At 38.1% G+C, this 278,095-nt stretch overlaps 2 protein-coding genes across 12 annotated transcripts; one reads left to right on the top strand and one right to left on the bottom strand.

Annotated features, from left to right (window-relative positions):
• Window positions 1-37,746: 37,746 nt before the first annotated feature.
• LOC129723637 (alpha-mannosidase 2) lies at window positions 37,747-172,546 on the bottom strand. 2 transcript variants are annotated; one of them, XM_055677987.1, is made up of 9 exons: window positions 171,972-172,546; window positions 138,996-139,190; window positions 97,803-97,834; window positions 70,997-71,476; window positions 51,283-51,577; window positions 42,732-42,824; window positions 42,450-42,644; window positions 42,206-42,317; window positions 37,747-42,149 (listed from the first exon to the last, which is right to left on the bottom strand). In XM_055677987.1, exons 4-9 carry the CDS (start codon window positions 71,152-71,154, stop codon window positions 39,379-39,381), a joined length of 3,624 nt encoding a protein of 1,207 aa, XP_055533962.1. In that variant the 5' UTR covers window positions 71,155-71,476; window positions 97,803-97,834; window positions 138,996-139,190; window positions 171,972-172,546; the 3' UTR covers window positions 37,747-39,378. The 2 variants fall into 2 exon arrangements, with proteins under 2 accessions (XP_055533962.1, XP_055533956.1); XM_055677981.1 differs by lacking the exon at window positions 138,996-139,190.
• Window positions 172,547-186,264: 13,718 nt separating this feature from the next.
• LOC129723484 (putative uncharacterized protein DDB_G0277255) lies at window positions 186,265-276,923 on the top strand. Of its 10 annotated transcripts, none has more exons than XM_055677767.1 (16): window positions 186,265-186,399; window positions 186,530-187,422; window positions 220,756-220,846; window positions 222,162-222,221; window positions 231,400-231,563; window positions 241,619-241,759; window positions 251,968-252,214; window positions 253,075-253,138; window positions 253,320-253,494; window positions 253,562-253,677; window positions 253,796-254,166; window positions 254,220-254,417; window positions 268,701-269,165; window positions 272,144-272,374; window positions 272,665-272,778; window positions 272,837-276,923. In XM_055677767.1, the coding sequence occupies exons 2-16, from the start codon at window positions 187,366-187,368 to the stop codon at window positions 273,193-273,195; spliced, it is 2,853 nt and encodes a 950-aa protein (XP_055533742.1). In that variant the 5' UTR covers window positions 186,265-186,399; window positions 186,530-187,365; the 3' UTR covers window positions 273,196-276,923. The 10 variants fall into 10 exon arrangements, with proteins under 10 accessions (XP_055533742.1, XP_055534143.1, XP_055534303.1 ...); XM_055677932.1 differs by having other exon boundaries at window positions 186,274-186,429; window positions 186,917-187,422; XM_055677851.1 differs by having other exon boundaries at window positions 186,274-186,429.
• Window positions 276,924-278,095: the final 1,172 nt, after the last annotated feature.

Raw genomic sequence — 278,095 nt, 5'->3', positions numbered from 1 at the left:
AGATAATAATAATAATTTATTACAACAGGACTACAATAAATGTCAATGTATGAGATGACCATGATATGAATTATTTATTTTGAAGATAGTATGACTAATCGTTCATAGTCGTTTCAACAATATGTTTTTAAGCATAACCAAAGATGACTAGTACACAATACGTTACTCTTGCAGTATGCAGCGGACACGAGTTTCGCTGCGCGTGAACGAAAATTGAACTAATTTATATACTGTTAATTAGGTGATGACAAGGTGGTGAAAGGTGAAGCATGTTTTTCAATATCATTGTATGGTCCTGTCATCTAATTTTCAATATCCTTATACGGTATTGCCATCTTGTTTTCGTTTTCATCTAGCGGATTGAGCATAATAAATCGATTTTGCTAATAATCACAGTTTTAAGGTCATCAGATGGCACCGTTATAAAGGTGTTGCGAGCAAAATGTATGAAGTCAGGTATCTTGCTCTAGGCATCATTAGCATAACTCATTTGTTGTTTGTACCAATTTCAATTGTCGATTGAGAACCACTATACAGCTTTAATCCCTTTGCGGAACTGGTTGGGTTAATAATTCTGCCTCAGCCGTCAAATAATGCTGTAGGATGTTCTCCTATTCGGTTTGTAGCTTCCGTTGCAGATTATTGTTTGTAATCTCATTCATTATCAATTTCACTTTTCCTTGCTTGAATGTTTAAATCGATTTATTAATATTTGCAAAGAACTGAGAAAATCAAATTTGGAAATTTTCACTCATCCTTTTAAGTTCTATTTAAAAACGATACAATATGTATTTGGGTGAATACCGCTAAACGCTATTTTTAACTGAGGTTTTACATTACTGCGTTGAAAATCGTTGTTATATACACTAAAGTCGCTTTTCACGCGGGGGATACGTGCCGCGTAAAAAAAACCGCGTAAAAAAACCCCTAATATACCGGAATCCGCGTAAAAAAACGCGTAAATTCCGGAATCCGCGTAAAAAAAACGCGTAAATTCCGGAATCCGCGTAAAAAAACCGCGCAAATTCCGGAATCCGCGTAAAAAAAAACCTGCGTTAATTTTGCAATTCGAGTGAAGAGGAACCGAAATCCGAGCAAAAAAAAAATACCGCATAAATTCCGGAATCCGCGTAAAAAACGCGTAAATTCCGGAATCCGCGTAAAAAAACCGCGTTAATTCCGGAATCCACGTAAAAAAACGCGCAAATTCCGGAATCCGCGTAAAAAAAGCCGCGTTAAAAGAAACCCGCGTAAAAAAAAGCGTAAAAAGCGACCTTAGTGTATGTCTCTTAATATCCTCAAAATTCACTTACAACGAGTAGCAAAGCATAGCATAACTTATTTCGTCAAAATTCACGAACGTCAAGTACAACATAAACAATGTTAAAAAAATTTAAGTGAATGTGAAGCTTTTTCTTCTTTTTGTCACCTTCGACAATTCGATGAGAGTATCCATGAGATTTTTACATTTTGTGACTCATGCTAATTTGTAAAAATACGCGAGGTTTCTTTGCATTGTTGTTGTAATAAATTGAAATTGCAAATCATCTAGATTATATTGTAAAGTCGATTGAAAACCGCCGTACAAATCTGATTGAAAGTAGCATGATATTTTTCTGGGTGTGAGAATCTGGTCAAGCTCACCACTGAAATGATAAGGAGTACCATGATATTTTTCCGAGTGGATATGCTTTAGTTCACCCAACGGCCTACAGATGGCAAGTTCATAGTGTTGCCTTGAGATTATATGCAGCGAAGCCCAACTTGGATATCTATGTCTCTTTAGTCTATGCTGGAACTGAAGCAGCAGCAGGGCTGCCAAGCATACAGATTTTTCTGTATTATACAGATTTTTTGACCACGATACAGAAATGATCCAAAATGCAGAACTCATACAGAATTTTGAATTTTATTACAGATTTGTACAGAATTTTAGCAATCGATTTTTTTTATTCTTGCTTATTTTCCGTCGATCTGGTTCCGCCACTGGTGGAGGCGACTCCACCCAGGACCCTAACTCACGACCCGTTGTTCAACGGACCGGCACCAATGGCTTTACTTCGATGCGATGGAATGCGTGATCCAAGAGATTTTTCGCCTCAGAAAATCTCCCGGTGTCGGCTAGGACTAAACCTAGACCAGTTGGGTTGGTTGTGAGTGGATCACGCCACCCTACAACCATCGACACTTATGTCGGCGTTGGGATTCTTACCCAGGCGTCGAGCGTGGTTGTTCGAGTTCTGCTGGGCGTCTGGCATTTACCAAGCGGGAAATTCCTTTTGTTTGATTTCTTCTGGACATTCGACGTTTGGCTAAGCGGGAAAGCTTTGGAACAAAAATACCGGTTTCTATTGTCTTTCCACCGTAAGTTGTGATGCTCCCGCTATGCGGCGCTCCTGTCAATGATAAACTATACACCTATATCGATAAAATATCGATACGGCAGTATTCATGCAATGCAACTGGAGCACCACAAGACAGATGTCGTTAGTGTATTAACGTATTTTGATTCAAAGTTTTACACACGATTTTCAAATATTTTTATATGAACATGAATATATGTTCTCTGTGCTTTTAGGTGAAGGTTTAGGAACAGACAGACGTCCAAGCAAGAACAACATTGATCCAAATTTTCGTGTAAATTTTCAAAGTAAATTGCGTTAGAAATCACTTGTACACTAGCGCCGCCTGGTGACCTTATCGCTACAATACATTTTTTTTCGCTGGTGTACGAGGCTGGCGGCTGGTAGCGGAATGCTACTACAAAAAACTTTACACAAGTTTGGAACTCAGCTTGGACGTCTGTCTGCGGTTTAGGTTAATGCCATCTGAAAGAGCTGCATTTTCTAAGTAAAACGTGATTTTCAAAAATTTTCTATCGTCTTTCAATTTTTAAATCACGAATTAACACTGCTCGAAATCTGCTCGTAATCGCTATAATAACAGTTCGCCCACATACATAAGACATACACGCTCATCCAATTTAACTCTACACTGAGCTAAATATGACTCTGTTTCGTTAAGAGTGGACGTACTCTAAATAGGGTATATGTGCTATTACTCACTTTTGGGAAACATATCTATCTGTCAGAAACTGAGCAAATTTTACTCTGTTGCTATTAATCGCAAATCAACGAAACTGAGTGAAAGTTATCCACTTTTGTAATTCAATTTTTTTTAAACGAATTACAGTCGCCGTTCAATAACTGCAAGACTTTTAACTGCAACGCTTTTTAACTGCAAGATCGATAACTGCAACAACTTTGCAGTTATCGGACCGCAATCCGTCAAATTTGATGTCAAAGTCATATTTGACATTGAAGCGAAAGATCTCGCGGGGGGTTTCTAAATGCATTTGAAAATGAAAATTGTTGAATATCTAGAAACATTTCAAAAAGACTCTTTAATTTCTCTAGATTTTTTTTTTCAATTTCGTTTACTTGTTGTCTCTTCATTCTAGATGGGAGATTATAGATCTTCACTAACAATCAATGAAGCAAAATCACCATGAAGCACAGGTTCACTTTCCGTAATTATTATATGAAAAAATCCTTTGTGCAATTGTTTGGCTAGCTTTCACTACTTAGCGAGGCAGTGCATTGCATAGTAGATCACAAACAATATTTTGTGACCTAGCGTTGAAAAGATCATTTTACGAACTGACAGGTGTCACGGAACCTGCTGACATTGATGTTGCTTCTACTTGCGTTATGTCAGCGGTTCCGAGCTTTCTGTCAAAATTTCATTTTCATTGAGTTTCAGAAACGTCTCGTAAAAAGGTCATTGTAGTGATGAAATATGGATATCGAATTGATTAATCGAAAAGCTTGCCTATTTCAGTTTTCTGCTATTTGTTGCCACTATTCCATTAAAAAAATACATATCGACATCATTGAAAACAAAAATGGTAGTGACGGACCCCCCTCTTAATTTTGGCATGTGTCAAGTGTTGCAGTTATCGAACGGCGACTGTATTTCAGATATCAATTGAAATGAAAAACCACCAATTAAACGCAAATCATCAATTGTTTATTCATAAATGATAAAAAGTAGTCCAATGAACATAGTTCGAACAACTTCAATATCTACTGCCTTGGCGGCTTCTTTTAAAACAGCAGCGATACGGTTATCAGTTGCTCGGGAACTGTTGTTTAATCTTTTATATAAGGTACTTGACATGAAGTCCGTAATCATGAGCAAATCTGTTGGAATTTTGTTTCCAAACATTGATTTGAAGGCCTTTTAATACAAGCAATGCACAGTGGTTCGAATTGTATGGCAAGGGCGGTCATAAATCATTTTCGTACAATGTTGTTTTTGAAAACTACTGAAATCGACAGAATTAGGTGTTTTTTGACTATAACAAGCTTTTTGGGACTGCCATCATTCCGCTTGTTTCAATTTTCTGGTATTCCCATTATTATGCATACATAATAGGGTGCCAATAAAACATAGGAAAAAGTTTGATCATTGAATTTCAAAACACGGCAGTTTTCGAAAGTTTTGCCTTCTCGAAAAAAATCCCTATGCAAAATTTAGGCTCAATTGGGTTTTGTTAAGTGACCCCTCAGAGCGATCAAATTTTGACTTTTCTACCCTTGGGAAAACTTCGAACAAATTTGATATTCATTAAGGCAGACAACGATATTGTCTCAGAAACCCGTATTCCAACACCAAATAGCAAATTTCGAATAAAGACAAATGTTTAAGTATAAATTTGTAAAATTGAGCCGAATGTATCACAACCCTTCAGAGAAACTATGTGAAAAGCATAAAATTCAAACGAAAAAGTAACCATCTGTAATCGCTTGCCATCGACTTGGATGCAAATATATGCAGCTGGAACCATTGACGATTTTTTTTTAAGTCCTCGATCTCTCGTTTGGTGGTAATTTGGTGATAGTATCTCGCGCGGAACACATTTAAAAGTTGACATGAATTTCAGTATAAGTGGTGCTCTTTGACTTTTTTCCTACGTTCCCTCTTACTACTAATTTTGATTACAGTTTGGCACATACCTATTCAAACAACATCGCAATAGCAAAACATACTTGTTTTCTGAAGGTTCATGATGAAAATAAGCATATGAAGCAATTGAATTTGATCCACAGTGAATATATACACAATGTAAAAAACACGTTGTGCTTAAGCTGATTTTGCAAGTGTCAAACACCTTCAGTTATCTCGTGCTCAAAAGTAAAATGTCCATAACATAACAATAAAAACAGCTTTTATGCATTCTCTGGCTCATAACCGATCAATTAAATCGATCATAACCAGAAAACAGAAAAACTTGTTTTCTATTTTTGGCCTATGGGCGAACCACTGTGCAATGTGAGGTTGCTCTTTCTCGAGAGATTCCAGGTACATTTTAAAATCTTCGACGCCGTTAGTAGTTCGGGCTCGAACAAATTTACAACTTTGAGTAACACTTTAGAAATAACTGACAAAAGGTCGAATATTAGCATCAGAATATATACTGCTTTTACTACAGTCGCCGTTCGATAACTGCAAGACTTTTAACTGCAACGCTTTTCAACTGCAAGACCGATAACTGCAACAACTTTGCAGTTATCGGACCGCAATCTGTCAAATCTGATGTCAAAGTCACATTTGACATTGAAGTAGCAGATCTCGCGGGGGGATTCTGAATGCATTCGAAAATGAAAATTGTTGAATCTCTAAAAATATTTCAAAAGGACTCTTTAATTTCTTTCGATTTCGTTTACTTGTTGTCTCTTCATTCTAGATGGGAGATTATAGATCTCCACTATTATTCAATTAAGCAAAATCAACATGTTATGTGGTTCACTTTTCGTAAGTGTTATAAGAGAAAAAAAAATCCTTTGTGCATTGTTTGGCTAGCTTTCACTACTCAGCGAGGCAGTGTATAGTAGATCACAAACAATACTTTGTGACCGAGCGTTATATAGACCATTTTACGAACTGACAGGTGTCACGGATCCTGTTGACATTGATGTTGCTTTTACTTGCGTTATGTCAGCGGTTCCGAGCTTTCTGTCAAAATTTCATTCATGAATTGAGTTCAGAAACGGCTCGTAAAATGGTCTATTGTAGTGATGAACTTTATCTTCGCCTACATGTTAGTAATGTAAAGTAGTTACTGAAACGCAATAAATTATGATGCGGAAATATGAATATCAAATTGATAAGTCGAATAGCTTGTCTATTTTGGTTTTCTGCTATTTTTGCCACTATTTCATTAAAAAAATACATATCGACATCATTGAAAACAGAAATGGTAGTGACGGACCCCCCCTCTAAATTTTGGCATGTGTCAAGTGTTGCAGTTATCGAACGGCATTCAATGACTGCAATGTAAACATGTTGCAGTTATCGAACGACGACTGTACTTGAAAAGTTTCGACATTCGCACATATTACGCAAAAATGAGTAAATACGGCTATAGAGATAAGTGACTTTTCACCTACGCACACTAATGAACGTGTAAACTCATGTAAAGTTGCTTTTGTTTCCTCCAAAATGTAAATCATCGCATCTCGTTGCTCCGACTTTTTTTCACTTTTTACCATTTTTGGTCGATAATGTTAAGCAGCTTCCCCCCGATTCATGATCACGAATGAAAAATTCATTCAGAAACGAGTTTAGAACTTATAATAAGTATTCAACTGAATATTTGTTCAGCTGCCAAAAACATAGCATAGCAAACAAAAAGGCGATTTGTAAATACTTTCCTCAACTAGGTGCACTAATACATTCGTACGTATAAAGGTCTATGTAGAGAATCTGAGTAAATATTACTCAGTTCAAACAATCAGTGTTACTCAGTTTTTGACGTTTAGCATAGAAATATAAAACAGAGTAAATGTTACTTAGTTTAGGGTAAAATTGAAGGAGCATGTACGTAACACTGGCGTTTGTTTTTGGTACACGTGCAGAGATGCCAAATGTTTTATAGAAAAATGTCTGGAACTGCTCGAAAAACCGGAAAAATCTGCTCGAAACCTGAAAAAAAATCTATCCGTGATCCGAAAAGAATTCGCTCACGCAGACAAAAGTCTGCAAAATCTGCACACATTTTGGAAAAGTCTGCGTAAATATAAGTAGACTATGACAGAAAACTGCAGAAACTATTGAAAATCTACAAATATCTGAGAATCAATAAAAACCTGCACACGGACTCGAAAAATCTGCGTTTTGCGGACAAATCTGCACATCTGGTATCCTTGTACACGTTGCCCCATAGTACTGTACCCACCTCCCGGACACGTTCGTAGCCTGTATTTTTGTATACGCGGGAATGAAATGGCATGTTACACTGCTGTGCTTCATACTGCTATAAACGTCAAATGTCTTCCCTTTGCGGCCATTGTTGTTTGGGGCTCGGCATCGAGGGGTTCGTCATAATGGGGGTACTGTCAAACTATAGGTAATGGGATTACGGTGTCAGGGAGGTGACTGTACCACATCCTGTCCAACTGCTCGACAAATAATGAACAAAATGAATTTTTTTTCTCGGATTTATTCAGCCCCAGGGAAAATCCCATAAGCAACTGTCAGAAAGTTTTTTACAAAATCAATGTAGTTGTTTTCGAGTGGAAACGAGACAAATACAGGGCTGCGCAGCTACACTACCTTCATAAACTACTCAAACAGTGATTTTATTCAGAGCATGGTACCATTCGAGTAGTTCATTTTGTACCAACCTATTTGAAAGATTTTTTCCTGAGTGTTACGTATGTCTGATGTATGTGGTTCACCTATATACCAACTGTCATTGTAACGATTTTTATTCTTCATTTAAAAATCGAAGGACAATACTATAAAATTTAAAATAAAACACGTTTTGCTCAGACAATTACACTCTTCTACCTAATATACAGAAATCGGAAATCCCTGAGTAGCTAAACAACCCAATTTGTACATAGTCAACAATTTTAATCAATTTCAGTTTATATTTGCGATAAATTTGTTTCTTTTAGTGTTGATTTGAAAAAAAAAAAACTAGGAGAAAGGCAAAAAATATACACAAACCTTTCAAAATCAGTGTTATATACGTAACACTGGCGTTTTTTTCCAGGTACACTTTGCCCCATAGTACTCCGTACCTCGTCCTGTCCAACTGCACGACAAATAATGAACAAAATGAATTTTCTTTTTCTCGGCTTTATCGAGCCCCAAAGAAAATCCCATAAGGAACTTTCAAAAAGTTATTTACGAAATCAATGCAGCATTTTTCGAGTAGGAACGAGACAAATGCAGGGCTGCGCAGCTACATTGCCTTCAAAAACAACTCAAACAGTGATTTTATCCAGAGTGCGGTACCATTCGAGTAGTTCATTTTGTACACAGAACAGATATGCAACTTAAAACAAAACTCTGCAGCAAATCGGTGTCCAAGCTTTCGCATTCATTTTTTGCTGTTCCATCCTACATTGATTTTACAGTGCATCGTTCGAACAGTTCGCTCCAATAGTTTGAACATGCACCAAAAAATTATTTTTTTTGCTTCAATGACCAGGCAAAAGGTGATCTTGAATAGTTGAATCTATCAAAATCAAGTTAAGACAGGACCGCATTCAAGAGATTTTTTAAGTGGAAATTCGGTAACAATTCAAAATCAACGTCAATAGAACAAATTAAACTAAAAACCTTTCAACCATTCAAACATTGTTTAACAAATTTTCTGGGATCGTACACCTCGCGACTGTTGAAACTATTTTAACCTGTTAGTTGATTTACTTGAATATTTTCGTTGGACTTGGAAACTTATTTTCTCGACCAACGACAATATTTTTTTCTCGTACCGTTCTGCCTTTCTCATAGGAAGGTATAGCAATCACTTGCAAAACCGAAGGTATAAAAGTGCCCCAAAAGGCCGAATGGCATATATCACTCGACTCAGCTCGACGAGCTGAGCATTTTCTGTATGTGTGTGTGTGTGTGTGTATGTGCAGATTTTTATTCTCACTCACTTTTCTCAGAGATGGCTGGTCCGATTTTCATGAAATTAATTGAAAATGAAGAGTCTTGTTGTCCCATAAGACCCTATTCAATTTTATTGTAATCGAATTTTTAGTTTAGAGGTTATGTATCAGAATGTAAAAATCATGAAACATCATTATCTCGAAAACTACACAACCGATTTGAACAAAATTGGTTTCAAATGAACGGGCTACCTGAAATACCCTTAACTTTTGAATTTTATAAAGATTGAACTTGTGGTTCAAAAGTTATGAAAAGTAACGTGTTTTGAAGACTGTTTAATCTCACTCATGTTTCTCAGAGATGGTTGGACCGATTTTCATAAAATCAGTGTCAAATGGAAGGTCTAGTTGCCCCATAAGACCCTATTGATTTGTTTTGCAATCGGACTATTACTTTGCCTGTTATGTTTAAAAATGTGAATTCCAGCTATGAAAAGGAACATACTCCGAAGACTACTTGAACTCACTTTTCTCAGAGATGGCTGACCCGATCCACAAAGTTAGTGTCAATTAATAAGTCTAGCTGCCTTATAACGCCCTATTGAATTTTACTGTAATCGGACTGTAACTTCGTCTGTAATGTACCGAAATGTGAAAATCACGAATCTTCTTTATCTCAGAAACTACACAACCGATTTGATCAATAATATTATCAGATGAGAGGGCTAGTTAAGGGTTAACTGATGGATTATGACTGAACACGTGGTTTTAAAGTTTGGCTGCCCTATACGTTCCCGTTTCGTTTGATTATAATCGAACTTAAGCAACCGTTATGTATTAAATTGTGAATAAAACAACGAAAGTCTATTATCTCAAACATTACATGACTTATTTTAACTTAACTAGTGTCATACAAACGAGTCATCTCTCAAACTTACAAATAACAAACTTCATAACAATTTGATATGTGGCTCAAAAGTTATGGAAAGAAAGGAAATTCAAAGACTATTTAAAACTATTCCTGCTTTATTCTTTATTTGTTGAAAATTCACCTGCCAAAAAAGTCTAAATGAATATGGACTAGTCAGTGTAATTAAAAATTACGACGAACTCTTATTGCAAATTTGAATGATGGTGTGCCGAAATCAAAGAGATCTTCCACTTTGGAGAATGATCGGATGCAGCAAGCTAACGGGTCGTTGAATCCGAAATTAGTTCGGTAAAAGCTAGGTTGTAACAATCCAGTAGAGCGAAGAAGACGCTGTGAGGCCCGGAAATTCAATTTAGAAAGGATTTCTGGTGAGTCGATTTCGGAGTTTAAAACTTTTGCTACGAACACCGCTTGTTGAACTTCTCTGCGTCGTTGCAATGTGTCGATCCCAAGCAGACGACAACGATCAGGATATGGAGGCAGGTTAATCGGGTCACGCCATGGAAGATTTCTTAACGCAACCCTCAGGAATCTTTTTTGCACTCGCTCAAGTCGCAAATTCCAGACAAGTTGTTGGGGGCCCCAAACTAAGCTGGCATTTTCGAGGAGTGGCCGAACGATAGCACAATACAACACCTTCAAGCAATGGGGATCCATAAAGTCGCGAGCAATTCTCGATACGAAACCAAGTTGTCTCGCCGCTCTAGCAATTATGTTGGTACAATGTAGATTGAATGTAAGTTTGGTATCCAATAAAACTCCGAGGTCACTAACGCGGTCAACTCTTGTTAGGTCTTGATTATCGATTTGATAGTTTTTTTTTCTTCATCTATGTTCGATTTGATAGTTGAATAAAATAGGATTCATTTTGCGGTGAAAAGTCATCACTTGACACTTATTAATGCTAATCGTCAACCGGTTTTTGCGACACCAGTAAACAAACTTATCCAAAAGTCCCTGAAGCCGCCGACAATCGTCGATAGAGCGTATAATCAGATACAGCTTAAGACCGTCTGCGTATACTAGTTTACAGCCAACATCCAGCAGTAAGGAAACGTCATTGAAAAACAGCGTAAACGGCAATGGTCCTAAGTTGCTACCTTGTGGAACGCCGGAGGTGTTTGAGAACTGAGACGAACAGCAGGAATTAATGTGTACTCGACGAACTCTATCGCATAAGTATGAGCTAAGCCAACCGACAAACCTCTGCGATGCACCAAGCCGTAGGATTTTTTTCAGTAATATTTTATGGTCAATCCGATCAAACGCAGCTTTTAAATCTGTGTAGATTACGTCGATTTGAGCTTTTTGTTCGATGTGCGATATGCAAGTCAACGTGAAGTCAAGCAAGTTTGTACTTACTGAGCGACCAGGCATAAAACCGTGTTGGTCACTAGAAATATAACTCTTAGTGCGTAGGAGCATAAACGAACTCACAATTATTTCGAATAATTTAGATGCAGCAGAAAGACTAGTGATGCCACGATAGTTCCTAACGTTTCGGCGGTCCCCGTTTTTAAATATCGGGAACATGTAAGAATGTTTCCAAACTGTGGAAAACTTGCCTTGCTCGAAAGATTTGTTATATATATGGCAGAGGGGTTCGGCTAAGGCGTGTACACAACGACTTATTATAACTGCCGGGATTCCGTCGGGTCCTGCAGAGTACGAGTGTTTTAATTTTTTTGCAGCAGCTTTTATCATGTCAGAAGAGATGTGAAATAAATCCAGGTCTACCAAATCGACAGGAACAGACTCCGCAGCAGCTTCAGCATCAAGATCAGATGCAGTATTATCAGCGAACACAGAAGCAAAAAATTGTGCAAACATTTCACACGTGTCAGAATCGGATTTAGATTCTAAATCATCGAGGCATACGTTTGCGGGGATTGTAGTACATTTTCGTTTAGAATTTACGAAATTCCAAAAATTTCTGGGATTTCTTCGAAGGTCTGTCTGAACTCGCATGACGTAGGATTTGTACAAGCCAGCATTAAACCGACGATAATCATCGCTCGATCGCTTAAAACGACACTTGGCATCGACAGTTTTAGTACGACGATATTTGTGTCGCCAACGATTGCGTACACGTTTCAATTCTCGCAGACGCGACGTAGCCCAAGGTGGAAAAACTGGCGCTTTTACTAAAGGTAGATTCAAATTGAGCCACTCAAGTAATGTGTCATTGAACAGCGCCACCATTTGATCAACATCGGGTTGCAGGGAGAGAGTTTCCCAGTTGATGCTTTCCAAACATGTATTGAACGCTGCGAAATCGATTTTACGATAGTTTAGCCTTGTTTCAGTCGCTCTAGAGCGCTGTGTCGAAATACTGGTACTTCGTTCTATTGGCACGGTTATGGTTAAAGCTGGGTGATGAGGATCGAGTGGCAATACTAATGGAGCGACGCACACATCGACCGCACAACATCGATCGTCAGAGCAAAAGACTAAGTCGAGCACACGTCCTAGGTGGTTGGTTTTTTGATTAACTTGCCGGAGATTTAAAAACTCAACACCATCGACTAACGCCGCACCAGCAGCAGAAAATGGCCGATTTCCTTTTAACATGAGTATCTCCGGATCTAGAACGATACACAGCAGCTGAAATCGACCACAAATCCCATTTTAGATTCTAGGTTGGCGACTTTCAATGCCTGGGAAACAGCCGAAAATGATCGAATAACACCCAATATGGGTGTTTCTTCAACCAGAATGACGCTCAGAGGCCAGAAGTTAACTTAAATACCATTTTGAAATCCAAGATGGCGACTTCCGGTTTGTGAAAAACAGCCTAAAATAACCAAATACCATCCAATATGAGTATCTCTGGAACCAGAACGATGCATTGAGCTAACAATTGACCCCAGGCACCATTTTGAATTGCTAAATGGCAACTTCTAGGAAACAGTCGAAAATGTCCAAATAATACTCAATATGGATATTTCCGTAATCGAGATGATGCATAGAAACCAAACATTGACCCTGGATACCATTTGATGCTTTGATGCTTTGTTCGATATATGTGGCCTCAACATAGGCTGACCAGACGTACCGTTTTGGACGGGACAGTACCGTTTTTTCGACTATTTTTAACCGTCCCGTCTTTTTGCTATTTTGTACCGTTTTCGGATACTTTTTGAAAAAATCTTACATAAAGCTTTGCATTGAACTCTTCCTAAATGGAAAATAAGTTTTCAAGTAGCCATGATTTTTTTAATATTACTGAGTATGTTTTGTGCCTTTCTGACAGTACCGCACCACTGGAAGGACATCCCCTATCGTGAACTGACGAAAATGTCGCGATTGAAAGTTGAGACCATGATGATTGTTAGTCAAAATCTCGATCATCATGTGACAAATTTCAGGAGCTCATTGCAAAAAATCACACGAATTCAGGACAAATTCAGGATCGGGTACGTGCATCAAAGCAATGTTTAATTGTTTGCATGCTTTGGTTGGCAAGAATTTTCAAAAATCAATTTTATCATGTGTCCCGTTTTTGAACCCATTTGTCCCGTTTTTATCCCGGGAAAATCTGGTCAGCCTACCTCAACATAATTTAAATGTGGTATCGTACTATTTGAACGTTCCAAATTCATTGATTGATTGAATGACGTGTTTAAAGCCTGCAAATGCACGACGAATCGGCCATAGGATATGATCAAAGTCAAATAACAAATCCTCGACTTATGGCTTCTGTACATCGCTTTAACTCTGAATATATTCATACTGGGTGGTATTCGGTCATTTTCAGCTGTTTTTCTGGCATCAATCTGACACCGGAAATACCCATAATGGGAGGTATTTAGTTATTTTGGTTGTTTTCCAGAAACTAAAAGTGGTCGTCTTAAAATTCAAAATGGTATCCAGGGTCAATGTTTGGTTTCTATGCATCATCTCGATTACGGAAATATCCATATTGAGTATTATTTGGTCATTTTTGACTGTTTCCTAGAAGTTGCCATTTAGCAATTCAAAATGGTGCCTGGGGTCAATTGTTAGCTTATTGCATCGTTCTGGTTCCAGAGATACTCGTATTGGATGGTATTTGGTTATTTTAGGCTGTTTTTCACAAACCGGAAGTCGCCATCTTGGATTTCAAAATGGTATTTAAGATAACTTCTGGCCTCTGAGTGTTATTCTGGTTGAAGAAACACCCATATTGGGTGTTATTCGATCATTTTCGGCTGTTTCCCAGGAATTGAAAGTCGCCAACCTAGAATCTAAAATGGGGTCTGTGGTCGATTTCAGCTGCTGTGTATCGTTCTAGATCCGGAGATACTCATGTTAAAAGGAAATCGGCCATTTTGGCTGTTTCCCAGAAACCAGAAGTTGCCATCCTACAATTCATAATGGTGTTTGAGGTCAATCTTTAGCTTCTTGCAATATTCTGGCTCCGGAGATACTCATATTGGGTGGTATTTGGTCACTTTCTGTCATCTGGGCGTAATTCTGGTTCCGAAAACATTTATATTGAATGGTATTTGGTCATTTCCGGCTGTTTGCCAGACACCGTAAGTCACCATCTTAAAATTGAAGATTGTGTCTGTGATAAATTTTTAGCTTCTGTGCATCTTTCTGGTTCCGGAGGTACACACATCTAATGGGAATCGTCCATTTTAGGCTGTTTCCAGAAACCGGAAATCGCCATCTTACAATTCAAAATGTTATCTGAAGTCGATTTGTGGCTCCAGTGCGTCATTACGATTCCGGAGATACCCATGTTGGGTGGTATTTGCTCACTTTCCGCTGTTTTTCAGAAACTTGAAGTCGCCATTTTGGATTTCAAAATGTCATTTGGAGACAATTTCTGGCCTCTGAGCGTCATTCTGGTTAAAGAAACACTCATATTGAGTGGTATTTGGTCATTTTCGGCTGTTTTCCGGAAACCGGAAGTCGTCTTCCTGCAATTCAAAATCTTGTCTGAAGTCGATTTGTGGCTCCAGTGCATCATTACGATTCCGGGAATACCCATATTGGGTGGTATTTGGTCGTTTGCCGCTGTTTTTCCGAAACCGGAAGTCGCCATTTTGGATTTCATAATGGCATTTGGAGACAATTTCTGGATTTTGAACGTCATTTCTGGATTTTGAACGTCATACGTCAAACACTCATATTAGGTGGTATTTGGTAATTTTCGGCTGTTTTTCAGAAACCGGAAGTTGCCATCTTACAATCCAAAATGTTGGCTGAGGTCGATTATGAAACATTTTTGTTACCACTAAAAACATTCACCTGCCAAATATGGTTCCATTTAGTTGATTAGTTCGCGAGATGTGCAGAAATTCGTGCAGAAACATGTCCTTTCAGAAGAGGGAGGGGTGTCGAACCATTATGGACATATTTGTTACCTCTAAAAACATTCACATACCAAATATGGTTGTATTTTCTTGGTTGGTTCTTGAGCTGTGCGAAATTTGTGTTTCATTTGTATGGGACCCCTCCATTCCAAAAAAGGAAGGGTGTCAAAACATTATGGACATAATTTTTACCACTAAAAACATTTACCTGCAAAATTTGGATCCATTTATTTGATTAGTTCTCGAGATGTGCAGAAATTTATGTTTCATTTGTGTGGGACCCCTCTTTTCCAAAAGAGGGAGGGGTCTCAAACTATCATAGGAACCTTTATCGGCACAAAAACCCCTACATTCAAATTTCCACGTCGATCGCTTCGGTAGTTTTCGAGCCTATATTGATCAGACAGACAGACCGGTTTGCATTTTTATATGTATAGATTACACCATCAATATTTTAAAACCTAAAGTGTGAATATACATTTATTGGATTGAAACGTTCATGTGAATCTGTTTTTAAAAATAAAAGTTTGAATGAGAAAGGCTGGGTCTGACCGCTAGGTGGATTAATTTAGGTTTTTAATACCTAACATTACAAGTAATGCATATTAGACGCGCTATACACAGCACTGCTTACGACATTAGGTACAATGTAAAAAAATAATTGTCGTTAGTCAAGATATTCAGTTTTCAACTTGGGCAACAATGAAATTCATTAAAAATATATCTACATGAAAACCGTTGCACGTATGCGGGTGGTACTGTACGATTTTCATGGAAAGGCACCCTCGCTATACCAGTACCGGGGAGAACAAAGGATTCTCTCGGCGAAAAAGCCGCGAGAGCTCATACAGTCCTTTTGTGGAATGATAGAATATAAGCGTAATGAAATTTCGAGTGTAAAATGCGTTCTCTCCACCGCTAGATGTCGATACTTAAAATAAAGAGATTTTGTCTCATTTTTGGTTCTTCAGTTGAACAGATGTGTTTTGTACCAACTTTTTGGAAGGTTTCTTCCTGAGTGTTACATATGTCTTATGTATGTGGCTTTATAGTTGCAAAAACAGCGACTCTATAATCTGTTTTGAAATCAGTGAGAAATTTCATGTATCTGGCAGCTTTGACTATAATCCAGCGTTGCCATCACTAAAGTGGTTAAAGTCGCAAGTTGCAGAAAGTAGCATTCCAAACGAGTATGAATTTGAAATCTTACACGCGATTTCTGCAGTTTTTTGTTCTAGCTTGGATATCTGTTATCTGTGCTAATACTATGCTCGGAACGGCAGTATACACTGGAAATAATTCACACGCTCATACCAAATGTTCTTTACACACGAATGCCAATAAACGAATCCATATCATTTTATCATGCCGACCAGTATCAATTTAGAATGAAATTCACGGTATTTTGACGTGTTTTGACATGTGACGTGTTTTGGCATTGTAATCTGAGTGTTAGGAGTTTGATTTCGGTATGCATGACATAACCCACATAACCAAACGAAATGGAAAACATTTGAATTTGTGCTGTGTGTGCAACCTTATGGCAGCCAAGGGGCTTAGAGTGGAGTTTTTTTTAAGTTAAAAAATGGCCGACTATAACAAAAATTCTCAAGGTGAGATGCCTAAAATGTATGGTTTTCCTAACAATATTTATGATATTATAATACGTAAGTAGATTCAATTGATTTCAATTCTTTCGTTGAGTGCTCGTATAATTGTTCCGTTTTTGGCATTACTTATAAAAAAGGATTCTTCCTCACAATAACACGTAATGGAGTGCCAGAGCTTTACGAAACTGAAGAACTATTGAAAATTGATTCATGTTATTTTGTTTTTTTTTCTTCATCCATAATTTATTTGACACAGCACAAATACAAATTAATGTTTAACGACGGCAATTATATCTGGTAGCTTACTTTCTAAAGTATCTTAATAACTAGAAGCAAATTTTTTATCCTCGCTGCCGAATACGAGCTGAAAATAAATTTAACTTAAAGCTAGAATGTTTTGCGTTAAAAGCACTGGTTTGTTGTTTGATGGTTTTCCATTGCCATAGGTAAGCAGCAAATGTAATATGTTCCGCTACTGGGCCAAGATATTACGGACTGGCATATTGGGTTGTCTCTCTCGGGCCCAAAGAGTATCGTGTGAGTCTGGTTGCTGTTTCCGGATCCGGGGTCTTAAAGTGTTCTTGTCGTTTGGTTGGATGAAGGCGGAAGGGAATAGGACTAGACTGGGGCGTGGATGGATTTCAGGAAAACGTATATAAGGAACATGTAGGGTAGGTCACGGCTCGCCAAGACATCACGAACAGGAACAGCCGGCTGCCTACTTTCGGCCTGCAGGTAAGCTATTAATTTAGACCTGGCGTCACGGTGTACAGGGCATGACCAAACAACGTGCTCTATGTCGTGATAACCTTCACCACAGGCACAAATACCACTTTCCCCGAGCCCAACACGACAGAGATGCGCGTCGAATCTATAGTGATTGGACATAAGCCGGGACATCACGCAAATGAAATCCCGACCTACATCCAACCCCTTGAACCACGGGTTCGTCGATACCTTGGGGATTATGGACCACCTTCCAGTTCCTCTTTAGTCCATGAATTTTGCCAACTGATGATCGTATTCTGACGTACAAGTGTGAAAAATTCATTAGAAGTAATTGGTCTTTCATAAATGTCACCGTTTGTTGCGCCCACCTTAGCCAAAGAGTTCGCTTTCTCATTGCCCGGTATCGAGCAGTGAGAAGGGACCCACGCAAAGTAATCTGGAACGATTTTTCGGATAAAGCACTCAGATGTTCCCGTATTTTCCCCAGGAAATACGGAGAGTGCTTAACATCTTTCATCGATCGGAGAGCCTCAATGGAACTGAGACTGTCCGTAAAGATGAAATAATGGTCCGTGGAAATTTTTCGATAGTCCCTAGGGTGAACTGAATTGCAGCTAATTCTGCGACGTAAACAGAAGCAGTATTATCGAGCTTATGGGAGACGGTTAAATTGTTATTGAAAATACTGAAGCCAGTGGACCCATCAAGAAGTGATCCGTCAGTGTAGCACATATTGTCGCAGTTGATATTTCGATATTTATTGAAAAAAAATTTAGGGATCTGCTGCACGCGTAAATGATCCGGGATTCCACGAGTTTCTTCTATCATGGATGTATCGAAATACACAGTAGAATCAGAAGTAATTGATAAGTTGACACGATTTGGAATATTCGAAGAAAGGTTAATATTTTGGGACATGTGATTGAAATACAATGTCATAAAACGGGTTTGAGAATTGAGTTCGATTAACCTTTCAAAATTTTCAATCACGGGACGGTTCAAGACCTCACATTTGATAAGAATACGAGAAGACAGGCTCCAGAAGCGGTTTTTCAATGGTAGTACTCTAGCTAAGACCTCCAAACTCATCTTATGGGTCGACTGCATGCAACCCAAGGCTATACGCAAACAACGATACTGTATTCGCTCCAGTTTGATCAAATGTGTGTTTGCTGCGGAGCGGAAGCAGAAACACCCGTATTCGATTACAAACAATATCGTTGTTTGGTAAAGCCTTATAAGGTCCATCATGATCCGGTTATTGTACGAAGAAAATTCACTCTTTGTTGGCTTTTTTTCATCAGATACCTAATGTGACAACCCCAGGTGCCTTTAGAGTCGAACTAGACACCAAGATATTTGTGTACCAAAACCTGAGCAATCGTTTCACCCATTAATTGTGTTTGAAGCCGAGCAGGTTCATGCTTCCTAGAAAAAAACTACTATCTCAGTCTTCTCCGGAGAATTCGATACCTAGCTGTAAAGCCCAAGCAGACAACTTGTCCAAGGTATCTTGCAATGGTCCTTGCAAATCGGCAGCTTTGGCTCCTGTAACAGAAACCACGCTATTGTCTGCAAGTTGTCTTATCGTGCATGAATATGCCAGATATTCGTCGATGTCATTTACATAAAAATTGTAAAGAAGGGGGCTTAAGCATGAGCCCTGGAGAAGACCCATGTAGCTAATTCGAAAATTTGCCAAATCGCCATGCGTAAAATGCATAAGCTTTTCGGACAACAAATTGTGCAAAAAATTGTTCAAAATTGGAGAAAATCCTTGTCGGTGAAGTTTGCCCGAAAGAATGTCAATAGAAACGGAATCAAAAGCCCCCTTAATGTCCAAGAACGCAGACGCCATTTGTTCTTTGTGAGCATACGCCAGCTAAATATCTGTTGAAAGCAACGCAAGACAATCATTCGACCCTTTGGCACGGCGGAAGCCAAACTGAGTATCTGATAGTAGACCATTTGATTCGACCCAGTGGTCTGAGCGACGTAGTATCATTTTCTCGACGTAGTATCATTTTTTCCATCAATTTCCGGATAGCATTGCAATCGGCCTATAAGAGTTGTGATCAGAAGCTGGTTTACCTGGTTTTTGGATGGCGATTACTTTCACTTGCCTCCAATCCTGCGGTACTTGCCTCCAATCCAAATGCTCCAGGAACTTATTGAACAAGTTCAACAAGCGCCTCTTGGCATTGCCGGGTAGATTCTTCAACAAGTTGAATTTGATTCTATCTAACCCAGGCGCGTTATTGTTACAGGACAGGAGGGCAACTGAAAATTCTGCCATCGTAAAAGGCGATTCTATCGCGTCGTGGCCCGGAGACGCATCGTGAACAATGTTTTGCTCAGGAACAGAGTCCGGACATACTTTCCTGGCAAAATCAAATATCTACGACTTGAAGACTCCTCGCTTTCGTTGACCGTTACGCGATTCCGCATTCTTCGGGCTGTGTTCCAAAGAGTGCTCATCGATGTCTCCCTCGACGTCTTGTTCACGAACCGACGCCAATATCCGCGTTTCTTTGCTTTAGTCAAGCTTTTAAGCTTGGTATCAAGCTCCGAATACCGTAAATAGTCGCCAGGTATACCTCCTTTCTGGAAGGCCAAAAACGCGTCGGATTTGCGTGTAGACATCGGAGCACTCTTTGTCCCACCACGGAGTTGGAGGCCGTTCTTAGATCGTTACGCCGGGATATTTCTTCGTTTGGGCTTGCAACGCGGCGTCGAGAATCAAGCCCGCGAGGAGGTTGTATTCTTCAAGTGGTGGATGATGTTGAATCGACTCGACCGCTTTTGAAATTATTTCCTCGTATAACGTCCAATCGACATTCCGTGTGAGGTCATACGGAATGTCAATTAGTCGCATGCGGGTTGACCTGTTAGTAATTGAAATGAGAATAGGCAACTGGTCGCAACCGTGAGGATCGAGGATTACCTTCCATGTGCAATCCAACCGTAGCGACGTCGAACATACGGTTAGATCCAAAGCGCTTGAGCACGCTGGAGGTTTCGGGATACGTGTCATTTCACCGTTTTTTAAAAGAGTCATGTCGAAGTCATCGCAAAGGTTATAAATTGAAGAGAAGCGGTTATCATTATAAGGGGAACCCCAAGCCACACCATGAGAGTTGAAGTCTCCCAAAATCAAACGTGGCGAGGGAAGAAGTTCTATTAAATCGAAGAGCAGCCGTTGCCCAACCTTTGCTCTGGGAGGAATATATATTGAGACAATACAAAGCTCTTTACCTTGTATTGTCATTTGACATGCGACAACTTCGATGCCTGGAATCGAGGGGAGGATAATACGATAGAAAGAATAGCACTTTTTAATCCCTAAAAGTACTCCTCCATATGGGGTGTCTCGATCAAGGCGAATAATATTAAAATCATGGAAGTTAAGATCAATATTTGGAGTGAGCCAAGTTTTACAAAGGGAAAATGCATCGCATTTGTTTTTATTTATTAAAACTTTAAATGAATCCAGTTTTGGTAAAATACTTCTACAATTCCACTGTCCGACAGAGATCCTGTAGGAGGCTATGACCACTGCTACCATTAGTTAAATATATTGTGGTATCACAGAGATAGAATCCTTCATATACGCAGATGAATTAGGCATCGAAGGATACAATCGCTGCAAGGAGGGGCCATTGGGCAGTCAACTGCTTCAAAAAGGATCTAACTGTTGTGAGGAATGCTGTAAGAAAAATTTTAATTGGATTGGGTACATTGAAAGTTTCAAAAATCCCGTCCACAATGTTAGAAAATTTCACTAATCCAGAGTTTGTTTCATCAACTGGATGTGCAAAAGGAACAACTGGGGTTTTAAATGTTGCTGGCAGTGCTGGGAACTCCTTCTGGGACTTTAAATTTGCAAGCCCAGGAGGAGTTTGCTTCGGTTTTTCCGAAGAACTGTTTGGTTTGTTCGTACTTTTCATTACACTTTAAAAATCTTAGGACCTTTACGGGGAAGTTTAGGAGAAGAAATATTTTTCCTCTTTCTAGACTCCCCAGGATTGGCATAAGATGTTCCCGCTGTCTGACGGAGTGTACACTTTTGTGCCGCCGACGAGAGATACAGACCGCAATTGCTTGCAGTCAAGCACCTTCACATCGGGACATGTGCTATTCTTGAAGCACTTTGCAATATACACTCGAAGGACAGACTCGAATCGGTTATGACACCGTCGATCTTCACGTCTCGAGCGGGTATGTAAACGCGATACTCGCGTGTGAAGAGCTCAAAGCAAGCGATAGCATTGGCCTGTGCCAGATCACTGACCACGACACGGAGCTTGTTAGGTCGGACCTTGGGAATTTCGGTCACAGCCTTGTACCCTTTCGTTAGGTCTTTAGGAATTTGCAGTATGTTTAACCGCTTTGAATTTACTCCTGTCTTTGGGCGGAAATAAACAGTATAGCTGCCCTGATGAGATCCATCCGGGTACAGCCTGGGGCGAGGGGGGACTGGAGAATGAACAGAGGAGAGGGTAACAGAAGGGTCAGGGTCAGGGGGGTTCGGGGATGGTGGCACGGGAGTCAAGGGATCTATATCTATCGCGCAAAATCTAGCGCCGACAAGAACACGTACCTCTTTACTTCTTTCTTCCAGCAGTGGTTGTTCGATCGTTCGAAACTGCAGCCGTTACAGCCAGCAACACCAATACAGCCACCAGCAGCGAGCCGGGTGTGAGATCACTCTATACAGCGACACAACTCAACTGTCAACTGTTGGCCTTGAACACGAAATATCTATTCACTGTGCACAGATCAAAACTGCAGCTGATATTTTTGCACCAATACAGCCAAAGTAGCGAGCCGGGTACAGAACGTAGCGACACAACTCACAATCTAGTTTGGTCTTGAGCGCGAATTATATACTCTTTTGTTTGGCTATTCGTACACACGGACCGGATTGTAATGGAACGACCACTTTGCTCGTCCGTTTCTGTCGAGTGTTCGACGCGGATTGAGGTGTTATTTTGTTGTTATCATTCTTTGGGAATGTAAAAGTTTTGACGATCATTACCAGGCATACGAAGCAGCTAAAAAAACCTATTCCTAATAAAAAAATGTTATAGATTATAAGATAAGATGTTGTTTAGAAGCTACATCTAAAAGAAAATCCAAACCCACGTAGATATGAAATGTTTCATCTATTAGCACAGATGCAAGTGGAATCTACTTCACAATAACGTGTCTATTTTTTATAGTGTACTTTTCAGCGCGTTTGATATACATTACTCGCAATGTCATAGGTATAATAAACGGCACGTGAAAAAAAAAATATTGTCGTTAGTCGAGAAATACGGTTTCCAACTCCAATCAACTGAATAGAATGGTTTCAACCATCGCAGAATTTACAATCCAAGAAAATTTGTTAAGCAATGCTGATTTTTAGAATGAGGTCCTGAGTTAACTTTATTTTGATAAAATTAGGATCACCATTTTGTCTGGTCATTGAAGCAAAATAAATAGATTTTTGTTGCATGTTCAAACTATTGGAGCGAGCTGTTCGAACGAAGCACTGTAAAATCAACGCACACTGGGCCAGGGAATCTAGCAGAACGAAATTATTAGCGCTCTCAGGGTTGGCCAATCGGTTTCCGATCTTCTCCAAAGTTTCTTGGTATAGTTGGGGCTTCAATTTGGATGTTTGAATTAGTTCGGAATTTAGACGTGAAGGCGGCGTTGCGGCGCCAATTTCTTTCCCTTACATGCTGGAGCGCGGATTTCGACATAGTTTCAGAGATCTACAAGTTTTTATAAAACTTTGTCGAAAACTGCTAAGCTCTACCGTACGAATAAAAAGTTGGTGTCGAAGCGCCATCTCTACAGCCAAATCGCGAACTAAACTAAGCGTAGAATTGAAGTTTTTATTACACCAAGAAACTTTGCTGAAGACTGCAAACTGATTGGATAGAGTATCAGAGCACTGGACTATGTATTACATGCAATTAATACATAGTAATTGTGTTTTTACATTAAATCAAGGCTATACTCAAATTGAAATATCACAAAAACACAAAAAAATACATCTTTCAAAATTTCAGAAAATATAGATTTTTTTATGGACAATTTCTAGAAAAAACCCTGGTTTGCTAATACTTGCTACCCGATGAAATATCTACTACACGAAATTATGTGTTTTTTCAAATTGTTCGTCATATTTTCACTTAAGTACTTAAAAACTTCTGTACTCGGAAGAAAATGACGTAATTATTCTATTTCTAAAAAAAAATTGTAAGAAAATAATTCGAGCGAACTCATAAAATTATTACAATAAAACGTGAAACTCAGAAATATTTTATAAAATATGATATATAAAAATCAGAAATCCGTGAATAGCTAAACAACCCAATTGCGATCAATTGATTTCAGTTTGTTTTCAACTTATGAAAGCCTCTGGTATGTTCAAACGGTCGCAACTTGGATGCAATGCGGATCGAAAAGTGTGGAAAACAAACTTTGTTCGATAGGTTGCTTTAGTATTGCAAGTGGCAATCCTCTACACAACAATGAAATCACTTTAGATTTTTTTTTCGATATTCAGAGATTTCGTGTTTGGCTGTGTTTCGGTTTTGCAACTTGAAAAACAACAACAATAACAAACGAACGAGCAGTGAAACGTCACCCGTGGATTGCCTTATGTCGTTTTCGTTTTTGCGGTGTAGCTACACCGCGGATTACACTTTGTCCTATAACTGTTTTTTTCATTTTCCGGACTATTCCGGACTACCCTTTTTCTGTCCCGGACAATCCGCGAAAGAAACAGAGTAAAAATCAAAAAAAAAATGTGTCAAAATCGGTTCGCTTTGATTATTATCATTGATTATTACACCGTACCATCATCGTTCACTGCCAATGCATATTCTTGCAAATTAATATTAAGTTCCGTCACTTTTCAGTAAATTGACAAATTTTTCGTACAGTAGCACAAACGCGACAAAAAGACAATGGCGATAATGACCAAAACAAAACAAAGTGACAGCTACCTCTGTTATTACGCACACCATTGCAATTGCTCGGGAAGTATAATCCGGGACGGTATCGTCCTGCCGTAAAAACGAATTCGACATTAATAAATTTCAATGCAAGAAACATGAAACATGAATGCTAACGATATCTTTCTGTAACTTGCGACTTTAACCACTTTAGCAGCGCTGGATTATAGTCAAAGCTGCCAGACGCATGAAAATTATCACAGATTATAGAGTCGCTGTTTTGCAACGATATCACACTGATTTTGTGAGGTTTGTGTATTTTTTTTTTCAAATCAACACTAAAAGAAACAAATTTATCGCAGATAAAACTGGGATTGAATAAAATTGTCGATTATGTACAAATGACGATTGCTCAAAACTTCTACATAAAAAACGGCAACCCTTCTTATTGCGATAATATCGATAAGAGCTGGGAAACTATCGATTTCATCAAACCATTGACTACTAAGAGTTCATAGTGCCACCATACTGCGTATTGCGACATGCTAAAAACCGTTGCCTCTTTTTATACATGAAGCGAAATTAGCTTGGATGGTTGGGCTGTTGGCAACACGGTCGAGTAAAGTCGGGCTTTTCAATCGCGGTTATTGATTCAGTGTTTTAGGTGTGTAAACTAATGAAAATAAGTGTTAAATGGGCTGCAAGTGTTCATTACTAATGTGTAGCAGCATTTGAGATTGAAGTGTTGTTGAAGTAGTTACAAAGAGGCAGTGAAAATTCCATCGAAATTTGTAGTATAATTTTAAGGGGTAGCCATGATGCGCAGCCCCAGCCCCAGCAAACAAAAGAAGAATTAGACAATGTCTATAGCTGTAGTTGTGAAATAGTGATAGTGCTTTTGTCGTTTTTATTTTGTCAGTCTTCATTGACAAGCAAAGTGACGCTGTTCGCTTCAGGCTGGTGATCTGTCCGAGTTTTTCGTGTTGCACTAAATTTGAAACCCCTATCATGGAAGCAAAATCGACAATAAACTGCCATCTCGCTCGGTGCATGCTCGGCGTGAACGGTGTCGGTGGCATCATGCATAAAATAATACACCGACAGACGCAAAAGAAAATCACAAAATGAGCGCGAAAAGTGTGCAAGCAAGTGTGATTTTAGAGTAAAAGTAGGTAATTTTTTATCAGAAGGGTAGAACATGATAGACGGTCAACGCTGAATGCACGCACCTATATCGCTCCGTCTAAACCTTGTTTTATTCAGTTATTTTATTGATAAGAAGTTTTGTGAAGTGTCGAAGTGTTACCTTTCGTGTTATCGAATGTTGGAAAAGTGAAATTTCTGCGGTGGAAACATAAATAACTGTGAAAAGTGACCCAGAAGATAATGTTGAAGAGCGTCGGATTCGTTTAAGAAACCATATTTGTGTTGCGGAATGTGAAAAAGAAACAAATAACTTTGTGTTGATATCTTGCAATGTGCAGAAGTGAAAGAGATGAAGATATGATTTGGCTTTTTTTCTTTCGAGAGAGAAACATCGTTCATGTGTGCACTATGGGAAGAAAGATTCTATTTAACAGTGGAAGGTGAAGGAAAGGAAGACAAAAAATGGAAAGATAGGCTACGAAAGCCGCTCCATGAACGAGAGCATGGATCTGTGGACAGACTGATTTATATCTAATGACAAAATATCGTGTTTAAAGTTTTCACTCTTAAATATTATAGTAAAGGCACTAGTATAACTTTCAATCATATGCCCTACAACATCATTTCCGTTTAGTGCCGTAAAATAGGTTATTCAAAAAATTCAAATTCAAATTTTCGTGCATTGTTGCGAGTGACCAAATAATTTTCAAACGAATCCCACAGCTGTTGACTGGAAGTATTGAAGTAGGCTGTGTTTTTCTCTTTCCAACAGCGAATGATTGATTGCATGAAAACCGTGTACAGTGGCAGCGGCGATAGGATCTCACAGCTGATGGAAGCTGTTGAGGTGTGCGTGTGGCCTGTGACATATATACGTGTCTTTTTCACTAAAGCTATGCTACTGGTGAGCCTGCGTGTTGGAGAGTCGCCGGGGCGGTCACCGTTGGGGCGGCTGTCAGCGTCAAAATGATTAAAAGCAATGCAAAATTATACAGTTCGCCCGTTTTGATGCTGATAGTTGCCTTGGCGGTGGGTGCCTTGGCGATTCTCTGGCATGTGGATTCACAAGCGGCTACGGATGGCTAAAGTATGCGCTTGATGTGGTGTAAATTTTGTCACTGCATTTGTTGAGTTGGCAAGTAGACTGACTGTTCCGGTTTTTACGCAGATATTTTCTATCATTTTTATTAACGAGGGTTTCAAGAAGTGAAGTAGGTTGATTTTGTTGTCGTAGCTCTTAGGGCGTAAGGCGCTATATCTCTTTATAGTTTCGAAGGAAGCCTGCCTGCACGTTTTACTCTGTATGATTGTTAGTGCAGCAAAAGTGAAATTAACCGCTCAATTTATTACTTTATGCGTTTTTATGAATAACAACACTAACACAAATCTCCTCCATACCCGTGATGCTTGTGGAGTGTGCAGGAGTATATCCGGCACTCTAGTAGCAACAAGTATCGAACTAACTTTCCTTTCCTTCCTTTCTTTGATCTACGTTCTGGACCGGCAGGCGTCGGTACTGATCAGCATGCAGGGATCATTGGAGATGCACATCGAATAGCTAGAAAATCCCAAGCAATAATTGATAAAATTCCATGTGCAATTCCGGTCGATCCTGGTCAGTAACGAAGTGGCAACCGGTGGTGATCAATCAAGCTCAAGCTCAAGCTCAAGCTAAAAGTAGGTAATTTTTTATCAGAAGTTCTGCGAGTGCAGTAAATGATAACACAAACACCGAGACAGTTCTTGCGACGGAAAGTATTACCCTTGCACTATAGGGTTGTTTTGAAGATTTTCGGCTTGCATTTCAACATTCTGAGCGAGATAAGTAACATTTGTTGTTTGTTTTTTTTTTCTATTTATTTATTTTGAAGTCGCACGCACCGAACTCGAAACAATGATGGAGCTATTCATGAGAGAATCGCGGCCCTTATATGTCTTAAACTCAGTATTTATCAGATTTAGATTGGTGTTCCATTGATAGCGACGATTGTATTCTAATTAGAATAAATTTTCTATTTCTTGTATGTGTAAGATCGAGCAGAGCTTATCTGATAGTGTTGCCGGCTTGGCTTGAAAATGGAACTTTGCGTATTTGCTGAAAGTTCTTAATGCCGCTGAATAAAGAAATTATTAACAGTTGTTGACGCCTTTGAAGTGTGGTAGCAGTTGTTTTGGTGATGTTGCAGTTGTATGTGGTGATTGCCGAAACAGACATGCCAAGTTTATGTTGATTATAGTTTATACATTGAGCTGCAACATTTTTGCTGCTGATAGCAACGAGTGCTGCAGTGCTGTCTACTGCGGAGAGTATATTGTCAGTCAGCAAGATTTTTGTACATGTGTAGTTTTGGGGGAAACGTAAAAAGTGAAATCTGTGAACTGTAGTCCCGATTAAAGAACTCAAAATATAAAATAGATTTTTTATTCTAAATTCAATCTAACTTTTTATACTCTTTTTATGATTTATCTAGCTTTTGAAAAATACGGTTGTTTATTGATAAGCTTTAAATATTGACCATGAGATAGTTTGGGCATTTTATCAATTGATTTGGAATATGTATTATTACCCATGCTTAGATGCATTTTATCTACTTTTCCAGCTTTGAACGCATGAAATTTGATAATTTTAAAATTAAATAGGTATGTTTTCTTGTGTTGCGTTGATTAAGAATGAGAGATGTCTGAGGTTGAACGTAAGTTTCTCTAATTTCCGTCGGTTGTAATAAGTTTTGCTGGACAACGATAACTGTGTTTTCGTTCAGGGGCCGTTCCAAAACCACGTGGTCATGTTTTGATCACTTTTTACACCCTTCGCCCCCCCCCCGTGGTCTTTCGTGGTCTTTTGGCTAACCCCCCCCCCTTTTGCGACTTCAACCACGTGGTGTTTTCATTCGTCAAGTACCAAAAATTAACCTTAATTTTTTTACATTTTTTAATTAAACTTTAAGTACATTCTATATTTATAAATTGCAAAAGCTTCATTCATGACTTGCTGGCAACATCAAATTATAATTCAGGAAAAACAGACCACGTGGTTATTTTGTTCCGCGCAGTACGTTTATCCGCGCATTCATCTTAGAAGGCTGCTTTTCGGCAGTGGGTTTCTGTGAGACACAACTAATTTGTGTGCTTTACCATGTGCATAGCGTAGCCAGCTATGATAGTACAGTGTCTTGAAATTCCGAACTGAAATATATCTGATGACTCTGTTTTGATATGCATTATCATTCCTTTTCTATTTATGACTTCACTAGCTTTTGAATAATTATTTATACTCCATGGCAAACGGTAAAATGAATAATAATTGTTTTGGATTGCATAATTTACGCGGATTCCGGAATTTACGCGGATCTCGGAATTTGCGCGTTTTTTTTTAGTTTTCACCCAAAGAGTACTGGTGTGTACTATTGTGGAATTTGGAGTACGTTAGTGGAATTTGGAATATGGTGCATTGATGCTAGTCGAAGTCGAAATCTTATGATTGAATTTTTTCGATTTTTCTAGCTTTTGCGCAGAGGTTTTTGTATACTATGTCCCAATTATGACTAGTTCGGCATTTTGTCAACAAACTTAAGATATATATTTTGGTAAATATGCATATCTGCACTTTTTAAACTATTCGGGCTTTGGATGCATGAAACTTTGCCAATTTTTCTATTTGATAGGCAACACTCGTATCGACAAATAATAGAGAATCGGTGTGAAGTATCGTGTTCCCGAGCGTTTGCGTCGGTAGGCGTGAATTGAGCGGTCGTGCATAATGCTACGGTGTTAACGCGTGTCCGGCCCGGGAAAGTTTTGCTCATATAAATGTTTTTTAAATGTAGTGACCCGACTCTATAATATGTTAATTCAAACCGTCCACATAGTGTAGTATAATATTTTGCGTTTCACTTGGATATACCACACACACCTGTGCGTGACCCTAATAACACTCTATTGTTTACTTCTGCTTTAAATCGGTCTCAAATCAGGAAATCGCTTTTTAAAAACAGACGAACAGTATACAAGAAACGTCGTTAGTGCCCCTTTTAAGTTCAAAGCCAGATGTCTGGGTGACCGTACCTCTAGAGTCTTCGCGTCGATACCTTTCATGAGGTCGTGATTTCTGCAGATTGGTTATAACCGTGTTATAATGTTTGGTATAAAGAGGATCACTTCATGAAGAAGTGATAGGAGTGGCGAGGCGTTAACGTGGACTCAACTATCGTAGTTTTCGTAACACTGTATAGTCAGCTGAGATAAATCAATGGAAGATACGTTTCGATAGTTGCATAATGACTTCAAAAACATATGTCCGAATATTTGAGTCTGTCTTAATTGAGTCATAGGTCCGGTATCCTAGCGTGCGCTTTATTTTTGCAGTGTTATTTCATCAAACAGAATGAGTTCGGATCGCGTTATGATTTCCGTAAATCATATAATGAACTCGTAGGCGCGATATTTGTTACCATGGACCCGGTACTCGAACTCAGCGTACTTTTACCAAAACGAAACCTGCTGCAGACCCTACCCTTTTCTCCAACATCCCAGTGATTTCTCGTGGAAGTGCAGAGGTGTTCTCGGTTTCCAATAAAGCGAGTATCACGTCAACATATTCCTATACACACTCCTTCTTTGACCTGCATTCGGATGCGGCCGGCGCTGGTATTGCCTGCAATAAAGATTAAGGTCATCAGTTTTTACACATTGAGGATGAAGGCTAGTCCCAAGCATCATCCGTTGGTTCTCTGTGTAATAACAGCTGATCTGGCAATAACGGAGTAGCAACCGCGGGCGGTCAATCATGCTCATGCTCATGCTCATGAAGCGAAATTAGCTTGGATGTCTGTCATCTGTGGTATTAGCATTCATATCCTTTGCACATTTCATGAAAACATTAACCTTATAATGCAGCTTTAACAAATCTTCATACAGCACGACAACACTAAATCTAAAAGAATATGATAGAAATAACGGCAGTAAAGCATGTATTTAAAAATATGTCTCTTTGAACATTCCTAATGGAAAATGCCAAAGAAAAAGGTGTAAATGTACCTACTACGGGTTTCTTCGAGTTATCCAGATTGTTTCGGTAGTGGTATATTTAGAAATATGTCTTCTGCAAGATTCCTGATGAATAATCCTGAAGATCGAGTTGTCACATGCAAAAATCTAAATGTCGCCTACTACAGGTTCTTGCAGCTCATATTCAGAAATATATCTTCTAAAAGATTCCTAATGTAAAATCTTGAAATGGAGGTGTCGCAAGCTGTTTACTTGATTTGAAATCTTCTACCACAGGTTCCTTCGGGACATCCAGGCTGTTCCGGGGTGACCAGTGCAGTTTATATTCAGAAATATGTCTTTTCAGAAACATTCCTGATAGAAAATGCTGAAGATAGAAGTGTCGCACGGAATATTTTGATGCAGAAATGTAAATGTTCCCACTACAGATTCCTTCGGGGCATCCGGCTCATTCCCGGAGAGGCCAATGCAACTTATATTAAAAAATTATTTCTTTTGAAAGTTTTCCGATTAAAACTGTAAGGATTGAGGTGTCACATGCTATATTTTGATGCAAAAATGTAAATGTCGTAAATGTCGCCCACTATAGGTTCTCCTGGGGACTTCCGGATGAAAAATAGCCATTTCTCGATTAGTTTTCGGCAGATTCCTGATCTTCATGAACTATTCGCTTCAGAAATGGTTCTCCTATCTATATTCATTTTCAAAACCTTCGGAAAATTGGCAAGTTTGCCGTACCTACCGGGACTAAAATATATTTATACTCCTGGCGACCTAGGCCACATGTGTGGCCAGCAAATCGGGTGTATAAAAGTTTCCCAGTTAAATGATGATCAAATTATTAAAATCGAACAAAGTTACAGCATTTCAAAGTTGATCAATATTTTGCCGTTTACTGTCGACGAGGAATCTGCAGAGCTGAAATGGCTAACCTGAGGTGAGTACTCCTTTTTCCTAGTTACATTTATTGTTCTTTATTGTACAAAATTAGATCCAAAAACACACAAAGTGAGTAATTTTAGGAACGGTAAATATGGTTCCATTATTGTTGAATGCGCTGTTGGCGAAAATATTGATAAGTTGAAAAATGGCATTCAAAGCAATCTGGGTGAAAACTACAGTGCTGTTGTTCCCACGTCGGTGCCGAGATTGAAAATAGTGGGCATGAGCGAGAATCTTTCTCTTGATGTTTTCATTGACTTTTTAAAGAGTCAAAATGAAGGTATTAAAATTAATGATGTAAAAGTAATAAACTCGCATGAAAATCCACGCTTTCGGTATAACAAGTATAGCGCGGTAATAGAGGTTGATTTGGAAACGTATAACAGCTTGTTATCTGTTAAGCAAGTAAATGTAGAATTTGATCGGTGCTTAGTATTTCCCGCGGTAAATGTTTTGAGATGCTTCAAATGTGGAGAATTTGGGCACAAGAGCATGGATTGCAAAAATTGTGATACGTGTTCCAGGTGTAGCCTAAAACACAAAACATCTGAATGCAAGTCTACTGTTTTGAAATGCGTTAATTGTTTAAAGACGAATAAAGAGCGTAACATGAATTTGGACGTCAACCATGCCGCATTTAGTTCAGAATGCTTGATATATAAAAGATTATTCAATCAAAAGAAAAGCAGCTTGTGTTTCAATAAATAGCAAACAAGTTCCAAGAAGAATGTGAATAAGTTTGAATTTTTGTATTTGAATATTGCGGGGTTGACAACAAACTACGTTGCATTACGTCAGATTGTTGAAGATAAACGTCCACTTTTAGTGTTCTTATCAGAGACTCATATTGTCGATATTGAAGCATATGATCAATATAGTATTCCGGGATATAATGTGGCTGCTTGTTTATCACATTCTAGACAAACTGGCGGTGTTGCTATTTATGTCAGAGAATCAGTACAAATCGAGCTTCGCCGAAACGAAGCGAAGGATGGCAATTGGTTCTTGGGCATAACAGTAGTACGTGGTATGAAGGTGGGTAATTTTGGTGTTTTGTATCATTCTCCCAATGCTAGTGATCACCGTTTCCTTGAAATATTGGAAAATTGGCTTGATGAATTTCTCGATTATAGTATGCTGAATATATTGACTGGCGATTTTAATATCAACTGGCGAGATAATACAAATTCGAAACATTAGAAGCGTTTAGTAGAATCTTTCAATTTAAAACAAAGCGTTAATGAATTTACACGTATTTCCCAGCGAAGTAGAACTTTGATTGATCATGTTTATTCCAATTTGGATTCCATTTGTTCAGTAACGGATTCTGATATGAAAATAACCGATCATGAGACATTAGTGATCACTGTATTAGACAACTTGAGTGAGAAAAATGATTTTAAAAAATTGAAATGCTGGAGAAAATATTCGAAACAGGCTGTTTAGAATCTTGTTGAAAGAAGCTTGGATTTTCCAATCGCGTCCGGTAATTTAGATGATTCTGCAGCTGTTCTTACTAGTATTTTGAAAACGTGTACGAATCAATTAGTTGAACATAAATTTGTAACCCTAAAGAACGCGAACAGCTGGTACAATTTGGATCTTTTGCGTCTTAAGCGCAAGAGGGATAAATTGTACAAAAAGTTTTGTAGATCAAATAGTCAGAGTCATTGGAATGAGTACACAATCGTGCGTAATAAATATTCACAAGCGTTGAAAAAGACGCGTTGTGAATATATCCAGAGAAAGATTACTCAGCATCAAAACAACAGCAAAGAGTTATGGAAAATTTCGAAATCTTTATTAAAACCTAGTAATTGTAAACCGCGGTCCATAACTTTTGATGGCACATTAGAACAAACAGAACAAATAATTGCTAGTAAGTTTAATGATTATTTCATCAATAGTGTTTCATTGATCAATCAATCAATTGAACTGGTCGATGAACCGGATGAAATAAAGCAGCCGACTAACGTTAATAGTAGATTTGATGGTTTTCACCCAATCGCAATGGATGACCTTAAAAATATTTGTTTTTCATTAGGTAAAACGGCTGGCGTAGACAATGTAAATGCTAGGGTTATTCAAGATTGCTTCAATGTTATTGGTCACACTCTGCTGAACCTTATTAATGAATCATTGCTAACTGGGCACGTGCCTAAAGTGTGGAAAGAATCGTTGGTTGTTCCGATTCAAAATGTTGCTGGAACGATTAAAGCCGAAGAGTTTCGTCCCATCAATATGTTACACACGTTAGAAAAGATATTGGAACTTATTGTTAAAGGTCAGCTGTTAGAATATTTAAATAGTAACTCGTTATTAATTCCGGAACAATCTGGCTACCGGGAAGGCCATTCGTGTGAAACTGCGTTGAATTTAGTTCTTGCAAAATGGAAAGATAACCTAGAAAATAGAGACACAATAGTTGCTGTATTTTTGGATCTGAAACGCGCTTTTGAAACAATTTCTAGGCCCTTATTGTTGAACACAATCAAGCGCTTTGGAATTTCGAGTACTGCATTCAGATGGTTTGAAAGCTATTTGTCTGACAGAACTCAACGGACTGTTTTTAATGATTCTGTATCTGGTCCCGTGGAGAATGATCTTGGAGTTCCACAGGGAAGTGTATTAGGGCCCCTTTTATTTACTGTGTATATAAATGACATGCGGCGAGTTTTACGTTTCTGTGACATTAATCTTTTTGCCGATGACACCGTGTTGTTCATTGCAGCTAAAAATTTAGAAGAAGCTGTTTCACACTTGAATGAAGATTTACGTTCTCTAAGCAGATGGCTGAAGTATAAGCAATTGAAATTGAATATTGATAAAACTAAATTTATGATTTTCTCGCGCACCGTGGTAAATAACGATGTCTGTTATAATAGATGATGAGACAATTGGTCGCGTTCGGGAGATTAAATATCTTGGCGTGATTATTGATGACAGTTCAACGCCTAAAGTTCAACGCTCACATTGACAATGTTATCAAGAAAATTGCCAAGAAGTATGAAATATTATGCCGTTTGAAAAACGAATTAACAATTAGTAGTAAAATACAGCTATACAAGTCAATCATCTCGCCCCATTTGGATTTTTGCCCTACCTTTTTGTATTTGGCCAATAACACACAATTATTGAGGTTACAGCGTTTGCAGAATAGAATAATGCGTTTGATTTTAAATTGTGCTTTTATGTTGGACGCTTTGCAATGGTTATCCGTGAAGCAACGAATTGTTTATTCGTCTATGGTGTTTATTTTAAAAATGAATGGTTTGCTACCTCAATATTTGTGTGATCGAATTGAAAGAGGAAGTGATTTTCATAGATATAACACTAGAAACGCGGATGAAATAAGAACACCTTTCTTTTTAACCAGAGCTTCACAGAATTCATTATTTTATAAAGGTATAATTTTTTTCAATTCGATGCCAAGACATGTTAAACGTGCACCAACACTTGCGGAGTTCAAGAGACAATGTATTTCACACGTGAAAGTTTCTGTTGTACAGAACGAAATTTAAAAGCTTTTAACAATGACGAGAGTTTATATGACGAAGTTTAAACAACGGATTTATTTTGTATGAAATATTTATTTTTGAAACCTATTTATTTATTGATTGTTTAATTGAAGCCTGTACCTGACAAAGTTTTATACGAACGGATATGATTGTGTTGTAAAATTTTATTTATATTTTATATTGGATCTTTCTTTAACATATAATGACAAAACTACTGTGTTCGTCGCGGTGGTGATGATGGATTTTTTTCCTTTATGTTGTTGTAGCTTAAAAAATAATAGAAAGTGACTACATAAGTTTGAGCCTCGCGCGCGGAAGTCAGATATAAATGGATTCTTTTACAATTTAAACTTAATTGTTATTTGAATGCTTAGAGAATATACATGAAGTAGTTGTGGTTAGTCTGACTGAAGGTCATGAAAACCCTGTGCTAGCTTTGTGTAGCTCTACAGCAATTCACGTCTTTACCGATCTGAATCAAGTAAACAGTTTTTGAAGATATTTATATCTGGAAATGGAATCAGTTCGTTTTTTTTTGTATAACTGATTGAAATTGTGATTACATTAATTATCTATAGATAAATCGTCCAGCTCAAACCTTTGTAGGGGTATGTGGCGGGACCATCATCATCATCATTTATATGGTGCGTTTGCGCTCAACCTCTGCGACCAATTCGCTACTGTGTTTTCCAAATTCGGCGTAGGTTTGTTCCGTCGAGCAGAAATGATTCTTGGAAACTCTCTGATTTGATGACACGGGCCTGGTGTAGAGCTTTGAGCGCTTGATGCGCTCTTCCAGTAACCCCACAAAAGAACAAAAAGGAAACAATTTGCTACAACTCGTTCATAGTAAACATATTAGGGTCATTCCATGTCAAGTGTCAGAGGAAATGCATCGACCATCTCCGATTTTGACCAAAATTTGTGACTCGATGTATTTTAAGCAGGAACCTATAAGTACAAAGTGTTGTACCGATTGGTGGACCCCTAGGCCAATGGGACTGGCTCCACTTTTTGCGAATTTAGCGAAACACCTTTTTTATTTTGTATATTGTAGTATTTCATGTAGGGACCATGAAGAGCTACAGGTGATATTGACATATCATTTTGAAGTGTTTTGAATGTAGAATCGAACTACGTGATCATTTTTTTTCTGCAGTGTTGCCAACATTACGATTTTTTCAATTCAAAACTTTATTTGCAAGTTCCTCAAAATACCCCCCCTTCGATTTTGATTTTGACCACGCCAATGTGTTTAGCAGACGATTTTACATAGGAATCACTTATCAGCAAAAAACAAAATGTAGCGTTCCAGAGATACAGCATTTTCAAACTTGCAAGATTTAGGATTTTGTCTACGCACGAAAGCGCTTCTACATAAATTGCTGCATTCTTAATGGTGTCCTAGCAGGCGTTTGTGTAATCGAAAAGATGTACCTTAGAGGAGCATCCCTTAATGACGTAACTCAAAAAATCCCGTTCTAGAATCATTTTCACGAAAAGTTACAGGATAGTTTTGGTTACACTTTTCACATGAATCTTTATTTTATTGGTTTATCACATTGTAGAAATCATCCTCTCTCAATTTAAAACCGTTTCCTAACAGGCGAATGTTTTTTCTTGATTTAAGGTTTGTCATGATTTCAAAATTATAAACAATGTGTCTCATCACGGGTGCAGTCATTTCATTACATGGTGTGTTTAATTGGATTGTATTTAAAACAAATTTGTGTCGCTGGAAAACGGTATTGGTCATCACAGCAGCTTACGCGATAAGATTTACTAGCTACTGTGGGAGCATGCATGAAAGACGTAGCTTTTTTTGGTTTTGTTTTCTATCCCCGCCCCCTCTCCCACCGTAGCATTTCGTCAGACCCCTAAAGATAATTACGTAGTATTATAACATAATCCAATAATGATTCTAGAGCGAGTTTTTTTGCGTTACATCATTAAGGGATGCTCCTCTAAGGTACATCACTTCGATTACACAAACGCCTGCTAGGATACCATTAAGAATGCAGCAATTTATGTAGAAGCGCTTTCGTGCGTAGACAAAATCCCAAATCTTGCGAGTTTGAAAATGCTGTATCTCTGGAACGCCACACTTTGTTTTTTGCTGATAAGTGATTCCTATGTAAAATCGTCTGCTAAATACATTGGCGTGGTCAAAATCAAAATCGAAGGGGGGGTATTTTGAGGAAATTGCAAATTAAGTTTTGAATTGAAAAAATTGCAATGTTGGCAACACTGCAGAAAAAAATTGATCACGTAGTTCGATTCTACATCTAAAACTCTTCAAAATGATATGCCAATACCACCTGTAGCTCTTCAGGGTCTCTAGATATTCACAAAATAAAAAAGGTGTTTCACTAAATTCGCAAAAAGTGGAGGCAGTCCCATTGGCCTAGGGGTTCACCAATCGGTACAACACTTTGTTCTTATAAGTTCCGGCCCAAAATACATCGACTCACAAATTTTGGTTGAAATCGGAGATGGTCGATGCATTTCCTCGGACACTTGACATGGAATGACCCATTAGCAAAGGTTAAAGCGAAACTGTGTAGAAACCACAAATGGCCAACTCCGAGTGTGTTGCATTTGCCATTAGCAAAATCCATCGCTGACTTCACCTATTAAATGAATTTTAAATGCTGATAAATACAACTTTTGAATATATTTCTATTTAATAAAACCATGATTTAAATATTTTATTTTGTATTTTGCTTAAAGTTCTATTTCAGACATTTGGTTTACTAAGCAGATCAATGGATTAAACTAAGAAGTACAAAGGTAGGTCGCTAAAACAACAAATAATATTTATCTTTGTACAAAATCAGGAACACGGAGCACCACGCACAGGTTTTACATAGAACCAGAGCCTATCTCATTACTAATAATCATTTTTAGTTTATTCACCACTCTATTTCTCCCTGGCAACCTAGAACAAATTTTCTCTACAATTCTTTTCACATAGTTTAATTTCCTAAATATTTAACTACACTTTGATCATTTTATTTCATTTATGGTTTAAAAGGCTAATGAAAATTAAACCGAACTTGTTAATCGTATAATATCTTTCGTTCTAATATCAATATTAAAGATTCTGTTTTGTAATATACTCTCCATGGACAGGTAAAATATAATAAGCTGCGTAGGGTATGGAAACAAATGTTCCTTCAGTTTTGAGATGTTGCTGTCAATGGCTTTTATTCAATTCTTAATTGTATGATTTATGAAAATCATAATTCTTCTAAGGGTACGTTAATGTAGGCTGTAGTCAAATATCAACTAATAATTGGTGTAGTGTGTCCTCTCGACATCGACTAATTAGTGAACGATGGTATGAGACAAACTGCTGGACGGTTTACTATAGATAAGAAAAAAAATCATACTGGTTGTCATAAATTGTCATACTTAGCGATGTGTAGCACTTTAAATTACAAGTGACAAAACAGTAGTAGTTAATCCGATTAGTCTGGGTATTGAAACGAAAACAGAAACTAAAACTAAAATCACATTTTAAGATACAGTTCGAAAACAAAATGTTTAATTGTGAGCCTTAAATATGTACAATTAAAACGTGCATAATTTTGCCTGTTGGTATGTACGAGAAACGATTAAACTTTTGATTTGTATTGTTTTGTATCATATTGGTAGAAAATCACTGAGCATTGATGCTGTGACGTGGACATGTGGAGAGAATTGTTTATATATGGTTTAATACGTTATTCGGATCTGTTGGAATGATTGGTGTCGATGGTTTGAAATTAAATACCCCATGGGGCTCATATGGAGGGATAGTTACATTAGACGATGTTCTTTTCTGACGTTATATTTGGTACCTAATAATCAATTGAACTAAATTTCCGCAGTGAATTTACACCGTTTATCATGAATGTTTTTAACACCATCTATTACTAAAATATGATTTTTGGTTTTTTCCTTTTAAAATAATATGGTCTCGAACATTTTGTATATGATTTCATAAATAACATATCATTAGATTAAATTTTAATATGTCTATTTTAAAATTCAATCAATGCCTCTGACATGAACCATGAAAATGAGAAAAGTCAATGAACTCGTATTACACTCATCTATATGAGATTCTAAGACATAGTAGACCCGTGGATCGATGCCTCATACGCCATGTATACGAACAGCACGATCCTTTGAAAAGTGATACAATTTGGATGTTAATGATTTTAAAGGAACATAAAGTTTGTTTAATATTTGCGTTTGAAGTAACTAAATGATGCAGCCAAATTCGTATTTTCAATCAAAGGCATCACACTATTTGGAAGAGAGTTCTCGAATCCTGATACATTGTTCACTTAACGAACGTTAAATTATAAGTTCTTAGCTCCATCGGCTCCAGAAATATATCTGTTATAGAACTCACTGGTTCTCCAAGATGTAAACCTGTTAACGAAGTACTAGTAATTTGTTCCAACAGCTCTCCAGTGAAAAACTGTAGTTGTCTATTGTACTCATCTATATTGTAAATATTAACAATACTACTACTGCTAACACTACTGTTACCGCTGTTACTATTATTACAAAAATAATTTACTACTTCTTCGCCTCCTATTCGGCAATTGTACCCTTGCCGATGTAGAACCAACAAGGCCGAATTCGAGGGAAATAGCGGAAGATTACCTTCAGTCAGTGTTCGGAGATTCAGAATGTGTAGATCACAGGGAAACGGAGTGCTGAGTAGGTGCACTGCCCGGTTTAGTATTACCTGATTGCTTTCGTCGTACTTTTCGACGATAAACAGATTTGCCGGATAATTTAGACCATTGGATAAGCTGTTTGCAAAAATGCTTGGCAGTTGGTATTCAGTGGGTTTGGAGTCATCATTCCGATCCGGTGATTCGCCAGTGGTAGTTGGAGCCTTTTCAATTGTTTCCAATGTCACCCAAAACCTATGCCTTGTAAGACGGCTATCTACAACTCCTTCACCCATTCCACGGTAATCGTCATACAAAGTACGTCTGTCTAGCATAACTTCGAGCTGTCCTGGTTCTAGGCTAGCTGCTCCCTGCGCATGCATCGTCACCAAAGTCAGTCTCATTTTCTCGTCTTGAATGAATGCTCCACTAGTTATTGGGAAATAGTTTCCCTCGATTCCGATAGACGGTACTTTCGTACGCTTTTGGTATTGAAAACCATTCAAATCTGAGTAAAACTCAGGTCTTTCGCTTCCTCCGTTTTCAATATCAGTGACAAATCTCATAAACAATTCAGTTTCGCGGTTTTTGGGAGGCATTTCAAAATCCACATCGTTTTCAATGTAGATTCCATTGTCCAGAATAGTGTTCGAATTGTAAATCCTAACGGTGTGTGCTAGGAACGGACCGTAGATAACCGTAACATCACTGGCAAGTGGTCCAGATGTTATTAAAATCGTCACGTCGTTATACTGTTCTAAAACCTCTTTTTCTGAATTCCTTTGTTCCGGATCTGTCTTGAACAAGTATGCTCCAGAATGGAACTGAGCACTTTTATAGGCGGCAAATTTTATTGCGCACTGAATTTGTTTGCCCATATTTTTCTTGGTAATTGATTTCAAAAATCCGCTCTGTTCATCAAACAGTAGCCGCATTTTGTAATTTTCAAGCTGAATGTCGCCAGGCTGTTTGTTTCTTACTTCGAAAATTTCGTTTTTTTCATCTTGGCACTCATTACAATAGAGCGTTGCCATCTTTGGTTTGAAATCATCGTCATACGTGGCGGTAAATGTTGTCAGCGATAACGGAGCCAGCTTAGCCACAAACATAACTTCGTACTCTTTGTCGGAGGGAAAAATCTTTCTAGTTGCATAGGTTGACTCGGTTATATTCCATACGGGATTGATTTGGATGTCCATTTGTTTGCCAGTGGGGTCGACAATTTTCACACGCGGTGAGAGCGTACGTATCAAAACAACTTCCAATCGTTCCTGTGCTAGAGAATTATATATTACGAAATCAGTGCTCCGTGCTTCCGTTACAACTAGCGGTGTTTTTCGTGGGAGTTTGCCAAAGTTATCACGTTCCAGTTCGCCGATCAAAAAGTTCAGTTCCGAGCCTTTTGCTTGAATCAACAGTTCGATTGTTTTCTCTTGCAATTTGACTGTATCTTGAATGCTCTCGAACAACCGAAGAGCGTAATCCCGCATTACGTTTGCCTTGGATGTGCCGGTTATGGCGTCATGATGTTGGAATAAACCGAGATTTCGCCTTGCTAGTATCATTTTTTCATAATTCTTCTCGTAGATTTTGAATGCGTTTGAATTGCCTGCTTGTCGTGCACGATTGAAGGCTAGTGTGAACAAAATTTCTAGACTTCTTAGATTATGCTCCAATTCACGGCTTAGTATCTTGTAGTACGGTCGGGTCGTAAAGTATCCAGACCAATAAGCCGGTCTACCTTCGTTAAAGATATCGGCGTATACAAAGAAGTCTCCTTTTAAAATCGGGAATGTCTTGTAGCGTTCTTTGACAGCATCGAAATAATCTTTTGGCGTTCCAAACTTAATGTCGGCCTTATATTTGTTTTTGTTTTCGTTGATGTAGTCGATAAGTTTTTTATAGTTAGCGTACTGTTGCTCCATTTCCTTTTCTTTGTTGTAACGAAAATCATCACCAACGGGAATAAGTGCGACGTTATGTGGAAAAAGTGATGCTGTTCGTGCGTACTGTTCCATCAGTAAATCGGCCTTAGATTCGATATTTTCTGGAGTGATGAATTGTGCCTTGATGGAATATTCCGTATACTCGCCGGGGATTTTACGGAAGTCGAAGTTAAGACAAATAAAAGGATGTGGCCCACAAGAATGTTTGATGGAGTATATATCAAATGGCATGTTATGGGTTAGCAAGGTATGCTTTCGATCAAGCGACGCACCGGGACTTCGCCAGTATGGAGTCCAGAAAAAATCTCCGTAGCTGTGTCGCGCAAACCATTGTTTCCAAGCGTAATGTATACGTTGAATAATCGTTCCTTCAAAACCGCTGGCTGCAAGTAGGTATGGAACCGTACTACCATGACCAAATGGATCAATACTCCAGCCGCTGGTAGGTGCTACATCGAGATTCGTTTTCACCCATTGATGTCCTACAATACGAAATCACTAGACGTTAATCTTGTAATATTACAGTGTTTTCACAAACCTTCAATCAACTGATCAATCATGGCATATAAGTGAGCATTTGCCTCGTCTGTCATAACCCATCCGCCGGTTGTAATTTCCAATCGACCAGATTTCACTAACTTTTTCAATATCTAAAAAGTAATTAAAAAATAGTTTACGTATAAAAAAAGAATGGTTCATGATAAGATAATTATGTCAAGGCTTAAACGAAATCGAAATATACAATAGACGCCATTCTCTATACCCTAGTTATTTCGGCTTACCCTTTGCTTTGTAGGGTGGGCCTGATCCCACCACATCTGTAGAAAGCTAATTTCGCTCCAAATGAAAGACATGTTGTTGTATTCTGGCATCTTCGTGACGGCGAGATTTAAAATTTGACGTGTGTCCGACTGAAAGTAGTTGACAAATGTTTTCAGCCATCCCGGATCATTATGAGAGTGAGGAACAACCATGATCTAGTAGAGTCACAAGAAAATAGGACAGCAGAATATTAAAACAACGTCGGCTACATTTACTAGATGAAAGTATATATAGGAAATTACCTTCAGTGGAGGCCTCTTCAGATCCTTTTGCTGTTTTTCGAAGCGGCTTTCAAAATCTTTATCCCAGTATTCCTTTGTTTTCATCCATTCTGGCTGCAGATCATTTAAATAACAAAAAGCATTTGGTTACAAATAATGTAATATCACAGAATCAGCTAACAATTTTCAAAATATATAACTAAAGACAAGAAGATTGTTAATCATTGGCGGGATTTTTGGTGTTTACCAATTAAGGTAAAAAGGGGCGTGATCGTGATCACCTTGAATTTTTGAAACTAATTTTCTCTTGAATAACAATGAAACTTTGATCGATTGTTTGTACCATCGGTGCACGCCTAGAGTAACAGTTTGAGCGTTGTATTTACTGTAGAAGCTGAGATTTTAACGCTAACCAAATCATGAGGTAGAATTAAACCTAACCTCAAAATTATTGATAAAAAACACACAATCCAGTTTCACATTGATCGTATTCTTTGGTGTTTATTTCTCTGCCATGCGTACGAACCAGCAGTACACCCGTACAAGTTGGCATAAAATAGACCCCACTTCTATCCCCAGCTCCACGTGGTACCGACTGGGATACGAGCAACCAAGAGGAGATCGGTGAACCGGTAGGAACATGGTCGTATGCTAACAGGGAAGGAGGAGTTGTTCTCCTTGGAGAGCAGCTTGCCTGAGCGTTTGTTCACCAGGTTAGGAGCGGCTCAAACAGCGACTGATGCGGAGCGGACGGCTGAACTATGGAATGCGGTCTCTCGCCAGCTACACCCAAGACGGCAGCCCCGTCGCGAGACCAGGAATCGCAGCTCTTGTGAGGCAGCATGCTGAAATAATCATACTACGAACCATCCAGTGATTGATACGGATCGAAACAATCGGTATAGACTTAGGCAAATGAAAAAGGACAACGATTGGAAACTTGGCACTTGGAATGGACGCACAGGCATCTTGGCCAAGAGTGGAAAAAAAAGTGGAGATACCAGCTATACAAGAGATGTGTTGGCCTGAAACCGGAGAACGTGAATTCCGGGCGGTTGATCCGACCGCAGGCACCGCCATTTCAAGTACCACATCTACTACAGTCGCGGCGACAGAGCGGAACGGGGTCTCGGTTTCATGCTACTAGGAAACTAAATGAAGCATGTCATTAGAAGGAGGACTATTAATGACCGTTTATACGTATTGAGAATCAAGGGCCGATTCTTCAATTACAGCCCTATCAGTTCACAAACGATAAAACCAACGATGTAAAGGTGGAGTTCTATGAGCTCCTTGAGAAATCGCATGGATAGTGCGAGGAGAGGAGTTCTTTCGTCCCGTTATTGGTAAGGAAAACCTTTACTCTACCATTAACGACAACGGCTTGAGGTTAGTGAACTTCGCCGCGGCCAGGGGAACGGCCATCTGTAGTACCAATTTTGCACGTCCGGACAATCGGAAGCACACCTGGAGACACTCCAATGGAGAGGCAAGCTTCTAGATCGATGCCCGGCACTTTTCAGACGTCATAGATGTGCAGTTCTTTCGAGCACCAAACATCGACTCGGATTTTTACCTTATGGTAGACAAGAACGTATTTGAATCGAGATCGGCGAGGAAAATACGTTTGGACATCTAGAGGTTGTCAGCGAAAGGAGTTGCTGCAGAGTATACTCGGAAAGTTGATGGACGGATCGGTGAACCAGCTGGTGTGGACCTGAACGAGCAATGATAGTTGGTGCCAACTGAAGGACTTCCTCCAATGCAAGACAATCTAAACTATTCATTACACCTTGTAATAGAATCACCCGCAACCTGCTCAGTACAAATAAAGCTGATCTGAGTACATTAACTGGCCTACTGACTGGACACTGTCCGAGTAGGTATCACCTCAAAAAATAGGTAAACTGACAGATGACATATGTCGTTTCTGTAATTTTGAAGTTGAAACTGTGTATTTTTGGAAAAGGTGACCTAACGGCTAACGATGCATGGAATGCTGAAATAACAAAGGTAATGACCTTCATTAACGAGAGCACACCTTCATGGGGGGAAATGCAAAGTCCTAGGTAGGCTGACCAGATTTTCTCGGGATAAAACCGGGACAAATTGGTTCAAAAAACGGGACACATGATAAAATTTATTTTTTAAAATTTTTACCAACCAAAGCATACAAACAATTATTTATTGCTTTCATGAACTTGGCCGATCCTGAAGAGTGGAGTGTGATTTTTTGCAATTAGTTCCTTAAATTTGTCACATGATGATCGAAATTTTGATTAATCGTGGTCTGAACTTTCAATCGCGATTTTCTCATCAATTCATGATAGGGGATGTCCTTCCAGTGGTGCGGTACTGTCAGGAAGGCACAAAACGTACTCAGTAATATCATAAAATTTTGGCTGCTTGGAAACTTATTTTCCATTTAGAAAAATTTCAATGCAAAGCTCTTTTTAGGATTTTTTCAAGAAGTATCCGAAAACGGTACAAAATGGCAAAAAGACAGGACGGTTAAAAACAGTCGAAAAAAACGGTACTGTCCCGTTCAAAACGGTACATCTGGTCAGCCTAGTCCTAGGGCGACCGTCACTGATACCCATAGTGATGGAACGGACTAATAACGCATATATATTAACGCGGAGTATACCACAATATATCCAATCCAATGGTAGCAGTGGTCATAAGCTCCTACAAGGAAAAAAAAGCGGGACGATCTACCACGGACCAGATGTTCACCCTGAAACAGATCCTCGATGAGTTCCGAGAACACAACTTGCAGACACACCATCCTTTTATAGACTTTTAAGCGGCGTACGATACAGTGAAAAGCAAGAAGCTGTGATAAATTATGCTTGAATACGGTTTCCCAACAAAACCAATTCAACTGTTACGTGCGACGCTTGACTGTTTCACATCAAGCGTCAGGACAGCGGGCGAATTTTTGAACGCGTTTGTGATGTAGATGGTTTGAAGTAAGGTGACGGGCTCTCGAACTTGCTGTTCAATATAGCTTTAGAAAGTACAATACGAAGGGCAGGTGCGCAAAGGAGCGGCACCATCATAACGAAGACTCACATGCTTCTGAGCTTCCATAGAGCTATTGAGTAGGCCTTACGACTCTCAGAAGCGAAGCTGCGAGAATTGGACTCACCATAAACACTGTCAAAACGAATAACATGGTGGCTGGCTGGTGTTGGTGCTGCGGTGAAGATGCATAGGACATGCATACTTTCGAAGTTGTCGACGAATAAGTTTATCTTGGTACTCTCGTGACATGTGACAACGAGGTGAGCCACGGCTTATTTCGGATTGCATAGTCAGTTAAGGTCCCGCAGCCTACAGATCCGTAAGAAATTTGCGCTCTATAGGACTCTGCCCCCTGGTGGCGCTCTACGGACATTAATCGTGGACGTGGAAGGAAGCCGATCGACAAGCGCTTGGGGTTTTCGTGCATAGAATCCTGCGATAAATTCTCGATGGCAAACTAGGTAATGGGGTGTAGCGCAGGCACATGAATCGCAAGCTGTACGAAATCTACAAACACGCTGATATTGTCAAGTTGATGAAACACGGCAGGTTATAGTGAGCTGGCCACGTAGCACGGATGTTGGATGAGCGACCGGCAAAGATAATATTTAGCAGGGAACCGCCGACGACTTCGAGGCAGACCTCGTACGCACCGGGTGTGTGCTGTCGACGAGGAAGCCAGAGCAGCGGATGTATGAAGAGACTGGAGAGAAGCCGAGTTTTGTGGCGGCGAACTCCGGATTCGGCATAGAATCTCAATGATCTATCGCCATGAAAGTAAAGTAAGTAGGGTAGGGAACATATTTTAAGCAGCTTTAGAAGCTGCCTGTGTATTGAGACGAAATACTTGAAATCTGTAAGGTGAAAAACAAACATAAGTATATCAAAATTTTCTCTATCTTTTTCTCTATCAGCACTTGTTTTCAGATTCTACAACCGATTTAGCAAACTTTAACAATAATCAATTAAAGTTCCCTATCGAGGGACACTATTCCAATCACCCCGAACCTTTTAACCAGTTTGCATCTGTTTTGCAGGGGATTTTCGTCAGCACCCAAATAGCGCCTAAATAGCTGCATTTTTTTCGTTTGATGTTTTTTCAAAGATTTTTCTGTATTGAACGGAATTTTATGTATTCGTAAGACAGCTAGTTAATCATAGTTTTCGTTCTCATCATTGAAATTGTCGATATTGATTGAAATTCAAGAAATTGAGGCCAGTTTCTTTCGACTGATTAAAATAGGCGCCCCTGCTTAAGCCGTTTCCTACCCTAAGTATGAAAGATACATCCTTATGGACGACGAAACGTACGTGACGATGGATTGGGCTGCCAGCAAGTTCTAATTCGGTTTTGATGAAGAATTCGCAGGATTGTTTATAATCTGGCAAGATATTGGCACTTGCGAAAGAAAAATCAAGGTTTTCAGCAAAACTATGGATTCCAAAATGAGCAGCAGGAATGCCTGAGTAACATACTTTTCCACACATTATAGAGGTAGCTCACAATAGACCTGTACAGTTTTGGCCTGATTTGGAAAACTGTCACTACAGTAAAAAAGGACTTCGGCAGTTTATTTCTTCGACAAGGACATCAATCCACCCAACTGCCCTTAACTTCCGTCTAATTGAGAAATATTGCGCAACTGCGAAACAGAATTTAAAGAAAAATGGAAAGGTGATTCGGAATGCAGCAGAGATGAGCATTATATCTATTTATATCTGCAACTGTTTTATGAGTAACAACTGAAATTTTGGATTTTTTTGAGGTGCTCACATATTCAACAACAAACACGCTAAGAGAGAGATAAGAATATTTATATGAAAGCTGTCTTTTTATCCTTTTCATGCCAATATTTTTTATTCCGGTCATTGGAAGGCATAGCCTCCACTCGTCAACCAATGAAAACGGTCTGAGGCTGATAAACTTTGCCGCGGCCAGAGGAATGGCCATATGTAGCTCCTATTTTCCACGTTTGAATATTCGGAAACACACCTGGAGGCATCCAAATGGAGAAGCCTGCTCCCAGATCGATCACGTACTGATTGACGGTCGGCACTTTTCGGATGTTACTGATGTTAGGTCTTTTCGGGGACCAAACATTGACTCTGACCATTATCTCGTCGTTTGTAAGATCCGCGCACGCTTGTCGAACGTGCTGAAATCTCGCACAGAGAGGACGACGCGTTTCAACATTCAGCGGTTGAAAGCTGATGGCGTGGCAGCAGAATACGCCAGAGAGCTGGATCAACGGATCGCAGAACAGCAGGAGGAAGGAGTGGAAGACATAAATGGGCTGTAGAGCAGTATTCACAGCGCCATCGAAACGACTGCGAGAGAGGTGGTAGGTACAACGCGTTGAAGACAGCCTAACGGCTGGTTCGATGCCGAGTGCCAGAGAGCGACAGATGAGAAGAACCGTGCCAGGAGCCGCATGCTCACTGCGGCTACGCGTCAGAACAGAGAGAGGTACAGGGTGGCAAGAGCTGCCGAAAATAGAACCCACCGTCGGAAGAAGCGCGAGTACGAGGAGCAGGTGCTCACCAGCGCAGAGGACAGCTATGCTGAAAACGATGTGCGGAGATTCTATAGAACTGTCAACAGAGTCAGAAGCAGGAGTTTCCATGTGCCGGTCATGTGTAATGACAAGGACGTCAACCTGCTTACTGATAAACCGACGGTTGCAGCCAGGTTGAAGGAGCATTTTCAGGCGCTATTGAACGGTGTGGAGCCGGATGAGCAGAGCAGGAACAGGATTATGAGTGACGAACAAGCTGTGGAGCCACCAACACAGGAGGAGGTGAAAAAGGCGATTAGTGAGCTGAAAAACGGCAAGGCCGCTGGGAAGGACGGTATCCCGGCCGAACTTCTAAAAGCGGGAAGCGAGCGGCTGTACTATGCGATCCACCAGATAATACTGAAGATCTGGGTGGATGAACAAATGCCGAACGACTGGTTGGAAGGCTTCATATGCCCTATCTATAAGAAGAGCCATCGATTGGATTGTGGCAAATATCGAGGGATAACGTTGCTCAACTCCGCATATGAAGTGCTCTCCCGTATCATGTTCTTCAGATTGAGACCGTTAACGGAATCCTTTGCTGGCGAATACCAGGCTGGTTTTCGACAGGGGCGTTCCACGACGGATCAAATCTTCACCCTGCGACAGATCCTCGATAAGTTCCGGGAGTACAACTTACCGACTCACCATCTGTTTGTGAACTTCAGGGCGGCATACGACTCAGTGAAAAGTGATCATGCTGGAACACGGTTTCCCTACGAAACTAATAAAGCTGAGTCGTATGACACTGGAGGGATCAAAATCGTGCGTGCGGATAGCTGACAAGTCATCAGCCGCGTTCGTAACGTTGGATGGACTGAAGCAGGAGGATGAGCTCTCCAACCTACTGTTTAACATCGCTCTTGAGGGTGCAGTACGAAGAGCAAACGTCGAAAGAAACGGTACGATCATCACGAAATCTCACATGCTTCTTGGTTTTGCGGACGACATCGATATCATCGGTAACAACCGTAAGGCCGTGGAGGAGGCCTTCGTACCTTTTAAGGGGGAAACAGCGAGTTCGGGGCTTGTCGTAACTCTGCCAAAACGAAGTACATGGTAGCTGGCAGAGACCGTGGGAGTCCCCGTGGTGTTGGTGCTGAGGTGGAGATAGATGGGGAACGATTTGAAGTGGTTGACGAGTTCGTTTATCTTGGTACGCTTGTGACATGTGACAACGATATGAGCCGTGAAGTGAAACGACGAGTTGCAGCTGCGAACAGGGCTTTCTACGGACTGCGTAACCAGCTAAGGTCCCGTAGTTTGCAAACTCGCACAAAACTAGCGCTGTATAGGACGCTGATACTCCCGGTGGCCCTTTACGGACATGAAGCATGGACGCTGAAGGAAGCTGATCGACGAGTGCTCGGAGTTCTTGAGCGTAAAGTTCTGCGATCGATACTTGGCGGTAAACTGGAAGATGGAGTGTGGCGCAGACGCATGAATCAAGAGTTGTACCAGGTATACAAACATGCTGATATAGTGAAGGTAATACAGCGGGGCAGGCTTCAGTGGGCTGGACATGTAGCCAGAATGCCTGACGAGAGAGCCGCCAAAACTATCTTCAGTAGAGAACCAGGAAGAGGCCGCCGACTCTGTGGTAGGCCTCGCACGCGGTGGAAGAAGATGCACGATCTGCTGGTGTACGGGGAGACTGGAGAACGGCTGCCCAAGACAGAAGAAGTTGGACATCTCTAATTCACATCCTAGACCGGTTAACGGTCCGTTAGCCAACAAAGTAAAGTAAAGTAAAGTAAGTCCTCCGTGATCGATCTGAGCTAGTGAAGTTGCACAGAGAACCACAAATTTTACCATCTTCAAAGTACAAAAATTCAGTAGCTTCTGCTTTGTATAGATCGATAACGGCACCGGCCACGTCCTTACGATCGTTAGGGTAAGGAAGGATATTGTACACACCAAATTTTCATTACTGGAAATCAGCAAAATTTTGCTGATTTGTGGTGTGCTGTGTTTCCAGCAATCTGTTCAGCAAAATGAAATTTGCTGATTATTCAGTAATGGCTCAATTGCATAAAAGTGACAGATCGTTTGCTGCATGTTCAGTAAAACAAAATACAACTTGCTAGTTGTTAGCTATGACAATTTGCTGTACATTAAGCAAAGCATAAATCAATTTGCTGGTTAACCAGTTAGTTCAAGGGAACCATGATTCTCTCAGGCACCAGCTTCCATCCGCCCATCGGATCATAGCCAAATTACTGTTGAACTAGAGGTGTATGATTATCATTTCAGGTGAAATATTAAAAACAAAAAACAAAATAACTTCTAGCGCTTTTTTCTCAACTCGATAATTTTCCAGATGGGACTGATATACGATTATAGACCGTGCAGCTCTATCTTAATTGCAATTTTGGCCAAAAGTTCATGTGGCCAGATAAAACATCATCACTTTACGTCAAAAAACATAAACGTTCCTGAACAACTCCATTTGTACCCCAAATACTAAACCCAACAAATCTACCTCAGTGTCGCCCAATCGAAGATTTCAGCGGGATTTTGAGTTCCTTGATCTACAAAAATAGGTGGAAAGCAAGTAGCTGCAAACAGTTGATTCGTAGGATCAAGGGATGCATCCGAAAAGTTGACGTGAATACCGTAAAACGATCTTTTTCCGAAATCCTGACAAAGTTTCGTCTAACAGCTGATTCTGAGCCTTTCTCAAATAAATATTGATTTTGTTCTGTTAATAATGAATGTTTCTTTGAGTGCAATGAATCAGTTTTTGTTCTAGTAAGTACATTAATTTTTTTTGTCAGCTGAAGAAAGAAAAGTCCTATTTTTATATTGTCATCCGTTATACTAATTAATTAGTAAATGAATGGACTGATTGGCTACGCTAAATCATGAAAGCTGATTTCTAAATTAGGATAAATTGTTTTTTTTTTCGATCGCACTCATTTGAAAAGTGCACAAATCTTCATATCCCCTATAAAGTTACTGTCTGATAGAATGGTAGGATCACTCACCTGAAAATCAAAATTTCCATATTCGTCGCCGGTGGTAATGTCCGTCGGTGCTTCTTCTAATGCAGAGCATTCATCCCATTTGGAGTTGAACCGCGGTGGGCTCGTATTTCTGCCGATATTTTCATCTGTATTATCCCCTATCCCATTCAGGTCACTCGAGACCGGAGGCCTCAGTGCACCATTCCGCCTGTCGTTGCCAATTGAATTTAGATTGTTCCGCAGCCAACTGTGCCAAGATTGATTTGCATTGTGATTGCTGCGACCGTCACGGTGCGGGTCATGAATGTTGCTTAATCTGGAATTGTGCAGCAGAGGAAAAAACGGAACTGTGCATCAGTACCTTCTCTAATCGCAAAATTTGCTCTGGCATATAGCAATTTATTAAGCTTTTCATAATTGGATTAGGTGTGAATTTGATAAAAATGAAGCATGGTTTTATTCATTATTTATCACCAAATCCACAATGCTATTTGAACAGGTTTACAACATACGTAAACCGGAGATATTATTCAATATAGTAACATAATAAGTTAAAATTGTTGATTCCTATGTCTGTCTTCTATATAAATTGACTTCTTTCAAATTGTTCAAGGTTGCTTATACTCAACATAAATTTGTCATTTAGTAATTGGATTTATAACAAACCAGCAAAAGTAGTGTTCTCTCAGTTCAACGGCAACAAAACCTGTGAAGTTTAAATAAAGCCTCGATTCGAAATTTGTGTCGAATGTGACTGAAAACCAGTAAACCGAAAAGTAACTTAAATGATTTGCATATTATTGGCTCTTCCACCCCAAAGAGCTTTATTTCTGCGTTCACGAACGTACGTTGAGTGCCGTTTCGGACTGCGCTGAAGCTTTTCCCCACCATTATGTCCTCCGAAAATTTCAAATGCAAATAGTCTGCTTCGAGTTACGTATATATGTGAGTATAGAGAATACATCATTTCGCCATATCAGGCCCTCACGGGCTAAGGGGCTAGAACTCTAGATCGAACTTTGTTGCTGCTGTTACCCGTTTTACGCTCGCCATATTCGATCCGTTGGCATGGATGCGTTTGGCTTCTCGTATATTTTTATTCTTTCTATTCCATTATATATGCACATTTATTGTCGAAAGCAAATGATGCGAAAACATATGAATGAATTCTGGTTAGGGATATCATAATAATGTTTTTCTAAAGGCAATGTTTCGTGAATTATTGCCTTTTCGCTTCAATTGTCATATCAGTGCTGTAATACGATGATGATCAGGGTATCCGTATTTTTTTTTATTTAATCATTATATTCATCTATTTTTTTATAATTACAACCTCTGAACATTGTTTCGATATCAAAATCAATGTACTCAATTTTGCTTCAACTTCTTCATTAACTTAATTTTTATCTCATCATGTTTAATCATAAATGAGACATCGATGTAATTGTTGAAATGAAAAATATATGTTAAAGCTTTCGAAAGCTCCCTGTGCAACGCTAAGCGGAATTAAAGATAATCGCTAATCGGTGTTAAACACATTTGATATGAGCTCACTTCAATGTACTTACTACTCTAGTGGTATTTCAGAAGATAATAGTCTTGCTATCCTAGCAAAGAAAACCTTAGACAGTGCATCTGGCACATTTATAGGCTTGGCAATAGACATGGATAGATAGATAAACGGATATATTACCGCTCTGTCGGATGATGGAAAAGTTTTTCGTCGTTTGAATCTACAGTAATCTTGTTATCACTTCATTATTCTTCAACTGTGTACTTTTCAACATCCGGTAGGTACATGACAGTGGGAACAGAACTCAGTTCCTTGAATTAAATATTCAATCAAAATGACTAAGTAGAGCTAGAGTGAAATTCCAATAGCAGGTGCTTTTTAAAGCTTATCTCCGAAAAATCAAAAAATGCAATGAAATATGTGTTCTGAAGTGATTTTAAAATGTGGTAAATGCTGCACAGTGGACTCTACAAGCATTTAATTCATATTCACCACAATCACAGACTAACAGACATAGGATTTTCTAACAATAAACTTATCGTTCACCTCACATAACTAATATGAGTACCATTTCGTGCAGTTTTCAACAATATTTGTTACCTCGATAGCGTATGTGCCTGTGTCAAAATGGAAACTTGTCAAAAATAAATGAGATTGCACACTAGTACTACAAACGGTGTTGTCTCGCGATGACCGTTGTATGAGGCTAGATTTATAATGATCGTTTTCAATGGCTATAGTACAAGCACAGACTAACAGATTGTGGCGATGGAGCTGGGTTCCAGTGTTACGTCTGTTAGTCTGTGGTGCAAAGTTTTAGTGTTACTTCTATTAGTAGTCTGTGCTGCAATCCTAAGATGGAAGATTGTTGAAGCCACAAATGGCCGACTTCGAGCCACCATATGATCGATGTCGAATTTTCAAAGGCATACTACTCGGTAATAGTAAATGCGTCACTTGTGAAAACATATTCCCATGTTGGTTATGGTGATGAAAACATGAGATAGTGTTTTCACAGGTAAGAGGCCATCCACATTCCACGTGGACAGCTTTGGGAAAGGGAGGGGGGGGGGGTTGTGCAATGTCCACGGTCCATACACCATTTTTAGAATTTATATGGGCAGTTGTCCACGGATTAAAATTTAAAATCTTTAAAAATCTGTCCACGTGGAATTTAGATGGCCCCTAACGCATTAACTATTTCAGAGTTTTGTACCTTTGAAAATTCGTAGTCGGCCACGTGTTGGTTTCTACACACTACAACCTTAACGTGTTGAGAATCGAAGGCAAATTTTTCAATGAAAAATCACGAGTTGTGTGCAAACCCACGATCGCAAGGTTGCGTAGAACTACATAAGGTTGTTTGTTACTTTACTTGTATTGAATGGGGTCCTAAAGTTTTAAACGGGTTTCTGATTTTTATATATCAACTGGAAGAGTGCAATTTTCTGAGCAAAACGTGATTTTTAAAAAATGTTTATCGTTTTCCCTCGATTTTCAAATGAAGAATAAAAAACTGCTCGAAATGCCTTTAATGACAGTTCTCTCATATACCGTACATGGGCGAAACGTCATCGTTTTTATGATTCTGAATCAGTTTCCATTGCTAATACACTGGGTGTACCGCAAGGAAGTGTTTTAGGGCCCATTTTGTTTATAATTTGTATTAATGACATGAAGCGAGTTTTACGGTTTTGTGATGTAAATTTATTTGCCGACGACACTGTTCTGTTCATTGCGGCTAAAAATCCAAATGATGTTGAAACACTTTTAAACCAAGACTTACATTATCTGGCGAATTGGTTAAATTTTAAACAACTTAAGCTTAACATTAGCAAAACTAAATATTTGATTATTTCTTCGGCCAACTCCAGACCAGACGTAAATATTGCAATTAATGGTGAGACGATTGATCGCGTGAATGAGTTAAAATATCTTGGAGTAATCATTGATGACAAGTTAACTTTCAAGTCTCACATTGACAACGTCATCAGAAAAATGGCTAAAAAATACGGTATTCTGTGCCGTTTAAAAAATGAATTGACTGTTAGTAGTAAAATTTTGTTGTATAAGTCAATCATTTCACCACATATAGACTTTTGCTCATCCATCTTATTCCTTGCAAATAATACACAAATATTGAGATTACAGCGGTTACAAAATAAAGTAATGCGATTAATATTAGGATGTAATAGATACACTTCCTCGAGTTTCATGCTGGACGCGTTGCAATGGCTTTCTGTGAAGCAACGAGTATATTTTTTGACAATGGTGTTCCTTTATAAAATTTTTAATAATATGCTGCCTCGATATTTGTGTGATCGAATTGATAGGGGAAGTGATTTTCATAGGTACAACACTAGAAACGCGGTAGTAGATCATTTAGTAGATCACAGAACTCTCTGTTGTATAAAGGAATTAACTTTTTCAATTCGATGCCCAGAAAAGTGAAACGTGCAGAAACAATTGCGGAGTTTAAAAGGCTTTGTATTTCACACATAAAATCTGTTTTGTGGACAGATTTCAACGATTTTTTTGTTAATTAATAAAGAAGATTGTAATATTTAAGTATATTTTTTTTTTCAAATTTATTTGGTACACTAAGTTATTATGTTCATTGATGATGATGGATTTTTGTTTGAATATAGCTAATAATATTTAATAGTAGAGTTAAAAAAAAAATGAGTTGACTACACATGTTTGAGCCACGCGCGCGTGGACTGACATAGACAATCTGGATACTGAGTACATCAGGGTTAAACCCCTGAAATTGAAACAAAAGGCATATCGGGTTGATAAGTTGCTTTTTTGGTTTGTAATATTATATATATTTTCATTAAGATTTTTAATATTTATCTGTTTTCACGATTTAGAACAAAGGGTTGGGAGAAAAAACTGAAAAGGCTTGGGTTTGCCTGTGGACTGTATAGCTCGTTATCGAGAACTATAGTATCATAGGATCTCTCTCGTAGTTTTGGATCGTTATCCAGAACCAATTCTGATTAGTTAAAGCTCCTAAATGTTAGGTTCGATTCCTAACCAAATCCAGATAATTTTCGGGTTGGAAACGTTTTGGATGAGCCTTGGATCAATGATGTTATTGGAAAATCGTTTTTTTTTTAAATTTTCAAATTATTGGTATTCTTTTGAAGGGTTACTATGTCTGTATTAATTACCAGTCCGTTATTTGTTTGCCTACTGGTTACATTGTATGTCTTTATATAATATCTTTCTTAGATAAATCGACCAGCTCAAACCGATGTAGGGGTATGAGGTGGGACCATCATCATCATCATCATTATCATCATCATCTAAGACCTTTCGAGCTTATGACTTGCTTTTCGCTGCCACTACTTCTGCTGCTGCTTAGTAAGGACTGGCGTAGTCACTATCCAGAACTAATATGACTGGTTTAGGCAGAAACAGAAACATAATACATATAGGATAGTTTGGCTTAGCTTGATTGACTGCACTTATAAATGGTTGCACTCCGTGATTGTTCCGAATCAGTAATATTGCACAATGAATCAACTGAATGGGGCTGGGAACAGAGCCTGACGCAGTCATTTTCAATTGACAATTATCAGGTTAAAGTGACACTTTGACCGGTCGCTTTCAATTGAAAAGCTTTTGTATGATTCTCAAGCACTTCGTGAGTCACATGAAAACTACTCGAAAGCTTTGCTTTGATTTGGCAACTGAAGGGCTTAAAAAGGATACAAATGCTTTTCATTTGAAAGCGGAGATTATCACTGTTACTCTCATATGACGATTCTTAATTGAGAATGACAATGAGCGCTGTCGGAGACAGGGTGCTTCCATACAGTACTTCACGCATGACGCATGTATAGAGATAAGCGACCTTTCACCTACGCACGCTAGGAAACGTGTAAAACCGGGTAAAGTTACATTTGTTTCCTCCAAACAGTAAATCATCGCATCTCGTTGCTTCGACTTTTATCACTTTTTAACATTTTTGGTCGATTATGTTTAACAGCTTCTTCCGATTTCTGATCACGAATGAAAAAATTCATTCAGAAACAAGTTTAAAGCATATAATGAGTGTTCAACTGGATACTCGTCCGGCTACAAAAAACAGCATTGCAAGCAAAACAGCTATTTGTAAATATTTTCCTCAACTAGTAGCACTAACACATTCGTACGTAAAAAGGTCTATAGAGAAGAGGAAGAAATGAATATCGTGACGACAAGAAACGGAGGATACCAACACCAGTTTCACAATCCGAAGTAGTTACGCAGCGGCAGTGATCAACAGCGAAACAAATTTTCGAAATATTGATCGGATCTTGCGTGACGTATTTATTGGATGTCATTGCCGTTTTAACTGCGGCTTGTGGTGTTACAAAACTATTGTGTATTTAGGTAAAAATAACCATTGCTGATAAACTGGCAGTCAGGTTCACTTCCGATGTTTATTTTTGGTGTTCTCGCAACATTGCAACCATCTCAGCTGCCACTGTGCTGTCAGTCGTGGTTACAAACAGGGAAACCAGATGTGCAGATTTGTCTGCAAAACGCAGATTTTTAGAGTCCGTGTGCAGATTTTTATTGATTCGCAGATATTTGCAGATTTTCAATAGTTTCTGCAGTTTTTTGCAGTCTCCTTATATTTACGCAGACTTTCTCAACATGTGTGCAGATTTTTGCCTGCGTGAGCGAAATCACGTTTCTCAGATTTCAAGCAGATTTTTTCCGGTTTTTCGAGCAGTTGCAGACATTTTTCAAAAAACATCCGGCATCTCTGGTTACAAAAACGAATACGTTGAAAACATTCCCGCAGTCCATGTTGTGTGAACACGCAGTTGACTTCTGAACTCAAATTCAGTGCTGGCGCTTCAATATAATCAATCGACGCGATGCGGTACTAGTTTCAATAGTCATCGGTTTCATTGAAATGATCCGATGAACGACAGACGGGAAAGAGAGAAGAAGTGATTCGATGACAGTAACCGAGAGGAATCAAGTGAAAATGAAACTGTTCGAACCGAAATGACAGCGCGAAATATTCAGTTTCATTATATTGTTTTGAAAATGTAGAGCCTTGGCTGGGAGTGACCGATCATTCTCAATGTACAAGTTTTAGTGACTCAGCACTTTGGATGGTCAATTACGACGCCGACTTCGTCCTTGCAATCAGATGGGAAGAGGACACTAACATCCCTAGTGTGACCCATGCTATTTAGAGACCGTGTTAACCTCTACAGGAAGGAGGTTTTTACGAAAGGGCTCATTGGATCAGGATTCACTTTGATAAGCGATGCGATCATACATATAATTCATACCCGACTCTATTGAGCTACTTTCGGTTTATTCTCCGGTCAGTCGGCTGATTAGAGATGCACACTTAGCTTGTTCAGATTTGGTTCTGCTTTGAGCTGACAAACGCCAATAATAGGGGGCACATCCGAGCGTGTGATTTATTTCAGGCTCTTAAATAAGCCAAATAATACCTTCCAAGTTCTCGGTTTACTAGGTATAGAATTTTGTCGACTGTGTTAGGGAAAGCAATTATTAAACGACCAATTAGGTCAATTGGAATCCGTGTTTTATCAAGGATTGACCAGTTTCAATAGTATACAGGTGTTTCATAATTAAAGCTTGACAATTTTTAAGGTTTGATTATGCGTTTTAGTGTCGTTCGGAATCAGATAACAAAAGCTCTACGGTATTGCAAATCACTGAAGGAAAAGAACATTCAGTACGTTTCATAGTGCGTTGACCAATAAACAACAAATTGATGACTTTCTTCAGTATTCTGACGGACGATCGTGAGGTGACCGAAAGGTGGAAGCAGCACTTCGACGAACATCTGAATGACGCCCAGGCAGTAGACCATGGCGGCGGAGAAAGCGATCCCGCCGGTGCGACAAATGTAGAAGACGTGCCAGCCCCAACGATAGGCGAAGCTAAGGATGCCATCAAGCAGCTGAAAAACAATAAATCGGCTGGGAAGGATGGCCTCGGAGCGGAGCTTATTAAGATGGGCTCGGAGAAGCTGGTCACCTGTTTGCACCGGCTGATTGCAAGAATTTGGGATACAAAACAGCTACCGAAGGAGTGGAAGGATGGGGTTATCTACCCTATATATAAAAAAGGGCGACAAATTAGACTGTGGGAACCAACGTGCGATCACCGACCTGAATTCCACCTACAAAGTGCTGTCCCAAATCATTTTCTGCCGCTTCTCACCCCTAGCCAACAAATTTGTGGGAAGTTATCAGGCCGGCTTCGTGGAAGAATGGTCTACGACGGACCAAATCTTTACCATACGGCAGATCCTCCAAAAATGCCGTGAATACAGAATCCCCACGCACCCCCTATTCATCGAATTTAAAGCCGCGTATGACACTATCAACCGAAAAGAGCTATGGAAGGTCATGGACGAAAACGGCTGATTAGACTGATAAAGGCTACGATGAATGGGACGCAGTGCTGTGTGCGGATTTCGGGTAAATTGTCGGGTCCATTTGAATCCCGCAGGGGGCTTCGACAGGGTGATGGTCTTTCCTGCCTGTTATTCAACATTGCGCTACAGGGTGTAATGAATCGAGCGGACATCAACACGCGGGGTACGATTTTCAACAAATCCAGTCAATTCGTTTGCTTTGCTGATGAGATGGACGTTGTCGGGAGAACAACTGTGGCGGTGGCAGAACAGTACACCAGACTAAAACGCGAAGCAGCGAGGATTGGGTTGCAGATAAATACGTCTAAAACGAAGTATATGCTAGCCGGCGGAACCGAAGCCGACCGACAACGCCTAGGCAGTAACATTACGATCGCCGGAGATTAGTTCAAGGTAGTCGACTGAGCCCCCGTACGAAGTGTAACCTGTACAAAACGCTCATAAGACCGGTTGTTCTCAATGGGCATGAAACGAGGACAATGCTCGAGGAGGACCTGCGAGTGCTCGGAGTTTTCGAACGACGAGTACTAAGGACGATCTTTGGCGGCGTGCTGGAGAACGGAATATGGAGGCGAAGAATGAACCATGAGCTCGCGCAACTCTACGGTGATCCCAGTATCGAGATTCGGTAGGAAGAAGGCCCAGGGATTGGAGAGCGGCAGTTAATAACCGAGTGAATTGGAGAAACTTTATAAATCAGGCCATGTCATTATGACGGAATGCCAAATAAAAAAATAATAGATGACTTTATTCTTTATTTTGAACTAATTTTTTATGTCAGTGTAGCCATCCACACTGGACCGGGAATTACACACATTTTACACACTGGACCGGGAATGAAATCTAGTAGAACGAAATTATTAGCACTCTCAGGGTTCAACCAATCGATTTTCGATCTTCTACAAAGTTACTTGGTCCAGTTAGGGCCTCGATTTGGACGCTCGAATCAGTTCAGAATTTAGCCGCGAAGGTGGCGTTGCGATGCCAACTTCTTTCCCTTACACGCTAGAGCTTTGCGGTTTTGGACAAAGTTGTAGATCTTTGAATTCTATGAAACTTTACACAACATACAAAATTTGTAATTATTAAAGTTTCAGAGATCTACGAGTTTTTAGAAAATTTTTCTGAATTTCACGTTTTGCTGTGATAATTTTATGAGTTTGCTCAAATCAATTTTTTACAAATACAGAAGTTTTTCAAGTACTTCAGTGATAATATGACACAAAATTTGAGAAAAAATATACACAATTACACAAATCTTTATTTTCTGAAATTTTAAAAGATGTGGTTTTGTGATATTTCAATTCGAGTAAAACCTTAGGATTCATGTAAAAATACATGTAAAAATACAAACCAATCAGAGGTCGAATTTTGTATTTCTACAAGGCTTGACTATTTGCAATAGTACAGTAGTTCAAATAATCAAATTAGATTTTCCAATCGATTGCTGCATGAGCGAAAGAAATCCATTGAAAACTAACCGACTTATTAACATTTGAAATTTGAAAATAACCGATCTTCCTGAAAGACGCAGTCCTACGTCAAAAACGATCTGGTAGATACCAGCAGAATCTCTCAACTAGACCATAGTACACGGAAAACGAAAAGTACCCATTTTCATATCGATTTCACCCAACGGCGTCGTTCCGTGCATGAAGCCAATTTTGAGTAGTTGTAGATTAATTCAATAGAAGGTATATAGTACTAAGAGTAATAATACGTCACAAATACCCAACGTTTAGTTCAATCTTTTAAACTATGCCTTGGGTAGAGTTCAGCTAATTTCATTCCTAATTTCATACCTTCTAATTTGGTGTAACTGGCTTCATTAATTTCCCCTTTAAGTGCCTCTGTTCCTAGCTCCATTCTCACAATGCAGTTTTAATCTTCTTCTTAATTGGCGGCTATTATTTAAAAACAGAAGCACAAAATCACGTTCTTCACTTAACATTACCAATTCAATACCAAAATACCAATATCAAAGAAAACTCTGCCACTTTCGTGAAATCAATTTCATCACGCGGGTTATGAATTTTCAACCAGTTTGATTTTTCATCCAATATTGGGTTCAAACTACTCAATGTCGACTTTTTGTCAAAACACCATCATTAAGTAAAAGTATGTTTAAAATAAACTAAGTTGAAATGACTCAACGATAGCATTGCAAAACTACCCAACACGTAAGTTGTATAAGGTTTACATCATTTCAGGTAGTTTGTACCCTTCGGTTGGGTAGATTTTGTTTTCCGTGTAGAGAGATACAGTTAGCTCTCAATTAAGTAATCTCTCAGTAATCTCTCAATTTAGTTGGTTATAGAAATGGGATAATGACAGTATTGAGACTGTTATAATCAAGTTTTATTAAACTGCTGTTATATAATTAGGTTGAATGTTTTCAAATAAAAATTACAAAACTATCAATTTATTACGCCTTCTTCTGGTTTTGCCTTCTATCGTTCGGATCTTGTCATTCCGAATGAGCGAAAATCGGTATGGCATCTAACTTTGATTACAGCTTATTAAAAATTTTTCAAAGGCACAACATTCGGTAATAGTTAATGGGTCACCTGTGAAATCGCTGTTTTATGTTTACTGTGGTGAAGCAAACATAAAATAGCGTTTTCACAGGGAACCCATTAACTATTTCCGAGTCTTGTGCTCTCTGTCACAGTGCTTCAACATAGTTTCAACCGTAAAATGAACAAAAAATAATAACGTACGCTAAGTTAGCTCTTGACTTTATCAATTCTATCAAGAACAAACGCTGGGATAGAAAAGACAGACGGTTTCGTTTTCATTCACACGATTGCAGAATGAACCAGTGCACGTCTGTCACGACTAGATCTTATATTACAACTTTCCGTACAAGTTCTGAAGTTCTTGTTTATCCAAAGTATCGCATATTCGATATCCGGTTTGTCTGCACTGATAAAAGTTATTCAAATTGACTTCAGTTAAACTTTGCATTGCAAAGTCTGTGGCGTCGTTTCAACTTTATGCTGATATGATGGTACGATGGTTTGACATATAGACACAGCTGCTAGGTGGTCATCGTATTCTTATGGGTACCGTCACAATTTTGAACTTATTGGATATAAATCTATTGATTTTCCTGTTATGAACTTTCACGTAAGCAAACTTGCAAATTCAATTATGTATCCAATCAGGCGGCAAAACTGGTAAAGAAGTTTTTATTCTTCAAATACACTGAGGAGACGGGATTCAATACGCAGACAAAGTATACCAGCAACATGCATTTTTAAGCCGTGTTCAGCATCTTTTATGTTCGCATTTATTGTCTTCATTCTCCATTTGCCGGTTAAAGTACCTCACCGATTTATTTCTCTAGCTCCATTCAAAATTGTTAGAGAAATAGAAGTTATTTACCCGTATTTAGGACGAATTATATTTTCGCGTCAATAAACATTAGAGAGTAACTAACAGTTCTTTGGCTGCTGGCTGAATTGTGCTACAGCAGTGGACGAGACACAAAAGAGGAAAAAGAAGAAGCCATCAGTTGACAGTTGAGTTGTATTGCTGTGTGGAGTGATCTCACACCTGGCTCGCTGCTGGTGGCTGTTTGGTGCTGCTGTATTGGTGCTGCTGGCTGTAACGGCTGCAACTTCGAACGATCGGACAACCAACCAAGTAAAAAGGTACGTGCTTTTGTCGGCGCTAGTGCGCTAGACTTTGCGGGATGTATGTAGATCCCTCGCCTCCCGCGCCGCCATCCCCGAACCCCTCTGACCCTGACCCTTCTGTTACCCCCTCCCCTGTTCATTCTTCAGTCCCCCCTCGCCCCAGGCTTTACCCAGACGGAGCCCAGGGCAGCTATACTGTCTATTTTCGGCCAAAGGCGGGACCGAAATCGAAACAGTTGAACCTCTTGCAGATTTCTAAAGACCTGACGAAGGAGTACAAGGGCGTGACCGAAATTTCCAAGGTCCGGCCTAACAAGCTCCGTGTCGTGGTCAGTAACCTGAAAGAGGCCAACGATATAGCTTGCTCTGAGCTCTTCACACGCGAGTATCGCGTTTACATACCCGCACGAGACGTGGAGATCGACGGTGTCATAACCGATTCGAGTCTGTCCGTCGAGTGTATACTGAAAAGTGCCAAAGGGTGCTTTAAGAACAAAACCTGTCCCGATATAAAGGTGCTCGACTGCAAGCAATTGCGGTCAGCATCGATCATCGGTGGCAAAACAGTATACACTCCGTCAGACTCGTTTCGAGATACGTTCGCCGGGTCAGCGCTACCAAGCCACGTCTCGATCCACCGGGTTCGTCTCCCTGTGCGATTATATGTGCCTCGCGTCATGAACTGCCTGAATTGTAAGCAGTTAGGCCACACCGCCGCCTACTGCTGCAATAAGGCACGTTGTGGCAGGTGTGGGGAGAATCATGCGGATGATTCCTGCAGTAAAAATGCTGAAAAATGCATTGACTGTGGGGAGAGTCAGCATGAGCTCTCGACATGTGCGGTGTACATGCAGCGCAGGGATAAAATAAAGAGGTCTCTCAAAGAGCGTTCGAAGCGTTCTTACGCTGAGATGCTGAAGAAGACCGTTACCACTTCTCTCATTACATCAAACCCTTTTGATCTGTTGTCCTCTGATGAAACCGATTCTGACGCATTGAATCTGTCCAAAAACAATTTCTTTTGTACGCGCTTCGTAAGCTAAATTGGACATCATTTCCCTTACCATCATATGAAGCACGCTGCATGCTTATAGACATACAAGCACTTAAAGAACGCCGCGATCTTTCAATGCTTTATTTTATCAATGACATTATTCCTCAACGCGTGCAATCTACTCAATTATTATCACAACTAAATTTTTATGCACCCAGTCGTCAATTAAGAAATCGTAAAATATTTTCGGAAAATTCTCACAGAACAAACTTCTTAAAAAAATGGCCCAATAAATCGCATGATGCGTCACTATAACCTGCACTGCGAAAATATCGACATCACCATGGGCAGAAATCAAATAAAAAAACGACTAACTACTGGAAATAATGTATAGAATATAAGAAAACATTGTATAATTATAACTGTAGTCTACATTTGCTTGACGAAATAAATAAATAAATAAATAAATAGATTCACCAGCGGGAACATCTTACGCCAATCCTGGGGAGTCTAGAAAGAGGAAAAATATTTCCTCTCCTAAACTTCCCCGTAAAGGTCCTAAGATTTCTCAAAGTGAAATGAAAGTTACAAACAAACCAAACAGTGCTGCGGAAAACCCGAAGCAAACTCCTCCTGGGCTTGCAAATTTAAAGTCCCAGAAGGAGTTCCCAGCACTGCCAGGAACATCTAAAACGCCAGTTGTTCCTTTTGCACTCTCAGTTGATGAAACAAACTCTGGATTAGTGAAATTTTCTGACATTGTGGACTGGATTTTTGAAACTTTCAATGTACCCGATCCAATTAAATTTTTTTTTACAGCATTCCTCCCAACAGTTAGATCATTTTTGAAGCAGTTGACTGGCCAATGGCCCCTCCTTGCAGCGATTGTATCCTTCGATGCCTAATTCAACTGCGTATATGAAGGATTCTATCTCTGTCTTACAGTGGAATTGTAGAAGTATTTTACAAAAAATTGATTCGTTTAAAGTTTTGATAAATAAAAACAAATGCGATGCATTTTCCCTTTGTGAAACTTGGCTTACTTCAAATATTGATCTCAACTTCCATGATTTTAATATTATTCGCCTTGATCGAGACACCCCATATGGAGGAGTACTTTTAGGGATTAAAAAGTGCTATTCTTTCTATCGTATTAACCTCCCCTCGATTCCAGGCATCGAAGTTGTCGCATATCAAATGACAATACAAGGTAAAGAGCTTTGTATTGCCTCAATATATATTCCTCCCAGAGCACAGGTTGGGCAACGGCTGCTCTTTGATTTAATAGAACTTCTTCCCTCGCCACGTTCTATTTTGAGAGACTTCAACTCTCATGGCGTGGCTTGGGGTTCCCCTTACAATGATAACCGCCCCTCTTTAATCTATAACCTTTGCGATGACTTCGACATGACTATTTTAAACAACGGCGAAATGACACGTATCCCGAAACCTCCAGCGCGCCCAAGCGCTTTGGATCTATCCTTATGTTCGACGTCGCTACGGTTGGATTGCACATGGAAGGTAATCCTCGATCCTCACGGTAGCGACCATTTGCCTATTCTTATTTCAATTAATAACGGGTCAACTCGCATGCGACCAGTTGACATTCCGTATGACCTCACACGGAATGTTGATTGGAAGTTATACGAGGAAATGATTTCAAAAGCGGTCGATTCGATTCAACATCATCCACCACTTGAAGAATACAACCTCCTCGCGGGCTTGATTCTCGACGCCGCGTTGCAAGCCCAAACGAAGAAATATCCCGGCGTAACGATTAAAGAACGGCCTCCCACTTCGTGGTGGGACAAAGAGTGCTCCGATGTCTACACGCAAAGATCCGACGCGTTTTTGGCCTACCAGAAGGGAGTTATACCTGGCGACTATTTACGGTATTCGGAGCTTGATACCAAGCTTAACAGCTTGGCTAAAGCAAAGAAACGCGGATATTGGCGTCGGTTCGTGAACGAGACGTCGAGGGAGACATCGATGAGCACTCTTTGGAACACAGTCCGAAGAATGCGGAATCGCGTAACGGTCAACGAAAGCGAGGAGTCTTCAAGTAGGTGGATATTTGATTTTGCCAGGAAAGTATGTCCGGACTCTGTTCCTGAGCAAAATATTGTTCGCGATGCGTCTCCGGGCCACGACGCGATAGAATCACCTTTTACGATGGCAGAATTTTCAGTTGCCCTCCTGTCCTGTAACAATAACGCGCCTGGGTTAGATAGAATCAAATTCAACTTGTTGAAGAATCTACCCGGCAATGCCAAGAGGCGCTTGTTGAACTTGTTCAATAAGTTCCTGGAGCAAAACATTGTACCGCAGGATTGGAGGCAAATGAAGGTGATCGCCATCCAAAAACCAGGGAAACCAGCTTCTGATCACAACTCTTATAGGCCGATTGCAATGCTATCCTGTATCCGGAAATTGATGGAAAAAATGATACTCCGTCGTTTAGACCATTGGGTCGAATCAAATGGCCTACTATCGGATAATCAATTTGGCTTCCGCCGTGCCAAAGGGACGAATGATTGTCTTGCGTTGCTTTCAACAGATATTCAGCTGGCGTATGCTCGCAAAGAACAAATGGCATCTGCGTTCTTGGACATTAAGGGGGCTTTTGATTCCGTTTCTATTGACATTCTTTCGAGTAAACTTCACCGACAAGGATTTTCTCCAATTTTAAACAATTTTTTGCACAATTTGTTGTCCGAAAAGCACATGCATTTTACGCATGGCGATTTGGCAACTTTTCGCATTAGCTACATGGGTCTTCCCCAGGGCTCATGTTTAAGCCCCCTTCTTTACAACTTTTATGTAAATGGCATCGACGAATGTCTGGCAAATTCATGCACGATAAGACAACTTGCAGACGACAGTGTAATCTCTGTTACAGGAGCCAAAGCTGCCGATGTGCAAGGACCATTGCAAGATACCTTGGACAAGTTGTCTGCTTGGGCTTTACAGCTAGGTATCGAATTCTCTCCGGAGAAGACTGAGATAGTAGTTTTTTCTAGGAAGCATGAACCTGCTCAGCTTCAAACACAATTAATGGGTGAAACGATTGCTCAGGTTTTGGTACACAAATATCTTGGTGTCTGGTTCGACTCTAAAGGCACCTGGGGTTGTCACGTGAGGTATCTGATGAAAAAATGTCAACAAAGAGTGAATTTTCTTCGTACAATAACCGGACAATGGTGGGGAGCCCATCCAGGAGACCTTATAAGGCTTTACCAAACAACGATATTGTCTGTTATTGAATACGGGTGTTTCTGCTCCCGCTCCGCAGCAAACACACATCTGATCAAACTGGAGCGAATACAATATCGTTGTTTGCGTATCGCCTTATGTTGCATGCAGTCGACCCATACGATGAGTTTGGAGGTCTTAGCTTGAGTACTACCATTGAAAAACCGCTTCTGGAGCCTGTCTTCTCGTATTCTTATCAAATGTGAGGTCTTGAACCGTCCCGTGATTGAAAATTTTGAAAGGTTAATCGAACTTAATTCTCAAACCCGTTTTATGACATTGTATTTCCATCACATGTCCCAAAATATTAACCCTTCTTCGAATATTGCAAATCGTGTCGACTTGTCAAATACTTCTGATTTTACTGTGTTTTTCGATACATCCATGATAGAAGAAACTCGTGGAATCCCGGATTATTTACGCGTGCAGCAGATCCCCAAAATTTTTTCCAATAAATATCGAAACATCAACTGCAACAATATGTTCTACACTGACGGATCACTTCTTGATGAGTCCACTGGCTTCGGTATTTTCAATAACAATTTAACCGTCTCCCATAAACTCGATAATCCTGCTTCTGTTTACGTCGCAGAATTAGCTGCAATTCAGTTCACCCTAGGGATTATCGAAAAAAAGCCCAAGGACCATTATTTCATCTTTACGGACAGTCTCAGTTCCATTGAGGCTCTCCGATCGATGAAAGATGTTAAGCACTCTCCGTATTTCCTGGGGAAAATACGGGAACATCTGAGTGCTTTATCCGAAAAATCGTTCCAGATTATCTTAGCGTGGGTCCCTTCTCACTGCTCGATACCGGGCAATGAGAAAGCGGACTCTTTGGCTAAGGTGGGCGCAACAAACGGTGATATTTATGAAAGACCAATTGCCTTTAATGAATTTTTCGCACTTGTACGTCAGAATACGATCATCAGTTGGCAAAATTCTTGGACCAGAGGGGAACTGGGAAGGTGGTTACATTCCATAATCCCCAAGGTGTCGACGAACCCGTGGTTCAAGCGGTTGGATGTAGGTCGGGATTTCATTTGCGTGATGTCCCGGCTTATCCAATCACTATAGATTTGACGCGCATCTCCGTCGTGTTGGGCTCGGGGAAAGTGGTATCTGTGCCTGTGGTGAGGGTTATCACGACATAGAGCATGTGGTTTGGTCATGCCTTGTACACCGTGACGCCAGGTCTAAATTAATAGCTTCCCTGCAGGCCGAAAGTAGGCAGCCGGCTGTTCCTGTTCGTGATGTCTTGGCGAGCCGTGACCTATCCTACATGTCCCTTATATACGTTTTCCTGAAATCCATCCACGCCCCAGTTTAATCCTATTCCCTTCCGCCTACATCCAACCAAACGACAAGAACACGTTAAGACCCCGGATCCGGAAACAGCAACTAGACCCGCACGATACTCTCAGGTCCCGAGGGAGACAACCCAATATGCCAGTCCGTAATATCTTGGCCCAGCAGCGGAACATATTCAATATGCTGCTTACCTATGGCGATGTAAAACCATCAAACAACAAATCAGTGCTTTTAATGCAAAACATTCTAGCTTTAAGTTAGATTTAGTTTCAGCTCATAGTCGGCAGCGAGGATAAAAAATTTGCTTTTAGTTATTAAGATACTTCAGAATGTAAGCTACCAGATATAATTGGCGCCGTTAAACATGAAATTGTATTTGTGCCGTGTCAAATAAATTATAGATGAAGAAAAAAAATATTTTTTTTTCATGAACCTTAAGAGACATCGGTATATACTCAACCAAATCTATCAAATACTGCATTAGAGAAAAATAAATCAACAACCGATAACAGAAGAACAGAACTGAAATGATAACTCCATAGTATATTTGAACGCCCGTCTGTTGCCTGCGATTGTTGAAAATTAGCTACGGAAAAAATGCTGAGAATGTCGGGGAATTCTATTTGTTAATGATCAATAACGTATCCTTCCATCGCATGTGAAAGTATAGCCATTGGTGCCGATCCGTTAATCACTCAGTCGTAAGCTTCTCGGGAGTCGGTGATTGTCTCAACAATACCAGAGCTAGACTGACGGAAAATAAGCGAAAATTCTTGGGCATGGGCACCGACTTCATTAAACTATTGGGGTGTAAAAGAGCCTCAAAAAAATTTGATTTATCTGATTCTTGAAATATATTGCTTAGAATTTTTGCGTGCGATACGTCTTGACGTTAAATGATTGGAATGGAAGTTTTGTTAGTAACTATCATAGACTACGATTATGCAAAATGGCGTGGATCTTGAATTTGATTAGTAGTTAGTCGCGTTCGCAAACGTATCTAGAAGCTCATGCCGCTCAACATATGTATTATTTTAAGTTTTTTGTATCATCCGCATAAAATGATCGACGTTCGGGTGGTAGCAAATGAGAAGCATCGTTCATTAAGATGGAGAAGAGTAGCGGGCCCAAGTTACTACCTTGAGGAACATCTGACACGCTGGAAAGCGACAGATAGAATTATTGAAGACTGGAATATAAATATGTAATTGTACAATAAGCAGCATTTCAAGCACCTGCTCAAATATATATAATTAATTCGGAAAAAAATGTAAAATTTTTGAGGAACATAATGAAACCATCAAATTTAATATAAAAGTGGCTGTGCAATTCTACAAAAAAGGGCAATCAATTTAATCGACCATTTTTGATTCAGTTGAAACTTTGCATAGACATTTTGTGCTATTAAGTCATTTTTAACTTTTTTGAAACACGACTTATTTTTGAGAAGCTATTGAAAAATGCTATATTGGGATTGTGAAATCTTCGACAAAGTTGTAGAAAATAAATTTGTCGTTCCGAAAAGAAATATACACTCTGAAACACAAAAAAAAAATCAAAAGAAAAACCAAAATTTAATTAAATATTATCTAAAAAATCTTTTTTTTTATGAAAACAACAAAAGATTACTTTATTTTATTATAAGAGGGACTTGTTTTTGCCTTATACCTCTTGCTAAATACCGCCGCTTCAAAATACCCTGGAGAAGTTTCGTTGTGTGTTCTTCTGGCCAGTTTTGTTTATGAAAAGGACTTTTTTTCTTGAAAGGAAGTCACAACAAGGTGTAATAGAAGCTTGAAGGAAGGGTATGTGGTTGGGGAGCCTGAGAATAAACCCAGGTATAAGTTCTTTTTATCATCGAATGGTCTGATTCTACTAAGATTCGAACCCACGACCATTCGCTTGATAAAGCGGACTCTGTAACCTTGCGCCTACGCAGTTCCTTTTAATTATGTTTCAAAGAGCTACCAAGAGGTTAATATAGAAGCCTCAAATATTTAAAAGGTAAATACATAACCAAAGGCCCGAAAGACCTATACAAGAAATACGATACTTGTATTGTATATTTTTCGATCGCAAATGGTAGTTGAAGAAAACTTGAAAGGTTTTTTTTCACCCTTCTCAAATAATTGTTCCAAGTTCTTTTTTCTTATGCCATTAATGGCTGTAAACAAAATTTTCCATTTTTAGGGATTAATATAATTAATATATTTTGAATGACAGAATGGTTTTTTCAGAGAAATGATTCTGAAATTTCAAACTAGCTCTTAGCATTTGTAAAGCAAAACCAATTTTACTACGTTGAGTTGACGAGATTTCGTTTTGAAATTTAAACCACAAACATAAACGTTTTTCAACTAAAAGAAATGACCAAGTGATAAAAAGGGGAGATGAGGTGGTTTAGTCCATGTCCACGATTGTACATCCTGGAGGAGGAGAAAGTCTAAACTGGCGATAATTCTGTTTACGCGGAATTCATTCTTCAAACCAGTTTAAACGCGTGCCAAATCGAAGAATACCGAACTGATCGATTCACACTAAGCACATAGTTCGCAGAGTTCTATACGAGAAGGGTAATTAAAGCTATGGTCACTCACCGCTTTAGATGCAAGCTATCTTTGTGTGTTCCCCCAGGACCGGGTGTAGTCGAGGGTTGGCCCATTGAGATGTAGTACAGGCAGAGCAGGATAGTAATGAATGCTGATAGCAATCCGATGCATCGAGCCGATCCTCGCCGAAAAAGTTTCACAGTCATGGTGGTAGAGCCTTTGTTAGGGTGCTGTAGGCGATTTTTTCAAGGCTCGTTTTGCACTTTAGGAGCTGCAGAGCAACCAATTGCTTACTAACGATAGTTACTCATTTATGGTCGATTTTCCCTTCTTGACGATTTCCTCCAGCAAGGAAGTAAAGCATATAGCAGCTTGGTTTTGTGCACTTCTCTGATACTGCGATGTAATTTTTTCTCGAAACTTTTTCAACTGTTTTTTTGTTTTTCGGACTTCTCCTTGGTTACACTCCAATACGTTTATTCAGCACATTTGGGTGCTTTCATTGGTTAGTCACATTTTTGGTTTGGTCTGAAAATGAATAGAGAATGAATTTTAAATTCTGCTATCCGTTTCTGTGATTTTATTATAATCATAATTGAATCCGTTTAGTAGAACGAAAATGGCTTGTTGTACAAACCCCGATCGAATAACCCAAAATCAATTTAAACCCTGGACCTGTTTTAAATAAACACAAACAGCCAACTTTTATTGTACGTTGTGAATTGAAAGTACTTCAATTAGTCCTCTTTGAGCACTAGAGTAGCGACACGTGCTTCAGAAATGATTTTTCTATAAATTTTAATTATGTGGATACTTATCGACTGTTACGTACAACTCGGGGGAGGATTTTCGGCTATTCAGTCTATTTAGAGCAGCTAAACGATGTTTCGCTTCTACTATCCGACGTTTCGATGAAATATGAAATAAATCATCGAAACGTCGGATAGTAGAAGCGAAACATCGGTTAACTGCTCTAAATAGACTGAATAGCCGAAAATCCTCCCCCGAGTTATAAATTTTAATTGAATCGCGTTTCAGTGTGTGTGTGGGGGAGCAGGACTATCAACTATTTAAATGGTCGATGGCTCTTAGGGTAGTTTGGGGTAATTTGGACCCCCTAAGAAAAACTCCTGTTATTTCGTAACCTGTTTTTTCTATCCCATAAACGTAATGTATTATAGTAATATTGATCTGTTTTCTATGTTTCTGCACGAAAAAACCTTGATATTAAGGTCAAAAGAACAAAAAATAACGAAACTAAAAATTATGATTTTCGGACATAAAAAAATCGTTTGGGGTGAAAATGGACAGCTATTGGGGTAATATGGACAGTGTTTGGGGTGATGTGGACAGGGTAAAAAATGTGAGTTTTATATTATCAATAGTTGCTTAATACACAGTAGAAGGTGGTATCATACATACAGAATTATAGCTGCAATTCTTAGGCATTGCACAATGCTCAATTTTGATCTGATTTTGGATCAACGAGTTTCGTTTTGAGGGGAAATTTATGTTATTTTTCAGAACTCTTGTGTACCGTACAGTCTCGTGAAACAGTTCGGAATGATCAGATAATCAACAGTCTATATGAAATTAACCGTATTTTTTAAATTTTTGGGTCCCGGTTTGCATATCGTCGTTCCAAATCCGTTAATCCCGAATTCGCGAAACGGAAAATATATAACGTATGTACGTTGACGTACGATTTCTAATTTTTCCTTGAAAGGCCTATCAAATTACTTAAATTTTCCATTAAATCTTTTAATCGGTCAAACGGCTCAAAAGTTACAATTTTTTGAAAAATGATTGCCGATTTTTGGCAACTTTAATCCAAAATGGATCACACTAAGGACCAAACAAAAAAAAATACGGGTATAAAGTTTTTCGATAAAGAACAAGTATAACAATGTTGAACATGATCTGGACAAAAAAATAAATCTGATAATGAGAAAGGTTTAACGGCATTTTAGGGGAACAACATTTTCGGACATCAGAAATGAGTTCAGCACCCAAAAATTGGCATTATACGTCATGTTCAAGAATTTTAGAAAAAAATTAGGGTTTTCCAACTTTTGTTCAGAAACCCGCCACTCTGCGGGGCATTGAAAACACTTTTTGTACAGATAAATCATCCCAGATTGCCTGCAACACTTTTTACAGTTCATTGTTTGTACACCGCCGTCTATCCGTTCGTTTTTATATGCCCGCGGCATCAGTCCGACAAAAGAATTTACTTCAAACTCGCCTGACCATAACACCCCAAAAAACTGTCCATTTTACCCCAAACCGGACGCCTTTCTAAAAACTCAATTCCTTCTACTATTTTCGGTCAAACTTATCGCTATCTTTCATTAAAATGTACTATTTTACTAGACAAACACGGCTGCAAAGCTCATTGGACTGAAAACAACGAAGAAAATCTCAAAAAACCTTAAATACACAAGCGTAAAACTTACAGCAAAATCAACTTTTGATATTTACTTTGTTTACATTGGCACTGCGGTGCACCTGTCACAGCAAACCATGAAATTTTTATATTAGTTAGGGTTTAGTAGTTCAAGGAAAGGATGAAGTAGTACATGGAACCCAAAAATGTAATACTTTCCAAGATAAGGCACCTGTCCATTTCACCCCAGGGGTCCAAATTACCCCAAACTACTCTACACCATGCAAGGCGAAATGCTGGATTGTAGTCTAGACCGACTGGCTGTCATGGCTCATATCGTGTAGTGTATGGACTTGAGAATAACTTCAATAGACTAGTGCATTGATGGGGGAAACCTGAATAATTTCAACCAAAGATTTCTCAACAGTATAGTAGAAGCGAACGATAGTCAGCGTCGTTATGCTAAACTATTAATTGGTGAATGTGTGCAGTTATGAATTGATGAAATTCATCATGAAATAGCATGCATTTATTAGACGATTGCGTATACACCAAGGTCATTCTAGATGCGGGGTTAATTTTATTTTTTCAGATAAACACAAATAAAATCTTTTAATGTTAAATATGAATTAAAACGAGGGTGGTACTGTTCTGTTGAACAAAAACAACACATTGACATTTAATTTTAAGAAATTTTGATCACTTTGACAATAAATTAATTCATTTTTGAATACGCCCTTTTGAGAAGTAACTCTTGCTATAGAACACGAATTAATCCTCCTATTGATTTGATCATGGCAGTTACGAACTATTGGTTAACTAGACCTTTAAGTTGACACTGAGGTTATGAAAATCGGTCCTGTTAATTTCTGAGCAAAATAAATGAGACTGAAGAGTGTTTCATACACACATACATAAAATGTGCGTCGTCAAACTGAGTCGAATTGTATATAACGGTTAATCCGTTGGACTCCATTTAGTCTTGTTTCTGCTGTTTTTCTCGAAAAAACAGCAAAAATCTGTAACATTCTCAACATGTATATATTAATTTTTTTTTCAATTTTTTAACTTCAATAAACGCACTACCTTTTATGAAAAAATCATTAGGAGCATTTTGTAAAGGATAGATACTACATATTATTTTTCATAAATAAAAATTTGTTGATTTGATATAATGTTATTTAAATGCAATAATAAAACGTTAGAATCAACATGCGAAAAATACATGGTCCACTATTTAACCAATCCACCCACCCTGCGTGCTTTCTCGTGGTCTTTGATTGAATTAGAACCGTTATATATTTTAAAATGTGAACATAGGACCATTGGTTGCAGTTCTAGTTTTGGTAATCAGATAGTGGTTGAAACCATTACGAATTAGGCTGTGCGAATTATGTACGGTACTTCATTAGTCAAAGTGTAACTTTATCATTGTTACTAATTGATTGTCGGTGCTGATATATTTTCTTACAAATAATTAATTTCCGATTACAAGTAAACATTCGATTAAAATTTCGAAAACTGTTTGATCATTGAAATATGCTAATGATTCACCATCTTCAGATTGATTAGGTTTTATTTGTAGCACTTAATACTCCTACATAAACACAAGCAGAACACGTTCAATTATTAGCGGAGTGGTGTGTGGCTAAAGAGCTAACAATGTAATTAATCAAGGCTGGGCGGACCTCGTTAACGTGGGCTGAGTTCTGTTGGGTTGATGTCTGCGCATAATTTTGAGGATGATTAATTGCACTCCGCTGGAGCAACTTCTAGAGATGAATTCACGAAAAGTATTTGGTGCAAATGGACACCGATAGCATGGATATCCTAGAACGGATAATTTACGCGATAGCTGCCTTTATAAACATTATGTGCTGTCATTTTCAATTGATTGGCCAGTATGTGCGAATATTTTCAAGTGAAAATTTTATCTAGATAAAAATTTAAACCAAGATTAGTTGAACCAAGCTTGAAATAACATGGGTGATACCTAACAGATGTGTGCAATGTGCATTAAAAATGAATGCAATTAGTGTTTAGGTATTGAATGATAAATGTCTGCGGTAGCCTGACTCAAAAACTTTTACAGAATGATATTACATATTTATTTGCTTCCAATATTTACTCAATCAAATGCTTTCAAATTCAATTCAAAATCAAATGCTGCATGCTTTACGGTCCTTACCCGCTATGTTAAGCGTCAACGATGCTATCAACATCACCATCACCCTTGACGGCTATCTCACCAAACTTCTATCCAAGGAGCAACTTGGAAATGAGCACGACTCGATCCTGGATCAGATTGCGGCACAAGATTCTCCGCTGCTCAGGCCCAAGCTCAGGAATTGACACTTCAAACAAGGCTACCTTTACTTGGCCTTCGCCGATAACGAAACAGTTGTGTGGCTGGAGAGAACCCTCCCAGACTTAACTCTCTGGGATGGAGCACAACTGTGTGTTTACAACACGGATAACCTGCCGAAACCTGTTCTGTTCGCAGGTTATTTTCAAACAGCGTGGACATTTCAAACGAGAAAATACTGCGATTCATCCAGAATCAGAACGACTGTATCTTTACACTGGAGTGGCGCGTAAGGAACCGCAAGGAAGCAGGGAAAACCGTCGAGCTGTTTCTAGAGATCGACGAACAATCCACCACCCGTGTCACCGAGCAACGCTTTTTCTTGAACTACATGTTTGGTAAAGCTCACATGCGCCGGGTGGGCAGTCCGACAATCAATGCATGGAAGGGAATTTCTGATGCGAAGATTAGGAAAGTATATACAGAACGGTCAATTCAGGCATCACCACCTACTTAACGCAATCTCGCAACGAACAGGAAGCTACAGACGGAACGTCCAGCTTCGTCATCACTACCAGCTCAACGCAACCCTGCAATGGGAGATAAGGTTCAGCAGACGGCTAACAATAGCTCGACGCCTCAACCACTCACCATTCGCAAACCCATCCGCGATCGAGAGGGAGATTCCCCAGAAAACTCCAAGGAGCTCACTGCCTCAACCAACTTCAGCTCGCGAACCAAGGTCCCATGTGTCTGTCGCCCATCGCTTACAGTTGGCAAGGCAAACTGATGTCGGAGTGAAGGTAACCCAAAGCAGCAGTTCTGCTGATGGCAACCATCTGCAAGGTACCGGATCCTCCGATCCAACAACAGATGGATCCAACAGCCCAATGAGCAGCTTTCACTGGTCACTGGACAACGAGGTTAATATATGCAATGTAGGGAACAGCCCTATCTTACAAACGCTATAAGAGACGAGGTCGAACTCTCTGTAGAGCAAACATTACTGAGGAATCGAAAACTGGCATGTCTCTGGGGAATCATGCTTGTCAGATCACTTACATACGAACACTCAATATCCTCCGCCGTGAGACTATGCATTTGTTCAACAGAGCAAAAGCACATCCAATTGGGATGAGTACAGAGCTTCGATCACTAAGTACAACGCTGAGTTAGCAAAGCAAAGCAAAGCTTTGGTGCTACATTCCGATTCGGAACTCGACCTTCTGTTTATTTATACACAGACTTCGCAGCCAACTGTTTAGTGTACAGGACAATTGCGGGGCTAGCGCTACAATCCGACTGACACTAACAGTCTTTCCCGAGCCGAGACTCGAACTCACGGCGACTAGCTTGTTGGGAAAGCGTCGTTTCTCGAGACCGTCTGGGAGATAACACTGAGTTATGCAAGGCAAAAAGAATCTGTAGGACCCAGGTCTGCGAGGGCAGCCAAACGTTGCCCGAGGCCTCATGACTCCAGAAAACGATGCCAGTAGACCACACCAATGGTCTAAGGCAGTTGAAAAGATAGGACGGCAGTCTTACCGTCACTGTCTTCCCTGGGTCCATTTGCATAGACGAACAGCCGACACCGGAGCGGCGGGGTCCGAAATAAGGCGTACAGCGCCCAATGACTCGATTCTGCTCTCTCGAAGACTGTACACGGATACTTAGGCAGCGCAGCACTACGAGAGCTATCCCGGCAGAATCAAGTTCTACTGTACTGGTTACCTGGACCTTGTGGTATCGAGGGCAATGAAAACACTGACTACCTCGCAAGACAAGGATCAGCACAGCAATTTATTGGACCTGAGCCATTTCTGGGCACCTCCAAATCCGCCGTCAAGCGCGAACTTAAATCATGGAAAACGCTAGAAATAGCTAATCGATGGAACAATACACAAGGTTGCAGACAAGCTCTGCTATAACCAAAAGGCTTCTCGATCTCAAGCGTGGTGAGCTATGTCTGTACACGGAAGTTATTACCGAACACTGTCCTGCTTCTTACCACCTGAAGAACATCGGAATTGTCGGATGTGATAACTGTCGCTTCTGCAACCTTAAAATTGAAACATCAGTTCACCTGCTTTGTCATTGTAAAGCGCTAGCATTTGCAAGCTACTACTTCTTCGGACGTTTCCTTTTAACTCCATATTAGGTATGGAACTCTAATCTCAAAAGGGACGTTAGTCTTTTTGACTCTGCGATAGAAAATTGAGGCACAGCATTACTTACCAACCAACCCTACTCCATCAACGCGTACGGGTACCTCGCAATCTGTGTACAACAATCAGGGCCTGCCACAAAAGATAATTAATATGATGGTCGCAGTGGCTCTCTTAGTCCTAATGCCCTTCAGGCATACAAAAAAAAATGTCATTTGGTTGAAGAAAATGTTCTGCTCTCTATCTAAAAAGTTTCAGAAAAATCAACTAAGAAAATGATGATTTCATTATTTATACCGATTTCACGCCAATTTGGCCAACTGTTGACAGCACCCTTTCAGAATTCAATGAAACTGTGAGCGTGTAGGCCATACTAAACAACATTGCAATTTTTTCTGTAAATTTATCTGTACTAATATTTGGAAAGGGCTGAAGTTTTTTTTATAAACCAATATATCTGAATGACGACAAGAGATAGAGAAAAATTGTCAGGTTGTGACCTTTAGAAAACATTCTAAATTTTTAAAACAAAATATTCAAAAACAAATGAATTTGAGATCTTCACTGATCACTGAAAAACATTATTTTTAAAACAAAAGGTGATTTAAATAAAATCTGTCATTTAGATTATTTTCAAAATATTTTTTTTAGATAAACAATTTAGTTGCCGCAAACTTTTCTGGACAAACTAAAGTGGGTACTCTTAAGATTTGAAGTGTACGTGGTAATCTATTTGAACAAACTTCTTTGCTTTTATTCCAGTATGAACTGTATGTAGGAATACAATTTTGTTTTTAAATATGCGGGTTTTGCGAGTCTATGATACTTATAAATATTCTTTGATATAATTTGAATTGCAGAAAACTACACCAAAAATCACCACAAATGATCACTTTCTAAGCAGAGTGAATGAAGCGTTCAATTGAAAGGGTTTGAAAATATGCCGCTTTGTTGTGTTCTTACATAGTAAACCACGAAATAACTCCACAAGCATACACATGCCTATGTATGCCTACGTGCATCTATCACAGTGGTTCCCAACCTTTTTGGCCTCGCGGCCCCTTTTGCTAAACAGAAGAGCTCCGCGGCCCCCTATGCGAAGCTAAGAGAACTGCGCGGCCTCCCAGAAGAATTTCAGATACAAGTTTTGCTATAGGAGGCTGCGTTTTTCAGTCTCATATTGTTCTATAGGGTAGAAGCACCGGTTTTGGTCATAGCACCAGTTTTGGTCATGATAGAATAAAATTGATAAATGTGAAGAAGTATCTTGAATTACTCCTATTTCGAAGTTTCGTATTGAAACTGCAGATGTTATTCGACAAATACATTACTTACTGTACTAAACAAATATGCGTGTTTTACTTTTAATAAAGGAACTTAATATACTCTCCCAGGTTTACTGTACAGTCTAACGTTTAGGTTATTTGCAAGCTATTTTTGGTAGAGCATAATCTTGTTTAAGTTTGTACATTTCTATAGCAAATTTGGTTACCAGCATCAGGCACAACTGATTACAGCACATGGATAAAAAAAATAGGCATTATGGTATGATTTTTCTCTGGAATATCAAAAATAACAAAAGCTTCCAAAAACGATCAATGATCCATTCTTGGCCACATATCTAAGCAATTCCATAATTCATAATTATAAAGAAAGATTATATTACTACAGCACCGCTATTTGATGTAATATATCCGTTCCGCATAATATATCCGTTTTTTATTGGTTCAGATTATTTACAAAATTGTAACTTCGGTTGTATCTACCGAAACTAACGCTTCGGATTTTGAACTATTGTTGGTAAATAAAACAAATAAGTTTCTATGTGAAAAAAACAAAGAGCGGAAGCCTATTAATAAAGATAAATGACAGAAGAAAAATTAACATAGATCAATGATGTGATGTCAGTGTTATTAAATATCCTACTCATCTCATATATAATTTAGCTCGAAGTAAGTTGCACTGCTAGCTATGTGTGAATATAATATTATTATTTAGTTTGATTAAAAGATATACTGGCCTTTTAGTTAGTTAAATAACGAGGATTTGCTGCTGATAAAATATATCTACATGGTGAAGTCAAATTATAAAATAAATTCGTGTGAATTCAACTTTTTCGCGAATTGGCCAGAATAGGAGCCCTGAGTGGCCAATTAAGAAATGCTATGGCCAAAAGAAGAGTCAACAGAAGTTTTTTGGTAGGAAAATATATAAACAAAATAACATAATTTTACTATTTAAACTCAATGTTAGTGAAAAATATGGGCGAGTTCATCCGAGTCCCACGTTGAACTGATTCAATTACATATTTTCGAAGGAAGCACGCCAAATACCTCTTATCAATAACATACTATGGCCGAAACCGGTGCTTTTACCCTAAGTCAAATTTTTTTCAAGTTTTAGTCCTAGTACGTAAAAGAGTTGAAAATTCGCTATAACAGAGGTATTTAGAACCTGTCAAATTTGCCAAGAGCTCCGCAGCCCCCCTAGGTAAGTCCCGCGGACCCTTTGCCGGCCACGGACCCCCGGTTGGGAACCACTGATCTAGCATAAGTACAGAAGGAAAAATGAAGTGCGTTTGATAATTATAAACAGCTAAATACAATTTTTTAGAGTTTAGTTTGGTTGAAATAGTTATTGAACGTGATGAAATGTCTTCTGAGATTGGCACGCATCCGCTGTTCTGGTGCATTTTACTTTTCGGATATTACTTCGATAACACCCTCATCTGTTGAGCAGACGGCTGAAACAAGCGAAACATAAATCAGCATAGACAGTTTTGAGTTTTTGGATCATGACATGCAATCCGTTAAATTTTGCCGATTATGGCGTGATATCAACAAAGGTTGAATGCATTAGGTCAAAACGAAGGCGAATAACTCTATTTAGATAAACATATGCTATTGGTTTCCCGCGCCTTTCGGATTATAACCATTTTCACAACCAATCGCCACCACCCACCTAAAGAAACACAAAGACTGGTGTCTACCCTCCCCGTTTTGACGGGCGGGTAGATAGTAAACTTTTCTTGACTCAATTAGAGATTGATTTATTTTTTCATTTACTTTGGGCTTGATTTTCGTACCGCACTGACTCTACCTGGTGATTTGATATCTGATTGTTGTACTATGGTCCTGTAGACTTATGTTCACAGTCGCGTGTTACTTTGAAAAACCTGAAGAACAGAACAAGGCGAGGAAAATTTATGGTTTCGATACTTGTTTTCGCATCTGTTCCGTTTAATTCCTAGCATGTGCAACGTGTTGTGGGAAATACATACACTGGAAAGTTTTAGAATCCGTGACGAATATCAACCGATATAGCAGTGTAATCGAAATGTGTTACAAAACACCATCAACGAGAAAAATCAATTTTCCATAGCAAGTTGTTGAAATTGCAATTAGAAACGATATAACGGAGGAATTATATTTGCTACAATTTTATTTCAAATGATTGAGTAAATATGAAGATTACTTAGAGTTACAGGCGTACTTGTTTGAATCTATCGGTTTTTTATCTATTCCATGCCAATAGTCGTTACAGGAAGACTATATTTTTGATCCGGTAGAGAAGATTTCGATGTATAAACATGTCACAACATGATTACAAATTCTTGTATACTTGTGTAGATCCTTAATACTTGTGACACTGCTAAGGTAATCACGGTCTCTGACTAGTCCATAGTTAGTCCTCATATTTTTTTGTATTCATAGCGTTGAGAATGAATGCTGTTTAATAGCACAATAAAAGTGACATATAATTAACTAGAATATACAAATTACGGTCTCAAGCATTTTGTACAGTTGGAGTAAGCCAACACCATCAACTTTTATGACTAATGTAGAATTTATCGTCCTTCGGTCTGTTGCTAGGAAATAATTGCTAAACGACTATGTTCTCTAGATGTAGGCCAACTTACAAAAACGTGGGTACAGAACTTATTTTCTTCCGTGGTTGTCATTAGATCAAATTAACCCTGGCTTTGTTACACAGTGTATAACACGATAATATTGGTGTGAACAAAACATCTTGATAAATTTGGAGTTGGAATAACCTCCTGATGGGACACCTGAAAAAATGTGCAAGGGCAAAATATGGTGCTGGTCCAGTGGTAGTAAAATCGAAATTTCTCCGACCGTTTTGTTTATCAACCAGCAAAACAGCCATCAGTTACCTTCTAAGCACCATATTCTTATTTTCCAGTACCTACTTTTACTAAACACAATCTGTTTTTATTGAAACGTGACTACTACACAAAAGTTCAAGGCCTAAACAACAAATTGTCCTCTCGATTCGCACAACATTTGCTCTCATTTCGCACAGAAAATGTGTAAAATGTATAACACTTCATTGGGCTGGGCAGCATGCACAGCCGTGATTTTTTTGCAGGAAGCTGAAGAACAACAAAGCACCCGGCAAAGACGGACTACTGAGGGAGCTCTTTAAGTATGGTAGAGAGGCACTGGCTAGTGCACTGCACTCGGTCATTTTCAGGATTTGGAAGAAGGAAAAGCTGCCAGAAAAGTTCGCTTATGAATGCCGCCTACAAAATACTCTCACAAAAGCTGTTCCGTCGTCTATCATCTTCAACCAGCAACCAGAAGGTTCAAAGGCCAGTACCAAGCGGGTTTTATAGGAGGCCGCGCCACAACGAATACAACGTGCCCACACATCACAACTTCATTGACTTCACGCCGGTTTATAATAATTGGTGATGGTGATACTTGGCAATAGGAACGAGCATCAGTATAGTAGAACAGTAAGCGTGTAAAAGGAAGAGTATCACATTACACACACGCACTGATAAACAATAATAACAAGCATGCCAACTCTCAATAACGGTATTGTCAATTATAGAAGTGCGGGATACAGCAGACACCCGGGCATATCTCACAATGGATCTAAGATTCTTGTCGCAATGAGGAAGACCATACAAGAATTTTTTTTTATGTATAAGTCTTCAATGGCCTAAAAAATGTTTTTACCATTTGTATTGTAATTTTTGCCTTTCTCCTAGAAAGGTATAGCAATCACTTGCAAAACCGAAAGTATAAAAGTGCTCCAAAGGGCCGAATGGCATATATCACTCAACTCAGCTCGACGAGCTGAGCATTTTCTGTATGTGTGTGTGTGTATGTGTGTGTGTGTGTATGTGCAGATTTTTATTCTCACTCACTTTTCTCAGAGATGGCTGGACCGATTTTCATAAAATTAATTGCAAATGAAAGGTCTTGTTGCCCCATAAGACCCTATTGAATTTCATTGTAATCGGATTTTTAGTTTAGAGGTTATGTTTAAAAATGTGAAAATCATGAAACATCAATATCTCAAAAACCACACAACCGATTTCAATAAAATTGGTCTCAAAAAAACGGGCTACCTAGAACACCCTTAAGTTTTGAATTTCATAAAGATTGAACTTGTGGTTCAAAAGTTATTAAAAGAAACGTGTTCTGAAGACTGTTTAATCTCACTCATGTTTCTCAGAGATTGCTGTACCGATTTTCATAAAATCAGTGTCAAATGGAAGGTCTAATTGCCCCATAAGACCCTATTGATTTGTTTTGCAATCGGACTATTACTTTGCCTGTTATGTTTAAAAAGGTGAATACAACATAAACATAAAGGAACATATTCCGAAGACTACTTGGACTCACTCACTTTTCTCAGAGATGGCCGACCCGATTTTCACAAAATTAGTGTCAAATGAATGGTCTAGCTGCCTCAGGAGACTCTATTGAATTTTACTGTAATCGAACTGTAACTTCATTTGTAATGTGCCGACTTGTGAATATCACGAAACTTCATTATCTCAGAAACTACACAACCGATTTGATCATTAATATCAGATGAGCGGGCTAGTTGAGGGTTAACTGATGAATTATGATTGAACACGTGGTTTCAAAGTTTGGCTGCCCTACACGTTCCCATTTCATTTAATTATAATCGAACTTAAGCAACCGTTATGTATTAAATTGTTAATAAAACAACGAAAGTCTATCATCTCAAAGATTACATGACTTATTTGAACATAACTAGTATCATACGAACGAGTCATCTCACAAACTTACAAATAACAAACTTCATAACAATTTGATATGTGGCTCAAAAGTTATGGAAAGAAGAGAAATTCAAAGACTATTCAAAACTATACCTGCTTTGATCGATATATGTGGCCTCAACATAATTCAAATGTGGTGTCGTACTATTTGAACGTTCCAAGTTCATTGATTGCTTGCGGTTTGTTTGAAGTCTGCAAATGCACGACGAATCGGCCATAGGATATGATCAAAGTCAAATAACAAATCGGTTGAAATGATTGGTTTTATCGAAATGGCAACATCCTCGTCTTTTGGCTTCTGTACATCGCCTTAATTCTGAATATATTCATATTGGGTGGTATTCTGTCATTATCAGCAGACTTTCTGGCATCAATCTGACACCGGAAATACCCATATTGGGAGGTATTTTCGGTTGTTTTCCAGAAACTAAAAGTGGTCGTCTTCAAATTCAAAATAGTGTCCAGGGTCAATGTTTGGTTTCTATGCATCATCACGTTTACGGAAATATCCATATTGAGTATTATTCGGTCATTTCCGACTGTTGCCTATAAGTTGCCATTTAGCAATTCAAAATGGTGCCTGAGGTCAATTGTTAGCTCTTTGCATCATTCTGGTTCCAGAGATACTCATATTGGATATATTTGTTTATTTTAGGCTGTTTTTCACAAACCGGTAGTCGCCATCTTGGATTTCAAAATGATATTTAGGATACTGGTTAAAGAAAAACTCATATTGGGTGATATTTGGTCACTTTGGACTGTTTTTCAGAAGCCGAAAGTCGTCGTTTTGGACTTTAAAATTGCCTGTGAAATCAATTTCTGTCATCTGGGCGTAATTCTGGTTCCGAAAACATTCATATTGAATGGTATTTGGTCATTTCCGGCTGTTTCCCAGACACCGGAAGTCACCATCTAAAAATTCAAGATTGTGTCTGTGATCAATTTTTAGCTTCTGTGCATCTTTCTGGTTCCAGAAATACTAATATTTAATGGGAATCGTCCATTTCAGGCTGTTTTCCAGAAACCGGAAGTTGCCATCTTACAATTCAAAATGTTGTCTGAAGTCGATTTGTGGCTTCAGTGCATCATTACGATTCCGAAAATACCCATATTGGGTGGTATTTGGTCATTTGCCGCTGTTTTTCCGACACCGGAAGTCGCCATTTTGGATTTCATAATGGCATTTGGAGACAGTTTCTGGGTTTTGAACGGCATACTGGTTAAAGAAAAACTCATATTGGGTGGTATTTGGTCATTTTCTGCTGTTTTCAGAAACCGGAAATCGCCATCTTAGAATTTAAAATGCTATCTGTGGTCGATTTTAGCTCCTGTGTATTATTCTAGATCCGGATATTATTATATTGGGTGGAAATCGGCCATTTTCGGCTGTTTTCCAGAAACCGGAAGTTGCCATCTTACAATCCAAAATGTTGTCTGATGTCGATTATGGAACATATTTGTTACCACTAAAAACATAAACCTGCCAATATTGTTCCATTTTGTTGATTAGCTCGCGAGATGTGCAGAAATTTGTGAAGAAACATGTACTTCCAGAAGAGGGAGGGGCGTCAAACCATTATGGACATATTTGTTGCATCTAAAAACATTCACATACCAAATTTGGTTGTATTTTCTTGATTGGTTCTTGAGCTGTGCGAAATTTGTGTTTAATTTTCATGGGATCCCTCCCTTATAGAAGAGGGAGTCGGGTTTCAAACCATTATGTACATATTTGTTACCACTAAAAACATTTACCTGCCAAATTTTGTTCCATTTGATTGATTAGTTCTCGAGATGTGCACAAATTTGTGTTTCATCCAACTATTATGGACATATTAGTTACCCCTTGAAACATCCACATGCCAAATTCGGTTTCATTTGCTTGGTTTGTTCTTGAGTTGTGCAAAAATTTATGTTTCATTTGTATGGGACCCCTCCCTTCCAGAAGAGGGAGTGGTCTCAAACTATTATAGGAACCTTTATCGGCACCAAAAACCCCTATATACAAATTTTCACGTCGATCGGTTCGGCAGTTTTCGGGCCTATATGGATCAGACAGACAGACAAACTTGACTGCATTTTTATATGTAAAGATTACAACATCAATATTTTAGAACCTAAAGAGTGAATATTTATTTATTGGATTGAAGCGTTCATGTAAATCTATTTTTACAAATGAAAAAAATCACAGGAGGGTTGTGTGCTAAGCCACGACCGCAAGGTTGAAGTAGAATACTTTTACAAGAAAGATAACTTGGCTGCTTGCGTGTCAGTCATTTCGAAATCGGATTTGTTTCGTATATACCGCTTGTTAAGCACAGTATCAACAAATCGTAATAAACATCACACTGCTGTGCATTTGCAGCAGCATCAAACTTCAGTTGCATGATATAACTGGAAAAATAGGTGTGGCTAAATTGTTTCCAGTTATACCATTCTACAACGTTCGAAAAATTTTATTTCCTATGGCGTAATACTCATGTACGAAAAATACATCTCATTCATTTCAGTTTATTTTCAGTTCCTACAGATTTTCTCAGTTTCGCAACACAGATATACAAAAACGATTTCTTGTGGACATTATTTCGAGCCGGACCGATAGAGCTCTCATTAAGGCAAATCATTAAGCTATAATATATATTGTGTCGTTTTGTGCGGCTTGGAAGAAGAAAATGTTCCCGTCCCCGTGTCGCATGGAAGTAAATTGTTGCGTGTTTGATATTGCCGATGGTAGACATGAGTATAAAGGTCGAAATTCTGCTGTGATGTCTAACCATAACCGTCTTCTTCAAGGCGCTACATCCTTGTTAATGAAGTGTTGTGAATTTTCTAAAACAGACTCAGCATCGTGAGCAGAACGTACCGAACTTTTCTGTTTGAAATCGGATTTGTTTCGTATATACCGCTTGTTATGCACAGTATCAACAAATCGTAATAAACATCACATTGTTGTGCATTTGCAGCAGCATCAAACCTCAGTTGCAGTTTATTAATAACCATTCACTATGCTCTTCCAAAAACATTTAGTAGCCTTGAAAAAGGCCGATTGCTGCAATTGCAATTTTCATTCAATTATTGCATAAATGCTTCTTGGTCAGATATACCCGCTGCTCGTAGCCATGCCACAGTTGTGGCCGCTATACGCTGCCATTGGTATCCGCTGTCCCTGCATCAGCTGGTCCAGCTGCTATCGATGCTGAGATCCGCTGCAACTAGTGCGCTATCCGTTGCTACTCCACAGCTGTGCTGTGGTCGCTATCCGCTAACGCTGATATCCACTGCTCTGCTACTGCTGCTGCTAAGGGATGACTGCTGTTGTCGTTGTCTAGAACTATTATGAGCGGCTTCGGCTAAAACAGGCTCTTATATAGGCCAAATAGCATATTTTCAATTGCAAGGTATATGATTCTGTCGACCGTGCTTGGGAAGCAATCATATAACGACCAACCAGAGGTCGAATTTTTCGTTTAGACAAGGCTTGACTATTTTCAATAGTACAATAGTTTGAATAATAAAATTACAATTCTCTTCATTTGGGAAGAATCTTGGAAGATTTTCCAATCTATTGCTGCCAGAACGAAGGAAATCCATCGAATACTAACCGATTTATTAGCATTTGAAATTGGACATATTTTTCACTTTTTTCGGTTTTAGATTTTCATTTCACATCCCTATGTAGCCGAACTTCCTGAGAGAAGTATTCTATTTCAAAAATTGAATGAGAAAGGCTGGGTCTGACCGCTAGGTGGATTAATTTAGGTTTTTTCGCTTATTTTCCGCGTATCTAGTTCCATCATTATTGTTGTGCCAATCACCACCAATTGAGCCAATTGAGGGCGCCAACGGCTTTACTTCCTCATACTTCCTCTGGAATGCGCGATTTCAGAGTTTTTTCGCCTCAAAAGATCTCCTGGTGTTGGATTAAATATAGACCAGTTGGGCTGGTTGTGAGTGGATCACGCCACTCTACAACCATTGACACTTATGTCGACGTTAGGATTCGAACCCAGGCCACAAGCGTGGTTGACGGAGATGTTACCAACTACGCTAAATAATGGGTTTTCAATATACATTAGATTACCAATGACAAATTGACTGTTGAGTAACTGGTAACCATTTTTACTGACAGCTTCGAACCATTCATTCTGCTGAGCGAATTTATGGTTTCGATACTTGTTTTCGCATCTGTTCTGTTCAATTCCTAGCATTTGCAACGTGTTGTGGGAAATACATATACTGAAAAGTTTTAGAATCCGTGACGAATAACAACCGATACAGCACTGTAATCGAAATGTGTTACAAAACACCATCAACGAGAAAAATCAATTTTCCATAGCAAGTTGTTGAAATTGCAATGAGAAACGATAGAACGGAGGAATTATATTTGCTATACTTTTATTTCAAATGATTGAGTAAATATGAAGATTACTTAGAGTTATTGGCGTACTTGTTTGAATCTATCGGATGCTACACAAATCCTTCATGTTATAAATTGGATTATTTTGAGCGAAAATGTCTCTAAGCTTATCATGCTTTAATAAAATCTAATCAGAATTGCCGTGTATTTACGTGCTAATCTATTTCAACTAACAAAAAAGTAAGGCCAATTCACATCGTCCTCACAGAAATGTGATCGGAATATAGCATTCTAAACAATTTGACGTCTTTCCATCTTCGGCTGCGTCCTTTGACATGTCATGCTCGTCATACTAGTGTTAAAGTCGAAAACGCAACAGACGGTACGTATGTATTTACCAATCCGAAACCGTTCCTTCTATAGCTCTGCTGCAGCATCACAAGTCGCAAACATGAAACATAAATATATTTTTAGGTTTTGTTGTTTAAAAATTCTATAAGCGGAATATTAATCTTCCTAACAGGATTGTTGTTTGTTGCAAGAGGCAGTGTGTGTTTAACCTGGCCTGTAAAAATCTCAGATTATTGAGCCGTGTCATTGAATTCAGATCTCAGTCGAGTATGTAACCGCGAATAAACTAAGTGTAGAAAAGGAAAAAGTCACAACGAAAGTTTACGTACGTTAAGTAGTACTATTTTACACTTACACCTTCGATTACGTATCATTTAGTGTTAGTTGTAGCATTCATGAACCCAAACCTTCTCTAAGATCGATATGATGAAACTGATTTATTTTAGCATACGAGAAGGTTGCCAGTGACGATATTTTCATCTGCGCCATTCATCAAAAATCTATGCAGACAAGGCATCTCATCTTCAGTACATCCAACGAACGTTGAACGGCTATAGTAACTCGGGCGCCGTCAGTCACAGTTTCTGTCTTGACACGGCCAGATACCTTCGTTTGGATCAGATTGCATTTACGTCACGAAAATCTTTCAGCCGCGGGACAGTTTCATGCTAAATAGAGTGAGATGTAAACAGACGACGTACACACTATTTAGGGTGAGTGCTGTTGAGGTTAGGCAAAACGTTCATGTATTGAACAGAAACGTGCTGAACAGTCGATTAGCGATAATGGTGAATTTCGGTTGGTACATAAATTTTCGATCTAAAACTTTAACGCAAATGAATATAAGACCAAATATTTTAGTTAATTTTATTCATTCATTGTTGTTTCTTTTACGTTCTATTCCACTCTGGATTGATGGTGATAGTCTACGGCCAATGTCATCGTAAATGTGGAGGCAGACGTAGACGTCACAAGTCAAAATACGGATACGTTAGTGCTTTGAGGGGTAGAATAAAAACAAACCAAAGATGAGTGGAAAGTGTACCGATGTTCCGTTTATTTTGGGAACGACGTATGAATTACATTGAAAAGTATTTCATTCACCGTGAGATGAGCAGAAGTGTTTCATATTTTACTAGATGCAGCACCAATAAATTGTGTTTGAATGTAATCGTTCTGGGAGGTATTCCGGCTAGAGTTGTTCATCACTTTCGAAGGCAATAGAATCTTATTTACAAATGCGCTTTGTTTGTCTAAGGATACACATTGCATTGGTTCTTTTTGGTGGAATCCTCTAGATTGTTGTTACAATAGTTAACATGCCCAAATCAATCGATTCAGACGTTGCATGGGATTCGAACAGTACATATGCACAGAACACAAAAAAAAAAACACAATGGAAAGGTTGTAAGCAAGTACACTCTGGAGAGAAATTCACCGTCACTATAGTTTTAGAACGACATATACGACCATCAATTTACGTTATTCTATATGGACGAATAAAAAAGAGTGATATAGCAGACAAAGAAGGGTTTATACTGTGCAAAAAATACATAATTTTACAGAAGCTGTACTGTGAGTATCACGGTGGTCTGAAGTTGCAACATGTTTTTTTTTAGATTTTCAGTTACCATATTTAGAACGGATCACACTTTTCATTGCATGAAAAAGTAAATCCGTTGGTGCAGCCCGTAAGTCAACGGGTCGTGAGCTAGGGCCCCGATTTTAATCAGCGGGTGTCGGTGATAGATTCAGCAATAGTGGAAATAGGATACATTTTAAACTATTACGGAAAATGGGTAATTTCGAAAATTTATCATTGAAGGAATAAAAACATTATAATTCCAGATAAGTTTTTTCAACATCTGAAAATATTGCACAAAAAAATCATAAAATTTGATTCAGCTTTGACCGTTTTATTTTTATTTTTGCTCATAAAAAATGCAAAATTCTGGGACTCATCGTGCCATCTTGTTAGGTTGTTATTCCAATGCAGTGGAAAAGTTCCAAGCTCTGAAATATTTGTTGTATGACAATGCATTAGAAAAAATCTACCTCTACGTTAAATACAATCAGACTTCACATCACGTTCGATCATTATGTTGCTAATGATAAAATAGGAGCTACGTATAGTTTTATTTTGCAGAAATTTCATAATCCTAAACGCAGCGTCCTTTTTGGTGCAAGAATTTTGAAAATTAAATTATTCAACGAGCATTATATTTGCACGCAAAAGGAACTCTCAGATCAACAGTAATTTAATCGAGAACTCATCTTCATACGTTTGCAGGCAAGTGATTGGTCAACTCTTTCGTCCCTTCACTTTAACCACCATATCGCCAAAAGTGCATTTTTTCTCCATGAGGTCAAGAATCTATTTTGTTATTAAACATTCAGCATATTCTACATTTCAGTAAAAAGAAATCTGTTTGGGGTTGCCTTCGTAATTTCAGATCAAGCGTAAAAGAGACATGTTGGGCGAGAAATTTGTAAAGCGATTCAAATGAGATTTTTTTTTGCTTGTAATACTGAATAGAGTTGATGAGTTGATTAAATATGAAATCAGAGATTTTTTGTCTCAAGTGCATGCCAAAAGAGCCGTTTAAAAATTTGTTATATATTTAAAAAAAATCTTAGAATAACTTGAAAATTCTTTCTAGGCACATTAAAAACTAAAAAACTTCTAAAATTTTTGAAAATTAAAAACACGTCTCTTTGATTTTCATAAAAGAATGCAATTTAATACTTAGTTTCATTTATTTTCATAAGATTAATCTTCTATGTTCCAATTTCATAGTATCATTCACATGCATAATGTATCATGATATCAAATACAATTTTGCTGAAAACAATGCAATCTAGGTATTTCTTTATGTCGATAAGTAACACGAAAAACAACATAGTTTTGAACGAATGGAATGTTTAAAATCAACAAACCGATAGTACTCGACTGTGTTGATTTTGTACATTGCCGATTTCAATTTCCTAGGAAGGCTGTAACCTAAATCAAACATGAGAACAAGACGTAACCAAAATTGCTACAAAAACATCGAATGGCCGCAATGTATGAGCCTACACACATCTGATTTAGCTGTCAATTCATGTGATAGGACTGCACAGAATACTTGTGTATGCCAGACGTAGCACGTGTCTAATTTGCCCAATTAGAATTATAGCTGGTATCCTCAGTAAGCACTGCAAAACACATGTCTATAGGTACAGGTTGATTGGGCCCGGCTTTTCCCGTCAGGTTTGCTTTCATGTTCGTACGAATGAAATCCGTGTTTCAAGCGGATTGATATCATACTTCCCTCGTACGTCGTATGACTTTCCAGCACAAATTCTTACCTGACTTTGTGGCATTGATGTGAGTGAGCATTTAACAAATTCCGTTGTAGTCTTGGACTTATCATTTGGTGCATTCTGATACAATTTACTTTACAGGTTTTCCGCTTTTTGATTCCTCAGCACTGATTCACCAGTGCTTCCAGGTTATGAACTAACTTTTTAGATTATCATTCTTTGTTATTATTTTCGGACTTTTCTTATTTGGATAAAACACTTACTTTTTTGAGATATGGAAAACAGTAAGTTTGTCAAATATTATATTTAAAGTATATTTACTCTCCGTTGAATTAGCTGAAACAATCACGTGAAGTTATTATTATTTATTAATTATATTTTAAGTTGTTCAATTTGATTCATATTCGTTTTTTCGCATTTTCTTGTTAAAAATAGCATGACCTGATAGATGACCGAATATAGAACATGATGATTGGATGAGAATAATTAAAATCCAAATTATTCTTGAATTGTAGTGAATTACCCTAGACGAGCGCAAGTTCAAATCATTATTCGGTAAACCGAATATTTGTTATTTCCTAAAATGACTGTTTTTCGACCCGAATATTCGGTGCAACTCTGATCAATAACCTTGCAATAAGTAAAAATGTGCTGAATTTCAATCTGCATTGCCACATTGGCAACCTTGCTAACACTAGTAGCATCTCAATTCGCATGAATTTTTTTATCGCCGTCTATTGTAAGACAAGTGAATTAATTTCCGGAGAAACGTTTAAAATTTCAAGGAGAACAGTTGAAACGCGAAAGCAATTTCGAAGTAAGCCGAAGTCGTCGTCGCTAGAGAGTTTGGTTGACCGTAACAGAGACATTTCCTTCAAGGAATAAAAAAACATAGGTTCATTCCCTCAAAGAGAGATGTTCTGAAGGATATGAAAAATTGCAAACATTTTTTTTTGTTCTGTTTTAATTGATGTTTGCAGCGATAGCGATTGACGGAGATGAGTGGGGAAGTAATGACTGCACTGTTTGTTTACAAGTAAATATTTCATGTAAACGGTTGTTGTATTAACAACTTCCTAGAAATGTAAAGCGTTAAAACATACTTGTATTTATTTTTTTTTGTGGAAAAAAAACTAATGTTTTTTTCAGGAATTCGTGTTGATGTGAATCATAATAAACGGCTCAATCACAATCGTGTGAAAGTTGGTTTGGTCTTGGTCTCTACATTTGAAAACTGTATAAGTTCATTTAAATACCTTGTATTCTTTTTATGTTATTTTCCTACCAATGATAGTCTAGTCTAGCTATTAGTTTATCAAATAAATATTGCGAACGACTCTGTGCTGAACTGGATACCATAACTTTTCCTAACCGGCAGCTGACAATAGATAGCTGCAACATTTGAGTGCTTCTTTAGTGGCCCTTAATCGGGATGGAAATTTTAATCCCCTAATATTATGCATTGCTAGCTTTTGCAATTCTAACGGGCTCGTTTGAATTTCCTAGCGGGACAAGAAGCAATTTCTACCTCGAACCCTGTACCTGTAGTGTGACTAAATAATTTATGTTCAACTTCAAACCCAGACGGGGTAGGAGAAAACTTTCTAGCAAACAAAGCTGCAGTTAATAGACTAGTGAATACTGTACTAAACTAAAATGGAATAAGTTTAAACAAAATTTGGATTGTTCCATCAGATTATTCAAAACACGTTTTAAATTGTGCCCGTAGGCTCCGGCTAAACAGCGATCTAAAAGGAAAGCAAAACCTTGGTTCGAAAATTCCACTGTCAGAACTTGACTTTTCTGTTTATTGGTCCCAGACTTTGTATCCAACTGTTAGTATACAGGATAATTGCACGGCTAGCGCTGCAATCCTGCTGAAATATTACAGTGTCTCCCAAACTGGCTTGTACTTAGATAACTTTTTTCTATAATGAGACTGAGCTAAAAACAATACAAAATCATTTAAAAATAATGAGCTTCCGGTATCGGCTGAGAACGTGCTAAGATTGTGCAAGGATCACGCCACTTTATTACCCACGACAAAATCGGTTTTTAGTCAAATATCGGAAAGCTTATAGGACGTTTAGTTTTTTTTTTTTACGGTTGGTAAACGGCTGGACACGTGTCACTTGAAACCCCATTGTGGTCATTCACCTCTCACCTCATGTCCAGCAACTCCTATTCCAGCCTCCACAGGGTGCCGACCGGGATACGAGTAACCTTAGCGGAGATCGAGTAACCAACCCCCGGTGGAAACTATGATCGTATGCTGACTGGGAAGGCGGATAGTACGCGGCTGTATCCCCATGTTAGGGGCGGCATACAACAGCGTCTGACTTGGAGCGGGCGGCTGAATTACGAAACGCGGTGTCTCGCCAGCTATACCTAAGACGGCAGCCCCGTCGCGAGGCTAGGTATCGCAGCCCTAGTAAGGCAGCGTACCGAAGGTAAAATACTACGAATAATTCAGATATAAATACGGAACGGAATAATCGGAATGGACCAAGGCGGACGAAAAAGGACAACGATTAATGGAAACTCGGTACTTGGAATGTAAGGACTCTACTCGACCCGGCACGTGCAGGTATCATGGCTGTGTCATAGCTGCAGAAGGTGAATGTGGAGGTTGCTGCCATACAGGAGGTGAGGTGGCCGAAAACGGAAAAACGCGAATTCCGGGCAGTAAATCATATTGCGGGCACTTAATTTGAGTGCCACATCTGCTACAGTGGTGGCTTGAAAGCAGAAAAGGGAGTCGGTTTCATGCTCATAAGGAAACAGATGAAGCGTGTCATTAGATGGAGGCCGATCAGTGACCGTATATGCGTGTTGGGAATTAAGGGTAAATCTTCCAAACTACAGCCTGATAAATGTGTACGCACCGACAACGATGAACCCGATGAAGAGAAGGAGGAGTTGTATGAGCTCCTGGAAAAGATGTATAATGAGTGCCCAGGACATGACATCAAGATCTTCATCGGAGATGCAAATGCGCAGGTTAGGCAGGAGGACTTCTTCCGCTCCGTAATTGGTAAAGAAAGCCTCCACTCTATTACGAACGACAACGGCCTGAGGCTTGTCAATTTCGCTGCAGTCAGAGGTATGGCTAACTGTAGCACATTTATTTTGCACGCCGGAATATACGTAAGCACACGTGGAGGCACCCGAATGGAGAGGTTTGCTCTCAGATCGACCATGTTCTGATTGATGGTCGACACATTTTAGTCGTTAAACACGAAAGGTCGTTTAGAGGACCAAACGTTGACTTGAATCATTATCTCGTGGTATCCAAGATTCAAACCCGGTTGTCCAACGTGTTAAAATCCAGGACGACAAGGAGGATACAGTTGAACGTCCAGCGGCTATTAACTGGAGAAGCGGCTCTTTAAAAAAATAGAGCTGCTGGAAAAAGACTCCATCGCCGGAAGAAGCGACAACATTGGGAGCGTATTCTTGCGGAGGCGGAAGGTTGTTTCTGGAGGCACGATGCGAGAAGCTTCTACAAGGAGATTGATAGAATCACGAATATAAACGTGTCATGGGCAACGATAGAGAGGGGAACCTGATTACCGATAGAACAAGGGGGCCAGGTGTTAAAAGAAACACTTCAGTGGGCTGTTGAGTGATGAAGAAAACAGCGTAGTCGAGAGGAGCAGGATGGTGATTGAGGATGATGGCAAAGCTGTAGATCCACCATCCATGGACGAGGTTAAGAAAGCAGTGAAAGAGCTGAAGAACTGCTAGGCAGCTGGTAAGGACGGCTAAACTTTATAAAGTCGGGAGTGAACAGCTTCTAACGTGCTTTACACCGGATCGTACTGAGGGTGTAGTCCGATGAAGAATTACCCTCGGACTGGTTGAAAGGTCTCATTTGTCCGATCTACAAGAAAGGCCACCGCTTGGACTGTAGTAATTATCAACACCGTTTTACAAAATTCTCTCCCGTATTCTGTTCCCTAGATTAAGGCCTTTGTCGGAGACCTTTGTTGGCGATTACCAATGTGGTTTTCGAGGGGGACGGTCCACTACGGACCAAATGTTGACTCTGCGACCGATCCTCGATAAATTTCACTACTTCAACTTGCAGACTCATCATCTGTTCATTGACTTTAGAGCAGCGTAGTACCCTACCCTACAGTTAAGAGAAATGAGTTATGGAGAGTTATGCTCGAACATGGTTTCCCAATAAAATTAATTAGGCTGATACGTGCCATCCTTGAAGACTCTACATCATGCGTCAGGATAGCCTGTGAGATATCGGGCTCCTTCGTGACGTTGGATGGTTTGAAGCAGGGAGGCGGGCTGTCAAACTTATTGTTCAACATCGCATTGGAGGGCTGACGTGTAAAGAAGCGGCATCATCATTACGAAGTCTCACATGCTTCTAGGTTTTGTGGACGATATCGACATCATTGCAATGATAATGCATTGGTATCAACCGTAGAGCAGTAGAAGAGGCCTTCGGACCTCTCAGGAGTGAAGCTGTGAGAATAGGGCTCATTATTGGGGCTTATTACCGATGTCACCTCACGGTGAGAACGAAGTGAAAAAATCTCACGGTGAAAAAAGACGCCATGAAGTGACTCCCGTAATAAGCCCCATTGACTCTGCCAAAACGAAATACATAGTGGCTGGTAGAGAGCGTGGTAGTCCGACGGATGTTGGTGCTGAGGTGGTGTTAGATGGGGAAACTTTTGGAGTAGTCGACGAATTTATTCACCTGGGTACATTAGTGACATGTGACAACGAGGTTAGCCGTGAGATAAAAAGGCGGATACCAGCTGCAAACAGGGCCTTCTACGGATTGCGTAACCAGCTGAGATCCCGCAATCTGCAAACCCGTACTAAACTTGCACTCTATAAAACACTATATCTTCCCGTGGCCCTCTACGGTCATGAAGCATGGACGTTGAAAGAGGCCGATCGGTGAACTCCTGGTGTTTTTTAACGTAGGATTTTGCGTTCAATCATTGGCGGCAAACTAGAAAATGGTGTTTGTCGCAGACGCATGAACCATGAAGTGTACCAGGTGTACAAATCGGCGGATATAGTTGAGCGGATAAAACACGACAGGTTGCAGTAGCTGGGCATGTAGCTAGAATGCCGAAAGAACGACCAGCGAAGATTATATTTAGCATACATTCCGATAGAGGCCGCCAACTTCGAGGTAGGCCCCGCACTCGTTAGATGTGTGCTGTCAACGAGGATGCCCGTGAAATAGGTGTAAGGGGAGATTGGAGGATAGCAGCCGAAGACCGAGTGACATGGCGACGTATTCTGGATTTGCCGTAAAAGTAAGTAAGTATGTTTTTGTTTATCAAAAGTCTCCGAAAATCTCCATTTATTTATTATCATGGAAACCCTAATTCTTAATAATGTTGAGGCGCAAGATTTTTATTCGAGACGTGTGAAAACCTCTAATGCTGCACGACTGATATAGTGCAGCCATAGAATTAGGTGCAGTAATTTTACTTTATAACAAAGAACATCTGACCAGGGATGCAAGGTCACTACCGTTATCCTAAGTGTGGCTGAGGCATCATGGATTACTAATGTCGAATTCGTCTTTGCGGTGTAGCTACACAACGATTAAACTTTTGCTCAATTGGTGCTGTTCACTTTCCGGACTATACAAAACTGCACTTTTGCTGTCCCGGACTTCGGGTGTAGTAGAATATGTTTGATGCCTGTACCAGTTTATACAGATGTTAACATTAAATGGCTTCCCTTTGCGGAATTCTCCGCTTTGTGGAATTGTTATATTTAATGTGCACTAGAGCAAAAAACATGTCAAATGACCTATTGTCAAATATCGACCATCTTGATTTGAATGAATCTTTCGTATCTGAGTTAGCAAATTAATAAGTCGATAAAATTTTTGGCTCAGCTAAACGCTTGAAGCAGATCCAACTGTCAAACTTACCTTAACAGATCTCTGATTATAGAGTATTTTTTCTGAAAATAGATAAAAAGACTTGAATTAGCTAGGCAATAAGGTGGAATCATAATATTCCAAGGATCATGATTGGAATATAAAGAAGCATATCGTTTGAGAAGTTATATTTTGAAGTACGTATAATTCGAGATCATTAATTTGGAGACGTTTAGTAAAAAAGTTTTCCACAGTTGTTTTGTTTTCAATTGTTCCTTTCAGTAGGTGACATTTGTTATAATAATTTCCATGATGTATTCCTAATATAATCATTTATTTCACTAAGATATATTACGAAAAGTTACGTTAGGCATTTACATGTGATTGTAAAAAGTTATTTGAGTTCTATTATAAGCAGGCGCATTTTCATTGTTGTCAAAATTTGTTTTTATCGGCAATGGAAAACATAAGGAGACAGTTTGCAAAACTATACTACTGTACAGCGAGAGATAGGAAAAGGCATTCCCTCGAAAATTACATGACATGATGTTATCAACTCGTTCTTAAGTTGTTGCTTTTGAAGTGACGAAAACTGGTTACAATGGGAAAAATTAAGTTTCTTGTTTTGATGTTTTCTTGTTGGAAAAAGCGAAACAACGGCTGCTACTGAACATCTACTCCAGCTAATTCAACCGTAAAATATTGGCTCGCTTAAATTCGTCGTGACCGTACTTCTACAACCATTGCACCGCACTCGGGAAGGCCAGGTACTTCCAAAAAAAAGTAGATGGTTTCATATTAACAGTTGTTCTTTTCTATCAGAAGCTCATTTAACAAGATTAGTATCAATGTCTCAATATAAAGCTCAAACAAATGTAGAAAACTAACAATTGCTGTTTGTCCCGCGGTGTCATTCAACTGCATAGAGATTATCTTTTATGGTTCTCTGTCATGGTTAAAAATGAGAATACGGTCATGACGTGTAGACATAGGCGTAGCCAGAGGGGGGTAGGGGGGGCCGTTGCCCCCCCCCAAAATGTTGACATTGGTGCAGAATTTTGTTTTCAATAACTCTAATAGCACAAAACGACATCTTTAGCCCATAGAAACATATGTGTAAAGTATCAGCCAGATCAAAAATAATTGATTGAAATGCTTGCGCTATGTTGCAAAGGTTTTTCAGTTGATCCACCAAGGATATTGCAGCGGCAAAAGTACCGGGCAAATCCGCCTTCGTCAACTAGCTTGGAGTATTGGAACCGAGCTGTGACGATTCCTTACCTTGATTCTCTTGTAACCTCACTCACTCACCAAACACGGTTCGATGAAGATAGTGCACCTGCCTACGCGTTGTCCTTGCTGCATCCCGCTAACGTAATACGCATTTTGTTGGAAGAGTTCAAGCGAAAAACCGAAAATTTCGTAATTTTTTATGGAGTTGACAATTTTGTTGAAGAGGTGAAAGTTTGATATTAACATTGCAGCAGCATGAGAGCAGACCGTAAGAACTTGGAAGAGTTGGATCTTATAGACCTGCCAGCTAAAGCCCGTTCTTTCTTCCCTGCGACTGAGAAAGCAGTTAAAATTGCACTTGCTCTACCATGGAAACATACACGATTGAACGCTCGTTCAGCACAGTCAACAACAATCGTGAAAAGACACATGAACCGCTTCCGGAACGTTTGACGTTTGATACCCGAAGACTGTGTCTTCAATCTTAACGTCCTTGGGAAGCTTTGACAGGATGTAGTTGAGATAGCGGCTGTGCGAATGGGTGTCCAGTTTTCGGAAAAGTAAACGTACCTTCGCCGCATCACTCAGCTGGCCTGCATCGTTCTCGAAGAAGTCCTGGTAGCGGTTAAACAGCAACGTCCGAACGTAAATCCTTTTTCTTCGTCGAAGACAAACTCGATGATGTTCGAAGAGAGGGACTCCAAAATCTGCTCTGAGGTTTGATACTGACGCTGCTGCTGCTGGACCGCTATCCGCTGTAAAATTTGGGCCATCTTGTGAATCATATCTTGAATTCCCGGTTGCGGCTGCTGATCAACTCTATCTTCTGCCATGTTCGTGGATTCCTGAGATCCTCGTCGCCAAAATAATATGTCCAAAGGTTAAAATGAACTTAAGAGTTTTTAGTAAAGAACATCTATTTATATTCGAGGTTGGACAAAGAATAATCAAATTTTCCACTCTGATGTCTAGGACAACTTTTCACTGGTTGCCTTGATGTAACGATCATTAAAGACTAGTATTTATTTCTATTTTTCAAAACACACTTAAGTAGCTTTTTACGCGGGGGATACGTGCCGCATAACAAACCGCGTAAATTCCGGAATCCGCATAAAAAACGCGTAAATTTCGGAATCCGCGTAAAATAACCGCGAAAATTCCGGGATCCACGTAAAAAAAGCCGCGTAAAAAGCGACCTTAGTGTACCATTTTTTTTACTTCTAAAATTTTGAAGAGCCTGCCCCCCCTATTTGAAATTCTGGCTACGCCCATGCGTGTAGAACCACTAAACACACAATTCAGGTGGCGAATTTTATTTATGAACTAAGATGGAACTCTTGTTTCACGCCCGAGAGGCTGACGGGACAGAGGAGAGACCACTTGTACATTTGAACCGTTCCCGTGCTGGCTTACAGGCAGGGATCGTCTAACTACTCAGAGCTGTGCAAAAAATCTTCGTGCGTCTCGCAGATTTTTGTGCACGTCTCCAATATTTGGAAGGAGTAAGAGACGAAGGAGAGAGAGATTTTATTCTTGAGAGTCAGAGATCGGGTGTTACTCATTTTTTTGCGTGCAAAGCACACGCCGTTGGGAGACTGCACAATAATTTCTAAAGAGACGAGTAAGAGCAGTTCGGATTGCACTGTACATTTCGTTTCCAAAGAGACAGGTAAGTGCAGTTCGCATGTCACAGCACTCTCTATCCGTCTCTTTCCGGAGATGTCTCTGTGCAATTATGTGCAATAAAAGCGTTCGAAACTTGCTACGAATGTTGCATTAAAATCTGTATAGGGGGATGAGGGGCATAATAAGCACACGGGGTGAAATGGGCACCCCTCTTATATGCGAAACTACGCATTTTTTAATACAATGTGGTATGTGGAACTGTTCCGTAGTTACTACAGTATATCTTGATGTAGAACAAAAGTGATTTGTCTGTTTAAAACATGGAAATATACTGAAAAAATCAACTTGGTTCCCGGATGTTGGAAAAATTATTATTATTGCGCACTACAAAATAAGCTTATACGGTCGTGCCTCAATCAAGTATGTAGAATTGTAGACACATCAATATGACGTATGGGTCGTACCCCAAATTTCACTATGTTATGTTATGTTGATTTTAAGCTATAATTAGTGTTAATATCTCATATTAACTTTAACTAATTCGATAGGAGCGAAATGGTCACCTATAGTTGGGGTGAAATAAGACAAGGTGTGTTGTCACATAAATTTACCTGAAATTCATCTCAGTAGACTTGTGAGACTTGTTCTGTTTCCATAGTCAGTGTTTGTTTACAGTGATGGTGCGAACATATATTAGAAAATCTTTGAAGCCGAATCGGTCAGAAAAAGGGACTGCAGGCAGAATTGGCCACCATAAGGCGCGACGGGACATTTACGAAACAAGCCGCCAAGTATCATGGCATCTCGCGACAAACGTTGGCCCATCAGTTGTACTTCTACACAGATATGTTTTATAAGAGTGCTCATTATGCCCCAGTGGGAAGCTCATTGTGCCCCACACATCCACTGATTGCTAGTTTTATAAGCATGAATCTAATTTGTGTTTTTCACCATTATACGATAAACTTTTCAATGCCCCTATTCCCCCTACGAGTCAGCAGGAAGCCGCAAACGGGCAAAATTTTCACACAGCACAGGCATAATCAGGGTTGCCACTCTCATTTTTAAATACATTTAACTACTGCACAAGAAATGTAAAGCTAGCTTAATTTTGTTGGTTTCGTTGGAAAGTCGAGAAAGTCCGTAATCAATGATATCTTTTAAACGTCGAATTATAGAGAATAAGAAGCACCTAGAAAATGAACAATTTCCTCTCTTAAATATGTGATAACCATGGGTTTTGTTGTTAACTAAATTAAGTTTTAAAGTCTACTGTACAAGATGTTCTTTGACGCCTCTTTATGTTTAGGTGCTATTTAACTTTAAAAGCATTAAGCTGTGCCTTCATTTAGTGTTGTCAACATAGAAGCATACCTTTCAAAACAATAATTTGCGTTGTACGGTTCATTTTTCATTTTTTTGAAAAGGTGTGATCCGCATCCTCATACAACACAGATAATCGTTATGCGTGAAAATGTCGAAAAATAAAATCTGTATAACTACAGATTAATCTGAATATGTGGCATCACTGGCTGTGATCAAAAACCCTCTCAACAAAGAGGCACACAAAACCCAAGAAATTTTCCGAGGTAGAAACTACCGTGACTGCGGGTAATTCTGCGCAGCACGTTTTCCGCGCACTCATCTTAAAAAACTATTTTTCAACAGTAAATTTTACTAAAACACAGTTGATTTGTGTGCTTTACCATGTGCATAGCATAGTCTGCTATAATAGTACAGAGATTAGGTATGTATTAGTAAAATTTACTGTAGCAAACAGTTTTATAAGCTCAGTGCGCGGGAAAATGTGCTGCGCAGAATTACCCGCAGTCGCGGTACGTCTTTCTGCACTATGCTGGGGTAAACTCCGTGAGGTCTCCTGAACGACACGAAAGGGATCCGAACTGCTTTTACTCGTTTCTTTGGAAATTGATGTGCAGTCTCCCAACATCGTGCATTCTACTCGTAAAAAAAAAATGAGTAGCACCCGATCCCTGAGTAAGAGACATCTCCGGAAAGAGACGGATAAAGTGTGTTGTGACATGCTACCTGCACTTACTTGTCTCTTTGGAAACGAATGTACAGTGCAATCCGAACTGCTCTTACTCGTCTCTTTAGAAATTTATGTGCAGTCTCCCAACGGCGTGTGCTTTGCACGCAAAAAAATGAGTAGCACCCGATCCCTGCTTACAGGTCGAGCGGCATTACGTTTCATTTATGATGGAGAACAAAAGAGGGAAAATTATGATGCTGCATTGGCAGAAGGGTATTTGCCTTCCGTTGCATTTGCTATCATGCACGAGTGAAAATTTATAGCGCTGGTCAAAGCACGTTCACGGGCCAATTGTTTGGCAAATTCACTTCGAAGAAAGCATTTGAATAATAAACAAGCCATTTCATATGGTGTGAAATAAAAGCTCAATAAGCAAGCGCTGAGCACGTGTAGCTGCAACATCAATGTTTGACAAGGAAATAAGTATGTAATTTCTAACAAATAGAAAACAAAAATATTACTTTCTTACTATCCGAATTACGAAAGTCATGGTTAATAGTGATTGGTCATTATGTATTTTAAATAAACGAAGTGAATTCAGTTATCAACACAACAGCTTCAATTGATAAAGTCAGTGTAATTTATATAAATAGAAATTTCCCAGCTGAACTTCACCTTAAAAATCGTTATTGTGCACCGATCTCTGAACAGAGCGTGATGTTGTGGAACTCGAAGCGGCATTTACTTTCTACGCTACGATATGTAAACATTTAGATCAACCGGGTGGGAAATTATTGCGTGAGTCAGTACGAAAAAAATCTCTCATAACACAAGAAAACGATAATGGCCTTTTTAATTAGCATAAACGGTGCACGAGCCAATCAGCACTAGGTGAGATGTACTTTCATCATCATCGTACGTGTAACTGCCGGAACAACTCAACATAAGGCGTTTGTCTTCTTCAGCTATGCTTATTTTGTTTGTTTTCGTTGCCGTATTTTCGATTGCACTACAAAGAAGTGGAAATAACGTGTTTGGATACAAGATAACTTAATTGGCAAGGGGTTAATTGTTCTGACAGGCGAAGTAACAGTTCTTGGTGATTGAATAATTTATTGCATACATTGCTGTTTGTTTATTTGCTGAACGTGTCGATCAGCTAAAGAAGTATCCAAGTATGATTTTCATACAGCTGAGGAATGTGTTTCTCGAAATACTTTCAATGTTGAATGTGCCTTTATTTCTGGTGGTTTCGAGGCGGTGTGTATATTTCGGGTGTTGCGCAAAATGTATCATGTCAGGTTGTTGGAAAGTATAGCCTATTCCTCATGTCACATGGTGATGAAGCGAAATGAAAGAGACTGTCAACTTGATTGTTGCACAAACCTCGCAATCGTCCTGCACATTATCATTTGGCTACAAACCTTGGTTTTGCATTAAAGTTTTCTGAATAATATAGTCGTTTTTGTCTCCATGGACTCATAACGGCGACCAGAGACATTTGATGTATCGTGATATTGCCCACGTGTTTTCTGTACTCCGCACTTTATGTTATGTGCAGTGTGTGAAGTTGTGTGTTTATGTGCTTTTTTCGCATCAGGAGGTTGACCCTGTTAATCAGCTATGTTTGTTTTGATTGCGATAGTTCACTTGTAAGTGATAGAAGCAGTGTTTCATTTTTGTCAGAGGAAAATTGCAATGATTTTAAAGAGCGAACAAATACGGATACGGAGCTTCCAAAAAACGAAAAATTCACGGATTAATTCACAGAGATATCGCAGAAATTTGATTAAATTGATTCATCTGTAATTTTACTACTCTACCAAGATAACAAAAAAAATCAGAGAAGAAATATTCATACTGGTCCCACTAAAACCCCTCCAGTCTCCAGCCCTGGTCCTCCCGAAACGACGGTTAAGTATTACGTCGGAGAGTGGCTTTTGTGCGTGATGCACCCTCTTTAGTCTTTCAACCTTCTAGCTAACTACCTGGAGACTGGTAGTTAGCTACCACTGGCGTGTTGTTGGTTGACCTACCACACACGTTGCAGCTCCAGGACGATCTGGGAGACGGCAACAAAAGCCGCACTCCATATATCCAGGTTGTCACACATCCTCCTGACTAGCTTCATGTCGCTCCTCGCACTTACGAAGCGGGGGCATACGAGGAAGGCATGCTCAGCAGTCTCCTCCGCCTCCACGCGGGTACTCCGCGTGTCCAAACCTGTGCAGGTATTGCCTGGAGCAACCATGGCCTGACAGGATCTGTGTCGAGTGGAAGTTTACTTCGCCATGACGCCTTCCGACCTGACCGGATATCTCCGGAATAAGTCAGTGTGTCCATCTGCGCATTGTGGAGTTAGACCATTCCCGCTGCCAGCGGAACATCAATTTGACCTTCTGGTACCTCGTATGTCCCTTGTGCCACGTTGGTCGAAGCATTCTCTGTCCTCTTGAAGGCGAGGCTGACAGGCATCATGCCGGACAAGACACAGATTGCATCGTATTACACCGTACTATACGCACTCGCAACTTCCAGGCACATGAGCCTGTAGGTTATTTTCCAGTTTACCGCGGTGACTGGTAGTACCTAACGCTCTGGACCACGGCCAACCATACCTAAGTATGGCAAAACCACGCTGGCAAGAAGTTTTCGCTTGCTGCCATAAATCGCTGAGCTATTGAACATCATACGAGATAGTGCTGCAAAAGCTGATGAGGCCCTCCGAGTTTGTCGTCAACCATAAGAGCTTCAGAGATCGCTTTGAGGTGATGGTGCAGTCTTCGACTCTGACCACCGCCTGTTGCTCCGATTTACGGTTGTTCACAACCGAGACCTCCGTCTTATGATGCGCTTGCTCCAGTTTCCTGGAGCGCATTCAGTTCTCGACCATGCGTACACAGTGCGCGGCCGTCAACTCGATTATCTCGATCGACTCGCCGTCTCTAGCGTTATGTCGTCTGCAAAGCCGACGATCACAACCCCTACAGGGAAGTTTTTCAACACCCCGTCATACATGACTCTTGCGGTGATTGGGACGCATTTTTGACCCTCCTTCGTGTTGTAAACAAGTACTCGATTTTGAAAGTAATTTTCCAGAATCTTGAATAGCGACACTGGTACATGGACGCTCCTGAGCGCGACCGCTATGGAGTCCGCTATTGAACACAGTCTTAACGTCGAGCGTGACGATAGCGCAATAGCGTATGCCCCTTCTCTTGCACTGGAGTGCTACCTCCGCCGTCTTGGTGACGGAGAAGATAGCATCCAGCGTGGACCTGCCCTTCCGGAAGCCGAACTGGTTACTTGCCAGATCATTTACACCCTCCGTGTACCTCACCAGACTGGATAATCTTCTCAAGCACCTTACCCGCTGTGTCCAGCAGGCAGGTGGGCTCATATACCGATGGGTGGCGGTTTCCCAGCCTTCGGCAGTAAGACCATTCTCTGCCGCTTTCACCTGTACGGAAAGAGACAGTCATCCAGGCAGCTCTGCATGATTGCCCGGAACAGACCAGGGGCCGTTTTTATAGCGAGCCTGTTTGCCAGGTTAGGGATACCATTCGGTCCCTAACGGTTGCTTACCTTTAGGGATTTGGCGATCACGATGAGTTCCTCATTCGTAACCCTTGCCTCCTCCTCAACCTTAACTAGGCTGTCGTCGCTCACGGATTGGATGTTCGACAGGCTGGCCTGTTTCAATTTTGTGGCATAAATAAAGTGTAAGTGTAAGTGTTATGGAACGGTCACAACGGAAAGATTACAATATTGGGCTTTGAAGATTATCTTTTTCCAGTATAAGAGCAGCAGTCCTCAACCTTTTTTAGTCCGCGTACCCCTTGGCGATATTTTTCATATCGATTGTACCCCCTGGCTTTGAATGTTCTCGCAGAGTGGGAGAGAGTAGTGGTAAATCATGTTGTGGTAGTCTATTAAAAATGCAAAGCCTTGGTGCTACATTCCGATTCGGAACATGACATTCTGTTTGTTATACACAGACTCCGCAGCCAACCGTTGAGTGTACAGGACAATTGCGGGGCTAGCGCTACGATCCTACTGACACTAAAAGTCTCTCCCGAGTCAGGACTCGAACCTACGACGACTGGCTTGTTAGGCCAGCATCGTACCTCGAGACCAGCTGGGGAGGCATGTGGTAGTTCAAGTTTCAAATTGAACTATGGTTTGTTTGGTCTTCTTCAAAGTTGTTGTTTATAATTTTCTCTTCGAAATTTTTTTTTGAGGAAAAAGGTAAAAAAACTATTTGAGAAAGCTCATTTTTTAAAAATTTCTTTTTTTAAAAAAACTATACAATATAAGCTAAAAATTGATTGCCGTTCAATCATGGAGAAATGAGGAACACACAAGTTATTTTTTTTCGGAAAAGAAAAAAAAATTAGGCCAGATTGTTTGGTTTCATGGGTAATTTAGTAATCTTGTTCTTCCAGATAAAATATACACCGCGACACAAAAAAAAAAATTCTAGAAAAAAAAAAACAAAAATATAATTATAAATTAAATATCTCAAAAACTCACTTGCTATGAATCTGATTTAATTTCTATGAAAACTGCACATCACCAAAAAACCAAAATACCAAAAATAGTTTACTGAGCAGGAAAAGAAAATAAAAAAAAATTGTCAGAAATAACTAAGTTTTAAATATTTTTTCTAGAGTGTTTGTTTTTTTTTTTCGGATGAACAAATCTATCGCCTATTATTGCTAAAGATACTATATCAATCAAACAAACCGTTTAGATGCTAAAATGCTTTTTATCATTATTAGGCAAAAATTATTCTAAACAAAAAAAATGTTCATCGGAATATTAGTTCAAGATTCAAACGAGTAAACAAACAAAGTTTATAATATTTTTTATGAAGCATTCTGTTCTATCATAGTTATAAAACTGCATAATCGATGGTAAGCTCTAATGAAAACACTTCTGACTATATTTTTGCTGCTTCTAAGTTCATTACCATTTATTGCTACAAATTATATCACAAAAATGCGTTTTCTCTGCCATTTATCTGGATCCAATTTTCTCGAACAAATCATCAATCATCTAAACTTCCAGCACGTCTATTCTTGTATGGAACAAAGCTGGGTGTCGATAAGTGTTGGTAATGAAGGATTGATAGGTATCATCACTTTCCCCCTGTAAGCAGCTGACGCGACGTCTCAACATAATATCCAATTTCGCACTCTTATCCCGTCAGATACACTTGTCCAGAAAAAACAGCACTGATATTAATACTACAATGTTTGCAGGCGAAATGTTGTACGAGATGGTGATAGTCCCGAGACACCCAGAGTAATAACATAATTTATACATCATATACACTAAGGTCGCTTTTTAAGCGGGTTTTTTACGCGGCTTTTTTTACGCGGAATTTACGTGTTTTTTTTTTACGCGGATTCCGGAATTTACGCGGTATTTTTTTTTAGGCGGGTTTCGGTTTCTCTTCACTCGGAACGCAAAAATAACGCAGATTTTTTTTACGCGAATTCCGGAATTTACGCGGTTTTTTAACGCGGATTCCGGAATTTACGCGGTTTTTGTTTTACGTTGCATGTGTCCCCCGCGTAAAAAGCGACTTTAGTGTATACGTTATTTACATTATATTCAAATGTTAATCATAGATTACAGAATTGAAGAAGAACTTTTTGTTTGACTTTTACAATTCTGCCAAACAAATTTAGGATACTTGTAGCTCGTATTGGCAGGATTTTCAAATTCGTTAGTTATGCTCTTCTGATCGCTTATTGTTCTATATTGAATCTATCAAGGAAAAATAATGATTGCAATCTATCATGTGGTTAAACAGTTTTTTTGGCGATTTTATTTTTACTTTCATACGAAATATCCCAGTATACTGAATGAAAAAGTTAACCAAGTTAAAAAAAGACAAAAATAATATAAACTTAATTCATAACATTGTCAGAACGAGACAAGCCAAATTCGTAATTTAGTTTTTTGGGTAGAAACAACTGCAGTTGTTTTTATGCCAGGAAGCCGAAATATTCTAGCTTACGAAGTGGAATAAAAAAAAGAGAGGATCGGTTCAAAGTTAAAGAGCTTAGAGGAAATAAAATGAGGGCCTTATTTAAAAAGGACAAATCAAATTTCAAATTTCTTTGATTTTTTATTCGGCTTGATGGGACGTACTAGGCAATTCCAGTTTGAGCTCAAGCTTACCGTAATACTGAAATCCTTTGGAATTCCATCTTTTTAAGAAACATTTCAATGCATTGGCCTCGCGGGTAAGCACAATTTGCGATGCTCCTTGTTGCCTTCTCCTGCAATTCGTGCTGCTCGGCTGACGTTATTCGCTTTTTTCCAATGCAAAACTCCATCGATCGGTTGAATCACTGATAATTGATTACTGTAGGGGATAAAGACGTATCCAGTCGAGAGTTTTGAACAGCATTTTTTCTCCAAGATGTTCGGTGCGTTTTTTGTCAGTTGGATTTTATTAATGTAGTAAGGCACACACCGAAACTATTTTGTAGTTAGTCACTGGTTAACTATTATGTAGAAAGGTTAATGAAATTGAATTTCATAAATGGTCCATAGTGCAATTATATACAAGGTACAACTTTTAGCTCTACCGTTGCAGAAATCCGCCAGGGTCGCATAGAGTCTCGTGGAAGTCAATGAACTGTCTTTGATGTTGGTTTGCCATGCATTTCTGCTGAATGAGATTGAGCTGTTGTAAGTTGGTTTACCGCTGTACTTGGCGGTTAGGGATAAAGTATGAAGGAATGAGATGAAGTATCTCTGTTCTCATCTTTGCTGTATATACATTGAGTGGGAGTGATGGGCTGGCGATGGGCTATCCAAAATTGAAATTCGAAAACTTATGGGTTATCTGTAGCGAGATACTGAACATTTTACATACAATTCTGCAGTAGTTGTTTATATGGAAGATCTTAATCTAAATAGCTAAATAATCGTTTTTCGGGCACTTGTGAGCAAATACGACTGAAATTATTTACAGACCAATGTTTTTTAAATCTAGCTTCAATGTTGTTCACTACCGCTAATTTTTGATGACGCACACGCTTGAGACCAGGTTGGCAGTTGTCCAGAATTTGCGATGCGCAACTGGATGTAGATTTTATTTCCCCGTTGAGTAAGACACATATAATAAAATGATTGCCAAAACTTATCCCTGCGCAAATGATAATTTCAATCGAGAACATGCAATTTTATTCGATAGTTTGATGACTGGATTTATTTACAACACGATTGGGCCAAAAACCGAATATATGGGCCAATTTCACGTGAACTCGAATCTCATTTATATGATATTGAGGGCAACCTATCAAACTCTGACGACAGATGCAATGCTTAAAAATATGTAGATTTTGATGGTTAGAAACCGCAAAGCCCAATTAAGGTTCGGAGGATGGAACTTGCATTGTAGCCGTTTATTCGTTAAATGTATTTTAAGAATGTTTATATAAAAATCAAAGTAGCATATAAATGACACTCCTTGCCTTGGTAATTAAGCAGAATGCGAAGAACTTTGAAAGAAACAAATATCATGATCAAAGACTCAGTTGACAAGAATAAATTGTACATAACATGTATGTATAAAATACATTTATAATCCCGTGTAGATGTGCCTCTCACTTTACAACGACAGCCACGTTTTAAAATGTGTCATAATTTTATAACTTTTTCTGCATATAAGAACACAGGTTTTGCCATAGAGCTCCAATTCGAAAAAATGAAAGATAATAGCTTTAACCCATTCCTGTGAATTTTGGTTCCCCCAGCAAAGACAGGAGTGCAGTTGGTCAAAAGACTTCGAAAATAAACCAACACCTTTCCTTTTTAAAACGATTTCTCTTCTTCTCTATTCGAGATATTAGGGGACCCAGAACGTTGCGATTTCATTAATTGCGTTATAATTGTTTCGCGAAAAACAATCTTTATTTTTAAGATTTCACGTAGATGTAGATCGCGCACAGCATTAAGTTGGCCTTGTTGCCAGCCCCTCAGAAAGATGTCGGATTATGATTAGAGATGTTACGGATATGGATCAATACAGATATGGATGCGGATTCAATTCGGATGCGCATATTGAAATCAGCATACAGAAATGGATACCGTGATTTAAAAGAAATTCAATTGAATGTGTGGTGAACATTGAATTGTCATAAAAACATGCTTATGTTGTAGTAGTTGAATCAGCCAATGGCGATTATGCTTCATAAACATCAGTTTGGATGCATTCTCGCCAGAAAGCTGGCTACGAAGCGGGTCATAAATCTGGCTAGCACTGCTGAACAACTGCTCACTGAGGATACCAGCTGGAGGTGGAGACAAATATCATCTGGTTATGTTACGAACTCCAGGTTTCCCTTCCACCTTAGAAGGGAATTTCAGTAAGCATGATCTTTTTCTCTTTCAGGTAAATTTTAAACTAATCTTTCATTTTCTGCTAATCGTTTAGTGTGAATATTTTCTTCTTCGTCGCCTTCAGCTTTGGTTGCTAAAAGTTTGATCTGCTGCTTGGATTTTGGCTCGATGAAGGACTTTCAAAGTGGTCTTGTGTGCCACAATTCAGCTAGGAATGCATTCTAGCGGAACGAAAGTAATAACTCTGGAACGTGTTGGTTATATTAGGCTAGATAGTGTATGTGAGGTACGATACTGGCCAAACAAGCCAGTTATCGTAGGTTCGAGTCTCGGGTCGGGAGAGACTGTTAGTGTTAGTAGGATCGTAGCAATTGACCTGTACACTTAACAGTTGGCTGCGAAGTCTGTGTATAATTAACAGAAGGTCGAGTTCCGAATCGGAATGTAGCACCAAGGCTTTGCTCTAGTATTTTCGACAATGTTCATAAAAATAACCAAGGAATATTTTTGTGTTAAATTATTCGTACTAAACGTGTACTAAACTAGTACTAATTTTTTTTCTTCATTTTTTTCAATTTAGAAAGATGAATTCTTCTACAAAGTTGTTAATTAGCCAATAATATAAAACTTTTCCTAAGTCGCAACTATTCAAAAAGCACAATGTATGAACTATTGATTTTTTTGGACAAAATGGACAAAAAACTTTTATTTCAGTTCTATTTTTTCTACGTGTACTAACAAATTCTATTAGTTATTAATTATTAATCTTTTAATTTCAGAACTTTACCGAGATATAAAAAAAAAACGAAAACTTTGGTGATTTTTTTAAATGACATATCTCAATTAGCTAAAATGTGCTATAACTTTGTAAGGAGAAGTCCTGGAGATGTGTGGCCTTCAACAAAACCGTGTGTTTGGTATGCCCAAATAATTCTTAAGAATAAAGTTTTCTTGTAAAATGTAACTAATGAAAGTTAAGTACATAAAACTAATTTTTAAGCAACTTTTATAGAAAATACTCTGTAACTCTGTAATGTAAGAAAAAAGGAATTTTGTTTGTTCAGCAAAGTTTAATATTTTTGCACGTTCTAAAACTTTGAAAAATGAACTATTCCTCTACTTCTTAACGCAAAAAATTAGTATTCTCAATATATGAAAACCTACTGTAACATATGCTCGCCGTACTCTAATATGGGTGGATTGGGACAAATGGAACCCAAAGGAGTTTATAGTATTTCAACATAACTTCAAGGAAAAGTATTGACATCATGATTCCACTTGCCCCTTTTTAACCTACACGTTCTTGAAGTTATCGAAAAAATAAGCTTAAATATGATATAACTTTGTTAAGAAAAGCCCCGGAGCCTAACTAACGAAAGTAAGGTACAAAAAACTAACTTTTAAGTAAGTTCCAAATAATACACTTTACGACTTTGTACTGAAAAGAGATAGGATTTTCATTTGTTCAAAAAAGTTTAATTTTTCTGAATCTTCTACAACTTCTCTGAATAAACCATTCCTCTATCTCTTAACAAAAAAAGTTATTTTTTTTATTTTTAGTATAGTAAACTTTTTGACAATTTGCGATTATGCGGGTCATTGTTACGAAGACACATTTAAGCTAGGATGAAAGTGAAAGGCACTATGGAATTAGGTTTCACATTTTGCCTTATTGGACCACTGTGCACTGGGCATTGGTTTTACAACATCCGCATGATATCTCGTGACTCACGGATGCGGACATCTTAATTTTTAGGTATACCCGATCAGAAGAGCATAACTAAAAAATTACAAAATTCTATCAACGCGAGATACAAATAACATATTTTGATACAATTTTGTATTATTCCATATAATTTTGATAATAAAATTGAATCTGAATGAGTTATTATAACAAAACCTGAAATGAAGTAGTTCTGAAACAAGTCTAACTAATTTTTCGTTTTTATCAAAACCTGTTGTTTTTGACAATGTTTGTTATTAAACTGTTCTATATACTATCTTATTTTGTTAGAAAGCTGATACATTAGTAACAAATTTTGATATGTGTTTGATACTAGTAGAATCATTTCGGTTATAATTTCTGTTATTTTAACACCTAACGGGATCAAATTGAAAACACAGCCTGTAAGGTTTTTCTAGTAACAAACTAATAGCTTCTGTTACATTTTTGTTTTTTCTTTCTGATCGGGTATCGCCAAGAAATTCAATGACGGGTAAGGTCCTATGAGAAGAAAATGCAAGTTTAAATTCATTTATGCCGATGCCCAAGAAAGTTTATGATCTGACAACTCAAAAACGTCTTCTTACGCAAATTTCTTGTTTTTACACTTAAGTATGGTTCTAAGATAGATCCGTTCTTGCCAAAAAAAATTTCTATATCATATGACACGTGCAGGTAAGCTACTGTAATATCTAAGTTTTATGAAACCATTCTCCCAATTACCGAGTCGTTGCACGATGCTCTGACTAAATTTCGTCTACTTCAGTGCTCAATGTAGACTTCTTGTATAGAATACAAAAACGAAACACGCCGTGCGGTAAGAATTAGAATTTTCGAATTTTTAATAAATTCGAATTCTTCAAGCAATTCTTGTAAGCGATCAAATAAAATTAAATTTTGCCCATTCCTGCCCTTGCATGTAGTCTCTGCATAACCAATTGTAAATATGTTTGTTATGACCTTGCAGTGTTCAGTGATAGAAAAAAAACTCCTTAGGAACTATTTAAAATTTTACGTGTTATTAAGAATTCAACGATCATAATATATCAAGATGTTATCGTTCATAGTGCATAAAAGGATGCGTTATACATGAATCACATTGATTGTGTAACAACTGTACAGTAAAGTTCTTTTTTACACGATTTTACGTACCGTGCAAAAAGAAACCGTGTAAAAAAAAACCGCGTTATTTGGAAAAACGTCGTAAAAAAAAACCGCGTTATTTGGAAAAACGTCGAAAAAAAGAACCGTGTAAAATAAATCCGTGTAAAAATGAAACTGTGTGAAAACCAGCCTACTATAGTCTGTTACCGTTACTGTTACTTACTGTAACAATTTTACGCGAAGACGAAAAATCGTGCTAAAAAAAAACGTGTAAAATAAAACCGCGTTATTTGAGAAAACGACGTAAAAAAAATCGCGTTATTCTGAAAATCGTCGTAAAAAAGAATCGTGTAAAATAAAACCGTGTAAAAAAAACCGTGTAAAAAAGACTTTACTGTATTAAAAGCTGGGTTGTTATCGAATTTGAAGTTTATACCTCTGATATAGGATTGACCGTAAATGTTTAGGCAACGCTGGAATTATTTGATTTGAATAAATTAACAAAATCCGGGATCCGGGATGTTATAGCTACTATACAACTTATCTAAAAGGATAGTTTATGCTAGTGTAGCTTCAAATAGAAATACGAACATGTGTCAATTTAGCGGAGACCCTTTTCAAGAATCGTGTGTGAGCCATACACCGCAATGTGAAAGATACTTCACCTTAATCTACGTTCTCACTCCTTATGTTGCAGAAATATCAAACCTTACCGTTCGGTCCGGATCCCAGTAAGTGGAATTCGTTTGTGCTGCAACACGGAGTTATTATTGCACGTAATTCAAAGATCTAATAACCATGGGGACGACGGGATGAAATGAGAGAAAGAGTAAGAAACCCACCTCTTCACAGTATGACTTGATTTATTCGCTCTGTGGTTCACAGCGAAGCGTAATGAATGTCATGTCTATTTATACTGGTCCTCACATTTCATTTGCAATCGTTCTGGATATCGGTTATAAGTATATGAGTGTGTGTGTATACAGGCAAACTTCGATATAAGGTACATTTCGATTTTCAAGTTGTACTTTATATCGAATTGTACCTTATATCGAATCATAAAACATTTTCAACAATAGGGCTTCAAATACTTCATTTTGTTGTCATTTGTCTACGTATAGTTTATTTTGGAAATAAAATCCAACTATAAGTGTGAACCAACTTGTTCCATGTACAATTTAAAACACATAGTTCTTTTTTTGGCTTTCTAGAGGACCTTAAGCCGCGTGTGATAGTTTGTTTCCAAAACGTATGTCATCCAGAAAAACCTACATTAATCCACCTAGCGGTGAGACCCAGCCTTTCTCCTTCGAACTTATAATTTGTCAAAATAGATTTACCCCAACACTTAAAAAATACACCTTGAGCATTTCTGCTGGATTTGTTATTCATTCTAAACAACAAATTTTTGGTAGCCTACAGCACAACTATACCGAACATTTAAAATTTAACATATCATCGGCTTCGTTCAATACTGGCAAAACTCAAAATTTTGCATTTTTGGGTTTTTGTGGCAAACGATGCCAAATACTGTTAAGTTTCATCACACGAAATCCCATTCCGAAAATCACAAAAATTCCAGAGTTATGAGTAGAAGTGCCTTTACTGCACAAGTCGAAATTTCTCCATAAAGTTAGTAAAAATAAGGTTTTAACTTGGACAACGTGAACACGTAATATGTGCATAATAAACCCAAAGGTGTTTAATAAGGATTGGTAATCTTAAACTTCAAAGTTTTCTTGAAAATCGAAAAATAAATTTTTGACGCAAATTTTCGAACGCGTTTTTCTCGAAACTCTGTTTTTTGAGTTGTGCCAGTGTTGCACGAAACCGACGATATGAATATAAATTAACACATATACATGCAAGAAGAAGAGATTTTCAATATTTTTACAATTTAACACATAATGGATAAAATAAAAGTCCGATTACACTGGTCAACACAAGTGTTGCCTCGAAGGTCAAACTAAAAAATATGAAAAAATTATAGCTTTTCCTGTGAATTTTTTTCTTTCTAGGGCAACTATTATGAGCTTTAGAGCAGCATTTCTTTCGATTTTGTCAACTTGTCATTAAGCAACTAAACCTTCAATTTAAAACTAAGGTTGTTGAAATCAGTGATGCCATCTTTGGCAAAACGAGTGAATTTGATAAAGTTTTCTGAACACGTTTCTTTTCATAACCTTCGAACTACATGTTCAACCATTATTAAATTCGTTATTTAAGGGTTTTAAAGACAGCCCGTTCATTTGATACCTATTTTGTTCAAATCGGTTGTGTAGTTTCTAGGATAATGGAGTTTCTTAACTTTTACATTTTGATACATAACAGACAAAGTTACAGTCCGATTATAATAAAATTCAATAGGGTTTTATAAGGCAACTAGACCTTTTTATTGCAACTTATTTTGTGAAAATCGGTCCATCCATCTTTGAGAAAAGTGGGTAGTTCAAACAGTCTTAGAAACATGTTTCTTGTCATAGCCTGATTTCACATTATTATACATAACGGACAAAGTTGAAGTCCAATAACAATAAAATTCAATAGGGTCTTATAGGGCAATTCAATAGGGTCTTATGGGGCAACAAGACCGTCCATATGACACCAATTTTGTGAAAATCGGTCCAGCCATCTCTGAGAAAAGTGAGTGAGTTTAAACAGTGTTTGAAACACGTTTCTTTGCATAACTTTTGAACTACAGGTCCGATCATTATAAAATTATTTCACAAATGGTTCAAAACACAAGCCCGTTCTTTTGATAGCAATTTTGTTCAAATCGGTTTTGTAGTTTCTGAGATAATGAAGTTTTGTGATTTTCACATTTTGATACATAACCTCAAAACTAAAAATCCGATTGCAATAAAATTCAATAGGGTCTTATGGGGCAACTAGACCTTTCATTTTCAATTAGTTTCATAAAAATCGGTCCAGCCATCTCTGAGAAAATCGAGTGAGATTGGGAGACCGTTACATACATACACACACACATACAGAAAATGCTCAGCTCGTCGAACTAAGTCGATTGATATACGAGATTCGACCCTTTGGAGCACTTTTATACCTTTGGTTTTTCCAGTGATTGCTATACCTTTCTAGGAGAAAGGCAAAAAAGGAAAAAATCGAGCCGTTAGGTTATTGGGTCAGAATTCGTGAAACGGATCACTAAAAATCGCGATGTCTAATTTTTTCAAATAAGTATTAAAAACTTCAAGAGTTTAACTCGGGAAGTTGATTTTCCAATTTTTATTGAATTTGAGTAAATTTACAAGTTGTTATTGTCATTTGAAATTTAGGTCAAAATTGTTTTTAAATAGACATAGCTTAAAAAATATTGCATCGAATTTGATGAAATTTTCACAGCAGATGCATCCTGAGTTGTAGTTTACGAAAATATTTTTTTTGAAGAAAAAAATATTTTTTCAATAGTAACTATTTAAAACAATATGTTGAAAATCTATGTTCTGGGGCACTGAAAAATCTGAAAAAAATCACTAGTATTTTTGACAAAATTTCGAAACTGCCCTGAAAATTTCGCGGTGGTGATATTTTTTGATCAAAAAATATGGGCCTTCAAAGTTGGTGCCGCAACGCATTTTTCAAGCGAGAAATGCTTCTATACCAAGTTTTCTTCAGTCCTCATACCAAAAAGTGCACCATAATGGCTAAAAGTAATAGCACGGGCGATCTTAACCCGCTGATGCTTTCTTTACGGTTGTCCCCTAACTAAATTTTGCATTGTTTATTTAGTAAAATGTGTAGGTAGGCTTGCGAGTTTTAAGGGGCATAAAATATACTGTCTTCATCATTAAGTTGGGTAACGGACTAAGCATATTTTGACTATTTTGCGACTAAAAATCATTTCTATTAAACTAATTATACAAACTTTACAACATTTTTGCATATAACTGAAACTGGGATTGTCAATAGTAGTACTGCTCACTCGCTTCTCGCTTGAAAATGCGCTTGGCACCAACTTTAAAGGCCCATATCTTTTGATAAAAAAATATCACCACCGTGAAATTTTCAGGGCAGTTTCGAAATTTTGTCAAAAATACTTGTGATTTTTTTCAGATTTTTCAGTGCCCCAGAACATAGATTTTCAACATATTGTTTTAAATAGTTACTATTGAAAAAATATTTTTTTCTTCAAATAAAAATTTTTCGTAAACTACAACTCAGGATGCATCTGCTGTGAAAATTTCATCAAATTCGATGCAATATTTTTTAAGCTATGTCTGTTTGAAAACAATTTTGACCTAAATTTCAAATGACAATAACAACTTGTCAACTTACTCAAATTCAATAAAAATTGGAAAATCAACTTCTCGAGTGAAACTCTTGAAGTTTTTAATACTTATTTGAAAAAATTAGATATCGCGATTCTTGGTGATACGTTTCACGAATTCTGACCCTATTATCACTAATTTTTTTTTCAACATTAATTGACATTCATACAGACTTTTTATTTAAACTGCTTTTTTCCTTTTCGTTGTTATATATGTTTTGGTCCGATGTATAAAAACCAAGAATATCTGCTTAAAGGTTGACAACTTTTTCAATAATTTCCTCGTCCTTCAGGATTTCGGAATCTGCATTTTCTTCATAGTATTTAAATATAACCGTTTGAACTAACTTTTTTTACACATAAGAGTGGCCTAAAGTTGCACTGTGCATACTGTTTTAAAACGTGGAAAACGTGATCGTCAACCTTTTGACCGTGAAAATGCTTTTGAAATGCTATAGTGTATTCGACAAAGTTCCTGTTTATCTTAAGGGGAAACTTTCAATGCAAATAGATTTTTGATTAATCCGCCTGAAAGTGAAATGATTTTTTTTTAATTACTTATCAAATCAAAGTGAAGTTTTTAGCAAAGTTGTAGGTAATTTTATGCAGAAAAAAATTTAAAAAATACCAATCAACTTTTTTGGGTGTGATTTCAGAGGCCTACTATATTGTGAACATTTTTTCATATTTGAGAAATACACCATTCTGCCGAACATACCTCGAGGCGTCGTACACAAATTACGTAACGCTAAAAATCTTGATTTCAGACACCCTCCCTCCCCTATATGTAACGATAGGTAACGTTCGGCATGACTCCGCCCCCTAAAATTACGTAACGATGATCAGCTTGACCCCTCTCCGAAATTTTCAATTTCAAGCAAACATCACAGTTACGTAACTGTCTCTACTCCCCCCCCCCTCCCCCCTACGTAACAATAAGTAACGCAAATTAAACCCCCCTACCCCCTCCCCCCCCTTCATACGTTACGTAATTTGTGTACGACGCTTAAGCATATTTCCAACTTTTTCATAGGTTTTATAATGTTTTTGATGAAAAAATGCACTTTTTTTTAAACATTTCTAGCAATTCGAGTTTTAATAAAATTTTGTCTTTTAAAATTTCAAACAAATCTTCAGGGATCAAACTTTAAGTTAATTTTTTATCAGTTTCTCCGTTCCCATCTATGTTAAACCACGCTATATCATGTTTTTTCAGCAACAATCTGACGGGTTTTCAAACTTCCGCTGAGTGTGGAGTATTTTATGGACACTCCCCAAATGATCATTAGTAACCAGCAGCGTTGTTAAACTCGCTCGCAAAAAGCATGCGATACTCCAAGTGGCGTTCTCGCCGCTACCGAAATCTCACACTAGAGATACTCCTGTCGTACTGTTTCTCATTCTCTTTTCCTTTTTTCATTTCAAACTACCGAGCGTTGATGCTTGCGAGTTTTCTCATAGGCCGACACGCACTCTCGCTCGCGTACTTTCCCACTCGCGTGTACCTCCCTTTCTCGCGAGCACAACCGTCAAGACGCATTATGACGATACGGAGTGACAAGGTACGACAAAGCGGAGTGGCGAAAAAAATATTTCGATGGGTAGGCAGGGATGCCACATATACAGATTTTTCAGTACTTATACAGATTTTTGCGTATTTTTTATACAGATATCTGTATATACAGATTACAGATTTTCTGGAAATAGTACAGAACTATACAGATTTTTTTTTTTTTTGATTTTCGTGGATCGCGAAACAAACTTTTCGATATAGTTGAAAATCGAAAAAGAACTCAAATGCTATTGAGCGTATTGGAGGTTTCATTATATTTATATGTTACGCATAAACGTGTGCATAATTGTGTTTTTTATTTTAAGGGATATGTCCAGTACATATGCAGATATTTATACAGATTGAAATACCACCAAGGTGATTTTCTGAGATTCGAAATACAGTTGAAATTGTGGCATCACTGCGAGTAGGTGGTCGAATATCATACACGTTCAAGCATGCGATTCTATATAGATTTATCACCCCACTTTCGCTCGTCGGTGCACGATGCAAAACTGCTTGGCATCAGTTTAGCGATGGACAAGCCGCATGCGAGTCGGTGAACGAAGCATTTTCGTTTTCGGGCACATTTTTTCAAGCACTCCTAGTCAAGTACTCTTATTCGAGTACTCGCGTATTTGGCGTGAGTAAAAAAGCAAAAGAGAATTCGCGAGCGGCTGTATGCTGGCTGCTGCTCTGGCAAATGCATGGATAATAAAGAGTTTCTCGAAAGTGTGTGTGCGAACGACTGGAGAAGCGTAGCACACATCTCAGTCTCGAGCAGAAAGGAGTGGATATGTTTTGCTTCTCGCTCGTTTAGCAACGCTGGTAACCAGAGACGTTGACAAGATAACCAATATATTATTTATAGAAGTTTCCATACCAATTTCGGAGTTATTTGCAACATAATAAAAATATGTACCCTATATCGAGGTAAAATGTACCTTATATCGAGTGACGCTCTATCGAAGGTACTTTATATTGAGGGTTCCTTATATCGAAGTTCCCCTGTATTTGTTTGCATGTGTCTTTGTGTGAAAAGGAAGTAAGAAGAAAGGCAATTCGAAAGAAAAAAGTGAGATAGAGAAAGAGTCGGATATAGAGGGTTCCGATTAGTAGAGCTTAACTAAAAAATTACAAATAACATATTTTGATACGATTTTGTATTTTCTCGCATGCAAATTTGAATCTGAATGAGTTATAATAACAAATCCTGTAATGAAGTTGTCTTTGAATAAGTTTGAAAAATTTTTCAATTTTTCAAGTTGTTGTTTCTAACAACGGTTGTTATAATACTGCTTTATTTGATACTAGTTTGATACTAGTAGAATAATTTTTATTTCAGCAACTAACGGGATCAAATTCAAAATAAAAAACTAGCAGCTTGTGTCACAGTTTTTTTTTTAAAGGTGCGTAGTAAACAAAAAAAAGATAGAGAGTGAGATGAGATACGATGTGTTTCTTAGTAGTGATTGTACCGACTCAAAATTTTTTAGTTACAATCGAAATTTATTATATTCATTTCAATGATTAAAAATGTTGTAAGCATGACATACATTCACCATTTTGGAAGCTGTTTTTTTTAAGTTTTGCGGTTCGCCATCTGTCAGTTTTAAAAAAAATTTACCTTTAAAATATGAAAAAGCATTTAGTTGAATCAACCTAATAAATTATTTTTGGTGCGTATACGTGGGTTAGACAGATAACTCTTATAAACATAGCATAAGGTAAGACACGATAAAGTTTATGCGATGATCGATTCTGCTAGACAAAGCTTCCTAGTTTAGTTGCATAGACATCAAAATGCACTTAAACCGACCACGTGAAGCGTGTTTCAGTGTAATGAATATATGATTGTGATTTTCCTGCTGGTAAGCACTAGGATTAGGTGTAAGCATCAAAAGATATCATTGAGAAAATGACAGTCCAAAGTTTACACACTTTCTCACTCTTCTTGCCTATAGAAAGTGGTTCCAGACAGCTTCCCGCAGAGTCATGCGATATTCTTCACATGCATTTAAAGCAATAGAATTGCAAAGGTTGGGTCTTTAGGTAGGTCGTGTTCTTTGGCGGCAGCCATAAATTACGAAATGCTCATAGGGGAGAGGAGGGGTATCCTTGAGTGTTTCGACTTGTTACGCAGTGGAAGAGAAGGAGGTAAAATCAGCGTTGCGTAACAAATCTCTGGAGAGATCTCCAAAAACGAGCATTTTTATTAAGCAAATTCTTCTACAGCGTTACGTAATTTTTATGAGCGGGGTTGATGTTGGTTTGGGGGTCCAAAACTTGGGTTTTTGCGTTACGTAATTTATGGATGTCGCCTTATGAATAGAATTAAGGATATGTCGCTCATTTTTATCTCTCATCATTCTATTCCGAACAATCTAACACAACAGTTCAGTTGTGTGCGCAAAAGGTAATTGAGTAATTTTAATGTATATTTGGTTTATCAACCTGAGAGTAATAGCTATGCCAGTGTTAGGTCTAGATCTGGATGTTTCTAATGATTTTCATGAAACTATTGTTCAATTCTATTTATAATAGCAAATTTGGACAGTACATTTAATTTTTTAACATCACTGTTTAGTATTACAAAACGGTAAATCTGAACATCCGATCCAAAAAAAAAACATATTAACCCTCTAGTGCCCAAGTTAACTTTTAGACGGGCTAATGGCTTCTTCCTGCATACTACCGCATTTCGGGAATGCCTCCTAGAATATTATTAATCTTTCCAACTAACTCGTAATTATTCATTGTGAAACTGATAAATCAGCATCAGAGCAACTTATTTAATCAGTTTGCATATTTGGTTTAACCGTAAAACCTTTAAAACGTTTAAATCTTGCTATTTTTCACATCACTATTTTTTCTCTACCGGAGTTGTTTATATTTTCGAGCCAGTAGCGACTAGAACATTTTCCACAAATACCGGCACGCAATAGTCGCGTAACCACTCAAAATAAGTATACTTTTCTCTTTACACTAATAAACAGCGCGATCCTAACTAATTTCCGCGAAAAATCAGCCGAAATGGGCTAAAACTTGTTTCTTAAGTGTAGTGTCTCGCAAAGTCCCGGTTTTTGCTTTTTTCAAATGTGTCAAATTTTGCGCCCGTGTTGTCAGAACTGCCAGCAGCAGGCTGCGCTAGCATATACAAATGTTCAAATTTTTATGATTCTGTTGATGTTTATGGCATCAAAAATATAAAAAATTTGGTAACCATGTACTGTTGAGCAATTCTCGCTGAAACCGTCCCACTGGTGACATGAGGTCTTTCAAAAAGGATATTTTTATGTCTAAATGATTGAAAGTAGCGAAAAAATGAGAAAACCACTTTGGACTCCTCGGGCACAAATCGGTTAAACGGTTTTTACAAAAATTGATTTTTGAGCAATTCTTGACCTTTTTATTGATTTTTTTTTTTTCTTCATCTATAGTTTATTTGACACGGCACAAATACAATTCAATGTTTAACGGCGCCAATTATATCTGGTAGCTTACTTTCTAAAGTATCTTAATAACTAAAAGCAAATTTTTTATCCTCGCTGCCGACTACGAGCTGAAACTGAATCTAACTTAAAGCTAGAATATTTTGCATTAAAAGCACAGGTTTGCTGTTTGATGGTTTTCATTGCCATAGGTAAGTAGCATATTGAATTTGTTCCGCTGCTGGGCCAAGATATTACGGACTGGCATATTGGGTTGTTTCCATCGGGCCTTGAGAGTATCGTGCGGGTCTGATTGCTGTTTCCGGATCCGGGGTCTTAACGTGTTCTTGTCGTTTGGTTGGATGTAGGCGGAAGGGGATAGGACTAAACTGGGGCGTGGATGGATTTCAGGAAAACGTATATAAGGGACATGTAGGATAGGTCACGGCTCGCCAAGACATCACGAACAGGAACAGCCGGCTGCCTACCTTCGGCCTGCAGGGAAGCTATTAATCTAGACCTGGCGTCACGGTGTACAGGGCATGACCAAACAACGTGCTCTATGTCGTGATAACCTTCACCACAGGCACAGATACCACTCTCCCCGAGCCCAACACGACGGAGATGCGCGTCAAATCTATAGTGATTGGACATAAGCCGGGACATCACGCAAATGAAATCCCGACCTACATCCAACCCCTTGAACCACGGGTTCGTCGATACCTTGGGGATTATGGAATGTAACCACCTTCCCAGTTCCCCCTTGGTCCAAGAATTTTGCCAACTGATGATCGTATTCTGACGTACAAATGCGAAAAATTAATTAAAGGCAATTGGTCTTACATAAATATCACCGTTTGTTGCGCCCACCTTAGCCAAAGAGTCCGCTTTCTCATTACCCGGTATCGAGCAGTGAGAAGGGACCCACGCTAAGGTAATCTGAGTAGATTTTTCGGATAAAGCACTCAGATGTTCTCGTATTTTCCCCAGGAAATACGGAGAGTGCTTAACATCTTTCATCGATCGGAGAGCCTCAATGGAACTGAGACTGTCCGTAAAGATGAAATAATGGTCCGTGGGCATTTTTCGATAATCCCTAGGGTGTACTGAATTGCAGCTAATTCTGCGACGTAAACAGAAGCAGGATTATCGAGCTTATGGGAGACGGTTAAATTGTTATTGAAGATACCGAAGCCAGTGGACCCATCAAGAAGTGATCCGTCAGTGTAGTACATATTGTCGCAGTTGATGTTTCGATATTTATTGTAAAAAATTTTAGGGATCTGCTGCACGCGTAAATGATCCGGGATTCCACGAGTTTCTTCTATCATGGATGTATCGAAAAACACAGTAGAATCAGAAGTATTTGATAAGTCGACACGATTTGGAATATTCGAAGAAGGGTTAATATTTTGGGACATGTGATTGAAATACAATGTCATAAAACGGGTTTGAGAATTAAGTTCGATTAACCTTTCAAAATTTTCAATCACGGGACGGTTCAAGACCTCACATTTGATTAGAATACGAGAAGACAGGCTCCAGAAGCGGTTTTTCAATGGTAGTACTCCAGCCAAGATCTCCAAACTCATCGTATGGGTCGACTGCATGCAACCCAAGGCGATACGCAAACAACGATATTGTATTCGCTCCAGTTTGATCAAATGTGTGTTTGCTGCGGAGCGGAAGCAGAAACACCCGTACTCAATAACAGACAGTATCGTTGTTTGGTAAAGCCTTATAAGGTCTCCTGGGTGGGCTCCCCACCATTGTCCGGTTATTGTACGAAGGAAATTCACTCTTTGTTGACATTTTTTCATCAGATACCTCACGTGACAACCCCAGGTGCTTTTAGAGTCGAACCAGACACCAAGATATTTGTGTACCAAAATCTGAGAAATCGTTTTACCCATTAACTGTGTTTGAAGCTGAGCAGGTTCATGCTTCCTAGAAGAAACTACTATCTCAGTCTTCTCCGGAGAGAATTCGATACCTAGCTGTAAAGCCCAAGCAGACAAATTGTCCAAGGTATCTTGCAATGGTCCTTGCAAATCGGCAGCTTTGGCTCCTGTAACAGAGATTACACTGTCGTCTGCAAGTTGTCTTATCGTGCATGAATTTGCCAGACATTCGTCGATGTCATTTACATAAAAGTTGTAAAGAAGGGGGCTTAAACATGAGCCCTGGGGAAGACCCATGTAGCTAATGCGAAAAGTTGCCAAATCGCCGTGCGTAAAATGCATGTGCTTTTCGGACAACAAATTGTGCAAAAAATTGTTCAAAATTGTAGAAAATCCTTGTCGGTGAAGTTTACCCGAAAGAATGTCAATAGAAACGGAATCAAAAGCCCCCTTAATGTCCAAGAACGCAGACGCCATTTGTTCTTTGCGAGCATACGCCAGCTGAATATCTGTTGAAAGCAACGCAAGACAATCATTCGTCCCTTTGGCACGGCGGAAGCCAAATTGAGTATCTGATAGTAGACCATTTGATTCGACCCAATGGTCTAAACGACGGAGTATCATTTTTTCCATCAATTTCCGGATACAGGATAGCATTGCAATCGGCCTATAAGAGTTGTGATCAGAAGCTGGTTTCCCTGGTTTTTGGATGGCGATCACCTTCACTTGCCTCCAATCCTGCGGTACAATGTTTTGCTCCAGGAACTTATTGAACAAGTTCAACAAGCGCCTCTTGGCATTGCCGGGTAGATTCTTCAACAAGTTGAATTTGATTCTATCTAACCCAGGCGCGTTATTGTTACAGGACAGGAGGGCAACTGAAAATTCTGCCATCGTAAAAGGTGATTCTATCGCGTCGTGGCCCGGAGACGCATCGCGAACAATGTTTTGCTCAGGAACAGAGTCCGGACATACTTTCCTGGCAAAATCAAATATCCACCGACTTGAAGACTCCTCGCTTTCGTTGACCGTTACGCGATTCCGCATTCTTCGGGCTGTGTTCCAAAGAGTGCTCATCGATGTCTCCCTCGACGTCTCGTTCACGAACCGACGCCAATATCCGCGTTTCTTTGCTTTAGCCTAACTTTTAAGCTTGGTATTAAGCTCCGAATACCGTAAATAGTCGCCAGGTATACCTCCCTTCTGGTAGGCCTTAAACGCGTCGGATCTATGCGTGTAGACATCGGAGCACTCTTGGTCCCACCACGGAGTGGGAGGCCGTTCTTTGATCGTTACGCCGGGATATTTCTTCGTTTGGGCTTGCAACGCGGCGTCGAGAATCAAGCCCGCGAGGAGGTTGTATTCTTCAAGTGGTGGATGATGTTGAATCGACTCGACCGCTTTTGAAATCATTTCCTCGTATAACTTCCAATCGACATTCCGTGTGAGGTCATACGGAATGTCAATTGGTCGCATGCGAGTCGACCCGTTATTAATTGAAATAAGAATAGGCAAATGGTCGCTGCCGTGAGGAGCAAGGATTACCTTCCATGTGCAATCCAACCGTAGCGACGTCGAACATAAGGATAGATCCAAAGCGCTTGGGCGCGCTGGAGGTTTCGGGATACGTGTCATTTCGCCGTTGTTTAAAATAGTCATGTCGAAGTCATCGCAAAGGTTATAGATTAAAGAGGAGCGGTTATCATTGTATGGGGAACCCCAAGCCACGCCATGAGAGTTGAAGTCTCCCAAAATCAAACGTGGCGAGGACCCTTTTTATTGATTTATTTCTCTTGAATTTGTCATTAAACCCCCTGCAACCAACACATCGTTTTCAAGAGGAATGATAGAGCTTTCATTTGAAGTAGAAAAAAATTGGCCGCCATCTTGGATATCGCCGCCATCTTGGATTTCATCAGAAAAACGTATTTTTGAGCAAGTTCGCAACCACCAATTTTAAATTTTACATCACCATTGGAAAGCTGAAAAAAAAATGCTTTAGGATTCATTCAAAATATTGGGTGAGCATTGAGGTTATCTTGTCATTCTGGTCACTTTTCAAAATCAAGCTTCAAACAGTTCAACTCATGACGCGCGCTAACAAATAAAAATATCTTTTTTGAAAGACCTCATGTAACCAGTGGGACGGTTTCAGTAAGAATTGCTTAACAATGAATTGACAATGATAAAATAATGCTTGGATTCTGTCCCATTTTACCGTTACCTTTTCGTAAACTTGCTTTGATTTTAGTTGTTACTGTTGGCTAATAGTTTAAAATATGATAATAATTGCAATGCGTAATGCATATATATGATACCATGATTTTTTTTATCTCTCTTGTCCTAAAATGTCAATGTTGCATGGATAAAATCTCTGTAGCTCCATCGACATTGAACGGCACATATCAGAGACGGATCGAAGGGACATGCCCCGCCTAGAGGCGTGCCGTATTTTGCCTTCATCATACATTTTTCTGAGTAGAATACTCGTTTCCGTGGCTTCCGGGAGAGTCAGTGGACAAAAGGAATGCAAAAATAAGACGGACACATTTTCACTATCTCGGCATCAGCAACAATCGGTGTGTACATGGTGTCTTTCGGTTTCAGTCAGCCCGCATGGCCCTTTTTGACGTCGGAAGGACCCATTTTGGCTTCGCCTTGCTTACTTACATTGCCCCTGTACTTTGCAGCAACGACGGTATCGTTTTATACAAATTTGCCCGCTGGGCACAATTGTACGCTTGCATAGGCGGGATGGGGAATTTAGTATCTCGATACTGCACCAACTGGCCAGACTGGCACAACATTCCCGTTTCTCAGAGTTACCTAGGGATGCATTCTGAATGTTCACAGGCAACGAAAAATATGAACTACGTCATGAAAGCAACGTTTTCATAGAAAAAATATATCTTTTTTTTCTCTTCAATTGTTGACATGAATAAAAATTTTGAAAAACAATATTCAACATCAGTGTAAACATCAGTACGTATAATGAATTTGAGACATTCCCGAATGATTTTCTGTTTCCTATCCTATTCTTTTTTATATACCTGTAGAATATAACAGTACCTTGTTTCAACCATGAACGCGATCAGCCGCCAGGGATCAGCAATGATGAAATATCGATGATATCCGTAAGCCGGTTCGGTTTTATCGGAAATATATTTAAACATATTTTTTAATTATAATAATAAATAATAATAAATACAGTACAAGCACCTCAAAACTGCCAGTTCATGTGCATCGTCATATCGTTGGTGCCTGTGTAATGCACAGCCGCTTCGACAGTGTCGCAGTGCAGCCACGGAAGTTTTCATTGTAGTGCAATAATGATGCGTTGATATAAAGCATATAAGTTGGCCAATACGAGCAGCAAACTAACTTTTCACAGGTGATTTGGGAAAAAACAGTTTGTAGGTATAATTGAACGATCACAAAATTAGAGGATTATTCTACGAATACCAATATTATGAAAAGCATTGATAAGTGTTATACTTTTGGATATTTTTTCAATTTCGTTTTTCATTTACCTCATGAGAACCTAACCTTAATTGATTTTACTTACACAAAATTGAACTTTTTATAGTAAAAGAAAATTTTACACCGTGTGCAAAGCAGTATTGAAAAAAAAAAAAAAACAATGAGGTAATTGAGTATCAAATCTAAACCTATGTCTATCAGCGTCACATATATTTAGCATACAGGGTGCGGCAGTGAAAAATGTGAAAATGTTTGAACCTTAGTATTTGCTTAATTAGTGTAACCTCCGATTTATTTTGGTTGAAAGTGCATTCGTTTACATTCACATTTGAGTACTACAAAAAAAAAAAGAAAAAAGAAGTGCTTATAAGTTTGCTGCTCACCCAAAAGATATCTAAAGAGATTGCCAAAACTTGGCCACTGCTTATCACATCTCAAGTCTCTACAGGACTGTTTAAACAGTAGAAGCGAGGAAGTTGAGGTCTGTTTCGTTTTCGCTTTATTTCATCGGTATTTCAAAGGACCAAGGGCTTTTCCATGGATGAAAACCCACTTCTCTAACGATTAATAAGTTGTCAGGATAGAGTGCCATATCACACGTCATATTCGACCCGACGATGGTAGATGAAAACATGAAGTTTTGGTCGAAAGATTTGTCGCCCCCTAGCAGTCCGGAACTACCACCTTCGATCATCGAAAAACAAGCTTAAAACATATCACCCTAGGGTGAAGACCCTGAAGTCTGTCATATCGCACACATGGCACATTTTTTGTAAGAGTTGGACTGCGACCATTGTTTTGATCTGTTGATGTTCGAAACGCGTGTTCTAGCTTTTGGTGTCGGTTTGAGTTATTGATAAAAATGAAGAACACATCGAGCAAATTAGTTTGAAAGGACCTAATAAAGATAACTGAACTTCAAAATTTTTATATTATTACTTAAAGTAAATGAAAGTGAGAATTAAAATAGTGGGTGGTATCCAAGATACGACCGCATGGTAGACGTGAGACTGCATAGATTATTATTCATCAAACTCTTCAATTATAGATTTGTCAGTGCGTATATCCTTCGAGATCTCACCTAGACGCATTTATGTGATAACTGAATGAAATTTGTTATTGCATTAATCGGACTTTTCCAAGGCTACTACATGTATTCGAAAGAACATAATGAATGGTTATTATTAAACTATAACTGTGGTTTGAAGCTGCTGCAAATGCGCAGTAGTGTGATGTTCACCACGATTCGTTGATACTGTACAAACCAGCAGTATATACGAAACTAATCCGATTTTAAACCGAAAAGTACGGCATGTTCTGCTAACGATGTTGAAACCATTTTAGAAAATTCACAACACTTCTTTAAGAATAGAAATTCATCACGCCACGTAACGAAGCTAAGAGAATGGTTTATCAAATTGAAACTGTAATCAGATTCCGTTACAGATGTGAAATAGTAATGTTTATCGCAACTCGATAATACTGTGAATAAATCTACAAGAAATTGATGTTCAAAAACCGTTCAGTGGCAATGAAATAAAAGCATCACATCTGTCACCGCTACAGTATGTGAAGCATGGAAGCGAGCTTGTGATTGGTTGAATGTACACATTTTTACAAGTTTAGTATTGTGAAGATATTTAAATTATTATAGCAAAGTCTTGAGGAATGTTTTAGCTATCGATAAAGTTATTGGTGCTTGAAATCCAGTCAGTGAAAAAAAAAACGCTGTAAGCATTTGAAAATGATAACATAACATCTGAGATGCGCACATATCCTTCAGAAAATAAGCGAATGGGAAGCGAGTTTGTGATTGGTTGAAAACTGCAAAACCATACCGAAATTACTGATTTTCAATTCAACTTTTCACTATTTTATCGTAGCAAAAATATGCTTATTATTATACCATTAGTTTGGGCCAACCTTTATGTTTTGATCAAGATATTGGCATTTGAAATCCGTTCAGGGGTAAAAACATAATATGCATTTCAATAGGGCCTATTTTCGTTACACTTTCCACAGCATGCCACCCTACTAAAGTAAGACGTGTCCCACGTCAAAAAATAGACCATTTTACGAGACGTTTCTGAACTCAATTCATGAATGAAATTTTGACAGAAAGCTCGGAAACGCTGACATAACACACGTAAAAGCAGCATCAATATCAGCAGGATCCATGACACCTGTCAGTTCGTAAAATGGTCTATAGTTGAAAAGGTTTTGTTTATAAGACACGGCCGCAAGAAAAACGTAAAATTACGATAGCCTGTCTTATGTCAATAATTTTTTTGGTAATAGGTTTGGAAATACACTCGATTGGGGTTAATTAATTTAATGGTGTGAAGCGGTATATTTTTTCGTATACGTTCGAAAAATTGCGCCGTGATCAAATCGCGTACGATATCCGCACTGACATAATAAATAAGTCACTCCTTTAGAATAGCGGATAGCGGCCACAGCTGTGGCATAGCAATGGGTAGCGCACTAGTTGCAGCGGATCTCAGCATCGATAGCAGCTGGGCCAGCTGATGCAGGGACAGCGGATACCAATGGCAGCGTATAGCGGCCACAACTGTGGCATGGCTACGGATGGTGTAGCAGTTACAGCGGGTATCAGCATCGATAGCAGCTGATGCAGTGAGACACTTTAGTGAAATGCAGTCTCTGTGCGATAGCGGGCACTAGTAAATGTGTTCAATGAAAAGTTGACTCGTTTTGACAACACATGAGCCGTCTAGTTTTGAGTGTTAAATCAGTTGTTAATTTTATCACAAGGAATACTTTATTCGCACTGTCAGTGATAACGGTGACCGGTATCTTATCCGATATTCCGATATAAATTAATTTTTCGCGTTACCATAATTTAAAAATTGTCATGACAAGCATCTTGCTATAATATTGAAAATGATCAATCCTTGTTGAAGCGCAAAATTCGATTGATCTGATTAGTCAACGTTTATTTACTAGGAATAATGACTGACAGGCAAGCAGCCGGGTTATCTTTCTTGTAAAAGTATTCTACTTCAACCTTGCGGTCGTGGCTTTGCACACAACCCTCCTGTGATTTTTTTTCAAAAAGCCATACTTCAAACATTTTCTCAGTGTCCGTATTTACTTTTAGATTGTGATTATAAGCGTTCTTATGGTATTCTCAACCGACTATCGGTAGTGGTTGACATCCCCCTGCTCTCATCTGTGGATAACAGCGAGTGAGTGAGTGAGTGTGAACAGATAATTACGCTGCTTACACAATCATTTCCTGGAGACGACCCGGGAGTCTCGATTTTACTCTGTGCCCTTCCCAATTGCCAGTTAAAATCTATTTTCACATACGAACTGGAGTGCATCACTGCCAGGGTAGGATGCGAAAGAAGCTTTCTCCGTCATTTAAGCTCGAAGCTCAAATAATGGGAATCTACTGCTTCTAGTGGGTTGCTTGGCAGGTGTATGATTACAGTTGCTCATAGCGTATTACAGTGTTCTGTGTGAATACGGCTGACGGGAGGCATTTACCGTTCGTATCCAGGCACACACGAGTGGTGCTGGTGCTTTGAAGTTTCCAAGTACGGAAAGGCGGTCTCACAAGGTGTAGTGTGCATTTCCTTTCCATAGTAGAGGCTAGACTTGGCCGGAGTTTGTAACTGGGGCAAGATTAGCTGTACAGATCTTTTGATGTATAAAATATGTATGGTTACGGCATACGATAGTAACACCTTCTAACTAGAAAGTTCATTGTTCAGGGCGATTATAAAAGCATGTTACAATTTGATTGTACAGCGTAGGCAATGCAGGCGGTTCGGTGGGGTCATTATTGATTATGTATTAGACTGCACTCTTTGTTCATAGTATAGCAATTAAGTTCATATGACTGCATCGGAAACAATCAACGCTCATTTGCGTAAGCTTAACATAACCTCAACTAAAGGGTATTCACGATAAAATTGCATCACATATAAACTGTTGGGACATATAAACTAAGTTCATTGTGAATTTGAGTACAAACAGTTTAATATGCCTTGTTAATAATGAGCGAGTTTTATCACCAAAGTGTAGACTCCAGGGCATACTTGAGATCAAGTTTGTAGTAACACTAAACTGCGTCGAAAGCTGATAGCAAAGAACGCCGTGTACGAAGGTTATGTATTTTGATGTTCACGAAACCACATTTCTGAATCATTGAAGACGAGATATGTGTAAAGGTGAAAAAGATTTCAAAGATTTTCTAATATATGTTCGCACCATCACTGTAAACGAACACTGACTATGGAAAACAGACAAACTCACAAGTCTACTGAGATGAATTTCAGGTAAGTTTATGTGACAAGGTGTGCTCATTTAACCCCACCTAAAGGTGACCATTTCGCCCCTATCGAATTAGTTAAAGTTAACATGAGATTTTAACACTAATTATAGCTTAAAATCAAAACTTCAATGACGGTGAAATTTGGGGTACGATTCATACGACATATTGATGTGTCTACATACTTGATTCTTGATTTTTTCAATATATTTCCATATTTTAAACAGACAAATCACTATTGTTCTACATAAAGAGATACTGTAGTAACTACGGAAGAGTTCCACATACCATATTGTATTAAAAAATGCGTAGTTTCGCACAAAAGAGGGGTGCCCATTTCGCCCCATGTGCTCATTATGCCCCTAATCCCGCTACCGATAAATTTAAAAATTTAGAAAACAGAGCATACCTTTCGTAACAACATTCATGGAAAACTTTTTTATGTAAAAAGAGAAGATTTGGTATCTATAATAATTATTAGTAAATAATAAGTTTGTGTGGCCAATCGCAAATGGTGGCTCATCAACTCTTTTAAAAATTTGTGATTTTAATTGTTAGAATTTATTTGTTTTCGCAATTACGACTAATTGTATTGTGCCGTGTCAAATAAAAGTTGTGCAAATAAAAAAAATTACGACTAATCATTCGTAGGAATTAAATCCTACAAGGCAAAAAAAGGAAATAGACTTACAACTAACTTTTTTCCCTTGTGGGAGACTGAAACACTGCGACCATTTTTGATCTGTTGTTGTATTCCACAACTTACTCTAAGTGCGTACGAGCAGGTTTATCACTAATTGGCGAGTTGATGTCCGTGCTACATACAACGCACATTTATCCCAGTTGGGCAACGCACTTCGTATGAAGTTAATTATCTCCTTGGGACTTTCCCTCCAAATATCGGCTTGTTCTACGTGTTTCTTACTGAAGATACGCAATCTGCGTTGCATTGATACTCGGCATTTGCAGAGTAGGTGCTCCGATGTCTCGCTTTGTCCAGCTTTTTGAGATAATACTGGCTGGGACAGTGCCCTGTGAATGTCCTCAGGTCTTTCTTATTGAGCCTAAGGCCGATGACATAGTAATGTACACACGATCAAACGATTATAACAAATACTTAACACAAATGTATCTGAACTTGTTAGAAAAAAAAAACCCTGTAACATTTCTGATATACCAGAATAATCATAAGTAAAAAATTATAAATATCAAATTCTCTTATCATACACTTGAATGTTTAAGAAGGTTTCCTTGAAAAAGCAGAGCAAGGTCAATATAATTTAATCTACCTTTTTTACGTACTGAAAGGAAGTTCTGGGAGCACGGCTATCGTCAGCACCTGTGGATTGTCTGCTTAGTAAAAGTTTACATTTCAAGTGTTTTTTCATCTGTTTTTTTTTTTGCTGGAACTACTGTGTCCTGGTAAAACTCAATTCGATTTTGTTATGTGTTAATATTCGAGCCCATACCCAATAAAAAAATATTCTTACGCCGCAATGACAGGAAATGTCGCGTGCGTTTTTTATTCCTGCTGTGTTTTTTTCGACCTTTATCAAACATTCTTCATGCGTTTGCTTATGAAGATAAGTGACATATTTCGTACATAAACTCGCAAACGTGTATAGACCATTTTACGAACTGGCAGGATACACGGTTTTTGCTGATGTTGATGTTGCTTTTAAGTGCGTTATGCCAGCGGTTCCATGTTTCCTGGTAAAACTAATTCCATGAATTAGGTTCTAAAACGTTCCGTAAAACGGTCTATATCCGTGTAGGGTCATTTCTGTTTCGCTCGACCTGCGAATCGTCGCATCTCGGCACTCCGATTTTTCCATGATTTTCAATAATAGCGTTCGTGGTTATGGTGATGCGTGAACGTGTGGATGATTTGTTTGGATGACTTTATGCGATGAATGGTTGTAGAAAGGAGCGACACATCTGTGTTAGCGCTACTATGTTGTTGTAATAACTTTATTCATTTCATGTTTTCAGCCGCATAAACGAGCACAACAACTATTGATATGTCATGAATTAGTCTAATAAAATTTATTCTTTTATTAGGAACACAAGTGTCCGTTATGGACACTTTCCATGTTTTTCGAACCTATTTTCATTATTTTTTTTGAGTTTCTACGATACAAATTTGAAAATTTTAGCTATGGAAGGTAGACAACCCAGATATTTTTACATGTCCTAATACTTCCTATTTTATTTTATAGCTCATTTATATTAATTTCACATTATATATACTCGATTATATCTGAATTGTTACAATAATCTAATTAAATCATGGTCATATCACTTATAAAAGTGAATTCTGATCAAAAACCCACCCCACTAACAAAAACTCCATTCCGTAGTCTTTGTAGGAATGCAGAGGTATACTCGGTCTCTAAAGCCTGTATTACACTCTTTGTCAAATGGTCAAATATTTGACCTTCTGACATAATGGTCAAATTTTTTTGACATCATGGTTATTGTTTGCCCGTGTTTGCCCCATGTAAAAAATGGAGAGTGACAAACAATTATCTTTGACCAAATTTTTATCTGTCAAAAAGTGACGCTTGGTCAAAGAATGTATTAGAGCCTTAACATTACATTCTAGCATTCCTTTCTTATTGTAGGTTTCGTGCGGAACTGTCACAACTCGAAATTTATAGTTCCAAGTGAAAAAAAAATTGAATTGTGCCGGTGTTGCACGAAACCGACGATATCTTAACCTGACTGTAGGGACGTGGCCGGCGCCGTTATCGGTCTTCACAAAATGGGGTTATTGAATAATGAACAGTGAGAAGGAATTACCACTCACAGTCATTCTTTCAGTTGATTTATTGTGCATCTTGACCAAAAACCATATTTGGCTGATCAGGCAGCTCTACTTACGGCTATACATTAAACCACGGCAACGAGAATCGCTTCGCGACGCTATTCGCGTTCTCTATGTCATCGGCCTAAGGCGAACGAAGCTCGCGATTTGGCTCTATGATTTTATTTGATTGCCGTAGTCTGCTTGTGTTAAGGGACCATCCACATTTCACTTGGACAACTTTTTGGTTAATGTCCACGGTCCATACAGTTTTTTATAATTAATATTAGCAGGTGTCCTCGGATGGGGAAGGGGGTTTAAAATCGTTGAAAATCTATCCACGTGGAATGTGGATGGCCCCTAACCCAGTTTGCTTTGATGGTTACTTTTTCCCATTCACCGAGTTAAGCGTTTAAAGCGTTCGGTATGATTCCTTAAAAAGGCTCTGAACTAATAAATTTAGTGGATGACCCTTGTCAAGCTAGTGAGTCAGCCTTCCCATTTACTTCGATTCTACAGTGACTAGGAAACCAGTATGAATAAACCTGTAACCTGGAAACTATCCTTCAGGTAGTCTTTGTAAGACACACTGCTACAAATCACAAACTTTGAAGCTATACGTAGTCAAAAACCAATCCACAAGTAACCAAAAACACGTCAACAGCTCAGCAAGACACACTGAATACATGGAAAACTTCATGCGAATGCGTGAAGTACGTATTTAAGAATAAATATTCACGATTAGGTACTGGGCCGTTATGATTTAGAATAAAGGATGATGAAGGAATGGAAAATCATGTCACACGCATCTCAGAAACCATCAATAGAATTGTGTTTTGGGTTTTCTTCGGATTTTTGAGGTTACCCCAATGCCAACATAAACTCTCCTTCAATTCTCGCTCAAAAGTAAATAGTGGACACGGAGCTAATATACTACACTTTTGCAATTCCGGTAGTAAGTAAAGTAAAAATAATGCTATAAACGGTTGAGTTGGCATTAGAATAATTAATTAACGACGCGTGATGCATAACTTTTAAAGATTATCAGATATAGACCGATTAGTTCATGTTTTCAGAATCTACACCAATAGAAAGTTCTAAAAATATTATCGGAATATATATAGTTTCGTAAGCTGTCAGTGGTCACGCACACGCCAAACGCAAGTTACTAAAACTGTTTTCTTTCCTAGCAAACTATGAACCTGAGGTACACCAAAGTTTGTTATTTTTTTATGTGTAGCAACTACAAGTTACCATTGATTGCGTTTAGTCCTCTACACACCTCCTCTCGCCTGATACAGACCCATTGAAGCGTGAGGAAATCAGAGTGAACTGAGTTTTAAAATTTCTTAGACAGACGTGTTATTATTCGCACATGGCTAAATGTTCTGATCCAGTTGCATCGACAAAAACCGCCAAAAATATAATGTTTCGCTGAAGACAGAGGAAGATGATTTCGGGATGTAAAAGGAACGTAGTGTCATAATTATTCAGCATGTCCCAGAGATTTGAAATTAACCAAACCACTATCAGTTGACCAAATTAACCAAACCACTATCAGAACGTCAATCTATAGTAACATATCCAATTAGTCCTGTAACATCATACAGCTTCATCAATATTAAGTTGTTAAGTGATGGCATAAGACGGTACCCGACTATGAAAAAGTCAAGTATATCATGGGTTATTTAAAACAAGAGCTCCAACGTAATCCTTTAACTATGCGCTGACGTTCAAACTGTACGGTTAGAGCGATAATTCATTTGCCGATATGTAAAAATATCACCAGTCAATACGTCATTAAATAATAAGATATTATGTCATTGCTTTATAAATACAGATACAGTATAAGCTTACACTATTTGTCATTACCTTGAAACATGATGTCAAATTTGATTACCGGTTTTTATTTTAGATGTTTGAAATATCGCCAAGTAGTTTTCGATTGTCCTAAAATCCAACTTAGGTACTGTCCTACAAAAACCAAGCATTTGATTTGTTTTAAAAAAAAGAACAAGAAAAATTCCAAAGTCGACGTAAAAAACCACACGAATTCCGAAATTCGCGTAGAAAACTTCATTTGCTAAAGGATTCTACCTATTTCTGCTAAATACTTTCGAAAAAGGATTAACAGCAGTGTTATTTCCACATACGAACTTCGCCAAAACAACTTTTCTGAAAAATCTGCGTAGAATCCGAAAGCCGCATATAAAACGTTAATTTCGAAATCTGCGTAAAAAGACCTTAGTGTATTTCCTGTTGAAACCCTTATACACATTCAAGGCTCACACCACACATTTCAGGTTTAAAACCAGAAACAAGGGAGCGCGGGGACAGGCTCTTCTTGCGCGAAATTGATAATGTGTGAGGTTATACCGGAGTATCACAGAGTGATTTGAGCTGCCCAATAATGATTAGGAGACTTCAGTACCCAGTTATTCTAGGCTTTGCCATGACTATTATAAAGTACGGAGGCAAACTTTTGCACGAATGAATGATTTCTAGAGTAGTTCAGTATTTTATCGTAGGCAACTTGTTATGTTTTTCTCGGTCACCTTTGTTTTTGTTTGTTTTGTAAGTTTTACTTGAAATGTATCATCATACAATTGAAAAATTTAACTCTTTTAAATTATACAGCTTAAACGAAAATGGTTAAATAATAGAAAAAAATGTTCTGTGCAGTGGTTTCGTATGGGAGGCAAGATATTCATTCGTCTTCAAATAAACGATCAATCCAAGAATTTTCATGATACACTGAAAGAAGAATGTTTCTTACCGTCAAGATTAACATTTGAATTCAAAATTAGTGTTGATCATCTGCATCAAATTGTCTAATTGTCATAGTTGAATCTTGATTCCAAACTAGATTTTTTGAAGAAGCATCATCATTTTATAATAAATATCAGTATTTGCTGTGAGTCGAAGTAATAGTCCAACATGCATTTTAAAAGTGGCTAGCCACTACGGGTCAACTAGTTAGTAGATATTCTACATCAGTTCCATGTTCAGGTAATAAATTTATAAGGCTGCAATGTAAGTTGTCTAAAATCTGATACAAAGGATTATTTAGAAATAGTTAGAATAATCGGAACTTAGATTGTTTGTTGTTCAGTTTCTAACCAGCTATTAAATTGATTCAAAAGTGCCAGTGCACTTATGTTAAAATGCATAGAAATCGTTGTGAATCAGTGTACTTATAAAGCAATTTATGAAACAAAATCACGAGTAAACCTTAAAAATTCTATTGAACCCTTCCCAATGATGTATGTTGAAGGTACGTCGATGAACTGAAATCTGAACGTGTTATTGCGATAAGTGTAAATGTAAACGAGTTACTTCCAACTTTCAAGCTAAAAATCAATAATAACAAAATGTATGTTAAATGTTGTTGAAATATCACTTCAACCACAAAATCCAAAAAAAAAAAACAAACTGCATCAACTTACTCGTTCGACGATAATAGTCTACTTAATGGCCAAATGATTTGTTGCCACTGTCAGCATCTCGGTCGTTCAGCACCCAGTTAATATGTTTTCTTAATATACCTTAATCCATATAATATGGAAACATTCGTAGCGTTGAAGTTCTTACTTGACCTTGTTTCGTCCAGGTTACATAGAATTGGCAAGATAGTAACTCACCTGGAAAGAAATAGACGAAACGAACAAGAGATAATGGTTAGCACTTGCAGCAGTTTGGATGACGAGAGTCTCTGATAGCACTAATCGATAGAGCTGTAACGAAGAAAAGGAATAGAGCATCTAATAAACAAAGGCAGGAACATTGAAATTGCCCTCTGACCGAAGGAGCTCAGATTAATGCTGGCGGTGATACACAAAAAATCGATATCTAATAGAGTAGTGTTACCGTTTAATGCTTTTAGCTCCAAGGAGTGAAAATCTTATTAAAAATATTCAATTTATCACAAGCGTGAAACTCCTAAAAATTTGCTGTGCTTGAAGTTGCAAACAGATACGAAATTCAGCGAAATCGAAGATGGTGGATCTTCTGTAGCTACCGCCGCTGGTAGCAATTATATATATACATATGGTATCACCGGCCCTCTGTCTTTATGTCATATGTTGCTTCAATATAACACAGCGGATGAAAAAGTCCCACCGTGCGCGGTCAGACAGTTAACATAATCTGGTAGATCCGGTCATTTTCACTTTGCTCGAAGCGTAATCTCGTGGATTTTGCTTCCTATGGACGATAAATTGTAAGGTGGTGAAATAACAATATGTTCCGCCGCCTGTTTTCCGCAGTCAATTATGCTGGTGAAAATTTGCACTTTTTCGCTTGTTTCCATTTTCGCTTCGCTTGGAACTGTATACGCGGAATCTTTTTCGTTTGCAAAATCAATATATAATACAATGAAATTGTAATTTTGCAATTGAAACAAGGAGAAAGTACACGTAGCTTTTGACAGGATACATCTTTTATTCGAAAAACAAAATGTTACACTAGAATATCAAATCATGTTACGAAGGCGGCTATTGTCACGCATCCTATAATACCGAATCTATTTTTTATAAAGTCGTAATCAGCAGCAGCTTGGTGCGATCACTTAATAGTTCTGTCAAAAGTATGGTGGGAGTAAGAAGCAATATACGAAAAGAACTGAAAATCCATCCACCTGAAGCGCACAAACATAAATTATGTCAAAAGTAAGCTTCCTATTTAGACTATTTTTTGAGTTAACATTACCGAATTTCTTGTTATTTAATACCAAGAATTTGAGATTGTGCATTATAGGAGTATTTTGAACAGATTCCGTATTTAAGTCTGTTTAAAGTGTAGAGACTTATATCATATTCAATTACTCGTTCGAGAGTGTAAGTAACGAATGACGGCTAGTATTGCATTAAGGAAGACTGCGTTTGAACAGAGGATTTCAGAAGCTTTCTTTTCTACATAAAGTTTGGTTTATGTATCCTTAAATGTCAAATCTTATCATGAGCTGAGAACCAAACGAAAAAGGAGTTAATGCTTCCTTGTATGTGCCGATATCATTCAGGAAAAACCTGAATTCATCCACCTAGCGGTCAGACCCAGCCTTTCTCATTCAAACTTATTATTTGTAAAAATAGGTTTACATGAACGCTCCAATCCAATAAATGTGTATTAACTTTTTGGGTTCTAAACTAATGATGTTGTAATAGAAGTATAAAATATGAAATTTGACGCAATGTAAATGCTCAAGAAATAGCGAAATAAAAGAAATGACTCTTAATGTCGAACAATTCAATCACGAGCGATACCGGGAACATTCAAATGATACGATGCCACATTTAAATTATATTGTGGCCACTTATATTGATCAAAGCAGGTATAGTTTTAAATAGCCTTTGAATTTCTTTTCTTTCCATAACTTTTGAGCTACATATCAAATTGTTATGAAGTTTGTTATTTGTAAGTTTGAGAGATGACTCGTTCGTATGACACTAGTTATGTTCGAATAAGTCGTGTAATCTTAAAGATAATAAAATTTCGTTGTTTTATTAACAATTAAACACATAACGGTTGCTTAATTCGATTATAATCAAATGAAATGGGAACGTATAGGTCAGCCAAACTTTGAAACCACGTGTTAAATCACAATTTATCAGTTAACCCTTAACTTGCCCGTTCATCTGATAATACTATTGATCAAATCGGTTGTGTAATTTCTGAGATAATGAAGTTTCGTGATTTTCACAATTCGGTACATTACAAACGAAGTTACAGTTCGATTACAGTAAAATTCAATAGGGTGTTATGAGTCAGCTAGACCTTTCATTTGACACTAATCTCGTGAAAATCGGTTTAGCCATCTCTGAGAAAAGTGAGTGAGTTTATGTATTCTTCGGAATATGTTTCTTTTCATAGCTAGATTTCACATTTTTAAACATAACAGGCAAAGTAATAGTCCGATTGCAAAAAAATCAATAGGGTCATATGGGGTAACTGGATCTTTCATATGACACTGATTTTGTGGTAATCGGTCCAGCCATTTCTGAGAAACATGAGTGAAAATAAACAGTCTTCAGAAGACGTCTCTTTTCATAACTTTTGAACCACATGTTCAATCTATATAAAATTCTGAAGTTAACGGTTTTCAAGATAGCCCGTTCATTTGATACCAATTTTATTGAAATCGGTTGTGTGGTTACTGAGATATTGATATTTCGTGATTTTTACATTTTTAAACATAACCTCTAAAAATAAAATCCAATTACAATGAAATTTAATAGGGTCTTATGGGGCAACTAGAACTCATTTGCATATAATTTCAATAAAACCGGTCCAGCCATCTCTGAGAAAAGTAAGTGAAAATGAAAATCTGCACATACACACACACACACACACATACATACTAAATGCTAAGCTCGTCGAACTGAGTCGAGTGATATATGCCATTCGGCCCTTTGGAGCACTTTCATATCTTCAGTTTTGCAAGTGATTGCTATACCTTTCTAGGAAAAAGGCAAAAAGTTAAAAAAAATATTAATTAGGAGTAAAATATTCGTGCTGAAGAAATAGCGAAATAAAAGAAATGACTCTGAATTTCGTACACTTCAATCACGAGCAATACCGGGAACGTACGAATAGCACAATACCAAATTTAATTTTTTTTTTGAGGCCATATGTTTTGATCAAAACAGTTACAGTTTTAAATAGTCTTTGAATTTCGTTTCTTTTCATAACTTTTGAACCACATATCAAATTGCTATGAAATTTCTTACTTGTGAGTTTGAGAGACAACCCGTTCAAATGACACTAGATATGTTCAAATAAGTCGTGTGATCTTTGAGATAATAGACTTTCGTTGTTTTTATAATTTAATGCATAACGGTTAGAATAAAAATACGATTATATTCAAATAAAATGGGAACCTATAGGAAAGCCAAACTTTTCATTTGACACTAAGATTGTTGAATTTAGCCCAGTCATTTTTGGGAAAACGAGTGAATTTGAAAAGTCACCGTGTTTCTTTTCACAATTTTTGAACCACGTGTTTAATCACTATAAAATTCATCAATTAACCTTTAACTAGCCCGTTCATTTGATACCAATATTGTTCAAATCGGTTGTGTACTTTCTGAGATAATGAAGTTTCGGGATTTTCATATTTTGATACATTACAGACAAAGTAACAGACCGATTACATTGAAATTCAATAGGGTGTTATGAGGCAGCTAGACCTTTCATTTGACACTAATTTCGTGGAAATCGGTTCAGCCGTCTCTGAGAAAAGTGAGTGAGTTTAAGTAGTCTTCGGAATATGTTTCTTTACAAAGCTGGATTTCACATTTTTAAACATAACAGGCAAAGTAATGATCCGATTGCAAAAACAATCAATAGGGTGTTATGGGGTAATTAGACCTTCCAAATGACACTGATTTTGTGGAAATCGGTCCAGCCATCTCTGAGAAACATGAGTGAGATTAAACACTCTCCAGAACACATTTCTTTAAATAACTTCTGAACCACATGTTCAATCTTCATCAAAAGTTAAGGGTTTTTTTGGTAGCTCGTTCATTTAAGACCAATTTTGTTAAAATCGGTTAAGTAGTTTCTGAGATAATGATGTTTCGTGATTTTCACATTTTGAAACATAACCTCTGAACTAAAAATCCGATTGCAATGAAATTCTATAGGGTCTTATGGGGCATATAGACCGCTCATTTGCAATCAATTTCATGAAGATCGGTCCAGCCATCTCTGAGAAAATCGAGTGAGATTGCGAGAGCGTTACATACACACACACACATACACACACACACATACAGAAAATGCTCAGCTCGTCAAACTAAATCGATTGATATACGAGATTCGACCCTTTGGAGAACTTTTAAACCTTTGGTTTTTCCAGTGATTGCTATACCTTTCTAAAAAAAAGGCAAAAACGTGTAGGGTAAGAAAGGGTATTTTCGGCCAACTGATATTTTCGCCTTCCATCTGGTCTCGAGTTATGATGGTGGTTGAACTAGTCAGTCGACGAATGTTCGAATCCCAGATCGAAGGAGTCTGTCAACGACAACAGAATAGTCACGTTAGTAGCCCTGTAAACTAATAGTTGGCTGGAAAGTCTGTGTTCAATAGACAAAAAGTTAAATCTAAGATTAATTTTTTTGTATTTTCGGCTTTTCCTAAACTCATTCATAATGTACCATCCGTGATGGTTATAGGTTTTGAAAGTTTTTTTTCCTAAATCCCTTTATATAACTGATATTGGTAAGCTTTACAAGTCATTTATACGTTGCACTCTAATTTTCTGTAACATTTCACTACATCGAAAAATGTAAAACTATCCTATATGAAAAATAATCAAGCGATATCGTTTGATATTGTCAGTTCACCAGCGTAATCCAAAATTTGTTTGTAGATTCGAGCTATAAAGTCGCTCCGAAAATTGATGTTCACGAAATAAGCATGCCGGAAAATAGACACTGTGAGCATAACTGTCATAATTAGTGTGGCATACAGTTTGCACAAGACAATATGCGTTCAATGCAGTACAGTGTTGTTGCAGTCGTGATGAAGGTGTTACGGTTTTACACACACATGTGTATTTAAACGAACGTACACTTAAAATAGATTAACAAGCAGACTAGGAATATAAACCTTAGGTCGGAACTGCCCGTCAAATTGTCACGTATTTGCATAACTATTTTTGCCTTTCTCCTAGAAAGGTATAGCAATCACTGGAAAAACCAAAGGTTAAAAGTGCTCCAAAGTGTCGAATCTCGTATATCAATCGACTTAGTTTGACGAGCTGAGCATTTTCTGTATGTGTGTGTGTGCGTATGTGTGTGTGTATGTGTGTGTGTGCGTATGTGTGTGTGTATGTGTGTGTGTGTAACGCTCTCCCAATCTCACTCGATTTTCTCAGATATGGCTGGACCGATCTTCATGAAATTAATTGCAAATAAGAGGTCTAGTTGCCCCATAAGACCCTATTGAATTTCTTTGCAATCGGATTTTTAGTTTAGAGGTTATGTTCAAATATGTGAAAATCACGAAACATCATTATCTCAGAAACTACTCAACCGATTTTAACAAAACTGGTTTTAAATGAACGAGCTACTTAAAAAATCCTCAAATTTTGAGTTCCATGAAGATTGAACGTACGGTTCAGAAGTTATTTAAAGAAACGTGTTCTGGAGAGTGCTTAATCTCACTCATGTTTCTCAGAGATGGCTGAACCGATTTTCATGAAATCAGTGTCAAATGGAAGGTCTAGTTGCCCCATAAGACCCTATTGACTTGTTTTGCAATCGAACTATTACTTTGCCTGTTACGTTTAAAAATGTGAAATCCAGCTATGAAAAGGAACATATTCCGAAGACTACTCAAACTCACTCACTTTTCTCAGAGATGGCTGAACCGATTTCCACGAAATTAGTGTCAAATGAAAGGTCTAGCTCCTCATAACACCCTATTGAATTTCAATGTAATCGGACTGTAACTTCGTCTGTAAAGTACCAGAATGTGAAAATCACGAAACTTCATTATCTCAGAAAGTACACAACCGATTTGATCAATATTGGTACCAAATGAACGGGCTAGTTAAAGGTTAATTGATGAATTTTATATTGATTAAACACGTGGTTCAAAAATTGTGAAATGAAACACGTTCCGGTGACTTTTCAAATTCACGCGTTTCCCCGAAAATGACTGGACTAAATTCAACGATCTGAGTGTCAAATGAAAAGTTTGGCTTTCCTATAGGTTCCCATTTTATTTTACTATAATCGTATTTTTATTCCAACCGTTATGTATTAAATTATAAAAACAACGGAAGTCTATTATCTCAAAGATCACACGACTTATTTGAACATATCTAGTGTCATTTGAACAGGTTGTCTCTCAAACTCACAAGTAAGAAATTTCATAGCAATTTGATATGTGGTTTAAAAGTTATGAAAAGAACCGAAATTCAAAGACTGTTTAAAACTGTAACTGTTTTGATCAAAACATATGGCCTCAACAAAATTTAAATTTGGTATTGTGCTATTCATACGTTCCCGGTACTGCTCGTGATTGAAGTGTACGAAATTCAAAGTCATTTAGTTTATTTCGCTATTTCTGCAGCACGAATATTTTACTTCTAATTAATAATTTTTTTAACTTTTTGTCTTTTTCCTGGAAAGGTATAGCAATCACTTGCAAAACCGAAGATATGAAAATACTCCAAAGGGCCGAATGGCATATATCACTCGACTCAGTTCGACGAGCTGAGCATTTTCTGTATGTGTGTGTGTGTGTGTGTGTGTGTGTGTGTGTGCAGATTTTTATTTTCACTCACTTTTCTCAGAGATGGCTGGACCGATTTTAATGAACTTATATGCAAATGAAAGTTCTAGTTGCCATTGTAATTGGATTTTTATTTTAGAGGTTTTGTTTGAAAATGTAAAAATCACGAAACATCAATATCTCAGGAACCACACAACCGATTTCAATAAAATTGGTATCAAATGAACGGGCTATTTCAAAAATCCTCAACTTTTGAGTTTTATATAGATTGAACATGTGGTTCAAAAGTTATGAAAAGAAACGTCTTCTGAAGACTGTTTAATTTCACTCATGTTTCTCAGAGATGGCTGGACCGATTTACACAAAATCAGTGTCATATGAAAGGTCTAGTTACCCCAAAAGACCCTATTGATTTTTTTGCAATCGGACTATTACTTTGCCTGTTATGTTTAAAAATGTGAAATCCAGCTATGAAAAGAAACATATTCCGAAGAATACATAAACTCACTCACTTTTCTCAAAGATGGCTGAACCGATTTTCACGAAATAAGTGTCAAATGAAAGATCTAGCTGACTCATAACACCCTATTGAATTTTACTGTAATCGAACTGTAACTTCGTCTATAAGGTACCGAATTGTGGAAATCACGAAACTTCATTATCTCAGAAGGTACACAACCGATTTGATCAATTATATTATCAGATGAACAGGCTAGTTAAGGGTCAACTGATGAATTACGATTTAACACGTGGTTTCAAAGTTTGGCTGCCCTATACGTTCCCATTTCATTTGATTATAATCGAACTAAGCAACCGTTATGTATTAAATTGTTAATAAAACAACGAAATTCTATTATCTCAAAGATTACAAGACAAGAATTTGAACATTACTAGTGTCATACGGACGAGTCATCTCTCAAACTTACAAATAACAAACTTCATAACAGTTTGATATGGTTCAAAAGTTATGGAAAGAAAAGAAATTCAAAGGCTATTTAAAACTATATCTGGTTTGATCAAAATATGTGGCCGCAATATAATTTAAATGTGCTATCGTACCATTTGAATGTTCCCGGTATCGCTCATTACTTTTATTTCGCTATTTATTGAGCATTTACATTACGTCAAATTTCATACTTTATACTTCTATTACAACATCATTATTTTAGAACCCAAAAAGTGAATACACATTTATTGGATTGAAGCGTTCATGTAAATCTATTTTTACAAATAATAAGTTTGAATGAGGGAGGCTGGGTCCGACCGATAGGTGGATTAATTTAGGTTTTTCGCTTTTGAAAGTCTGTTGTAGGGTACGTATACAAAACACTAAACTATTCCAAAAAGCTTAACAATCAAGACAAAGCAAGAAAAATCGAATGGCTCCATAGTTCCTGATCCATAATTCATCCGAACATGCGACGATTGACTCTTATTGAATCAGTATCGTACGTCGGGATTAAGGGGTGATGTGTTCAGCTTAAAGGCCTTTTGAAAATAAAAAAAAAATAAAAATATACAACGTCCGGTGAATCGGTACAATCTCACGATAGCTGGCGTGCTGGGTGAAATTAGCACAGATCAAACCAGACGTTGATTATCACTTACAACACATATTATACTCCGAACAACAACGATTTCAACCGTTGTAAACAGTCACATGCATACCAATCAACAGTGTACATCTCGCACGCTGAATCCCGTTAACTGATACACAGTTCAATGATGCAACAGTTAGCGGTTCACAATTGTCCGAGTTCCGGCGAAATTAACTCTCGCGCTTTGGGAACTGCACAATTTTTGGCGAGTTTGACCGTTTGGTTATTTAATGTACTACTCGTTCGAAACATGAGAACTATAATAGAGGTTCATTACGTACTAAAGACATACGTAACATTGGTAATTATTTCATGGTTCAGGCGGTGTTATTAAATTTTTAACACCCATTCCTTAGGAACTGTCAAATAATTGTTTACCGTTGAAATTAACAGTGTTGCACCGATACACCGTCCTCAAAAACTACTTAATCAGGTTTTTGTTATCATTCTTTCAATCTCCTTCTGAACCACAGTTTTAGAAAGATTTCTTGGCCAATGTTTTGAAAATAAAAAATAGTAAATCCATAAAAATATTGTTGAGATTGTACTTTTGCTTCTGGTTTTGAAACTGTCATCGTCGGATTTCTCCGTCGGATACACGATGAATAAAGTTGAAACTCCGAATAAAAAATTAACCAAAAATTCATACTTCATCGCATGTTACTACATAGCGTCACTATCACAATCTCAAGTGAATGTTGCATTGCAATAGGACTTACAATGACAAACCAGCGAGCACGCACGCGTCAGTTCTCCAAAAACCATTTAATTTCCTCTCTCATACTGCCGTCGCGATTCTATCAAACGTAGATCAATACAACCGTGCCGAAACGCACCGAAAAGTGCTCCACCTCAATTATGGCTGTGCTCGCAGCTAGTACCGCCAAATCAACTTGATTTGGTAGCCAACCAATTTGCGTAGCCAAATCAAAACCGGCCCTTTTTATTTCCACGAGCGTGAACATTGGTGTGGTGAAAATTTAATTTGATCTTCCCATTGGGCTTGTTCCGGTGTCGGTTTACAAATCAGGTTCAGTCGACCCATTTCATTCGGACCAGTTTATTACACAATGGAGTTTTACACCAGTGTTTACCCATAACGGTGAAACTGCTAGAAGATTGTATTCATAATACCACAGAAATTGACAGTGGTGTTTTGGGACCACTCGCGGTTTAATTTTACATCAGATATATTTTTTTCGCCAAGAATAACTAGCAAACAATGTGTAAATCTAATAAATGATAGACCAATTTTAATTGGTCCCGGTTTGAATGAAACTCTGCATGCGTATTTGCTTTAGAAAACTGAGTACCTATTTTTTGGAATTCAATGTCTGTTATAGAATACATATTTTAAAGATATTAATTAGTTAGCTGGATTATGTGTTTCTTCAGAGTTTTAGTTTTTTTTTCATGCGACAGATTTATTTCACAATTTTCCGTGTGTGTCAGACTGTTAGGTACATTATCATTTGAAGCCTTTAAGATTCTTAATTATTATCATTGATTCCCAAATATTACCAATTAAAAAAAGCAAAAATTTAAATATTCTAGCCAAACAGGATACTTTGCATTTTTTCAACTGTTTCTTTCAATAATTTTTAACCCGGCTACAGCTTAAGCTAACTATGATAAATTTGAAAATAAGATTTTTTTTGTCGAATAAAAATTTAACTTTCTGATGAATGTCTGTCGCGATATTCAGCAACGACTTGCATTTTTGGTAAGTAACAAAGAATTCTTTCTCATGCTGTCTCATACTAGTCCTTTGTTTTTTCTTCTCCACATGACATTTGTGCGATACAGTGCAAACTTGCCTCTTTACTGTTGTTTCAGAAAAGTAAATCGGAAGAATCTCAACCAAATCAATAGAAACAATAACGTTCTTCATTCTGATGCTTGTAGGATGGATAATTGACTCAAAATGATTGTATGCAGGAATGTTCATGGTTTAGTTTATTTATATCATCTCTAATTTCACGGTTTTTACGACAAGTCGATTTTATAGAATAACTTCTACAAAAGAGTTATAATATCTTTCATATTTTCAGACAAATTCAATTTTTTTTAGAACATTCAAAATTTGGAAGATTTTCAATCATTCAATCATTCATTTGGTTGTCCTAATAAGAACAGTTTCCAATATCGAAGTTTTTCGGCTCTTATATATATATATATATATATATATATATATATATATATATATATATATATATATATATATATATATATATATATATATATATATATATATATATATATATATATATATATATATATATATATATATATATATATATATATATATATATATATATATATATATATATATATATATATATATATATATGTTGACGTCACTTGAGATTGTTCACCTCCACAGGGATTCTCAATTTGATTAGACGTTCGAAACTAAACTGATAATGATTGAAAATGTTTTGATTTTTATTTTATTTCGTGTGAGGAGAGAGATGAGAATTGAAAACATAGGCGGAGTTGATGTATCGCAATTTTGTAAGTGGCCTCACCTGTAATTTCTTGCCTAGCTTCACCAGACCGATTGAGCTCTCACACACGCAACAATATAATAGGTATTGTGTGCTATGAAGGACAACTGATTCATTCTTTTCGGGTCTCTCGGGACTCTCAGCTATGCAAAATTTTATTACGCTTTTGCGTATTGCATACTGCATCTGTGCGGCTAGAAGATAAATTTTTTCGTCGGATGGAAGCATACAGCAGAAGGTGCCGCACTCTCAGTCACGCAACGCTGTTGTATGCTGCATATCGATATTTGATGTGAAATTTGTTTGAGCAGAAAGCAGATATAGCCTGAAGAGTGGGGATATCACTCTGTCGACCATGGTAGGGAAAGCAGCAAAGCTCAGATTGGTTGAAATCTGCGCTTCTTTGTAAAGACTGTCTTCTGTTAGATGTTTCTTTTGCACCCCTGAAACAGAATTTTCTCAAAGAGGTCTACGTCAAATGATGTTTTATGAAAAATGAAATTTTAAGGAAATTTTCAACATGTCAGCAGAATTTCATTCCAATTTGAGATAGCCGAGACAGAAGTGGCATTTTTTGCACAATGATAATGTTAACAAAAATTTTCGTACACTGGTATATGAGTTGAGATTTGAAGATTATTTTGTATCATGGTCTCTCCTATATTATATTCACCAATTCATAACAACTAATGATCTATCTGATAACAATTGATGAATACAATACAGGGAAAGAAAAACAAGCTTTGCAAACACACAAAGCAGGGTTATTTTTATAGACATCATCGCTCCTGTGAGTTGATGACTGTGACCCCCACGTTCGAAATGGATGGAAGTGTTTGTTTAGTAAATTGCTTGTTCCAATTGATATCTTTTCTACCGGTTGGTTTTTTTAATGCACATGCACTCACTGCACACTCATTGTCGTTATGGTTTAGCAGAATTGTCGCGTTTCGGATCCACCAATCTGGCATTCGCTCTGTTTTACCTTTCTGATTGAAAAATGGCTGTGCATGCATATGATAGTGCTATTAGAGTTCTTTTTGAGGATGTGATTTTAATGTTGTTGCGTTATCTTCAAATGGTATATTCGATTCAACTTATTTTTTTAATCAATTTGAATAATAGATGAAAAAATATACAATAAAAAGTGAAGTTACCATCGCAAGTCACGTCTAAAGTGATGCACAATATTTTTGCGAGATAAAATTCATAGGGTACTAGTAGATATTCCTGCAAAATAACAGTCTCTTTTTGTACGTGCGTTTATTTCAGCTATGACTGGTGTGAATGTAAGTCAAATCAAGTGAATCAACAGTTAAATTGAAAAATGCATTGTGGTGAAGGCCAGGGGCAGGGGGTATTCGAAGGAAATTAATTAAAAAACTAAAACTTGGAAAAATAGGTGAAATATATCTCGCTGAGATTCAAACAAGAGCTTACAGTCAGCGAATTCACCTGTTTGGTATTATTTACTAATCTATCTATCTATCTCAAACATGTAAAAATGCAGCTCTGTCTGTCTGTCTGATTCATATAGGCTTGGAAACTACCGAACCGATCGGCGTGAAATTTTGTATATAGGGGTTTTAGGGGCCGGGAAAGGTGACTAAGATAGTTCGAGACCCCTCCCTCTTGTGCAAGGAAGGGGTCCCATACAAATGAAACACAAATTTCTGCACATCCCGAAAACTAACCAAGCAAATGGAACCAAATTTGGCATGTGGATGTTTTTAAGAGTAGCAAATATGTCCATGTTGATTCGACACCCTTCCCTCTTCTGGAAGGGAGGGGTCCCATACAAATGAAACACAAATTTCTGCACATCACGAAAACTAACCAAGCAAATGGAACCAAATTTGGCATTTGGATGATTTTGGGAGTCTCAAATATGTCCATGATGATTCCACACCCTTCCCTCTTCTGGAAGGGAGTTTCTATCGAAACATCGATAGAAGCATGACTTTAAGTACAATTGATACGTTACGGCTGTGTTTGCGGCAGTTTGAGAGTAAAGCAGGTATATTTGCGACGCAAATATTTGCTATTTTTGGTACGATTTTTATTTGCACAAAATAAAATCTGTATTGAAAAATAGCAAATATTTGCTTCGTCTAATACCTGCTTAAGCCCATACATTTTCGGTCAAATTAACGTCAACGCAACGCGAACGTATCCATTGTGCTTGGGCCTATACGCTTGACAAAGGTTGCGTCATAACCTAGGTCATAACCTGAGGGGCGACAACTAGCTTCTTACTCTTCTTCATAACCCACCTCGATGATCCCTGTTGTACTTTTCGTAAGTGGTGCCATTCACTCGGAAAATACTACTTGAATGTTTTCAATGCTTTTGACCACCATTATGCACAATACTCATGCAGGCGATAGAATTACCGTCTGAGGGTTATCGGAGAATCTGCATCTTTAATATCCATAAAACCGAGCGTGTCATCTATCGATGATCATAATTCATTCATTGAGCCATCTAAATTGTACCCTCCGCACAAGCGATGTGCGTCAATAGGTATGTTCCAAACTTAATCCAGAATGGATTTAGAAGTAGAAATAAGCTCACACTACACAATTTACCTCCGACGTTAAGCAGCGGTATTTTTTTTTTTTTTTAATTTTATAGACGCTTTAACCTTTTCGGTCATTCGCGTCTTCTAAGCAGCGGTATGTCGTTCTTATGCTTCATGCAAAACCGTATCCACTCTTGTGCACTTTCGGATATACTGCCGTTCAAATCATAGTAGTCCCATGTTCTACACAAATTTTATGCACGCTAGGACAACTATGATGATACAAATGGGATTCCTTACTCTACTCGTATTTGTACGCTTTGTACTTAATTTATATTGATTACTTGAATAGTTTAAATTAAAACAGGTGATATCATAAATAAACCATAAATCAAAACAACAAAATATGTGGTTCAGCAACACTGCCAGTAAACCAGATGAGAAATTTTAACGCACTCGGTTTTCTCAATTACAACCAAGCAGGGAGTGGTTCCTAAAGTGGATGCAAATCTATACCCAGTTGTCTCTCCTAAAACTAAGACGAGCAATTAACAAGACGCATAGACGCGCCACATAACTTGAAGTTCGCAAGGTATATGAGAAAATCTGACACTTGTGTACTTTGTTATCTCGTCTTTGCCTTAGGTCATAACTAATGTCGAATTCGTTTTCGCGGTGTAGTTACACTCGGACTACACTTTTTACTCCATAAATGTTTTATTTTACTCTCCGGACTACACTTTTTCTGTCTCTGACTACACTTTTTCTGTCCCGGACTACACCCGAAAAAAGCAGAGTGTACTATAGGGAATTACTAACACATTCACACGTATGTGTCAAAACTGGTTTGTTTTGGTTCTCGTTTCACGTGGTAAAGTGTCGGGTAGATATTTTTTCAGCACATTTGCGAGATGGAAATATGAAATGGAAACGAGACAAAATGACGATGGCGATAATGACCAAAACGAAACAAATTGACAGGATTACAACAGATAGCTGCTGTCTCCTAATAATTGTAAACACACGACGCCATATTGGGTTACGATAAAACTGCTTGACTTCACCCCCTTGATTGAGAGCTATCCCTATTATCAACTACACTGCAACTACACTGAAAATGTTTTTTTAAGTTGCAAAGTGTAGTCCGGCTACACCGTGAAAACGAATTCGACATAAGAGACATTCGTTATCCAGGTTTCAAACCTAATACAAATATGCATTTCGCACCACCCAACTTTTGCCTGTAGTTTCGCCCATCGATAAAAGAAAAGGATGTGGGTGCAGGTTTGTTCTAGGTTTTTTAAAAAAAGTGAGAAATTTCGTGGACACTTTTCTAAAGGTGCATAATGTTTTATCAACTCGCTTGTCGGTTACGATGATGGAATCGAGTTTTCGAAAAAAATACACGGCAAGCCATCACTGTCATGCAGTTTGTGCTGTGCACATGAAAATTTTTTTGCGTGGTCATTGGCATTGGAATCGAAGCTAAGCGAACGATAGGACACACTGATGGGGTATGAGGGCCCGATCGCAGGACTTTATCGCTCTATAAATTGATTGTCGTTTAACTGTGTAGGGTAATTGTGGGTAAAATGAACAGAGGTGGTGAAATGGACACCTGTTTTAATCTCGACTATTACGTTGAAAAAAGTACAAATTTCTTTGGCACCCTAACTGTCAATTATAAACAAAAACAAAAGGCACGCGAACATATGTGGTGGTGATGTTGTTTTCGGCCTACTAGAAATAAGTTTTTTTTAGTGTGAAACAGTTTTTCTATAACAATTTATCTGCAAATATCTGTTTTCAGACTACTAACCAGTAAAAATCATCAAAGCAATTGTTTGAATGATTTTCCCGATAGATTAAGGTGTTTTCAATAATATGTACTGTGGGGGTGATACTGAACAGGTTATGGTGATGGCGAAAAAGTTGTGTTAATTTCTATTTCAAATTCTAGATAAACTGGGACCAATGAACAGATGACCGCGGCTAAACATGTTATGGAACAACATCTTATTATCCGGAAAGCGATAATTGATATTCAAGCCCAAGGTGTTCATAATACTACCTCCCTATGTTCATTTTACCCACAGGTGTCCATTTTACCCCCAAAAAACTGCTTTTAAAAAAGCTCATGAAAACTTCGAGAAATAATATATTTGAGTACTTTTTCTTATGTTTTGTATAAACCATAAGTGGCTCAGTTGATGTGCGCTATCGACTCATGGTTGTAGTGTTAAATTGTGCGGGAAATTGAGAAATGGTTTAGGGTGTCCATTTTATCACCCCTTCCCCTACGTAATGCGTTGCAATAATTTTTGGGCAGTGCAAAAGGGTGGTGTCTGTATTGGCGAGTTGGTCGGCAGACAAAATGAATAGCAAACCCAGCACATCGCAGATAACGATCGTACTGCAATGGGGCACGTTTTGTAAACAGTCATTAATCATAAAGGTCGATCGATATGACATACCCTGTTTGGTTGGAGTACCGATAAATTAGTAGTAGCGGCAAATTGTAAAGAACATTGAAAATTTTAGGTGGCTTTTGAAATATTCAAGTCGTAAATGCGCCTAAATGTCCACCGCTATTGATTATCACCTATTATCACTGAAGATTGACACTCAACTAAAAACATTTTTCCTATGTTTCAAGCTACTGGATTCCAATTTTTTCATGTTCTGTATTTTTTTCCGTTGTGTTCGATTGACAGTCGCTGGATTAAACTATATCCCCGAACCTCTTTAATCTCACTTTTCTGACAGTTAGTGGTAACTTTGTATGCGTTTTGAACTTTGTGCTTGTTTCTGGGGGAGCGTTCGTGTGCGTAGTGAAAATGCTGCTTAATTCATAATTGTTATAAGATTGATCACAATTGAATGGATCTGCTATAATTGAGAACAAAACTGCAACACCCGAAGATAAACAAAGTTACCAGTAGCTGTCAAACTCAGATGCGTGACGTCACCGTGCGATGGTTTATTGGTGAAATACTGCAAAACCAAATCTAAACAGTGTGGAACCTTCAGAATTACTTCGCAAGAACTGGCTCCAGACATTTTCTTCGATTCATTTTCGATTAGATGCGTACTAAAATTGAAACTTTTTTCTTGCATTACATGTAGGTTTGCTCATAACAGAAACGATTAGTTCACTTATTCTCCTATGGACAGTAGAAGTACTCATACAATTTCATAACTTCCACTGGCAAAACAAACTAAAGCTTACCAACCTAGCCAGACGACAAAAAAACAAACAAGCATAAACTCTTCGCGGACTGTTCACTTTCTCTATACGAGGTTGCATCTTACAACGCTAAGTTTTAAAAAGTTTTTTTTTTCGACTAATGGTAGACGGCATCCTTCAAAAAATCTCTCGGTGCTCACGTCGTATATTAGCCGATAGACCATGCATTCCTAGAAGTGATCACAGCGGCCAGGATTTACTATTTCTTGCAGCACAACTTGAGACGATCATACCAATTGGAGAAGAGTAACAAAATAACTGGTTCGAAAGGACCTAACAGGAAGAAATAGCACAGCCATCAAGGAAAGAAAATTACACCGCTAACGAACTTTATACCTTCGCACATTTTGCGCTGACCAAGTGAAGCAGATCTAGTGGCATACTTGTCGCCTGATAATCAAAACACTACGATGCAATCGGTAATGTTACACTACAGATCATGATAATAATGCCTAGATGTTTTGTCTAATGCTGAATCCTATCAGTTTGATACAACGAACTGTTCAACTACTTCATGATTTGTGAGTAAAAAATGAATTACACTTTACTACGGGTAGAAACTGTTTTCACATGTGTTTGCAACTCTTCAACCGCTCTTGGTTGTATGTGAAAAGATTTCTTTATGTCAAATTCGTTCTTGCGACGGTGTTACAAAAGCGAACATCCGACCGAAACTACACTCAGCTGTCAGTTTTACCGCAAGGCATTTGATAGCCTCTGTTTTTGTTGTTGGTGTTTCTAAACTAGGCCCTGTTTCTTTCAGGTGTAGTCTGGTACAGTAAAAAGTTTAGTTTTGGTGTAGTCTGGAAAAAAAACAACTACAGGGCAGTGTAGCCTAGTTCAGCTACACCGTGAAAACGAATTCGACATTGGTAGATGGTGTTTGCTTCAAACAGTTTCCGGTAGAACTAACTCGTTTCTTTCAACAGAGGTAACCGATTTCGTTTTCCGTGATAACATTATCTCAGGGGCCTATAAACGTCAACATTTTGCCTACCAATCAAGAATTCATCACGGCGGTAATATTTCATTTCAAATGCTTACAAAACTTATCTTATTCATTGAAAGTGCACATTGTACTGAAAACAAATATTGAGCTCTTGTTTTATTTCGTCTAAAACGACATTTACTCGAGAATAAGTCTACCGACAAAATGGGACGTTTACTCTATTTCACTTGTTTTAGGGCAAACCAACCAGAAAGTGGGTACCAGAAACGCTGGTACCAGAATCAATTAGTGGTAAATGGAAAATGTATGGAGTTTGACAGCCACAAGGGCCCCCTGCATTATCTATAACTTTACTGAATACATCATTTCTCTAGCATGCAAGATTGCAAAGTTAGGTTTGGCAGCGCCACTAGCGACGGAGTTCCGAAATAAAACTTACTGTCATTCTCTGAGGTATTTTATAAATTAACTTTCTTTTGACGATAGTGTGTCAAGAAAAAACCCGTATTAGGGAAGTAGATAAAAAGCGTTTACGATTTTGCGTTCTCGTACCAATGCGCAGTGTAGGTGCTACTAACGTAGAAAAAATCGAATCCAAAACCAAAGTTTACAAGCAAAAGTATCTTCAGGAGAGGATTTCGCCGTTCATTTGATTACAAAAAGGTCTGGTTAAGATCTGACTTGACTTGGTAAGCTGCCGTTTCCACCGTGATGTAGTCACGTGGTTAATAAAATAAGATCGATTTCATTGGAAAAACTATCGAACCACCAAAGTGTCCGATTTTTCGTTCCTTCGACAAATATTGGGAAATTATCAAAGGCATTCTGTTCAGTAGTACATACTGTGCAGAAAATGGTGGGTGGCATCACAAGAAAAGTTCGAAAATTCATCCGAACAGCTGAGGAATAAATTTCATGTAGGGTAGGGAACATATTTTAAGCAGCTTTAGGAGCCGCATGTATATTGAGACGAAATACTTGAATTCTGTAAGGTGAAATACAAACATAAGTATATCAAAATGTTCTCTATCTTTTTCTCTATCAGCACTTGTTTTCAGATTCTACAATCGATTTAGCAAACTTTAACAATAATCAATTAAAGTTCCCTATCGAGGGATAATATTCCAATCACCCCGAACCTTTCAAGCAGTTTGCATCTGTTTTGCAGGGAATTTTCGTCAGCACCCAAATAGCGCCTGAATAGCTGCAATTTTTTTTCGTTTGATGTTTTTTCAAAGATTTTTCTGTATTGAACGGAATTTTATGTATTCGTAAGACAGCTAGTTAATCATAGTTTTCGTTCTCATCATTGAAATTGTCGATATTGATCGAAATTCAAGAAATTGAGGCCAGTTTATTTCGAATGATTAAAAAGGCGCCCCTGCTTAAGCCGTTCCCTACCCTATTTTTCCCTTGAAATGCATCAAAACCCCTACAAAATGACATCCTTTTCTTCTAACTCCATGTTTAAATAAGATTTGATTTTAGCATCAAGAACCAGGCCTTGGTGTATGACTTCTTATTTCTAAGATAAAAATTGTTCCCATGCAACTTAGTTGAACCATGAAGCGTTCAATAATATAACAAGCCCTGAAACTCACCGCAAGAAACGAGAAACAAGTCAAAACAGAAAGTTATAAATACTATCAAAGTGCATGCCCAATTTGTCTAGAAGATTGCCCTCTTTTGCCTAGAAGGACGATTTCCGTTACTTCCAACTTCTTCACCTCTTACACGATTTTCTGTTTAATCGTTGGTCATGCAGAACGCGCGGATATCCGAAAATCGTTCAGGGCTAAAAAAAAAACAAACAAAACGATAGCGCACATTCGACGGATTGTCAAATTAGAGAATGACGCAATCATGTTGGGACTTGTGCTTGCCATCGGAGCCTCGTGATACCACCTTGGAGAGGCAACCGTTTGTGTATTTTTTCTGGTACAGCCAATTTTGTTTGTTTTTGTTATTCTTTACCTTCTCCAGGGTATAAAAATGTTCAGAATTGGCAGTTTGGCTTGGATTGAACACCGTCCGTAATGTGTTGAAACAGCACTTTTCGCCGGGACCATTATGTGCCGTACGTGACGCGCTCCATATCCACTGGCCTGGTCACTCATACGTGAGCAAATTTAACGTCAATTCATTTGGGGGAAAGATTCGTCTTTTACCTGTGGCATCCACCTTCGGATTGATTTGACCACAGCAAACATATGTGGCCTAGTGTGATACGTTTCGATGAAGAAGTTATATGGTGTCGCTATGTATCTACTATTTTGGAGAATAGAATTCATCCGATGGCGCCACATATGTGGAAAGGTTTGCACACCGATTGGGTTTAGTTGAATTCGTTATTCTTCAATTCGTCTGTGCACGCTGATGATTTATCATAGTATCTTGTATATTTCTTATAGTTAAGCTAGAGAGGAGATAACCAACTTGGCTCTATAAAAAGATGTTATAATATTTCTTGAAGTTGATCGATCGGCACGAGATATATTTTGAACAAAGAAAATTTTCCGAATTGTGACGGTTTGTTGTTAGGAGTGTATTGAAAAACAGTCGTTGATGTTTAATGCGTTACTACACACAAAGAGATTCGATTTTTCAGAGTATCTTGTTTACATGTCGAAAGTGTAAACATAAATCACTGCGTTAAATTTACAAGGTTGTTTTAAAATGCAATACACAGTTTTGCACCAAAAAGGGAGTGACATTCGACCAAATCATGAAATGAACTAAAGTTCTTCCGGGGAGCTTGAAGCGGATTATCGGAAAGTTTTGTAATGAGTGCTCCCTAACGGATCTATCCAAAAGTGGTCAAAAACCTGGTCCGTACAATCTTGAATTGGACCAGAAAGTCATGGATTATATTCTGTAAAAGATACAAATAGCAGGAAGTGCCCAAACATACTTTGCAGCAGCAACAGCGTACCAAGATTCGTATTTTTTCGACTTTGTGGGTTAGATTAGAGATACTCAGAGAGATAGGCGATAAAAAACCGCCAATTTGGCAACTAGGTTTCAGATGTCAGAGGTGCCAGATCTCGTCTCAAAGCGCAATATTTACTAAACTCGTTCATTCGACTTGTATAACTGATGGTGACGGTGAAAGTCCTGGGGAATCATACACGCTTATTATTTGTTACTCTAAAGTAAGTTAGATATGACCCATTTTTTAAAAAAAAGTGGAGGTACCCTAATTTGAGTACTTTTACGGTTACTCACTTCTGAGTAAGGGCGTCATACGTCAAAAACTGATTAGAATCTACTCTGTTTATGCAAACCAGGAATTAACGAAAATGAGTATAAGTTACCCAGTTTGCCTAAATTTGGAAATTTGATGATTTCTGGTTTTTGTAAATCTGACTCAATAAATAAAATAAATTCAGAACAATCAAAATCATAGATTTATTTTTCATCGAAACATTATAAAAGTTTTAAATCATTCACGTGTCTTTATATAATGTGGCAACCAACCGGTTCACAGTTGCCCGTGAACTGTGGCTCATGTTTTTGTACAGTACGCACAGCAGAAAATCCGTCATTATCCGTCACCAAACACTGCGAAGGATTTAAATTGTATCGATTGCATGTATTGGGCACTGTACATCGATACAAATGTTTCCGTTCATTATCACGAATAAAAGCCCGACTTAAAACTTGTAATGTAATTGATTAGGAAATTATTGATTTGATGAAAGATCAAATACTTACTGCTAGCAAACGAATAAAAAGCGACACCAATTGTTCTTCGGAAACAGATAATATCGCTGTTGAAAACTTTTGACATATACATATACTCAGGGGTGAGTAAACATCATGGATAATAACTCAAAACTGAGTAAACATGGTAATTATGAAAATTTGGGTAAATGTTACTCAATTATCCAGTACCCGATAACTCACTTTTTGACATTTTGCATAAGAATACCAAACTGAGTAGATCCAAATCAAATTAGAGTTAAAATAAAGCAGCGTGTAAGGAGGCCATCCACATACCACGCGGACAGCTTTGGAGGGGTGCTTATGTGTAATGTCCACGGTCCATACAAAATTTTTGGAATTCATATTGGCACTTGTCCACGGAGGGTCAAAATCGTTTAAAATCTGTCCACGTGGTATGTGGATCGCCCCATAGTGCATCATAAAAACCGTGAAGGTATTAAATTTAATGTTTATGATTAATTTCATTTACTTTCACCTAAGACAAGACGTGACAGCTGGTCACCGTTACATTCAACCAATTTGAACCGGCTGCTGATTGGCTGAATTCGATAACGCAATCGTCACGTAGAAAATACAACGAGGTTACTTTTCACTGTAAAGCAGTGATGGTGGAGAGTCATAATTTAGCTATTATAATTGTTCATAAATAATGATGCAAAAGTATGCAAGGTACATGATATTACCGAGTAATGTATTTCACTGTTATAACTTTTAAAATGCATTGATTAATCGTTTATTACTATTTCAATTGAAGTCCAAGAAACTTAGAAAGAAAAAATTTGGGTACCAAGAAACTTAGGAAGAAAAAAATTGATAATAGAAGTATGCTTTATTGAACATAAAATAATAAATAAGAATTGAGTATTATTCGCCTATATATTGCAATTTTAATTTGTTTTATTTTCATTGACCTGCAGAAGTTGTTAAAAATAATCATTCTGGCATCAACGGTATGGAACGTTCAAAAAAATTTCGACGGGGATGACGGCCGTTACGAAAAGAAAAATAAGAAGCCAGCTGTCACGTCTTGTCTTAGACTTTCACCATAATCGATCATTATTTCGTTGACCTTACAAAAGGTTTGTGAACCACCAGTTAAAAATCACTGTGATAAAGCAATTTTAGAGCATTCTCAATTCATTGTTTAGCAATAGAACATGGAAAACGTGTGAAACAAATGTATTGTTCCCGATTGCAAAACCTCTCAATGTGTTACCTTTCTTGTTCGTTTCGCTATGATTTTGACAGGTTCGTTTGTCTCACAACATTCTCTCTGCATATCTCTTCTTTTGAGTATTGCTAGATGAGCCAAAGACGAAATGACAGCTCCTTTCGAGTTCGAAGCAAAACTGGCAGTGTGTAACGTACTCGAAAATAGAAAAATCGTTCCAATCAGGCTGCACAATGTCACCCCAGAGCTCAAAAGCAATATGAGCGATTGATGAATAGAATTGATTGATAGCTCAAACCAGTGCATTTTGATGTTGGCAATTGTACAAGAAATATTTAAGAAAGAAGGTAAGGCCTGTAAGTAAGGTCTGTAGGTAAGGCCAGGCTTGAAAACTTATTTTGTGCATTAAATATCCGAGATGTTTATATTAGTCCTGTGCGCCGCCACGCCGCGCCGCCGCCGCCGACACTTTTACGCACGCCGCCGCCGCCGATGATTTGGACTTGGCGCGCCGCCGAAGAAATTTTTGGTGTGCCGCCGAGAAAATCTTTACCGCGCCGATAGTGATTGTGTATGCTGGATTTTTTCCTGGTTATAGAAATACCGCGAATCACAGCCAATAAGGGAACACTCGTATAGGTATTAGGTAATGCGGAATTTGGCAATTCTCAATACCCCTTCACCCCTACGTAATGCAATTTTGCATCGTGGCCTCACGCAGTGTAACACTTCGTTAAGTATTTTCCCTCTCCTGAGCGTGTATTTACAAATGTGCCTAAGTGTAAATTATTTTAATTTGTGGAAATTTGATACAATACTTGACAATAAATATTCAGACTTTTTTATCGAACGAAATCAAAAATATCAATGTCATTATCAGTGATTTGCTTCGTCAGTTTGCTTTGAGAAAATTGATTCAGTTATCATAACATTTATTCCTTATTTTTATTCAAATGTATTTTATATTTTTATGCAAACGTATGAGCAGTCTTAAAATGTTCAAAAAATTTATGAAAAATGACTAGTGTTTTTTCATTAATTATTTGGTGATTTTCTTTAGAATACAAAGTTTTTTTTGGAGAACCAAATGCGGGAATTCACTGAAAATTTTGCGCGAATTAAATAGTTGATCATATTGCGCTGAAACAGACCTTTTTGTAGATAGTTGATTTCTCGTTAACTTTTATTTTTTTTCCTCTGTGCGGACTCATCACTGCGACCAGAGACATTTGATCTATTGTGACATTGGCCAGGAGTTTTCTGTACTCCGCACTTCATATTATTGGCAGTAAATGTACGCTTTTCATTTATATCCGTGCTTGTGTGAGAGAGTTTACCCTTTCGTTTCAAGCTTACTGCTCTACTATAACGAGCCTCTTACTATTCTACCAATTCCCAGGAGTGAGACTACACCTAACGTTCCCCTCTGGCCGTTATGTCAAGATGAAGGAACCTTATCGAAACCTCGTTCCTTGTGCCCATACCGCCAATTACAATTCCCTGGAGAGGATCAATATTCCTCAGAACAGTTTTATTATAAGAAAGACTTATTTTGTCAAGAGGAAGGAGTCTTAACGAAACCTCGTTGCTCTTACCAACACCGCTTCACAATCACAATTACCCGAGGAGGACTTAATGCTTCACCTCTGGTCAGTTTTATCCCAAAAGTCGCAATAGAAAATGAAGAAACTGTGGTATTTACCGAAGAACTCTATTCGATTGAAAAGAGTTTCCTATTTTTTCAGTTATTCCATGGGTAACCTAACAAAATATATGAAAGTTGAAAACGACTCTCTAACGTAAGATTTATCGAATTTTCCCAAAGGTCTACGTTTAATCGAAATCAACATATCAAAAAACTATCTATCTTTTTCCCTAAATTGAACGTCTCTGGGAACAGTATTCCATGTAATTTTTTGTTGTGGGCTCGTTGATGACTTTTTTTGGAATTTACACTTGTTTGTACTTTCTCTGCTTGGTTTATTATTTTATGGTTATTCAATTGTTTGTTTACTCGATATCATACCAATTTTATTTCTATTTTTGACATTCTTACAACTCTGACGCATACATTTTTATTTATGAACGTTCAATTAAAAAAAATCGAACATGAGAGTACAAAAGCACACATTATGCGCAATATTTTATAAGTGGTAATTAGTGTCACGCCGATACACGCCGCCGCCGCCGCCGCTGATAAAAGCTAACGGCGTCACGCCGGCGCGCCGATCGCCGCCGAGGTAAAATGTTTTCTACGCCGCCGCCGCCGGTGATATGGTCGGCGCACAGGTCTAGTTTATATCGTCTCAATAACAGAAATTTCAAACGTTGTTTGAAGAATGAACTATTGATTTACAAACAATTTTTAAGGTAAGCAATGCTTTATTCTGTACCGAATTGGTCCAGTTGTTGTGCAACAAGGAAGGAAACGCTTCAAACATTCATAATGAAATTCTGAAAAAGAATTGGAAGCTTTCTCCTTGGTTTGGTACACTTGAATTAAATTTATTACACTTGAATTAAAATAATTTCACTTGAACTAAAATTATTACCAACTTTCCATGAAACTTGTTGAAATTTTCAATTGCCGCGATAAGCTGTCTTTATAGTCAACTAGCTAGTAACTGAATAAGTTGTAAGAATATTACCTTTTTTGACAAGTAGGTTTAAATACCTACGAATAATGAGTCGTAATTGCGAAAGCAAACAAATCCTCACAATTGTAATTACAAATTTCTAACATTGTTGAGAACCATTTGTGATTGGCCACACAAAATCTTTATTTACTAAACATTATTATATTGAGCGGGGGCCTAGTGTGGTTGGTAACGTCTCCGCCAACCACGCTCGACGCCTGGGTTCGAATCCCACCGCCGACATAGGTGTCGATGGTTGTGAGGTGGCGTGATCCACTCCCAACTGGTCTAGATTCAATCCTAGCCGACACCGGGAGATTTTCTGAGGCGAAAAATCTCTGGGATCACGCCTTCCATCGCATGAGGAAGTAAAGCCGTTGGCGCCGGTCCGTTAATAAACGGGTCGTGAGTTAGGGTCCTGGGTGTGGAGTCGCCTCCCTGGGCGTCGGTGATTGGCCACAACAGTGGCGGAACCAGACCGACGGAAAATAAGCGAGAATAAAAAAAAAAAAAATAAACATTATTATACAAACCCCCCGTAGAAAAACCTTCAGGCTTAACAGTATTATATCTACAGGATTAACTGTTTTATATCTAGTATAAATTACTTTCTGTTATTGCCTCAGCGGTGTGTTTATCATAATAACTTTGATAATAAGAAATTTGGTAAACCTTTTTATCTAATTACAGATCATAACAAAAAATTCTATAAAAAACAAAAAGGTGAAACGGGATGGAATTCAAGCATTATTTTATCATTGTTAACAGTACATGGTTACCAAATTTTTAAATTTTTGATGCCATAAAATTCACCAGAATCATAACAATTTGAACATTTCTATGTCCTAGCGCAGCCTGCTGCTGGCAGTGCTGACAACACGGGCGCAAAATTTGACACACGCAGTCGTCTTGAAACCAGAAAAAGCAAAAAACGGAATTTTGCGAGGCGCTATACTTTAGAAGCAAGTTTTAGCCCATTTCGGCCGATTTTTCTCGAAAATTAGTTACGACCGCACTGTTCATTAGTGTAAATAGAAAAGTATACTTAGTTTGAGTGGTTACGCGACACTTTCGTGCCGGTATTTGTGGAAAATATTCTATAGTCGCTACCGGCGCGAAAATATAAACAACACAGAGAGAAAAAATAGTGATGTCAAAAATAGCAAGATTGACGTTTAAAAGGTTTTACGGTAAAATCAATTGAGCAAACTGATTGAAGTAGGTGCTCTGATGCTGGTTTAACAGTTTCAGAATAAACAATTGCAGGTTAGTTGAACAATTAATGATATATGCGGCATTTCTGAAAGGCGGTAGTATGCAGGAGGAAACCATCGGTTCTCCCATGCTTGGATTCCGTCCCGTTTCACGTAAATTGTCTCAATTACTAGTGTCGAGTCCACTCGTGCAACAAAGCTACTCCATTCCATAATATCCGAAAATATACAACTACACTGGTCGACAAAAGTGAGAAAAAAATTGTCCTAAGAATATAGCTGTTTTAACCATTCTTGTGAACTTTTTAGCCCCTCGTATATGCAAAAGTGCATCAAAATGTCTCGCAGTAAGTGCACACCGGGCTGATCACTTCTACGGTAACATACGGTAAAATTCATTTTAGTAGAAAATTATCTTTGCTAGGGTCATCAAAATTCACAGGAATGGTTAGTATGCTATAAGTTGCATGTTAGCGAGACTCTTAAATTTAAAGAATCAAACATTCTGGTTTGACGTGAATTTTAGTGAATATGTGTAGAACTGAGCCATGCGACACTTTATTTTGGTGATTGATTTTGACATGGTTAAAACATAAAAATATGGATTGACAGATCTACTGCGGTAGGCAACACGCTCTTGAGAATTGAAGTTATCGATTTTCTACACAAGCAAAACAATTGATGCCGATATTTACCAAACTGAAAGTTTGCAGATCAGATTGCTTCCATTATGTAAGAGGCACAATGCTCCACTATTGGGTCTATATTTGATATCGGCGCCCTAGACATGTAATCGAACAACGAATCAAATCGAAAATCATAGCATTTTTCCAACAATTGTTTGTTTTTTTTTCTGGACAAAATTTTACAATTTAAACTTCCAATATAAATTGATTTGATGAATAGTTATGTGTTTGCAACTTATATATTGCTTACTGTATAATCTTTTATGCTCATATATTGGACTCCGATTCGTGTCACAGAAGGATCATATATCATCAAGCCTGTTCACTTTATCAGAAAACTGTCAGTCTGCGCCAGAAGATGTAGAGGGTGACATTGTGTAAAATTCTATCCTTATACAAATGGCACGTCATGCCGTACCTTAACACGACTCACGGAATGTACAGTGTAGTTGCTTTGTTCAAACGAACACAATAATGCTAGAAAGGTAGCTTGAAGGACATAGAGCAATAAGTGATGTGTAATTAGAACGCCCTTATTTGAATTCACGTTGTCATTCGCACGACGTTCGTACGAAAACGTGAGTTCATGGCAGCCAGGAGAACATCGCGCTGTTGTGTACAGAATGTGTAAATATTCAAAATGTTCATTCTACGTTTACTTAAAATGACCCAGTTTTCCTGACGGTGCGATACTGATTCAATAAACCAAATATTGACCAGAAGAGACCAGAAGAGAAGAGACTGCTACGGCTGTAGAATTTAAATATAAACATCGACATTTTTATCTGGCGAAAAACATATCTGAGTAATTCATTCGCCTTGTACACAAAACTGATCTTTTGTTCGAAGAGATTTCAAAATAATTTATTACGAGTGTCTATAGTTACGTCAGTTAAACAAAATGAAACTAGTGTTAATAGTCGAAGTATTTGATTTGAAATTGAATATTGCCAGAAGTGACGATGTTAGACCCATGACCTAGATGCAGTTTGTTTTTTAAATTACTGGTACGTAATTTTCCACTTTTTAGGTTTGCCCTACTTCTCTATCCAGTCGTTAAATTGAATCAACCACGTATTGCATTTGAAGACAAGAAGAGAGTTAGTTAATGTGTTCTGTTTGCAAATTTCTTCGCAAGGGATACGCTCTACAAAAAACAGCTTACAGCAGCACCCTATTTGCTTACCTCGAAACGGTGTCATTTGTGCTTAACTCAACGGTATTAATCTTATTACTTCTGCCGTTTACAATAGGGTCTGTGATAGGCTGGCATTTTGCGAGACTCTTAAGTCCGTCATTCGAAAGGGCGTGCATTTATTTTCACTTAATATTTATATTTAATAAGCAGGCCACATGCAAATACGATTTAATCAAGTTATATGGGTACCTATGCTACATGGTTCAAACACTAAATTGTAGCGTAGAATCATTGCTTGTAGAAAAAATCTTTTATTTTTCACGGTGGGAAAACAATCATATTTCCAAAAACCAACTGTGATTAGAAAAAATTTTTGTTGCGGGTGCAGATAAGGACTTTTGACAAAAATGTGTTTAAGCAAATTTACACCGATAAAATTTATCGAAATAACAAAACGCTACAATGGGAATTATAAGTAACGATTTCGTCGATTTCAAGGAACCGTCGATGATTTACCTGGCAGTCGGCTTAGACTTTAATATCTAGATGCAAAAAATCACAAGAAGGTTGTATGCAAAGCCACGACTGCAAGGTTGAAGTAGAATACTTTTACAAGAAAGATAACCCGGCTGCTTGCGTGTCAGTCACTTTTTCTAGTAAATAAACGTTGACCGTTCATTGGCAGTATTGTAATTTCTTTTTGTCTAATATTTTGAATGAAGTTCATTGAATATTTTTAAATTTTGTGCAAATGAGAAGTTGAAGTACTGCCGAATTGTAATATGCACATTTAATACGACATCATTGAACGGGAACGGAACAAAGGCTACGGTTATGCAGAACGCGAATGCCGGCGCGATGCGATTCGCCTTACCGTGGTGAAATGTACAGCTCTTTTTAAGGCGAAGTAGAGCTATACATTTCTACAGATTTCGTCTTGCCGAATCGCATCGCGCCGTTATTTGCGTTCTGCATGACCGTAGCCAAACACTAAGCGACAAAAATACGTAATAATAGTCAGAGTATGCATGTAGATGAAGATAATTAACTTTGGATTATAGTGCAAAACGAGAAAATATTAACTCATTAATAATAATCATTTGTGTTCTTCAAATTTCGGTTGTTCAATTTAATATCCGATGAAATGTTTGTTTATTATCTGATGAAGCTCTTATATAGGCCAAATGATGCATTCCCAATTTACTAGGTCCATAACTCTGCCGACCGTGCTTGGGAAAGCGCGGTATAACGACCAATCAGAGGTCGAATTTTGTGTTTTGACAAGGCTTAAGAGTTTTCAATAGTACAATAGTTCGAATGATAAAATTGCAATTTCATGCATTTGGTAGGAATCTTAGAAGATTTTCTAATCGATTGCTGCAAAAACGAAGGAAATCCATCGAAAACTAACCGATTTATTAGCATTTGAAATTTTTCTCACTTTTTTCAGTTTTAGATTTTCATTTCACATCCCTATGTAACTTCCTGAGAGAAGTATTCTAATTCAAAATTAAATCTTCATTAATTCATTTGTTGTCCTTATAAGGACAATTGTTCAATTTATCATAGGATGTAGTGTTTATCTTACATCCCTGTGTTACCTTGATAGTGAGGACTAAGGCGCACGGTCAACACAATGAGAAAGGTGTTTTCAAATTGAAAACTAGACACGGCTTTACTGGAGGAAGTTTTGGCAAATGCATCTACCGGTAATACCACCGCTATCATACGAAAGCGCGTCGTTTCATGTGGGGAATATCAACAACGAAAACTGACGCGCGTCTAAGCATAACCCGAACTGTTTCGCCGTGCTGCTCCCATTTACCTTAACATCGGCCTCAGGGATGTACCGGCTGCATCTGCATCTACCGCTGAGGCTGTCACTATACTGCTATTGGTACCAAAAGCTATTACCTCTTCAAATAAGTGTTTTATTTGTTCTCAAAAGAACAATTGTTCAATTCGAAGTCGGATTTACGCAATCGCATCTCTGTAATATTACCGACAATAATATTCTTCTGAACAAAATGATGCTACTTTCCCATTAGGCCTCTGCCATAATAGACGCGAAAAGCGACGCGAACCGATTCGCTCGGCTGTCGGTTAATGTACAGCCATCAGTAGAGCTGTACATTAACCTACGGCCGAGCGAATCGGTTCGCGCCGCTTTTCGCGTCTACTATGGCAGAGGCCTTAGAGAAAGTTTCTGGCTGATGTATTCACTTCATGCAAGCCTGCTGCTGATGCTTCCCGCTACCACACTGAAACAGCATTTTAGTGAAGGGAGTGTCGTTGCATCAGCTGACCCTGCTACTATCGATGCTGATATACCCGCTGCAACAGCTACGCTATGCATAGCCATGCCACAGTTGTGGCCGCTATACGCTGGCCCAACTGCTGAGCAACTGCAACGCTATCCGTAGCCATGCCACAGTTGTGGCCGCCATTGGTATCCGCTGTACCTGCATCTGCTGGCCCTGCTGCTATCGAAGGTGAGATCCGCTGAAACTGCTTAGCTTATCCGCAGCCATGCCACAGTTGTGGCCGCTATCCGCTATTTATGGTACCCACTGCTCGCTCCCGCTGCTGCTAAGGAAGGACTGCTGTCGTCGCTGTTCAGAACTATTATGAGCGGCTTCGACTAAAACAGGCTCTTATATAGGGATGAAAATAGGAATTAATTATTTTTCGTACATGGTGGAATGATATAACTTGAAAAATATGTGTGACTTCATTCTGGCTCAGAGCGATCATTTGATAAGCTCCACCTCTTTTTTCAGTTTATAAAGTTTTTCCTCAGTTTCGTAGCACGGATGCACAAAAATGATTTCTTGTGAACATTCTATCGAGCCGGACCGATATTACTCTCATTAAAGCAACAAAATAACATGTTTTGTGTCGTGTTGTGCAGCTTGGTTGAAGAAAATGTTCCCGTCTCCGTGTCGCATGTAAGCAGATTATTGCGTTCAGTAGACAGTAGATAGTGTATCCAGCGAATAAAGACCGATGGTGCTCTCACACACGCAACGTTTTTAACCCGTATCTTATTGCGGTTTGTAACATCAAGCGATTTCGTTTGCTCGCTGTTGCGTGTTGCATCATGTTGCAACTTGGCAGCTGGGAGACGACGAAATTCTGTTTATGCTGATTGATTGAATCGACTTCATATTAGCTCTGCATAGTCAAACTAACTGCTTTTGTGAATGCGTACTAACAGGGCAGTTTATTTCTCAATGTCGGTTATGCTGATCGCAGCCTTTGCGCTGCCCCTACAGTGGGGGGTTTACTAAATAAAGTGAAAATTAGACAACTACAACAGAATTTGATTGCATCCCGCACAGAATGTCTGCTTGTGTTGATGCCAGAAAAATAATAACCTTCAATTATTTTTTTATTTGCCTTGAAAAAAGCATGTTGTGGTTCAAAATCGGTTGCTAATTACAATCTTTGAGCTGCCCTAACATTGGGGGAATTAAGATACACGGACAACATGCACTGTGGAAGCTATTTTACATTCAGTAAATTAGACGGGTGCGACAAATTTAAATTGCTAGGATGCAACACAGAATGCTTGCTTGCGTTGACAAAAATTATTAACTTTCAATGACTTGTTTATTTGCCTTAAAAAAGGCATTTTGATTTCCGAAATTGGATTTCCTGATGGGAATCATCATGCTACCCCAACACGGGGGGAATAATGGCTGTCTGGCGACACACGCTGAGAAAAACCGCGCTGCTCCTGAGACGTGGTGACCAATCACAGGGCTAGTGCTGCTGTTAAGGAAGGACGACTGCTGTTGTCGCTGTCTAGAACTATTATGAGCAGCTCCGGCTGAAACAGGCTCTTATATAGGCCAAATAGCATGTTTTCAATTGCAAGGTATATGATCTTGTCGACCGTGCTTGGGAAGCAAGCATATAACGACCAATCAGAGGTCGAATTTTTCGTTTTGACAAGGCTTGACTATTTTCAATAGTACAATAGTGTGAATAATAAAATTACAATTATCTTATTTTGGGAAGAATCTTAGAAGGTTTTCCAATCAATTGCTGCAAGAACGAAGGAAATCCATCGAATACTAACCGATTTATTAGCATTTGAAATTGGACATATTTTTCACTTTTTTCGGTTTTAGATTTTCATTTCACATCCCTATGTAGCCGAACTTCCTGAGAGAAGTATTCTACTTCAAAAACAGTCAGTATTAAAAACTGATATACATGACTATATCAACAATTGGGAAATATCGAATATCAGTTTAGCGAAGCTCGAAATTTTATCATGAGCAAACATATAACATTTCGAACTTCACCAAACGGGACATTTGTTGACTAAAAAAGGATTGTCTTCCTTTCCGTGGCTTTCAATTATGTTCGATAACAGTATCAGCTAGAAATCGAAGATGACTAGCATTTTTCCCATGAGAAACAAGGTAGTGTAGAATATAATCCAAGTATAGTTATGGCCATGAAAAAATGAACATGATTTATAATTATTTTAGCTCACATTCGAAAACAAAACATTATCTGTGTTTTCACTTCTGATTCTCGTTTTCGCATGCACCTCATTCAGCCAGGTAACTAATACACAATGCGTTCTGCTAAAAAAGTTGCTGGATTAGCGAAGGGGATTTGGCCGAATAGGAGGCACGCTGAAAAATTTACAGCACCTACCACATACACAATGAGCAATCTGAGATCGAATGCGGTAAATGGAAGACATAGTAATGAATTTCCAGAGAAACGAAATGAGCCTGTGAACTATACAAATGTTTGAATGGTATAATTACTTGTATTTCTGTGTTCAGCTGATTCTCGCCGCTGGATGTAAGATACTGCTCACTCCTGCGACACGGATGAACCCATATAGTTGGTTTGAAGCGAAAATGTCTTATCCGTATAATCACTGAGACACGGCTTTTTAATACCTACTTCACATCAAGTATACCACACATACAATTTCTACCAAAACATATAGCTTAGGGAAAACACTCGTTTCTTTGATATTTCTTCAAAACTTGTTTTGTTTTGACAGCACAAACATATATTTTCAAGAGATCGGTATTGAACTGCACCACTTATTATCACTTCGCAACCATTCAAAAGCAACGAAAACTTTTTCTCAAAATTTGATATCGAGTCGAAACTTATTCAATAAACATTTTTCCTTTTTGCAGACATACCAACACATACACAGCAACCATGTCAACCGAGTGCCTCGCTAGAACGAAGAGGATTACACCATACTCTTCCTCTTTAAGCACATAAGCAGACACCGCAAACCACTCCTAAAATTCACTTTAGCGCTATGCAACGCGGAAATCCCGACCGAACGTGCTGACAGCCCGTAGACGAATGAACATGGGAGATCGACAACAAACACGACCCAAGTTAGTTTTTGTTTTACAGTACAGCATAGTTTATGCAAGTGTGAGTACAGCACAAACTGCCAGCTTCGACGTCCGATGCTACACGCATTGATTTGCAGTGTATTATCGCTGTGCGCGACTGCAACACAAGAATGATGCTGTCGGTGCTGGCAAATGAGACACATGGTGAGTGTTTTGGGTTAACATGCGCATGCTTGTAGTGTAGCATCAATCTGCATTATACGTAGCCTGCACTGATGAAATATGAAACGGGTTACACACCGTTACGGGTTATACCTACAACGTTACGAGTCGCACTTCGAAAATGTCCCCAAATTCAGGCAATTTAAAATCAAGGTATACATGTTGCAGTATTGTACACGAGTTGAATTCATCCCGTGCGAAGAGTGCATCAAAGTTGCATCTTCAAACTCAAAGTGAATCATATCCGAAGTAGTTCGTAATTAGGACGCAACTAACAAAATGTAAAAATACTACAAGGTATGCAGCCCTAGGCTTGTATGAAATGGTGACGTGGGACTAAACACTGTTATGAGGGGATTTTTATAAAATTGAATAAATATCCGATGCAAAAATTTACAATTCTTGTTGAGTAATTCATGGTAGGTAATCATATTTATGAGATAAACTTTCAATCACCATCAACAGCAGTATTGCAGTTTTTCCTCGATTGCACACGTATAGAAATGTACGAATAAAAGTGTACCACTGCAATACGAATAGTACCGCTGCACATAGGAGTATTCGACCCAAAAAGTTGGCCAAAAGTCCGACATACAAAATACACGATTTCCATTATTTTTAAATAATTTCAGTTAAAACATACCCTCATGCTATCCCAGAACCCATTGGTGTCTTATCACATAAACCAAACTGTTATATTTCAAGATTATTCCACAGTAAATTGGTCAGTTTGAAAAATACGTGCTATTGCTCGGGTGGCGTATAAAATTGAAAAATTATGTCAAATAGTTTTTCTCTCTCACAGGACATAATCTACAAGATAACTAAAATGTTTTGCAATATTTAAAACGTTGAATGCATAAAATAATCATGGATTATTTACGAAATGAGTGATTAAGAAAACCAACCGCGAAAAATCCATAATATTGTGAAATAAATTTCATGATTTAGTAACCTTCCGGGCAAGTCCCGTCGAAGCTGTATTCATTGACAGAAAGGTCAAAGCCTTCTAAAAATATACGAAAAGAAAAATCTTCCTCCTGGTTCCTCTTTTTATTTTATTGACAATTTATTAAATGAAGATTTATATGGAAATTTCTAAATCTTTGTTTCATATCATGTGTAAAAAAACACTAGAAAAATGGAGCAAGTGAATTTAAAGTAATATTTTATATATTGGGTGACGTTTTAAATAGATGTCGACGAGAGACCTGCGGTTCTTTACTCCACTGGTACTGTTGCTTTCACCGGCATGTTTTCTTTCAAGACATCAGTTTTTATTAGGTTCTGAAAGCAGGTTTAGAAATTGTTCAAGAATAGGGATTATTTCAAACTGTTTGGAAAACTTTTACCTTCAAGACATCATATTAGTCTAAGCTCATGGAAGCAAAAATAAATTGGGGAGATTCTGTCAATTTTTATTTCGATATTGATATATCGATATTGATAATATCGATATTGATATATCACTTTTCATCAATTTCACCGCTTAGCAATGAAATTAGAGTGATAACTAGCATATTACAGAATTGTTATACATTTTATTTATCCAACAACATATTGGTTATTATTATCCATCATGTGGTTATACTGTTATTAACGTTTGAAATCTGATGCAACATTTGCCAGTTTCATTTCAAATTTTACTGAATGCAGTATAGTAAACAAAGACGTAGTCCCACGTAAAAACCGTTTTTTTATGCCAAAGCAAAGCGATGGTGCTGCATTCTGATTCGGAACTTGACGTTCTGTTTATTATACACAGACTGCGCCGCAAACTGTTCAATGCATTGTTCAGACTACGCCGCATATCACCTGATATCGCCAGATGATATCGGATATCACTATGGGCTTTCACACTACTGCGAGATGATATGATTTGACATTTGCTTTATTTGGGTTGGTAAATAAAAAAAGAAGAGAAAAAAACAGGTCAAAGCAAAAACAAAACATAACATCATGATAGCTGATTCAGGACTACGAAATTAAAAGAGATTTTAAAGGCTGTTCGCTCCTACGCAAACTCTCATAAGTGATTGTCAAAAAATGTGTGTAATGTCAAAAGCAAAAATATTTCTTGCTTTCTTTATCGTATGCAAAAACCAAACAAGTAACAGCACCTTCGTAGTCCAAAACTGGAATTCGGGACTACGAAGCTGCTGATATTCGTTTGGTTTTTCGCATAAGAGAGCGAAAGAAAGAAATATTTTTGCTTTTCTCAACACGCATACTCTGACAATCTATACGAGAGTTTACACGTGAGTCTGAGCACCCTTTAAAATCTTTTTGAGCTTCGTAGTCGCGAATTGTGAAATTTGTAGGGTTGTGTCAAATGTCATTAAGTTGGCCGATTTCCCAATGGCTGTAATTCTGGTTTTTATTGGTTTTCGAACATGATATTCGCGATATCATGTAGCCGAGGTGTTATGTGATGACAGTACGATGGTATGGGATATCAGGTGATATGGATGGTGATATTGTCTCCATAGCACGGATCGCCTGATATCAGGTGATATGCGGTCAGCGGTGTAGTGTGAACGAGGTATTATGTACAGGCTAATTGCGGGACGATCATACTGACACACTTTGATACTCGAACGAACGACGACTGGCTTGTAAGGCCAGCAACGTACCTCGAGACCAACTGGAAGGTTAATACCACTGGCTTTAAAAAGACTGACAAAATGCATGGAAAGCCGCAAGAACCCTTTTTTACGTGGGATTACGTCTTCGTTATCTATACTGAAGCAAAATTGCAAATAAATCTGGCAAATGTTCCATCAGATTTCAAACGGTAACAATAGCATAATCACATGATGGATAACAATAACAAATATGTTGTCGGATAGATAACATGTTGGAAATGCAATACACAAGTTATCATGACAATTTTATTACTCAGCTGTAAAAATTGATAAAATGTTTCGAGGACAAATTTACACGAAGAATAAACTAATCACATGCGAGCATGTCTAGCACAGGCGACATGAATAGACAGCAACCATTTACCGTGACATTCTCTTTATCAGTATAAAACAATGGACAGAGTTTTCTCGTTCTAAGGAGTCGTTCAATAATTACGTATACATATTTTTCCACTTTTTCAACCCATCCTCCCTCTCTTGCAAGACATCGTAAGATTTTTTGATATCCCTCTTCCCCCTAGTAAGGTCTTACTGCCAGCATATATAGATTTATATTTTACTTTTATTTTCCTGAAGCAAGCACAAGGCTTCGTTTCCTCTTCTGTCCTTAATTCGAGTTAATCGTCCTTCCGTAATTTTCTTTTTATGATTTTTACCGTCAACGCTTTCATGATCATGGTTATTTGAACAGCTGCATTAACAATGTTTTTCTTACGTAAGATGATCAATTCACCCCCCTCCCTCCCTTGTAAGATAGCGTAAGAAAATTGCACACCCTCCCCCTCCCCCCAATTTACTTACGTAATAATTGAACGGTCCCTAAAAGTCCAATTAATGTGTGCCTCCATGAACTTAGGTTTTTCGAAGAGTTCGAAATAACCCTCTTCCTAAACAATTTGTCATCCTGCTACATGATGTCTTGAAAGAAAATCTGCTGGTAAAGGCAACAGAAACGTACCGTACAGTACAGTACATCATTGCAGCGGTACACGATTTCTATTCGTGTGCAATCAAGGCAAAACTTTAGTGTCGAGTGAGTTTCTGTTATATTATTAGCTAAAAGTAATTTATGTCAGATTTTCTATGATTTATGTAACGAAATAAATTGAAAAATATGCCCTGATGAAGATCCCAACCAACTAATAAAATTGGCAACGGTGACCGAAAATGCTTATTTAATTTTTAAATACAAAAATAATCTATCTGGCAACACTCTCGGTTGAAAGTAATATTTTTCCTGGATTCCTTGCTTTATTTACTTTAAAAATCACCTATCAGTATTTTTCGGACGTCTTAAGTCTATATATTGTAGGAAATATAAAAAAGTGGTTTTGGCAAAAAAATACGTTATCTTGCAACAACGAGTGAGGTCCTACAGAGCAGGGGGACACCAAAATTGGGATTTTTCCAAAGTGACTCAACTTTGAGCAAAATCTGTGATGGCCGTGTCTAAGTGGCATGAAGTGTATGGAATGACCCATATATAATAGCTATCTTCGTGAATGTAATTGTTAGCCAATGAAAAAAAAAAAATCACAAGAAGGTTGTATGCAAAGCCACGACCGCAAGGTTGAAGTAGAATACTTTTACAAGAAAGATAACCCGGCTGCTTGCGTGTCAGTCATTTTTTCTAGTAAATAAACGTTGACCGTTCATTGGCAGTATTGTTATTTCTTTTTGTCTGATATTTTGAATGAAGTTCATTGAATATTTTTAAATTTTGTGCAAATGAGAAGTTGAAGTGCTGCCGAATTGTAATATGCACATTTAATACGACATCATTAAACGGGAACGGAACAAAGGCTACGGTTATGCAGAACGCGAATGCCGGCGCGATGCGATTCGCCTTACCGTGGTGAAATGTACAGCTCTTTTTAAAGCAAAGTAGAGCTATACATTTCAACAGATTTCGTCTTGCCTAATCGCATCGCGCCGTTATTTGCGTTTTGCATGACCGTAGCCAAACACTAAGCGACGCAAACACGTAATAATAATCAGAGTATGCATGTAAATGAAGATAATTAACTTTGGATTATAGCGCAAAACGAGAAAATATTAACTCTTCAAATAATCATTTGTGTTCTTCAAATTTCGGTTGTTCAATTTAATATCCGATGAAATGTTTGTTTATTATCTGATGAAGCTCTTATATAGGCCAAATGATGCATTCCCAATTTACTAGGTCCATAACTCTGCCGACCGTGCTTGGGAAAGCGCGGTATAACGACCAATCAGAGGTCGAATTTTGTGTTTTGACAAGGCTTAAGAGTTTTCAATAGTACAATAGTTCGAATGATAAAATGGCAATTGCAAAGTTGCAATTTCATGCATTTGGTAGGAATCTGAGAAGACTTTCTAATCGATTACTGCAAAAACGAAGGAAATCCATCGAAATCTAACCGATTTATTAGCATTTGGAATTTTTCTCACTTTTTTCAGTTTTAGATTTTCATTTCACATCCCTATGTAGCCGAACTTCCTGAGAGAAGTATTCTAATTCAAAATTAAATCTTCATTAATTCATTTGTTGTCCTTATAAGGACAATTGTTCAATTTATCATAGGATGTAGTGTTTATCTTACATCTCTGTGTTACCTTGATAGTGAGGACTAAGGCGCACGGTCAACACAATGAGAAAGGTGTTTTCACATTGAAAACTAGACACGGCTTTACTGGAGGAAGTGTTGGCAAATGCATCTACCGCCAATACCACCGATATCATACGAAAGCGCGTCGTTTCATGTGGGGAATAAATATCAACAACGAAAAATGACGCGCGTCTAAGCATAACCCGAACTGTTTCGCCGTGCTGCTCACATTTACCTTTACATCGGCCTCAGGGAAGTACCGGCTGCATCTGCATCTACCGCTGAGGCTGTCACTATACTGCTATTGGTACCAAAAGCTAATTACTATTCAAATAAGTGTGTTATTTGTTCTCAAAAGAACAATTGTTCAATTCAAAATCGGATTTACGCAATCGCATCTCTGTAATATTACCGACAATAATATTCTTCTGAACAAACTGATACAACTGTCCCATTAGGCCTCTGCCATAAGAGACGCGAAAAGCGACGCGAACCGATTCGCTCAGCTGTAGGTTAATGTACAGCCATCAGTAGAGCTATACATCTACCTACGGCCGAGCGAATCGGTTCGCGCCGCTTTTCGCGTCTACTATGACAGAGGCCTTAGAGAAAGTTGCTGGCTGATGTATTCACTTCATGCAAGCCTGCTGCTGATGCTTCCCGCTACCACACTGAAACAGCATTTTAGTGAAGGGAGTGTCGTTGCATCAGCTGACCCTGCTATTATCGATGCTGATATACCGGCTGCAAGAACTACGCTATGCATAGCCATGCCACAGTTGTGGCCGCTATACGCTGGCCCAACTGCTGAGCAACTGCAACGCTATCCGTAGCCATGCCACAGTTGTGGCCGCCATTGGTATCCGCTGTACCTGCATCTGCTGGCCCTGCTGCTATCGAAGGTGAGATCCGCTGAAACTGCTTAGCTTATCCGCAGCCATGCCACAGTTGTGGCCGCTATCCGCTATCGATGGTACCCACTGCTCACTCCCGCTGCTGCTAAGGAAGGACTGCTGTCGTCGCTGTTCAGAACTATTATGAGCGGCTTCGACTAAAACAGGCTCTTATATAGGGATGTAAATAGGAATGAACTATTTTTCGTACATGGTGGAATGATATAACTTGAAAAATATGTGTCAGAGCGATCATTTGATAAGCTCCACCTCTCTTTTCAGTTTCTAAAGTTTTTCCTCAGTTTCGTAGCACGGATGCACAAAAATGATTTCTTGTGAATATTCTGTCGAGCCGGACCGATAGCACTCTCATTGAAGCAACAAAATAACATGTTTTGTGTCGTGTCGTGTTGTGCAGCTTGGTAGAAGAAAATGTTTCCGTCCCCGTGTCGCATGTAAGCAGATTATTGCGTTCAGTAGACAGTATAGAGATAGTGTATCCAGCGAATAAACACCGATGGTGCTCTCACACACGCAACGGTTTTAACCCGTATCTTATTGCGGTTTGTAACATCAAGCGATTTTGTTTGCTCGCTGTTGCGTGTTGCATCATGTTGCAACTTGGCAGCTGGGAGACGACGAAATTCTGTTTATGCTGATGGATTGAATCGACTTCATATTAGCTCTGCATAGTCGAACTAACTGCTTTTGTGAATGCGTACTAACAGGGCAGTTAATTATTCAATGTCGGTTATGCTGATCGCAGCCTTTGCGCTGCCCCTACAGTGGGGGGTTTACTAAATAAAGTGATAATTAGACAACTACAACAGAATTTGATTGCATCCCGCACAGAATGTCTGCTTGTGTTGATGCCAGAAAATTATTAACCTTCAATAATTTTTTTATTTGCCTTGAAAAAAGCATGTTGCGGTTCAAAATCGGTTGCTAATTACAACCTTTGAGCTGCCCTAACATTGGGGGAATTAAAATACACGGACAACATGCACTGTGGAAGCTATTTCACATTCAATTAATTAGACGGGTGCGACAAATTTGAATTGCTAGGATGCAACACAGAATGCTTGCTTGCGTTGACAAAAATTATTAACTTTCAATGACTTGTTTATTTGCCTTAAAAAAGGCATTTTGATTTCCGAAATTGGATTTCCTGATGGGAATCATCATGCTGCCCCAACACGGGGGGAATAATGGCTGTCTGGCGACACACGCTGAGAAAATTCGCGCTGCTCCTGAGACGTGGTGACCAACCACAGGGCTAGTGCTGCTGCTAAGGAAGGAAGACTGCTGAGTGCTGTTGTCGCTGTCTAGAACTATTATGAGCAGCTCCGGCTGAAACAGGCTCTTATATAGGCCAAATAGCATGTTTTCAATTGCAAGGTATATGATCCTGTCGACCGTGCTTGGGAAGCAAGCATATAACGACCAATCAGAGGTCGAATTTTTCGTTTAGACAAGGCTTGGCTATTTTCAATAGTACAATAGTGTGAATAATAAAATTACAATTATCTTATTTTGGGAAGAATCTTAGAAGATTTTCCAATCTATTGCTGCAAGAACGAAGGAAATCCATCGAATACTAACCGATTTATTAGCATTTGAAATTGGACATATTTTTCACTTTTTTCGGTTTTAGATTTTCATTTCACATCCCTATGTAGCCGAACTTCCTGAGAGAAGTATTCTACTTCAAAAAACTGGTAAAGCAAAAAACAACGATGAATTGTAAAGGATACGAAAATTGCCAAATTCCACGCTACATAATGAACAGCGTTACAATTTTCGGAATCCAGTGGTTATACTGTCATCATTATCTAAAATCTAAACGTTCGGAATACTGTGGGCAAACTGTATCCACCAAGCCTTCAATACAGGGATACTAGATGTGCGGATTTGTCTACAAAACGCATATTTTTTTCCGTGTGCAGATTTTTGTTGATTTGCAGATATTTGCATATTTTTTATAGTTTCTGCAGGTTTTTGTCAGAGTCTCCTTATATTTGCGCAGACTGTTATCTTCGCGAGCGAATTTTTTTCGAATCACGGATAGGTTTTTTTCAGATTTCAAGCAGATTTTTCCGGTTGCTTCAATATAAGACGAACAATAACAAGACACACAGCTCCCTGCATATGACTCCAAGTATAGATGACAGTTATGCTACATTTTTGTCTATCCACGCACACAAACAAATCCCGTTATGAAAAATTTCGCGTTTTGTATGGAATTCGGAACATTTTCGCAAATTTCTCATTTTATGTTGTTTCATATTTGATTTTTTTAGTTAGAGAGTGAATCTCCAGTTGAAACACACTAGAAATTGATATTAAATAGATTTAGTGTGAAAAATTGCGACAAAATGTCGAAACAAAATATATAAAAATGCTATATTTCTAATAGTTGGAGCATAATCTTAGTCATTGTCATAGCTCATGACTTTTGTTACTGTATGAAACATAAGCGACTCTATTTGGAAGCGCTATTAGAGTACAAGAAAAAAACGAAAAGTGCAAAAAGGTTACCGGGAAAATGATGAAAAACAGCATATTTTACCTAAACCCCAGCATGTTTATGTATTTCTCACAAATAAAACATGTTTCAACATCATTTCTATAGCTTTTCAGGAAAGTTCATAACGCTCACTAATACTAATGCATCGACGTGAATAGCATACCTTTTAGAACTGTCATTTATACTTGGCATATGACTGTAAACAAGGCCGAAATGCCCTCAACGCGTCCAAGAAACTAAACTGTGTCTGTATGCGTGTTATCGTTTTGGAACGTTTGACAAGACTTTTCTGTAGTTGTTATTGTCAAGTTCGTTTTAGATAGTTTATGCACATTAAACCTACATTCACTATTTTGTTTTGTAGTTTATTTTGATTGAGATGAATTTTGGTTACCTTTCCTTGCCTTAACAATTGCTAAACAGACTGAGCATTGATGAAAATTTGACATATGGTTGCCGTTACAATTCGAACAGCGAAATTTTAACTATCTTTCACAGGACATGTGTCCTTTTTGTGTGAAGAGTCTCCACAATTAAGACATTTTTGGTTCCATATTACAGAATTTTGATCCATGGCCATAACGCTGGCAAATACGGCATTGGGTGATATGCTTTTCACCATCGCCAAACTTTCGAATTATCATTTCACTCGTACATTATAAATATGTAGCATGTGCTTTGTCAAAAAATTTTAAATTGTCAACCTCAGTGCGGTTAAAATGAATTAAATAGTTCACAAGGGAAATTCCAGTTCTCTGACAGTTTTCGCCTCGTGATTTTTGTTTCATTAGAATTTCTTGGGTAGGGGCTATGCAAGTAATTCTGTTAAAGTAAGTTTGATTTCATCAACGGTTTGATCGTTGGTGAGACCTTTCAATACGACCTTGAACGGCTTGGCGCCTCTAGTGTCATATGTAAAAAATTTATACATCTTTTCAGTTAAATACTGAATAAGACGATTCCGATCTTTCAATGTTTGGGCCAGTAAGCGGCATTCGCCTCTTCGGCCAATTTGATAAGTAACTTTAACGTCGGATAGAAACGTTGAAAGTTCTCTTTTGAAAATGTTAAATTCAGAAGCAATAGTTACCACAATAGGTGGAGCTTTATCCTTTTTTAAAGAAATTTCACTTTGAATAGTTTTACTTTCGAGCATTTCAATTTCGCCGGCTTCTTGCTCAGGTAGAATATCAAATAAATTTTCACTGCATAAGCTAGTGTCAGAATGACATGCCTCTCTTTTTCTCCCCGTAGCGATGCGTGGTTTCTTTTTTCGTCCTGCCATATCAGGTGATATGAAAAAAGTTGAAAAATAATACCAAATTACAAATAGGTAGTCTTGAGAAAGACTGATGTAAGTTAACTTTCAGGTAATCTTTAAAAGACACACTGACAAAACACAAACTTTGAAGCTATAGGCAGTCAAAGATCAGTCCACAAGCAACCGAAAATACGTCTGATCTGTCGGGCAGCTCAAGACGCACTGGCCATTTCAAATCTCAAGTGTTGGTTTCTCATGGCCTTAATGGTGAGTGATTTATGTTTAACTATGTGCATTGTAAAAGTATTGTATTGTTAGAAAACAAAATAAGACAACGCTGATAATGGGAATATACCATCGTCGTTATTCTGAGTTTCTGTGTACTAAGATTAGAGCTTGGCCGACCGTCACTGAAATCTTCCAATATAGCTTTCTGACAGTTCAGTCACGCACACTAAATTCGGGTTGTTTGCCTCATAAAAAACTCTTGCCGAACTCTACCGGGGTTGAGCAAATCTAAAAAATTAGTCTTTTTTGAGTTTCTCGGTACTGGAAATCAAGTATTCCTTTGGTAAGATACTATCCGTAAACAAATCACACAATCCGCGTAGTAATTTAAGTTTCAAGTCAGCAAAAGAAAATAAAAATTTCGCAATCAATTCAGGCATTTTGACAGCACTTTGCTGGCCTCATTTTCATTCCGACTTACACGGTGTAAAGTGCACCCAAACATGTACGATTGGAGAGGTCTATTGAACAGTCAAAAGTTTTTCTATCATAATTTTAATATTGCTCATGTTCGATTGGGACGACTTTTGACAGTTCGATTGCAGCTTTTAGCACAGACAAACAGGCGTACCACTCCATACAAAATTTTTTAAAAAAAAGGTTGTTCGGATTAACTAGTGCGACCTTCTGGACATATTCTAAAAATATAAATTTTCAGTACTTCTAGCCACCTTGTCTCCTGTTTTTGGCAGCACGGCGTGTGACAACTGTTCACTGAATTCAAACATCAGCGCCACCTTGGTTATACGGTTATGTGAGTTCTAACGCGGATGCCAATTTTCATGTGAATGTTCCGCATTTACGGATGCGGATGCAGGTATCCGTTACATCCCCGATCTTTCATTTTGCATGGCAAGACATTATTTCGACATCTACACAATATCTCGTGATGCATGATGCGATGTTCCGCATTTACGGATACGGATGCGAAGACCCGTAACAGCCTTACTCAGCACTATAAATATGAACTAGGGTTTGCAATATTCCCGGGAATCGATTTCCCGGGAAACGGGAATTAAAAATCGTATTTCCCGGGATTTCCCGGGAACCGGGAACAGACAAATTTTCTAGCAAAATGAGATTTTTAATTAAGTTGATCAGAAAAAGGTAACAAAAAATTGTTTAAATTTCATTCTCAATTCGCATGAAAAACAAATGAAATACAAATCATATTCAAGTTAACATCAAAAATTCGTGATCGATTTTTGTAGCATATTTTTGCAGAAGAGGAAAATTAAAGGGCTTCATGTCGTCAAACAATCGCTTCAGATACGCTGACAATTTTCCGTTAAGCTCAAAAATTTCATTTCCTTCTGTAAAACTTTGCTCAAGTCTGCTGAATCACCGCTGATGTTCGATTTCTAGAATACTTTCAAATCACCGATGACAGCTTTTGCTACACTTAATTGAAAACTGGTGTCCAATTCTTTCAGTTTGTTAAAGAGAAAACTAAGTGTTAGGCAGGCATTGGACGCGGAAAATATTTGCTATATTCGGTACGGACTTATTTAGCAAAATGTTTTTTACACTACAGTAAATATTTACTGTTTACTTGAGCGGTGGCAAACCTTTTCGCTTTTTTTTTTCATTTAAATATATTTGCTATGCTATTGTGATTTTTCTAAATAAACTGCGTTTTGAATCTAGTTTTCATTGACAGAACAACATTTCAAACCTTTTTTGGAGTTTATATCATTATTGATTAGAACGTAAGATTTCGAGGAAGAATTTTGGTTAATTAACTACGTTATTTCGTTATTTCGCCGTTCGGTGGTTTTCTGTGACCGAGACAAACCGGAAGGAAACGATAAAATACTAAATAATCAATTCAATACGAGTCAAAATAAGTCAGTCTTAGAGCATTTGAATGCTTACTAATTAACATACAAAGATGATTTTTACGTTGAAATACTATACTAACTTTAAGTTTTATAAAATGATTTATTTCAGGTCGCACCAGTTTGACGTATTTAATTTTATTGCAATATTGCATAAGAAACTATAGTGAATCATACAAAATTTTTCGCGGAACTCGGGAATCCTGGGATCCCGGGAATTAATATTTTTGTTCCCGGGATCCAGGAATCCCGGGAAAAGCTATTTCCCGGAAAATCGTTCCCGGGATTGCAAACCCTAATATGAACGCATTGATAATGCGTAATACGCAGCTAGCTGGCATCTCTATCTTATTTGCTTTGCTCCATCGCAGCTAACATCGCAGCGGATCCATGATTTGCGGGCCCCACTGACAGATGCTATGTTATGCGTATGAAAAGTGGCGGTGATATGCTATCTCGTTTATACACACGCTGAGATGTTAACCCTTGAAACATGGCGGGATGCCAGCTAGCTGGTAATACGTAATAGTGAAAAAAACCCTAAGCAAACACTGTTGTATATTGATTCGTAACTCTATAGAAAAAAATTCCGAAGCAAAGCCACGAATCCACGAATGCATGGGTGATAATTTCTTTAAATTTTCATATTACAGACCTCGTTCGATTTTGGCACGTTTCGTTTTTGGCACGGTTCAATTTTGGCAATATAAAAACTTTGGACGTGTTGCCACCAGCAACCATCCAAGCGTTGAATTGAATTTTCGCTTCAGTCCGGTAGGCATCAAGCAACACTGTTCGGATTGGTTATATAATTGGCTATTGAATTTTCTCTTTAGTCAGGTAGGCATCATAAAAAAACTAAACTTGGACGTGCTGCCAAAATCGAACATGGCCTGTAATAAGCAATTGAAGATTTTAGTTTTGGCTGATCTTTCGAACGTTATTCATTAAAAAACTTGTTCTTGAAACGGAATTTATATCTTTCTCAACTACCTCCGATATAAATGAACACAGTAATATTTTAATTTTGAACAGTTTCGTGAGATGTCCTTGTTAGATATGATATTCCTGCAAAAAACTAGAAAAAAAAAAACATTTAGTTCAGTATTATCATTTATAGTTCATACCTGAAATAAAAGGTTCAATGTTTGATTACAAACGGTAATTTTTTATATCACGACGCTTTGCTGTCACAATTTTATTGATTCGCGACATCTGTTAGATAATTCATAAACATTATGAGAAGCTTAACTGGTTACGTGCAATTTCAGCTAGTGGAACAGTTCGTTGGAAAGTATTGAAATCCTACATGAACGCGTTTTCAAAAGATGTGAGCTCAAAATTTATGTTGTAGGAAGCCTTCGGCGTTTTGTTGTTCACCCTTCAGTTTGACAGTAATCAACCGGCATCAGTGTTTGTCAGATAAAAGCTCATGCGCCGTACGTTATCGATCGGTGTTTCCCCCTGAAGAGTGTGCACCGCAATGAGGAACGGAGAATAACTTTATCCTGCGACTTTGGTAGACCAGACGTCCTTTCAGGCGTTCAATTTCTCACCAGCCACTAGCCGTTTAACACCTCGAAGGCTTCGTCTGACGACATCCACGTAATCGATACCTCTGCAGAGTGTGAAAAAGTGAGAAATTTCTTTTCAGATAAGCCAATTCTGAAAAGAAACTTATCATTTTTGTGAAAAACCAATTTGTGCATCATTTAACCTATTTACTTTCATCCAGTTGGTTGGAAGAATGCAATGTTGGGCTTATTAAACGTCATTGTGTTTTCAAGTAGTAACTAAGGATTGCTTAAAAATAGTGTGTTTCAAACAATATCTTGAGAAAATGCCTTTTTAAAATAATTTCGATTGAGATCCCATTTGTGTCCGTAACAAAGCATAAAGGTAAAAATAGGATATGAAATAGTTCTGCTCACGACGGGTAAGAAAAATTATCGATTGGATATTTCTGTCTGAATCGAAAAATCAGCCCCCACCCCGGTGTTGGCTAATAGATAACGTGAACGACTCGTGGTCAATTATATTAAGACATGTGGTGAATTGCAAAAAATCGAGAAAATTTCGACTAAAAAGTGTTAGAATAATAAATATTTGCCTGTTATAATAGTGCATGAAGGTCGATACAAAATAAAATTATACGAGAGCTGAATCTAGTTCGGAATAGCGTTGAAAGAGTGTGAAAAAATGAGCTCATTTAATGGTTGGTTGAGCACCCGCTGCGGTGTCTGAGAAGGACTCTTGGAAAAATCGATAAGCGCGGATTATCAACTGGCTGACTGCAGACAGGAAGGGTCGACATTCTTAATATTCCCTCACGTAATACATACGAAGCGAGCAGCAAGACGAATTGCGTCCACTAATCCATATTGAAGTACAAGTAAATTTCTTCGGGGACGTAACGAATACTGGCGAGTCAACTAGTCGGCAAAGATTTCGACGCATTATAACTCGTCAACCTAACAGTACAACCTGCATAGTGCACCACACTTTCACTGCCGGAAGTGTGATTTTGTTTATTTTCGCTGTGGGACGTGTTTGACTAATAAACCAGCCTTGATGATCGGATCATTTTGGAATTTGTGTAGAGCGTGCCCTTCAATGCCTGTAGATAAGGTAAGTGGTAGAAAATAATTGATTCACGAATGTTTATTTACATTGATATATGTACTTGTTATCCAATTGTTCGGAAGTAACCAAAAAATGAAAATTATAATTTACATACATATTGGTAATTGATGATGTCTTCATCAAAAGAACGAATTTGGTTCCCAAATCCTTAATATATGAAATTCGAAATTATTGCCCGTATACGTGGATGTGTTAGTATGTATTTATGTAGGCTCGCATGCATGTCCATATGTGCGAGTATGTATGTTCGTATACGGATGTACATATGATGTATACATATTAGGGTGGGGAAAAATGATCGATTTTCCAGGAACAAGTTTTTTTGGTTCCTTTTGGGGCCCCAAACAACCCTAAACTTACTGGAAGTCGATTGGTTTTGTCTCCGCTTGGCGCATTGCGTTTCAAATTTGTATGGAAATTTATATGGGATAACCTACTTTTTTGCATTTACCTTTCTAGAGAGCTCAATAATACTCTTTTCGTTTTTGGCACTACATTATGTTAAAGTATAGTATTTTAGATGCCTAACAACTTTGCCGAAGACACTGAAGAGCTAGGATGTCCATGAGAAGAGCTATAGCTGTTCAAAGTTGAGTATGTCGATTTAAATGCAGAAAATCTTGTTTTCTGCCAACATTACCAATGTACCGGTGTCAGCAGGATTCCCATCAGAAGTAACCTGCGTAACGAGTTTATACACTCAGCTGGATCAAGCAAACAAATTTAGGTCAACATTTTAGGCGTAGGTAGAATCTACAACGTGTTTCTGAGGTCACTTCTGATGGATATCTGATTAACGCAGGTACACTGGCAGTGTTGGCAGAAAAAATGATTTGCAACATAAATTTCGACATACTCAACTTTGAACAGCTCTAGTATTTTTTTGGGACACCCTAGCTCTTTAGTGTCTTCGGCCAAGTTGTTAGGCATCAAAAAACCTACCATTTGAAGTCATGAAACCTTTGGTTTGAGCCATTGTGAACTCTTTAGAATGGAAAATGCAAAAAAGTTGGTTTTTCCATACAAATCTTCATATAAATTTGAAATGCAATGCGCCAAGCGGAGACAAAACCAATCGACTTCCGATAAATTTAGGATTGTTAGGGACCCCAAAAAGAACAAAAAAACTTGGTTCTGGCCTTCTGCTATCAAGTTTCGTTTTTTCCATATAACAATTCCCCACCCTAATACATATGCTTGTATGTGTGTGAAGTAACGATACATGTATGTAAGTATGTTCCTAAATGTGTGTATGTATTAGGGTAGTTACGGATATCCGAACCGCATCCGTAAATGCGGAACATCAACATGAAAATTGTCATCCGAACTCGCATCCGCATCCGCAGCATACTATGCGGATGTTGAGAAAAAATATCGATTCGAAAATTTTTGTAGAAAAATTTTCCTTGGTGTATTTCCTGCTCGCAACCGTAAATGAAAAATCATAGGGTAATCGCTCCATTATTCATCTCAACAGCTTGATGCACCTATATTCATCTTACTTCTCTCATTTGTCCAATTTACCGTCAAATTTCTACAAATTTTCGAAAGTAAACCTATTTGCTTCTCGATTTTCTCTAGTGGCTGAAAGTTTAACGTTGAAAATATGTTAAAATTTGACGATAAATTGATAAAAAAGGCGTGATGAGATGAATATAGGTTCTGAGATGAAGATAGGAGCGGTTACCATACTTCAATCGCGTTGCGCCACCCCGTTTTAAGTCCGATCGAGCTAAAATGTTGCATAGGGTGTTTTTTCGGGAAGGTGAACAATTTGGGTAGGTTTTTATAAATTTTCTGGTTACTTTTTTCCATATAAGCAGGTCCGGATTTGAGGGGGGGCATAGGGGGCAAATGCCCCGGGCCTCCTGATTCAAGGGGCCCCCCTAATCCTGGGCGACCTTTTTTTTTGCTCGTCACCTTCCAGAACGTTACCTCTAAGTATTTTAAGAAAAGAGGGCCTCACAGAGAAATTTGCCCCGGGCCTCCCAGCGTCTAAATCCGGCCCTGCATATAAGTTATTGGCACCCTAATGTACACGCTAAAGTTCAAACCTTAAATAACAAAAGTGTCCTCTCGAAACGCACAATAATTGCTCTGATTTCGTACAACAAATGTGTGAAATACCTAACACACGAGTTGTACAATGAATATATTGCAAAGCAAGGCAAAGCCTTGGTGCTATATTCTGAATCGGAAATCGATTTTCTGTTTATTATACCACAGACTTCACAGCCAACTGTTTTAGTGTACAGGACAATTGTGGGGCTAGCGCTACGATCCTACTGACACCAACAGACTCTCCCGAGCCGGGACTTGAACCTACGACGACTGGCTTGTTAGGCCAGCATCGAACCTCAAGATCAGCTGGAAGAGTATTGACAGAGATCGAAATCAGAATATGTATCATACACACAATAATCGTGATGTTTCGATAAACTCCGGTTTTGGGCGAACGATCAGTTTCGGAGCGCTTAGCCCTGAAAAGATAGTCATATTTTGGTATGTGTAAAAGGATAATCGTGCGTGAAAATGACTCCCGACTTTTATATGATTAAAAATGCAATTTTTTCTTTATACATTATCGATAAACGGTTCTAACAGTGTTAACACATCTATAAATAGCAAACACTAGTATTTAGGTTTAAATATTTCTTTATTGATCATGAGAAACCGAGAAAAAGGTGACGCACGGTTAGAAAAAAATGGCAATATTGCTGCAAGCAAGGAGCCAAATTGACGCAGACTATCTATCCAGGGTTAAAGAAACTATGGTCCAATTTCGTGAGAAAGGCCATATCTAAAAACACGGCCTGCCTTCAAAACAGCCATTAGTTATGTTTTTTGCCACAGAATAACCTGACGCTAGTGCCAGTAAAGTAAATCCGAATGTTAATTGTTATATATTCAATGATGCTCTCAATTTACCAGATTCAGTTAATATTTTAATATTCTATTTCGTTTGAACACAAATTTGTACTTTAGGAGAGCATCTTCAGCGGTGGTCCAAATCGTTATTTTGTTCTAGTTTTGCCTTTCTCCTAGAAAGGTATAGCAATCACTTGCAAAACCGAAGATATAAAAGTGCTCCAAAAGGCCGAATGGCATATATCACTCGACTCAGCTTGGCGAGCTGTGCATTTTCTGTATGTGTGTGTTTGTATGTGTGTGTGTGTGCAGATTTTTATTCTCACTCACTTTTCTCAGAGATGGCTGGACCGATTTTCATGAAATTGATTGCAAATGAAAAGTCTTGTTGTCCCATAAGACCCTATTAAATTTTATTGTAATCGGATTTTTAGTTTAGAGGTTATGTATCAAAATGCAAAAATCATGAAACATCATTATCTCTAAAACCACACAACCGATTTGAACAAAATTTGTTTCAAATGAACGGGCTACCTTAAAAACCCTAAACTTTTGAATTTTATAAAGATTGAACTTGTGGTTCAAAAGTTACGAAAAGAAACGTGTTCTGAACACTGTTTAATCTCACTCATGTTTCTCAGAGATGGCTGGACCGACTTTCATAAAATTAGTGTCAAATGGAAGGTCTAGTTGCCCCATAAGACCCTATTGATTTGTTTTGCAATCGGACTATTACTTTGACTGTTATGTTTAAAAATGTGGAATCCAGCTATGAAAAGGAGCATATTCCGAAGACTACTTAAACTCACTTACTTTTCTCAGAGATGGCTGACCCGATTTCCACAAAATTAGTGTCAAATGATCAGTCTAGCTGCCTCATAACACCCTATTGAATTTTACTGTAATCGAACTGTAACTTCGTCTGTAATGAACCGAAATGTGAAAATCACGAAACTTCATTATCTCAGAAACTACACAACCGAATTGATCAATATTATTATCAGATGAGCGGAGTAGTTAAGCGTTAACTGATGAATTATGATTAAACAAGTGATTTCAAAGTTTGGCTGCCCTATACGTTTCCATTTCATTTGATTATAATCGAACTTAAGCCACCGTTAAGTATTAAATTGTTAATAAAACAACGAAAGTCTATTATCTCAAAGATTACATGACTTATTTGAACATAAGTGTCATACGAACGAGTCATCTCTCAAACTGACAAATAACAAAATTCATAACAATTTGATATGTGGCTCAAAAGTTATGGAAAGAAAAGAAATTCAAAGACTATTTGAAACTATACTCACTTCGATCTATATATGTGGCCTCAACATAATTTAAATGTGGTGTCGAACTATTTGAACGTTCCAAATTCATTGATTCTTTGCGACGTGTTTAAAATGCACGACGAATCGATCAAAGTCAAATAACAAATCGTTTGAAATGATTGGTTTTATCGAATGACAGCATCCTCGACTTTTGGCTTCTGTACATCGCCTCAATTCTGAATAAATTGGGTGGTATTCGGTCATTATCAGCAGATTTGGCATCAATCTGGCACCGGAGATACCCATTTCGGGAGGTATTTAGTTATTTTGGTTGTTTTCCAGAAACTAAAAGTGGTCGTCTTCAAATTCAAAATGGTGTCCAGGGTCAATGTTTGGTTTCTATGCATCATCTCGATATCCATATTGAGTATTATTCGGTCATTTTCGACTGTTTCCTAGAAGTTGCCATTAAGCAATTCAAAATGGTGCCTGATTGGTTATTTACGGTTTTTTTTTTCACAAACCGGAAGTCGCCGTCTTGGATTTCAAATGGTATTTAAGATAATTTCTGGCCTCTGAGCGTCATTCTGGTTGAAGAAACACCCATGTAGGGTGTTTTTAGCTTGCAACATTCTGGCTCCGGAGATACTCATATTGGGTGGTATTTGGTCATTTTAAGCTGTTTTCCAGGAACCGGAAGTCGCCATTTTAGAATTCAAAATGGTATCTGTGGTCGATTTGAGCTCCTGTGTATCAGCCTGAGGTCGATTATGGAACATATTTGTTACCACTAAAAACTTTCAACTACCAAATATGGTTCCATTTAGTTGATTAGTTCGCGAGATGTGCAGAAATTTGTGCAGAAACATGTGCTTCCAGAAGAGGGAGGGGAGTCGAACCATTATGGACATATCTGTTACCTCTAAAAACATTCTCATACCAAATTTGGTTGTATTTTCTTTATTAGTTCTTGAGCTGTGCGAAATTTGTGTTTCAGTTGTATGGGACCCTCATAGAAAAGGGAGGGGTGTTAAACCATTATGTACATATTTGTTACCTCTAAAAATATTCACCTGCCAAATTTGGTTCCATTTAGTTTGTTAGTTCTCAGAATGTGCAGAAATCTGTGTTTCATTTGTATGGCACCCCTCCCTTCCAAAAGAAGGAGGGGTGTCAAAACATTATGTACATATTTTTTACCACTAAAAACATTTACCTGCCAAATTTGGTTCCATTTAGTTGATTAGTTCTCGAGATGTGCAGAAATTTGTGTTTCATTTGTATAGGACCCTCCCTTCCAGAAGAAGGAGGGGTCTCAATCTATCATAGGAACCTTTATCGGAATCAAAAACCCCTACATACAAATTTTCACGTCGATCGGTTCGGTAGTTTTCGAGCCTATATGGATCAGACAGACATACAGACCGGACTGCATTTTTATATGTATCAATTTTTAAGAACCTTAAGAATGAATATACATTTATTGGATTGAAGCGTTCATGTAAATCTATTTTTACAAATAATAAGTTTGAATGAGAAAGGCTGGGTCTGACCGCTAGGTGGATTAATTTAGGTTTTTTTTTTAACCAACTCGATTTGACTGCTGCACCGGTGTTGTAAATTTTGTTTTACACAAGATCTGAACTGAGAAATTTTCAAACTGGTATACGTTTTGATCTATTTTTGTCACTTTTTGGAATAGGAAAAGGATCGTTCTGATACCCTTTGCACGCTACCGATTGATGGATAAAATGTCATATTTCAATCAATACCACGATTTAAGGTGTTTTCAAATAAAAGTTTTACGAATGTTGTAGGATAAAAAACAAAGATTTTTCACATCAATTTCACAAAGAACACAGTGCAACATTTTTTTTGCCTTGGCTTCTATATTTGATTTTTCGATAAAGTTTGATGCGAAAATAAATTCCCCCGAGTTTGAACATATTTTAACTTAAGGGGCAACAATGGCGCCATTTTGATTTTTTTATAAATCGGAACTTTTCGATGTTGTCTCGACGCCATTTTGTTTTAAGACCAAATATCAAAGTTCTGAGAGTTTGTCCACATATTAGCATCTTCTTACCCATTTGAAAAAACAAATCTTAAATCGGATTTAAAAATGGCGCCATTGTTGCCCCTTAAGTTAAAATATGTTCATACTCGGGGAAATTTGGTTTTGCATCGAAATACACAAATAAATTATATAATGAAACCAAGGCAGAAAAAAAGTCAATTTTTGTTGCACTGTGTAATTTTTGTAGTTTTTCCGAAAAAAATTTTCCGGAAATGAACAGCTTTGTCGTTCTTGGTAAAGACTAAAAAAGATTCCATCAAGGGGTCCAAATTCAAAAAACTACAAGAATCGTAGAAATCGATAAAATAAAAAAGGAGGGCGAATAAGGGTTGTACTCGGGAAAAAATGCACCTCTTTTATCTGTGTGTAATATGTTTGTCCGTGGGTAAAAATTGATGAAAAATTGAGCATGACTAGATTGAAGTGTATTATCCACATTTGTAGAATTTTATAACAACCGGTTCAGTGGTTATTACTATGTCATTGTGCTGAAAGTGGAAGAAAATCGAAGACAGCTGACTCTGTGAAGACCCGGAAGGTGTTGGATTATTGTAAGCGTAATCTGAACCATTCGATTCGCGACGCGGTCCTCAAAGCAAAGTATTCCATTTGGTTCGTTCAGCGAACCATGAAACGAGCTGAGCTTCGTGTATTCAAGATCCGGAAGGCACCGAACTGGCGTAATCAACAAAACACAGTGGCCAAATCTCGCTCAAGGAAGCTGTATCGAGAGTGGTTAACGAAACCCAAAATTCGCCAAATCACAGTTTGAAGTTCCGGAAGACAAAGGAAAAAGAAAGTGGACAAATTCGTCAGAAAATACTTGCTCTGGCAGACCATATGCGATAAACTGAGTAAACCGTACATCACAACGGGTACCACCAATAGTGAAATTTACTGCACCGATTGCCTCCAGAAGTATCTGTTGCGTACACTACATTACGTAAAAGTATAGCATTTTAGATGCTTAACAACTTTACCGAAAACACTGAAGAGCTAGAATGTCGCTACAAAAAGCTATAAATGTTTAAAGTGGAGTAAGTCGAATTAAATGATGAAAACCATTTTTTTGCTAACACTACCAACGTACCAGCTATCAAATTTCTATTATTCTATCAAAATTAACTTGTCGTATCGAGTTTATCTACTCAGTCCATATTATATATGTAGATAGGATTTGCAACATGTTGCAGAGGTTAATTCTGATGAAAATCTGACTGACGCCAGTACACTGGTAGTATTGGCAGAAAAAATGATTTTCAGCATTTGAGTCGACATACTCAACTTTGAACAGCTAGAGCATTTATTTGGGACATCCTCGTTTTCGGAAAAGCTGTTAGGCATCGAAAACCTACTTTTTGCCTTTCTCCTAGAAAGGTATAGCAATCACTGGAAAAACCAAAGGTATAAAAGTGGTCCCAATGGCCGAATGTCATATACCACTCGACCCCTTTCGACGAACTGAGCATTTTCTGTATGTATGTATGTATGTGTGTATGTGTGTGTGTGTGTGTGTGTATGTGCAACTTTTTTTTCTCACTCAGAGATGGCTGCACCGATTTTAATAAAATTAATTGCAAAAGAAAAGTCTAGTTGCGCCATAGGTTGCTATTGAATTTCATTGTAATCGGATTTTTAGTTTAGAGGTTATGTATCAAAATGTAAAAATCACGAAACATCAATATCTCAGAAACCACACAACCGATTTCAATAAAACTGGTTTCAAATGATTGGGCTGTCTCCAGAACCCTTAATTTTTAAATTTCGTTATGATTGAACTTATGGTTCAAAAGTTATGTAAAGAAAAGTTATCCTGAGGTTGTTTAAACTCACTCATTTTTCTCAAAGATGGCTGAATCGATTTTCACAAAATTAGTGTCAAATGAAAGGTCTAGTTGCCCCATAGATTGCTATTGAATTTCATTGCAATCGGGTTGTAGCTTTGTCCGTTGTTCATAAAAATGTGAAATCATTTAATGAAAGTAAACATATTGACTTTCTCCTAACGATCACTGGCTAATTAAAAGGTAGAAAAGTGATCCAAATGGCCGAATGTCATAAACTACTCGAATCCGTTCGACGAATCGAGCATTTTCTGCATATATGCATGCATAGGTGTATATGTTTGTGTGTGGGTGTGTACGTGTGTATGTGCATCTATTTTTCGCACTCACTTTTCTCAGAGATGGTCTGACCGATTCTTTCTATCTTGGTGTCAAATGAAGGGTCTATTTGCCGCTAAGGTTCCTATTGAATTTCATTGTAATCAAACTTTTAGTTTTTGGCGCTGCGTCAGAATGTGAAAAACGCTCTTATATCTCAGAAGCTATGAACATAGTTGTATTCAAATTAATGGGCTTTTAAACCCTTAAACAATGAATTTCATAAAGTTTAAACATGTGGTTTGAAAGTTATAAATAGAAAGAAACGCAACCCGCAGACTGTTTAAAACTATAGCTACGATCAAAATATGTGGCCTCAACATCATTTAAATTCGATAATGTACTATTTCAATGTTTGCGGCCTTGCTCGGGATTGAAGTTGAAATTAAAATTCATTTCTATCATTTCACTTTTTGCCTTTCTCCTAGAAAGGTATAGCAATCACTGCAAAATCTAAAAGTATAAAAGTGCTCAAAAGGGCCGAATGTCGTTAATCACTCGACTCAGTTCGACGAACTGAGCATTTTCTGCATGTGTGTGTGTGTAACGCTCTCCCAATCTCACTCGATTTTCTCAGAGATGGCTGAACCGATTTCAATGAAATTAATTGCAAATGAAAGGTCTAGTTGCCCTATAAGACCCTATTGAATTTTATTGTGATTTGATTTCTAGTTTATGTATCAAAATGTAAAAATCACGATAGATCAATATCTCAGAAACTATACAACCGATTTGTACAAAATTAGTTTCAAATGAGCGGGCTACCCAAACAACCCTTAAATTTGCATTTTATGGAGATTGAACATGTGGTTAAGAAGTTATGGAGAGAAACGTGTCCTGGAGACTATCTCACTCATGTTTCTCAGAGATGGCTGGACCGATTTTTATAAAATCAATGGTAAAATGGAAGGTCTTGTTGCCCCATAAGACCCTATTGATTTATTTTGCAATCGGATTATTACTTTGCCTGTTATGTTTAAAAACGTGAAATCCAGCTATGAAAAGAAACATATTTCGAAGACTACTTGGACTCACTCACTTTTCTCAAAGATGGCTGACCCGATTTCCACAGAATTAGTATCAAATGAAAGGTTTAACTGCCTCATAACACCCTATGGATTTTTGCTGTAATCGGACTGTAACTTCATCTGTAATGTATCGAAATGTGAAAATCACGAAACTTCATTATCTTAGAAACTACACAACCGATTTGAACAATATTGATATCAGATGAGCGGGCTAGTTAAGGGTTAACTGATGAATTATGATTGAACACGTGGTTTCAAAGTTTGGCTGTCCTAAACGTTACCTTCTCATTTGATTGTAATCAAACTTAAGCAACCTGTATGTTTTAATTTGTAAAACAACGAAAGTCTATTAGCTCAAGTATTGCACGACTTATTTGAACATAACTAGTGTCATACAAACGAGTCATTTCTCAAACTTACAAATAACAACTTCATAACAATTTGATATGCTGTTCAAAAGTTTTGGAAAGAAAAGAAATTCAAAGAATATTCAAAACTATACCTGCTTCGATCGATATATGTGACTTCAACATAATTTAATTGTGGTTTCGTACTATCTGAACGTTCCCGGTATCGCTCGTGATTAAATTGTTCGAAATTGAGAGTCATTTCTTTTATTTCGATATTTCTTAAGCACTAACATTACGTCAAATTTCATATTTTATACTTCAATTACAACATCAATATTTTAGAACCCAAAGAGTGAATATACCTTTATTGGATTTAGGCATTCATGTAAATCTATTTTTATAAATAATAAGTTTGAATGAGAAAGGCTGAGTCTGACCGCTAGGTGGATTAATTTAGGTTTTTAAGTTATGAAACGTATGCCACTTTGAGCTTCTAGAATGTAAGATGCAAAAAAGTAGGATTTCCCATACTAATCTTCATACAAATTTGAACTGTAATTTACAATGTGTTCTCCGTGTTTTTCTACCATTCCTCTTGCTGTTTTGATCTGGTTCATTATAAAGTTATTGCAAATCTCTCAAAAAAATATTGTTAAGTGTTCGGAAAATGATCGATCGAATTGACCTGGACCTGGAAGAATATACAACAGGTACTTTTTTTTTCATCAATCAGCCACCATTGAAAAAAAAAATGCTGACAAAGATATCGATTCCGAGAGTGAAGATGAGACAGAAAAAATTCTTCCAGTGCACGAGCTGAACCAATGTTTGAAGCACCATTTCTCATGTGGTTGTGCTTTTTTTTCGAACACACATGACATGAAAATTAAATTCATTTAATTTTTTTATTGGCTGAACTGGGGGTCCAAGAGCTTGATGATTTTAAGCCCGAAAAAATTTACTTCACTGCTTTTTGGAATTATGAAGTTGGCATCGTGATTGCTAGTGATACCAGCCTCGTCGACTTTAGATGAGCGGACGTTCTCAGTAACAGGTGCTACGCTGGATCCTAGGAAAAGCAGATGACACACGGTTGAAGGCACGTTGAATACCAATGATGGCACTGTTTGCACTGTAGTTGGTGCGACGAAAAGGCAGTTGCAACACAGGTGACCTCCGCAGGGTTCTGGGTGGCGTGTTTAGGTTGATCAGGCGAAGAATGGCCGGGCAATCAATCCGTGAAGTCAAAACATCCGAGACTACCATGGCGCGCGCTGTTTCTCGTCGAAGCTGAAGAGTATTGAGCTGGAGAAGCTGGCAGCGATCCTCGTATCGGGTGTTACGCATGGGTTGCCGCCAGGGAAGCGCTCTATGAGCGTAATGTACGAATCGGCGCTGGATGCTTTCAATGCGCTGGATTGCATTATTGTAATGAGGAATCCAGACAGTGGAACAGAATTCCAATGAGGACCGAACAAGTGAGCAATAGAGTGTTGTTATACATTGTATATTTCTGAAATCCCGCGTCATGGGACCAATCATTCCCAGTTGTCTAGCGGCTTTAGCAACAATAGACGATGTATGTTGTTTGAATTCCAGTTTGGTATCGAGGAAAACTCCAAGATCCTTAACGTGATCAACTCGCTGTATTGAAGACCCATCTAACATGTAATCGAAATGTAGCGGACCGTGTTTCCTAGTGAACGTTATTACTCAGCATATCTTTGGGTTAAGTACCATCCAGTTTAACTTGCACCCACGTGTGAATAAGTTGAGTTGTTGTTGGTGATAAGTGGCGTCTTCGGTGTAGATTCGTGTTTTTATTAAGGAACACGACAATTTTGTTGTGGGTGTTCATCTGGTTTGGTAATTGGAATTCATCTGGTTTGGTAATTGGAAAAAGAAGAAAACAAAAACACGTCGACGCAAAAACAAAAAACACAACATTATCACAACTGATTCGGGACTACGAAGTTTGAAAAGATTTTGAAGGCTGTTCGCTCCTACGCGAATTCTCATGAGCGATTGTCAAAATGTTTGTGATGTCAAAAGCAAAAATATTCCCTTTTTTCTTTTTCGCATGCAAAAACCAAACATATGAGCCGTTGCGGAACAGAGTGGTCTATGTGCCATCGAGCAATTTGTTCAGGAGAAGCAATTTTCGAAAAATCTCTGAATAAAATTCTGTCCAACGGATTCTTTCAAACAAAGTGTTCTAATAAAAAGGTTATGAAGTGGTTAAACATGGGGATACATAAAATTAACAGTTTCTTTGCGAAATCGGTGATTTTATCTCACCAATGTGCACAGACCACTCTGACTTCATCTATATATTCACTGGAATCCTCGAATCGTTTCGGAACAGAGTGGTCTATATACACAAACCTGGTAAATGACAAAGTAAATGACGGTAACTCTTATAAAATGGCTGGTCAACTACAAAGGTCGCGTGTAGGATACGGCCACTGTGTCACAACACGAAGCTGAATCGTCATTGTTTGTTCTGCGGAGTCGCTCGATTAATCCTACTATCAGCCGTGAGGTCCTGACTTAGACGTTCGACGCAAATTGTTTCTCTCCGTTTGATTCGCAAAATAACAATACACGAGTTATCGTACGGGTGTTTTTTTTTCGATTAGTTCTTGTGTTGTGCGATAACAATAGCCTGCAGTTTATCGGCAGAAACATCTTCTGCACACTATTAGGGGCAGGCTACCCCGCCAGTGATCTGATACGCAGCTGATATATCAGCAAGAATAATTCTCCCGCACCGCTGTTACCCCACTAGCAGCACGGACCAACATACGATCGAGCGAGTGGAAGGCAACTACAAGTGGCATCCACAAGGTCGCGTGTAGGATACGGCCACTGTGTCACAACACGAAGCTGGATCGTCATTGTTTGTTCTGCGGAGACACTCGATTGATCCTACTATCAGCCGTGAGGTCGTGACTTAGACGTTCGGTGAAGTATTCACTTTAGACTTTTTATCATTATTATTAATATTATTACTATCAATATTATTATTATTAATATTATTATTATTATTATTATTGTTGTTATAATTATTATAATTATTATTATTATTATTATTATTACTATTATTACTATTGTTATTAGTATAAGTATTACTGTCTTTTTTTTATTTTGATCCCTTGTAGTTTGAAAAATTGTTTTTAAAATTTAATATCAACTATTTGATCCCCCCCACACATTCGAATATTTATCGTTTGTGTGCGGTAGAGCGTAACGCTCCCGCAAAATGGACGACATGCAGGTGCAACTTTTGCTGGATGTTGAAACAAATGGGGAAGAAATTGAAATTTCCCCCAGCAGTTCTCCCTTACCTTCCCCTGTACCACCCCCGCTACCTAGCCCCGTACCAGGGGTACCGGCAACACGGGTAAAAGCTTACCCAGATGCCGCTAGCGGTCCCTACGTTGTTTACTTCCGGCCCATTTAAAAACCTTTGAATATAATTCAAATAGGCAAAGACCTGGCAAAACAGTTTTCGGCCGTAACCGAGATTACGAAGGTGAGGCCGAACAAACTGCGAGTTGTCGTGAGTAGCTTGAAGCAAGCAAACGAAATTGCTAGCTACGAGCTTTTTACAAGGGAGTACCGCGTGTACATCCCTGCCAAGGACGTGGAGATCGACAGTGTGGTTACCGAAGGAAGCCTCACGGTCGATGACATTTTGCGTCACGGGGTTGGCTGCTTCAAGAACCCCCTGATTCAAGATGTTAAGATACTGGATGTCAAGGAATTGCATTCAGTATCCATCGAAGAAGGGAAGAAGAAATTCCTCCCTTCGGATTCCTTCCGTGTAACATTCGCCGGATCCGCACTGCCGAACTACATCTCTTTGGACAGGGTTCGTCTGCCTGTACGCCTGTTCGTACCGCGGGTCATGCATTGCCAAAACTACAAGCAGTTAGGTCATACAGCCACCTACTGCTGCAACAAGGCACGCTGCAGCAAGTGCGGAGGCAATCATGCTGAGACCGCTTGCAGTGAGGATACTGAAAAGTGTCTTTACTGCGAGGGAACTCGGCATGACCTTTCGGCGTGTCCCGCGAACAAACAGCGCGAGGAAAAAATTAAGCGTTCTCTCAAAGGCCGCAAGATAACCCCTAGCGGAATGACCAACAAGCCAACACAACAAGGAAGCGGTGAAGAAAAACCGAAGCAAGTTCCTCCCGGTTTTAATTTTAAATCAAACCAGGAGTACCCACCGCTTCCTGGGGCACCAAAAACCCCTCGTGCACCCATTTCTCGATCAGAAGATAAAAAAGAAACAGGGTTCATAAAATTTTATGATATTGTGGACTGGATAGTTAAAACATTCAACATACCAGATCCCCTACAAAATATTTTTCTTGCCCTTCTTCCTACAGTGAAAACCTTTTCGAAGCAACTAGCAGCAACTTGGCCCCTCATTTCAGCTATTATATCTTTCGATGACTAATACGGCGAAAGAGGTTAGGAATTTTATCACTGTATTACAGTGGAATTGCAGAAGTATCATCCCCAAATTCGATTTATTTTCTCATTTGATAAATACATACAATTGTGACGCATTCGCGCTCTGTGAAACCTTTCTCAATTCAAACGATCAACTCAATTTCCACGATTTTAACATAATTCGTAGAGATCGAGACTCACACTCAGGGGTACTTTTAGGGATTAAAAAGTGCTATTCCTTCTTCAGAATCAACCTCCCCTCGATCTCGAGTATTGAAGTCGTTGCCATTCAAACCAATATGAATGGAAAAGATCTTTGCCTTGTTTCACTATATATACCTCCAGTAGCGCGGCTTGAACAGAAGCAACTTTCTGATATAGCAGAATTGCTCCCCGCATCTTTTCTGATAATGGGAGATTTTACCTCTCACTGTTCGCAATGGGGGTCGCTGTACGACGACAACCGATCTTCGTTAATCTGTTCCTTAATCGATGACTTCAATATGACACTTTTGAATACTGGGGAAGCGACACGTGTACCTAATCCTCCAGCTCGTGAAAGCGTGCTCAACCTATCCCTTTGCTCGACATCACTAGCGTTAGATTGCCGGTGGAAAGTAATCAATGATCCCCACGGTAGTGATCACCTTCCAATCGTTATATCAATTGCTAATGGTTCAACTCCCCCGGACCCAATCAAAATTTCATACGACCTTACTCGTAATATTGATTGGAAGTCATATGAGACGATCATAGCGGAATCCATCGAGTCTCACGAGGAACTTCTTCCGGAGGAAGAATACGCGTTCCTTTCTGGCTTGATCATCGACGCCGCGACTCAAGCTCAGACGAAACCGATACCCGGGGTAACGATTAGACAGCGTTCTCCCAACAAGTGGTGGGACAAAGAGTGCTCTGAACTGTACGCGCAAAGGTCCTCGGTGTATTTGGCCTACCGAAAACACGGTACTCTTGATCTGCTCCGAAAGTACGATGTACTGGATGGACAGATGACGAGTTTAATTAAAGCGAAAAAACGCGGATACTGGCGGCGGTTTGTAAACGCGTTGTCAAGGGAAACAGCGATGAGCACTCTTTGGGACACGGCCAGACGCATGCGGAATCGTAACGTTTCTTAGGAGAGCGAGGAGTAGTCAGGCCGCTGGATACTCGATTTTGCCAAAAAGGTCTGCCCGGACTCTGTACCGGAACAGAAAACCTTTCGCGACGCGTTTTTAGTAGCTACGGAAGAGCCTCCATTTTCGATGTTGTAATTTTCGATGGCTCTCCTCTCGTGCAACAATAAAGCTCCAGGGTTGGATAGAATCAAATTCAACTTGTTGAAGAATCTACCCGACTCTGCAAAAAGACGCTTGTTGGACTTGTTCAACAAGTTTCTTGAGCTAAACATTGTTCCGCACGACTGGAGGGAGGTAACAGTCATTGCTATTCAAAAACCCGGAAAACCTGCCTCTGACCACAATTCTTATAGGCCGATTGCTATGCTCTCTTGCCTCCGGAAATTAATGGAGAAAATGATCCTCTTACGGTTAGACAAATGGGTCGAAACAAATGGTTTACTTTCAGATACTCAATTTGGCTTTCGCCGGGGCAAAGGGACGAACGATTGCCTAGCGTTGCTTTCTACTGAAATTCAACTCGCCTTTGCTCGAAAAGAGCAAATGGCTTCTGCATTCTTGGATATTAAGGGGGCTTTTGACTCCGTCTCTGTAAAAGTTTTAAGCGAGAAACTTCACTCGCAGGGACTTTCACCAAAATTGAATAACTTTTTGCTCAACTTGTTGTCAGAAAAGCATATGTATTTCTCACATGGCAATTCGACAACTACCCGAATTAGTTACATGGGTCTTCCCTAGGGCTCATGTTTAAGCCCCCTTTTATATTATTTTTACGTCAAGGACATCGATGAATGTCTTGCAAATTCATGCACGCTAAGGCAACTTGCAGACGATAGCGTTGTACCCATTACTGGTAGCGAAGCTAGTGATCTGCAAGGACCATTGCAAGATACCTTAGACAATTTGTCTGAATGGGCTCTTAAGCTAGGTATCAAATTCTCTCCGGAGAAAACTGAGTTGGTCGTTTTTTCTAGGAAGCATAACCCAGCTCAGCTGCAGCTCCTACTAACGGGTAAAACGATCTCTCAGGTTTTAGTCGCTAAATATCTCGGGGTTTGATTCGACTCTAAACGCACCTGGGCTTGTCATATTAGGTATCTGACACAAAAATGCCAACAGAGGATTAATTTTCTTCGTACGATTACCGGAACATGGTGGGGTGCCCAGGCCCACCCAGGAGACCTTCTAAGGTTATACCAAACAACGATATTGTCAGTTCTTGAGTACGGGTGTTTCTGCTTCCGCTCCGCAGCAAACACACATTTGATCAAACTGGAACGAATACAATATCGTTGTTTGCGTATTGCCTTAGGTTGCATGCAGTCGACCCATACGATGAGTCATGAAGTGCTAGCGGGTATCCTTCCGTTGAAACATCGCTTTTGGAATCTCTCTTATCGGTTGCTAATTCGATGCACAGTTATGAACCCAAAAGTAATAGAAAATTTCGAGAGGTTGGTCGACCTTCAATCCCAAACCAGATTTATGACTTTATATTTTGACTACATGGCTCAAGATATTAACCCTTCTTCATACAATTCCTCCATTGTCGTACTTTTAGATACTTCTAATAATGCTATATTCTTCGACACCACCATGAAAGAGGACATTATTGGTATCCCGGATCAATTGCGACCCCAAGAGATCCCTAAAATTTTTTCCAATAAGTTTAAACATGTTAGTTATGATAAAAGGTTTTACACTGACGGATCTAATCTAGATGAGTCCACTGGCTTCGGTGTTTTCCACGAAAATTTTACCGCCTCCTACAAACTCGATGCTCCTGCTTCCGTGTACGTCGCAGAACTTGCTGCCATTCAGTACTCTCTTGGGATCATTGAAACCCTGCCCATAGACCACTACTTCATCTTCACAGACAGTCTCAGTGCCATTGAGGCTCTGCGATCGATGAAGACTGTGAAGCACACCCCGTATTTCCTGGGGAAAATACGGCGGTTTTTAAGTGCTTTAACAGATGAACATTAACGGGTTACCTTAGCGTGGGTCCCTTCTCATTGTTCCGTTCCGGGCAATGAAAAGGCTGACGCTTTAGCTAAGGTGGGTGCTATTAATGGCGATATTTATGTAAGACCAATTGCTTATGATGAATTTTATAGCATTTTGCGTCAGAGAACACTCAACAGTTGGCAATCATCATGGAACTCAGATGAACTGGGACGGTGGCTACATTCCATTTTTCCTAAGGTATCGACGAAAGCATGGTTCAAGGGGTTGGATGTAGGTCGGGACTTCATTCGCGTGATGTCCAGACTTATGTCCAATCACTATACGTTAAACACGCATCTCTTTCGTATAGGGCTTGTAGACAGTAATCACTGCGTTTGTGGCGATGGCTACCATGACATCGAGCATGTTGTTTGGTCGTGTATCGAATACTGTGGTGTTAGGTCTGAGCTTATAGATTCCCTTCGGGCCCGAGGAAAACAACCGAACGTACCCGTTAGAGACATTCTGGGAAGCGGTGATCTCCAGTACATGACACAGCCATACGGGTTTATAAAAAATGCTGGCACTAAAATTTGATTTCTTTTATCTATTTGCTAGAATACAATTTCAGTCACAAACTGAAAGAGAATGATACACCCGGCTGGAGACACTAAAACGAAGACTCGGCATCTCTATGTTTACGCAGACACCTCAGACCAAAACTGCTCAAATAGAACATCACTGGTTAGCCACGTACAAATGAATACATTCTGTAATATAAAATAGTTAAAAGTCACATGTTATATGGTACATATAGCATGTCACATGTAAGATGTCACGTGTTACATTACATGTAACACAACATGTTACATATTACGTGATATTTTACATGTTACATTTTTCGTGTTACATTACGTGTAACATGTTACATATTACGTGTGACATGTACAGAACAAGTGACATGTTACTTATCACATGTAATATGCTACATGTTACGTGTTACATGATAGTATTACACCGATTTATGGCCATTCTGTTTCGGACAAAATTTCAACACGGTATAAATCAGCTTTTAAATTCGATTTTTCGAAATTTTCTTTATCTCCTAACTTCAGTTTCTTGAGTAGATGCGGCTTATGCAAAAACCTCATTTTCGAAAAAAAAAATGGTCTTTAGACCACTCTGTTCCGCAACGGCTCATATATCAGCACGTTCGTAGTCCCGAATTGGAATTACGAAATGTGTAGGGTTGCATCAAATGTCACTTGCCTAAGCTGGCCATGTTGCCAACTACTGCAAATCTGGTTTTTATTGATTTTCGAACATGGTATCCAAGATATCATGTAGCCGAGGTGATATGTGATGATAGCTAGATTGTATGGGATATCAGGTAATTCGTAATTTGGATGGGGATATGGTCTCCATAGCACGAATCGCCGATATCGGGTGATATGTGATGTAGTGTGAACGGGGTAAAAAGCAACGCGTTGGTTATATCAGCCATAAAAGATTACAGACGTAGGGGAAAGTAGGTAAAGACGGACACTGCGGGTAAGATGGACACTTTTAATATTTCACAAACTAGAATGTATTATGATAGTTGAGTGATGCGAATACCTTCTTTATAGTGTGTTAATGCTTTTGAGTTGCATTATCGGTTTTCAGCAAGCAATCTGTCAAACTTGTGAGTAAAACAAAGAATATTTTCTTGAACGCGCAATTTTATGTAATTTTCATTCCACGGAAAATAGTGAAAAACTCGTGAAACTTACGTGTTTTCATTTGTTCACAATAGTGAAGTGATTAATTAGTCTTTCCTCGGTTTTCTAGTGAAAATCCAGCAGATTTTCGATGTTCCGATGAAGAGCTACGATCGTTTGAAAAATTTTCAACCAGGTCGGGCAAGACGGACACACTATGGTAGGGAAAGATGGACACACGGATTTTCCAAGAATTTTCACATGTAGCATCTGTTGTGTACTACAGATGTTCACAAAGTACACCCGCGAGAGAAACCAGCAGATATTAATCACTTAGCAGTTAGAACAAGCCATTTAGGCGGAGAATTTTCGCCTTCATCGGAACCCATCCTCTCAAACTGTGCACGTGATGTATAGATGGACTCCAATAACGTAGAGTAATGTATGGCCATCACTTAACACATAAATCAAAAGAAAACTTAACGTACTACATCTTTTTTGTGAGTATCCACCTTTACCTTCGTAGTGTCCATCTTACCCACCCCAAGTGTCCGTCTTTCCCAACCATGTCAAAAAACAGCAATTTGTAGTCTTATTTTTGAAGTCCCAAAATCCATAAAACTTGAAGGAAGTTCACTAATACCAAAAATGATTTTGAAACAAATGACCTTGAGTTTCAATTTGTATGACTACTGCGATCTAAATAGCAATACCTAAGTAATAATTTAGATTAACCCGTAAAGACCCGGGACGGAACTTTTTTTTAGAAAATGGTCGTTCTCAGCGATGCTGCGGCCGATTTGAGTAAACTCGGAATATTATTCAAGGGGAATAGTTGCTCTAAGTTTTAGTAAGGGTGCCACCCCTCTGAACCCCTCCCAGTTTATGTGAGACCCAAATATGTCTGTGCCTTTTTTTATTTTTTCCTACTGATTGAACAAACGCATGGATTTATCATACGTATCAAATGTCCTTTGCATCAAATCATGTCGAGTAGATGAAATACGATTAACAAAAGTAAATTTTGAAGTTACCAAATTATTTCAGTGCAAAATCACATAACTACGTATTTTCATAGAAAGTCAAAAAAGATGTTCTACTGAGGGAGATTGTAGCTGTGTTCTCCAAGTTTTCTACTCTACATTTTTAGAATTAGGTCTTCTAAGTCCAAATATGTTAAAAGATTCATTCTAGCATATACAGATTTTGAGAAAAACAAGTTTGAATTCACTAAAGTACGAATTTTCATGGAAATTCGATTTTCTCAGTCTCTCACAGTAGGTTTCTATTTTGTTTTTCCATTTTTCAACTTTGCATTTCTAGATAAAGGTCTCCTGAATTCAAATATGGCGAAAGATTTATTCTAGCATGAACAGATTTTGAGAAAAACAAGTTTGAATTCACTAAAGTACGAATTTTCATGGAAATTCGATTTTCTCAGTCTCTCACAGTAGGTTTCTATTTTGTTTTTCCATTTTCAACTTTATATTTTTAGAAAAAGGTCTCCTGAATTCAAATATGGCAAAAGATTTATTCTAGCATGAACAGATTTTGAGAAAAACAAGTTTGTATTCACTAAAGTACGAATTTTCATGGAAATTCGATTTTCTCAGTCTCTCACAGTAGGTTTCTATTTTGTTTTTCCATTTTTCAACTTTACATTTTTAGAAAAAGGTCTCCTGAATTCAAATATGGCGAAAGATTTATTCTAGCATGAACAGATTTTGAGAAAAACAAGTTTGAATTCACTAAAGTACGAATTTTCATGGAAATTCGATTTTCTCAGTCTCTCACAGTAGGTTTCTATTTTGTTTTTCCATTTTTCAACTTTACATTTTTGGAAAAATATCTCCTGAATTCAAATATGGCGAAAGATTTATTCTAGCATGAACAGATTTTGAGAAAAACAAGTTTGAATTCACTAAAGTACGAATTTTCATGGAAATTCGATTTTCTCAGTCTCTCACAGTAGGTTTCTATTTTGTTTTTCCATTTTTCAACTTTGCATTTTTAGAAAAAGGTCTCCTGAATCCAAATATGGCGAAAGATTTATTCTAGCATGAACAGATTTTGAGTGAAACATGGTTAAAATTATCAAAGTATGTACGTCTTAGACAAGTAATTATATCTGTATCTAACTAGATACCAGCAACTCGGTATCAAAGTTTTGGTTTATAGCATAGAGCAGAATTCGTATATTTATAAACCATACGGCATCTCGGGTTGGTTTAGAAATATACGAACTGAAAAAAAATTAAAGCCTTTTAAGTTTTAAAACAAAAAAAAAGAGTCACGTGGCTTGTGATTAGTCTTTAGAGTAAATAAAGCGGACGATAGAGTTTTTTTTTAGTTTTCTTGGACAATTTATACGGAGACTACGGTCGGAACTACGAATAACTAACCAAACCAACGAAGATAAGAAAAATCGATGTGAGCACTGGCACCGCAAAACGTTTGTGTTAGTGTGTACCTTAGTGTACCTTAGTGAGTACCTTAGTACCTTAGTGAGTTCAAACTCGTTTTTCTCAAAATCAGTTCATGCTAGAATAAATCTTTCGCCATATTTGGATTCAGGAGACCTTTTATAAAAATGCAAAGTTAAAAAATGGAAAAATAAAACAAAAATCTACTGTGAGAGACTGAGAAAATCTAATTTCCATGAAAATTCGTACTTTAGTGAATTCAAACTTGTTTTTCTCAAAATCTGTTCATGCTAGAATAAATCTTTCGCCATATTTGAATTCAGGAGACCTTTTTCTAGAAATGCAAAGTTGAAAAATGGAAAAACAAAATAGAAACCTACTGTGAGAGACTGAGAAAATCGAATTTCCATGAAAATTCGCACTTTAGTGAATTCAAACTTGTTTTTCTCAAAATCTGTTCATGCTAGAATAAATCTCTCGCCATATTTGAATTCAGGAGACCTTTTTCTAAAAATGTAAAGTTGAAAAATGGAAAAACAAAATAGAGACCTACTGTGAGAGACTGAGAAAATCGAATTTCCATGAAAATTCGTACTTTAGTGAATTCAAACTTGTTTTTCTCAAAATCTGTTCATGCTAGAATGAATCTTTCGCCATATTTGAATTCAGGAGACCTTTATCTAGAAATGCAAAGTTGAAAAATGGAAAAACAAAATAGAAACCTACTGTGAGAGACTGAGAAAATCGAATTTCCATGAAAATTCGTACTTTAGTGAATTCAAACTTGTTTTTCTCAAAATCTGTATATGCTAGAATGAATCTTTTAACATATTTGGACTTAGAAGACCTAATTCTAAAAATGTAGAGTAGAAAACTTGAAGGACACAGCTACAATCTCCCTCAGTAGAACATCTTTTTTGACTTTCTATGAAAATACGTAGTTATGTGATTTTGCACTGAAATAATTTGGTAACTTCAAAACTTACTTTTGTTAATCGTATTTCATCTACTCGACATGATTTGATGCAAAGGACATTTGATACGTATGATAAATCCATGCGTTTGTTCAATCAGTAGGAAAAAATAAAAAAAGGCACAGACATATTTGGGTCTCACATAAACTGGGAGGGGTTCAGAGGGGTGGCACCCTTACTAAAACTTAGAGCAACTATTCCCCTTGAATAATATTCCGAGTTTACTCAAATCGGCCGCAGCATCGCTGAGAACGACCATTTTCTAAAAAAAAGTTCCGTCCCGGGTCTTTACGGGTTAAGATATGTGTTCAAGTTGCAATTTTAAACTAATTAAGGAATTAATATTCAATTGTTTGTTGTTGAAATAATGATGATTTTTGATCTAAAACGAAATATTTCGCAGCCATGAAATATTATAAAAATATCAAGGGACAGTTTCCTTCAAATAAAAGTTCCACCGAGCCTATTTGTTCATCAATCAGATATCGTTATCAACGTGGTTTGATAACCTTACTTATACCTCGTTCCAGTGGTGCTTCTTCGAGAGCCTGCGCATAGGCATGAGGACTTTTATTTCTTTCGCTTGAATCGTGACGAGCACCGGTGTCGCGTGGATATGAAAATTGATAGTGTAGTATACATGGTACACAGAAAATACCATTACACAGCAACCGGCGTCAAATTTTTCCAGCCATAAATACTCAGCCTAGATGGAGCCGCCTCAAATGACGCAATCCTTGATTTATCAGAATACCCTTGTTGTCGGTCGCACTAATGTGTTTGTTCACATGTTTAGCGGGGTTATTTTTTGGATGACATAGATCCAACTAGATACCCGGTCGATGTATCCGAATAGAAATAACATAAAAATGGCAAATGACATGTTAGTAAAGGAACTGCACAAAAGGAAACTTATATAAAGTTATAACAATATTTATCTGTTCAAGAATAAATAATGATAATATTATTATTTATTTCATAACCTGTTTTTTTTTTTTAATTTTACAACGTTGTGCACAACAGCTATAAATGCTGATAACTCAATATGCTCAGAAAGTGGAGCAAATCGGAATATATTCGTTGTTTAAACACATGTGTATAACAAACAATGTGTATAAATTTACCAGTGAAATTCAATAATGCGTTTACACGTGATGTATTTTTTGTATTCAAGATGGTGTCATTGAAATCGTCAACTTTTTTTTAGTCTGATTGCACATAGCGTTCAAGTTGGTCTCGAGGTACGATGCTGGCCTAACAAGCCTTTCGTCGTAGGTTAGCAAAACCATTATATTTGAAAATATTTTAATGAGCATCATAGTAGGATGATAAAAGAAATCAGAAAAAAGAAATATATATATTTCCATTAAACTCTACTAAATTTGAGAAATAAATATTGAAAATAATACTAGTCCGTACAGATACGTATTTCAGTTGCTACTAGCAGACAACAAATTATACAATTTGAATGGAAAGAAGTCAACTCTCAATAATGTTAAATACTTCAGGGCTTTCATTTAGGATCACTTATTTTGATTTTGTACGTAAGCAGTATCTCTATCAGATTGTATTGACTTATGCCAATGATATTTCCAATTCTCGAAACACATCGAGAAATTATTTTTTTGGGATCTTGTCCAGCTACACTTTCGATTCACCGTCTTTATATCTTCAATCGTAGCGTAGCATCGCCTTTTCGTGAGGAACAAAAAATCCCAGATGGTCAGGTCTGGGAAATGCGGTGGCTACGGCATTATTAACCCATTCGCGGTGGAGAGAAAACAGATTTTACCTTGAAAAACGATCTTCAAACTTGTGTTTCTCAGCAAATACATGAACAAAGAACACAAACTGCGTTGCATAATGTAAATTGATCTATTCTCTAACTGTAAAATAGTTTTGTCGTGCAAAACTGCAAGTATAACTCTTAAGCTTCAATTAAAGTTTAGTTGTCAGGTGATGCCACACGATATCACCCGCCGGGAATGGGTTAATGTGTTGTTTTTGCACAAGCCACGATGTGTGAGCAGAGGCGTTATTATAGTGCGAAAGCCATCTTTTGTTCTTCGCTAAATCCGAGCGCTTTTGGTGGATTGGTTCACGTAAAAGGCGCATAGTAATAGTCCTTATCAACCGTTCTACTTCTTGGTAAGAACTCATGATACACTACACCGCTGCGATCGGAGAAAATTTGAAAATTTGGCTGAACATGTGCAGCGGTCGTAAACTAACTGAACATTCTGAATAGCTGAACTTGCCAGCATACTTGAGAGACATGTGGACCAACATAACGTAAAAAAATCTAATTCAGAGACAGGCACCATTGGAGTCCGCCCATCACGGGTGATTTCGGCCCAGAACAAAACTCTGTCGTTCTGCTTATGCATTAATTATTGTACGATGAAGAGTTTCTCGTTGGTAAGCACGATATTCTCTAAACTTCCTTCCGCAGCCCTTCGCTGTTGTTACCTGTTTTTGTTTCTGCATCACCGAAAGGTCTTGCATCTTCTGGATCTAGGCTAGATAATGAGTTTATCGTTCAGGATCCGACGGAGGCTTCGATCAGATAAGTTGAGATCTATCGTCAATTTGGTGGCACTACGTCAAGAATTTCTCTTAGAGTGTCTCTTGACTGTTTTTGGTACATACGGTCTCCAAGTATTTTTTGACTGCACGCAAGGATCCCACATGTACAGAATAATCTGTGTTTTACAGATTTTCAGAGAAAATCGATGAAGCGGAATCTGTACACACAGATAACATTTTTTTAGCAAATACACTGAGTTAGCAGATTTTTACCAAGTTATACCTTTATTTTAACTTGTTAAAAGTGTTAACGTTAGTTTGAAGTCATCAGTTTCAAATTACTGTGGTTTTCACACAAAAATCGTCATTTATTTTACTGCATGCTTTACACAATCCGTGTTGTATTTGAAGAATAGTGTCTGATACAGATAATTGAAAAGTTCTCATAAATCCATTGAAAATCTGAAACTTGTTTTATTTACAATTCTGTTAGAAACATCCATACTTACTAAACTATTAATTGAAAGCCTGAATAGTTGAATAGATGGTATCTGAAAGCGACAGGAAACCCAAATGCTCTGCACAGACTTTTGCCGACTGGTACAGATGGTCAAATTTTTCAGCTAAATGAACAGAATGAAATGTGGCAACCCAGACTGGACGCTATAGGGGAAGGGGTGATAAAATGGACACCCTAAGCCATTTCCCAATTTCCTCCACAAGTTAACACTACAACTGTGGGTCGATAGCGCACATTAACTGAGCCACTAATGGTTAATACAAAAAATAAGAAGAAGTACTTAAATATAATATTTTTTGTCGTTTTCATGAGCATTTTCGAAAGCAGTTTTTTGGAGGTAAAATGGACACGTGTGGGTAAAACGAACATATGGAGGTGGTAATATGGACACCTTGGGCGTGAACATTAATTATCCCTTCACAGATAGTAAAATGTTGTTCCATAGCACGTAATACACTTATGCATTCACCAACAGTTTAATTTTCACCGTTTGTCGTAGATTTAGTAACAATATATGACCGTATCCGCAAGAAACTGAGAAATGGCGGAAGGTTTTTTACGGACATTCCGCATTCAACGGTACGTTTAGCCGCGGTCATCTGTTTATCGGTCCGAGTTTACCTTTGCGTTTTTCTGATATAAACACGAAGCATCTACAGGGGATAGTCAAAATAAGTAGGATAGGCAAAATTTTGATGAAATTTGAAATGCTATAGCTTTGCTAAATGTTATTCGATTTTAATAATTCGAACACCATTGAACTGGAAAATTTTTGAAGTTTCATTTTCTGATCTCAGATCTGGCCCAGGTCACCGGATATAGGAAATATTTCTGGGTTCCGGTAAGCATGTCGAACCTGCTAATTTTTGGATGGATTTGGTAATGGGTTACCTGATAAAAATGCTTATTTGCATCATTGGCATAGATGACAAAATCATTTCTGAAGCGAATGGTTCATCAAGATCCGGAATCGGCCAAGAACTCATCGAGAAATGGCTATTTTTCATCCGGAAGTCCTCAGAGGAACCTTTAGTTGGGGACATTTACGTTTTTGCATAAAAATATAGCGTGTTACACCTCTATCTTCAGGATTTTTTATCAGGAATCTTTTAAAAGACATATATCTGAATATAGGCTGCATTGGCCACTTCCGGAACGACCTGGAGGCCCCGAAGGAACCCGTAGTGGGAGAATTCACATTTCTGCATCAAAATATAGCATGCGACACCTCTATCTTCAGGATTTTTCATCAGGAATCATCCAAAAGACATATTTTTAAAATACAGATTACGTTGGCCACTTCCGGAACGATCCAGATTCCCCGGAGGAACCCGGAATGGGGACATTTACATTTTTGCATCAAATAAATCGTGCGCCACTTCTACCTTCAAGACTTTTCATCAGGAACCATCAAGAAGACATATTTATGAATACAGATTACGTTGGCCACTCCCGGGATGATCCGGATACCCCGTAGGAACCCGGAAATGGGGACATTTACATTATTGCATCAAATAAAGCGTGCGACACTTCTATCTTCAGGATTTTTCATCAGGAATCTTACAAAAGACATATTTCCTAATAAAGGCTGCATTTGCCACTTCCGGAACAACCTGGATGCCCCGAAGGAAACCGTAGTGGTAGAATTTACATTTCTGCATCAAAATATAGCATGCGACACCTCTATCCTCAGGATTTTTCATCAGGAATCATCCAAAAGACATATTTTTTAAATACAGATTACGTTGGCCACTCTCGGAACGATCCAGATGCCCCGGAGGAACCCGGAATGGGGACATTTACATTTCTGCATTAAATAAAGCGTGCAACAGTTCTATCTTTAGGATTTTTCATCAGGAATCATCAAAAAGACATATTGTTGAATTCAGAATGCATTGGCCACTACCGGCACAATCTAAATACCCCGGAGCGCACGCTTTATTTGATGCAGAGGTGTAAATGTCCCCATTCCGGGTTCCTCCGGGCATCCGGATCTTCTTTCGGGGCATCCAGGTTGTTCCGGAAGTGGCCAATGCAGCCTATATTAGGAAATATGTCTTTTTTAAGATTCCTGATGAAAAATCCTGAAGATAGAAGTTTCGCACGCTTTATTTGATGCAAAAATGTAAATGTCCCCATTCCGGGTTCCTCCGGGGAATCTGGATCGTTCCGGGAGTGGCCAACGTAATCTGTATTTTAAAAATATGTCTTTTGGATGATTCCTGATGAAAAATCCTGAAGATAGAGGTGTCGCATGCTATATTTTGATGCAGAAATGTAAATTCACCCACTACGGATTCCTTCGGGACCTCCAGGTCGTTCCGGAAGTGGCCAATGCAGCCTATATTCAGATATATGTTTTTTTTTTAAAGATTCCTGATAAAAAATCCTGAAGATAGAGGTGTTACACGCTATATTTGGTGCAAAAACGAAAATGTCCCCTACTAAAGGTTCCTCTGAGGACTCCCGGATGAAAAATAGCCATTTCTCGATAAGTTCTTGACCGATTCCGGATCTTGATGAACCATTCGCTTCAGAAATGATTTTGTCATCTATGCCAATGATGCAAATAAGCATTTTTATCAAGTAACCCATTACCAAATCCATCCAAAAATTAGCAGGTTTGACATGCTTACCGGAACTCAGGAATATTTCCTATATCCGGTGACCTAGGCCAGATCTGAGGTCAGAAAATGAAACTTCAAAAATTTTCCAGTTCAATGGTGTTCGAATTATTAAAATCGAATAACATTTAGCAAAGCTATAGCATTTCAAATTTCATCAAAATTTTGCCTATCCTACTTATTTTGACTATCCCCTGTAGATTTTTCAAAGGAAATTAACACAATTTTTTCCCCATCACCATGGGCTGTCCATTTTATCCGCACATACATATTATTGAAAATACCTAAATATATCGAGAAAATCATTTAAACAATTACTAACCTTTGATGATTTCTGCTGGTTAGTTGTCTGAGTACAGATATTTGCAGAAAAATCGTTATAAAATACTGTTTTACACAAAAAAAACCTAATTTTTGTAGGCCAAAAATAACACCACCACCACGAATGTACACGTGTTTTTGTTTTTGTTTATTATTTTGACTGTTTGACTGTATCATGTCGCATACTTTGTCTCAAATAGCTTCTAGTGCCTCTAAGATAAGGTGCCAAAGAAGTTTGTACTATTTTTCAACGTAATAGTCGAGATTTAAACGGGTGTCCATTTTACCACCCCTGTTCATTTTACCCACAACTCCCCTACTAAACTGCTTCACACAGGTACCTTGATCGGACTGCTTACGAACTATGTCCCTCTGCAGTTTTCCAGTTTGGCACTTAGCAACCATAAAACTTTTTATTCTTCTTCTTCTTCATCCTGGATGTGTGTTGATGTTTTGCCATTACACACTTTTATTTTGGCACAGCGATACGCTATATCTCCAGTCAGTTTTTGTTACATTTCGACCTACTGTACACTTTCTATTCAAGATCCATTTTCCAGATAACACTCCATTACAAATATACATCAACTGACAGCTAAGACACAATGTAAATAAAGCGATTAAAGGTTGTTCAATGCAATTTCGTGTGCAACGTAATAATCAGTGTTGAAGTAATGTAGCAGTTCAAATGCCGGACCCTCTAGGTAGTGCTATTTGAACACCGATTGCCAAATTTCATGGTATTTTTCATCTTAAAAAAATTAATGTTTTTCTATAAAAATAGCGTCTTCCACATTTTCGTCACGTCAGATCTGCAGTTCAAAATAACGTCGAATGATTGTTTTTACAATAGGCCAATCAGTTTTTAAATTAGTCCTCATTTTGAAAGTAATAGTATAAATCAGGAAAATTTTAAAACCATTCTAAACGCACAGTAAAGGTGCCAGTGAAAATTTTTAATTATCAAAACGAACAATTTGAATGTCGAGAGAGCAAGAAATAACAAATTCCAATGTAATGTCCTTAACCCTGAACTAATCGTGGCTCTTAGACAAGGGCGTTGACTGGGTGGCCCTTGGTTCGGACCGCATCCGGTTTCTGCTTTGTGAGGTGCAGAATAAACCAAAAAATTCAGTCAAAATTTCTGAAGCAGTCTTACATTACTAAGTACATTACCTATTTTCTAGATATATTATCATGCTGGTTCAAAGCATTGATGGCGTTTTCCTAAGCCGGTTATCGACTGCGCAGGAAAAGCCATAAAGCAGCATTACAGTGGCATTACAAACAAAATTAACATTTAATTTACAAAACATAAAGATAAGGAACGGCTTCATCAGTTGCGCCTATTTTAATCAGTCGAAACGGGCCCCAAACTCTTGAAATGAAAATGAAAAAGGAAATTTACATATCATGTCGTACTGTTGATGCTTATAACAAATCTTATAGAATACAGGTATTGAATAAAGCATAACATACATGATTGAAATGTTACATATAAAAGGTTTTACAAAATGCGAGAGAAATCTCAAAATGGACCCCTACGAAAAGACGTAGTCCTACGTCAAAATCAACCTCAATTGTTGCAATTCAGGCACCATTTGCGTGCTGAAGAAAATTCCCTGCAAAACAGATGCAAACTGCCTAGAGTAGGTTTTGGGTGATTGAAATAGTGTCCCTCGATTGGGAACAAACACATAATTTCGTGAATTTAGATTACATGACAATGCGAGACGGCGCATTGTTTGATGCAAACCATAATTTGTATGTGGCGGAGAAAGCTGTAAGAGTCGATGATGTTAGCAGAACAAGAGGGTAATACGATTGAAGTAGTGACGTGATGTTTGATCGTAATATAGCCACAGAGAACATGCATTTATGTGTAAAAATTTGAATCAAAATTCGTTAAAACACTAACGACATTTATCTTGTGGTGCCCCAGTTGCACTGTATAAATGTATCTATATCGATATTTTAACAATGTCAGTGCTTGGTTTGTTAGTGGAACGAGCGCCTCGTAGCGGGAGTATTGCCACTTGCGTTGAAATGACGGTTTCATGTTTTCACACATACTTTGAAAATAAGATGAACGTCTGTTCTCTGTGATATGGCGCAGACAGTTTCCAGTGAAGAACGCATCAGTGAGCAATAAAGAGTCCTCAGGGTACGAGTTTCATCATAATTCTTAGCAATTCTTATGGCTAAACCTTAGTGTCGGTTGGCTTCATTCATACTTGATGAATGATGCAGCTAAAATGTGCATATGCAAAAATCTAGAAATGTGCAAAGCGTCATAAAGTGGTGTTTTAATTTATAAACTCAAAGGGGAAAAAGTCATCGACTTCCCTATAAGTGAAAAAGTGGTAGAAATCACCTCTGATCAGAGTTGTTATTTTTCATCGCTTTTGCATGCAAGCGAAAAATAGCTACCATAAAGGTTATTGTTTCCAAGAAATGCTCAGAAGAGAAAGATATAGACAGTGAAAAACAGCCAATTTGGCAACTGGGTTCCACATGTTAGAGGTGCCAGATCTCTTCTCAAAGCGCAATGTTGGTGGTGACGATAGAAGTGCTAGGCAATAGGGCCTCGCGAAAACCGTGAAAGTGGTCAATTTTATGTTTATTTTTAATTTTATACACTTTCACTACCATTGGTCATTATTTTGTTGACCATACAAGATGTTTGTGAACCTCAAGTTAAAAATCACTGTTGTAATGCAGTTTTGGATCATTCCTAGTTCATTGTTCAGCGATAGAAAAAGAACGTTGGAAAATAAACAGATGTTTTATTGTACCTGATTGCAATACCTCTCAATGTGTTATCTTTCTTGTTCGTTTGGCTCAGATTTTGACAGTTCGTTTGGCTTAAAACTTTTTTCTCCGCATATCTCTCCCTCTAAGTATTGCTAGTAACCTATTGCTGGTACTATAAAATTTTACACATGTTGGGAATTCAGTTTGTCTGCGGTAACAAAAATACCGTGGAATGGGGTTAAATTTATCAGTGGGGTGAAATTGATCACCTGAAAATTCGTGATAAAAAATACTAATCAAAAGATATTGCTCTTACAACACTAGGCAATGTTAGGGTGTCCTTAAACGCAACTTTTGCTTGATTCACATACCTGTCAAAGTTAACCCTTGCATGCCCGGTGCAATTTTTCATATTTTCGAAAAATTCTTCTAACTCAGTCAAAACTCAATCAAATTTGATCAAACAAGTTACCGAACAACAAAAAAGAGTATTGAATTTACTTAAAGTAATCTTAGTTGAGGGTTAATTGCGTTAAATTTTGAGAAGTGAGTAAAGTTTGAGGAAAGCTCAAAAATGTAATTTTCAACAATGATCATTCCAACCATTAAAGAAAGACTGATGAATTCGTAGGAAACCACAAAGAATTTAATTTCAGAGTTAGTTTTTGAGCTTTTGCAACAAAACGTATTGAAATCGGTCTAACGACGTTCAAATAAGAGCAAATGAAGCAACAAGCAGCTCGTGAACGAAAATAAACAAACCTTCACCTGAAATATCGTTATTTTCGTTTCCAAACTAGCTGTAAATGATATTTTTCAGCACAGAATTCATCTTTAGCATATCGAAAAAAATCACATTGCCAAAAGAATGTATGGATTTCAATGGTGATCAATTTCACCCCAGTTTACCTCATAGTACCTTATAGAATTATTGAATTTATTTCATAAAGTAGACGATAGAAATTTCACCAATAGCCATAGAGGTTTACTGGAGCACATACCAGTAAAATTATACTAAAGGGTGATTTTTTGCTATTTGGTTTTTCGTGTATTCAGATTTGACAGTTCACGTGGGAATTCTGACAGCTGTCAAAGTCTAATGTACTCAGTTTGGTTTGCCATTTCATCACGAACAGACTTACGCCTGAACAACGCTTACAAATAATCGAATTTTATTACCAAAATTCGTCCTCTGTGAAAAAAAATCGCAACGTTACGGTCAATGGCACTCGCTATCGCGCGATAATTTCTGATTTTTTTTTGCCGGAAATGGAAGAGCTGGGTCTTGTTGATATGTGGTTTCAGCAAGACGGAGCAACGTGCCACACATCGCGCGAATCAATGGACATATTGCGGAATGAGTTCGGTGAGCAATTCATCTCACAAAATGGACCCGTGAATTGGCCGCCTAGATCATGCGATTTAACACCACTAGATTATTTTTGGTGGGGCTACGTTAAATCTCTCGTCTATGCGGATAAGCCAACAACAATTCCAGCCTTGGAAGACAACATTACACGTGTTATTCGCGGGATACCAACCGAAATGCTCGAAAAAGTGACCCAAAATTGAACTTTTCGTATGGACCATTTAAAACGTAGCCGTGGCAAACATTTTAATGAAATTATCTTTAAAAAGTAAATGGCATGAACCAATTTATCGGCTCAAATAAAGATTTCATACAGTTTTGTAATTTTGATGCTTTTTTTTAAGGAAAAAGAAATTCCTAAAAATCACCCTTTATTTCGGGAAAAATGTACATGAAGCTAGTTAATTGGAAATTGTTATAAAAATTGATCAATTTCACCCCGTTCCATGGTACCTTTAAAGTTGTAGTCGTTGAAACGATTGTTATGATTGTTATTTTTTTTTAAACTCCTATCTTGTGAATGTTTGAGAGGTCAGCACCAAAACCCAAACCAAAGCTTCCAAAGATGTTTTCTTGAGCGTATTTTATCGATCCATTATATTTCAGAGCAATATTTATACATAAGTACCCTTCCATTTTCGTCGTCTACTTCCTTGCTTAGGAACTAAGAATGAAAGCCCGATCTCGGTATACCTGCAAAAAAACAAGCGCCACATTACCAACTAGTCGTTGCGTGAGGCCATTGCTGTGGAAGCTAGTGACATAATTTGTTCTAACAGTATTTTTCTTCTCTTTTTTTAGCTCCATTCGGAATATAGAAGCACCTACCGATGGCATGAGTACACTGGAGGTCCCGAAGTCGTCCGTAAGCCGCCAGTGCCAAATCAGTTCGGTAATTACCGTAGAGATAGCGACAGTAATAGATTACATTTGTTTACCGTCAGATCTCTGTTTTCTCGTTGCAATTCGGCATTTTACTCACCACTTTGCAAGCAAGTAGTCACTTTATAAATATAGGCAGTCACAGCTACACATATAGAATAGCTGTCAGTAGAACTAAAACTTTTTCTAAGCTTTGGAAATAGCTATAGAGCGTTCGGTTCTATAAGTTCTTTTTTACAAACTGTGGAGTGAAAATATTTTATTATGGACATTTTGGCAATTTGTCAAACGAAACAGGAAAAATACATGACCGTCTCCTATTGAGCCGATGTCAATAACGGGAAGCTCTGAGCAATTATTTTAAATTCAATTTTTCACGGTTCAGCTGCAGTTAATATACAGTTTTTTAATAGCCATGCCGAAACATACCGTCTGTAATTTTCCCTAGTGTTTTAATAGGCCAAATTGGTAAACTTACATGTATACAGATTTTCTGCAATTCTGATAGTATTCATGTGATGCTCACAATAATTTTGCCATAAGGATATTTGGACTCTGCCAGAGCAATGGTCCGTAAAAACTTTTACCTCAATGAAGTTACGTGATGATAAAAGAAAACGACTAAAATTCAGTTGCAAACCTGAACATTATTAATAAATTATTTTGCGGATCTCATGAAATATGATAAATTTTTGAAAATTTTTTTAATCGAACTTATCAAAATATTTTTACAATTCGGTTACGATCCTTTCAATTAGTTCACCACCTACTCGGAATTTAAGAATATGTTACAGTACACCGTAATCAAACTGATTTAAAAAATAATTTTTTTTTTCGAATAAATTTTCTCTTTATTGTGATTAAAGCTACTTGTTTAATTAAATGATTTTTTTTACTTTTTATAATTGCAAATAAGTTAACTTGGTATACTTCAAAGAAAAAAATAAGTGAATTGGGGGGATATGATTGTGAGAAGAGTCTTATTTTTTATCGGTTCCTTTTTTTTTTGGTATTTTAAGCTACTGGTGGTGATGTTATATTTTACGAGTAGCATTTTAAGCTAGTCAAATCAAAACATGATATGATCCATACAAAAATTTAAAACACTCGAAGTCCTTTGAAAATACTTAGTCACTTTACGTAACTTGAAAAATGTACGCAACTGCCTCATTATTATTTTGTTGTGAAATTTAATTGAGTTGCATATCAGAGAGATACTCCGATAGATTTCACAGAGTGCAAAATAACAACGAACTTATACGATATTAACAAAACTTGTGTTGAAACTTGTTTACCCGTTTATTTACTTTTCTTGAACTCGACAGCCAGCTCCAAGGTGGATCACTTCTTTTCCAAATCGACGGAGGATGATAAATTTATTGAAGGTGATTCAGTTAATTTTTCCTTATTTATATTTTCTGTTTCTATTGCTGTACTTCCAGTAGGTATTATTTTGCCTAGTTTTGCTCACTGTTACTACCATGGTTAACCATACTTTTCCAAAGGAACTATATCATACTTACTGAATTACCCCCTTGCCCTGAGACAAGCAAAATCAGCGATTAATTAGACTGTTCTGTGTCTCCAGACGAGCATTCCTCATACAGTAATATTTTTATTTCGCAAACTGCTTTTTTGAACTTATTTACAACATCAGCCGGGAAAATATTTTGCATTTGCATAGCGTGGAAACTTAAAAAAATGAAACTGGATTGTTTTTACAAAAAAAAAAAATGTTTGAAGTTTTTAAGTTTTTTTTTCGCCGCTTATTGTGTTTCCAGCTGAAACGAATTAAAGTACACTGCCGGAGGAAGTTAACCAAACTGGTGGAATAGTTTTCAAATTGCGAAGCCATTTCAATCAATTTTCCTAAACACCATAGTTTGCGTAATGCAGCCAAAAATGAAGATGCCTTATTGTACTGTTTTTTTTTGTCGGCCGAAGGGAAAAGGGAGTTGTAGATTTCAAATGCACACACACAATTTAAACAAAACAGAATGATTCGTAGTTCAAAACTACATAACTGTGCCATTATGGAGAGTACACAAGTACTTTTAATCAAAGCTAAATCTGGACCTTTATCTTTTTCAATATCCAAAATAGAACACAAAAACAACTCAATGAAACAATCATTTTCTCAGTGTCGCATAGAAATCATCAATTTTAGGTATTATGCTACTTATAGGTAGATGCAGTTGTGAATCAGATTAGCATTTTCTCCTAAGCTGGCAGTATTTCTTTTCGCTTCATCTTACAAATTATTGCACGTTGCTGTAAACAATTGACATTGCTGATTCCGATAGGGTCGCTACAGAGCGCTACTGCAATCATGGCGATACTGTAAATGGAGCACATATATCTAGCGCCAGGTTGAAAATTATGATGTATTAAATTTTTTCACTCTGCGACTTTTACTATGGTTGTGTGTGTAGATTCGATGTTCGCATTTGAACTAGAACTATAAGTTCTGATTACAATGCAGATGCAATCATTCTCTGATTCGAGATGGTTATTTTTTTAATCACAGGGATGACACAGACACAGGGATGGTAACCATGGAACGGATTTATATTACAATATATTTTTTAAAAAGCTTTAAGCAACCGACATGTGATAGACTCTTACATTACATATTAATCTCATACGTGTATATATTCTAAGGCAGTGGTTTCCAACCTGTTTGGTTCCTCGGCTTTTTTTGTTAAACACAAAGAGCTCCGCGGACGTCGCAATCTTGAATTTTGAAATGTCATCGCACACCAATTTCTGGGATCCAAGCGTCATCCTGGTTTCGGAAATACCACTATTTGGGGGATTTGAAAATGTTTGTTATATGGGTCAGATTCGTGAAACGGATCACTAAAAGTCACGATGTCTATTTTTTTAAATAAATATTAAAAACTTCAAGAGTTTCACTCGGGAAGTTGATATGCCAGTTTTTTTTTTTGAATTTGGGTAAGTTTTCAAGTTGTTATTGACATTTGAAATTTAAGTCAATATTCTTTTTAAATAGACATATCATTAAAAGTATTGCATTGAATTAGATGAAATTTTCACAGCATATGCATCCTAAGTTGTAGTTTATGAAAATATTTTTTTGGAGAACAAAATATTTTTTCAATAGTAACTATTTAAAACAACATGTTGGAAAATTGTTTTCTGGGGCACTAGAGAACCCCAAGCTTTTTTCAGTTCTCATACCAAAAAGTGCACCATAATGACTAAAAGAAATAGCATTTGCGATCTTACCCCGCGGGTGCGTTCTATACGGTTGTCCCTTAATTAAATTTTGCATTGTTTTTTTAGTAAAGTGTGCAGGTAGACTTGCGAGTATTTAGAGGCATGAAGTATACTGTCTTATAAATTAAGTTGGGTAACAGACTAAGAATATTTTGACTACTTTGCGGCTTTTTTTTCCTCTGTGTGGACTCATCACTGCGACCAGAGACATATTGATCTATTGTGATGTTGCCCAGGTGTTTTCTGTACTCCGCACTTCATATTATTGGCAGTATCACTATCGAAGAGAATGATACGCTTTTTTTTATATATCCGTGCTTGTGTGTGAGAGTTTACCCTTTCATTTCAAGCTTACTGCTCTACTATACCGAGCCACTTTTCTATCCTATCAATATCGCCAAATTACAATTCCCTGAACTGAGGCTACACCTAACGTTCCTCTCTGGCCAGGTTTATTCTAAGAGGGACTTATTATGTCAAGAGAAAGGAGTCTTATCGAAACCTCGTTCCTCGTGCCAATATCGCCAATTACAATTCCCTGTAGAGAGTGAATATTTCTGAAATCAGTTTTATTATAAGAAGGACTTATTTTGTCAAGAGGAAGGAGTCTTATCGAACCTCGTTCCTCCCACCAACACCGCGTCACAATCACAATTCCCTGAAGAGGCACTCAATGCTTCACCTCTGGTCAGGTTTATTATAAGTAGGACTTATATTTTTGTCAAGAGGAAACCTCGTTCCTCCAGCCAAGACCGCGTCATAATTACAATTCCCTGAAGAGAACTATTATACGTTACTCAGAACAGTTTTATTATAAGAGGGACTTTTTTTGTTAGGATGCAAGTCAGCAAGGGTACTATAGAATTCAGCTTGAAGGAAGGGTATGTAGTGGAGAGCCTGAGAATGAACCCATGTTAAAGTCCTTTGACAACCAAATGGCCTGATTCTACTAAGATTCGAACCCACGACCACTCGCTTATCAAAGCGGACTCTGTAACCTTGCGGCTACGAAGCACTCAACACTTTGCGGCTTAAAATCATTTCTATCAAACTAAATTTGCAAACCTCATAGAGTTTTTGCATATAACTGAAACTGGGATTGACAATAGTAGTACTGCTTGCTTGCTCCTCGCTTGAAAATGCGTTGCGGCACCAACTTTGAAAGCCCACATCTTTTGAACTAAAAATAACACCAACTCGAAATTTTCGAAAAAATACTTGTGATTTTTCAAGATTTTTTAGTGCCCCAGAACATAATTTTTCAACATATTGTTTTAAATAGTTAATATTGAAATAAATTTTTTTTCTCAAAAAAAAAATATTTTCACATACTACAACTTAGGATGCCTTTGCTGTGGAAATTTCATCAAATTCGATGAAATACTTTTAAAGATAAAAAAGAAGCAAAGCCTTGGTGCTACATTCCGATTCGGAACTCGACCTTCTGTTTTTTATACACAGACTTCGCAGCCGACTGTTTAGTGTACAGGACAATTGCGGGGCAAGCGCTTCGATCCTACTGGAACTAACAGTCTCTCCCGAGCCGAAACACGAACCTAAGGCGACTGGCTTGTTTGGCCAGCATCGTACCTCGACATCATCTGGGAGACGTTTAAAGATATATCTATTTAAAAAGAATATTGACCCAAATTTCAAATGACAATAACAACTTGAAAACTTACCCAAATTCAATAAAATTGGAGAATCAACTTCCCGAGTGAAACTCTTGAAGTTTTTTAATACTTATTTGAAAAAATTAGACATCACGACTTTTAGTGATCCGTTTCACGAATTATGACCCATATACCTACTACTTTCCAGAAATTGGAGGTCGCCACCTTGGATTTGAACATTGCATCAGGCATCATATTCTGGTGTTTAGGTATCGAAAGCATCGAAATAATTTGAAAACTTCTTGGAACGCACGGAAAATCATGATTTTTGATTCCTCCCATCTTGAGGGGTTGTCCCTTCCCCTTTTTAACGAATCTATGACCACCTGCTTTGTAAAAGTTTGATGGAAACCGGTTTGGACATTAAAGAGTTATGCTGTGTCAGACATAAAAACTTGTCTTTTGTATAAATAGATTATTATTCAAAATTTATTTTTATTTTTTCAGAGCATTCTGCATTTATTCAGATACGATTTCATACGCATTTGTCTCATTTATACCCATCGTTTTAGCTATCGAGATACTTTAGCTAAGCGGTGTCGCAATTTTGAAACAAACTGTTCGATTTTGTCCAACATTTCAACACCCTTTCCCTGGAGAAGGTACCAACCGGTGTCGAAACGTTTGACAAAATCGAACAGTTTGTTCCAAAATAGCAAGACCGCTTAGCCGAAACATCTTGATATCAACAATGCGATCGATTCCCATTTCACAGCGTTTTAGCTTTAGCTTTGTTGCATTGCACTTCTAAAGGTTTCTGTAGCAGTCACTACTCCAATGCCCTAAAGAAATAGAAGTAAACATTTCTAGGCGTATTTACTCTGTAACGAATTTAAAAAAGTTGTTAATTTACGAGTGTTATCCTACATCCCAAAGAAAAAAGGTGGACATACACGCATAAGTTGGATGAAGCGAAACCACATCAATACTGTGCGAAGTTATCACAACTTTTGATTGGGATTTAAACCTGGATAAGGAATATGTGTTGGGCATCACGCAATAATTGCTTTAGAGTATTTTCAATGTTTTAGACGGCTCCCCAGCTGGTCTCGTGGTACGATGCTGGCCTAACAAGCCAGTCGTCGTATGTTTGAGTCCCGGCTCGAGAGAGACTGCTAGTGTCAGTAGGATTGTAGCGCTAGCCCGCAATTGTCCTGTACACTTAACAGTCAGCTGCGAAGTCTGTGTATAATAAAAACAGAATGTCGAGTTCCGATACGGAATGTAGCACCAAGGCATTGCTTTTCAGACGGCTCAAATTCATTACACTCATGAAGTGTTAACTTGAGTTGGTTTCGTCATGCAGTGCAACCAGTAACAAATACTGATGATTTTTGTTCTGACTAGATTAAAAAAATTAACTGATCGATTCACTTTTACATTTTACATTCAATTAGAATATTCACTCCTATATTCATCTCAGTACCTATATTCATCTCATCACGCATTTTTTGATCAATTTATCGTCAAATTTTACCATATTTTTATCGTAAAACTTTAAACCACTTGACAAAATCGAGAAGCAAATAGATTTACTTTCAAAATTTGTAAAAATTTGACGGTAAATTTGACAAATGAGAGAAATAAGACGAATATAGGTGCACCTATCGGTTGAGATGATTACTGGAGCGATTACCCTAGGACTGTGGTTTTATGTTACTGGCACCAGCGTAAAAAATATTCTGTTCTATTTCGATTGCTGACGATGTTTAGAGCTGGGCAAGCGTTGCACGAACCGTTATGCGCATCGCCTCTTGAAAATTAACACCGATTTTTGAGGGCCCCGAAACTGATCGTTTGCCTGGAGTCGAAATTTACCGAAATATTACGATTATTGTGTACATGGTCGACGTGCAGCAAAACCGAACCAAGCGCCAAAAATATTTTTTAGAGTAATCAGTGCTCACAGTTCGACCACCCTGTATGATTCTGCTATAAATTGTTCAAATGATTTTGTTTTCTCATGAAAGATAGATTTATTATTTCCAAATTCACAGGTGTTAATAACTCAATTTTCAAAAATGGCGCTTGGTTCGGTTTGGTCGCACGCCGACCATATGATATGTGCTTTTAAATAAAAATTATCAAAACGTCGTTGATGAACTGGCAGTCAGGCTCATTTCTGATGTTTATTTTCGTTATTCTCGCAACACTGCAACCATCTCAGACGCCACTGCGCTGTCAGTCCTGCTTACAACAACAAATACATTGAAATTGTTCCCGCAGTTAATGTTGTGTGAACACGCAGTTGTTATATGTGTTTGTAATGTCAAAAGAAAGTTCGGAAGTCGGAAGTCCGACTTCCGAACTTTAATTTAGTGTTGACGCTACAATATAATTTGATTTTAATCTCTGCCAATGTATTCATTGCACAAATTTCACACATTTTCTGTGCGAAGTCAGCGCAAATATAGTGCGAATCGGAAGGACACATTGGTTGATTAAATGTTTAACTTCTGTCTGCTTTTTCAAACACTACGTGTCACGATGATGTGATATTTAAATTCTGATTCTTCATTGTAAACGTGTCATTGTTTTACGCACCGCAACATTCTTTAACCCTGGAAAGTTATTCTCATTCTGGGGTAAATTGATGCATACATTTTGAATCATTTAGAACATAACAAATATGTACCAGGAATTAATTCCGAGAACGGATTCGCACTATTTAAAAAAAGAGAGGGAATTGTTACTGACAGCGTGGAGTCAAATTGACGCAGACTATCTTTCTAAGGTTGAACTCAGGGTCATTCCATACGAAGTGTACATACTACTTGGACAGAACCTTTATGGATTTAGCTTAAAGACGAGGAGTTAATCATCTAGGGTTACTTTGGAAAAATTCCGATTTTGATGTCGATTGGAATAAACCAGATGTGTTGTTGTTTGGCTATTTTTGTATTTTAAACTAACTTTGCAGCTTTCGGCAGATGCAGCCAATTTTTTTACTAAATTGAATACCTTTCTCGGAAACACTATGCTAAGGAAACTTCTTTCACCCCATATTTCGAAATATAACATTTTTGCGAAAACAGTTTTAAATTTCTCATTTTTCATCAAACAATAATCTTTATTTGAAAATGTATGTTAACTTTTCAACTTGAAGAACAACCCAAGAAATAATTTCTAGGATTTTTCCGATTATTAGGAAATCAAGAAATTTTTTTTCATTCTACGACTTTACCACAAATAATATTCAAAGCACTCTACCCTAACTCTATGACCTACCTATAACCTACAATTATGTTGACAAAACAAATCGCATGTCAGGTTGGCGCCAAGATCGCACAATATTTAATAGTATTAACAAAGAGGTGTCTAAACGTGAAAACTGCAAACAAACAGTTTTTCAGCCCTGTTGAACATTGTGAATGCCTCTGTGTGAAGAAAAATCTGCTTGTAAAATAAATCGATCCTGAAGAGTGAAGTGCTTCTTGGTTATCGTGTTTCAATAGGGGCCTTCACATCGAGCTCGTATACAAATACTCAGCCGTAAACTGTGTATCTTCCATTACTCGTCAAAGGAGGTGAGTATTTTTACGGCTGGGTATTTGTATACGAGCTCGACATGAATACCCATAATATTTCTCAATAAACATATTTGATTGATTCCTGGCGCCGACTGATCTGAATACACGGAAATAGCTTCCCTACTTATTCCAGGGTAGAGACACTCAGAAAGTTGTGACATTTTTATTGGCAATTTCTCTGACTTCCGGAGCTTTGATTTGTTCGAATTTCAATTAAGCAAAATACCACTCGACCAACTAACCAATGAACCGTCTTTACTTCCGCAATTCAGCAGCCATTTTTACCTTGTTGATGGCTACTATTTGGGGTCGTTAACAATTCAAGCTTGCATAGCCAATTGATTAAAATCGTTAAACACTGTTGAACATGACGCTGATTAGTAAAATTGACCACCCAATGGTAGACATTTAAATCTGGTGAAGTCAATCTTTTATGTTAGACTGTATTATTTTAATTGAAAACTAGAATGGTACTCTCTCACTGACCGAGTTCATTCATCGGTGGATGTTTTGTTGCCAAACATTTGATCGAATGAACGGCAGCCACGGTGGGATCGGTCCGTTCAGTCGAAAAACATTTTTTTTAATAACAGACAGTCTTTTAGGTTTAGGAAGCTTTGACTAAATAATACGAAATAACTTAAAGCATGATTCTTTCGACGGAGGCTGTGGATTTTGATTATTTCCGCTGTAAGATATCCCAAAATGATCGAAAAAAGGCAAGATGACATGTCCATTCATTCAGCCGATTCTTAATATGATAATCGAAGAACTTAAAATCGAACCAACGTATCTTCCATTCATATGTTGTACAGAACTTTGATTCATGGTTGATATTTAAACTAGAAAAACCTTCCTGCAATTTTGCTGTACCTAAGCTTCAATAGCCGATACAGTGAAAATTGCGGGAAAGTTTCGTTTCTAACCGGTAACAGTATGGATCCATTGGAAACTGGTGAGATACCTTTCGGCATTGGAAGATGAAATACAACATCGTGTCCATAACAACCTTTACATGTGAATTAAATTCCATGAAATAAACAAAAAAATTCAACTTTAACGTTTGTTGAGCACGTAATTTCATTTCATCCTTTATTCGAGATAGTTAAATTAGAGTAAGAAAGGTTAGCCCTTCTGGGTGCGGTATAGAAAGGGAAATCGATATTCAAACAGAGGGATTAAGCTGGCTGCCGTAATTGAAAAACAAATGTTCTGTCATGAAAATCAGAGTATGAGACATCACATGACATAGCTTCGTAAACATGGTTTTAGAGCATAACAAAAACACTTTTTTATGTTTGTATTATGTAATTCATGAGGTTACTAAAGCAAACTAAATCGCAATAATTTTACTCCGATGCTTGGATTTTAAAATATCTTCTAGTGTTTTCTACGATATATCTTTGAATTTAAATTAAACGAGAACTACTCTGACAACGAGATGTTTGAAATAGTTATACTACAATATTTTTTTTGTATTTACACATCACTTCTAAATATAAGCTAGAATTGTTTTTTTTTTCTTCAAATTATTGCAGTAGAATTGTAAAATTTTATGCCGATATATATTTTTGAAATTGCACTTAAATTTCACTTTTCGGCTTAACTGTTTTAATGGATAAGTTTATAGACATGGAATGTGCACAAGATTTCTTGCAACATTTTCTGCGTTACCTTTCTCTCTTGCTCTCACTGACATCGAACGTAAAATGCGGTTAAGCGCAAATACTGTGATTTTTTCTTAAAGAGAATAATAACAAGTTTATAGTGGTGAAACGAATATAATCTAAACAACAATGCTGAAAGAAGTTTTGCGTACAACTTCACTAACACCTTTATCACTGAATTATTTATTATGGTTGCTCTTTGTATTTTCTGGCATGTCTGTCAATACGAGATCAAAATAAACAATTAGAAGAAGGTCTAAACGTTTACAAATTTTGATCTCCGAATTGATCTTCATAAAAAAAGCTTACATTGATTTCGCTATCCATTAGACTTCTGCTCATGTAATAATGTTAGTAGACTGTACTTTGTCGACAGATTATCTATGTCAAGTGTTTTCACGAAATTTTCACTCTTTCTCGCGCACGCTGCGACTCCTGGATCTTCGTTGTCAGCTTCGATCAACGAACCACCTTTGCCGAGAAGGAAAAAATGCCCGGAACTGGCTTACAGGTCACACGAGTTTATGTCCAGCCGGGCCAACGAATCTCTGACGTCAGCAGTGCATGGTGGTGGCCAGGATAGGCCAGATGCCACTACGACTCACTCACGTGCAAGGGTAAGTACCGAATGCTTTATCTGGGAGAGGACGTATGCATGTTTGTCAGTAACATCGACCCTGGACGAAATTTCATAAAGAAGTAGAGTAGATGATAGCTTCGTCAGCTGGTCTAGGTTCGTTACTTTGGCTATTGAAATCTTGAGGCTAGCTTCTATCACCCCAAGGTAGTTCTATTGTAAATGGATGGATATGAAAATATGGTTTGTTGGTGTAAGTTATTGTTTTGGAATAGTAGAAAGCGATCGTAACGAAAATAGAAATGCTGACAAAGCCGTCATCAAGCCTGTTTGATATGTTTTACCATTTGCATTTAATTATTTTTCGTTACGTTACTGCATATACACGATTGGGCTGTAGAAGATTCGTTTTATTGGAAGGTAGTATCATTGCTGCTTATATTTGAGTTGTTCTTATATGCTCATCTTCAATTTACCACGAAGCACAAAATAAATTTGCCTAATGTTTCTGGTACAATTTCCGCAAGGATGGAATACACAATATCAGGGTCGTTTGATGGTTGTAAGAATGTAGTACTGTACTGCGCTGTTATAACATCACTTCCATCGCGTGTTTTGTAGGCAAATGTTCTTAAATGCAGCTGATGTTTCCTAAACTTCCACTTCAATTATTCGAAAAATTATCTGAAAACTCAATTGTGAGGTGGGTTCAATGTTGCAGTGGTTTCAAACGAAGAAACATTAACCTTCGCATGGGTTAATGGCCAAAAAAAAATTAAATTACCAACAATAACTCGTGTGACACCATTTGTCAATCCAGCTTGAAAGCTGAACGTCTATTTCGAAGACTCGAACGAAACGAACACGATTGCATATTACCAAACGATTTGGTAAAAAGCAAAATGCGGTCCGGCACTGAATGCAGCCCATCTTGTATCAACTGAATCCATGAACCATAAGGTAAATAGGCTTACACGATAGTGTACCTTATTGATTTTGAATATTTGCCAGAAATCTAAAAGCACAAGCATGCCAACCAACATTCAAACGGTTTATTCGCGCTTACCATTTCGGATGTTACCTGAGGAAATTGGTTTTACTCTGGTTGGTAGCTGCAGTGTGGATGTAATCGCGTCAGAAGAGTTTTGAGGTTGAGTTTAAAAATCTAGATGGATTTAGGTAGATATAGAAAATCATCCCCAATTTGAAGGTAATCGCGATCAAATTTATAAATTGCGGATTTTCTTTCCAATTGAGAATTTATTTGTTTTGTTTTTTGTACCGTTTTGACTCAAACTACGAACAGTCTCAAACTTCGAACTTTTCAGTATAAAAATCACATTATTTTTACTAGAGTAATCAGAAGTATGATTACTGTATACCATTTCGTTCCTTTACCCAGTGATCACTTCCAGGAAACCAGCAGGCGTTGAAAAAAGTGACAGTGTTGAGATGGTTTGCTTATCTATTTCTTAGTGATAACATTGAAGTGTTCGGAATTTGAATCAAAGCCGAGTTCTGAATTCTCGGTAATTTTATAAACAAAACATGTTTGAATCTATATAAATAGCAACCATTTCGACGAGAAAAGTAATTTTTAGTTGAGTTTTTAGTGCAAGAAGTTACATCATAGCTTAAGCACAGACAAACAGACGTGCCACTCGATAACGATTTTATCGACCAGAAAAATAACGATTATTTCGAAATTTTGCTTAGTGGCCAGTGATGCCGCTAGTGTCACTTAAAGCAAGCGTGCTCATTCATTATCAAAGACAAAAGCCGTTTTACGAAAATAATTTAGTAGGCAATGAGCTCACATGGTGGCGTATGAGTGTAACGTTTCGAATAAGGACGATGATTTTTCAAGATTTTTCTTCGAAGAGGCACGTCTGTTTGTCTGTGGCTTAAGTGTTCGAAATTTGATGCTGTACGGTATATGTTAACTTACCTCCTTTGATCCGTTTGCTTGATTGAATCCATCACCATATTTCTAGAATTGTGCTTCCAAGGTACTAATATATTTTAGTCTAACTCGAGTTTAGATTAAATGGTTAAGAGGTGTTTTGTCAGATACGCATTGGTTTTTTATATTCATATTTTTGAAGAATACTGGCTAATTTATATATTTTAAGATAACCTAATCTAAAACATGGGTGAAAAGATAAAGCAGCTCAATCTGTTTTTTTTTCTCTACGAATTCTGCTAAAGTTTGAACCCTGAATACTGAATTTGTTTCAGCTGTGACACATCTTGTGTTGTGCTGTTTTGTTTTTTAAACGATAAAAATCACTGCAATAACAAAATATTCACAAGTAACTGCGTCGTCTTACGTGTTTGTACATGTATTGGCGAAAGATTTCCGAAAATGAAATCAAGGTTATTTAAAGTGCTCACTAGCTTACTGTCGCGTTATGGTTTTCGCACCAGTTTGTGCAAATCAGACCGAAACTGTTACGAATTGGAAGTTTTATTAGGTTTTGTCTGTAAGTTTTGACCCAGTTTGTTTCATTAAAGGGTGTCCCACAGCAAATTCCATCATGGCAAAAACGCTGTAGTAAATTGGGGGTTTTGTGTCATAAATTAGGGTAGAAGTAGTTTGGAGTGTATTGTTTACTCTGTATTTTTATCGCTGTCAATTTTTCGAAAATTGAAAAAAAAAGCCGCTCACCGAAAAGCAACGTTAGGAATTTATTTTGTGCAAGCACCTAGAAAATCGCCAACGCTCTCATCGGAGCATCGGAATACAACTCGGAATCGTGCAGTCAACGGTGAGTCATGTGATTTACCTCTGAGCATCGAATAGAAGGAGAAACGCGTTCAGAATGAATGTTTTATTAGTGATCAGCGTGTTGTGAAATCGTTTACGCGGAATCCCAATGTTTCGGTCAGGGATGTGGCCAAAAAGTTGAATCTGTCCAAGTCTTTTGTGAAGAGAGCCAAGTACCAAGTGGAATTGCATACGTACAATGTGCAGAAGGCTCCAAATCGTGACGAATGGCGAAACACGGTGGGAAACCCACGGGCCCAGAAATTGTACACCCAGACGAAATTTTATTGTCTCATCTTGGATGATGAGACTTACGTCAAGGCGGACTTTCGGCAGCTTCCGGAGCTACTGTTCTTCACTGTCCAGCACAAGTTTGATGTTCCGGAGAAAGTAAAGAAGCAGAAATTTCCAAATATCACCAAGAAATACCTGAAGCGATCTGCTCATGTGGCAAACAAGTGCGCCATTCGTGGCTACCGGGACTGTAAATAAGGGGAACTACCCTACAGAAGTGTTTGCTTCCTTTATTGAAGCAACACGAGGGACCTACGATCTTCTGGTCGGATCTAGCTTCGGGCCACTATTCAAATTATGTCCTGAAGTGGTACGAAGCCAGCGGGGTCACTTTCGCAGCCAGGGACACGAACCCCTGCAACGCACTGAAACTAAGGCCTACCGAAAAATACTGCACTATAGTAGCAGGCACGACGCGAGCATGCGCTGCTGGATCAACTTTTCACTCTCCGGCAGAACCTTCAGAAATGACGGAAGTACAACGTTCTCACACATCACGTCTTCGTGGATTTCAAGGTAGCGTATGATACAGCCGATCGAGACTAGCTATGAAAAATAATGCGCGGCTACTGTTTTCCAGATGAACTGACAAGACTTATTAAAGCTACTTTGAATCCCTTCGAAGCGCACATCGGGTTGAGGCAAGAAGTTCAATATTGATCTTGATGGTGTAACCCGACGAGCGGGCATCGAAACGAAAGGCACGATTTCAAGCAAAGGTAGTCAACTCATAGGCTTCACAGATGACCAGATGACGAAGGAAATCTGCGCCGAGAGAAAACAACGTTCACCTCCCACGGACGGTGATTATCGATGGCGATGAACTCAAAGTGGAAGATGAGTTTGTATACTTGGAATCTCTGGTGGCCGACAATAACAGGGAGATCTAACGACGTATTCAGGCTCGAAGTCGAGCTCACTTTGGCATCGCAGGGCGCTTCGATCCAGAAGCCATACGGCGCCACACGAAACAGACGATGTAAAATATCCTAAGTAGACCAGTAGTTCTCTATGACCTGGAAACCGTGACGCTGCTCTCGGAGGGCATACGCGCACTGGCAGTATTTGAATAACAACTGTCGTGGACAACATTTAGTAGAGTACAAACCAAAAGCAGACTATGACACAGGCTTATGAATCACGAGCTGTAGGCACTACTTAGAGAGATACCCATTGTGCCGGTGGATGCCCCTAAGCGCAAGCGCGATGAAGTTCCAATTGGCGTTATTGAACGCATTTTTTTTTCTAAATTTTTACTGTCACAAATGTGTTTAACTCATAATTCTAAAAAATATATACATGTGCCCCTATTCTAGTTCCAATACAAACTTCAACGCTTCTATGCTGAATCCACTGTCACACTTGTCAATGAAGTCTACGTACTTTACGACTAGTTTTAGGATGCTTGTCTTGATACTGCTTAACACATGGTTCAATGTTGGTTTCGTAATGTTCTTGAATACAAATCTTCGCCGTCCTGGCATTAATGAGGCGATCGTGTTTTGTAGCAAGATCCATGCGTTTGTTACTCGTGGGCACCTCCTGAATTTGTGCTCGATTGTTCCGGATGGCGCACCGTAGTGCTCGCAGTTCTCGCCGTCCGGTCGATGAGTTGTATACAGAAGTCGACGATGCCTTGTTGTTCACCCACAGATACAAAGTCATTTTTTGATACATCTCGTTAATGATGCAAATTATTCCAAATGCGGCTCCAGTCTAGTGCCTGGTTCAGCCTCTCATCTTTTGGTATTTCAGTAGACTCTATTTGCTAGCACCTGCCGAGAAATGAGTTAAAGCTGGTACCGCAAAATTCTTAGATACGGAACACTCGCCGATAAATTCGCGAAATTGGGGTCGTTAAGGATGTATGTTTTGTAAAAAGGCAGACAAAAAATCTCTTTCATATGCCGATTTACGGAGAGGGCTGTGCATTCGAAGGCCGGTAGCTGCAGTTGCAATCCGCCCTGGCTGCGAAATTCTTCACGTCAAGCGCGACGATTACGCAAAAGCGAATGCCCCACCTCTTGCGCTGGACTACCACCTCCGCCGAACTGGTTACACGCCATGGGTCTTTGGGTACGAAAGTGACCCCGTTGGCTTTGAACCACTCCAGGACATAATTAATATAGTGGTATATAGCTAGATCCGGCCAGGAGATCGTAGGTCCCTCGTGTTGCTTTAACAGAGAAAGCAGACGCTTCTGTAGATCTTCCCGTTCACAGTCCCGAATGGCGCACTTTTTTGCCACATGAGCAGATCGCTTGCCAAATCAGGTATTTCTTGGTAAACTTTGAAAGTTTATACCTCCTTACTTCCTCCGGAATATCGAACTTGTGCTGTGCAGTGAAGAACAGTAGCTCCGGAAGCTGCCGGAAGGCCGTCTTGACGAAGTCTGAACAGCTATGATGAGACAATGAGGCTTCTTCAGCATTTGAGTGTACAGTTTCGGGGCATTTGGATTCCGTGTAAACGAAAATCTCCATTCTAACTGCATTTCTTCTTCCGTTTGATGCTCAGAGTTTCGTAGTAATGTTTAATCACACGAATCACCGTGGACTGCACGATTCCGAGTTGTTTTCCGATGTTCCGATGAGAGCGGAGCGTTGGCGATTTTCCAGGTGTTGGCGCAAAATAAATTCGCGATGTTGCTTTTCGGGTAACGGCGTTTTCGGAAAACTGACAGAGTGAACAATACACTTCAAACTACTTCTACCCAAATTTTCAATACAAAATACCCAATCAAGATGCTTTCTCCCGTAGTGAAATTTGATGTGAGACACCCTTTATTGTATTATTTGGAGACGAACCAAGATAATACTGATTAACCGTCGTTGTTGTTCACGTCAATTTAGTAAATTTTACTGATAGAAAAGTTTAGAAGTCGAAATATAGACTGTACTGTATTAAGCTGCTCAAGGAGTCTCAAGTTTACAGAGCCCGTTTTTACAAACGAAAGGGCGAATGAAAGTTCGGATCTTAGTAGAATCAGACCGCTTGGTGTCAAAAAGACTTTTATGTATGGGTTTATTCTCAGGCTTCCCTCCATTCCCCTCAATTCCCCCATTTTAACCAGCAGTAGAGTTAAGCGTAGAGGAAAGGTTTAAAGTCACTTATCACGGTAGCAAAATTACCCCTTTAGTCGTTAGAGATGCAGAGGTTATCCGTTTCAGGCAACAAAGAATATAACACTTCATTCATTCTTTCCCTAACCGACCGTGAGGAGGTAGCCGGCGTGGTTATCGATCTATACGAAGCGGAAGCATCTGAATTGTTGTTCTTTGAAGATGGGAATATAATCCCAAATTAATCATCTTACGGTGGTTCTTCATGCAACTTCGCTAGCTCAGATTCATCGAGGAGGAGCAACTACGAAATGTGCGGTCGTTTAAGCTCAAAGCTAAAGTTTTTCCCTGAATCCTGGATGCCAGAAGCATTCAAGCCAAGCATCGATAAGATGCGGCATTTGTGTCGAAAATCTCCTGCCCTAGCTGTTGACTAGAAGAAAAGATAGAATACCAGAGAATCGTCTTTTATTTTGTAGCCGGTCGATCATCGAATTGCTAATGAGTTTGACATAAATCAACGTTTTCAGTTGTACCCGGACATTCTGCCTTGCAAAAACCAGCCGGTTGAGTCTTGTGGCATATTTTTTTTTCGTAAGCAAAACACAACATCTAGCGATCTGTTGCTTCACTCTGTCAAAGCTGGTGTAAAAGTTTGAAGCCCAGCTGGGAAAATTGGAATATAAACTTGTCACTGTTGCTAACAAGGCATTGGTTTTTCAAACGTCAAAGAATTTTTGTTCTCTGCATTTTATAAGTGCTATCTTTTTTGTGAAGTTCAGCTTTTTCATGTTCAGTCATGAAGACAAGTTTTTTGTGTAATGATGTAATGATCGTTGATTGTTCTTGTAGGTGATGGACTTAACTGGACCCATTCAAGTAGTAACTTTCCATGGAGGCGCGTAGTAGCTGGATATTTTGAATCATTGATTTGCATACCAGACTATCCAAAAAAAAAAAAAAATTAAAGACCTCAAAAGTCGCTATTATTGTATTTATACCATAATTTATCTATGTTTTTTTATTAAAAATACATCAATATCACATCAAATATCATTGTCTAGTTTTTGCCATTTTTACAGTGAAAAAGGGGGTTGTTATCAAAGATGACTAGAACAAGATACCTGACTCTTGCAGAACTCATCGGACATGATTGTCGCTGCGCGTGAGCAAAAGTCGAACTAATTTATACACTGTTAATATGTTGCATACTTAACGTCAAAATCAACTGATGACAACGCCAAGATATGACTGTTGAAAGGTGAAACAATTTTTTCAGTATCCATGTGGACGACTGTACCGTGCTGCCATCCGAAAAATGATATTCAATATGGCGCACTTCCCACCAAAATGGACTGCACAATTTGAAAGTGCAACAACAAAGAAGTGTGCATCAAAGTGCTCATTGACACTTATGAATTCGTTTTCGCGACGGTACTACACCGTTCCCGCAGTTATAAAGTAAAAAGTGTAACATGAGTGTAGCTATACCGCAAAAACGAATTTACCATCACCCACCATACTTTTTGACAGCTTGCTTTCATTCGTGTGTGGCAGTGCTGCTAAAATACATTACACTGTTCGTTCGCTAACTGGGCTGAGGGCCAAGCCCAGTTAACGAATGTCGCTCGCTAACTGGGCTGACATTTCAAATGTCGTCAAATATCGAGGGGGATTTCGATGTAATGGCGCTAGGCAAAACTCTCAGCGAAAATTGTAAAATGTTTTAAACAAATACACTAAAACTCCTGATTGATGAACAGATAATGAGAAAAAATATATTGTTAGCCTTGCGTGTGCTTTATTTGCACTAACCGTTGCCTGGAAACATGTTGTTTTCATAAAACCTGGAAACAAATAGATGAATATCTAGTCGATCGCATTTGTGATGACAACCATATTCCATTGAACTGAAAAAATCAATCTCAATTTACTATTCATGTGCCCCTATCTCGTTTTGACAGCAACATGCCAAACGCTGATTTTTGACGTTCATCTGCTTTTTAACTGGGCTATAGCCCAGTTAGCGAACGCCCAGTTAAAAAGCAGCCCAGTTAAACAGCACCCAGTTAGCGAACAGTTACTGTATTAGAAAAAAAAAATAAGAATATTGGAAATTTAATGAAATCTTGTTTAGGGCTGTAATAATTTATTCATGTACGGACATTTAATAAGTGTTACGCAATACATTCAATAGATTCCACTCTTGATTGAACATTTAAAAAAAAAATAGTTAGAGTTTGAATCAATCAGATTCCGAAGGAAGTATGTTAGAGTTACTCAATCTTTTTTGGCAACAACAACGCACAGATTCAAACTGTGCTTGAAGAAGTGAGCTGAAAATCCAGTAGTCAAAGCAATAAGCAATAATGTGTACGAATGTCTAGTTCTCAAACATGAAACATTCCGAAAGAATCAAGAGTTATCGATGCATCATTTAAAATAAAGCGTACCATCAGAACTGTCTGATAACCGCTAGGAGCACGCTCTACAGCCAAGTTTTACACTCTTGCCGAGGTTAATAAAGCAAAAATCGGGTGCCCCGGTGAACCTGACCATATGCACAATGGTTCTGAAACCTGGCTTGCGACAAATCAAACTTTAAGTTTTGGTAGAATGGGATCTGAAAATAAATATAACCCCTCAATATAAACCCCTACTCTGACAGTCAATTTCACATTTTTCTTTCGTACTTCGAAGTGCAAAAAATATGGCAATAGCATTAAGTGCAAAAAATGACAATATCATTAATCTGCATGTTATCCTTAAGCGTCGAGCTGACCAAACTGCTATACCTTTTTCATATACAATCTTGATCAGCTCAACGATCGATGACGGACTATGCACGATAAATCGGTTTTGCTCATAGTGACAATTTTATGAGAATTTAAGTCATCAGATGGCAGCACTAACCGTCGGAAATCGGTCGTGTTCAAAATGTATGAAAAATATGGAAGTTAGGTATCTTGTTCTAGTTATCTTTGTTGTTATGTATCTCAACAGCAATTTTTCAGGCATTTTTCCCATATATTGAGAAGTCACTGACAATGTTTATTATGGTAAAATTATAATTGGTGGTGGATTTAACAACAAAAAACGTTGTTGAAACAGGGTAATGACTGAAGCTCACATTAAATGTACCATGTTTTATATGGTTACATCGAAAAACAGTGTCCATTCTTTGTTCTCATTGCAAACTACCTGGTATTTTTTTTTTTTGGGTTAACCCGGTAATATTTTTTGTCGCAAATATTGGTTCATGGTTTTCATTTTGTCAGTAGTATTATATTTCACATTTTTGTTGAATCATCTTTGTGGGTGGCACATGAACATATTACGTAAAACATCGAAAATAGAAATCTTTATTGCATGTTTCGTAAAAACAAGACTTTTGCAATTGTGTTAGTTTATTGCTTATTTTCATTGTCCATAGCTGAAACCGTTAGTTACCGATATTATCAGATGCTGCTAATTGAAATGAATACGTTATTTTGACGTGAACTCTTATTTAGGTGTAAATGTATTATGTCACATTCGATAGAGGTTTAGTCTCCATCAGCATGGATTGTTATACACCAAAATGTGAATCAAAAATAACCTGTTTTCTCTGATACTAAGTTCTGGTAACACGTGAAAAACTTTATTGTTATCTATCACAATTGCACACGTAGTAGCTTCAAAACGTCTTCCAATATACTGTGCAATTCCATTCGATCGACTAATATGCACCTATATAAATACATTTATATACATAACCTACACCAATGTTTGTGCTTATGTTTCCATCATACTTACACAACAGCGCCAATTCACACTGGTAACCAGTTTTAGTTTGTATTGTTTGACACATGTAATGGCGGGAGTTTATTTATGAGAATGAAATAAATTTGTAAAACGTGGTTATAATAAGTTAAACAATTTTTCTTTCTTGACGCCAACCACGAAGAAACAATGTATTCATTTTAATTGCAGTCTGAAGAGCGTGGAACCCCTTCCCGTCGCAGTAAATCGGAAGGACCGCCAGGTGTCGCTAACGGACGGCTTCCGACCGGAACCGGAATCGCAAATGGAACGCATGAGCCGGTCTCGGTCGAGAGCAAGGCACAGGAACAGGTAATGTTGGACTGCTTTACTTGTATCTTGAACAATGCTGCGGTGCTCTTAGTCCTGTGAGACTAGTTATACCACAATTGCCCTTGTACCCCATAAACCTGGTACCTCAGAATCACACAAACACGAATCAATACTGAGGCTGTAAAAATCAGCATAAAATATGGTGCACTGTAGAATGTACAGAACATCGTTTCATGCACTGTATGTATTTTCTTTGGATGAGTTTCATTGTCAAATTTTCACATTCGTGCATTCACTAATTCGGATTATACGATTGTTGCTTTTGATGTTGTGCTATCATTACATGTTATTCTTTTGATCGAGCCGATATCTTCTGGGAAACTGCTGGTTTTTGGCTTTTATATTCAAATTTTTATTAGATATTTCATCATTTCATGGGTGTTATTTTGGTTTATGTGGGTAAGCCTTATTTCTTTAGTGTATACATTGAGAAGAGAAAAGTGTGAACTATGAAAGTATACAACTCGGTTCAGGCACAAGCATTCAGCAGATATTAAAGCCAATGATATCTGGCTGAAATTATGGCTGAGGTTACTAACAAAATTATGGCTAAACTGTTTTTATTTTTATATGCTAGCGCTATGCGAACAAGTTATTTATTTGGAAGATATAAGCAAGATTTATTTTTTTTGTTTGGTTTGGAGCTAACTTTAGCGAAATTCATGAATACGTTTTTGAGCTGAACTACTACGATTCGATTGAAAATTTCAATTTCAAATTATCGATACGTCATTTCAATTCCTTAGTTCACCATTTTGATCACGTTTTACTCTCCGCATTCATAAATATAAAGCAGCAAAAAAAATAGGATGGGGAAAATCTATTGTAAATCTTCTCAAAATTATATCCCGATGTTGATTCTTTTGTTGGGTGGCTGAAATAAGCATAGCGCAGCATATTTGATCACCTGTGAAATGATCAAAATTAGTAAAAATTGCACAAATAACTGTCAAAATATTGCATTGAACTAACGAATGTTTCTCAGTGCACAACTCCTAATTATTCCACTTTTCAATTATCAAAAACAAATCAATTAGGGAGGTGCTTTTAGGAATGTTAGTTTGACACTTGCGGTGGCCAGACCACCTCTGTCATCCACAATTATCATAAAAGATAGGTTGTGTTAGTGAGAAGTTGCTGATCCACCGATTTTTATCATAGGAACTCGCGTATTTTGCGATTTCTGGGCACCCGGCCATCGGGAGACAATTACTTTGCAGCCGTATCATAGAGTAAGTCCACGCTACTTTGCAAATCGTTTGCAATCCCGGAAACGATTTCCCGGGAAATAGCTTTTCCCGGGATTCCCGGATCCCGGGAACAGAAATATTGATTCCCGGGATCCCGGGATTCCCGAGTTCCGCGAAAAATTTTGTAAGATTCACTATAGTTTCTTATGCAATAGTGCAATTAAATACGTCAAACTGATGCGACCTGAAATAAATAATTCAATAAAACTCAAAGTCAGTATAATATTTCAACGTTAAAATCATCTTTGCATGTTAATTATTAGGCATTCATATGCTCTAAGACTGACTCATTTTAAGTCGTATTGAACTGATTATTCAGTATTCTTTCGTTTCTTTCCGGTTTGTGGATCGAATAACGAAATAAGGGGGTTAGTTAACCAAAATTCTTCCTCGGAATCAACGGTGGTATAAACTCCAAAAGGGTTCAAAAAATATTGTTCTGTCAATTTGAGACTAGATTTGAGACGCAGTTTATTCATAAAAATCGCAATGACATAGCAAATATTATTAATAAAAAAAATAGCGATTAGGTTTGCTACCGCTCAAGTAAATCGTAAATGTTTACTGTAGTGTAAAAAATATTTGCCCAAAAATTCCGTACCAAATAAAGCAAATATTTTCTTTGTCTAATGCCTGCCTAACACTTAGTTTTCTCTTAAACAAACAAAAAGGATCGGACACCAGTTTTCAATTGAATGTAGCAAGAGCTGCAATCGGTGATTTGAAAGTATTCTAGTTTCAGCAGACTTGAGCAAAGTTTTACAGAAGACATATAAATAACGTTTTTGAGCTTAAAGGAAAATTGTCAGCGGATCTGAAGCGATTGTTTGACAACATGAAGACCCTTAATCCTCCTCTACTGCGAATATATGCTACAAAAATCGATCACGAATTTCTGATGTTATTCAATTCATATTCAAGTGTTTCGTTTCTCATTTGTTTTTTGTTCTTCATGCGAATTTAGAATGAAATTGTAAACAATTTTTTGTTGCCTTTACTGATAAACTTCATTTAAAATCTCATTTTTGCTAAAAAAAATTTCCCTTCCCGGTTCCCGGGAATTCCCGGGAAATGAGATTTTTCATTCCCGTTTCCCGGGAAATCGATTTCCGGGAATATTGCAAACCCTAATCGATCCTGATCAACCCAGCGGAATCGGAAAGGATTGTACAGTTGTTCCTTCTTGATAAAGAGGTTATTATATTATATCAGTTCTTCAAATGTTTCAAATGGCGTCTTCAAAAATTTGACTGATGAATAAAATGTTTCATTGTTTGTTTGATTAAAATGGTGTTTCCAGCAAAGTTGTAGGTAATAAAACTGTAATTCTAGAAAAGGTATATACACTTTGGAAAAAATTTCTTTTCTCTTCCAAATTCTTCGAATTGTCACAAATTATTGAATATCTCAAAAAGTGTTTCTTTTAGAAATTTCATTTTTTACATATTTAAGACAACAATGTTTGCTGGAGTCTATAAAATTTGGTGATAGTAAAATGGAAAACAAAAAAGTTACGAATTTTGAAAAAAAAAGTTTATTTGAGCCAAAATGGCTTGTTTAATTTATGATATGTCTTGAGCAAAGTTGTAGATGGTATTTTTTTCGTTTCCGAAAAATATATATTGTAAGAAAAAAAATTTCCTCTTAAGAAAGAATTAAGAAAAACAATCTGAATTGAATATCAACAAAAGCATGCTTTTGAAAGATCTTACTTTTTTTTTCAAAAAACTACTCAATATTGTCTATACATTGATTCTTCTCGGAATATAGTAGAATAAAAACTAAAATATGATATTTTGAAAGAAAAAAACATTTTTTTACAGTGTATATTTTTTTGGAAGGATAAAATTAGTATCTTCATCTTGGCCGAAGACACTATACCGATCAAACAAACCGTTTAAACGCTAAAAAATTTCATATCAGTAATATACACTCGGTACAGGCGATTATCCCATAACTCGATGCCCCGGGTTTTGTGATGACATGAATCGAACTGTGGGATAATTTCCTGCGCCGAGGTCTATTATTGATAAAACATGTTTTTAGCGTTTGTTTGGTTTGTTTGATCGGTTTTGTGTCACACAAAAATGACAAAAATGTTATCTACAATATTGCTGAAGACAGCATTTGAATCAAAAAATATAAAATATTTTAGTCATCAGTCACATTTTTGTATAGGCCCTTTATAAACCGTAATCGTGGTGAGTCTACATGAAAAACCTGATATTACAGAGTGACTTCTTTATCAAAAACGAGCAATTGTTCAAAGTTTCAGTGAAATCGGAGATAACATGCTAAAAAAAAATAATTTATCTATTCTCCATGGAATTGCCCCATAGTTAAGATTATCATGCATGTTTTTTTTTCAAGAGAATTTGAATATTGGAAGTATCGCGGATGAAATTTCTCAAGAAAATGCCACTATAAGACACACTTGAACCTCTAACTACTATATCGCGAAGTGAATATTCAAGCTGTTGTCTTCATATAGTTATACCGGACACAATCCTAATAGCGCATGCGAAATTTCTGATAAATTGGCTATAATTATTTTCAATTATATGTGGAATATATTAAGATTTAAAAATAAATTGTTCCAAAAATAAGTGTAATTTTTCTAATAGGATAAATGTAATTTTTCTATTAGGGTAAATGAAATTAAAAATTCTATGGCATTAAAAAACGACAACAATATTGCACGCTAGCCTGAAGGGCTGATAGCGGTCTCGATTAGTTGAGAGAATTCGTTATCGATATTGGTTTTGGCACATTTTTCATGTTGTAGGATAAGTACAACGATACACCGTGCTCCAGTGCTAAGTCGAGAAAATTTCCAGCTCGAAAAAATCTTCAACCTGAACGGGAATCGAACCCGACATCAACCTGACATCACAACCGTGAAAGAGCTAGCCGACTGACATCGCTAACCAAAGAACCACGGTGACCATGGCATTTATAATCTCATATATAAGTGAATGTTATATATAAATTTAATAAAATAATGTTGTATTCAGCTCATAATCGCAGTCCTCGTTCTGTGAAACCCTCCTCTGTTTTAATAAAAGTGCCGTGTTCAATAAAAAATCGTATTTTTGTAAATTATGACCACAAATACTTGATATCCAGAAATAAACAGATAATTTTTGAAGGAATTCAGTCAGAAAATTTAAAAAATCAAATTGCCATTTTGTCAGATAACATATTCTACATTTGAAGAATAAAATTGCAGTTTTGGCAAATGATTATAGGGGAGAAGTACCAGTTATGGCAATACCTAAAAAATGTACTAGTTATGGCATGAACCAGTTGTGGCCTATGGAGTTTGCGCTTATGCGATGTAATCAAAACTGGTGCGCTTGCCATAACTGGCTCACTTACCCTATTCTGATTTCAAATTTGACAATTTAATCGTATTCCCGAGAAAATTTCACATGAAAAACATGAAAATTTCACATGAAATTTCACATGAAATTTCCGGAAGTGTTGCCGGTTGTTTGGATATCCAGAAACAGTTGTTTTTAATAATTTGCAATTTTTAAGTTCCAACTTGAACTTCGCAAAGGTTCAATTATAGATGATATTTTCTCTGAGTATAGATTTTCAAACTTCGAAGTCGTTGGTTTCCCAACGAAAGCACTTAGCTCTCAATAACACAGGCCGACAAAATGGAAAAAGGGCATTCCAGAAGCTCAAACCGGAAAGCATTGAAAGGATTTTCAGTTGAAATTGAAATCTATGAATTTCAATTTTCAACAAACGAGCGAAGAATGAAAGAGACTTTCTGCTCCAATCAGTTGACAGTGATAGCAGGATTTCTGTGATTTCGCACACGCTGTGTTGCTTTAGTGATGTTTACGCCATTGAGAATGTAGATGCTTATATAGTTCATCGACTTCGTGCAATGAATTGGCTCAAATCAAATAATTTCGATATTAAATCAGACATATTATTTCTTTCAATAACCGGACTTTTATTGAAAATTGACACCGCCAACGCTGAAGGTCGTTTGAACTTGAGACAGTGAAAACGCGGCTTTTGTCATTTTGCAGTTGGCAGTGCCGAAAATTTGTAGTAATTCACCAGATACACCGTTGTTAGCTTCAAATTTCTCAGTTTCATCAAATGTCGCTAGTTTTGTTTTGGTTTTATTTCCAAAACTACTCAAGATTTCTATTAACTGTAGTATGTTTCCAAAGATTATAATAATTTCTTTCAAAGGCAGTGTTGTCAATTATTTTTTATGCTTGATGGACATAGATGGTCTATTTATTTTCAGTACAATATTTTATCTTCCAGATGGCCTCGAAGTACGATGCTGGCCTAACAAGCCAGACGTTGTAGGTTCGAGTCTCAGCTCGGGAGAAACTGTTAGTGTCAGTAGGATCGTAGCGCAATTGTCCTGTATACTGAACAATTGGCTGTGTATAAATAACATGAGATATGTAAGTTAGACTCGCTTTACCAGGGTTCCAGGCCGCAGTATCCCTTGCTGTTCGAAGAAGTTGTCTCCATTCAATTCGGTCGATGGCTGCAGCTCGCCAGCCATGTCGTCTGCGGAGGCCCCGCAGGTCGTCTTTCACTTGATCGAGTCACCTTGCTCGCTGCGCGCCCCGTCTCTTCGTTCCAGTCGGGTTGTTATCAAGAATCAATTTCACCGGGTTGTCATCCGACATCCTAACGACATGCCCATGTCGCCCGATTTTCGCCGTTTGAACGATGAGTGGTTCTCTCAGCAGCTGATGCAGCTCGTGGCTCATCCGCCTCCGCCATAATCCATCTTCCATCTGCACACCACCACAGGTAGTACGCAGCACTTTCCGTTCGAAAACCCCAAGTTGATCCTCCCCGAGCATGGTCCAGGTTTCGTGGCCGTAGAGGACTACCGGTCTGATCAGTGTTTTGTAGATGGTTAACTTCGTGCGGCGGCAGATGTTATTCGAGCGGAGCGTCCTCCGGAGTCCAAAGTAAGCACGATTTCCTGCCATGAGGCGTCGACATATTTCTCTGCTGGTATCGTTGTCAGCGGTCACCAGTGACTCCAAGTACACGAACTCGTCTACCACGTCGATTTTATCACTGCTAATATGAATTCGTGGCAAGAGGTTTCTATTGTCTTCTCTGGAACCTCTTCCTCTCATGTACTTAGTTTTCGATGCGTTTATGGCCAGTTCAATTGGTCCGGCTTCAGCCTTCAGTCTGATGTACACCGTCGTCATCTTCCCAAGGGCTCGTGTTACAATATCAATGTCATCGGCGAAGCCAAAGAGCTAGATATCGTGCCACTCGTGTCGATACCAGCCCTACGTATCACATCTACCAAAGTGATGTTGAATGGCAAATGGCAAGCACGACAATCCATCACTATGCCGTAACCCCTTTTCGAGATTCGAAGGGACTCGAGAGTGTCCCCGAAACTCGAACTACGCACATCATCCGATCCGTCGCCGCTTGACCAACCGTCTCAGTTTATCCGTAAAACCGTAATCGTGCATAATCTGCCATAGCTGATCTCGATCGATTGTGTCGTATGCCTACTTAAAATCGATGAATTAATGATGTATGGGCACGTTATACTAACGGCACTTCTGTATGACCTGCCGTACCGCACTCGTAAATCCCGCTTGGTATTGCCCCACCAATTCCCTCGCAAACGGTGATTGTCGACGGCACAGAATTTGAGAGAGTACCTTGCAGGCGGCGTTCAGCTACGCGATTGCACGGTAGTTGCAGCAATCCAACTTGTCGCCTTTTTTGTCATCAGTATACTGTACCCCATATCCACTTCTCCGGTACTATCTCCTCCTCTGAAATCTTGGCTATAAACCAGTTAGCGCCTTAGCCAGTGATTCCCCACCGTGTTTTAACAGCTCGCTGGGGAGTTGGTCAGCTCCAGCGGCTTTATTGTTTTTAGCTGGCCGATCTCCTCTCTATCCTCCTGAAGGTCAGGGACAGGAGTTCTTTCGTCATCTGCGCGTACACCGAGATCTACTCCGTCGTCGTCCTCTGCTACATCGCCATTAAGGTGTTCATCGTAGTGCTTCCACCTTTCAATCACCTCACACTTGTTCGTGAGAAGGTTGCCGTGAAGATCCCTGCACATGTCGACTTGTGGTACATAACCTTTGCGGGAACTGTTCGCAGAACTTTCGTATGTCATTCGCACGGTACAGTTCCTCCATCGCCTCACGATATTGATCTTCCTCCTGGTGCTTCTTCTTCCGTAAGACCGAGTTTTGCCTGTTCCGTGCGCGTCGGTAGCGCTCCACGTTCGCCCTCGTTTGGTGTTGCAGCATTCTCGCTCGTGCTGCATTCTTCTCTTCCACTAACTGTTTGCACTCGTCGTCAAACCAGTCGTTTCTCCTGTTCGGAGCTATAGTACCAAGTGCCGCTACAGCAGTACTACCTATGGCTGATCAAATGTCCCTCCAGCCATCTTCAAGAGTAGCTGCGCCAAGCTGCTCTTTCTTCGGCAATGTTGCGCGTTCTCCCGTGCAACTTTGGCGTCCAGTAGTTGCCCCGTGTTTGGTCGTGGTGGGCGACTTTGACGCGTGTTTCGCACCGTTGAAAGTTTTGAGCGCATGCATACTGCGACAAGGGAATGGTACGAATCAAAGTTGCCGATTATCACAATTATTCATGATTCATCATCGTCGCTGCTCACTAGTGGCTTGGTACTATAGCTGCAGGCAATCGCATCATCAAGTGCAAATAACAGTGCTCAATGAACTGTTCGGGTGTATTCTATTCTTTACTTCTTCTCCTGCTATTGTATCTCATTGAGTTACCACATTCGGCCACCCGTAAAAAGTTACTCACCAGCAATTCGACTTACAGCAGAACGAAGCGAACGAAGCGTCGGGAAAGACCAATGACGTTTACAAAGGATATTGAAAAAAAAAACACCGTTGGTTTAGTGAAAATAGATGCGTACAAGACTCAAACACACGTCGCCGCATAGGGTGGGCAAACGGATTCTCTGGTAATCGGATGGGGTGTTCGATACATCTGAGAAGAAATGTATTCTTGACAGTTTAAATTTTGCGGGATATAGTTTAAGAGATCAGTTTAGATGTTCGCACGTATTGTTTGAGATGTTTGGAAAAGAAAAAATGACATTCTTTCAATGTATGTTTTAATATTCATGTTTTTTGAAGTCAACTGATTATAGGTTTCTGAAATTTAAAATGAATTTAAGAAAACTGAAAACATCGGCAAGGCACCGATATTTTATTGCCCCTGTGGTATCAGCCTTTTCCTCCACAACATCCTTCAACTTTGTTTTTAACCCGCCGCGGTTCATCACTACTAGACTCTTTTTGTTTTTAAAAACATTTGATGCGGCGTGCAGGCTATTCGGCCCGATCACCGGTCTGTACATTGCCTCCCGTCCTATCTGAGCGTTCATATCACCGACTACGATCTTAACGTCCCGTTGCGGACAGCTATCATACACCTGCTCCAGCTATGCATAGAACGCTCCTTTCTCATCGTCGGCTCTTCCTTCGTGTGGGCAGCGCACGTTGATGATGCTGTAGTTGGAGAACCGGCCCTCAATTCTCAACTTACACATTCTCGCACTGAACGGCTGCCACCCGATCACGCGTTGGCGCATCCTACTCAGCACTATAAAGCCCGTCCCAAGCTCGTTGGTGGTGCCACAGCTCTGATAAAAGGTAGCCTCTCGAAGTCCGCTTTTTCATACCTTCTGTCCCAACCAGCAAAGTTCCTGCAGTGAAACGATTTCGAAGTTGGGTGGATTGAATACATCATATATGATTTGTCGCAGCCGTGAAAGCCTAACGATCCTTATTTCGTTGCCTAGGTCTGTGCCGATTGTTCCGATCCGTATTAACTTCTTCGATATTTGCAACGTTTGGTATTTTGCGGGGCGGCTTGTTGGGCCTTCCCCAACCCCCTGTCTCGCCGGAGAACCATCGTGTCAGCTCTGTTTAGGGTCCCATGCTGACACCAAAACGTTGGTCAGCCGACCCTAACATGGAGATCAGATGCTGTTTTGAGACGCACCATCTTGGTGAACAAACGCTCAGGTTGGCGAAGTATTTCCTCTACCGCCGAGATATGGATACCGCACCAACGGTCGCGTCGCACCTTCTCACTTAGCTATTGTCGTATGACAAAATTGCCCAGGCAACCAGTTGTGTCCATGTTTCAACTGGTAGTCTAATGTCATATGACGCGTGGAGGCGTGAGATAGGAACTTGTGAGGGCCGGAGCTTAGTTTGACGCTCCTACCAAGTTGTCAACTCATCATTAGAACATATACGAAAATTTTAAATTATTGTAAAAATATTTTTTTTCTTGATATCCTAGCAGCTGGCAACGGAGTTATCGACAAAATTTGTATAGGTTTTGAATTCCTTGGCTGATTTCCTCCAAATTGCATCATTCAGAATGTTCATAATCAAAAGAGTTCCAAAGATATTAGCAAAACAGGAATAGAAATTTTGAGCAATTCAGGCTAAATTTGATTTCAACTTTGATAAAAACTGTAACTTTAGTTTTTTTCATAATACCTCTAAGTGATAGGTGTTTTTCATGTAAAATTGTTTAAAAAATACGACGAAATTGTGAATAAAACAACATAGAAAACAATGATTTAAAGCAATAATCAGAGAAAACTTGACTTTATTTATTCAAAATAGGTTTGGTGATAGCGATTATGTATGTATGCAGCCGCATCGGAATTGTGAAAATTGTCAGGTTGCAAGTGTTTCCTTTTTTATCATTTTAAAGTATATTTGCATGAAAACGACTCTTATCAATAATTTGTGAGACAGGGTTACTGCATACCAAAATCTACTACATGTTTTACAAAACAAATAATTATTACCCAATGGACAAATTAAAATACTAACTTCGTGTTTTCGTTTCCATCTCTTTATTTTTCTCTCTCTCTTTCTTCTTTTTGTTTTCCAGGCGGGTGAGTCTAGTGGCCTATTCAAAAAAACTATTAGCAAATTGAGCACAGAGTACCGCCTGCAGTTCGTGTGGCCACACGTGCGCAGAGCGCTCAAAGTGGCCCCGGATGGCGTGGATTCAGTAATCGAGCTTCCGCGAAAGTCCCTCTCGATGGGTGCGATCAAGGCAGCACAGGCAGCTGCTACCGCTGCAGGCCAGACAGTGCCGACCGTGCATAAAAAACGAACCACGAACGAGCGAGAAGGTGCGCGAGAGAGAAACCACTACCTACTTCCATGCAACCGCAGGACCCACTCGATCATAGATAGTTCCACTCACTATAGGTTATCGTAATCCATTGATTCGATGAAAACGCTAGTTTATATTGAGAATGGTGTCCTCGGGATCTATACATTTGTTACGTAATTTTAGCTTATTTGAGATTTTCTACGTTCTTGCATAAATGCAGTCATGGAATTTTCTTTCATTTTTCATTTACGTTGCGAGACGGGTTTTCGATCTGTATGCTCCTTATGCATATTCCATTTATCATCTCATGGCCGATTTCAATTCTTATTTTCAAATCTTTAGCATTACAACCTCGAAGTAATCAAATTACTAATTTCTAGTTTCCATGCAAAATTGCATATGCAAACCGGTAATTATAAGAACTAAAGAAATATTGTTTTAAAAGCATGATGTCTTATACTCACATCTGTTGTATTCCTAACTGGTTTGCTTAATATAGAATGAGTATTAGCAGTAGAAAAATTTTTAAGATAAGGTTAGCAATTTACCCGAAAGCTCCGGAAACCATTTGCGAATAGCAGAATATTGCAATTTACCGGGATGAAGGTATTTGAGTTACATGCCAGCGCAATCTCTGCTCCCTCTCTGCTCTACGAGGTACAAAAAAAAATTACTACTCTTTGTAACAGTCTGCTAACAACGTTGAACCATTCATACTCTATATGAAAGAGCTCTGCTGTTCCACGTTGAGTTACACGCTCTGTATAATTTAACGACTTTTTGGTTAAGTTATTTTCCACAATTTGAGTTTCCTTTCGTTTCATGTTTTCTCCTCGTTCGCTTTTGATGTTTGCTTCTTCTTTATTCTCTCCCTAGCAAACGCTCACGAGCTGGAACCGTTGGTGAACGACGTCGAGGTTTCGAAGTCGCATCATGAAAAGTAATTATGTCCTGTATAGAGGAGGGAATGCACTGCACTGAAGTATATACATATATGGAATAGCACAGTGTATCCTTACTTGTTATACAATTATGCCTATATTTGTACAATGTACCAATCAAATAAGCTGAATGTTCTCATAACTCTTCAACGCTATTTTTGTTGTTGCATTTTTATCCAGGCGCGACATCAGCACTGTTGTAGAGCATAAGCTGAGAGCTTACAAGACGGAAAAGGAAAAGTTTGGTTTCGAGCCGGAACTCGACGGTGGATCTGGAATGCGGGTTAATGCGGCAGCAGATTGCACTTGGTATAAGGAAGTACTAGAGCTGCGAAAGAAAGCAGGCGAATACAGGGTGAGTTTGAAAACAGTTTGTTCCTTATTTATACAACGTCATCAATCTTTTGTTCCGTACTAAACAGAATCGCGGCTGGGGTGTGGAGATGAACCCCGAGCTATTCTCTAAGCAACAAGAGCTCTGGGACCAGGTGTCTAGGAGAAGCTCGTTAAGCGCGTTATCGCTGGCCTCCAGCGTAAGGTATGAAATAAAATTCAATAAAACCAAAAACTATTGTTAGAAATCACTATGTAAAAATGCAATGGAAGAACAATAATACAAAGGAATGTTTTTTTTTGTGTTTGCTTCAAACTATTAGACCAATAACGAAAGAGGAGAAGGAAAAGGAAAACAATAAGAAAAGTTCACCAACCAAACCGTACACCCGCGGTAGGATTCCTGGCAGTGCAAGGCCGGTCGAAATTAATAGAAACCTTCCCGATGGGTTGGCGTTTTCACGTAGCCGAAAAGATAATATTCGACACCATTTAGAACGAACAACCGGCCCAGATGTGGAGGAAGGAGCTCTGCTCCCGTCGCCGACGCGTGAGAAACTAATGCCCACGATTCCGCGTTCCAAAGGAGACAGTCCCCAGCGTGGAAGTCCCCAGAAAACAGCATTGTCTCGTCATGGTAGTCCGCAAAAGGGAAGTCCCCAAAAAAGTAGCCCCAAGAAAATGTCCAGCAAAGGTGAGTTATTCAGCATTCAGTAATTCACAGCCTGGTACCCACGCTCGTTTCAGGGCGATCTCAATCCGTTGGACCCACTGTAGCTACTGATACGACTGTTGGTTCGGTTGGAGGAGGTTCACCCAAAAGACAGGTTCGAGTTGGAAGCACTGCCACTGCCTCAACTGCTGCATCGGCAGCTAAAGCGCACAATAAAAAAACGCCCACCACAGCAACCACGCCATCTCAACCAGAGCGCCGGCCAAGACCAAGTAAGAAATTCACTTGTTTGAACTAGAGTAAAAAGACAGTTCGTTGTATTGTATTTGAAACATTATTTATTCGTTTCACCGGAAATGACTTAATTTTTCTCCTTGCTTTGATTTGCTTTGTTAGGATTTTGTTTTGAATTATGTAATCAATTGAACCAAGGTATATTTTACAGACAGGGAAAATGTCTAACACAAAACAACGAATACCCATTTTCTTCTTTACTGAATTAGAACTCGTGTGTTTCTTTTGACTTTCTCAACGTTGAAAGCATGTTTCCAAACCAATATAAAGCATGGACAGTACAAAAAACATGTTAAAAATGTTGTACTACATCTTTGAAATAATTTGCTTACAATCGGTCCTACTTTGTATTCCGGTTACAACGTTTGAACACATTGCCAGTGGTTGCCTATAAAAGCTCAACCGATGCTTGGGGCACTTTTCATTTTAAGTGCCATCAAAGATTAAAAGCCGGATAAACGGAAAGTAGAAATGACACATTGTTTCCTCCATTTTACGCTGAGGCAGCTTTCACTCTAATTCATCTTTATTTTCATGAAATCACCTCTGTTATCCTTACCGGAAAGCTTGGTCATGCCATCCGTGTCTCTTCTCATACGTACATAGTTACAAATTTAGTGCAGTGTTACTTTCTAGTTTTTTTCCTTTTGACTGTACATCTATCTTCCGCTCTCATTCTGTACGTGTATCACTCCTCAACTAGTATATAGTATGAAGAAAAAAAAAGTCAGTATAGTTAAATCGTCTAGCTATAGATAGGAAGTAGCATAGGTACTTAGATGTTTTTCACCCTTGTCGTTCTTCTACGCTTGTGAAGTGTTCCGTTGGAAGGTAGATAATGGTATATTACCTACTTTCGCACTTTAAACACTCGACTTGGAAATGGATTGTTTTGTTGTTTTCTGTTTATCCTCAATCTGTTGTTCGAAGAAACAGGCAATTGGCGTAAATGATTAGATAGATAGAATTTTTTGGAAACGTGTAGAAACCTTTAATTATATATTATTTGCGAATCTAAGGCGATTGGCTGGTGTTGTGATCCAGTTAGAACAGAATGAAATAAAATATGGTTATTTCCTTTGAATAAGGAATTGAATTGCGTGTTTTTTATAATGTTATATATTATTTACTCGCCTAATTATGACAGATGACAGGTGAAGCAAAAATATGTTATCAGTTTCCGAGCATTTTTCTTTTCGAAGCTAATTATTATGACGCGTTTATCTACAACAACAACAATATCGCACGCTTAGCCTCGGGGCTAATAGCGGTCTCGATCAACTAGATTAGTTGAGAGAATTTGTTATCGATATTGTTTTTTTGGCACATTTTGCATGTGTAGGATAAGTACAACGATACACCGTGCCCCAGTGCTGTGACGCGTTTATCTGTTAACTAAAAAAAAAACTAATTAACTTTTGGTAAATCTTTTGCAAATAGATGTTGCTCATTGAGTAATGAACAAGGTTTACGTTTCAAATGTGCCAAGTTACATATCCGGAGTGATTCGCGTTTACGGCGCAACTTACAAAATGTAAACAAATGGTTTTATTACACTATTGGTTTCGAAAAGACTTACGAAATTCATGGCAAGAATCCTTTCTTTTGTATAAATCGATAAAATTATTTATATCAAGATTTTAGTGAAGGGCGATAAAGCAGTTTACCCAAAACAAAAGATACTTTGGAACTAGGCCCTTTACATTGTTTTGAAGCAACGAGCTTATTTGCGCAATATTTCGTAAACAGGCGACATTCAAGGGCGGATCAACTTTTGTTTTCAAAATAAAGGCGCATTTAAAGGGGCGCAACTGAAGAAAAAATAAAAACAAGGCGAAAGAAAGATGGGCGTATCTCGTTGTCAGAATGCTTTAAGGCGAAATGGAGGTGGGCGAATCTCGTTGTCAGAATTCTTTAAGGCTCATAAGAAAAAGGTTAGAAGCAAAGCGCAGATTTAAGCCATAAATGCACAAATTTAATGTAGTATTGTTAGGAAACTATAAGCCAGGTTTATTTTACGTCGATTTTTGGTATTGAAGTTAATGTTAGTCACTTCCTTTGAAATTACGATTTGAAAATGTATTTGCAAATTTTCAAACTGATATTCCTCAATGTTTATCTTTTGTCAGTTGCGCCCTTATCGCAAATCACTCCGGATATGTCTTATTTTCAAGGTTTATAGACCATTTTACGAACTAACAGGTGTCACGGATCCTGCTGATATTGATACTGCTTTTACGTGCGTTATGTTCCGAGCTTTCTGTCAAAATTTCATTCATGAATTGAGTTCAGAAACGTCCGTAAAATGGTCTATTGTTTAAAGTATGTACAGGCTTGTTTTTTTTTCTCAGAGAGTCACTAGCGTATAGAAGAATATCTTCTACTGCGAAAATAACTGCTCTCACACAGGGGAAAAGCGACGCACATGCTTGAAGAGCGCGGCGAATCGTGTGTATCTGAGAAGCTCGCAAAAAAACCGCTGTGGAATCTGAAATATTTCTCCAGAGAGATGACGAGGTGATGTAAGCTTTCTCACGCGAGAGGACATTACGCACAATAACTACACAACAGAGCTCACTGTAGTGCTTCTACTGTGTGTTTTTAGGTGTATATCACATAAGGGGAGCATCTAAGCAGAATGAGAGATGGCGTTGTTTGGTTTGTATCACGAAACTAAAAAAATCCAGCCGCCCGTCATGCATGTTTTCGCTTCGAATAATATCGAATTTATCTCAGCAGTGCTAACCGCGGTGTACTTCTGTGTATTCTCACTAGAGTGATTCACCACAGTTTTTTCGATCAGCTGTGGTGTAAGCAGCAAGTGTGTTAATTTTCCTATGCACGGGAGAAACACAACACAAAGAAGTAGAGAGAAGTGTGGGGCAAACAATTGCTACACGTAGCCTTCGTGCTGGGCAAGAATAGCAGTACATTCACTCTGATTTCCACATATAGAGGATAATAACGAGCCTGAGTATGTATACTTCGTTGTCGGTCTAGGTCGCTCCATCTTGCTGTGTAGATTTTTGAATCAAAACCCTGATAATTACACCATTCATTGAATATCGCTTACCTTCCTAGAGTTGGTCCTGGACTTTAATGCAAAAAAATTAAAATTATTTACAAAAAGAAAGTGTTATAGAAAACGGTATGGCTTTCCCATTGACATTGCTGAAAAAAGATTAGTTTTATCGCGCATAGTAAGTCCGCCATGTTTGAATGTTTAATATGTTTTTATTTTCGTAATAATGGATGATTTGATTTGACGTTAGATCTGAATGTTTTTTGGAAAACGTCCAAACTGATTATGTCATTCAATATAAAAAGCATGTATTGCACTTTAAAGGGAAAAAAGAACAAAATATTCCGATTTGGTTCAGATAAAATCTAGAATTTTTTTTAAATACAACTCATCACAGTTTGGGCACTATGTTGGCCTACCTGAGCGGCTATTTTGTTTCACTATTACTTCATCTCTGTCACATCCCGAGTTATCTTTCCACTCTTTTTCAACTTCTTGACAACTGTTCAATATTTCTCAAAAAGACGGAACTGAAGACAATTGGGTGGATTGATGTACTTTTCGAAGACACCTCGTTATCTCGATGTTACTGTATAGTATCGCTATATCCACTGTTTTCCAAATCAAACCAAAACTTTACAGCTCCATCCGCAATGGAGCGGAAGCTTTTTTGGAAATTTCAAAAATAAAAAGGATATGAACTAGTATCTACTCGATTAGTGATTTTGAAGAACAAGTTGCCCATAATCCGTCTTCACGTACCCTCAAGCATTTTCGCTTTTTGCACACTATTAATTGAGCTAATTTAAAAGACTTTACGAATTTTGAACCTGGTGAAGTTAGACTTTTGGAGTGGGTATCCGAAATCGATTTGCGACTTTTTCGGATGATTAGAGTGGGGTGAAATGTAACATACATCTTCAAATATACCTTAATCAATAAACAAAATACCCGAACACTTCACTTTATTCTAAACATCCGAAAAAATCACTAAAATTCATTATTTTTCGACCTTCCAGAGTAGGGTCCCCCCTTGAGAGATTCCAAATCTGACTAGCAGCGCTGAAGTTAAGCAAACAGTGCGTCCAAATACTAAATGAATCGAGCTTTAAATAATCTTTTCGAAAGTTGAAAATTGCTCCGTTGCAGCTCCGATTAGTGTATGGTGTAAATTTTTTTGTGCGTTTTGAGCCGCCTTAAAAAAGTTAGATCGAACGTATAACGTGTTGACGATAAGCCTAAGAAGCCTTATGCCAAAGAAAGAACAAGCTTTATTTTTCCTTGAAGATTACACTGATCGGTGACTAGACGTCGGACAGCAAAAATTGTGGTCGTTCTTCTTTTTTGAGACGTACTTATTTTACTTTACTTTCATGGCGACAGATCGTAGAGATCCTATGCCGAATCCAGAATACGTCTACACAAAACTCTGTTCTGGGCTGCTCCTCTCCAGTCTCCCCTTCTCCCCGCACACCCGCTGCTCTGGCATCCTCGTCGACAGTACACATCCAGCGCGTGCGAAGTCTGCCTCGAAGTCGTCGGCTTTTATCCGGCTCTCTGCTGAGTATTTATTTTGCCGGTCGCTCATCCGCATTTCGTGCTACGTAACCAGCCAACTGTAACTTGCAGTGTTTCATCAGCTTGACAATATCGTACAACTCGTGATTCTAATTTGCCTCCGAGTATTGATCGCAGGATTCTACGCTCGAAGACCCCAAGCGCTCGGTGATCAGCCTCCTTCCACGTCCACGATTCATGTTCGTAGAGCACCACCGGGAGGATCAGAGTCCTATAGAGCGCAAATTTCGTACGGATCGTAGGCTACGGGACCTAAGCTAACTACGCAATCCGTAATAAGCCCTGTTCGCTGCCGCAATCCGTCTCTTTACCTCGTGGCTCACCTTGTTGTCACATGTCACGAAAGTACCAAGATAAACAAATTTGTCAACCACTCGAAAGTATCCCCATACATCTCCACCGCAGCATCAACACCCGCAGAACTACCACGCTCTCTGCCAGCCACCATGTACTTCGTTTTGGTAGTGTTTATGGTGAGTGAACTGCTCCAGGGTTAACACCAATTATATCAATGTCGTCCGCGAAGCCTAGAAGCATGAGGGACTTCGTAATGATGGTACCGCTCCTTTGCACACCTGCCCTTCGTGTTGGACTTCCTAAAACTGTATTGAACAGCAAGTTCGAGAGCTCGCCACCTTGCTTCAGACCATCTAACGTCACAAACGCTTCCAAAAATTCGCCTGCTGTCCTGACGCTTGATGTGAAACAAGTGTAAAGCGCCGCACGTAACAGTTTAATTGGTTTTGTTGGAAACCATGCTCAGGGGCCATCCACATACCACGTGGACAGCTTGAAGAGGGGGGGTGGGTGTGTTTTTGCGTAATGTCCACGGTCCTTACAAAATTTTTAGAATTTATATGGGCATTTGTCCACGGAGGGGGGGGGGGGGGGATCAAAATCGTTAAAAATCTGTCCACGTCAATAAAAAGATGTTATGCCTGCAAGTTGTATTCTCGAAACTTGTCGAGGATCTGTTTCAAGACGAACAACGTTGTAGATCGGCCCCACTTAAAAACCGCCTCTTTGCAAGCATTCTTCACCTCGTCCAACGTTGGTGGGTACACAGCTTGTCCGTCCTCCCCAATTTCTATCCTGTTCCCCTCGACGACTCTCCTACCTTTGTCACCGTTCAACACCACTTCAAAATGTTGCTTCCAACGTCTGGCCACCTGCGACTTATCGGTAATCAGGTTCCCCACATTGTCATTACACATGGCAGGTACTCGCACGGTCCGGTTCTTGACTCCGTCGATCGTTCTATAGAGGCTCCTCGTGTCGTGCCTGGTGTAGTGATTCTCCGCCTCCGCGAGGACGCGATCGTAGTGCTCACGTTTCGTCCGGCGGTGAAGCCTCTTTTCGGCTCAGTTCTTCTCTTCAATCACCTCTAGTCACTCAGCAACGAACCACCCACTACGCGTGATTGTTTTCATGTCTATCACTTCACGCGCTGTTTCGCTGACCGCATCATGGATGTGCTTCCACTGCTCGTTCAGGTCCACACCAGCTGATTCACCGATCCGTCTACCAACTTTCCGAGTATATTCTGCAGCAACTCCTTCCGCTGATAACCTCTGGATGCCCTAACGTACCTTCCTCGCCGATCTCGATTCAAATACGTTGGACATCCGGGCGCGAATCTTTCCTACCACGAGGTAGTGACCCGAGTCGATGTTTGGCCCTCAAAAAGAACCGCACATCTATGACGTCTGCAAAGTGCCCGCCGTCGTGCTTCCGAATATTCAGACGGGCAAAATGGGTACAACAGACGGGACGAAAGAACTCCTCAGACTTGTGCATTCGTATCTCCGATGACGATCTTTATATGTGTTGTGGATACTCTCCATACGTTTTCTCAATAAACTCCGCTCATAGAACTCCTTCTTTACGTCATCGGTTTTATCGTTTGTCGGCGCGTACACGTTGATAAGGCTGTAATTGAAGAATCTGCCCTTGATCCTCAATACGCGTAGACGGTCATAATAGGTCTCCACCTAATGACACGCTTCATTTGGTTTCCGAGTAGCACGAAGCTGACGCCCCGTTCCGCTCTGTCGCCGCCGTTGTAGTAGATGTGGTACTTGAAAGAACTTACTCAGCCGAAAATACACCCAACGTACATAACAACTTAGAGTCGAACTCTTAGCAACTTTTATGTATGATTTTTAGTAGTCAAACTTCGTTCGAGGGGAAAACTAATTTTCATTTGACAGAAGCAAAGCGAAGCCTAGTTGCTACATTCCGCTTTTTTGCGCTTTAGTTTAGCACACACTTTGCGACCAACTGTTAGCGTACAGGGCCATAGCAGTTCTAGTGCTCCGATCCCACCGAAACTGTTAGTCTTTTCTTTGTCGAGATTCGAACCAACGGCAACATCGTACCTCGAGACCAGCTGAGAGGTTTTCATTTATATACACACACACGCATACAAATAGGGGATGTATAGCAGTTATGGCAATATCTAAACAATGTACCAGTTAGTGCATACACCAGTTAAGGCCCATTGTGTTTACTCCATATTGCCATAATTGATACCATTGCGCTTATGCGATATAGCCATTACTGGCGCACTTGCCATAACTGACTCACTTACCCTACTCCTATCTATTACCATATATCCCTCACTTTCATACACACGCATACGTATATCAATATGCATTCACACAAATACAAATTGACATTCACATTTTCCGGGGATCTAGGAACCCAGTTACTTTTAACAAATACGACCAATTTTGAATGTTTTGATAGGATTTAAATGTGTTTGAGTGTTTTTCGAATGTTTGCAGAAAGTCTTCTATCATCTTTTAAATTATTAATAAACAAAGTTGAAGAGGTTGTTTTTAAGACATGACCGCAAGGTTAACGTAGAACTATATCTCTTGTATTTCTTGCAATAGGCTAAGGAATACACTCCAATTGGGTTAATCAATTTGATGGTGTGGAACGCTAAATTTCAGTTGTATTTCTCTTTCAACTCTCTTTTTTATAAAATGATGAACTTGAAGAGAAGCATTGTTCAATTGACTTGACATCATTCGAAAATAGGTTGTGCTTCAAGGTTGCTAGAACACAGTTGTAGGTGGTGTACCACTTCACCATCGAAACAAAATAGCGTGGGTGGATCCGAATCCTCCTCTGAATAAATTCGGCCCAACCCAACCCAGCATGAGATATTCAGTAGCGTAGCTAGGGGGGTGCGGTTGGTGCGGTCCGCACCAGGCCCACCACTCAAAGGGGCCCCAAAATTTTGCGAACACCGAACCGGTCAACATGCCCATCTGAACTTAACCTTATGTATTTGTGCTCGCCACTCTGCAATCGTGATCTACACGGACAAAGTATACGTGATACCGATGATCATTTTTACCAAGATTCGTGATTCGACTGACGCAGAAGTTGAATGTTTCGCGATCGCAGAAAACATTCGATGCAACGTGGAAACACGCAACGAAGGATGTATTTTTTTGCAATGTTGAAAATCAGACTTGGTAAAGCACGCACCGCACTAGAGGTGAAACAAAGATTGAGTTCTTGCTTGCTAGGTATCACGCACTTGAGCTGAGTGCTTCGGTCGATGATTCGACACGCGAAGAATGAAGAATACCACCACAGAACGGATATCTCTTCGTTGGTGTTTTTCTAAAGTTACATAGAGCGCACGGTTCAGCCCCGAATCATTTTGCTTGCTTTTTTGCTTCGTGGCATCTTCGTCTCCTTGTACTCTGCTTCTCTTTGGTATGTATATTACACGTTACAGCTAGTGCAGAGGGTCAGCGCTGACGGCGTATGCGGGTGAGTGGGTGACTATATATTTGTGTTGTTTTTGACTTTAAATGTCATGAGTTCAATGAAATGAAATTTAATGTAATGAAGCAAAATAATGCTCTGTTCAATAGGTTCAAAAGAACACACCGTGAAATTTTTTTACAATTTTTGCAACAGTTGCAATTACTTGGATTTGTTTGTTTCGTTTAAAGAAAGCATGCGTTTCGGTAAATATTTCTTGCAATATGAGGTTTAAATTGCTTTATATTTTTGAGCCTTTAGCCAGAAAATACAGTGGAACATAATAAAGACACTTTTTTGATACTTTTCGTCGCCGTCTTTCCGCCGATCATCAATCTTTATTTAAGAAACGAGTTAATATTTAAAAAAAAATATTAGAAAGTTCCTAATCAAACTTGGTAAAGTACGCACAGCATCTCATGCAGAGCTTGATTGTAGCTGCTCCATAACCCACACGCACTCGGGCTAGGTGCTTTGGTCTTCAGCTTGGTGCACAACAAATTAAGAAAAGCATCACAAAGCAAATATCTCTTCATGGATCAACACAAAACGGAAAGAAAAAAAACGCTCAACGTGCCTCCAGGTGACGAACACAAGATTATCGCACTGCATTCGTAACTTTTTTGCTCTTGCGCCGAGCTGGTGCTTGCTACGAATGTCACATAAGACGATAATACGCTCGTGGTGCTTGGTGTCTATAATTTGGCGATGTCACCGAGCGGTTCGGAAGGGTGCTTTTACCAAGTCTGGAAAACGCTGTCTATCCGTGGCTAACTTGAAAACATGAAACAGAGCGAGGGAAATAATCTGCGTTAACGCGAGACTATATGCACTTGAAAACAGTTGGCTCTAAGTTAAAGTTGATCAAGTTTCTTTAAGTTGAAGTTGATCAAGAACTATTTAAGGTCAACGATGAGTAACTTGAGATTAACAAACCTTGCCATTTTATCAACCGAACGTGAAATCACTGATTCCATTGATTTTGAATCTGTATTTCTGATTTTGTCAACCAAACGGGCTCGGAAAGTGAGTATCTAAATATCTAATTATTGATTTTGCGGACAACGGAATACCATTACTAGCACGCAGAGAATCCTGAGTAAGAATCCTCAGGATACCGAATAACACGGTGACGGAATCGTGAAAGGAATCGCAAACACGATCCGGAGGATTCCCACTCACGATTCTTATTCAAGAATCCTAGAGCAACATACAGGGCATTCCTGAGGATTCTTTTTTCAGGAATCCTTCTTAAGGACGCTCACGAATCCAATGTGAGGAATCCTAGAGAATCTATGCGAATCGTATGTGTTCGTCCGGGTAAATAAGTAGAAAAATCTAATTTTTTTGTTTGTCTCAATTCCTTTTATGGATGAAAAAACTGTTCAGTCATTTTCATTGGGGGCCCACATTTTTGTTACCGCACCAGGCCCACCAAACCATAGCTACGCCACTGGAGATATTACATATTTTTATTTGTCAACAGATAAAATTTCCTTATGACAATTACCTAATTAACAACTAAACCAGAGTTCGGAAAAAGTGACAGAACAGTGTGAAGGCGAAACTGTCGTCGGCCGTCCGGAACCGGGCTTTCTTCCAATGCTCTTATTGTTGTCCAATAGTGCCAAGATGTTGTAGATACCGGAACGGGCGTATACGTTGTCCACAAACTACCGCACGATGTTCTTTTTCGACGCAACGAGGTTCTTTTGAAGCGCACACTTCTGAACAGAGTAGCTTCACAGTTTTCACCATCAAGGTTTAAAGTTCGACTGATAGAGCTGTGAAATTTTGCTGCTAACTCATGGGTTAATATGGTTGATACTGCATGTATAATTTCGTCAATCCGTATTGTTCCCATGAAAAATCGGTAACTTTTGTCCATTTTTTTACCGCAACCGTTACCGGGAGTTATACATCCGTTGGACGTATCGTTGTGCACTCGAGCGTGTAAAACAACAACAATAGATCATTAATAGAGTGATGTTCAGCGTGATACGATTGGTCGAAATATGCGTTCAACACGGCTCTAGATTTTTTAACAGTACAATAGTTAGCGTCACAAAAGCACATTTTTTTGCATTTTGGTGGACGCACAGATGATTCTCCAATAGATTTTCGTAATAATGGAGAAAACCCGTGGGAAACCAGGGGCCTATAAATGTCAACATTTTGCCTACCAACCATAAATTCATCACGGCGTCAATATTTCGTTTCAAATGCTTACAAAACTTATCTCATTCATTGAAAGTGCACATTGTACTGAAAACAAAAGTCGAGTTCTTGTTTTTTATTCATCTCAAACGACACTTATTCGAGAATAAAACTACCGACAAAATGTGATGTTCACTCTATTTCACTTGTTTTAGGGCAAACCAACCAAAAAGTGGGTACCAGAAACGCTGGTACCAGAATCAATGAGTGGTGGATGGTAAATGTATGGAGTTTGAAAGCCACAAGAGCCCCCTGTGGGAAACTGACTGAGTTTTAAGCATTTTGAAGAGGACAAGCGGAAGTTTTTTGTTTTAATTTAATTCTGACACGTTCGGAGACATAAAAATCCCAAATGTTCTTTGTTTTTCGCTCAACATTCAGGCAGAATCTGGACTGCTGCTGTTAACTTGCTTTGCAGTGATTGTATTTTTAAATGGCTTACTTATTGGTTGAAGTCAGAGATTCCATCAATGATGTACAGTTAAATTCATAATATCGTCAGTTGAGTTCAGTACTAGCACAACTCAAAATTCATACTTTCGAGAAAAACGTATTTGAAAATTTGCGTCAAAAATTTTTTTTTCATTTTGTGAAAAAGTCGAATTTGAAGACTTCCCATTTTTATTAAACCTGTTCCGGTCTATTATGTGTATCTAATAAGCAAGTTATATGAGTTGTAACCACATTATTTCGTCTTTTTTGGGATATTTTAGATTTGTGCGTAAAAGGCACATCTACTTATGACACATTCCTAGCTCTTCTACGCCAAGACAACAAAATTTCGAACTCCATATTTGACCCAGAACTGATATGTATGTGAAAGAAGATAAATTGAACTTTACGGAAAACGTTTGTTTCATTTGAATTCACATGCAAAACTTGACTGAATGATTGAATTAAAACACTCCTCGAAGATTAATAAAGTCATAGTTTTGACACTTAAATGATACTATTTTGAAGCTATGGGCATGTGATGCGTAGGAAAGTAAAGGGTTTTTATGGACATATTCATGGCCTATACGCAGTTGTTGCTGCTATTTTGTAGATTCAATGGTAGGTCATTGAAAAACAGGTCCTTCATTATGGTGTCGCGTTACAAAAATAGTAGTTTTTTTTCGTATTGTGCAAATGTTACAAACTGTAGAAAAGTAGTATTCAGGATTTTCTTAGTACTCGATGAGACCTTTCTTAGCATATGCTGGTATGTGAAATTGGTGCATTCTACTCAAAGTTACAATAGGGTCTAAGTTATGGTGTCGCGTTACGAAAATTTTATGTGTTTTTATTAAGTTACTAAAAACGAGTTTTTGAGCTCTCGTCAGTGTCCATTGATAACACAACATGGAATCATGATAAATAATAGTCATCTGCATCAAGTTATATCCACCTAGAAGTAAGGAGTTTGCTTTTCACTGGAATTAGATCATTACATATTCAATGCCAATGCACACCTAAGCGAAATTATTATAATGGTTTTCAGATAACAGTAAAAATGTGTGTGCTTGAAAATTAAAATAAATTATGGAAACGCGAATATATTATAATTTCAAAGATAGTGTAAAACAGTGTATTTTACTATTTTAACCTCAAATAGACTTATGCTGTTTCTTAAGCAATTTATTCAATTGTTAGATTTAGTGTCTAGTTTTTCTTTGCTTTTTGGCGTAAATACTGCTCTAACCAACCATGTTATTTACGAAAAACACATCAACAATAATCATTGCCACATGACAAAGAATAAAACAGAAAACTCACGTACACTACATATACTCTGGTAATGTTTTTACTTCTAGTCAAAAATTGAAATCGTATTATACCTAAATATCAAACGATGGAAACTCGTTGGTCTTCAATGCTAAAACCTTCGAAACACGAAAACAACCAGGCCAATTACACTTCACTTCGTTCCTTGGGGAGTTGCTGAATAATCGCTGGCGAACCAGCCTGTGGCTGACAGCCACCTTAATAAATCAATGAAAAAAACTTTTCAACATTCATACAAACTCATCAAACTCTAGGTACATTATAAATTAACAATATTCCTACCAAACTCACTTAATACCGGATGGTTACGACACTACCAAATATTGCAACAAGCCACCACAAACCCCAAAAAAACGGATTCATTCGTGTTTTTCACATGTCTTTTCTTACTTCAAGTACATTTTGATATTTTTTTTCTAGGAAACCTAATCAAATTTGCAATTTGAGTGCAATTTTGAGTAAGATACAGCTATTTTTGTTTGCGGTCGAAAAAAGCTGTATCAAAAAAGGGTAAAATCTGAATGAGATATAGCTTTTTTATGAAAGAAAACATTCTCAGTACGATGAGTGGTAAAATAATATAAATTTGAAACGCCCCCATCGGCGTAACTTTAAACTAAATGTTAATGTCATAGCAAAAACTTATTGGTATTAACCTAAACAACAACTTTGCCGAAGATAATATGACTAAAAACTAATCATGATGCCCACATTTACAAAGCTCGCATTTTCGTGACGCGACACCATTTGCAGGAGACTGTTTTGCGTAACGCGACACCATTGACACACCGGAATGTTTTTGGGAACATTTCGCTAAAAATTCAGTGTTTTATATGTTGTAATATGTTATTTTGTTGGATTTTGTCTCCGAAACAAATGTCTAGAAGAAACCAGGGTTCAAGAACTCACAGCAGAGCAGATATCTGAACGTATGCCATCGAAGGTTGAAATTCATCGATGGTGTCGCCTTACAAAATGTATCGGGTTGCAGTGCATGATACACCTGCTAAATTGCTAAACCAACCCGTTAAAAGAAAGTACACCTAGTTGGCATTATTTACGACCTGTTTAATCATATGCTCTTTGAGCTAATTTCTAATATCCAGGCTAAAATGTGTACCAAAGTCGGTTGCTCATGGTGTCACGTTACGCTGGAATGTGTCTTATACTCTGTTTTTTTTTGTGAATTTTGAAAAGGGTCTTTGTGATATGCAATTTAATAGTATTTGGCATCGTTTGCCGTTGATAATATCAGTAAGGTTATAATGAATGAAGAATAGTGATCTATATCTAGCTTTACTTCTATCGTTGATTGATGCTTCCACAATTTGACCTATGAACGATTTGACGACTAGTACATATGTTCAAAAGAATTGAATTTTTCAGGTATTTTCCGGTCATTTTCTCTAGAAAATTGTTTCTAATATGAAAACTAACTTGATGTAAAAACAATCTTGCGATCCTGTCTTATCCACAACCTCTGTTATTTTATTTCACTTAGCTTCAAAATTAACTTCATCAGAAGGTATGTCTATGCTCGTGTTGTTTTGAAAAAAAAAAACAGAAATATGGCCACACATGATCGTATACTGTTTGTTAATAATGATAACCATAAGCAAGCCATTGGTAACTACGAATTATCTGAGTGTTAAAAAATCCATTGGCCTATGATTTTCTTGTCGAAAACGATTTTGAACTTTAAAATTTGTATACTGTACGTCAGCGTTACCTACTACATTCATTCCATGAGTTGCGCATCACATCAAGCTCCTTTTTTGTTGATTTCCTTAAATTTTCTTTAACTCACTTCAGTAGTTGTTACCTTTGTAGTCAACGAGAACATTTCATTAATTTGTTTTCTATTCTTTTCTGGTTATTTACCATTTTTTTCTAGCAACCCTATCCACCACAAATCATTCCCGCTCCAAGAGTAGCACTCTGCCGCATGTTGGCACTACACGAGTGTATTCTGCCCCTTCCAGTAAATCCATGATGGCTAACAACAACATGACCAACAACATCAACACCGTCAATAACAACATCATAACCAATACCACCAACAGCAACAATAACAACAATTTACCTAATCACACCCGCCCGTCATCATTACCCACTAAACCTGATATAAGTAACAATAACTCCATTCCCAACAACCAAACCATCACATCTTCTATAACTACAGCCTCCTCGCATCCTTCTCGCGCTAAGCTCACACTTGGTACAAAGATTGGCTCGCAGAATCGGCCCAGAACGGCCAGTAGTGGCAAAGCGGCAGTCGTCGATTCGTTGAAAAAAGAACCACCGCGAAAATCCGCAAACAGCAAAACGCAAAACGAATTTGGAACCAAAGCTGCGGGAAGTAAGTAGCGCTTTTCATGCAAAATTACGTTTTAATCCGGGTCGCAAAACCTGTTTCCCTCTGCTCTTGGGCCAATTTTTCGGTTTAAGTGAAACGCTCCTGCCTTTCGAGTCCTTGTTCAGTTTGGAGTGTGTTTCATAACCCTTCGTTATCCAACATAACGAAATTCTAATCTCGTGTGTATTTGAGTGACACCGAAATTTTTATGTTTGTGTGAACTTTTCTCACGAAAAACTAAGCTCTTTTGAATAAAGAATTACCTATATGCTTTAGAGCAAAAGCAGTAGCTGTGCTGTCTGCTTTGGTGTTGTATATGAGTGTTGGTATTCCGTTGTAGTGTCGTAGTGTTGTTAGTTATTTCCTAGATATGCTTTGAACATTTGTCTATTATGTAGCTTTTTATTCATAGTTTTGGTTTTTGTCATTGTCATACGCATCTTGTCTCTAGTAGTAAACAATTTTCATTTTAATATCCTATAACTAGCCGAAAGGTAGGTCATAATAATATTTTCAAATTATGGATGGTAAACGTTCAATGAATGAACGTCGAAATGAGAAATGACACTTTTATAATGCTGCGAATTAGGTATGGGTTGGTACTGCAAAAAGTACGCTTTACTGATTTAGAGGGACGACATAGAAATAAAAATTGAGAATGATTATCCGCAATAATGCACGACACACTGGATTCTTATCTATGAGAATGAATAATTTAAACTAACGAAGTTGGTATCATCTCCACCACGGGGATGACATCACTGTCAGCTACCATACATTTGACGCGTTACCAAGATCACTGGCACTGGCATCAGAAAAATGGTCAGTTTACCCTTATCTTATGCCAATTTGGACACACCGACCAAATATTGACTGCAATTATTGATAGCATATCCAGATAGTTTTGAGCATTTTCTTATTTTTTTTTGCATGTTATGTGATAATTCATTAATTTTGTCCTAAAACACAATGACGCAAATTGTGACAGCAGAGAAAAAAGTTTTGGGATGAACTACCATACCAAGGCTACCATACCAGTCCCTTGATCTCCACCAACCACAATATGGGCTAGGTTCGAGACCCGAACCCCGGAAGGATGTCGGGAGTTGTAAGGTACTATTTTACTCTTACCTGCGGGGAACCATTGCACGATTCTCGGTTATCGACTCAACAGTGGCAAAAATGGGACTATGAAAAATAAGTAAAATTTATACACAGATATCCTATCTCCGGGCTTTGAATAGTGTGAAAAAGAACAGAAAATGGGGAGTGAGAATATAGAGTCCGCTTTGACAAGCGAGTAGAAGTGGGCTTGAATTTTAATAGAAACAGGTCACTCGATGTCAATAGACTTCTTCACTCTGAATTCAATACAATACCTCGATAACATTTTCTTGACACGGACAAGGGTTTGTACAAAATCAGGTTGACACTTGTAGAGTACGAATAGAAAAAATGCAATAATTTCTCAGGTTCGAACTTTTGCTTGTAGATAACTAAATAACTAGGGGACTAGAGAACTAGACAACAATAGATTTTTGATAGATTTAGAGGTACGATAGTCGAATAATAGTATAGTCATCCTATCTCAGCTGTGTTTTGATCTGTTGTAGTCAGTAGGATAGTAGCGCTAATACCATAATTGTTCTGGCGATGGTCATTTGAATCTATTTTATCAAATATATGGCTAACCAAATCATCATATGTGGCTGTACTCTTCGGTTTTAGAAATGCTGAAATTTCAAAACAGCCGCACCCTAGGGCGATGAAAACAGAAACACGATTCTTCGAGGTTCATTTTACTTTTCTTCCGTAGGTATGTGGATAAGTTATTTAAAAGAGTTGCACTGACAACTGCTCTGTCAAGTTCGGGGCGTTTGTTCGCTAGAGAAACTGTCACTATCCTCTCTCTCTCAACGACAGATGGTATAACGCTCATTGAAAGGCAACTAACAGTTGTTGAGAGGGGGGAAAATTGTTTTCTCTTTAAGATGGAGATGAGCAATTTGGCTCTGTTGCTGTAAGTTTTACAGTGTAAAATCCAAACTTTAGCTGGAAACATCATGCGACACTACCTTTAAGTCAAAGTGAGCCAAAGTAGTACGTGCCTTGTTATTTTGGATCAATTGAATTGAAAGTTTTCAATTAACGTTCAGTCGACAATGAGCCAATAAAATTTTGTAGATTTGGTTCACCATTTCGGTGTGGTAACCTCATGTTGTAGTAGCGGTGATTGTTTTCTCCATGTTTACAAATGCACTATTGATGGATATCAGGTATACTGGCATGTTAAACAACGAAACATTTTCAAACTTCAAGCTTGAGTTTCCTAAGGTTGATATTTCCAGAAAATTTTTCTCTCTAAAACTCCAATACTTTTTATGAGCTAGACAAAAGATTTCTGGGGTTAGCCTCTAATGCTAAGTCATCTTACTTTCAACTTTTCTTCAATTTTCATTCGTTCTGGTTAATCGTACCGTTTGAAAGTCAAGCTTTATCACCAAGCGATAAGAATCAGCAGCGAGGTCATAAGTTTTTATCCGTGTACCAATTTTTGACTTATAAAAAAAACTGCAATAAAAATTTGTTTGGCTAGTCGTTGCCAAGATGACATTGATTGTTTGTGAAGCACGAAATTTTGAAAATAGAAAAAATAAAGATAAGAATATCGTTATTAAATTGAAAAAAAAATATCGGCATATTGTAAAGAACATGTTATATCAGTAATACTTATCATTTTGATAGAATAAAAAGCGGATGTCACAACATGCACTATTTTTCATCTATTTTTTATATTTCACATGATTGTTTTTTTTCTGTAAAAAGATTAAACTTGATTTGCCTGTTGATTAATGCCTTTGTTCAAAGATTTCCCATTCATATATTTTATTTAGCAGTGTCAACGTGTAGGTATATCTTATAATGACCACCTGTTACGCGCGTTCTACAGCACTTCTGTTTGTTGTTGTTATTTCAAATAGATGAGGATGATGCTGAAAAGGACGGTGGTATATCGGCCGCAAGCGCTAGCCCACAGCCGGCGCCAGAAATTACTGAGCAGATTATAAAGTCGCCTCCCGAACCGACACGGGTCAAATCGCCGGAGCAGATCATAATGCGTTCTCCGGATCCGGTAAACTGGACCGTACCATTGGACACGGGAAAAACTTTCACGGTTACTCAAAATGTAAGAGAAGGTGAGTGTGATACAGGTGAGGGCAATCAATCGCATCTTTTGCAGGATAACATTACCAAATTTCTATGAATTGGAATGGGATTGGTCGTATATTTCACAACACCAAAACTGGTACAATAGGAAATTAAAAAGTCAGTTCTCCACCAACAGAACGAATTATTTTGTATTATGCCAGACTAACAAAGTCAACTCAAGTTATGCTTTATTTGAACGCTGCATCCTGTTTTCAGTCGTGTTTTTAAATTTCTTAATTAATTTCCAACATCGAAGTCGATTAGTTCATAAATGTTTCAATGGTGTCCTTAGGTGATCCTATAATTCGACCTCATAGCGAAATAAAGGCTTCTACTCCGGTGGATTATCCACCACCAGCACCACAATCAGCACCGCCAGAGCTTGGAGAACAATCCAAATTGCCTAGTGAGTAGAAGACTTCCTTGTTAAGTTATACTTCAATACATAATAGACACTGTTTCAGGTAGTAAACTAGAACCCAATTTTATAAAGGAGTCCGATGATGAGGACGACGAACTATTAAAATCAAAATCATCTGTAACATCATCGGTTGTTGTCCCTGTTGAACCCAAGCCTATGCCAGTTGGTACAGCAACTGTTCAAGAAGCTCCTCTTCAAACAGCACAAAATACATCGGACGTTCGCCTCGATAAGCCGGTTCCAGGATCGACACTAAGATGCTTGGATGATCCGGCTTTTGAGTCAGATATAAATTCTCCGGTAGTTAATCGGAATGTTTCAACAGATGTTTTAGATAAAGCACGTGATAGATTCGATCGTTTCTGGGGCAATCCTGATGGCGACAAACCTGAAGAACCCTAAGAATGTGTCAATCGTAAACTCGTTTAAACTACTGTAGAATATTTCTGATGCTTATGACAAAAATAGTAAAAAGAATTTTCCATTGATGTGCGAACGTATTTGTAGCGAGAGCATGCAAAAAATCCATACTAGTAATAATACTTTCTGATTAATTTTATAATTTTATATCTGCATAACCTGAAATTAAAAACAAACAAAAAAACTTTTACCGAATACCAGCACTATTTATCACACCATCATGACAGGGTAGACTTAGGATGTTAAACTATATTAAACCAGTTCGTAACATATTTTTTGCCAATCGGTACGAGTCCTCGTGGAGAGAATTTACTGGAAATCGTATATCGCAGATATTTACTTACTCAGTCTTGTTATCTAATATTTAGACAAGTCAAAACCAAAACTACAACGTTGTTTAGCATGCTGTGGTAGTACTCATTACAGAATTCCATATTTGCAAAACATGACAAGCAATACAGATCAAACATCCGCAAAAAAACGAATAATACATAAACAGGTCACAATTCTCAAATGGTTGATTGTTTCGTTTCTATTTGGGAGTGTCAATAATTTTCTTTAACTGTACATCCAGCGCATAATATCCAGCTTACATAACATATAATAATAATTCAATCAGTAAGTTTCAAATTGGATTTAAATTGTTGTTTCATGATAAAGATTTTATAAGTTTATGCCTTTTCTGCTGAACTTTTAATATAACTACCATTTTCGACGTAGAGATACAAATTTAAAAACGATTAACTATATTGATCGGTTGAATGGAACTTAAAATGTAAGGTACTTTTAAAAACTTACTTTTTTTCAAGTATTATATGCCCATAATATATTTATTATACTTTTTCTTATCATCGAAAGAGCCATTCGGAAATTTCCAGTCCAAAACACTTACTACAATTAAAGGTACAGACATTTTTCGCCGAGTTGTTCAGAATTATACTCACACTATCGCGTCGCTGCATTCTCAGGAAATAGCCGATTTCATACAGCGTTATGATAGATGCACGTAAAACGTGTAAAATAACTAGTTAATTCTTGGTTTAAAGTTTATCGAATCATTTTGTGGTCTTGTGACAGGATTACTTTCATCAACTAAAAATCTACTGCTTACATGATAAAGTAAGTCACATTCTACCACTTTTGAAATTATTTGATTAATTTGAAACTTGAACTGAGTGCTTTTTCAGTGCGTGGTAATAAATCAAGATGGTACCAGTTATGAATCATTGGATTTTTAGTGGTTGATATGTTTTGAAAGCAATTTGATCTTCGTAAGACAGATTATGAATTTTGATTGGGTGTTTCAAGGTGTTTTTGAACGGTTGCTACACACTATTATCCAATTAACAAAGCGAGAAAAATAGCTTGCACAGAAGTCAAGTTGTTGCATTAACAACGAATGAATCAAATGAACATTCTCTGAAGGAATTGCATGTTATTATGAAAAGCAGCAAAGAGAACTAATAACCTGGTAGTTTAGAATAGGGTAACTTGTTTACGCGAGTAATTGCCGATGAATTTAAAAAATAATTGATATAATCGATAACGAAACCAGAACGTAAACACTCCTCATCATTCAAAACTGGTACCTCTTACCGCGCGGCACCATCTGATGGATGATTATGGAGGCGCGTTGTGCTCCAACAGGGTATCTGTGTTAGTAATTTATTTGTTGATTTTTATGCCAGCTGTTGACTCTGTAGCAAACTGGTGCGAAGATATGTTTGCTTGTAGATAAAACCGCATAGGATGGCCAATAACATTACTAATTAGCTAGGCGATACATTGGCTGCAGGGTACGACCTATCAGTCTGTGAAATCACAAATCGACTATCGGTCGAAGCCGGTTTCTGCATAAACAGGTAGAGGAGAGGCAGCATTCGAGTTTTTCTCGGTGCAAGTGTACTGTAATGGAATTTAAAAACAAACTGTGTGGAAGTATAATTCGCGTAAAGACTCAAAATATGTTATATAAAGCCACAAATTAGTATATAATTTGTATATCTTTGAAATTGTACAAGAATACCGTTTAGATTGGAAATACGAAAACCAAACAACCATACAAATACACTGTTTGCAACAGAATAGAACAGACTCATTATCCGTCTACATTTTACATCATCGTAACTGATATCCATCAATGCTTTTTGCAAATAGACAGAACCATTTCCGTCGGGCAACACAGAAAAAAAAACAACAAACAAATTCAGAACACGCTTTTTACAACCAGAGTACTCGAAGCATATGGAGTCGCTTTGGACACTTTTCGTTTAGATAGGCTATAAATTTGCTTAAATGAAATTTGCGATCAAAATAACTTTGAATACAATCTACAACACAACACATAGAGCAAACACCATTGAAACACATTGCTTAGCCGCATATAGATCCACAAAAGTAATAAGTCAGAGTCTAAAAATGGCCCGTCCATTTTGGCTAGTGCATCCGGGTGCTTATAGCAATTTTTTTCAAGAACAGCCGTATTAATATCCAACATTAGGAACTGATATAACAGTCCACAGTTACTGCTTTTTCGATGAATTTTTCATTAATATGATAGCGAAGTCGTACATTTTCACATTGACATTATGTATTATTTGACTCTCACAGTGATGTTCATCAGAAAATAAAATTGCAGTTTTTGTTATACTGAAAAAATGGAACATGGAAAACAAATATAACTTGTTAAACTTCCACAAAGATCGATCAGGCTGGACGCTAAGTGAAACAATAGGGTGAACACATAAGGAACTGAGAGGATGGCAAACAGATAGTTCACAGAATTGTGTTATATAAGCCTTCAGTGCTTGCGAGTTCAAGTTGTTCAAAACTTTGTTGTCATGTGAGAGCAAATAATTTCCGCATAATCTGTGAACGTTAATCCTTATGTGAACAGATGTGAGTGATAAATTTCACGTCTTCATCATCCGATTTAGTTACGTATCGTTACCCTAAATAGGAAGCTTGAAACAGTTGTTTTATTGGACAATAAAGTTTGATTATTAGTTTCGTCCATTCTGTACTTGGAAGATGACGAAACAGTCAACAGCATATTTCATGAAAATAAAAACTATGCTTTGATTTTCTGGATTCAGTATCCAATGTGAATGTTTCGATAACATCAAAGATAATTCTTTTTCTAAAACAGCATCCATTTTGAGTAGAGTAACAAATTGATTGTTTCAAGTTTTTTATTTTGGAAAGAACGCTTTTCTGTAATTATGTTTGTCTTGGAAATTTTGTCAGTGATTTATTTTGGATATATAATCTAGAGCACTTAAACCGAGTGCGTTGCAATTACTAACCACGAAAACTACTAGATAGAAACTACTAAGCAAATGCCAAGCCCTCAACATGAAAAAAGAGCTGTTGTCACAACTGTATCGAAATAGCCGCACACAGATTACCAATAATTTCGACTTTTCACTGACTAATGACGGAGTGCGTGGGCAAATGCTGGCGTCCCATCGGAATATTATTCTGGTAGTGAACTTTTGCGAAAACAGGACTATAGTGATAAACCGATTGTATGGAAGTAAGACACATTTTTAATAACTATATTACATTATTATCATATTTGCTGAAATACCACTAATGTCACTTGAAAGCCGTTGATATTTTGAGGACGATTATGTGAATGACAACACTATTAATGGCAAACGAAGCATTTACGTGTTATTAAATTAAGCGATGGTAAAGTAAAAAAAAAACATAATAAAAAAGAGAAACAAAAAATTTAACCTGTTGTTCGTCATTAGTATAAACATATTGTATTGCTAAACCAAGGCTAGGCAGAGGGAATACTTGATAATGGAAATAATATGTATTCATGGGAGATTTAGTTTACGCTTTGTGATATATATATATATATATATATATATATATATATATATATATATATATATATATATATATATATATATATATATATATATATATATATATATATATATATATATATGTATATATATATATATATATATATATATATATATATATATATATATATCTATATATATATATATATATATATATATATATATATATATATATATATATATATATATATATATATAAATATATATATATATATATATATATATATACATATACATATATATATACATATACATATATATATATATATATATATATATATATATATATATATATATATATATATATATATATATATATATATATATATATATATATATATATATATATATATATATATATATATATATATATATATATATATATATATATATATATATATATATATATATATATATATATATATATATATATATATATATATATATATATATATATATATATATATATATATATATATATATATATATATATATTGGATAAATAATTGTTCTGTTACTTACCCCGTAATTAGGAACGATTCACGAGGGAAAAAACAACAACAACAATAAATGATGGAAAATAACTTGAAATTTAAGAAACCATGTACCAATAGTTTCTCCCAGAGCTAAACCCATGTATTGGGTGTTGCAAAATCAATAATAAAACTTAACAAAGAAGTCAATGGCACTAGTTTTTGTAGTAGTGTATAATTTTGAAGTTCAAAAACAAACGATCGAATCGATGAGTTGACTCACAATAGAGTCTAGTTGTATACAAATTTATATATCTCACCACAGAATTGAACACGCTATCTGCAACAATCAGCTTGTTGCTGTTTTAATATTTCAGTTGCGAGCTTTTTCCTAGAAATTTAGTTTATTTACAAAAATGTACGAAAGCCTTTAGTAAAATCAAATGTGAAACGAGAAAAACAAATTACAATGCAGCAATGTAGCTTATGAATGCAAACCATTTTAAAAAGTTTTATAGATCTTTACTCCTA

This window comes from Wyeomyia smithii, chromosome 1 (genome assembly GCF_029784165.1).
Source record: "Wyeomyia smithii strain HCP4-BCI-WySm-NY-G18 chromosome 1, ASM2978416v1, whole genome shotgun sequence".
NCBI lineage: Eukaryota > Metazoa > Arthropoda > Insecta > Diptera > Culicidae > Wyeomyia > Wyeomyia smithii.
This window is presented reverse-complemented; position numbering and strand designations above follow the sequence as displayed.

Coding starts and splice junctions, on each gene's coding strand:
- LOC129723637 (XM_055677987.1), bottom strand. CDS start 71,154: ATGACTGTGAAACTTTTTCGGCGAGGATCGGCTCGATGCATCGGATTG. Junction 42,825..51,282: donor ATGGAAATTTTGATTTTCAG/GTGAGTGATCCT, acceptor AATGATCTGCAG/CCAGAATGGATGAAAACAAA. Junction 42,645..42,731: donor TGAAGAGGCCTCCACTGAAG/GTAATTTCCTAT, acceptor TGACTCTACTAG/ATCATGGTTGTTCCTCACTC.
- LOC129723484 (XM_055677767.1), top strand. CDS start 187,366: ATGATCGGATCATTTTGGAATTTGTGTAGAGCGTGCCCTTCAATGCCT. Junction 222,222..231,399: donor GGATGATAAATTTATTGAAG/GTGATTCAGTTA, acceptor CTTCGTTGTCAG/CTTCGATCAACGAACCACCT. Junction 241,760..251,967: donor AGAGCAAGGCACAGGAACAG/GTAATGTTGGAC, acceptor TTTGTTTTCCAG/GCGGGTGAGTCTAGTGGCCT.